Source organism: Cetorhinus maximus, chromosome 7 (genome assembly GCF_964194155.1).
Source record: "Cetorhinus maximus chromosome 7, sCetMax3.hap1.1, whole genome shotgun sequence".
Taxonomy (NCBI): domain Eukaryota; kingdom Metazoa; phylum Chordata; class Chondrichthyes; order Lamniformes; family Cetorhinidae; genus Cetorhinus; species Cetorhinus maximus.
Genome location: NC_135885.1, coordinates 74,945,243 through 75,233,600, shown reverse-complemented (window position 1 = coordinate 75,233,600; position 288,358 = coordinate 74,945,243). Strand labels below are relative to the sequence as shown.

Below are 288,358 nucleotides of genomic sequence, written 5' to 3'. Positions count from 1 at the left end.
CCTCTGACCTGCTCTTGTAGCCACAGTATCTATATGGCTAGTCCAGTCCAGTTTCTGGTCATTGGTAACCCCCAGGATGTTGATAGTGAGGGGTTCAGCGATGGTAATGCCATTGAATGTCATGGGGTGATGGTTAAATTCTTTCTTGTGGGAGATGGTCATTGCCTGGCATTTGTGTGGCACAAATGTTACTTGCCACTTGTCAGCCCAAGCCCGGATATTGTCCAGGTCCTGCTGCATTTGGACATCCTCTGTATCTGAGGAGTCGCGAATGGTGCTGAACATTGTGTAATCTTCAGCAAACAACCCTACTTCTGACTTTATTATGGAAGGAAGACATTGATGAAGCAGTTGAAGATGGTTGGAAACTACTCTGAAGAATTCCTGCAATGATGTCCTGGAACTGAGATGACTGACCTCCAACAACCACAACCATCTTCCTTTGTGCTGGATATGACTCCAACCAGTGGAGCATTTTCCCTCTGATTCCCATTGACTCAAGTTTTGCTAGGGTTCCTTGTTGCCACACTCAGTCAAATGCTGCCTCATCTCGGGAGTTCAACTATTTTGTCCATGTTTGAACCGAGGCTGTAATGAAGTCAGGAGCTGCGTGACCCTGGTAGAACCCAAACTGAGTGTCAGTGAGGCAGGTTATTGCTAAGCAAGTGCCGCTTGATAGCACTGTTGATGAACCCTTCCATCACTTTACTGATGATGGAGAGTAGACTGATGGGGCGGTAATTGGCCAGGTTGGATTTGTCCTGCTTTTTGTGTGTAGGACTTACCTGGGCAATTTTCCACATTGCTGGGTAAATGCCATTGTTGTAGCTGGAACAGCTTGGCTAGGGGTGAGGCAAGTTCTGAAGCACATGGCTTCAGTACTATTGCCGGAATATTGTCAGGGCCCATAGCCTTTGCAGTATCCAGTGCCTTCAGCCATTTCATCATGTGGAGAGAATCGAATTGGCTGAAGACTGGCTTCTGTAATGCTGGGCACCTCCAGAGAAGTCCCATTTTACAGGTGTTTTCCATTGAGAGATGTTTCCACACCTCTTATAGCAGTAGGAAAGGATTGGCATAACTTCTGTCAATTTCACCAAATCCCAATAAAATACACCATGCTACTCTTGTCCCCATCCAAAAACAGGATTTTCCCACGTAAGTTGGAGATCTTCTTCAATTCTCATAATGACAGTTGGTAAGACCAGCATGTGATTGAACAAACATACCAGAAGGCTACAGGTTCAATCCCTTGTCTGGGCTGATTTCAATCAAGGTTGTAATAGGAACTTTACAATTGACTGACTGCAGATGAACCCTTTACCATCCTGGAAGGAGCTGATATTATAGTTCGTTGAGGGCAGTGATAACTTTCAAGCATTAAATGATGCAGTTGAGAAAAAACCCTTAATTTATGAAGAATTGTTCTCATAAAAAAACATAGGAACATAGGAAATAGGAGCAGGAGTAGGCCATTCAACCCCTCGAGCCTGCTTTCTCATTCAATTAGAGCTTGGCTGATCTTCTACCCTACCCTGTTTTCCCGCACCATCCCCATGTCCCTTGATGTCTTTAATATCTAGAAATCTATTGCTCTCTGTCTTGAATATGCTCAATGACTGAGCTGCCACAGCCCTGTAGGCTAGAGAATTCTAAAGATTCACCTCACTCTGAGTGAAGAAACTCGCCCCTCATTTCAACTACCCCGTCTCTTTAAACGCTCCATTTCCCATTCAGCTAACTTTAAACAACCCATTGTGAAAGGGTTGAATTAGCACTCAGAGGACTTTTACCTGAAATCTGGATAACCCTAATTTTCATAGCAAGTGCCTTACTCATATGGATGACATATGCATAATTAACCCTTTTCACATTGTATTATACACATTGTATTATACACCAACATTGAAGGCAGGCTGGAAATCTGCACAGGGATAGTTAGTTAGAAATAAACAAAGATAGGAAAGTAAGTTGTGAAGAAGACATAAGGAGACTACAAAGGGATATCGATAGGTTAAGTGGGTGGGCAAAGATCTAGAAAATGGGGTATAATATAGGAAAATGTGAAATTGTCCATTTTGGCAGGAAGCACAAAAATGAAGCATATTATCTAAATGGTGAGAGATTGCAGAGCTCTGATATACAGAGGGATCTGGGTGTCCTAGTGCATGACTCGCAAAAGGTTAGTCTGCAAGTAATTAGAAAAGCTAATAGACTGTTGTCATTGATTATGAGGGGAATTGCATACAAAAGTAAGGAGGTTACGTTTCAGTAATACAGGGCATTGGTGAGACCAGGTCTGTACAGTATTAAAACAAAAAACTACCGCGGATGCTGGAAATCCAAAACAAAAACAGAATTACCTGGAAAAACTCAGCAGGTCTGGCAACTCTTTTCTTCTCCGCCGATGCTGCCAGACCTGCTGAGTCTGTACAGTATTGGTCACCTTATTTAAGGAAGGATGTAAATGCATTGGAAGCAGTTCGAAGAAGGTTAACTAGACTAATACCTAGAATGGGCGGGTTGTCTTATGAGGAAAGGTTGGACAGGCTAGGCTTGTATCCGCTGGAGTTTAGAAGAGTAAGAGGTGACTTGATTGAAATATATGAGATCCTGAGGGGTCTTGACAGGGTGGATGTGGAAAGGATGTTTCCTCTTGTGGGAGAATCTAGGACTAGGGGTCACTGATTAAAAATAAGGTGTCATTCACTTAAAACAGAGATGAATAGAAACTTTTTCTCTCAGAGGATCATGAGTCTTTGGAACTCTCTTCCTCAAAATGTGGTGGAAGTAGAGTCTTTGAATATTTTTCAGGCGGAGGTAGATAGATTCTTGATAAGCTAGGGGGTGAAAGGTTATCAGGGGTAGGTGGGAATGTGGAGTTGAGGTTACAATCAGATCAGCCACGATCTTACTGAATGACGGAGCAGGCTTGAGGGGCGAAATGCCTACTCGTGCTCCTAATTTGTATATTTGTATTCGTATGTTCGGAAGTAAGATTTTGCCCTCAGTTCACCATTTCTTCCCACTCAGGGATGCTCCTAGTGCCAGTTGGAAATTCTGTACATAAAGTTTACAGGCAGTGAACAAAGCTGTGCTCACAGGAATCTAGTTCAGCTGAGGAAATTCAGATTCTCAGCTACAAGCAGCCCATAGTATAACTGCAGTACTGCCAGCTGCAAGCTTGCCTCGTGCTTCTGGGCTTGCACCAATACCGCAGGGTAACTGCAGCCTTTACTTTTAGCTCATCAAAGGTGAACACTAACCCCTAACAAAATGATGAATGATATTTTCCTAGCCTGGTTTATATATAATAATAGGAATTGATTCATGCTGACATGTCTTTTCCCTGACTTCAATTCAGAATCCTTCAGCTCCACCAAGTGGAGAATAAGGAAGTGTGGTAACATTTACAGACCCTAGAGAACAATACAGGTTTGAAAACATAAGAAAGCAGGGTTTTTTTAGTCACCTACAATTTGATTATTGATTGAATGTTTTTAATCATCCTAAAAGCTTCCAAGGTAGAAGTTGTGATTGCCCAAATTCATGCATGAAGATTTAAAAACTTGTAATTGCTTACGTACGGAGTTTGGAGACAGAACTAGGTGAATTGCAATCAGAATGATATTTGGCGATGGTAGAAATTTGGAGAAACAAATTTCAAAGAAAGAGTGGAGTCACAGAACCCAAGAATCAAGGTTAAGTATTTAAATTTTCAATATTTAGATTCCTAGTGTTCAGTAATCTCAGTGATTCTTATTAGGCCTGAGTAAATAATTCATCTTTGGTTAGCTCATGTTGAGGAGTGAATAGAAAAATAATACTGTAATTTAATATGTGAAAATAGTTTGGACCTAGTTATCAGTGATAATGTAAATAATCACCGAGAGGAGTTTGTTTTAAGCTTCTAATTAAAATGGAGAACAGGTGAGCCACATGGGAACTTCCAAGTTGTCTCGGTTGTCCCGGAGGTCCACGTGTGCAGCAAGTGCCTCGAAATTCTCAAGCTCAAGCTGAGATTTTCTGAGCTAATGGGATAGCTGGTTCACTGCAGGACACACAGGTGGCTGAATGTTTCCTGGATCACAGGTTCCAAGAGGTGGTCACCTGACAAACAAATAGAGTTCAGAATAATAAATGGGAGACTCCCGCCACCCCAGAACACCCCCCCCACACCCCCCCCCCCCCCAACCCCCACCCACCTTGCCCACCACCCACCCCAGTAAAATAGTAGCAAGAATTAGATGGAAGGCAGGAATCCTTCAGGAATGTGGCACTTTTAAATCAGTACTCAGCATTGAAGGACTGCAATCCTAAGCCTGGCACTATGAGGTGAGTACAGAAGAGCATAAGATGCAGTGGTAATTGGGGGCTTAATAGTCAGGGGGAAAGACAAATAGTTCTGCAGCCACTGAGGTGCATCCTAGATGGTATGTTTTCACCCTGGTGTCATGGTAAAGGACGTCATAGAGAGGCTGCAGAACATTCTGTGGAGGGGGTGGATGGAGGAAGATGTTTTTGGGTGGTATGGAGAAGAACCAGAAATCATGGTCCATGTTGGAAATAACAATATAGGGAGCAAGAGAGATCAGGTCCAGCAGACTGACTTTAAGGAGCTAAGGAAGAAGTTACAAGGAAGGACCTCAGAGGTAGTAATCTATAGATTACTCACAGTGCCACAGTATTGTGAGACTAGACCTAGGAGGATATGACAAGTTAATGTATGGTTAGATGCATGGTGCAGGATGGAGGACTTCAGACACCTGGGAGATTTGAGAAAAGTTGTGTGGCAGCTGACACCTGTTCAAGATAGAGGGATTGCAGCTAAACAGAGCTTGGAACAATAACCTCATGGACAGGTTAACCAATGCTGTGGGGGAAGGTTTAAACCAATTCAACAGGTGGTTTGGCACCAAGGTGCAGTATTTATAAGTAGAAACAAAAGGAGAAAGTAAAAAGGTCCACAGTGGACTGGAAGAGACAGTAAGAACCTAAGCTCCTTTGACAGCACCTTCCCAACCAGTCATCTCTACTGCCTCGAAGGACAAGGGCAGCAAGTGCATGGGAACACCACCACCTGCAAGTTCTCCTCCAAGCCACACACCATCCTGACTTGGAAAATATCACCATTCTTTCACTGCCACTGGGTCAAAATCCTGGAACTTCCTTCGTAACAGCACATGAACTGCAGCGGTTTAAGAAGATGGCTCACCAACACTTTCTCAAGGGCAATTAGGGATGGGAAAAAAATACTGGCCTAGCTGGCAATGCCCACACTCTGTGAAAGAATAATTTTTTTAAAAAAAATACAGAATTAGGTAGTATCACAGAAAATACAAACAGGTCTATGTTAAGTTTAGAGACAGGGACACAAGTAAAGTTAGGAAGTTCCCTGACTAGTCGGCCCCCCAACATGTTCCCAACTCTGTGTACTTTTGTCAGAGGAGAAGCAGTGGTTACCCGCCTGGCAGCAGCAAAGAGCTAATTAAGGTCAATTAACAACCCACTTAGGGTCAAGTTGCAGATGCTGCTGGGATTCTCCCAGGATTTGGACCAAGCACCCACTGAGTCAGGAGGCCAGCAGCAGCTTGGAGGTGGCATCTGGTGGCAGGCAGAAGGGCCATCGTACCTCTTCTTACTGGTCCCATTATTGCGCTGCATAAATGCAAAGACCACAAAATGATCTTGAGCTTCCTGTTGCTTGCCTTATCAATTCTCTGCCTTGCTCCCATTCTGACCTTTCTTTCCTTGGCCTGCTACAATGCTCCAATATGGTTTTAATAATTTTAAACCATAAAATCCATTCCGAGTCTTTTTTTTCACTTTTTTTTTATTTGCCTCTTAATCCCTTTAGCTTGCATTTCGACACCAGCTATTTTGTCATTCACACCTCATCTGGACACGTCTTCTGTTTCTTTATTTGTCAAATTATCACTCATTATCATTCCCTTTGGTTTTGTACCATGAAATCTTTTGTCACTTAATCTGTCCTGCCCTCCATCCAATCAAAGACCTTCCCTTCTTCCCACCCTGCCTCCTTTCACTTCCTTAAAGCCTTCCTTTCGAGCTTTTCTCAGTTCAGATGAAAGGTCACAGACCTGAAAAGTTAACCCTGTTTCTCTCTCCATAGGTGCTGCCAGACCTGCTGAGTATTTCCAACATTTTCTGTTTTTATTTCAGGTTTCCAGCATCTGCAGTATTTTACTTTTGTGTATTGTGTACTGTGAATCTCCTTTGGGGTTCTCCCTATCAGCCAATTTTGGGCAGAAGATTGGCAGAAGCTCTATATGTGTTGTATGATGTGCCTGCATGCCATTGTAATGTAAAGGTGCTCACCAGAGCAAGCATTAATGTAGGATTGGAGAATAGCACCGCCCATGGTATGATGTAGGAAACTACGATGGTATGAGCCACGAATTGGCTATAATGGATTGGGAACCATTACTTAAAGGAATGACGGTGGATAGGCAATGGCAAATGTTCAAAGAGCGCATGGGTGAACTGCAACAATTGTTTATTCCTGTCTGGTGTAAAAGTAAAATAGGAAAGGTGGCCAAACCATGGCTTACAAGGGCAATTAGAGATAGTATTAGATCCAAGGAAGAGTCATACAAATTGACCAGAAAAAACAACAGACCTGAGGATTGGGATCAGTTTAGAATTTAGCAAAGGGGGACCAAGAGATTGATTAAGGAGGGGAAAATGGAGTACAAGAGTAAGCTTGCAGGGAACATAAAAACTGACTGTAAAAGTTTCTATAGGTATGTGAAGAGTAAAAGATTGGTGAAGACAAATGTAGGTCTCTTACAGTCAAAAACAGGGGAATTTATAATGGGGAACAAAGAAATGGCTGACCAACTAAATACATACTTTGGTTCTGTCTTCACAAAGGAGGACACAAATAACATACCAGAAATGTTGGGGAACACAGGGTTTAGTGAGAGGGAGGAACTGAAAGAAATCAGTATTAGTAGGGAAATGGTGTTGGAGAAATTGCTGGGATTGAAGGCTGATAAATCCCCAGGGCCTGATAATCTACATCCCAGAACACTTAAGGAAGTGGCCCTAGAAATAATGGATGCATTGATGGTCATCTTCCGAGATTCTATAGACTCTGGAACAGTTCCTACAGATTGGAGGGTAGCTAATGTAACCCCACTATTTAAAAAGGGAGGTAGAGAGAAAACAGGGAATTATAGACCAGTCAGCCTGACATCGGTAGTGGGGAAAATTCTAGAGTCCACTATAAAAGATTTAATAGCTAAGCACTTGGAAAACAGCGGCAGAATTGGACAGAGTCAGCATGGATTTACGAAAGGGAAATCATGCTTGACAAATCTACTGGAGCTTTTCGAGAATGTAACTAGTAGAGTTGATGAGGGGGAGCCAGTGGATGTGGTTTATTTGGACTTTCAGAAGGCTTTCGACAAAGTCCCACATAGAGATGAGCTTGTAGAATTAAAGCACATGGGATTGGGTGTAGTGTATTGAGATGGATAGAAAACTGGTTGGCAGACAGGAAACAGAGAGTAGGAATAAACGGGTCTTTTTCCAAATGGCAGGCAGTGGCTAGTGGGGTACTGCAGGGATTGGTGCTGGGACTCCAGTTATTCACAATATATATTAATGATTTAGATGAGGGAGCTAAATGTAATATCTCCAAATTTGCAGATGACACAAAGCTGGGTGGGAGGGTGAGCTGTGAGGAGGATGCAGGGATGCTGCAGGATGATTTGGACAAGCCGAGTGAGTGGGCAAATGCATGGCAGATGCAATATAATATGGATAAATGTGAGGTTATCCACTTTGGTAGCAAAAACAGGAAGGCAGATTATTATCTGAATGGCTATAAATTGAGAGAAGGGAATGTGCAACGAGACCTGGGTGTCCTCGTACACCAGTCCCTAAAGGTAAGCATGCAGTGCAGCAGACGGTAAAGAAGGCAAATGGTATGTTGGCCTTCATAGCCAGAGGATTCGAGTACAGGAGCAGGGATGTCTTGCTGCAATTATACAGGGCCTTGGTGAGACCACACTTGGAATATTGTGTGCAGTTTTGGTCTCCTTATCTGAGGAAGGATGTTCTTGCTATAGAGGGAGTGCAGCGAAGGTTTACCAGACTGATCCCTGGGATGGCAGGACTGACATATGAGGAGAGATTGAGTCGGTTAGGATTATATTCGCTGGAGTTCAGAAGAATGAGGGGGATCTCATAGAAACCTATAAAATTCTAACAGGATTAGACAGGGTAGATGCAGGAAGGATGTTCCTGATGGTGGGGGAGTCCAGAACCAGGGGTCACAGCCTGAGGATACAGGGTAGACCATTTAGGACTGAGATGAGGAGAAATTTCTTCACCTAAAGAGTGGTGAGCCTGTGGAATTCACTACCACAGAAAGTAGTTGAGACCAAAACATTGTATGTTTTCAAGAGGGAGTTAGATATAGCTCTTGGGGCGAAAGGGATCAAAGGATATGGGGAGAAAGCAGGAGCAGGCTATTGAGTTGGATGATCAGCCATGATCGTAATGAATGACGGAGTAGGCTCGAAGGGCCGAATGGCCTGCTCCTGCTCCTATTTTCTATGTTTCTATGTATAGAGTCACATGGTAACAGACTGAGAGAACAGTCTAGAAAGAACACTCTGCAGCAGCCTGCATGAAGGTAACAGCACCATGCATGACAGTAACCTAGGACCTATAAATAGTTAAAAGATTAACAATAAACAGTTCATGTTTAAATTTATAAGTCTCAAGATCTCATCATTGAGACATCTAAAGAACCCATTTTATAACATGGTTGGCAGCGATAGTTGCTTCTAAAAGATATCACATCAGAGATATTACCATAATCCCACATGTTGATCCGCGGTGATATGAGAGTGGCAGCTAAATGCATGAACCCAGAACAGATATGAAAAACTACAAGCAACTGAAGCCTAACTAGAGAGATGCACACCTAAGAAGAAAATTTGACAAAAAAGTTGAAGAAGCTTCACTACAAACTTGGAAGTGAGGAATCCACCAGAGTGAGTGGAAGTTCATTACAGAAAATTGCAAGAACCTAAGTGACGTAGTTCATGAGACGGTGAGCAAAAATACAAAAAAAGTAGTTGTACTTACATTATAGAATAGGCAGTCCCAGGGCTCAGCAGATTGTAGCAGTGCTGACCATGCTGCACACAAATTAAAAACAAAATAAGTTAAATAAATATTGGCTGGCAGAGTAAAGAAGAAGAACCTGCAGAGTAAAAAAAACAGAAAGTTCCTGCAGTTGCATTTTTTTAAAAAAAAGGCAAAGTTCCAAAAGTTCAAAGGCCTTAAAAAAGAAGTGGTCAATTGCTGGAGAGCCTGCCAAAATCACAAAGCACAGGACATTCACAGAGAAAAAAAACCCTGCAAAATAAAAAAAAGAATGAGCTAGCCCAGAGAAGAAATTGCTGCAGCAAGTTTTTCAAAAGTTTATACAAAAGGCCCACAATTTCAGGGATCCTGAAAATGACTGGGAAATCACAACCCAGCGGCAGACAGCTTGAAGTAAAAAACGGTTACTGCACTCACAGTCTTAAAAGAGAAGTGACATTTAAAGCAGTTAACTACAAGAAAAACAAATGGATTTGGACAGTAAATCAGAAGAAACCCCAGAAAGAGAGCTATTTCCAATAAAGCACCGAGGGCAACAAGAGAACCCAGAGAGTGGGCAACTCCCAATAAAACACTGAGAGCAACAAAAGACCCCAGAGTGAAGGTAACAAAAGACACAGAGTGAGGGTGACAGATGGCAGTGCAGAGAGAGCAGATGTCTGTGAATAAAGAAAAGCTATCTGAGATAGCTCAAAAGAAGCAAGATATGCAAAAAGTAAATGAAGCTTTCTATAGGAAAATGTTTGCATCAGAGGTGAACTGGAAGATTTAAAGTGCAAGATTCAAGCTGAGTATATATTTTGAAAATGCATGATAAACTGAAGTCTTCACTGAACCAAGCTGTTCGCGATTGGAACAATCAAATTTCGGAGATGACACAAAGGTATCAGGAGGAAATAATGACCTTCAATTCTGCAGTAGGCAAATTAAAGTAGGAGTTAGAAAACTCAACCAGATGTACAGCCAGGCAAAACAGCAGGCTGAAAAGGCACACAAAGTAGTCGCAACCCTGAAAGACCCCTTGAAGAATCAATATGTAGCCATGGAAAAACATGAGGAGCTAAAACGGATGTCAAATATTACTTCAGAAAAAGCTGAGTTGGAATGATCAGTAGCAACGAAACAATGCACTGAAGCCCAGAGTGAGTTGGCAACAAGTCAACAAGAAAATGAACAGTTGAAAGAACAGCTTTGCAATCAAATGCAAAAGGAATGTGTAAACATTCAGCAATGTGAAGAAATGAAGCCTGTCTTAAACAGCAGAATGGAAGCACAACAGAAGAAACTCAGAGACTCTTGAATTACAGGAAAATTCAAGTTGAAGAAAGCGATCTTCACAATGAATAGCAAAACCTATTGAAGAATCTTTTCACACTACAGTCCTTGTGTCCTACCTTAGGTCAAAGTTTATTCCACTGGACAATTATGAAGAAAAGCAAAATTAATTTATCGTCACTCTGAACAAACTGAAGAACCAGTTGTCAGAGAAGACTCAGCAATATTCAATATTCCAGGAGGAAGCCGAAAGCTACAAGATACAGACTGACGAGCTGAAGAAGCAGTTGAATGGAAAAGAGGAGGCATTGAAAGGAAAAGTCACCAAACTTTCCAAACTGCGAGCAGATATTGAAGCCATGAGTAACACAATTACAGAACTGAAACAAGTTAAGACTTTGCCAGAGACAGACCTGGCCAACAGTGAATCCAAAATGAAGGATAAGGACAAAGTTCTCTTGCGGACAGAGAAAGAAAAGACAGAAATTAGATCAGAAAATGTAACTCCAACGCTGAAGTGCAAGGAACTAGGAGAAGAAAGAGCACTGGATGTCTCAGATGTACTGAGAACCATTGAGCAGAATTAAAAGATTCATAAGCTTGCAAATCAGTTTGAAAATAAAACAGCAAACAAATGTTTGGCTGAAATTGAGAAACAAGTGGAAATGAAGATACCATTTGCAAAGCATATATGTCTAGCAAGAACATGGTGGACAACATGGAAAAAGAAAATTTGAGTCCTTTCTAAGAATGACCGGAGTGCACATTCCCCTCAGAAGGAATGGGACAAACCCACAGCGTCCAAAAAAACCAGACAAGTTGTTAATAGAGAGAAACACAACTCGAAGGAGCACAAAAAGTGAATCAAAAGGAGATAGCCTAGTACAAGAAACACAGAGTACTACTACCATTCCTCAAACGTGACAGGCCGAGATGTGGAAGAACTGCCAAGCCTCAAGACCATTTGAATTTATGAAGTCAGTCTTGAGCTGGGGGAGAAGGGATAGCAAGTAAAGATCATATTACAAATAGTTATACTCCATTGGAAGGGAAAGTTTTCTTTGAAGAAGAAAGGGGAATGTTATGTGATGTGCCTGTATGCCATTGTAATGTAAAGGTGCTTGGCAGAGCAAGGGTTAATGTGGGACTGGAGAATAGCACTGTCCATGGTATAATGTATATAGTCACATGGTAATTGACTGATAGAACAGTCTAGAGAGAACACTATGGAACCAGCCTGCATGGAGACAACAGCTCTATGAATGACAGTAACCTGGGATCTGTAAATAATTAGCGATTAACAATAAAAGGTTCATGTTTAGATGTACAAGTCTCAAGATCTCATCATCGCGACACCTAAAGAACCCATATTACAACAGTATGGATGTATAAACGAGATTCCTCGAATCTTCCAGCAAGGTTACTGCTGCCAATCAGGTGAATCCTGAGGAAATTTCCAATGTGGGTCTTAGGGATGTGGGCAGAAGGAAGGCTTTGGAGGGGATATTTTAGATGGCTGGAGTCAAGGCTTCCAAGAATGTAACAAAACAAGGAGATGGGACTTGTGCTGCAATTGAGGAAATGGAGAGTTCTGGGGTGGGGGGAGGTCTGAAGTTTGAAGTTGAAGGAGATTATAGAGGGGCGAGGTATTGACAGGATTTAAGAACAAGGACGAGAATTTAAAATTTGCTTAATTAGGAACTGGGGAGTGAATGTGGATCAGTAAGGACAGAGGATGATGGGTGAATAAGATTGGTGATGGGATAAGATCCAGGCGGCAGGCTTAAATGCGTTGAACTTTTTGCAGGCTTGTGGAGTGGGGGAGGGGAGTTTCAATGGCATGGATGAGAGTTTCAGTGGGAGGTGAACTGAGGTATGGTGGAGATGGGCCATTTCAGCCAGGAAAGGAAGTTAGTTGGACAGCCACTTGGTAGGGCTGGGGTAGGACTGGCAGGAATGTTTTTCATGGATAAGATGAACTTGGTGAGGGCATAAAGAGGCTGTCTGGGTTTGAAATGCAATCAGCTCTACATGTCCTATCTGACTTTCCATAGTCATGTGACCTCTACCATGAGGCAGCTCTCTGGAGGTTGCTATCTTGAGATCAGTTCAATAAAGACCCACAATGAGAAAGCACTGAGAAGCATTGCTGTTTTTAAACTTGAAACATGATGTCAGGAAGTGGAGCTAAAATAGAGATTTGAAATCCTGCAAATGCTGCAGGGAAGACACTGAGACCACAGGCACACAGAAATGTTAAAACCTGCTAAAAGCTGCTGAAAAAAGATAAGGAAAAGCAACTAAACAGAAGGCTGCACGTAAAATATTGGGTAAGTGAACATGGCATGAAACTTTACAATCCAGCTCCTGTCAACTTGAAAGGCAATATGTGGCAGAACTGGTAGATTTTCCACATACAATGGCAAAACTATGGGATTACAACAGGCTTAATTAACAAGCCAGAACCGATAAAAATAGCCACATTTCTAACACTGCTGGGGCAGAACTGCTACAAAGTGTGTACCACTCTAAGTCTAACCAACAACCAAAAAAAAGAATGCAGTTTTGGAAAGCATGAACGAACAATCTGAATGTTATGTATGAACGCTATGTATTCAACACTAAATCTGAAAAGGAAACCATTGAATGGTATGTAACTGCAGTAACACAGCTTGCAGAATCCTGTGAATTCAGACAGCTAAAAGGTGATATGATTAAAGATAAATTAGTCTTAGGCATACGAGACCGCTCAGTGAGAGAAAGTCTACTGAAAGATGAGAAATTGATGCTCAAGAAAGCGATAGATGTGTGTAGAAATGCAGAAATTGTAAAACGTCAGTTAGAGTACACGCCTGGCAGAGCAGAACAGGAGATACATTATGCTGAGAGACATTCTAGGTCAAAAAAGCAGACAAAGGGCAGGATGCAAATACTACGGAGGACATCATACAAAGGAAAAGAAGGTTTGCCATGTGTTTTTCCCAGGGGAAAGGAGTGTTTAACTGCAAGAAGCTAAATAATTTCATACACAAGTGTTTGGCTGGAAAGAAGCAAAACAAGCCTATATAGATGGCCACTGAAGAGATATCAATAGAAGAGTCGAATTAAGGACTACACGTGATACAACAGGCTGGTTCTATCAAGTCTGTTGGTGATAAATAGTTTGTGACTGTTACAATGATGACCGTAGGAGAGTATCAAGCGAACAAGAAGTGTCAGATGGCATTAGTGTGTCATGCAACATCATGACCTTCACAGACCTGTGCCAACTAGTTCAATATGGCTGTCCAAAAATGAAGCTCTTGAAAGTGAGGTGGAGGCTATATGATGGCACGATACTCATACCAAGGGAAGAAATTAGTCTGAGAGCCCAATGCAATGGCAAGAAAGAAGATCTAGAGTTCCAGATCATAGATGGAACACAACGGCCATTCATCTCAGCTGAAGCAAGTTGAAAGCTTGGACTGGTATCCCTGAACGTGCCAACAGAAGTTTATAATGTGTCACAGCACACAAAACCATTGACTGACAAACAGATCCAAGAAAGGACAAAGATGTGTTTAAAGAGTTTGAATGTCTGCAAGGAGAATATCATCTAGAAGACCAACTCAGCATATGCCAAGAAGAGTTCCAGTTGCCCTCAAGTCAATTCTATAAGACAAGATAGAAGAGCTGGAAAAGAGATGAGTAATCAAGAAAGTATCAACTCCTACAAACTGGATTAGCAGCATGGTAGCAGTGAAACAACCTGGAAAGCTACGAGTATGCATAGACCCAAAGGATCTAAGTAAAGCGCTGAAGTGATCTCACTACCCCATGCCAATCACCGAAGGAAGTTTGCCGCAACTTGCCAAGGCAAAGATCATTACTATCCTAGATACAAAGGATGGTTACTGGCAAGTGAAGCTGGATGAAAGCAGCAGCTTTCTAATGACATTCTGGACATTGTTTGGGAGATACAGATGGTTGCGCATGCCATTTGGCATTTCCACAGCCCCAGAGGAGTATCAACATAGACAACATGAGATAGTCAGTGATCTTCCCGGAGTGGAAGCCATAGTGGATGATATACTAGTCTATGGATGTGGAGACACAATGGAAGAAGCCATAGTTGACCATGATCACAATTTATACGACTGCTGGAGAGAGCTCGCTAGATGAACCTGAAGCTGAACAAGAAAAATTGCAACTGAAGATGCCTGAAGCCAAGTTCATAGGTCATGTACTGACAGCAAACGGTCTTTGCTCAGCTGTAGCAGCAATGCAGCGACCAACAGATATGAAACCAGTGCCACAATTTGTTGGATTTGTGAACTACATAGCAAAATTTTTGCCTAATTTGTCATCAGAATGTGGAGCATTATGCAAGCTCACTACCAATGAGGTGGAGTGGCATTGGGAACAGAACAAGAAGCAGCATTCACTAAAATAAAACAACTAGTGATGACAATGCCAGTGCTGAAGTACTATGACATCAATGAGGAAGTCACCTTGCAGTGTGACATCAGTGAGACAGGTCTGGGAGCAACCCTAATGCAGCAAGGACAACCAGTTGCATTTACATCCAGAGCACTAATGCAAATGGAACAACGCTATGCTCAGATTGAGAAAGAGTGCCTGCCTATTGTTGTTGCATGTGAGCATTTTCATCAATACCTGCTTGGGAGAGACAAAGTAACAGTGGAGTCTGACCATAAGCATTTCTTCATAGACTTCAAAGCATTTTTCTCAAACCTCTATTATCTGATCCAAAGCGTCTGCAAAAAATGTTACTACTTTTACAAAGATATCATCTGGATGTGACATACAAGCAAGGGAAACAGGTGTACATTACTAACATGCTGTCAAGAGCAGCGCTTCCCATGAAGAAAGTTGAGGATGCTACAACAGAATGTGAAATCTTCCAGATTCAACATGAAGCAGCAGCTAACATGAACTGGAAGTCATCAACCCAGCAGAGACAGTGAATCTGACAGACAAGTGCCTTGTTCAAATCAAGCGAACTACATAATACGATGCAACTCTCCAAGCACTACAAGAAGTAATAATGAAAGGGTGGCCTGAGAGCATCCTGGACACACCTGTGGTCACAAGAGCATATTGGACATACCGAGATGAATTGATAGCCCAAGGTGGTATCCTGTACTAAGGAAATAGTCATCATTCCCAAGGAGATGAGAAGCGCACCCATGAAAGCCATCAAGGAATTGAATGGAGCCTGAGAAAGGCAAGAGAACTGCCCTACTGGCCAAACATGAGCAAGGAAATTAAAGACTACATTGGCCAGTGTGATGCGTATAACAAGTACCAAACTAAACAAGCTCGAGAGTCCTTGATGACACATGACATCCCAGACAGACCACAGATGAAGCTGGGAGTAAACCTCTTCACTTTTGCAGGAACTGATTATCTTGTCACTGTAGACTAATATCCTGATTATTGGGAGTTAGGCCAATTGACTTCAACGGCGAGAGGAGAAATAGTAGAATGCCTGGAAGCACACTTCAATCGTTATGGCATTCCAGACATTGTGATAAATGACAATGGCCCACAGTTCACGAGTGAAGAATTCAGCCATTTCACAAAGGGGGAAATTCAACACTACACATCATCTCCACACTATCCCCAGTCAAATGGAAAGACTGAGGAGGCACTGAAAATCAGCAAAGGTATCATCAATAAATCAAGCAAATCTAGCACAAATCTAGCAAGGCAATCCTCGAGTAGAGAAACACACTGAATGAAGACATGGAAAGTAGTCCTGTCCAAAAGCTAATGTCACTCTGCACCCAATCTACCTTTCCAATAGCAAAAAAGCTACTGAAACCAGAAGTAGTAACAAGTGTGAGTGAAAAAAATCAAGGTGAAACAGCAGAGAGCCAAATTTCAGTTTGACAAGACTGCCAAACTATTACTAGAGCTGAGCATTGGAGAGCCAGTCAGAGTACAAACCTTCAATGCTCTCAATAGGAGTCAGCTCACGTGGAAACTTGGGACATGTGTAGAGAAATTGTTATCTCAATCAGACACAGTGGAAGTGAATGACCAAATATACCGCAACCACAGGCACATACGCACAACTAGCGAAGCTGTTCTTTCACAGCAATTGGCCTATCAGGAAGAAGAGATCTCACAAGTTGTACTGAGTACAGAACTACCATCAATCCCAGTGGTCCACATGTCCACAACAACCGCAAAGGAACAACAACAGTTAACACAGCAATAAGTGCCCTGGGAACAAGACTCTCTGGACAAGGAACACCACCCAGACGAACAGCCAATGTCAACGTAAATGACAACAATTTAGAGACCTGCATGACCTAAAGACTACGTATGCAATGCAGGTGCAGGGACTGACTAATAGAACAAACAGTTGGTAATGCATGAGAACAGTGGGTGTATAGTGGGAAGCTTGGGTAACTCACACTTACACAAGAATGTGCATGCAAATGTGTCTTCTGTTAATTAGGAAAAAGGGGGATGTTTGTATCTTTGTTCGATGTGAAAAGGGGGATGTTTGTGTTTGAAATGCAATAAGTTCTACATGTCCTATCTGGCTTTTGGTAGTCATGTGATCTCTACCATGAGGCAGTTCTCTGGAGGTTGCCATCTTGAGATCAGTTCAAAAAAGACCCACAATGAGAAAGCACTGAGAAGAACTATTGTCCTTAAACTTGAAACAGAGACATAGGTGAGAAACTTTAGAAAGGTACAAGTACAGGTAAAGGGCTAGGGCAGGGAAGAGATTTTGTTTGTTAGTCAAAAGGAATTACAAGATTATTGTATGCAACCTGTCTTTAACCCTTTTAGCTCTGGTATCATTCTGGTGAAGCTGTGCTGCACCCCCTCCAAGATCAACATATCCATCCTAAGATGCAATGCCCAGAATTGAATGCATTACTCCAGATGGAGTTTAACCAGAGCGCTGTACAGTCGTAATATAATTCCCACCTGTTTGTATTCCAGTCCATTTGAAATAAGGGCCAACATTCCATGAGGCTTTTTAATTTATTTTCCCATTCCATTAACTTCTAGTGATTTCTGTACTTGGATCACTAAATCTCTTGCTTAGCCACAATTCCCAGCTTCTTACCATTTAGAAAATACTCTGACCTATCTTTCTCACGCCCAAGGTGAATGATCTCACATTTTGCCCAGATTGGACTCCATCTGGCACAGTTTTGCCCACTGTCTTAATCTACCAGTGCCCCTTTGCAACTTTCTGCTGCCATCTACACTACTTGGTGTGCCCTCTAACTTGGTGTTGTCAGCAAACCTATATACAACTCTCTGTTCCTTCATCCAACTCATTTATAAATGTAGTGGAAAACTGCAACCCTAATAACAATCCCTGAGAAAAACCGCCACACATATCCTGTTAAATTTCTCTAAATATACTCTACATATGAACATACAAAATAGGAGCAGAAGTTGGCTGTTCGGCCCTTCAAGCCTTCTCCACCATTCAATAAAATTGTGGCTGAGCTGATTGTGGCCTCCATTCTACTTTCCTGCTTGACCCTATAACCTTTGATGCCCTTGCACATCAAAAACCTGTCTAACTATTTAATGTATTCAATGGCTTAGCCACCACTTCTCTAGAAAATTCCAAAAATCATCAACCCTCTGAGAGAAGAAATTCCTCCTCATCTCTGTCTTAAATGGAGGACCCCTTATTTTTGAACTGTGCCCCCAGTCCTAGATTCCCTCGGGAAAAAATCCTCTCAATGTTTACCCTGTGAACATTCCCTCCCCCCCCCTCCCCCCACCATCACCGCCACCAACCACCCCAGTATCTTATATGTTTCAATAAGATCACTTCTCATTCTTTTAAACTCCAATGTATATAGGCCCAACCTGCTCAATCTTTCCTCATAAAATAACTCCTTCATCCCAGGAATCATCCTCGTGAATCTTCTTTTAACTGCCTCCAATGCAAGTATATCCTTTCTTAAAGAAGGAGAACAAACTGTACACAGTACTCTGGGTGTAGTCTCACCAATGCCCTTTACAGTTGTAGTAAGACTTCCCTACTTTGATACTCCATCCCCCTTGCAATAAAGGGCAACACTCCACTTGTCTTCCTAATTACTTGCAGTGCTTGCAGGCTAACCTTTTGTGATTCATGTACAAGGACACCAGGATCCCTCTGTACTGCTGCATTCTGTAATCTCTCGCCATTGAAATAATATTCTGCTTTTCTTTTCTTTCTGCCAAGGTAGACAATCTCACATTTTCCCACAATATACTCTATGTGCCAATGTTTTACCTAGTCACTTAACCTCTCTATATTCCTTTGCAGACTTTGTCCTCCTCACTACTTGCTTTCCTACCTACCTTTGGATTGTCAGCAAATTTGGCTATAATACACTCTCCCTGCATCCAAGTCATTAATATAGATTGTAAATAATTGAGGCACCAGCAATGATCACTGTGGCACAGTTTGCCAACCTGAAAATGTCCCATTTATCCAAACTCTCTGTTATCTATTAGTTAGCCAATCCTATATCCATGCTAATATACTGCCCTGTCACAATGAACTCTTATCTTGTGTAGTATACTTTTATGTGGAACCTTATTGAATCCCTATTGGAAACCCAAATATACTACATTTACTGACCCCCTTTATCCACCCTGCTCATTACATCCTAAAGGAACTCTAATAAATTTGTCAAACGCAATTTCCCTTTCGTAAAACCATATTGACTTTGCTTGATTGTACAGCATTATGGTTTTCTAAATGTCATTCTTCTACTTCCTTAATTATGCATTGCAGCATTTTCCCAATGCCAAACGTTAGGCTTAACTGGCTTATAGTTTCCTGATTTCTCTGTCCCCCCTCTCTTGAATAAAGGTGTTACATGTATGGTTTTCCAATCCAGCGGTACCTTTCCAGAATCCATGGAATTTGGAAGATTACATATCTCTGTAATCTCTGCAGTCACTTCTTTTAAAACCCTAGGAATCTTGCCATCAGGTCCTGTGGTATGTCAGCCTTTGGTCCTTTTAGCTTTCCCAGTACTTTTTCTTTAGTGATTGTTTTAAGATCTTACCTCCTTTTCCCCCTTGATTTGCTACTGTTCTTGGGATGCATTTTGCATCTTCTACCTTGAAAACAGATACAAAATACTTGTGCAAAGTCTCTGCCATTTCCTTGTTTTCCATTATTAATTCCCCAGTTCTATCCTCTAAAGGACCATGTTTACTTTATCTACCCTCTTTCTTTCAGTATACTTGTAGCACTCACTGTTTTTATATTTCTTGTTAGTTTACCCTCGTATTCTAATTTTTCCCTCTTAATTATTTTTAGTCATCTTTTGCTGGTTTCTGTATATTTCCCAATCTCCTGGCCTACTGCTAATCTTTGAAGCATTGTATGCCTTTTCTTTCAATTTGATAGTAACTTTAATTAACTTGGTTAGTTAGCCACAGATGGTGGATCCTCCTCAGTAGAATATATCTTTGTTGAGAGTTATGAAGTATCCCCTTAAATCCCACTGCTAATCTACCATTTTACCTTTTAACCTATTTTCCCAATTCACCATGACCAATTCTATCTTTGTAACCTTATTTAAGTTCAAGACACCAGTTTCAGACCCTCATTTCTCAATCACAATTTGAATGTGAAATTCTTCTATCTTATGATCACTCTTGCCCTGAGATCTTTTACAATGAGATCATTAATTAATCCTGTCTAATTATCCGCCTCAGAGAGCTGCCAGCCAATCTCTGTTGACCTAGCAGCGCCACTGGAATTTGTGGCCCCTGCTGGGACTACAAGCAGTCCCACCAGTCAAAGTGCCAGAGCCCCAGGCCATAGGCAAGTCTGGGGCCTCACATCAGGGAGGGGAAGCCTGGGAAGGGTGGGGGAGAGTCCTGTGGGGTCAGTGTCCTGTTGGGTAAGACCAGTTAGGGAGGAAGCACCTGGGGAGGGGGGCAACCATGTGGGGCAGTCAATTTGGAAAGAGGGGAGGTATCTGAAATGGAAGTGCCCCCTTTCCCAACCAAGGCATGAGCAGGTGATCTACCAGGTTTTCCCCAACATCCCTGACCTCTCCCTGCTAGCCTCAAAATTGGTTAATTGACCGCTTAAGGACTTCAACTGGGGGAAAAGTGGGAGAGCTGCCCCAGGCCTCATCCAGCACCCCATAAAATTACAGACAGCTCAGGCGAAAACTCTTCCTCCCCCCCCCTGCCCCACCCCTGCCCGACGCGGGCTCATGAAATTTGCCAATATCATTTCTCACTACTGTACTGATCTCATCCTTTATCAGAAGAGCTACCCAGATCCTTTTCTTTTCTTCTTGGCCTTCTGAAATGTCAAATACCCCTGAATATTCAGTAACTGGCCTTGGTCACTTTGCAACTATAGCACTGTAATGGCTATCATATCATTACCATTTATTTCTAATTGTGCTATGAATTTATCAATGTTGTTATGAATGCTGTGTGTATTCTGTCTTTTTACCATTTTCCCTACTCTGACCTTTTTTGGCTGTGACACTTTAATTATCATTATCCATATAACTACACTGCACTATTTCATTGTCCTTTCTCGTTAACTTTCTAAATTTCCCCCCATGTGAATGTGCCCCCCACCACCTCATCACTGTTTAGTTTAAACTCTCTTTAAAGCCACAGTATACAATTTTCCAGAACACTGGAGTCTTAGCACAGTTCTGGTGAAGGCTGTCCTGGCGGTACAGCTCCCTCTTTCCCCAGTGCTGGTGCACTATTGCCAGTAATCCTGTGAATTGAAACCCATTTCTCCCAGACCAATCTTTGAGCCAGGCTTTCAACAATTATTTACCCTATACGAAATTGCTCGTGGCTCAGTTTGTAATCCAGAGATTATTACCATTGTGGTTCTGCTTTTCAATTTATCCCCTAGCTGCTGTTACTCCCTTAGCAGAACATATTTCTTCATGCTACCTATGTTGCTGGCATCTACATAGACCACGACAATTGGATCCTTTTCCTCCCACTCCAGCTACTTCTCTAGCCCTGAGAGGATGTCCTTAACCCTGACAGCAGGCAGCCAACACACCCTTCAGGACTCATGCTCTCAGTTAAAGAGAACAGTAGCTATTCCCCTAACTGTGCTGTCCCTTACTATTACTATACTCTTTTTTATTCCCCCAATTTGGTGGGTCCCCTGTTCCACAGAGCTTTGGTCAGTTTGCTCATCCTCCCTGTTCTTGTCCAGACAGGTTGCATGAACCTGTTGGTCAAGTGCAGGAGCTGTGGCTCCTCCAGTGCTATCTTCTGGAACTCCATACCTACCTCACTTGCAGTCATACACTTTTGTCCCCAACCACAAACTAAATCTGAAGTACCTAACCTAAGGGGTTTGACCATCTCCTGGAAAAAAGTGTCTAGGTAACTTCCTCCCTCCCTGATGCATCACAGTGTCCAAAGCTCAGAAGCTCAGACTCCAGCTCATCAACTCTGAGCTAAAGTTGCTCGAGCTGCAGATATTTACTGCTCATGTGGTTGCTGTGGATCACGTTGGTATCAATCAACTTCTACATGTACAGCTGCAACACATCACCTGCCCTGCCATTTTATTGTATTTTGTTTAATTAAGGTCTCAAGTTTAGAAATATCACTCAACAATAATTTGCAGTTATATTAAGTAGTTTAACTAGTTAAACTATAAATTTAATATCTCCCTAGTACTACTGCAAATTACCGCTCCAGTTTAGAAAAAAAAACCTTAGAAGTCACCAACCAATCGCCTACCTGCATACCTAATTAGTGCCTGTGGACCTCAGCTCTCACTGTTCCCCTCCCTATCTCATATCACTGCTTGTTCTGTAAAAGACTGTATAAACCAGAACAGCACCTCTCCCCTCACTGCGCTGAATTCCCTCACTCACCAAATTCCCAAGTTCAGTACTCTGTTGAAGCTGTACTCCGTCAAACTGAAAACTGAAGCAATGTACCAGCCTGCTCCAAGAAAGTTCTATCTCGAGCCCAAGGTTTCAGTTCCTGACCAGAACCTGCCAGCTGCTGATAAATTCACTTATTCCAGCTGCATACTCTCACTCACTGTCTATATTGATGACAACACACATGCAAGAATTGCCAAAGCAAGTCTAGCCTTCAGCAGGCTTCAAACATCAGCATGGGAATGAAGAGGTGTAAGTCTGCCTACCAAACTGAAAGTTTATAGAGCAATAAACCTTCCCACTGTGAGATTTGGACCATGTACCAGCATCATGCCAAGAACCTCAACCACGTTCAATTGTGCTGTCTTCAGAAGATTCTGAAGATCAGATGGCAAGACAAAATACCAGACACTGAAGCACTCACTCAAGCTGGCATGCCAAGTTGTCACAGTTACTTCCAAGTAGAGCTGATCATGTAGTCAGAAGGCCTAACACTCGCTTACCAAAGTGAATCCTTTATGGAGAATTTGAGTCTTGGGTGCGCCCTCAGGTGGTCAAAGGAAGTGCTCAGGAATTTTCATATCAAGCCAAGTTCTGGGAGAAGTTCGCCCAATATCATTGCACTGGCGCAACCAAATAAAAAGGGTGCGGCCTTCTTCAAAGGCAAAGCACATATAAGAGGCAGAGAGAAAACGTGAGGAGTGGAAATCCTGAGTCAGCAGCTCATACAGAACTCAATCATTTACTGTATCTTGCCCTATTTGCAACAGAACATTCCGGGTGCAGATCAGCCTTAGCAGTCACGCTCATACCCACCGGAACCCTATCAAACACTCCGGTTGATGGGTGTGGTCACATTCGCCTTGAGGGACAAACAAGACTCCGTCAAAGTGGCCTTTGTACCACATACTAATAAACATTTGAAATAGTAAGCTGCTTTTTTGAACAACTAATTGCAAATTTTCAAACCAGTTTATTCCAGATTACAAATTTCAAGGTTTAAAAAGAAATGTTCTCCGATATAAGAAGTTTCAAACAGTCTCATGATGTCCTCTTGGAGACCTAGTGTGCCAGAGAACACCAAACCTGTTAAAAGCAGTGAGTGTAATAGCAGATAGTTCTGCTTGTTATTTTCAGCATTCTTTGAAGTCCTGGGGAAGAATTTAACAGCTTTCCCATGTGAGAATGGAAGCTTTTTTTTAATATTGGTAAATATTGTGCTATTCTATAAAGAAGGCTGGGTGCCTGTGTGTGTGATTTAATTAAGTTGGGCAGGAGTTGGATAGGAGTCAGGTTGTCTGGGGATTTAGAAATGAGAAAAGGCTAAAGGTGTTAAGTCTGAGGTACAAGTAAATGAAAACAAAAAACTACTGCGGATGCTGGAAATCCAAAACAAAAACAGAATTACCTGGAAAAACTCAGCAGGTCTGGCAGCATCGGCGGAGAAGAAAAGAGTCGATGTTTCGAGTCCTCATGACCCTTCAACAGAACTGAGTATAGTTAGGAGAGGGGTGAAATATAAGCTGGTCTAAGGTGGGGGGCGGAGAGAAGTTGAGGGTGGGGTGGTTGTAGGGACAAGCAAGCAGTGATAGGAACAGATAATCAAAAGATGTCACAGACAAAAGGATCAAAGAGGTGTTGAAGGTGGTGATATTATCTAAGAAAATGTGCTAATTAAGAATGGATGGCAGGACACTCAAGGTACAGCTCTAGTGGGGGTGGGGTGGAAAGACTGACAAGGTATTAGTTGTAGATTTAAAAATAATGGAAATAGGTGGGAAAAGAAAAATCTATATAAATTATTGAAAAAAACAAAAGGGAGGGGGAAGAAACGGGGTGGGGATGGGGGGAGGGAGTTTAAGATCTAAAGTTGTTGAATTCAATATTCAGCCCGGGAGGCTGTAAAGTGCCTAGTCAGAAGATGAGGTGCTGTTCCTCCAGTTTGCGTTGGGCTTCACTGGAACAATTCAGCAAGCCAAGGACAGACATGTGGGCAAGAGAGCAGGGTGGAGTGTTGAAATGGCAAGCGACAGGGAGGTTTGGATCTTTCTTGCGGACAGACCGCAGATGTTCTGCAAAGCGGTCGCCCAGTTTGCGTTTGGTCTCTCCAGTGTAGAGGAGACCGCATTGGGAGCAACGAATGCAGTAGACTAAGTTTGGGGAAATGCAAGTGAAATGCTGCTTCACTTGAAAGGAGTGTTTGGGCCCTTGAACGGTGAGGAGAGAGGAAGTGAAGGGGCAGGTGTTGCATCTTCTACGTGGGCATGGGGAGGTGCCATTGGTGGGGGTTGAGGAGTAGGGGGTGATGAAGGAGTGGACCAGGGTGTCCCGGAGGGAACGATCCCTACGGAATGCCGCCGGGGGGGTGAAGGGAAGATGTGTTTGGTGGTGGCATCATGCTGGAGTGGAGGAAATGGCGGAGGATGATCCTTTGAATGCGGAGGCTGGTGGGGTGATAAGTGAGGACAAGGGGGACCCTATCATGTTTCTGGGAGGGAGGAGAAGGCGTGAGGGCGGATGTGCGGGAGATGGGCCGGACACGATGATGCCAGACCTGCGGAGTTTTTCCAGGTAATTCTGTTTTTGTACAAGTAAATAAGTTAGATCAAGATTTGCATGTTTAGATAAGTTGAGAGTTTGTTTGAATATCAAAGGGGAGTCAGAGGTAAACAGGAAAATGTTCGCATCTTGCAGTTCATAGGTTAATAGCAGTGGGGATATTATATTTTTATTGATCCAAAAGTAAAGACAAGATGAAACATAAAAGATCTTATATTTGGAAGGGTTTGAGTTTCAAAGTGGTGTGTGAGAACAATAGCCAGAATTTTCCCGTTGGTGTGTGGGGGCGGGCCCCGCATGCCCGTGCGTAAAATAACGCGCGGTGACATCAGGTGAGCGTCCCGACGTCACCGTGTGCCATCGTGATATTTTTTTGGGTGGGCGCGCGACAATATCCAATACGCGACTGCTATTAATTAACGGGCCTCTTAAGGCCCTTGAGGCGCCAATCGACGCTGATTTTGCAGCGCCCGTGCAATCTTTGGGTCGGCGCACGGGCGCAACGGGCAGGCGGGTAGGACACATTTGTATAAACCTCATCCACGGGTGGGATAAAAGGGTTCAGTGGGGTCGTGAGTGTGCTCTGTCGAATATTGTTTTTTCAAAGTTACCGATACTTACCTGTGTGATCTGCAATACTTCAAAACACATACCAGCTGCTTGGTCTGGACTCTCAAACATCAGGTCAGCACTCTGCAGTGAGGAATCTTTTTTGGACCTGCAGGTTTCAGGAGGTCTTCCCTTAGCTTGGGAATGGGAGCTGAACTCTCCACTGGAGGCACCTCCTCTGAGGAGGAAGGGAGGCTAGAAGGGGGAGGGGGCCAGGATGCACATTCAGCTTCCAGTGGAGCCACCTTTGGGAGGTCGGGCGCAGGCACAGGGGATGCAGGGCCAAGAGGTAGTCCAAGGCGGTAGGGGCCGCAGAAGACGCCATCCTGCTGCCAGGGAGTACAGGCGGCAAAGCAGCTACCTCTATATAACTGAGGTGCAGTGCCAAAGGAGGCTCCATCTCTCAAGGGAGACAGTCAACTATATCTGTTGGATCAAAAACAAAAATACTTGGAAAAGCTCAGCAGGTCTGACAGCATCTGCGGAGAGGGATACAGTTGACGTTTCGAGTCCGTATGACCCTTCATCAGAACTAAGACATATAGAAATGAGATGAAATATATGCTGGTAGAAGGGGGTGGGACAGGAGAGCTCTACCAGCATATATTTCATTTCAAATCTAGGGCCTCCTGCTCGAAGTGGCTGAAACCAGCCAACTGGGCCGGCCCTCCGCCAGTCCTCACCCGCTCAGTGGCATTATGTGCATTCTTCTCTAGAAAAGGAGAGAAGAGCGTTGATTAGTGCCACTTGTACCTGGACTCTCTTTACGCCCACCTCAACGAGAGTGGGACATTGCATGGCTCCAGTGCCTCCTCACCCCGCTGCTGCCGAACACTCACACAAAGATGCTAGGCCTGAAGGACACATGCCGTCAATGCTTCAATACAGTCATTACACCCAGACTTGGGGTGGGGGGGAGGTGGGAAAGCCTACCTGCTGGGTTAAGTGACCAATACCAACATGGTAGTCACCCTTCCCGAGCACATAAGGTCATTGACGCACTTGCGACACTGGATCCAGATGCGCCGCACCATGTCATGCGAGCTCACCACCTCCGCCACCTCCTCCCAGGCACGTTGGGTCATGTGGGAGGGCCTCCTTCTCCTGTCCTGGGGTACCAGGACCTCCCGCCTTGCTGCCACCTCCTCGAGGAGGGCAGCAAGGTATTCATCAGAAAAATGAGGGGCACTGTGCCCCCTGCCCTACCTTCCTGCCTGGCCTGCTCACCAGCAGCATCCTGGGTAGCCCTTCCACTGGCCATGATTCGCAGCTTTTGAAAGGCTGCAGCAGCTTTTTAAAACAGGCCACCGGGTCACCATTGGACCCAGCGGTCATTGCAGTCCCGCTGCCGCCAGCCCACTCCCACTGCCCTCGGGAGCCGTGATTCACGCTGGACGGGCCTTAATTCACTCGCCCATGTAAAATGGTGGCGCGGACCTGATCGCAGGCGTCGAACGGGTCCGCGCCCGCTCCCACACCACCCGCCCGACAGGCAGAAAATTTTGCCCAATGGAACGAAGGTGAAAGGAAAAAAAGGCATATTAGAGTTACATAGTTGGTTTTAGCTGTTGAGCTGTTAAGCTGGAGATGGCTGGAGCTGCTTGAGCTGTTGAGAAGTCTTATGCTGCAGCAAGGAATTTTATTCTGAAGTAGATTCCATAGCAGAGTGGAAGAGGGTAAAGGTCATGTGGTACGCCTTTATTGAAGCTATAGTAGTTTGCCTTGTGTAATACTAATGGATTTTTAAATATTTAAATATCTATGAAGGAGTGTTGCCTGGAAAGTGTATACTTGTGGGTTTGACCAAGTAGAGAGTTTTGGAGGAATGTTTGTAAGACTAACCTTAATTGTGTAAATGTAATCTTGTGTACTTAAGTTTTCTTTTCTTTCTTGTTAATAATTTTTTAAAAAACAAAATTTTACTGGCCCTCTTACTGCTGAAATCAGTATGTCTTCTTTTCGTTATCAGAATACAAAAAAAAAGGTTGTGGCCCGTAAGCCAAGTTTCCCCCTGGGATTTGGTTTGCGCAGCAATTAACACCGGCTGTGATCATAACATCTGCCCTGTCACCAGAAGAGTCAGAGGGTATGCATCCTGATGCCAGCTGCACCTTAGCCATTTAATACCTGAGCAGGTTAATTGACTGGAGGTGAGACTTCTGCCCTTCAATCAGGCAGAAGTCCTGCCTCAGAGATTTTCTGGCCAGTTTTATTGGCCGGCAGCTCTGCAGTCCCACTGGTGCCACTGGGCGCAGTAGTCACTGCTGGGACAAGCAGTACCATGAGTCAAAGTTTTGGATACTTGATTTTTTTGATTTTGAGAATGGGCAAAGAAGTGGCAGATGGAATACAAGGTGGGGAAGTGTGAGGTCATGCACTTTGGTAGGAAGAATAGAGGCATAGACTATTTTCTAAATGGGGAGAGAATTCAGAAATCTGGAGTGCAAAGGGACTTGGGAGTCCTAGTCCAGGATTCTCTTAAGGTTAACTTGCAGGTTGAGTCGGTAGTTAGGAAGGCAAATGCAATGTTGGCATTTATTTTGAGAGGACTAGAATATAAAAGCAGGGATGTGCTGCTGAGGCTTTATAAGGCTCTGGTCAGACCACATTTAGAATATTGTGAGCAATTTTGGGCCCCGTATCTCAGGAAGGATGTTCTGGCCCTGGAGAGGGTCCAGTGGAGGTTCACGAGAATGATCCCAGGAATGAAAGGCTTAACATATGACGAACATTTGAGGACTCTGGGTCTATACTCGACGGAGTTTAGAAGGATGAGGGGGGATCTGATTGAAACTTACAGAATACTGAAAGGCCTGGATAGAGTGGACGTGGGGAAGATGTTTCCATTAGTAGGAGAGACTAGGACCCGAGGGCACAGCCTCAGAGTAAAGGGAAGAGCTTTTAGAACAGAGATGAGGGGAAACTTCTTTAGCCAGGGAGTGGTGAATCTATGGAATTCATTGCCACAGAAGGCTGTGGAGACCAGGTCATTGAGTGTATTTAAGACCGAGATAGATAGGTTCTTGATTGGTAAGGGGATCAAAGGTTATGGGGAGAAGGCGGGAGAATGGGGTTGCGAAACTTATCAGCCATGATTGAATGGCGGAGCAGATTTGATGGGCCGAATGGCCTAATTTCTGCTCCTATGTCTTATGATACAGGGTGGAGATTGGTGCCATGGGGAGGCAGGAATGGGGCGAAGGGGGATTAGAAGAGGGGGTTTGGGGTCTTAATGGAGGGGCCAAGGAGGAGGGAGCATCCTTGGGGAGGAGGGGGTGCCCTCGGTCAGGAAAGGGGCCCTTGAGGAAGGCAAAACCCCTTTCTCCACTGGCACCATCAAATATTCCACCTCTTACATTTAGCTTTTGAAATATCACCTGATGGATGGGGTTCATGAAAATGTACCCCATGGGATCCAATACCAGGGCAGGGGAATTTGAAACCACTCCAAAATCTTTGTTGGTTCTGAGGCATGTGTGCAAAGATAAATTTGTCTGTAATTTTCATACAAATTTATAACCAAAATCTACAGGAATTACATTTTCATTTAAAAATTTTGTTTTATTGATTTTTCACAAACAAAACCAAAAATCAGACACAGAGAAGTATTAAAAAATACACACAAAATGTTGACAAAGAATTAATTTTTGCCATACTGAAAAATACAATTATTATAATGTAGATGTAAATAATGTAACATGTTTTTCCAGAATATTGTACTTGAAACTGTACAGTTTATTATTTGGAAAGTTGAATTGAAATAGCATTTTTCAGTGCGAAATCATAAAATACACAGTTCTAGAAAACTCCTTAGTTTCTAATCTATATTATTTATGTTGAGAAGCTATTTATGTTTTACAATTTGTGTTGCATTGCTTTCTACTGTTTAAGATGACTTCTTACCCATCACTTCATGGAAATAAAACAAGCTGTAAAGAGCATAATTCACTAAAATAATCTTTGCAGCATGAATTTGGGAAGGATAGGACAGGATTAGTAACCTGAAAGTAACCCCTGGCTAGTATCTTCAACTGTTTTGAGTATAGAAAATCCTAAAGTACTTCTTTATTATCTTCTTCCAAAGCAATGGGACAACTGCTCCAAAGCAACATATTGTATTCCATTTATAATTGCAGGAGAGTGGTGAACAAAATTATTCTCTCCATAACCTGCACAAAGTCACAGCTGTAATTCTGAAAATTTCTATATCCTCAGTAATGTGTAGTGTTCTAGCCTCACTGACTGACATTTCTGGTAAGCTATTGAGCTGAACATGCAATTTTATGGAAGGATACAAATGGCAAATCAGGAAAGTGGTTTATATACGCTTTCATTATTCCTCCTGGCCCCAAAAAAATCAATCCTGACTCTACCTTATCCTCCCTCAGGATCTTGTCCTCCTCCTTTGACTTTCCAGCAGCGGCTTTGCCAGATTTTCCACCTTCTCCAATCAGCTTTTGGAATGCTAATAAGCCCTGACCATAAAATTGGTTCAGGACTCATCCCCATCTTCTCTGGCAGATGCCATCAAAAAGTGATATACTGGAGAAAATTTAAATCTCTAACTACAACAAACAACTAACAACAACTAGCATTTCTCCAACATCTTTAATGTAGTAAAGCGTCCGAAAGACAAATCACAGGGAATGTTACTAAACAAAACTTACACCAAGCCACATAAGGAGATATTAGGACAGGCAGGGAAGCCAATCTAAAGGACAAGCAGTGACTAAATCAGTGCAGCATACAAACAGAACTGCACATTGGATGTTCCAATGCTACTATTAGTACTGTATGGTACTAACCAATCAGAATTATAAAAGATAACCTATGATGTTTCGTAACTACTTCTGCTTTACAAGTATACCAGGTTTTTTAGTTATATTCAGCGCTTTGCCTTCCCTCAAGTCTATCTGAAATACACAAAGGAAAGCAATGCCAAATATTGGTTAAAAATTTTTAGGTCCACTGTTAACTCCAATGTTTTATAAAATTCATATTCACTCGGTGATGGAATAATGTCACTCTGCTTTGTTTGGCGAGATAGGAAACCCCCACCCACCCCATTTTGTCCCTGCACTGAGTACAGTTCAAAGGTGAAGATGTCCTATTTTCTGACTTGTGCTGGGCCAGAATCTTCCGTTTGGCGTGCGGGACCTGTCGCGTAAACTGACACACGGTGACGTTGGGCATGCGTCCCGACGTCACCACGTGTCATTCTGATCTCAGTTTGGCTGAACTGTCAAAGGCTTGTTAAGGCCATTAATGGTCTAATTGATGTACTTGTCAGGACTGTCCGTCCAACCTTAAGTTTGGGAGGCAGACAGAGAGCCCAGGCAGCCATCGCATTTTTCATGGAACCTCTTCCATGGGCAGGATGAGGTTTCATGAAATGTTTATTGATTAAATAAAATGTGTTATGAAAATTCATAAACATGTCCCAGCTCATGTGACAATGTCACATGAGGGGACATGTCTGAGTAATTTTATTTTTTCTTTTTTTCAATTTTTGATAATGAAATTAATCTCCCTGAGGCAGCTCCATTTCTCAGGGAGATTTCAGTGCTCTTTCAGCGCATGCGTGAAAGAGTGCAGACCCCTACTCTCCCTCCTCCCACCGCCCACATAGGTAGCGCTGAGTGCTTCCAGGTGCATGTCATGCTGGGCGGGCCTTAATTGGCCCGCCCACGTAAAATGGTGGTGCGGCCTGCTTCGCTGGCGGGATTCGGCACCCCACCCGCCGAAGATTGGGTCGGGCCCACCCGCCCGACAGGCAGAAAATTCTGCCCCATGTTTTCAAAGGGGTTTTAGACTTACAGGCAGAAGAAAAAAAATGGACAGCTCTTTTCCCAACATTTCCTGGCCTCCCATAGCTGGTTCATATCCCTGCAGAGTAGCTACTACATTGCTTACCTTGGCCTTATGTAAAAATATGGCTCACCAAAAAGATAACAAAAACAAATGTTCTGTAAAATTCTGTTTAACTTTGCACATATAGGGCAGAATTTAATTGTGGTGGCACAGGTCTCAATGGAGGACCCAGAACTGTTGCCAATCGGGAGTGAAGTAACAAACCAATTAGCAAGATGGAGATGTGGAACCCATCCAATCATGGGATGGGCAAGAAGGCGCTGATCTCAGTGTCAGCTGATGAAAACACAGGCAGTGGCACCATGCACATGGCACCATGCACGTTTGCATACCATCGCCATGGCCATGAGCTCAACACAGCAGACCCCTCCAGGTCCTCTTCCATCTCTGGTAAGCAGGGAGGTGCAACCGCGCATTGAAAGGGAGGAGGATTGGCTGCCATCCACATAGGGGGCTCCTCTCATGGTGCTCCAAGAGTGGACAGGCACTGCCGCCCCTCCACCAATGACCTGAGCACCTTGAGTAGCAACAGTGACCGGGAGGAGTCCTGCACCTGTACAGAATCTCCTCAGTATGTCAGGGCCCTCAAGATGGCCAACCGCCAAAGTTGTCCCATGCTCCAGGGCAGCTAGGCCAGCAGCCTGCCTCTACCTCAACTGTAAGTGCAGGGATCGCACCCCATAGCTCATTTAAGCATATTAAAAAGTGCACCTCAACTCATCAGGGAAAGCATGGGAATCAAAAGTCTGTACATGTTAACGAATGATGGTGTTGTGTGCAGCTGCATCAAGCTGTGCATGGACCCTTGGTATACAAACACCAAATGTCACTACATGCTGAGGTTCTACCTGTCGCCAGTGTTACAAAGGATGGGTCTGGTCACATTGCTGTGGAACACTCCAAGCAGTTGGACTGTGCCATATCATTTATCCCTCGTGGAAAAGTTTATGCAGAAAAACACCTTTGAGTACAAGTCCATCAGACAGTCGTCTGCATGTAACATCCTTGAAAACCTGCGGGAAAAGGAGATGATTGATCCTATTAGATGGTTCCTTAAGAAGACTGTGAAAGTCATTCGGCAGAATGCCTCATCGCCAGAATTTTCAAACAAGCACCAAGATGCAGCTTGGCTTGTGATGAGAAAGGCACTCCTTGTCAGATCCTTCCTACATGCCCGGAGTCTCACCCTCTGTACACATTGCCCTTGAGGTGGCTGTGGTGGGGAAGAAACTGTTGTCCACCTCCTTCTGGAATGTGCCTTTGCAAAGAAGGTCTGGAAAGAGATGCATTGGTTTTTGCCGAGGTTCATCCTGAGCAACTCTGTGACACAGGACTCTGGGCTCTACGGGATGTTTCCAGGGGTGCACATCAAGATAAGCATCAACTGTGATTAGAGGACCATCAACTCAGTGAAAGGTGCTCTTTGGTCTGCCTGAAACTTGCTGGTCTTCCAGTGCAAAGAGTTGTCCTTGACTGAGTGTTGCAGACTGGCACACTCCAAGGTCCAGGACTACGTGCTGAGGGATGCAGTAAAGCTTGCAGCAGCTGCCACAGAGGTGTAATGGGGAAAAGTCGCTATCTAAGGCCTTCCAGCTATAGTACACCAAGTGGCTGGAAACTGTGTGGAACCCCTCGGGCTGTATGCCTGACAAGGAACATACATTGTAAATATCAAGAGTAGTGAAATTTTATTGAGGCACCTCATTTTGTATAGAGAAAAGTTGAATTCTATTGCACTTTCTGTAATTTCCAAGTTGAAACGTTTTGTAATGCACTTTTATAAATCTTATGAAGAAATATATTTTTGGGAAAAAAAAGTATTTATGTTTTGAGATAGGGGTCATTGACACAGTTTGGTTTCTTGTCAGTTGGAATGTATAACTTTCACCCTCATCTGCCTGCCTGTATGGGGGAAGATGGGGACTGCTTACCTCCTCACATGTGGCAGTGCATGTTGGAAAGGCTAGGAGGTAGGTGATGGTGAATAATAAGCATAAGGCAATGTAATCCCAACATGGAGTATTGGGCAGGCATTTCAAGGGTATCATAGTGTCTGGAAGCAAGTGTGAATCATGAGCTTCCTTGCATGTCTCTCAATTGTTCTGCTCTCTGGTACAGGGGGCTCATCATCCTGTGAACCTGTGTGCCTGCTCTGTTCCCTCCTCCGCACCCTCCTTATTAGATGAAGAGTAACAGTCATCCAAATCATGTCATTGAAAGGCCACCCCCTCTTCACTGCAATGTTCTGCAGATCACAGCACACAAAGATAATGTGGGAAACCCTCTCTAGGGCATACTACAGAGATCCACCAGATCAGCCCAGGGAGCAGAATCTCAATTTAGTAGGGCAAAGGCCTGCTTGGTCATTGTTTGGGTCAACTCGTGGCTAGCATTATAATGCTCCCTGTCTACGGTACAAGTACCTTGAGTGGGTACTTTTCTCCCGAGGATCCATTCCTGAGACTTGAAAGTGTCATAGTATGTAAGCATCATGACTGCTCCTGGGGAAATGGGCGCACACCTAAAGGGTGCACTTTCAGTGGTCACAGACCAGTTTAATATTAACGAAGGCCGCTGGCTGGTCCAAGGGAACATTTATGGCCACATGGGTGTTGTCGATTATACCTTGCACTTGGGAAAATCCTGCAATGGCCCCTGCCTGTCTATCAGAATTGGCATGGGAGTGTAAAATCACCAGCCCTCTTGAACAATTTATTGATTACCTTTTTAATGCAGTGATGAGCTACTGCACATGGCCCAAGTTGATCCCTGATGGGAGGTGGATGCGTAGATGTTTAACATAGCAGTGCCTTTCAAGGCCACAGGCTTTGCATGTCCACTGAGTCCAATGGGTCAGAGGTTGTCCTGCAGCATCACACACAGGTCGGTGATGGTCTCCTCTGACAGCCATAGTCTTCTTTGGCACTGGCGCTCCAACATCTTGAGGTAGATCAGGTGAGTCCAGAAAACCCTGGGCCATGGTTGGTCCTGTCTTGGGAAGTGATCCTGCTGCAAGTCCATTCAGCATCCTTCTGCGGCTTGCCCAGCTAAAGGCTGGTCCTGCTGCAGTGGTGCCTCTGCTGCCTGGTGCAATCTCCCTCTGCACTGCTTCTCCTCTACACAGGGATCCAGGAGGATTGGTTTGAGAGTCCCATGAAACTGTTGCTATCCCCTTTTAATGGGCGCTATCTTTGCAGGAAATGTCCAGTGGGTCCCAAGCCTTTTCAATCCACCTGCACTCTGTGCCTATGCTAGCCCTGCTGAGAGGCAGCGGCCACAATTGGTGCCCCTCAGCTCCTCAGAGTTGCTCCAAAGGCTGCTGCTTCTCAGATCACCACCACCTTCTCAAGGGCAATTAGGGATGGGCAACAAATGCTGGCTGAGCCAGCGATGCCCACATCCCATAAATGAATAAAAAAGCCCACAGCTTGCTGCCTCTCAGCTCCTCAAAGGCTACCCGCCTAACTGAAATAATGGCCATCTCTCCCCTTTCCTCAAATGTTTGCACTGCAATTGAAGACAGCTCTGAAATGACTGACTTCCACTCGGGAACCTGAGGCCTCGCCTGGGTGCTGCCAGCTTTAAATGGAGGATCTGATGGCCCATGAACACCGTTTGTTGCTTGTTTAATTCTGAAAGTAACATAAAATTGCTGTCAGATGTGTGTAAATACCTGGTAAACGAGCACAATTGGCTCCCTGCTGCTTCTTAGCAGCATCACCATCTCGTTGCTATTCTGCCACCGCCATAATGTGGCTCTGATATCCCAGCATCAAGCTTCCGTAACAGCACATCCCAATACTATTCTACCAGCACCCTGCCTCGTGTCCCACTTGTGCAGCCCTTTTGAATTCTACCCATACGTATTGCATATCTATAGCGTCTATAAATTGCATGGCTTTGTCTTGCTACCTTTATTTATGTCATCTATAGTTCTTAAAAATAGTTAACCTATATTTCTTTATTTTTTTTAACCTTTTATTAAGTTATGTATTTCAGCTGATCAACATAAAGTTTTTTGGGCAAGTACATCAAAAAAGGCTCAGATGGAAGTTAGTAAAAGAATTCCAAGCACTGGTCATGTTAAGTATGGAATGAATGCACCCTCCCATTTACTAACTGAGCCAAACTGGTCCAAGGTTTACTACCCAAAGTCCAAGTTTGACTTTAGCCCACCTTAATTTCCAAGTGAAACTGCTACATTTGGAGAGTGTATTATTACATAGATATAGAGATTGGATTTATCAGAACTAACATGAAAATTCATTTGAATACTAGTTAGCCCAAATAACCTCCATTCAGATTTCAGTGGCGTCTCCAAGTCTTTTCAGCATAGGTTGGATGCTATAGAAGACTGGAGCTACCCTATAAAAAGTTGAAGAAATCCAAATCCTTACTTCACACCTGAAGATCCCAAAGCAAATTTTTTTTAGGTCTAGTTTGCCTCAATGTGCTCAAGGGTACAAATGATTGCAGAAGTGCCTACGTTGCAATATGGATTTATTCTAAAATGGTGGAAAAGCTACTTGATTAGACAAAACGTGATTAACAGTGCAACATATACTCCCTTGCAAACAGCACCTCCACTGTAATCTAAGGGAAATGTGCTGAGCCAGTTTACATCATTAATTCAATTGCTGAGAAATGTGAAAATTTTCATGATTTTGATGGGATTTGACTGTCCATTGTTATTAGGAGTAAGTTAATTCATTAATGTGTTCCAGTTGTAATGAAAGAATTGCTCCAAATGTTTGTCTCCCCACAGTTTGATAAACGTCGTTTACACTGAAAGCAACGGCGGTATTTATTACATTGATCAAGTAGAAAAAGTCCTCCAGCCCTGTAAAGCAAATTAAAAATAGTTAGCAATGGCTTTGACTTAATAAACAATTACTAGGTTCCTAAAATACAGGATCTGAAGTCAACCATCCCTCTAAATGAACCACTTTTTATAAAATTCCATTTTAAAATTTTAAACAATTTTGTCCTGCTAATTTTACTGACCCATGATATACAAGAAGTTGACAGCTAATTTTTAATCCCACCAAATTGACTATTAGGAAAATACATATTTTAATTAGAAATTTAAGGGAAGATTTTGAGCCCTCAAATGCGGGTGAAACAGAATGGCATCCAGAAATGGTGGGGAATGACTTGATGCACTGTTTCCTATTTTTTTTCCTCAGAGCCTACCACAGGGCTCACCATGGTAGGTTCTTCTAATATGTAAAATGAGGTGCTATGAAGTGCATAGGAATCTGACTGTAATTTTAGGACAACACAAGGCAGAGCTTGACCATCTGCTCAAATACTGCTCATTGGGATGGGGTAGTGTAGGGGGGTAGATTGTGAGGGTTGGGGAGTCTATAGTCTGTACAATCATTTGGAACATACTAGGAATAACACTTGTAGGATAACCATCAATGTCAGATTGCCACTCCCCTCAGACTTCTCCACTCCCCGATGCTGCTCGCGTTTCTTGCCAGGTCTTCCAAGACCAGCTTGTCCAGAAATCCGGAATGCAGCATCCCTTGAAGAAATCCATCACATTGCTGTAGCATCAGGGGAAAGACAGGACATGCCCTCTTTTTACGGCACTAGCTGGCATATGGTAAGTTTAAATGTTCAGTGTGAACATTAGTGAATGGATGAATGGGTGAGTGTATGAATGAGTGAATGGGTTGGGTAGTAGGGTGTGTAGGTGGATGAGGTAAGGGGTAAAGTGGGTAGGGGAATTAGGTAATTGGATAAGTGGGTAGATGGGTGAGGGTGGCAGGTGGGTGAGTGGTAGGCAGGTAGGTGGCAAGTAGATGAAGCGGTTTGCGAATAGGGTGGCAGGTGGGTAGGGTGGGTGAGGTGGGTAGGTGGAATGGGGGTAGTGGGATCGGATCAGAAGGGGTAGGCAGGTCGGAGGCTAGTTAGGTCGGGTCATGGGGGTGAGTTGGGTTGTTGGGGATTAGCGTGGTTGGAAGGTATAGTTGGGTCGGGACCGGGGGGGTAGTCAGGGGGTTAGGAGGGATAGTCAGGGGTTGTCGAAGGAGGAGAGTGGGGGTCAGTGTGAGTGTTTGGGGAGGTCAGTTCTGTAGTTACCCAGGAGTTAGACTAGAATTTTTCTATCTAACATTTCTTGGGTAACTATTCAGGCAAGTACCACAGAACTGTCTGAAGTCTCCAACTCTAGCTCAGAGTCAAAGACTTTTGCAGAGGCTCCTGGGGTGCAGAGGAATTGCCTACCAGAAGTTCAAACTTCCCAAGCAATTCCCACGGAGGTCGGCACATTGGGACTTGCGCGGGATCTTGGGTCGTACGTCTGGTCTGACAATCAGGATACTGGAAGATCTGGGCCTATATTTTTCAGAAAATTGAGAGATGTTTTTGAACTTCTATAGAAATATTTTTAATTTCTGCACATTTTTCATTCTCCACTTGCAGACTCAGATCAGTTTTATTAACCATGAATTTAACAGGCTGACAACTGATTCAACTTCACAAATCTCAGTTTGGAATCAGGATTGCTGTTAAACTTACTTTCATTAAATGGTCAGAATCTCTGTCTCTCAACGTTCCTTCCTTTAATGGTTGCAAGCTTTTTGTTTGATTAGCAAACAGAAGTGTCTCACCTTCCCGTAGTATTGAATTAGTCCAATCTGGCAGATATTTAAATCAGTACCTCCAATCATTTTCCGTCTAAAGCCTGTGGTGTGTGGAGTGATCATACTCAACAGGTTTTTAAATTCTGCCCTTACCTATCTGCTTACCACTCCACTACCCCCACACCCCCCAAACATTGTTGCTTCTCTAAGAATACGTTTATGTGGATACCAGTAACACTCTCCTATGCACCTCTCTCCACACTTTATCCTGCAATGTCACTCCAATTCTAAATGTTCCACTTTTCCCTTTCATTCTGGTATTTCCTTTTCTCTTGCAAAAATAATAGTGAGGCTATCATCACTCACCATTATTAAAGTCTAAATCAAATGGTAACTTCTGACAACCACACACATTCAGCCAAATGCAGAAATCAGGAATCATTGCTGTGAGAGTTACCCTGCTCTTCCGATGCTTTACTATACCGGTATCTCTCCAAAAGACTCAGCACTCTTATTACATAGAATGGCACGAAGTTGCTGTACTTGCATGACAGATACTCGCTAAACTTACCGGAAAATTTTAGGGCTTGTTCATTGAAGTGTAAGTATGTTTTTAATGACCTGGTAAGTATAATTATTACCAAACAACCTCTTTGGCACTGTAAATTAACTTTTATAAGTGTAGGGTCTCATTCATTCAGAGCTTAATTACTATTGGAGATTTAAAAACAAAAACATTGCCTTTTCTTTTGTCTCTTTTATCTCTTACTCTTAATCCCATCTCTATTTCTCTCTCTTTATTTTGCTTTCTGTACATGATCTGGCACTGAATTAAATATTGCAACTTACACTTTGTAGATCAGATTCTGTGTCTCATTTGATTTTTTAAAAACTTGGTAACGAGATAGACAATTGCTTCCCCTATTCACACAGGATCCCAATCCCTTTCAGAGGGCACAATGCCGAAATGTTTTTCTAATCACAACAACAATGACTTGCATTGATACAGTGCCCTGAATGTAAAATGTCCCAAGGAGCATTATAAAGCAATATTTGACACTAAACCAGATAAGGCTATGGGCAGAATCGTCCATGCCCGCTGGTGCCCCGCATGTTCAGTGGCCGAGTGGATAATATGGCGGGATGCCAAAAATCGGTTTCACGACGTCATGAAACCAGTTTGTGATCGTCCGCTCAGCCCATCGATGGCGTGCACTTGGCGGGCTGCACTTTGAGAGGAACTTGGAGATGAGTGCACAATAACGTTGCGGAGCGATCGTGAGGGATGCCTGTTGGACTTTGATCCAGCTGTTTTGGGGTGGGGGGAAAAAGGCTACTTTGCAGTTGAGGCGACTTGGGGGGGGGGGATAAAGGCTGCCCTTTGGTTGAGGTAGCTTTGGTGGGGGGGGCAAAGGCTGCCCTGCATTTGAAGGTATTGCACATGCGGGGTGGGGGTGGTGGGGGGATAGGCGAGGGAAGTGGCCAGGCATTAGGGACACCTTGTATTCCTCTGCAGCTGAGACAGTTCAGGCGCAGCCACATTGATATGATTGGAGTTGGGCCTCTTGCTTATCTGCCCAATCAAGCAACGCAGAGGCATCAAAGTGCCACCAAGCGCCCCAGAGCTTTTTCCCCTACTGGGGCACAGACTGCAAACTAATGAGCATTTTAGTGGACCGCAGAATAGTTGGACGACTGGGCACATTGTACAATCTCCTTGCAAAAGCTGGCCTTTGAGCAGTGACTGGTGGAGGCGCTCACACCCCTTTGCAATGTCATCATCCCGGTTTGTAGCAGCCTTCCCCATGGTTCAAGCAAACAGTGCAGCTTTGCAGCGCGGGTTAGAAGAATGCCTGTGCCTGAGCTGAGAGCACAGCATACAGTCCAGTGGGCAAAGCTGATGCCAATCAGTCAGGTGGAGTGGTGTAGAGGAAGGTGGGGTTTTGGGCAGCCATGCAGCACACTAATCTCTGGCCATCCAAGTGGTGGCCAGCACTCTCTGGGATGCGTTAAGGGGCCTTCAGACTTAACCAAGAGAGGTTCTTAGTACACCCATGCTAACCTAGGTGTCTCTCTCATCCTGCAGGAGGAGTACATCAGGATTGTGGAGCCTGGTGAACTAGCTGTATGCCTTGTGGCGTACAGAGCGCAAAGATGACGGAAAAGAGAATGACTGAGACACCTGGCTGTGGAGAGGGAGCAGCAGCACCCTCTGGAAGAAGGGAGGGCTGGGGCTCCTGCACAGGCCGCCGAAGAGTCACAGAGAGACATCACTGGTCAGCACCTAGCTAGACCCAGGGTATATAGACGCCACCTTTCATTCCTGCAGATGACTGAGACCCAGTGTCGCCCAAAATTGCACATATCCAGGGAAATGGTTGGTCACATTTGCCAGCTACTGCAGGATTTGTCATCACGTGGACATGGAGGGCATGTACTGCCAGTGGCCGTGAAAGTGACAGCGCGCTCAATTTCTACATCAGTGGCTCCTTTCAAAGCTCTATAGGTGACCTCTGTGGGATAGCACGAGTCTCCACCCACAGTTGCATCCATGAGGTCATGGATGCCATCTTCTTGAGGACACACAACTTTGTGCATTTTGCCTGGGACCAGGAGAGCCAGGATGCAAAAGCGGTTGGATTTGCCTAGATCTCAGTTTCCCACAGGTGCAGGGTGCCATTGACTGCACTCACATGATGCTCAGATCTCCATCGCAACATGTGGTCCACTATGTCAATTGCAAGGGATTCCATTCGTTGAATGTGCAGCTGGTGTGCTACCACCACAAACGCATCCTACAGGTCTGCACACAGTTTCAAGGGAGTGTGCACAACTCCTACATTCTCAGTCAGTCACAGATCCCTGACGTCTTCCAGGGTCCACAGAGGCTGCTGGGATGGTTCCTCGGGGCCAAGGGCTGCCCACAGACGACGTGGCTGATGACATCCATGCAGCAGCTTCAGACTACAGCAGAGTGAAGGTATAATGAGGCTCATGCTGCAACTCGCAACTTGTTGGAGCAAACCATTAGGATGCCGAAAATGAGATTCCGGCGCCTGGACAGTCTGGTGGAGCCCTGCAGTATAGTCCACAGAGGGTGTCATGCATCGTTGTCGCCTTCTGCGTTCTTTACAACCTGGCGCTCCAACAGGGAGAGGAGCTGGCTGAGGAGGTGATGGAGATGCTGGAGGTCTCCTCCGATGAGGAGGATGTCGACAGTGATGAGCGCGAGGAGGTCCTTAAAGGCGGCGATGACGGTGATTGAAGCCCTCGTACTGGCCAGGCAAGGCAGGCTCACGTGGGCGGCCCTCATAGCTGCTTGATTTGTGGAGGATGATGACGACATGCAGTGAGGAGACACCATAAGATCTTCACATTGCATCTATGAACGTTTAACTCCAGTCCGGCTTATGGCAGTGCACATTCTACTTGTGATGATATTTCTGTCATGGAGATGCAGTGGAGGCCCTAATAGTCACTCGATTGAAGGAGGATGATGACAATATGCAGTGAGGACACTCCATAGATCTTCACACAGCCTCTGAGAATGTCTGACTCTTGTCTGGCCGAGGGCAGCTCACTTGCACCCTGTGATCAGGGTCATATCATAGAGATGCAGCCATGAAACTTCTGATCCTTTTTCCTCCTTCAGCACCTGACCCCTTCAGAGGCACAGTGTCACTGGTCACAGATGCTGAAGGGATGGGGACAAGCTCCACCTTAAAGGTGCTGAGGGCACACAGAGAAAATGATGGAACTCTGGGATGCCTGCCCACGACATTCTGGTGCAATGACAAGCACCGTCGACATGCAGGCATCAGTAATGTATCCAGGGAGTGTGAGGCAGGACCATCACTTTGATGGCTGCACAAAGCACAGGGAAGAGTCTGTGCACCTTCTTAACCTTCCTAACCCTACTGCTACTTGTTGGTGCTCCCCAGACATCCACAGCAGAGGTGGAGGCAGCCTGCTGACTGCTACGCCCTGTCTGTGATGACCTTTTCGGGTGTGCTCTGGAGGGCCGAGACCTGGAGTGCCCAGGCCTGTTTTTGGGGACCTGCTGTGTGGCAGTGGCACCCTCCACAAGCTGTGGAGCTGGAGCTGCTGGGGTCTCAGGGAGAGGGGATTCGGAGGGGCTGGACACTCCCAGAGTCACCTGGGTGGATGGTGGATGGGGTGTGCACTTGCTGATCCTCCTCCCTTTGAATGCCAAAGAGCCCTGGCTGACTCCTTAAGGAGAAGGGAGATCAAGCTGCCCCACATCACTCTTGCATACACACTGTTGGAGGCCAATTATGGCATCAGCGATGGAGTTCAGCCCGTGCAGCAGTGACCAAGGTCTCCATGATGGCTGCCATCCTACCAGTGTTGACCGTGGGAGCATTAGCATGCTGGCGCTATCACCTCAGCCTGAAGGCAGATTCCTCCATCATGCCTTGCAATCTGAGAAGTGTAGTGGACATCCCTTCCTGATGTTCCCGAGCTTGCCTTTGCAGCTTCAGCAACTGACATGACCGAGTCCAGAGGCTCGCCATCTGACTTGGATTTAGCAAATTCTTGCCCTCCAGCAGTCTTCTGAGTGCTGGACACCTGGGCAGTCTCTGCCTGTTGTGGATTAGAAAGTGTGATGTGCTCACCAGATTGTGATCCCGAAGTTACCCTAAAGCTAGGTCCCACTGAGGTGTGTGTCTTTGCACTGGTGGAGGGTGTGGGTGAGCGCTGTGACAGAACTTCAAGGAGGGTGCCTTCAGGTTCCTCTTCAGAGGTTCCTTTGGGGCTTGATTGGAGGCCCTGGATTGTGGACTTTGTCGGCTGTTTGGTAGATGTACCTGCGATAGCAAGGAGAGATAATTAGTGCATGGCAATGGCCTGTGAAATAGGACACATCACTCACAGCATGGTTGTCTGATGGATGTTGCACTGCTGGATCCTCACTTGGTAGAGCACCGCTGACCTCACTATCAGTGCAAGAACGGTCCAGATTCTCCCCAGCCAGCTGGATGGCTCTGTTTTTAAAGTCCTTGAGGACCTTGATTCCAGGCATTCCTCTACCAGTAAGCAACATCGCCCTCTTGTTGTGTGCCAGCTTGTTCTGCATAAATATAGATGGAGAGAGTGTAAGCTGTCAGGCCAAATGATAAGTGCCTGGCATGTGTGGGTGGTGAGTGGTCCCATGAATGAGATGAGGACAATAAAGGTGTGTGTGAGAGAGAGTGAATGGTGATGTCTGTTCAACTGGCAGTGAGTGAGGGCCCTGTGGATGTGTGATGGGTTTGTGACTGTGAGAATTGGGAGTGATGAGAAGAGTGAATTACCGTGGTAGAATGGAGATGATTCATCCTCTTGCAGCACCGGATGGCTATCCTCTTTTGCAGGGCATTGGCACTGACCACCACTGCCACCGCTTCCCAAGCCGGATTGGTGATTTTGCTGCCAGAGCAGAGGGTAGAGGACATCACAGCGAGCCTCCACTGCGTCCAAAAGGTACTTGAGGGACACATCATTGATCCTGGGGGCTGCAGTCTTCTTGCCTTTCAGGGCCATGTCTTCTTTGCAGCAGTTGTGGGCTAGAAGCACTGAGAGGTGTGCGCACGGCTGCACTTTAAATATGGCACCAGGCCTGATGAAGCAGCGAGATGATGGCATGGCGGGTGAATGAGAGCCCGCCCGCCATGGAAACAGCATGTTTCCCGGGAATGCATAATTAATGTGTCAGTTTTGAGACGTGAAATGCCACCATTGCGGCCAACGGATAAAACATTGTTTATCTGGGACAATTCCGCCCTATATTAGGGCAGATGACCAATAACTTGGTTAAAGAGGTAGGTTTTAAGGAGCATCCTAAAGAAGGCAAAGAGGTTTAGGGAGAAAATTCTAGAGCTTAGACAGAGATGGCTGAAGGCTCGGCCACAAATGGGGGAGCAATTAAAATCTGGAATGCTCAAGAGGCCAGAATTAGAGGAGTGCAGAGATCTCAAGAGTTACGGAGTTGGAGGACATTTCAGATATAGGGATGGTGGGCCACGGAGGGAATTGAAAACAAGGATGAGAATTTGAAAATCAAGGCATTGCTTAACTGGAAGCTCATGTAGGCCAGGGAACACAGAAGTGATGGGTGAACAGGACCTCATGTGAATATCAGTATGTGGCAGCATAGTTTTAGATGACCCCAAGTTTACAGAGGGTAGAATGTGGAAGGCCAACCAAGAATGTATTGGAATAGTCAATTCTAGAGGTAACAAAGATATTGATGAGGATTTCAGGAGATGAGCTGAGGCAGGGGTGGTGTCAGGCGACGTTACGGAAGTGGAAATGGGCAGTCTTAGTAATGGTATGGGTATGTGCTCAGAAGCTCTTCTTGGGGTCAAATAGGACACCAATGTAGCAAACAGTCTAGTCCAGCCTCAGGTAAAGGAATGGAGTCAATAGCTAGGTAATGGATTATGTAGTAAGAACTGAAGACAATGACTTCCCTCTTTCCAATATTCAGTTCGAAGAAGTTTCTGTTCATCCTGTACTGGATTTCAGACAAGCAGTCTGATAATTTAGCAACAGTGGAGGAATCGAGAGAGATGGTGGTGAGATAGAGCTTGGTGTCGTCAGCATACATATGAAACCTGATGTTGTTTTCAGATGTTGCCAAAGGTTAGCATGTGGCTGGTAATTATATAGATAAGAAAGAAACCAGAAACGTACTGTCCAACTTAGCTGTTGGACACTACGCTCCAACAGCAAGTTGCAGTGCAATACTCCAGAGAAAGTCTGTGGGCAACTGCAAGTAAAGACTGGCACTCCACAATCATGGGATGTGGGATTATAAATATGACAATCACATAAAAGTTTTAGGCAGTCAACATAGTGGGGTTCTATTGGACATTATGGGGATGAAACCCTAAATGTTATTGCTAGGATGTACTCTCCAGGTATCTGCACCTCTAACTGTGCCAGAGTACTTTGGTCAGAGGAGGGGTCCCTGATCTCAATAAGGTTGATGAGTACCTGCATCATTAGGACGCATGTCAGGTACCGGTCAGTTGGGAAGGCTGCATATTCTGGGTGTGGGGCTGGTCGGGGCCCTCCTCTCAGAAAACTCCCAAAATGTGGACTATCAGCTTCCTTTATTAGGAAGTCAAGAAAATTCAGCTGCACAATAACGTTTTTGGGGGTCCAAGCCACACTCCAAGCCTAAACTGACCATTTGATCATCAGCCACTAAAGAGATGAGGAAACTCCTGCCACACCCTCACAAAAAAGGACTAGCAGAAAGTGGCAAAGATGACCAGGCCCTTTGACAACTCTCCTGTTGGTCTTATGTGAAAGTGCGATGGAAGAGCCAGGGATTTTTGGTCCCTGTATATGTTATGTCTTCTAGTTCCCAACATGGTAGCAGCAGCTGTCTGGAAGACCCAAACATTTTAAACAGATTAAATGTTGAATTAAATTGAGAAAAATCAACCCAAAATAGTACCAGAGAAAGAAAGAAAAACTGAATGAATCTTGTAAAGACAAAACGGCACGGCCACAGCAATGAATGCACAGCTACAGCCCATAACGAACTGGAATGCTAATGATGTCAAAGAGGTATTTGAGAAGTTTAAACAAAAATTCCAGCTTGACATTCAGTGGCTTTCTAAATGGCACTAGTGAAGAGGAAAGGGTCAGCTACATCCTTTTGTGGGCACGGGAGAAAGGGAGGTGAGAGATTTGCTGGGAGATGAGTGAGGATGACAGAAAAAACCCAGACAAAATTTTTGAAAAATTTAGCACTTCAGCCAAAATCAAATCATTGGATCCACTGATATGACTTTCAAAGCCTAAGGCAGGAACCAGGTGAGCCTGTTGACAATTTCTTAACAAGATTGAAAAATGCAGCCAGAAAATATAAATTCGAAGAAATATATGAAAGACTTTAAGCTCAGCTCATTTGTGGCACACCCTGAAGTATAAAAAGATTTGATTGGAAAGGACAAAGTTCACAATATCACAGGCTGTAGACATTGCCAGAGAACATGAAGCCACAAGTAGACAGATGAAGACAATGGCCACCCAAACAGGTAGACTTCAGTTAAGTCATGTGAAAGGCAGCAGAGTTGATGCAGTGAAACAGCAACAAAAGAATGCACACCAGTCAAAGAGAAGATGTACAGGAATTGTGGACAACCACATAAGTTCACAGATAGAAGAAAATGTCTTGCATATGGATCAAACTACAGAGATTATGAAAAGCCCAATCACTGGAAAAAGATGTGCAGAACAAAGGAAGAAGATGGTAAATTAGTTATCTGAGACAGAATAACAGAGTGAATGAGAAGGAAAAGAAACAAAAACATCCATACCCTGGAAGATGACGATGAGCATGAGAACACAATAGATATAGGAACCATACTACATGGAATAGCTGGATGCAACAGTTTCCAGAGAAAAGAAATTCATACAACCATTTAGGTCAGGAAGAGGGTGAGAAATAAGCCCACAACCAGAAATTTAAAGCTGAAGGTTAATACTGGAGCAAAAAGTAACATCATTCCACTCAGACTATACCAGACGATCTTTCCTGAAAATGTGGAAGAAAATGGATACCCAATGAAAGATACCTGAACAAGCAATGTCATGCTAATGGAATATGGTAAACTGAGATTCAAGAGCTGGGAACAACCCAATTCAGAGGGACACACAAAGGAAAAGATGTTAACTATATGTTCTACGTCACTGAAACACATGGTCCTGCTTGAGCAGTTGCGAAGAACTGCAGCTTATCTCAGTAAACCATGGCCTGGATTTTAGGGTTGTCGGGCAAGCATGATTGGTGGGACCGGAAGCGGATGTGAAATCCTCTCTTGCCCGCGATAAGTTCCCGATAGCGATTACGCACTGGCTGGCCAATTAACTGCCAGCCAGCATGAAACTTGTGCTGAGAGGCACAGTGCTGCTATCGGCGGGGGGGGTGGGTGGGTGGAAGAGGCCAGGCACTGGAATGATTGCAGCTGCAGGTGGGGGGTATAAAAGGAGATCCTGGAGGCTGCTATGCATGGAGGAACTGTGTGTCAGAGAGCTGTTGTAATCTTTAAAGGAGCAGACAACTATGGTGAGATACTGTGCAGGAAAGTATGACTGGGGCATTAGCAGTATCTTCTGGACCCAGAACACATGCCAGATGCGTTGGAAATGGCTGAAGCCAATCTAACACCCCCTCCCCCCCAAGCTTTCTGGATGATTGCCTGCGGGTTCCATTGGAGGCTCTGAGTGATCGTCGGGAGATACTGCTGCCACGGAACGGAAAGAGGAGGCCTCCACACTTAACGAAGAAGGCATGGACGTAGGTGGTATCTCTCTTCAGCAGCCGTGATGTAGTCCGAAGGAGCTGGATGCAGTGTAGGAAGAGTGTCAATGACCTTCTGTGCTCTGCCAGAGTGAGTATTGAGTCCCCATGTAACCGTGGAGAGATGTGTTTGTGTATGCCTTCACTTATTGAGGCTCCCTGTTATAAAGCCCCCAGCCTAATTTGGCTCATTTCCTGTGCCCTTAAAGACTGCATGTGAGTAGACAAGATGGCTGGCATGTATGGAAGAGTGAAGTTGCGCAATGTGATGGGCATCTAAACCTGTGACTTTATGGGAGAAGATGGAATGTTCTGGCATGTAGAGGAGGGATGAATGAAAGCACTATTGTCCTCACAGGTTAAAAGAAGTCACAATACCCAGGAGTGAGGACGAACTGGTAGTGGTGTCTCTAATCTGGCAGTACTAACTCCAGTGGAGCAGCAGGTCCTGGAGATGGCATGTGAGCATGGAGCGAGAACCACTGGTCACGGAGAGGCAGGGATTTTGGAGGAGGGTAAGAGTCCTGTGGACAAGGAAGAGACTGGGGGAGGATATGAGAGATGTAGGGCAGTGGTTGTAATACTGAAGGTGAAATCCATTAGTCCCTCATGCTCGTCCATTCAGAATTCTTTGGTTAGCCGGATCTCCAGTCTGAGAAGCTACCAGAGTGAATGTACTCTGATTCATAAATGCTCTGGAGACTTACATATGTTTTCCCTCCCTCAGATGGAACATCCTGCAGACTGCAGAATAACCCAGAAGATCCTCACTTGACATCGGATGATGATGTCCAGCCAGATGCACCCGCATCACATCCTCTCTCTGCACCGTGTATCAATGCAGATACAGGCACGTCGGTGGGAATGTGTTCCGGAGCAGATGGCAGTGCACACTGGGGAAGGCAGGTCAAACTCACTTGAGGAGCTGGCGGAGGCACAGAGTCTCCAGGGTGCCGACAATCGGAGGATCGCTGGAGATTAGGATAATGCTGAGTCCGACGCAGATGATGAGCCTCTGGAGTAGTCCACAAAGCAGCAAATGTTGGATATCCAGCGGGATGCATGTGAAGATCTGGCAGAGATCCCTGAGGGTCTGCATGCCATGGTCTATGTATTGGAGGAGTCCATGCGGAGTGTCAGCACTGCGTTAACTCACAGCTCTGAATACACAGCGTCATCCACAGTAGCGACTCTCGTGCAGCGGCAGCTCCAGGAGCTCAATTAGGGGTTTCTCGGGTTGCATTCAAACCTGCGAGCCCACACACTGGCAGTGACCTCAGCAGATCACTGCCAATGTGAGAGATGGATGAGGTACGTAGGTGACTCTACTGGTGGTCTGTCTAGCTCTGATGAGCAGGGAGGTTCAAATGAACCTCATGTTGGCGGACGACCTGCAGCTCCATGCATCTGGGGGGTCCTCTGAGTGTGCTCCTAATGATGGCAGCAGCTCCTCTGCCCCTTTGCAGTGACCGTCACATCTGAGGAGACTGCGACGACGAAGGAGTGCCCAGCCATGGCACTGGACTCTCCCGCCCAGTCAGGGCCCACACAGGCCCCGGTGACCAGAGAACGGCCACCAAAGTCATCAAGGCCATTAAGTCAGCAGCCTGTCTTCAATGCAGCTGCCGGCAAGGGGGAAGCACCAAGGCGTAGCACTCGTAAGCAGAAATTTAAGTCACTATGATCACAGAAGGGGTTTCACGGGTGAATCATTTCTCATTGTCACTTGTGTAATGATGTATGCATATGTCACAAATCATTAGTAAAATGTGACATCACATCAAATGGCCTTACTGTGTTTATATCATAGTTAGGGAGGAGGCCTGCAATTCTTGTGCAGGACATTGATTGGACTGCAAAGTTTATTTCAGATGGAGGGGCAGGAGAACACGCTGCCAGGAGAACCTCATCAGCCTCGAGCAGTATGATGGTGATCTATCTGCGAATATTTGGAGTCCTGACTTTGGGGTACTCCTAGAAACTGCTCTGAATCAGGGCTTCTCTGGTCTCCCTGGCTCCCATAAGCATCTTCATTGCTGGATCTTGTTCATCACCCTGGGGTTGATCAGGCTCCTCCTCAAATTCAGTGTTGGATTCTTCCTCAGTGGCTTCTGGAAGAACATTGCTGTCTTCACCCTCCATCTGCTCCCCACGAGAGAGCCAGACTGTGAAGGGCACAGCATTCCGGAGGATATTGCAGAGATCCTCCTGAGTGGTCCAGACAGTGAAACCTCATTTTCAGTACGTACCGTCCTCTCAATGATTGCCCTTGTGGAGGCATGATTCCAGTTGTAACTCTCCTCCGTTGGCATCCTTGGGTGTCTGAGCAGTGTCATCAGCCACCTTTTGAGCAGGTATACTTTAGTCCCCCAGGAGCCAGCTATCCAACCATGCTGGGGCTATGAAGAGCCTTGGCACCTGGGAGTGACAAGAAGTACACATCATGGCAGCTTCCAGGGTACCTGGCACAAACCTGCAGGATCTCATGCTCACACACTATCTGAACATTCAGAGAGTGGAACCCCTTTCTATTCACAAAGGCCCCCAGCTCCCCCGCAGGTGCTTTGATGGGCACGTGTGCAGTCAATGGCTCCCTGAATTCTTGGAAATTCTGCTATTTCTGCGAAACCTCTGACTCGGTCTGCCTGGTGGCCTTGTCTTGTACTGAATGAAGGTGTTTACCCTTCGGAACTGTGCATCTGCCACCAGTTTGATGCAGCTGTGCGCTACGGTTTGCAACACTCCAGTCAGTGGCATTGGGTGGTCACCAACACAGTTTGAGGCTATCTCGGGTCCAATCATATAACAATTAGAGGCGACTGTCTCTCTGGAGAGGCACAGCCTTCTTCGGTACTTTACCTCTGTCATGTCAAGGCAGCTGGATCACAGCCTGTATGCTCTTCCAGCTGGGTATTGGCGCCCAAAGCCTGTCCATCACCTACAAGGCACAAGCCAGGAGTGTAATGGAATACTCTCCACCTGCCTGGATGTGTGCAACTCCAACAACACTCAAGAAGCTTGACACCATCCAGGACAAAGCAATCCGCTTGATTGGCACCTTCCACAAACATTCACTCACTCTAGCCAACAACGTACAGTGGCAGCAGTGTGTACCATCTAAAAGATGCACTGCAGGAGCTCACCAAGGCTCCTTAGACAGCACCTTCCAAACCCACAACTGCTACCATCTAGAAGGACTAGGGCAGCAGACACATGGGAACACCACCACCTGGAAATTCCTTCACTGCTGCTGGGTCAAAATCCTGGAACTCCCTCCCTAACAGCTTGTGGATGTACCCACACCAGATGGACTGCAGCGGTTCAAGAAGGCAGCTCACCACCACCTTCTCAAGGCCACTTAGGGATAGGAAATAAGTGCTGGCCTAGCCAGCGATGCCCACATTCCATGAATGAATAAAAATTAACTCAGCAAAGATCTCCCACAGACCCCTGGAATGAACCCAAGGCATAAAAGTTTAGGGCTACTGGGACCTTTGGAGCCATGGCATTGGTTGGCCACATACACAGCTTGAGGCTTTCCTGGGTCCGATCATGTCACAACTAGAGGTGACTGCTTCTCTAGAGAGGCAGAGCCTCCTTCGGCACTGTACCTCTGTCATGTCAAGGTAGCTGGATCACAGCCTGTGATCACAGCTGAGTATTGGTGCCTTCCCTTTCTCCTTCTTCCTTGCAACGCCCGCCGGTCTTCGACCCCTTTTGGTTGTGCCTCTCGGTCCTGAGGACAGACTCTATTGAGGTGCCTCAGGTAACTGGCCTCCTCTCCCTTCTTGCCCTCTCCTCCTCATCTGAGGAGGTCCCTCCATACACAATACCCATGTCAAACCTTATGCTTGCAGGGGTTTGACCTAAAGTATGAGGGGGCCTGTCTGCAGAAAGCCTCTGCAAAGATTTAAAGCTCCTAAAGTTATGTAAATGAGCAAAATGAATCAAAAAATAAATTATAATGCGCACACTCACAACTCAATTTAATACTCCTACTGCCTCACCTCTCCATTCCTTCTGGGCCTTTTATCCCGCCCTGGATCTAGAATGATTAAAAGTGTGAAGCCTGCTTGTTTGATTGGCCTGTGCACCAAGCGTAAAAATGCACGGGCCTCTCAAAATTGGGATAGTTTGCACTTTTAATTGCCTTTATTGGCCCTTTAATTGCCGGCAGGTATGCTTTCAGTATTCGTGCATGCTCGCCAACCGAAATATTGCGAGGAAGCGCAATGATGCCAGGAAGCCCTCTTGACATCATCACATGCTATTTCACACTGTGTCATGACTGCTGCGTATCCACACTGCAAACGTAAAATTCTGGCCCATGAGGCGAAGGAGGCGGTACTGAGGGTTGAAGGCGGTACACTCGTAAAGCACCCTCCAGTTAGAAGCAAGAAAGTGATTGCTGGAGTCACAGAGCCTAGAGATTGGGTAAATTCCATTGTTATAAGAGGTAACATGCAAAGTCAAAAGAATGAGTTACAGTCAGATAATGAATCTCTCAAGGCCGATATTTTCAGACATGAAGAGCTCTTGACAGAAAAGGAAAAATAACTAATTCGGAAAGTTCAGGCAGCTAAGGAAGGCTACGACACTCCAAGATGAAAAGTTAGGACTAGAGGATAAAGTCGTTGACCTGGTAAGACTGAAGGCTGAGCAGCACATAATGTGGCAAGCTTATTAGGAATATATGAAAGAGAAGCTGGAAGAGAAACTATATGCTGTACAGTTAGCAGAGGATGCATCCGAGAGGGAGATTCTGAACCTTGTGCCAAAACTTCAACAGCAGCACATCCTTCAAATAAAAGAACTTGTAAAAGATGAGAATGATAGTGCTGAGTTCAGAGAGCAAATTAGTGAACTGCAACTTAATGCCATATCACAATCAGAGAATAATTTACTGGAAACCAATAACAAACTGCAAGAAATACTTGAGAGTTTAAAAGAGGAAATACAAAATGCAAGAAGCCAAGCAGAGCGAGTACAACAGGAAGCTGAAAAACTGGTGGAAGATAGGCACTTAGGGCGGAATCTTGTGCTGCTCCTGGGAGTGGGAAGCAAAGTGGGCGGAGGAGCTTAATTGAGCAGGATGCCAAAAATCAACTTCCTGACAGCAGGGTGAACTTTTGCATTTAAGTTCAGGGAAATTTGAAGGCATGACGGAAAACATTGGGAAGTGCATTTGTATGTATCTGCATGTCATACATGCTCACTAAACAGCCAGCTCACCAGAATTAAGTTCCCTTCCCAATTAAGTTATCACCAGCAAGCAATGCGTGCCTCCAGATTTACAACTGCATATAAGTGGCATGCAGCAAGTGAGGTAGTCAACTTACTGGAGCTGGAGTGAGTAACCACTGTTTTTTCCCTCTTTTGCGATCATTGTTCAATGAGGCAATGATCGGGTATTGGATGTCTAAAGGGCAGGGAGCAGGCCGAGTGAGGGAGTCTGGGGCAGGGGCGGATCCAGGGAGGGAACACGAGGGTGCAGGGAGGGAGAGAACAGCCTTGCATGTTGGATGTGGGGGACCTTGTAAATGGGTGGAGGGGCAGTTTCCGGGCAGGGATGGTGGGAGAGAGAAGGTCATAAAGGGCAGGGTCAGTGCTGTCTGTGGTGAGCACCTGAGGGTTGAACTGAGACAAAATAGTGGGATGTGATGGAGGGCAGGTCCAGGTTATGATTGAGTAGTGGATGGTCTCATGGTCACAGAAACAAACAAAACAGGTGGCGTGGATAATGGGAGGGGTCAGGGGCATGGGGTGGTAATGGTTGTAGGTTCAGAGGGGAGAGAAGTCATGTGGAGGTTGATGGCTCAAGGGGAACAGGGGAGGTCCAAGGGTAACACAGAAGAGAGGAATGGTTATACTGGACAGTCAAGGGTGAAGGAGGTGAGGTTGATGGGTGACTGGGGGTGAGTAGAAGGTGATAGAATGTGTCTGAAAGTTAAAGGCATCATTTTCTCAATACTCTTCTTCCCAACACAGTTGACCTATACATGTGAATCCTCGAAGTGGGACCAGGGTCTTTTTGGGTGAATGGAGTTAAAGGTGAGCACAATTAGCCAACTAAAGGGACACCCTAATAATCATGAGTTAACTGCATGAGAATCATGCTCAGGTATGTTCTACACTCTATGGTGAAGCCCACAAGGCATCAGGTTACTCCTTCACTCTTGCGCCTTATAAAGTCGAGATCCTAGCAAAGTTGAGAGCTTCAGTAGGGTCTGCACTGAAGGGCATCTTAAGTTGACCAAGGCAGTGGGGTGGGGGTGGGGAATGGAGGGAAGGATGGAATGAGCGAGACAGGGGTTAGCTCTCCGGGGCCTGGGGTAGTGTGGGGCACAACAAAGTGCCGGTTTAGAACCTCGAGGGTCTCGGATAGATGGTCATAGTTGATAATGGGGTGGGTGATACATCTATGATGGCACGACAAGGGTCCCTCGAATGTGTCTTGAAGGCGATGGAGGGAAGCCCAATAATTTTTGAGGGAGGGTGCACAGACATGGATTTCATTGCCCTGGTCAATGCTGCAGTCTCCATACAAATGAATGTATGAATGAGAGAACTCATCTGTGGTCCTCCAGGATGGGCTTCACCATGGTGGTGTGGGGAGAGTGCCAGGGTAGACCAATGCTAGGTACAGGATTTCCCACTGGCAGAAATGCTCAGGGCGGGAGAGACAGCTTCAAAGAATATGCTGACTAAATGGATCACTGCAGTTTGTTCACAGATCATCTCTGGCTGCAGGCAACCCTGCACTTCTACTGGCTATGGTCCAGTTTAGGAGGAAGCGGCAGGGGCGTCGACTTCCTGCCCACCCCACTGCAAGATATGCCGTGTTCCTGGCGTGTGCACACCTAATGAGCTGAGCAGCCCCTGAGGAGAAATTACTGTCACTTCCACTCCTGCCTCCCAAGATTCTGGAAGATTCTGCCTACAGAGTGATTAGAAGAGAAACATACACTGCAGAATTGCAACACAGAGTTTGAGGAGAAGTACTGTCAGACCAAAGACTAACTGCAGTGTGCTGCTTCAGCTTTTGAGAAAAGAAAACAAGCTACAACAGATTCTAAAGGTGTTCAATTTAATTATAAAAGTCAATTGTTAATCTTCTTTAGTTAAGAATATATATATCTAAAGTTAATGATTGGAACAGCTATATTGATATGGAAGCATTTTTTTAAAAAGAAAGAGGGATATATTGTTATATTATTCGTAAGAAGCTGGGAACTAATTGTTTTGTGAATGTTTGTACAGGGTGCTACATTTACTGCTGCACTACAGTCAGGTTCAGGTGCTGAACAACAATGCATCAAACTACCAGCCACATGGAGTGCTGTAAGAAATACACTTGATGAATTGAGTCCAAATGTGTGATTATTTTGAAATTCTGAGAGCCAGATGACATAACAGTATATAACATCATGCCATTTTTTACTGGAATTTAAAGCTTAGACTAACGTAGAATTATCTTTTCTTGGTGTGAAGATCATGATATTTTAATGACTAACCTAAGCCACATGCAAATACTTGAATCTGAATGTGGAGAACAGATCTGATTTTCTCAGTAGAATGTGCAAGTTGTACAACTCACAGGTGTTGCTGATGCAGCTGAAATGTACTGCTTTTCATTTTTTGTTTATTTGTTCATACGATGTGTGCTAGCAAGGCCAATATTTATTGCGCATCCCTAGTTGCCCTTGGGGAGGTGATGGTGGGTGAATAAGAGAACTTTTAACATTGGTGGGATATTCTGCATACTCTTTGGATGCACAGGTCTCGGTTGAAATTATCTCTTTAAATGAAACACCACCATATTGTTTCTATAGACAGTTGAATTACTAACTATGGGCACAAGATCAGATTGCTTTAAAATATTGTTATAGTGTGGCCTTGCTGCCAATTTGTAATAGCGTTGATCTGCAGAAAATTTCCTAAGTGGAAACATTAGGTTTATTTACAATACAGTCAGCAGCAGCTACACATGTGTATTCAACTCCATCTCTATCTCTACACTGACTATGGAGGTAGCCTGCACTGCTAACACACTGGTTTACACAGATCATATGATCTTACATCTCAGGTCTATTCTTAAAGGTACAGTCCAACATTTAACAAAACCATAATTACTACATTCCTCCCCCTTTAGCTTTTCTGTACATATTGTATTTAGAAGTATTTTTATAGAAGTGTTTTTATATTATAATATTTACACAGGTCATGAAATTTACAAGTTCAGTCTTTCAGGTGGTTTCCTGGTTCACGTGGAATGTCACAGCTCCATGACTTCAGATTCTTTTTCAGGAACCACATTCTCTGGAACTGCATGAACATCAGGTACCTCGGTGGGCACTTGCAGTTCAGTGTCTTCTACTCTGTTAGAGACATCAGGCATGTCAGTCCTTAGTTAAGCACCTTCAACAGGAAACACTGGTTCAGTAATGGTTACAGGTGGAACCATATCTTGTTGTGGTATCTCTCTTTTTCTTAAATGGTCCACATGCTTATGGGTGATCTGGCCTTCCACTTCCATGTGGTATGATAATGGGGTCCGGTCACTGAACTTACTTTACCAGGTAACCATTTTGGTCCTCCACCAAAATCTTTTACATATACCGCATCTCCAACAGCAAATTGTCTCTCACAACTATGGAAGTCATGCATAACTTTCTGGTTTCCTTGACTCTTCTCTACCTTCCCCTCCAAATTTGGAAATATTAGGCTCAGCCTTGTCCTAAGATGGCGTCTCATCAACAATTCTGCAGGTGTTCTCCTGTCGTTGTGTGGGGAGTCATTCTGTAGTGAAAAAAAAAGCATGCAAGCTTGGTCTCCATGCCTGCCTTAAAAGTTTAAACTGCCCTTTTCGCCAGTCCATTTGATGACGAATGGCACGGTGCAGTCTTCACATGGATTATACCGTTGAGGCTGATAAATCATTGAAACACAGTACTTGTGAATGCAGTGCTGTTATCGGGTACGACTACCTCTGGCAGTCCGTGGATGGCAAAGCTCTGGCGTAGTTTCTCTATTGTCGCGCCCGATGTTGGCAACTTCACCTCATAAACATCTAATCACTTGGAATGGGCATTTATAATCAGTAGAAACATGGTTCCAAGGAAGGATCCAATGTAGTCGATGTGTAACCGTACCGAGGGACTACCAGGCCACTCCCATGGGTGCAATGGGGCTGCAACTGCCAACTTTTGCAGCTGCTGATATTGCACATAGTGCTTTACCACATTTTCAATTTTGCCATCCATCCCTGGCCACTAGGTAACTACGCACGTCATTCAGGAGATCCCTGGATGGATGTGTAGTTCGACTAAAAGTGGCTCCCTTCCTTTTGGAGGAACTATTACCAGTGCACCTCACAATAGAATGCCACCTTGACTGTTCATCTTGTGTCTTCGGTTGAAGAACGGTTTCATTTCATCGGAGACTGGCTCCTGAGACCAACCATGTAACACTTGGCCTCACACTCGAGATAGGACTGGGTCCTGACTCGTCCAGTCTCAAATCTGTCTGGCACATACTGGTGAGGAATTTAGAAAATTTAACAGTAAAACAAGTTCCTGTGGAACTGAGACGTATTCGTCATTCTCTTGTAAGTGCAGGCGACTCAGGGCATTGGCATTTGCGATGTGAATGCCAGGCCTACATACAAAGGTGTATTCATAAGCTGTCAAAATTAGGACCCATCATTGCATTCTTGCTGAGGCTATGGGTGGTATAGCCTTTTCCTTGCTAAACAAACCCAAATGTGGTTTGTGGCCTGATACAATCATGAAATGTCACCTATGCATGTATTGGTGAATTTTTTTTACACTAAAAATAATCGACAGATTTCCTTTCCAATCTGGGAATATCCTTTCTCAGCTGTGGTAAGCGCTCTGTGCCGTCATCCATTCTTTGAGATGGTACCGCTCCCACTCCATAGGGAGACGCATCGCATGTTAGCACCAAGTCTTTCATCTGGTCATAATGCACCAACAGATTGAATGAGTGTAACAACTGTTTCACTTTCAAGAAAGCCTCTTTTTGGGGTGCCTCCCAAGACCAACATTGGTTTTTTTCTTAGCAGTGAATGCAGAGGGACAGAGCTGTAGATAAATTAGTTAAAAATCGCCCATGATACTTTATCATTCCTAAAAATGAGTTAAGTTCAGAGGCGTTCTTGGGTGCAGGGCCTCTCTTATTGCTTTAAGATTCTCTTCAACAGGGTGTAACCCCTGAGAATCTACCTGGTGGCCCAAATAGATTACTTCCTTTGCTTGAAAAGTGCATTTTTCCTTTTTCAGTCGCACTCCTGTAAAAAGCGTTTTAGGACTTCTATGTTAGCCAAATGTTCCTTTTCAGTGAATTGTTATCAGCACATTGTCTAAGTAGACTACAACCTGGGGTAGTCCCTGAGTAAGCTTTCCATTGTTCTCTGAAGGATGGCACAGGCTGAGGAAACACCGAAAGGCGAGCGTGTATATTGGTACAACCCTTTTGTGGGTATTAATTGTAACGAATTCCCGGGAGGCATCATCCAACTCTAATTGCTGATATGCATGACTCATGTCAAGCTTTGTATACATTGTCCCTCCTGCTAGCTTGGCATATAGGTCTTCAATTTTTGGAATGGGGTACCTATCCAGTTTGGCTGCTCTTATAGTCCCCACAAATTTGAACGTTTTGGTCTGGTTTAAGGACAGGGACTATGGGTGCTGCCCATTCTGAGAACTGAACCACTTTTATGACATCCAACCTCTCTAGCCAGTTCAGCTCAGTGTCAGCCTTCTCTCTCAGAGCATATGGCTTGGTCTTGCTTTCATGAAGCGATGGGTTGCTTCTGGATCCACATAAATCTTGGCCTGCAGGCCTTGGATTTTTCCCAGTTTGTCCTTGAAGACAGTGGCATACTTTTTAAATAACTCTGGTAACCCACTTGCTTTCAACTGGAAGATTTCAGACCAGTCTAATTTAATCTCCTTTAACCAATCTCGCCCAAGAAGGCTTGGCCCTTCACCTACTACCACCATCACGGGTAGCTGTGTCGATTGGTTTCTATAATGGGCAGTTACTCTGCTGATACCTTTTACTTGGATTTCTTCACCTGTGTACACTTTTGACTTGGCAGATGTTTGTTCCAAATTTAATTGATGTTCACCATTATTTAAATATCTGAAAGTGTGTCCTCCAATTACAGTAGTGGAAGCTCCAGTGTTTACTTCCATTTTTAATGGTTTGCCATTCACTTGTAATGTAAAAATTATTGGCTCTGTCTTCCCAACTTTCATGTTAAACAATGAAAAAATGTCAGAATTTGTTTTTTTTTGGACTCTTCTACACTGTAGATTTCATTAGACTTCTTCTGTTGTTTGCAAGCCTGTTTAAATGTCTCTTTGCACTGTCTCATTATATGTCCGCTTCTGTGACAAAAGTAACATTCTATTTTTTTTAAACTGCCAATCGCTAAAAGACTTCACATGGAGTCTCGCTTTTTCACACCACTTTCAGCTGACTGTTCCTGCCCGATTTGTAGTACGACACCATTTTGCGTCCCTTGTATTGCTTGTGAATCTCTTACAGTGCTTTCCATGGCCAGCGCTATTTCTAACACCTTCGTAATGTGTTCTTTCACACCACACACTAAAAGATCTCTGAGCATGTCATTCAGATTCTCACCGAACTCGCAATGTTCCGTTAATTGCTTCAAATTCGCTATGTAGCTAACAATTGTTAAACCCAGGGCTCTATTCCGAATGGAACCGGAATCTGCATTGTGACTGAGGGCTTGGGTTGAAAATGTCCCTTCGCAAGGTCCACCAATTCTCCAAAATTCTTTGAATCTGGGGCACTGGGTGCCATCAAACTGTAGGTTTTGCTCCCACAAGTACTCAAATGGATCGTTCCCCTCTTCTTTTCCGCCGTGATTTTGTTCATTTGAAGAAGAACAATATACTATATACTGAGACCAATTGTCTGTGGCTGGCTCAAAGGGATCAATTCCACCAAACTGTGGCATTTTGGGTGAGTATGTCTTCTGTTATTTTAAACAGACGTTCATACTCACAATCGCTGGGCAAAGTACAGTACCGATTCCGATTTATCTTGATTGATCCTGATTTATCCTCATCGCCAGTTTGTTATAGTATGACTTTGTTGCCTATTTGTAATAGAATTGATCTGCAGACAACTTTCTAAGTGGAAACGTTAGGTTTATTTACAATACAGCCAGCAGCAACTATATGTGTGTATTCAACTCCATCTCTATCTCTACACTGACTATGGAGGTAGCTTGCGCTGCTAACACATTGGTTTACACAGATCATGTGATCTTACATCGCAGGACTATTCTTAAAGGTACAGTCCAAAGTCCAACATTTAACAAAACCATAATTACTACAAATATTGTCTGTTAATTGTGATTCATTATCTTACTTTGAATGTTGGTTTTCTTCATAATCTTTCAGTCGTTTCATTGCTACATTGTCGTCCCATGCTTCCTCTAAGGTTTTATGCATTCTCTGTAAATTTTCATAGCGTTTTTTATGTTCATTTATTAAACTGTGAAAAATATTTAAATACCATTAATAACATAGCTGCAGATAAATGCTGAACATCCTGTATAGATTTCATATTTACTAAACTTTTCAGTCCAAGTAAATCCCAAGACAAAATAAGTAACATATTTTACATATGTTCAGATAGTGACCTGTTTTTTCAGATATTGACCTGTTATTTTTTCTACATTACAGCAGCGATTACAGTTCTAAGTACTTCAATGGTTGTAAAGTGCTTTGGAATGGCTTGGTGTCATAAATAGTGATTGATAAATACAGATATTACTTACTCTTTCTCATATTCAAATGTAAGAGGCATTTATGCTTGAGTCATATTCCTGAATCTTGCTAGTACATGCAAGGAATACATAGAATTGAACTGTTGGCAGTTTTCAAATTTATTGTCTGTTGTATTGCCTCTCACAGGACTTGCCAGAGCTCTGTACATTTTTCCCACTAAAGCCTCATTCTCCAGCTGTCACTCAACTACAAAACTCACAAGTTGAAATATTTTAACAACTTAACCTTATGGTAATCTGAATAATCAGAGAAAAATGTTATTATCTAAAATTAAATATTTGACATAAAATTTCATAAAACTACTCTGGAATCATTAATCCTACAATTAGCTGTTGATTCCACTCTCAGCTCTGATTCAAGTTGTGGATTCAAGATTGAGCACAAAATTTTTTGCTGAAGGACTGCTGCATTACCAGCACTGCCAGCCTTCAGAGGAGACATTAACCCACTCCTGTCTGTTTCACTGTTTCAAAATGGAATGTTAAACAATCAAGCCTAAGTCTATCATAGATACATGCTCTGCTGTTGATGTCAGTGACATCCATAAGCAGTCTAAGCATCTTACTTTTGAGGGAGTTAACTTCCATTATGCTACATCTACTCGTATGATTGGATAACCCAGAAAGACAACAATAACATTCCTCTGTGAGCTGGACTGGATATACCTGTCAAAAAGTAGAATACTGTAGATTCTGGAAATCTGAAATGAAAACAGAAAATGCTGGAAATACTCAGCAGGTTATGGCAGCATCTGTGGAGTGAAAGGGACTGTTGCCTCAGTGATACCCTGGTTCACTCCTCAGTCACCCCCAACCCATTCCTCCAAGTCCCCTTCCCCCAGCACTTTTCCATGCAAATGCAAGAGATGTAACACCTGTCCTTTTAACTCCTCTTTCCTCACTGTCTAAGGCCCCGAACACTCCTTTCAGGTGAACCAGTGATTTACTTGTATTTCTTCCGATCTAGAATATTGTAGTCACTGATCTAAATGTGGTTTCCTCTAAACTAGGGAGACCACATGTAGATTGGTTGATTGCTCTGCAGAACACCTCAGTTCAGTTTGCAAGCATGACCCCAAGCTTCCAGTGGCCTGGAATTTTAATTCTCCACCTTGCTCTCACACTGACATTTCTGTCCTCAGCCTATTGCACTGTTCCAGTGAATCTCAATGTAAACTTGAGGAACAGCACCTCAGCTTTCAACTAGGCACTTTACAGCCTTCCAGACTGAACATTGAGTTCTACAATTTCAGACCATAATCTCTGCTCCATTTGCTTGTTACATTTGTTTTATTTTAGCCAGCAGAACACCTGCTCTATAGGTACATCTTTTGTTTCTTTTCTTGCCCCATCACCATTCCTTTTGACCCTGGAAGACTAACTCTTCTGTCATTCAATCTCGTCTGATTTTCACCCTATCATAGACTTTTCTGATGTTCTTGTCCCACTCACCCCTTGCTCAAAACCTAATACATCTCTAACTTTTCCAAGTTCTGATGAAAAGTCACAGACCTGAAATGTTAACTCTGTTTCTCTCCACAGATGCTTGCCTTAGCCTGCTGAGTATTTTCAGCATTTTCTGCTTTTACTGGATATACCTGTATTTTACACAAGTACTATTTCAATCTATCAGAAGGCAGACTGGGCAAATGTGGTGGGATGAGGTTGGATAGGAATTGTTAAACTGCTTTATTTTACATCAAATGAATATACACATCAACAGTTATATTCAGATTCTTTTACTTGAACTAGTACAATGTGTGCTCACATATTAAAATAACAACGTATATTATATGTTACTCATATCAGTCCATCATCTTCTACTTGACATAAAATTATTTTTCAAGCCCTCTCTTCTGTATACCTTCCTCCTTGTAGAATATTGCTGCCTGACTACCCCACATTTTTCTGTTTCCAACAAATACTGACTGCTCGAGGATAATTTGAACTTTGGGTGAGAGTGTAAACCATGCAACATCAACTCAACCACCCATTAAACAACTCTCCTGATTTTCATTTCCAATTATATCAAATGAACCTGAAGGAATTTCAAATCCTTTGCCCTCTTTCCTTTCCTGTAGATGCTGCAGGACACGAGTATCTCATAATCACAGACAATAATTTGCTGGACTTATTCCTGAAAGGAAATAACTGAGTATCATCCTAACCTTGTAGTTACTAGCTAAGACACTGGTAGGTAGTCTCATTGACGTTTCCCCTTCCTAAACTGCAGGCAGTGGAACCAGTTGTACTGTTCAGAACCACAGGAGGTTGGATTTATGTTATTTTTAACAACAAAAATGTTTATATTAAGATTTGACTTCCCCTTGTTGGTCTCTCTGATTTTACATTGATTAAGCATGTTGACATATCCTTGTACACCTATTAATATGCAATTCCTGGTGATATTAAGGGAAAGCTTTCTGCTCTCCAATGCAATCATCACTCATCTTAGTGGGCGCCAAAAAAAAGAGTCTGATAATGTTTCTGTTAAGGTGGTCATCTCATACCCATTACTTGCCAATCAAAGTTCCCAGAGACATATATCTAATGAACTTCATGTCAGTGCTCATTCAAGAGAATAACCAGGACATTATTGCATAGGGGAGAGAAGAGGATTGAATTCCTCCACATCCACAAATAACAAGGGCATATACCTTCAGTCAGCCAATCTGCACAGAAAAGCATTGCAGAAAAGATGGGGGATAAAATCAAACCTGCTTATCTGCACTCCCAGCTTAAGGAATATTTTTGAATCCAGTGCTCATTTGATGCAGTAAAAATACAAACCACTAGAATCTTAATAGGCTCAACTGTGTTAATTTGTTAGCGTTCATGCAGAAGTAAACACATATATTTATCTATCAAAGAGAAACCAAACAACAGATTAGAACTAGAATATTAACTTACCTTTTTCGGTTTCTTTCCAACATATCAAACTCAGTTTTCTGTTCATACAGTTGATTCAGAATGGCATTCCTCTTACGATCAGCTGCAGCCTGAATTTGCTCTTTGTAAAGGTTATAAGCATCTTGCTTTTGTTCTTCTGCCCTTCCAACAGAATCAGAGTTGCCAAAGATTGGTTCGATGGAATCAGGGACAGATGCTGGTAACTGCCGTGGTTTCTCTTTTCTCTAGATATAAAAGAGTTAATGATTACATACATGTATAATTGTCTTTTGTCATATTAACTGCAGCCAAATACCCAATGGTCATCAAGTTAGCGGGTTTTAGGTCAAAGTAATTAATAACCACAGCAGGAAGAATTTTAAGTGCCAAGGGGGGAGGGGGGGCAGTGGGTTCAGGTACAGGTGAGGGGTTAAATGGCTGAAAAATACTGTCCTGCCAATACATGAGCCCACCCACTCCTGGGTTTTGTTGAGTGCCTTTGGAAGGCAGTGAGAAACCCCATGGAGCTGTTGGGTTAGTTATTTAAATATGCGAACAAGTGATTAGTTGTGACCTTAACTCAGGATTCTGCTTTGACAGCCAGAGCTTGGGTTTCCCAAGCTGTGTGGAACTCACCAGGGTCAACAGGCAAGAGCACCACAGGAAATCATTGATCAGTGAAACTGACAGGCTTGAAAATCTTTAAACAATAAAACTGCATAGCTGCTGGACTGCCTATGTGAAAGGCTTGTGCTCACGGGACTTGTTCTGAGAGTCTCATTTCACTGCTTCACAGGTGATTTCTAACATTTTGGAAGTCAATTCACTTACATTGCATTTTACTCAACATCCAAAGCCCTTGCTTTGAACTTCCCTGCCATCAGCCTTCACTGCAACATAGGAGCAACAGAATCACAGAATTGTTAGAAGGAAGCCATTTGGCCCATCATGTCTGCGCCGACTCTCTGAGCATTTTAACTTAGTGCCAATCTCCTGCCTTTTCCCTGTAACCCTGCACATTGTTTCTATTTAAATAGTCATCCAATGCCCTCTTGAATGCCTCAATTGAACCTGCCTCCACCACACTTCCAGGCAGTGCATTCCAAATCCTAACTACTCACTGTGTGAAAAGCTTTTATTCACCACACATTTGCTTCTTTTGCAAAACATTTTAAAACTGTACCCTCTGTTTCTCAGTCCGTTTACGAGCAGGAACAGTTTCTCCCTATCTACTCTGTCCAGACCCCTCATGATTTTGAAAACTTCTGTCAAGTTTCCTCTTAGCCTTCTCCTCTCCAAGGAAAGCAGTCCCAACTTCTCCAATCTTTCCTCATAACTGAAGTGTCTCATCCCTGGAACCATTCTTGTAAACCTCTTCTGCACTTCTCCAGCGTGTTCACATCCTTCGTATAGTGTGGCGCCCAGAACTGTACACGATACTCCAGCTGAGGTCCAACCAGTGTCTTATATAAGTTTATCAAAACCTCCCTGCTCTTGTACTCTATGCCCCTATTAATGAAGCCTAAAATACTGTATGCTTTAGAAATAGCTCTCTCCACCTGTCCTGCCAGCTTTAATGACTTCTGTACATATGTACCCAAGTCTCTCTGCTCCTGCACACCCTTTAGTAGAGCATCCTTTATTTTATACTGTCTCTCCATGTTCTTTGTACCAAAGTGTCTCACCTCACACTTCTCTGCATTGAACTTCATCTGCCACCTATCTGCCCACTCCACCAATGTGTCAATGTCCTTTTGAAGTTCTACACTGTCCTCCTCACAGTTTACAGTTCTCCCAAGTTTTGCATTGTTCGCAAACTTTGAAATTGTCCCCTGCACACCAAGATCTAGATCATTTAAATATATCAGGAAAAGCAAGGGTCCCAATACCGGCCCCTGGGGAACTCCACAACAAATCTTCTTCCAGTCTGAAAAATACCCATTACCCATCCTATCCCTCAGCCAACTTTGTATCCACGTTGCTACTATACAACTATAGCATGGACCTCTGATAGGAACAACAGGAGCAGCCACACCAACAGCAATTGCATCAGGAGCCACAGCAACAGCACTGAGAGCCACACCAACAGCAAGAACACCAGCTGCACCAAGAGGAGCAACAACACCACCCGCTGTCTCTGCAAAGCCATATGTCTCTTCACAGGACAGGGAGCTCCAACTCAGTGGAGGCAATATCTCTAGCACTTGGTCTACAGATAGAAGATCTGTTTCCTCAACATGACAGAGCAACAGTGCTTCAAGAGGTTCAGGCTTTCAAGGCAGATCATTGCTGACATCTGCCTTCCAAGGCCTCCTTCCAAGAGGGCCATGTGGGCACATGTTGCCAGTGACCATCAAGGTCACAAGATCCCTGAATTTCATTGCATCTGGCTCCTTTCAGGCATCCGTTGGATTTTACAATCAACTGCTCTGAAGTACACTCCTCAGATGACTACTGCTATGTTTGGCAAGTTCGCCAAGTTGTCCACTTTGACACTGATGAGGTCAGTCACACCGAGAAGGCTCTTGGATTTACTGCAGTGGCTGGATTCCCACAGGTCCAGGGAGTCATTGATTGCATACATGTGGCAATCAAGGAGCCTTCAGATCAGCCTGAGAATTTATCTATCAGAAGGGATTCCACTTCCAATGCTCAACTCATATGTGACCACCAGAAGGTTATTATGCATGCTTGTGCAAGATATCCCGAAAGCAACAATGATTACTCTGTTCTGTAATATTCACATCTCTCATAGGTTTTGCAGCTCCACACAAGGTGAGCGGGTGGCATCTTGGAGCCAAAGACTATCCACTGAGGACCTGACTGATGACTCCTATGAGGAGCCCTACCACTGGTGCAGAGGAGAGATACAATAAAAGTCACATGACCACAAGGGTGATCATTGAGCAAGCTATTGGGTTGCTGAATATGCGATTCAGGTGGTTGATCAGCTGTGGGGATGCCCTCTGTATCCACCATCAAGGGTCTCCAGAATGTCTGTGGTCTGCTGTGACTCACACAACATTGTGTTGTAAAGAGGAATGGAGCAGCAGGAGGAGGAAGGTGCTGACTACCTGACATCCTCCGAGGAGATGGAGAAGGAAGAAAAGGAGAACAAGGTGGAAAAAGATGTAGTCATGGTACAAGCAGCCATTCACTTGGCTGCCAGAGAAGCCCATAAAGGTCTCATAAGCACACTTCAGCCATCTGACAGTATCATCAGAAACCCTGTGGCACCTCCCCCATCCCAACACAAGTTATTTTCACAGTCAAAAATTCAACCTTACATTCACATCTTTTCCTCATCTTCCAACCTGGTCATTCAATTCAACTGAAGGCTACAATCCATTTGGAATTTGGGATGCAATGAAGTAGATGGCAGGAGAATTAAGAGTTCAGGTAAAGTAACTTTTAACTTGACGTTAAAGGAGTCATTGAATTGAACCATCTAGTTTAGATAAACCAGGCAAAATACTTTTTCAGGTTCAGATAATCACACTCTTTCCACTTTTGAATATTGTTACTTATTAAGTAGAGCAAATAAGACCATGTTGATGATAGAGTTTTAAAGCAATTGAAGAAATTCTGTAGCAATAGGGTGTCCAGAGATAGATATATTTTTCAGACTTAGATGTTGTATTTTTGTAGTATATTCTTTCTTTGTCACTTCAAAGCATCTTATATTAATGTCTGGACATATCATATACTAGTTTTTACTTTGCCCCAGACATGAATGTACATATATATTTTTTTAAGTTTAAATTATTTACCTGCAAATCCAGTGCTTTCTTATAGGCCTCTATTTGTTCATGTTTCTCCTTCTGATACTGTTGTCTCTGGACAGCAAGACTGTAAAACAAAAGATGCTCCTTAGAAAAAACAATTTTGGACCAGTTTTTAATTCATCATAAAACAAAATGCAGATCAAAACGGTTCAAAGCTCTCTGAGAATTCCATACAAAATGAAAGTATATTGATAAAAAAATACCTATTACCTAATGTCTTTAAAGCAGCAGAACATCTTGGGATACTTCTCGGGGAAGGAAAGACCCCAAACAAGAATTAGGGAAGCTTGCTAAAGACATGGCGAGAAAGTTAGTTTTGATGAAACTTTTAAAGGTGAAGGTAGAGAGAGATACAGCAAGATGGAAGGCTTTTGGAAGGAACTTCAAGAGTCCATGAATGTAATGACTGAAGGCTCTGCTGTGATGGTAGAACAAACAGGGTACACAGTATAAAGTTGGAAATGCAATCCTTGCAGACTAGAACATAGGCCTGAAGAAAGTTACAGAAGTAAAATGGAGAGAGACTATTTAGAGGTTTATAGAGGAGAATGAGAATTTTTAAATCAATTCAATGGGAGTGGGATCCAGTGGTGGTTAGCAAAGACAGAGATGATACCAGGGACTTCAGATAGAATAGGAAAGGTCTCAGTTATTTTTTGTATGGAAATGAACCTAAACAGCAAGTAATTTGTATGAAGCATCTTAAAACTATCATTATGTTACAATCATGTATGTGGTTTATAAGATTATTATAAACAGTAAAAACAGAATAAACTTGACAGTATTGGTAGGAGTGACCACTGCACAGTCCTTGAGGAGACAAAGTCCTGTCTTCACATTAAGGATGCCTCCATCATGTTGGCACTACCACTGAGCTAAATGGGATAGATTTCAAACAGATCTAGCGACTCAAAGCTGGGCATCCATGAAGCACTGGGCCATTAACAGCAGCAGAACTGTTTTCAACCACAATATGCAACTTTAAGGCCGGAATATCCCCCACTGTACCATTACCATCAAGCCAGATGATCAACCCTGGTTCAATGGAAAATGCAGGAGGTCATGCCAGAAGCAGCACTAGGCATACCTAAAAATAAGGTGTCAGCCTGGTGAAGATACAACACAAGTCTACTTGCATGCCAAACAGCAGCAGCAACATTTGATAGACATGGCTAAGAGATCCCACAACCAACAGATTAGATCTAAGCTTTGCAGTCCTGCCACATCGTATGTGAATAGTGGTGGACAATTAAACAACCAACAGGAAGAGGACGCTCCACAAATATTCCCATCCTGAGGGGGAGCCCTGCACATCAGTGCAAAAGACAAGGCTAAAGCATTCACAACCATATTCAGGTCTCCTCCTGAGGGTCCCAGCATCACAGATGCCAGTTTTCAGCCAATTTGATTCACTCCATGTGATATCAAGAAAAGGCTGAAGGCACTGGATACTGCAAAGGCTATGGGCCCTGACAACATTCTGGCAATAGACTTGTGCTCTAGAACTAACCACGCCCCTAGCCAAGCTGTTCCAGTACAGCTACAACACTAGTATCTACCTGGAAATGTGGAAAATTTCCTAGGTATCTCCTGTCCACAAAAAGCAGGACAAATCCAACCTGGCCAAATACCGCCCCATCAGTCTACTTTCAATCATCAACAAAGTGATGAAAGGGGTCATCAATAGTGCTATCAAGCAGCACTTGCTCAGCAATAGCCTGCTCACTGATACACAGTTTAGTACTCTCAGTTTGCCACTCAACACCTGATCTCATTACAGCCTTAGTCCAAACATGGACAAAAGTGCTGAACTGAAGCGTTGAGCTGAGAGTGACCGCCCTTGACATCAAGGCAGCATTTGGCTGAGTGTGGCATAAAGAAGCCCGGGCAAAACTGAGGTCAATGGGAACTAGAGGGAAAACTTCCCACTGGTTGGAGTCATACCTAGCACAAAGGAAGATGGTTGTGGTTGTGGTAGTCAATTATCTCAGTCCCAGGACATTGCTGCAGGAGTTCCTCAGGGTGGTGTCCAGGGACCAACCACCTTCAGCTGCTTCATCAATGACCTTCCCTCCATCATAAGTTCAGAATTGGAGATGTTCTATGACAATTGCACAATATTCAGCACCATTTGTGACTCCTCAGATACCGAAGAAGTCCATGTCCCGATGCAGCAAGACCTGGACAACATTCAGGCTTGGACTGATAAATGGCAAGTAACATTTGTGCCACACAAGTGCCAGGCAATAACAATCTCCAACAAGAGAGATTTTAACCATCTCCCCTTGACTTTCAACGGCATTACCATTACTGAATCTCTCATTTTCAACATCCTGGGATTACGATTGACCAGCAACTGAACTGGACCAGCTAGATAAATACTGTGGCTATAAGAGCAGGTCAGAGGCTGGGACTTCTGCAGCGTGTAACTCACCACCTGATTCCCTAAAGCTTGTCAACCATCTACAAGGCACAAGTCAAGAGCGTGATGGAATACACTTCACTTGCCTGGATGAGTGCAGCTGCAACAACACTCAAGAAGCTCGACACCATCCAGATCAAAGTAGTCCATTTGATTGGCACCCCGTCCACCACCTTAAACATTCACTCCATCCACCGGTGATGCACAGTGGCAGCAACGTGTACCATCTACAAGATGCAGTGCAACAACTCACCAAGGCTCCTTCGAAAGCACCTTCCAAACCCACAACCTCTATCACTTAGAAGGACAAAGGCAGCAGATGCATGGGAACACAACCACATGCAAGGTCCCCCCTAAGCCACACACCACCCTGACTTGGAACTATATTGCCATTCCTTCACTGTTGCTGGATCAAAATCCTGGAACTCCCTCCCCAACAGCAGTGTGGGTAAACCTACACCACATGGACTGCAGTGGTTCAAGAAGGCGGCTCACCACCGCTAGGGGCAATTAGGGATGGACAACAAATGCTTGCTTAGCCAGCAATGCCCGCATCCCATGAACAAATAAATTAAAAATATATATATTTTGGGACTGTAGTTTTAAAGTTAGGGTAAATGAAGGGAGCCTGCCTGATAATAAGCCTGGCTGATTTGAATGTTGGAGATTAAAAGAAGGCTTAGATTGTTTCACTGAGAAGTTGGGGAGGAGGGGGGCGGAGGCAGTGGGGAGCGCTGGGAAAGGTTCAAGATATTTATGCTTGGTGACAATGGCAGCAGTCCCTGAGTTTACAATCAGTAGACTCTGAGCCTCTCAAAGTCCCGGGAAGGTGTTGGAGGTATTGGGTTATAAACAGCTGTGCTGTAAACTGTATATTTACTTCTAAGATGAAAGGGTGTTGGGTGAAGAATAGCAGTTCTACCTAGATGCAATATTAATGTGTTTCACATTGCCATGGGGAAGAGGGTAGAGGAAGCCATTTTTAAGATCAGGTTACAGGTTTCCCTTCAAATCAATGAATATCTCAGACAGACATGAGCTTCTGTGTGATCAGCAGAGAGAAGAGGCTGCTTGGCTTTGCAAGCCATCATAGCCAGATACGGGAGGGAGACAGTCTCTTGTCAAAAAGATGCATCCTGCAGCTATCTAAGGCCTCCGGGAGATTCGCTCTGGCATGGTCAGGGGACAAAGAATCATCAAATCTGCTGTTGGCAGATTTAAGGAACTCTTTGAAAACTGAGGAAAGCACCTGCAGACTCGATGTTATTACTCAGTGAAATGGAAATACAGGAATGCATTGGGAGCTGGGAGCAACTGTGTTTGCTAAAAGGACTGTAATTCTATGCAGAGTGCAATGGGTGGTAAGTATAAAAAATGACATTCTGCAGTTTAAAGTATAAATTGCTCACAAAAAGAAAATAGTGTTTTGTCAATATGCTTTTAGTAATTTGTTATAGTAGAAGTTCTAAAATGTGAAATCTTGTGTCATTCTTTCAGCTATCAAATGCAAGTTCAAATCTCTTTTTAAAAGTTACAGATCTCTACAGAGATCATAACAATTGCCACAACTATGAAAGTAAATCCTTTTGAAAATTACGACATATTTTTGAATCATTTATTCCAGCTTCCTCCCCGCCCTCATCCCCACCCCCATCCTTATTATTATCTCCATTTTAGTCTCTTGTTGCTGTTTATTCACTGGAAGGTGTGCAAGATCAATGCTGGGTTACATCATCCATTTACTGTGTATAGTAGTATAGTGATTATGTTACTGGACTAGTAATCCAGAGGCCTGGACTAATAAACCAAGTGCGTGAGTTCAAAACTTACCACAGCAGTTGGGGAATTTAAATACAGTTAATAAATATAAAGCAAGTTTCAGTAATGGTGACCATGAAAGTAAAGGATTGTTGTCAAAAACCCAACTGGTTCATTAATGTCCTCTAGGGAATGAAGTCTGCTTACCTGGCCTGGCCTATATGTGATTCCAAACTCTCAACTGCCCTCTAAAATGTACCAAACTTAATCAAAATCACTATGACAAACTGCAGTGGTTTAAAAAGCTGACTCACAGGTAATAAATGGCACCCACATCTTGTGAAGGAATGAAAAAAAGGCCACCTTTTTTTTCCTACCACTTGGCTATTTTCCTTGATGGTACAGTTGACAATTTGATGCATGAGGATCTGCCAGCAGCAATGCATAACTGCAGCAGTTTAATTGAGTCAATAAATACTGCCATGTCAGTGTAGCCCACATCCCAACAACAAATTGAAAAAACATACTCTTCAGCCAATTGCACTTGTTCCAAGCGATCCAAAAACTCATCATCCTGTTTCTTTCTTTCTTCTCTTTGCTTTATCGCTTGAATCTGTTCAGTCAGACACCGTGCATACTGCTGTTGCTTCAGAAAGACTGGTGGTGTTAAGAGTCTCTTTTGGAAAATGTATCCATTCTAAGAACAAACCATCAACATTATTTCAGGGATATATTATGCATAAAATAACAAATTTTCAACATAGTATTGAATTACTAGTTTTCATAATTTTAATTTTTGAGTAAAAATGTGCAATTTATGCTTTTAAATAATTACTTTTCAAAAATAAATGCCAATTACATTGCCAAAGCTGAAAACAGATACATATAATTCTTCTATATGTAATGAAAATAAAGATTTAAATTCCAGGAGATGTGCTGTTCACAAGAGATCCAACATTCTCAACATAAAATCACTGATACATACTTAAATGATAAAAATGAATTAAAATCTCAGTTTACAAAGCAAAATGCATTTATAGTAAACTAATGTGGACCTACAGTTTTTGCATTAATTTACCAATTTTACAATGTTATGTCCCATGCCCAAATGATGCCTGAAGTATATTCAATGCTGTACTAGCTTGGGCAATTCCCTTGGTCCATCTGGAACAGTCATTAGGCTCCTTGCATACACTAATGAGGGGCTTCATAACTGTTCCACAAACTTGAAACAAAATCCAGCAGCACTGAGCAGAGCATGCCTCACTTCCTTCAGTTTTTCAGGATCTTCTGTAGCCTAACCAGTGGTCCTGTAAGAGACCAATGGAGGCTGGGAATAAAGAGATACGGTTTTTAATTTCAACTTTCCATAATGTTCAACTGCAGGCCACTGCCAGCATGCATCCTTCCCCTCTGCCCATTCCCACCCTCCCATTCGACTTGAGCATTGCTACCAACATTACAAGTGGCCCAAATTGGTGTCCTTAAAACCTGCAAATTACATCTAGATGCCCTATTAGTAACTGTGACTCAAGAAAATAAAGTTGATAAATTTTGGGGCCTGATTTTGCATGAGACTCAAAATGCAAGGAAGAGCTTCTAAGAATTTTAGTTATCAATGCTTCAATAAACATTTTGAACAGAACACTTTCACAAGATTTTCAAGACCTCACTGAAACAAGTCAAAATGGAATAATATTGATCAGTAGCCCTTCTGGGGGCTACATTCTTGATGGTCCATTTTGGGTGCATAACAGGCAATGCACTTGCAATAAGTACCCAAACCAAAACCCAAGGACTGTCCTAAGTTGGTCCTTGAGCCTCATTCTAATAATCAGAATTGTAATTTGTTGCACCTCCAGAGGCAGCTTGCTCATGTGGTTGCATAGAATTTGGGTCATTTGCCTTGCCTACTGTGGCCCTCGAGAAGTGCTGGATGAACAAGAGGCAGAGAAATGGGGAGGAGAACAGGAAAAATCGAGCTGACAGCAACTCATGGTAGTGCTGTGGAGCCAGGAGGACCATTCCTGCTCTTCACAGCTCCACATCAGGGTAAGTATGATGAAAATAGTTGCTTGCCAATGCAGAACTTGAGTATTGCTAAAAAAAAAAGAGGCATATGGTTAAAGCTTTTCATCTTACACTCATCAGGACAGATGCAAGAATGCCAAATTTCAAAGGGAGCAACAATTTATATTGCATGAGAAAAGGGTCCTGATTGGTTGGCAAGTCGGCTCTGATTGGTTGAGATGTTTCCATGGAGAATGCACCAGGGAACTATCTAAGTGAGTCACATTGCGAGGCTGACTGATAATCATAAATTGGTTGTTAGTGTAATTCTTAGCACACTCGGGATTGTTCAGCATATGCTGTCCAATCATGGAATCACATCTAATGTTAGACATGGCGTTCTGAGTTTTGCAAGTACAGGCTGGTTAAGTACCGTCAGTTATCTACTTGTTGCAAACAGCCAAGAGGACATGCTGTTTGATATGATCCACCTATCTTTGGAACTTATGGCACTTATGAAGAAAATTCTTTTGTATTTTGGTGGTGACCTCTAGCAGTCCTTTTAAGGACTAGTTAGGTCTCCTGTAGGCCAGGTAATGCTGGGTGAAGCAGCTCCGGGGACTGCTTCACTTCTGGCAGGTGAATGTCATAGATGGATCCTGAAAAGTTACAAGACACTCATTATCTCCGCCACTGAAGGTGGGAAAAGGTAATGTTTTTATTCTTATTTGTTAGTGCGTTTGTCTGTAAACAATATATCACAAATATTATTGCATGAAATTTAATGAAACTTTATACACAGATAAGGTAAGGCCTAAGGAAGAACTGATTAGGTTTTGGCAAAGATGCAGATCCGGATCCTGGAATTTTCTAAAGGATGTGTTAACATTGGGAGATAGGGCAAAATTACTTTTCTTTTATACAGTTGTGGGTTGTTTATTTAGAATGTTGTTGATTATTTTAGATTGTCTCAGCTGCTGTGGTGGAATTTGTCACAGCTGTCAAAATGTGAACAGAGTTTTCAGAACAGTTTGTTTGGATGTGGATTGGCCTGAAGTCTCCTCAGTGAGATGGAGGCTCTTAAAGAAAATCTTTATCAGCTTTGTAGTTACAGAGCATCAATGAGGCAAGGAAAAGCCTCAAGGAAGAGTTGCATAATTGTAATAACATTGAGTTAACACAGTGTGGCAGAGGTATACATGCTACTGAGTGCTCTCTTCACTCGTTTCCATATTGAATTGATGGCTGAGCTTAATTCAGTTGGCTGTCAGGCATGCATAAAAAGATGCCCCAACAAATTTAACAGTGTTCTGGGCGTACGTGCAGGCTTTCCCACTGCTAAAAATTGGACAAAGTTCAAGCTTACGATAAGAGAGACATGTAGGTTTTGGGTATTCCTGGGCTCTATGGGAATTCTGCCAGATATGCCATTGTAGCAATAGCTGCAGAAATGGGACATAGTTACTCTTCTCAGCCACAGGTGAACCTCAACCAGAAAAATAATAAAATAGCAATCCATCTTGGAGGAATTAATTGCCATTTGATTCAGGGCTTCCCAGCCTGGGAGTTTCTTATAAAAGTCTGACACCACTTTATTTCTTTGGCTCAAAGTCTATGACTTTCCGTCTTGGAATCTTCTCTAAGATTCTGTTTATTCTACTGGATGGGTGACCTGGATCAATACTGATGAAGGTATTTACATCTATTATGTTAATGCCCCAGCCCCTGAATTTGAGACAAATCATGTATTTCTATAATGTCATACTCACTACACTGCCCTTGTGCCACCAGAATTTCTACCTTCATGAATCACAATAATCTTAAACACAAACAATAGACTGCATCTTTTTAGCCATTGAAGCAGGTAGTTAGATTTTGACTTTTAAATATTTAAGTCTTGAGTACTTAAGGTCAGAAGTCAGACATATTTTAAAAAAACAATTCCAAAAACAGATTCTTGGTAAGTTGTTCATGTCTTACATAAGAGTCTTTGCATTTTGAATTCTTGCGTCTCTTTTTGGCTTCAGCAACTCCTATATTGAATGCTGAAATCTTTTGGTTGAATTCTCTTTTAGCCAACATTTCACACTAAAAAACAACAGAAACACATTAACTACAATTAAGAACAAGAAGGAGAAAAATGTCAAGACAGAACATTTGTAGCACACACTGCCATTTAAGTAAACAAAATGAAAGAAACTACTTCTTATACCACTGTATATTTAAACCATAATAAACTGCATGACAAGCAATTATGCTGTTTTTAATCATGCAAATAATCATTTTGCTAAAAGATATGAAGATCTCTCCCTTTGAGCTCATTAAATGTCACTACATTTTATCTGAATATTAGATATATGGACTGACAAAATTTCCCCTTAATACTGGATTTCCAGCTTTCAATCTGTATTGAAAGTTCACCAGTAAAATAAAACTATCATGGAATTGTGGCATTGGATGGAATTTAATGCTTGGAGGCAGGTTCAAAAGTGGGGAAGCCATGTGATTGGGTTAGGAAGGTGCAAGGTGGAGATTCCGCTGTATTCTCAGATAAAAGCAAAATACTGCGGATGCTGGAAATCTAGAACAAAAACAAAAATACCTGGAAAAACTCAGCAGGCCTGACAGCATCTGCGGAGAGAGATACAGTTGACGTTTCGAGTCCATATGACCCTTCATCAGAACTAAAAAATATAGAAATGAGATGAAATATAAGCTGGTAGAGGGGGGTGGGACAGGAGGAGCTCGATAGGGAGCCAGTGATAGGTGGAGGCCAGGAAGAGACTGCCAAAGATGTCATAGACAAAAGGACAAAGGGGTGTTGATGGTGGTGATATTATCTAAAGGATGTGCTAATGGGGACCTTAAGGGTGGCAAGCAGGACAAGTTAGTGGCAGTTGGCCCTAATGGGGGTGTGGTGGGGGGAAGGGATCAAAATGGGCTAAAAGGTGGAGATGAAACAATGGATCGAAATAAATTTAAAAATAGGTGGGAAAAGAAAAATATATTTGTAAAAAAATTATAAATTATTGGAAAAAGGGGGATCGGAAAGGGGGTGGGGATGGAGGAGAGAGTTCATGATCTGAAATTGAAGGAAGTGCAAGTGAAGCGTTGCTTCACTTGAAAGGAGTGTTTGGGCCCTTGGACAATGAGGAGAGGGGAAGTAAAGGGGCAGGTGTTGCACCTTCTGAGGTTGCATGGGAAGGTGCCGTAGGAGGGGGTTGAGGTGTAGGGGATGATGGAGGAGTGGACCAGGGTGTCCCTGAGGGAACAGTCCCTGTGGAAAGCCGCCGGGGGGGGGTGAAGGGAAGATTTGTTTGGTGGTGGCATCATGTTGGCGGAAATGGGGAAGGATGATCCTTTGAACACGGAGGCTGGAGGGGTGATAAGTGAGGACAAAGGGGATCCTATCATGGTTCTCTCTCCCTGTTTCCTGGGGCTTCAGTGACGATCCATGGTCTAGGCCCCACCGCAGTACTAGCAGTGGTCATCGCTCCTATTGACGCTGCCGGTAATGTAGTGCTGCTGGTAGTTCTCAGAGGCAGGACAACCACCCTCCAACAGGATATCTCGGAAAAAATTCATCTTACAGGAGCTGGGAAGCCAAATGATGGGCAGGCATTGCCTGATTGTGATTAAACCCCATTTGGCCTCCTGGAAATGGCTGCGGTTGGGTTGCCACCAGTTTTCCAGCTGGTGGATAGGCCCCCTGTTACAAAGATTGAATTCTGCCCATTCTGTTCAAAGGAGACTTTAGTAACTGTCTACAATTTTTTTCCATTTACACCAATAATTCAGCTCTTTCCATAATCTAATTAGTCTTTGCTCAATGGATTACCAAAAGGCAAAATAGCTCAGAACTCTGCTGAGTAAAATATTCACTTTTTATGCAAATGAAAAGAAATATCAAAGCTCTTCTTATCTCTCAAATGACAAATATGAAACTTTCCTAATTGCCTGTCATTGAAATCAGCTAGAGCGTTATATATTTGATCATGACTCCATGATGAGTTGGGTGATCTAAGCCACTATGACATTATGTGCACTATAGCTGGCCTCAGCACCTGAAGTAAAGAGGAGAAACAAAGGTCAGCCAAAGACAGCAAATTTCGATAGAGCCTGAAAATAGGTGCAGGGCTAATGAGGCATGATTAACCTGTGCTCTGATGCAGTGAGCATGTAAATTTCATACTGCCCACTTATTTATATGATTTCTGGGTCCAGCTCTAAAACGTGAGCAGGGGGCACAAAAATGTGACAGGCTAACACCACTTAAATGTAAATAGCTGGAAAAACTCAGCAGGTCTGACAGCATCTGCGGAGAGGAACACAGTTGACGTTTCGAGTCCGTATGACTCTTCATCAGAACTAAGTAAATATTCCTTAATTCTGATGAAGAGTCATATGGACTCGAAACGTCAACTGTGTTCCTCTTCGCAGATGCTGTCAGACCTGCTGAGTTTTTCTAGCTATTTTTGTTTTTGTTTCAGATTTCCAGCATCTGCAGTATTTTGCTTACCACTTAAATGTAGTCTGCACATGCTTAAAGCCAGCCTGCAACTTGTAAAGGGAGGTGCATTATGGCTGCAGGAGGTGCTGGAACTTGTTGCAGAAGAGAAAGTGAGCTAGAAGGACATGGAAGAGAGCTGGATCCAAGATTTTCATCGCTGTACTGGAGGCCTTAGTTGAGGAGATGCAGAGGAGGGGTGTTTCATCCCATCAGCAGGAGACCCTCCAGACAAACTTTCAGAAGACATTGGGAGCAGATAGCTGTGGTGGTATGTGGAGTACAGTTCCAAGGACCTGAACAAGTGTAAGATGTTCAATAACCTCACACAATTGGCCAGGGGCAGTATATGCATTTTCAAATCCATATCTCAGCAACTTCCCGACCACAGCCTCCTTGTACCACATCCCTATCAATCACCTACCAACAATTTCCATCAATCACAACTGTTGTAGGGTGGCTGAGTTATACTATTAATGATAGAGTTCATTTGCAGATACTTCTTGGGTGGAAACATTAAGTTTATTTACAATATACTCAGCAGCAACTACACGTGTGCTTTCAACTCCAACTCTATTTCTACACTGACAGCTGAGGTAGCCCGCACTACTTTCCTATTGGTTACTCAGATCATGTAATCTTCCTTAACAAGTATTATTCTTAAAGGTACGTTACACACTAAATTAAACCATAATCACTACATTCCTCCCTCTTTAACTCAGCTATATATATAATATTTACAAGTATATATTTTTCAAGACAACATAATATTTACACCGGGTAAGGAATTTACAAGTTGAGTCTTTCAGGTGGTTTCCTGGTACATGTGGAACGTTGCAGCTCCACAACTTCAGATTCTTTGACAGGAACCTCATTTTCCAGAGCTGCCTGAACATCAGGTGCTTCGGTGGGCACTTGCAGTTCTGTATCCTCAACTCTTACAGGAACATCAGACATGTCAGTCCTGGGTTGAGTATCCTCGACAGAAAATGCAGACATAGTCATGATCACTGGTAGAACCAAATCTTGGTGATTTGTCTCTCTCTTCCTTAAATGGTCCACATGTTTACAGATGATCCAGCCTTCCACCTCCACGTGGTAAGATAGAGGTCCAGTCACTGCACTTATTTCACCTGGTAACCACTTTGGTCCTTCCCCAAAATTTTTCACGTATACCGGCTCTCCCACAGTAAATATCCTCTCACAACTATGCCAGTCGTGTCTGGTTTTCTGGCTTTCCTGACTCCTTTCCACCTTCTACTCTAAATTCAGCATTATTAAGCTCAATCTTGTCCTGAGGCGGTGTTTCAACAATAACTCCATAGATGTGACATTTGTTGTTGTGTGAGGGGTAGTTCTGCAATGAAAAAGAAAGCATGCTAACTTGGTTGACAAGGAATCGCCAGTTAGCTTTTTCATGCCTGCCTTGAACGTTTGAACTACCCTTTTGGCCAGTCCATTTGAGGAAGAGTGGTATAGTGCAGTTTTCACATGAGTGATACCATTGAGACTGATTAGCCATTGAAACTCAGCACTCGTAAATGCAGTGCTGTTATCGGAAACAACTATTTCTGGTAGTCCGTGAATGACAAAACTCTGGCATAGTTTCTCAATTGTAGCGGCCAACATTGGTGACTTCACCTCATATGCGTCCAACCATTTTTAATGGGCATCGACAATGAGCGGAAACATTGTTCCCAGGAAAGGTCCAACATAGTCAATGTGTAACTGCACCCAGGGTCTACCTGGCCACTTTCATGGGTGTAACGGAGCTGTCACTGGCAACTTTGGCAGTTGCTGACATTGCACACAGTGCTTTACTAAACTCTCTATTTCACCATCCATCCCAGGCCACCATAGATAGCTGTGTGCTATGGTCTTCATTTGGGAAATCTCTGGATGGGCACTGTGTAGTTCAATTAAAAGTGGCTCCTTTCCCTTTGGAGGAACTATCACTCATGCTCCCACAATAAAATGCCTTCCTGACGAGTTATTTTATGTCTTCTGTTGAAGTACGGTTTCCTTCTGTCAGATGCAAGCTCCTGTGACCAACCATGTAGCACTTGTTCTCGTACCTGAGATAGGATTGGGTCCCGACTTGTCCAGTTTCTGATCTGTCGAGCACATACCGGCGAGAAATCTAAGAAATTTAACAGTAAAACAAGTTCCTGTGGAACTGGGACATACTCATCATTTTCTTGTAAAGGCAAATGACTGAGGCCGATTGCGATTTGATTGCCAGGCTTATGTACGAAAGTGTATTCATATGCTGCCAGAATTAAAGCCCCATTTGTATTTCTGTATCTTCTTTCTACGAGCCTTCTTCTTTCTAGCGCAGACTTTAATCTTGGCCTTCTTTTTGATTTCACTGTTAGCCAGACTTCTCTCAGAAGCAAACTCAACTTGTCTGAGTTCAGTAGCTGAGTCTCCCAAAATTTCATTCTCTGTCTGCTTCTTGGAAAATTCTGCGAATTTTGCTTCCAAAGTCTCTTTGGCTTCATTTAGCTGGTTCTTCAGCTCTTCCATCTCTTTTTTGTATTTGTTTGCTGCCTCTTGGAAAATTGAACATTGTTGTGTCTTCTCTGCCAACATATTCTTCAGTTTGTTCAGAGAGGTGCTGAATTCTTTCTGTTTCTCTTCATACTTTTCCAGAGGTACACACTTTGACCTGAGGGAATCTTGTAGCATGCCAAGGTCTTTCAACAGGTTTTCTTCTTCCCTTCAAAGGTTGCTCACCTCATCTCGAACTCTGTCATCAAGCAGGGTCTCTTTGAGTTTCTTCTGCCGTTCATCCAGGGTTTGGCTGAAGACAGCCTGCATTTCTTCAGGTTGTTGAGACCTTGTACATACCTTTTTCAAAACAGGAACGCTTCCAGCTTCCTTTGGAATTTCAGTGGCCAATCAAGGTTGATTTCCCTTTGCCAATTTCGTCCTAAAAGGCTTGGTCCTCTGCCTTTCAATATTAACGCTGGTAGCTTTGCTGATTGGCTTCCATAATGGACAATTACTCTGCCTTTTACCTGAATGTCTTCACCCATATATGTTTCTAGCTTCACAGCTGTTTCTTCTAAACTTAATTGGTGTTCACCATTATTCAAATATCTGAAGGTATGTTCCCCAATTACTGTAGTGGAAGCTCCCGGGTTCACTTCCATTCTAACAGGTTTGTCATTTACTTTCACTGTGACAAATATTGGTTCTGTTTCAAATAAAATGACGAGTAAATGCCTGAATTTGTTGTTTCAGGCTCTTCTCCATTGTGGATTTCATTGGGCTTCTTCTTATGTTAAAAGCCTGCTTGAATCTTTCCTCGCATTGCCTCGTCATATGTCCATTTCTATAACAGTAGCATTTGATTTTTCTAAACTGCCTGTCGCTAAAAGACTGATTGTTTCCACCTCTACTAAAATTATTCTTCAATTTCGCTGCTAAGTTATTTTCCTTTATTCTTTGGCTGGTGGGGGCTGTTTCCTGCTCCTCAGTACCGTCTTGTTTTTTCGCACCTCTTTTGGCTGAGGTTTCCGGCCCAATGTGGAGGATGGTGCTATTTGCGCACCCTGTATTGCTTTTGAATCTCTTACTGCACTTTCCATGGCCAGCGCTAACTCTAGCGCCTTCTTGAAATCCAGATTCACTTCGGACAATAATCTTTTCTGAATAGAGTCTTCTTTCACACCACACGCTAAACGATCTCTCAGCAAGTCGTTCAGAGTTGTTCCAAATTCACAATGCTCCATTAGCTGCTTCAAATTTGCCACGTAACATGCAATTGTCTCACCTGGGGCTTTGTCTCGCGAATTAAACCTGAACCTCTGCATTGTGACTGAGGGCTTGGATTGAAAGTGACCCTTCACACGGTCCACCAATTCATCGAAATTTTTTGACTCTGGGGCACTGGGTGCCATCAAACTTTGAATCAGACTGTAGGTTTTGCTCCCACAAGTACTCAAGAGGATTGCTCATCTCTTCTCTTTCCCCTAATCCCGTTCACTTGAAAAAAGAACGTGAGGTGTTCTATGTATTGAGACCAATCATTTGTGGCTGGTTCAAAAGGATCAATTCTCCCAAATTGTGGCATTTTGAGAGAGGATAACTTCTTCAATTCTAACGGAGCTTGCTACTTACAATCACTGGGCAATTTCTTTTCAACTTGATTTCTTCTGTTGAATCCTGTTTTATTCTCGTCGTCAGTTTGTTGTAGGGTGGCCAAGTTGGACGATTAATGGTAGAGTTGATCTACAGACACTTCTTGGGTGAAAACATTAAGTTTATTTACAATATACCCAGCAGCAACTACACGTGTGCTTTCAACTCCAACTCTATCTCTACACTGACTGCGGAGGTAGTCTGCACTACTCTCCTATTGGTTACTATAGATTATGTAATCTTCCTTAACAAGTATTATTCTTAAAGGTACATTACACACTAAATAAAGCCATAATTACTACAACAACTCATACCTAACATTCATATGCCTCATGTCACCCTCACAAACATCACAGTGCTACAGACCTGATACACACATTGCCAGCTATTAAACCATGACAGCCATATTACCCAAACACATTGCACCACACTTACTGACAGAATTCCCTCTGTTGCGGGATAAGGTGTTGCACAGCTGGAAGCCACAAGAACTAATTGATGGAGTACAGGCATGGCTACATGGAAGATACAGTGCTCGCCATCATTAGAGTGACTATGACTGAGGCTGTGGCCAGCAGCAGGGCTGAAAGCACTGAAGATGATGGTCTGTTCATACCTAATCTTCCATCTCATATCCCATTTCCCCCTCATCCCACAATCTCTTCTAATTTACAAATTGCAGATGATTTAAGGATACACCTGCTGCTTCCCCACAATGCCTTAACCATAACCCAACCCTTGTATCTTTCTTCTTTCAGATATCCAGGAGCAAGAAGTGGAAGAGGAAGAGAGAATGATGCAACACTGTCAATCAAATTTACACTCTCAGCCACCAGCTCAGATACTAACACTGCATATGCTTGAGAGAGCAGCTTAGGTGTGGGGCTGCAGCCAGGGCAGGACACGAGGGTAATGCAGGAACCAGCTTCCCAGAGGGCATGGTTGCACATGGGTTCTGCTGTAGAGGACGTAGTTGAGAATTTTAATATGGCAGCATGCAGTAAAAGGCTGATAGGTATGCACAATGAGAAACTTGGTGCATTGACAAGCCTGCCAAAAAGGCTGTGGTCACTGATAAGGAGCATGGAGGAATCAAGCATATCCTTTGCAGTGTGAAAATGGTGGCCAACTCCAGTGCTGTACTCAGACATTGCATGGCTTGTCCTGCAATTGAAGCTGAGACATTGGCCATCAGACACTACATTATGGATGGTCTGCAAGTGGAGTTGACCACCATTTCCACACTGGAAAGGCTGAGCTCCAAGGTTTGTGCAAAGCCCTGTACCAAGTTGGAACCAGACTCAGCCGTGCTTTTTGACAGTGATTGCAGGCTTTCTAGCAGATCTGCCAATGCACCAACCACAAAAGCAAAATGCTGCAGGTGCTGGAAATCTGAAATAAGAACAAAAAATGCTGGAAAAACTCAGCAGGTCAGGCAGCATCTGTGGAGAGAAATGGTAACTCTGTATCTCCCCACAGATGCTGACTGACTTACTGAGTATTCCCAGCAGTTTTTGTTTTTATGAGGCATTTCAGTGTGTATACTGATCAGCCTTCTTCTGTAGGCTGTCCCGTCAAAGTCTTCGCCTGAGTTTTCTGCAACAGAACTCATGTGCAACTTTGTCCTCTGAGTAGCTGGTACCAGTGTAATCTTTCCCCCCCATTCCAGCTGCAGCCCACTTGTGCCCAGTGACTCATTAAATGCAGATCTTGCCTCTGTGCAACCCTCTCAAGTATGAGCAGTGCCAGTATCCAAGAGGCTACCCTCATAAATAGGGACCATCTGGTAAAGTGGAGTGCTATGCACCTTTAAGAGAATGTTGTTAATTGACCATGTGACTGTATTGACCAATCGCTACACAGCGCAGGTTACTTAGGTAACTGTAAGTCTAGAGCTGGAGGTGATTGAAGAAGCTCACATGGTGTTAGTGCTCTGTTCTTAGTTCCAATACACCACCAATGTTTGTTCAGTTATTCAGTCTCTGCCTATATTGTTTCAAGCACCAACTAATGTGTTAATATCAAGGGCGCAGCTAGCGTTCACCGGACAAAGATAGAGTTGGAAGAAGGCTCTAGGGAATTTGTGACTATTAATACACATCGAGGATTGTATCAATATACTCGACTACCTTTTAGGGTCTCTTTGGCGTGTGCTATTTTCCAGCCTGCCATGGAAAATCTGCTTCAGGGACTGCCCCATGTCATTGTTTATCTGGATGATGTCTTAGTCACTGGACGAACTGACGAAGAACACTTAGCAAATTTTGAGGAGGTGCTGAAATGTTTCTCACAAGCAGCGATACATTTGAAACAAGAAAAATTATTTTTCCAAGCCAAAGAGTTAGTTTACTTAAGCCACAGGGTCGACGCGCAGGGCCTGCATCCCGTGGAAGAAAAGGTCAAGGCCATTTGCGAGGCACCTACACCAAGAAAAACTAGAGGCTTCTTAGGCATGATAAACTACTATGGATGATTTCTCCCAAATCTAGCAACTGTATTAGCTCCGTTATACACATTGCTTAACAAAAACCATGAATAGATTTGGAAAGCTCCGCACAAGGATGTGTTTCTGAAGGTAAAGCAATTGTTAAGATCATCGGCCCTACTGGTCCATTTTGACCCAAAAAAATAATTGATTTTAACTTGCGACGCATCCTCTTATGGGGTAGCAGCTGTACTTTCACATCTGATGGCGGGTAGCTCTGAACGATCCATTGGTTATACATCTCGCATGCTCAGTGCTGCAGAGCGACGATATTCTCAAATTGAGAAGGAGGGCTTGTCCGTTGTGTTTGGTGTTTGGAAATTCCATCAATACCTCCACGATCACCATTTTCACATTATATCCAACCTCAAGCCTCTGCTGGGATTATTTGGAGAGGATAAGGCGATACCCACCCATCGCATCTGCTCGCATCCAGAGGTGGGCACTGATATTGACTGCTTACAAATACACTTTTATTCATCGATCAGGAAGCCAGACCATAATTGGTGACGCGCTGAGCCGCCTCCCTGCCAGATAACAACGTGAAGGTTCCAATTCCCCAGGAACTTGTCTTAGTACTAAATTTTTTGGATTTCTCCCTTATCCAGGCCAAACAAATCCGTGAGTGAACAAGCCAAGGTCCACTTTTATCTCATGTCCGGGAGCAGGTCTTGAATTGATGGTCAGGCAAGCCAAAGTCTGATGACATGAAGCCCTATTTCAATTGCAGGTATGAGTTCACCTGCCAGGACGGCATATTGCCCTTGGGGGCAAGGGTTATCATGCCCCTGAGAGGGCTAAGGCCATCACTGGCCAAATTACATAGGCTCACCCTGGCATTAGTAGGATGAAGATGCTCGCGCACAGTTCTTGTAGTGGCCAGGGATGGACGCAGACATCAAAACCCTAGTCAAAAGTTGTCTTCAATGCCAGCAGGTACAAAAGCTATGCCCCTTAGCTCCATTGCACCCCTGGGAATGGCCAGGGCAGCCATAGACGTGCCTCCACGTCAACTACGTGGGGCCCTTCTTGGGCACGATGTTCCTTTTACTAATAGTCGCCCACTCCAAGTGGATGGATGTCTATGAAGTCCAGTTACCCACGTCTGCTGCCACCATAGACTGTTTGCGACAGAGTTTTGCAGTGCATGAGTTGCCAGAGGTGCTCGTGTCAGAGAACGGGACTGAATTTACCAGTGGAGAGTTCCACTGGTTTACAACCCTCAACGGAATAACTCATATCAAAAACTCATCTTAGCACCCCGCCTCTAATGGTTTGGCTGAGCAGGCTGTCCAAACTTTTAAGTCCAGGATGAAAAAGCTGGATGGGGATTCCATCAGATTGTCACAGTTCCTGTTCGCATACCAGATGATACCACACACGATCGCTGGTACTTCCCCCATTGAATTACTAATGAAGAGACTTCTCCACACCCATCGAATTCTTATCAGGCTGAATTTAGGGGGGAGGGTGGAGAGAAGCCAAGAGGCCCAGAAGGCTAGACATGATGACCAGAATCATGAACAAAATTTTAAAGTGGGAGAGACAGTTTTTGTGAAGAACTTTGGAGATGGGCCCAATGGCTATTAGGCGAAGTGAGTGCCATGTCAGGACTTCTCTCCTATAATGTATTGGTAAACGGCCGAATAATTAGATGACACGTGGATCATCTCTGAAGAAGAGAGACATCCCACAAGAAGGAATGCCGTCATCATTTGCATTTGACTCTGCACCACATGTAGAAGAAATGTCACAGAATTTGGAAGTACTGGTGGGGCCTGTTGGGTCAAAGACACAAACTTGCCCGCTTCTACTGAAGAGCCTGGTGGACAGTTGACCCCTGAGAAGGGGGTCTCAGAAAAACCAGCCGTGGCCATTGAGCAACACACTCCACACATCCGAGGAAGCCTCCTGAGCGGCTTAACCTGTAAATAGTTATTCATGTAAGTAATTGGGATGTTGTGAAGCTTGTTAACTGTACCTTCAAGTAAAGGGGGAGGGATGTGGTAAACTGGAGTGTTATGCACCTTTAAGAGAATGTAATTAATTAACCATGTGACTGTATTGACCAATCACTACACAGCGTGGGTTACTTAGGTAACTGTAAGTCTAGAGCTGGAGGTGATTGAAGAAGCTCACATGGTGTTAGGGCTCTGTTCTTAGTTCCAATAAGCCACCAATGTTTGTTCAGTTAATTGGCCTTTCTGCCTATATTGTTTCAAGCACCAACTAATGTGTTAATATCAAGGGCACAGCTAGCGTTCGCCGGACAAAGCAAAATGGATAACCAAAAACATTAAACAGGCAATGAGGATAAACTGGATCAATTGCTGGCAATCAAGAAAGCCACGGAAAGCCAGCTACGTTACTTTGCCACTACCTTGAAAGCTGTTTCAAAGCGCAGTCTCCTTAGTCATCGTGTATGCTGTGGTTTGGGCATCTTGAACCATTTGACCCCATTTCTGCTGACTGGTCTCATTATGTTGAACGCCTAGTATTCTTCTTTACTGCTATTGACATGTATAAATGCTAAACTAGGGTCTGAGCAGGTCCACAGCTGGTGGAAAGGATGAAGAAGTCCTCCAGTTAAATTAAAATTTTCCTTTATTAGGCCAGAAGGAACAGGAGTTCTCCTCTAGACTAACAGGAAAGTTGCACTTCTCATGCCTAGACTACTCTATTTTACTTCCTTTAAGACCTTTTGGAGCTCCTTCCCTGCCACATACATCCAAGCTAAAGTGGTGGAAGTGAGGCTAGCCAACAGAGCATTGGAATATTCAAGTTTGGAAATGATAAAGGAATGATGGTTTTTTTATCAGAAGATGGACTGAAGTTGGAGCAGAAGTGGCTGATATTAATGAGGTGGAAGTGGATGGTCTTTGAGATAGATAGGAGAAGGCGTCAAAGACAGAGGGCCCACAAGATAAGTCCCCTTTTTTGTATACATCAGACCATATATCAGATCATATATCTCAGGCCCGCAACAGCTGCAGACTTTATCCTGTGCCTTCATGTCAATGGGCCCTGTTGGGTACAAGCTGTGCTAGAGCTACATCAGGATCAAGCACATAACTAGAATCCGCAAATCCATGCAGAGGCAGGACCAGTGGCATGCACTTTAGGTACAATGTGCCCAACTAGCACCCAAGTGGAGAGAAGAAAAATCAGTCTGAATGAGGGGGCAGAACATGAAACTGCTAGTATTGGATGAGTTGTCCATTATACACCCTGCCCAAACATAGTATGGTCTTAGTTTGCTTATAGAAAGCCCTTGCGAAATAGCCAAGTTATCACTAAAATAATCATTATGGGTGTGTTGGTTGCATACGTCAATAGAATTGTGCATTTAACAAGTTGTTCATAATTTGTTATATACCTGCTGCTGGAAGAGGGCCTCCTGATCTTTTATTTGCTGGTATTGCTGCAATATTTGTTCATCCTCCTCTTCCTTTCTTCTCCTGTTCTCCGAAAGATCAATAGGAAAATTCTTTAGAGCTCGTTGCATGCAAAGGTAGCACAGCTCCTGCAACACAATACAGCAGCAAATATATTCAGTTCACTCTCCTCTTTAAGACACATTCCAATATCTTGCAAATACACATTTGATCATTTTAGTGCACACTAAAATGTTGTATATTTAACAATAAACATTTCTGCATCGACCCCCTTCTCCGGAACATTTTTGTTCAGTTTGTGCCTTCACTCTGTCTACTCATACCTCCAAGGCCAAGGAGGCATCTGAAAAGTGAGACCAGCCTTTTGATTCATCCGTCTTGTCAGAAAGTTGCACAAGCAAAAACATGAGCAGCAGATGCAACCTCATTATGAGATGCTTTAAGTAGGCCTTGAGAATTTCATTGGAAGCTGCACATGTCCTGTGGGAGGGCTGTCCAAATCGTCATCAGATTGGGAGAGCAGCCCGTCAATCATATTAAAATAAGGCCTAGGACTTAAAATGGTTCAGGCTTTATGATGAGAACATCCTGGGAGTTTGTTGTCTGCCCAATTCATGCCCTAAGTTAAAATTTGTGCTAAAGAGTTGGGGACAATTAAAGGAATATATCAAAATGGAGGGTCATTTAGCTTAAATTGCTAGCCTGTGGTTCAGAATAATGACAACAGTGCAAGTTTAATTCTCATTGTGGCTGGGGTAAACTTGGGACCTGTCTTCTTGCCCTGCCCCTGAGTGTGGAAGGCAATGGCAAACCACCACTGACAAAAACTGTCAAGAGAATGACTCAGGATGAAGCAACAGCAGACAATGAGCCAAGGACCTGCCTTTGGGCAGAGCGCATTACATAATGGGACAGTAAAACCTCTGAAAGATATCTGAGCTGATTAGAAATCATTGTCAAAGCTGAAGGGGCAGGAAAACTATTGGATGAATCTTATATGCCCTTTAAACTTATTTCCATATACAGCCCAGTGCCAAGTAACTCTAGACACATGTTTATATGGTGTGACTGGATACAGTATTTGAATATTTTAATAAAGCTCCCATCTACTTTCAGGTGGCAGTTTCCTCTGCTCACCGTCAGCCCATTAGAAATGCTCATTATACCCAAACGGGCTAGAGAGTCACTGTTATAGGTCTCTGCCCCTTTTTTGGTACCATAGTTCCCTATGAAAATGAACATATAGCATAGACAATCATAAGAAAAGGATAGTTCCAATGCCTTCAAGCACTATTTTTAACAGAAATTGTATGTGCCAGAACTCCCTCAAGATCAAATGTTGGTTCACTGACATTCATATATTGTAACGGATGTGCTCTACCATGTCTACAATACTCTAATGGCTTTATGGCAAGTAATAAAATATGTCCATTTAGATGCCTCAGTATTTAAAGAAGTACATACCTGTCCTGCCCTGCAATGGTCAGAGCAGGCAGTGGCTGGTGGTGTTTTAAGTTTCAGTGCCTGCAAATTTGTGTGTTGAATGCCAGGCTGACAGGATGAAGAACGATATGGAGAAGACAACCTAAGGATGTATCAAAAAAAAAATCCAATCCAAAATTCCACTTTAAATGAAATTATTCTAAATCACTTTTCTTACATAAAACATATTGCAGAAAACTGCAAGATGCGACACTGTTAGAATTATATCTCTCTAGACCAAATTTTTCTTTTACAAAATGGAAGGACCTGGGATTTTTTTTAAGGTTGGAACTGTCAACAAGCAGGCCTCTTCCAAGAAATCACCTGACCTGTATGGTACTTGAGTAGGAATTGTTTTGTTTGTGTTGAGCTGCAAAGCACTTTAATTAATAAAGCTGGGAGACAAAAAGGAGACATGGGAGAGAGAAAAAAGGTTAAGTTGCGAATCTGCTTTTTTGGAAGGCAGCTTTGTTTGAGAAAAAGCTGAGAAAGGAAGGCTCTACTTGGACTTCCAGAAGGCCTTTGACAAGGTGCCGCACAGAAGGCTGCTCAGTAAGATAAGAGCCCATGGTGTTAGAGGCAAGGTACTAGCATGGATAGAAGATTGGCTGTCTGGCAGAAGGCAGAGAGTGGGGATAAGGGGGTCCTTCTCAGGATGGCGGCCGGTGACTAGTGGAGTTCCGCAGGGGTCAGTGTTGGGACCACAACTTTTCACTTTATACATTAATGATCTAGATGAAGGAACTGAGGGCATCCTGGCTAAGTTTGCAGATGATACAAAGATAGGTGGAGGGACAGGTAGTATTGAGGAGGCGGGGAGGCTGCAGAAGGATTTGGCCAGGTTAGGAGAATGGGCAAAGAAGTGGCAGATGGAATATAACATGGGGAAGTGTGAGGTCATGCACTTTGGTAGGAAGAATAGAGGCATAGACTATTTTCTAAATGGGGAGAGAATTCAGAAATCTGGAGTGCAAAGGGACTTGGGAGTCCTAGTCCAGGATTCTCTTAAGGTTAACTTGCAGGTTGAGTCGGTAGTTAGGAAGGCAAATGGAATGTTGGCATTTATTTCGAGAGGACTAGAACATAAAAGCAGGGATGTGCTGCTGAAGCTTTATAAGGCTCTGGTCAGACCACATTTAGAATATTGTGAGCAATTTTGGGTCCCGTATCTCAGGAAGAATGTGCTGGCCCTGGAGAGGGTCCAGAGGAGGTTCACGAGAATGATCCCAGGAATGAAAGGCTTAACATATGAGGAACGTTTGAGGATTCTGGGTCTATACTCGATGGAGTTTAGAAGGATGAGGGGGGATCTGATTGAAACTTACAGAATACTGAAAGGCCTGGATAGAGTGGACGTGGGGAAGATGTCTCCATTAGTAGGAGAGCCTAGGACCCGAGGGCACAGCCTCAGAGTAAAGGGAAGACCTTTTAGAACAGAGATGAGGAGAAACTTCTTTAGTGGTGAATCTATGGAATTCATTGACACAGAAGGCTGTGGAGGCCAGGTCATTGAGTGTATTTAAGACCGAGATAGATAGGTTCTTGATTGGTAAGGGGATCAAAGGTTACGGGGAGAAGGCGGGAGAATGGGGTTGAGAAACTTATCAGCCATGATTGAATGGCGGAGCAGACTCGATGGGCCGACTGGCCTAATTTCTGCTCCTATGTCTTATGGTCTTACGGTCTCACTCTCTCTACCTTGCCTGAAATTGTATGTGGCTATCAACCTGTGGCCAGAGAACCCTTGTCTGAGTGTAACTGGTCTACATTTGGAGCTGCAAAGCTGGACAGTTGGTGGGAACTTACAGGCATCTACAGGGACCAGCAGCCCATCTGCACAAGAGAGTACTTCAGGTCGACAGCATCAAGACACTGAAGACCTGATCCTTTGTTTTATAACTACCATCCTCTAAAGCCCATCTGCAGAGAGACTCTATCTGTTTGTCCTTTGTTTTTGAAAGAAGCCTGGTCAGTCTTCTTTCTTCTGGGTCCAGATGTATAGGTACACAATAAGCCATTTCAGTACGAAAATTAAACATTTAAATTAATGGTATGGCCTGCGGAGTAGTGGGGCTTGATAATTCACGCACTCCTCCCATCCTGGTCATAACAACACCTTTTAATCAACTACCAAATAGTGCTGCTTCTATAGGGAGCTGAAAACATCTAATTTAATTATGAAAAAATGAAACTGTAAGTTAAGTTCATCACAACATTCCCTAGCACTTAAAATAGCTGTACATTATATTAAAAAGAATGTCAGTTGCAGCCAGTATAAAAAAGTAGTTTCAGGATATCTCAGTTAGTGTTTCCCCACAGCATCCTGTGGCAAACAGACACACTACTTCTCAAATTAGCTAAGTTAACTAATATGAAATAATGATTTCTAGTTTTCAGATCAAAATATTTTACTTTGATGATAAAGGTGTCAGAGAGATTAATATCATTCCCTAAATGACTTTCACCCTGAGCTGAAAGACAATTTTGAAATGGGGTGTCTATGGGCGGAATTGTCCGGTCCCGTTGGCGGCGGGCATCATGGCGGGTGGAGGTGGAGGGGACAACAATTCGGCGTGAGGAGCAGAAATTGGTTTCACACTGGCATGAAATCACAGCAGATCATCTGATGGTGGCCGCCATGGCAGAACACGAGTCCTGTTGGGGGCCGGCATGAATCCGATTTGCATCCCAGTAATGAGATGCAAAGTAAGGCCTGACTGGAACTATTCCCCCATGCGCGATTTACCGTTACGCTGGTGGGAAAACACGCCAGTCCAGAACACGTCTGGACAAGCGAGACATGCAGAAGTCGGGTCTCACCTTGAGGGCCTTGCTCAGATCGTGGGCATCTGCAGAAAAGAAGGTGCTGGAGTCCTACAGTTACTGGACCATGGAGGAATGCATGCATTGCATGGTGGGTGGATTCTCACGGACATGACTCCGCCACGAAGCAGCTCATGGAAGTGGTCTTCGTTGATGATTGACGTCTGCTTCAGAACATCATGGTCTTGGCCATGGGCTGCTATGGATGATCGACGAAGTGGGGGACAAGAGGAAGGTCTAGATGTGAGTGGGAGAGGAAGGTGTACGGGGATGGGGGTGAGTGGGAGAGGAAGGTCTAGGTGTGCCAGGGAGTGGAAGGTGTGCAGGGCGAGCGGGGAGGGGGTGTGTTTTGAGGTCAGGGGAGGGGGACGGAGGTATCAGCCTGGGGGGGGGGGGGAGAGGGGGATGAGGTTGGGAGGGGGGACACAAAGGTGTCAAGGGGGTGAGGTTTGGAGGGAGTAGGAGGAAGTGTGGGAGGGAGGGGGTGTAATGGGGGAGAATGCAACAGGTAGGGAGTTAGGTGTAAGGGAGGGAGCTCGGAGGGGAGAAGGTATCCATGGGGAGGAGGGAGTTCGGACGGGGGAAGGTGTCCGGGTGGAGGAGGGAGTAAGCGTGGAGTAGGGAGTAAAGGTGAATATGCAAGGGAGGGGTCTGTGGAGCCAATGGCTGTCTCCTGTGGAGCGAACTGAGGGTGGGCATGGTAGGAGGGAATGGTAAGTGTGAGAGGGGGCAGAGGGAGCTGGTAGGGTGGGAGGGTGAGGATGTATTGGTGGAGGTAGAAGGGACGGTGAAAGTGGTTGGTGGGGACACGGAGGCAGACACTGATCCTCGGGGTGGGAAGGAGAATGTCGGGGAGATCAATGTGGATGGGAGTGGGATTCTCAGGAAGGTAGGGAACGTGCAGGTTCACCTGGACATCCCAGAAAGAAAAGGGTTTGCATTGATAGGTGACAGAGGGGAGGCAGAAGGTAATGCCAGGAAGGTCGACAGTGATGGGGAAAAGGATGTGGGTGACTGGGGGAGGAGAAAGGATGGGGGGAGCTGACAAGATACGTGACCACGACCACGGTTGTTGAAATCGAAATTGAGTGGAGCCTCGTGTTGGATGGGCACAGGTGCTACATGGGAGTGCAATCAGATGCAGGTCAGCTCAGATAGACAACTGAAAGAGAACCCTAGGAGGCAGCACTGAAAATGCTCAGGACAGTAAGATGAGCGTGGTAGAGAAGGCTCCGTGTGTATGAGACAGTGTTTGCATGAGGCTCTGAAATGCCCTGCCATACACACACTTCTCCCTCCAGAATCACTTGTGGTCCAGCTGCGTGCAGCTGAACTGCTAGTGGGGTGATGCAGTGGGAGGACTCGTGAAGCCTGTCAATGAAGCTGAAAGGCAACATTACACGTTATTCAGTGAAAGTGAATATATTTTCAGTTCACAGGTGCAAACACTTGTGATCAGAATTTCTTAACTTTTCTAGGCCTTCCACTTCTTCCAGGTGCTGCCCCGACATCCATATCAGAGGTGGAGAAAGGCTGTGCAATTGTTGGTCCTGTTGCCTCTGATGACTTTGGCATGCATCCTCTGGAGAACCGAGGCCTTGAGGGTTCCTCCTGCTTTGGCTGTCCTCCTGTGGGCCAGCTGCTCCATCTGTGATGACAGAGCATGGGGTTAATGGGGTCACAGGCAAAAGGGACTTAAAGGGAGCGGACAGCCTCTAAGGCTCCTGATTGGATGACCCAGGGGTGTCCAGCTGCCGCTCCTCCTCCCTTTGGGTGCCTGAGGGCCCTTCCCTGACTCCTTGAAGGGAAGGAGCACCTGGAGGGATGTCGAGGTGCCCCGTTTTCTTCTTGCATTGCCACTGCAGGAACTCGCCCATGGCTACGCCGATGGAGTGCAGGTCTGAATGCATCTCAGCATTCCGCTGGACCAGGGCCTTCATGGCCTCTGCCATCCATCCCATGGAGACTTCCATACATGCACATGTGGGCATCAATTCATCAGAGAGCAGGCGGATGCACTCCTCTGACACATATGCCACTCTGTTGAGGGCTTCCAACTGCTCTGTGTGATATTCCCCCATCTTCTGCTGACTCACCATGATGAGTTGGAAGACCGAATCCAGGACTGTCAGCTGACTCAGCCTCACAGATGCTTCTTCCCCAGCAGTCCTCCTAGTGCTGGGGAGCTTGGCTGAACCTGCCTCCTCCTGCTGCGGACACGAGTCTGGGGGATGGCTACCAGACTGTGAACCCGAGCTGGCTCTAGATCTCGGTCCCACTGAGGTGTGTGTCTCTGCTCTGGTGGAGGGTGTGCGTAAGTGCTGTGATGGGTCTTCCAGGCTGTTTATTTACTACTCTTCAATGGAGGAAGTGTCCTCTTGGCTGGAGTTGAGGACCTGGATGGAGCTGAGGGATTGGCTGACTGAGGGCGTCAGTCACTTGGCATAGTTCCCTGTGAACCAAAGTATAGATAATTAGTGCATGGCAGTAGAGTCAAAAGCAGGAGAGAGGGCTCTCTCAGTGCGTTGAGAGAGGGATGATGTGGTGCAGGATCCTCATGTGGGTGTTTGCCACTGACCTCAGCGTCACTGCAGGAACGGTCCACGTCCTCACTAGTCAATGTGATGGCACACTCCTCAAAGTGAGGAGCCTAATGTGGGGTACTCCACCCCAGGTCTGGGACCTCTCCCTGCTGTTGTAAGCCAGCTTCTCCTGCATGAAAACAGATGGACAGAGTGTGAGCAGGACGCATGGCACTGTGTGGAATGGTTGTATGGTGAGCAGAGCCATGGACGGGATGAGAATGTGAGCTCCAGGGCATATGAGCCTGATGGAGATGTGAGAGTTAGTGGTGTTGTCCCTTGAAGTGAGAGGTCCCAGTGGATGTGTGATGGGTTTGGGAGTGTGTGAGTTGAGAGTGATGAGGTGGTTGGCTTACTGTGGCGGAATGAATGCGAGCATTCATCCTCTTCCTGCACTGAATGGCTGACCGCCTCGGTGCTCCGTTAGCAGTGACCACCACTGTCACCGTCTCCCAGGCCGGACTGATGACACTGGTTGACCTCCTGCGACCAGAGCAGGGGTGGAGGACATCATGGCGGCCTTCCACTGCATCCAGAGAGGCGTCACTAAATCTGGAGGCTGCTGTCTTCTTTGCTTTCAGGGCTATCTGTTGCCTGGAGCAGTTCTGGCCTATAGACATGAAGTAGGTTGTGCTCTGGTGCGTTTTAAATATGGCGTCCAGAGCAAGGAAGCACTGAGGTCACAGTGTGGCAAGCAAATCCGAGCCTGCCTGCCAGTGGTCTGGCATGTTTCCTGTTAATGCATTATTAATGTGGTGCCACACACCAGGGGACAATATGGCGCGAAAATCCACAATTGCGGCCGGCAGGTAAAACATCGTTTTTCACACCTATTACCACACTTTGTGCAAATCTGGATGATTCCGCCCTATGTGTAGATAAATGAGAAAGTTCTAAGCTTCCTTTCCTGATCATTATAGCATTTTTTTAAATTATGAAAATTTCAGTTCAGTACTTTAAGTATCAACTGCTCCTCAGATTTTCACTAAAGTTTAATGATAAGACATAACAATTCTTACAATAATTAACAACTTCAAACTAAATTCCATGCATGATATGTTCATACTAACATAACACTGCATTTTTTTATGAACAAATAGAACTGCTGAATGTCCACTGTTGTGTTTGTTACTTAAAATTAGCTGATTTCTTTCATCCATTACTATGTTCCTTCATGGCTTTTACAGAATCTTTAGGATTTGAAGCTCTTTAGTTATTTACATGTCTGTTGTATTGAGAGTTTCAAAATTTATGATTGTAGCAAAAGATCATACTGGCAGACACCATCAAATGCTCATCATCGGTAATGCAAATACGTGCATAACTGTATTACACAGAATTTACAGCACAGAAACAAGACCATTCATCCCAACTGGTATGTGTTGGCATTTATGCTTTACATGAACCAACTCCCATCCCTCTTCATCAAACCCTATCAGCATAGCCTATTCCTTTCTCCCTCATGTGCTTACCTAGCTTCTCCTTAAATCCATCTATTTACTTGCTCAGATACTCCTTATTACCATAAGTAAGTGAGTTCCACATTCTTACCAGTCTTTTGGTAAAGGACATACATATAAACACATGAATTAGGAGCAGGAGTGGGCCATTTGGCTCCTCAAGCCTGCTTCGCAATTTGATAAGATCATGGCTGACTTAATTGCGGCCTCAACTCTCACTTTTCTGTGTGTCCCCATACCCTTTGACTCCCTTGTCAATCAAGAATCAATCTAACTCAACCTTAAAAATATTCAATTACCCTGCCTCCACTGCTCTCTGGGGAAGAGAATTCCACAGGCCAACAAGCCCCTGGGAAAAAAAAATTCTCCTTATCTCCATCTTAAATGGGAAACCCTTATTTTTGAGGTGTGTCCCCTAGTTCTAGTCTCTCCAACAAGGGAAAACATCCTCTCAGAATCCACCCTGTCAATTCCGCTCAGGATCTTATATGTTTCAATAAAATCACCTCTCATTTTTCTAAACTCTAGGCCCAATCTGTCCAACCTTTCCTCATCAGATAACTTCCTCAAACCAGGAATCAGTGGAGTGAACTTTCTCTGAGCTGCTTCTAATGCTATGATATCCTTTTTCAAGTAAGGAGACCAAAACTGTACACAGTACTTTGGTTGTGGTTTTACCAATGCCCAAAACAATTCTGGCAAAGCTTCCCTACTTTTATATTCCATTTCCCTTGCAATAAATCAAAACATTCCATTTGCCTTCCTAATCACTTGCTGCATCTGCATACTAATTTTTTGCGATTCAAGCCCCAGGACACCCAGATCCCTCTATACTGCAGAGTTTTGCAATCTTTCTCCATTTAAATAATGTACTGCTTTATTATTCTTCCTGCCAAAGTGGACAAGTTTGCATTTTGCCACATTATATTCCATCTTCCAATTTTTGCCCACTCACTTAACCTTTCTAACCGACTTTGTGGACTCTTTATGTTCTCTGCTGAATTTACTATCCTACCTTTCTTTGTGTCATCAGCAAATTTAGCAACCATATATTTGGTCCCTTCATCCAAGTCACTTATATAGATTGTAAATAGTTGAGGCCCAAGTATACAAGTATTCCTGCGATGTTATTTATATCTACCACAGTGAAGATGGACACAAAATATCTGTTCACCGCTTCAGCCTTACTTTATGTTATTAATTCCCCAGGCTCACTCTCTAGAGAATCCAGATTACTTCAGCTACTCTTTTCCTTTTTAAATACTTGTTGAAACTCTTGCTATGTGTTTTCATAATTCTAGCTCGCTTTCTCTCGTACTCTAATTTTTCCCTTCTTATGACTTTTTTAATCATTCATTGCTGATTTTTAAATTCTATCCAATATTCTGACATACCACTAATCCTTGCAGAATTGTACACTTTTTCTTTTAATTTGATACTATCTTTAACTTCCTTACTTAGCCACATGTGGCACATTTGTCTCCCAAAGTCTTTCTTTCTCACTGGAATGTACCTTTGCTGAATGTTATGAAATATCTCCTTAAATTTCTCCCACTACCTTTCTCGTGAACTATCCTTTAATCTATTTTCCCAGTTCATTTTAGCCAGCTCAGTCTTCATACCCTTTAATTGCCTTTATTCAAGTTTAAAAACTAGTCTTAGATCCACTTTTCTCTCCCTCAAACTGAATGAAAAATTCAATCATGTTATGGTCACTGCTACCTATACTGTAAAATTCCTTTACTATGAGGTTGTTAATTAATCCTGCCTCATTGCACACTACCAGATCAAGAATAGCCTGTCCTCTGATTGGCTCTAGAATGTGCTGCTCTAAGGAATTGTCCTGAAAACACTCCATGAATTCATCTTCCAGGCTACCTTTGCTGATCTGGTTTGTCCAATCTATATGTAGATTAAAATCACCCATCATAATTGCAGTGCCTTTCTTAGAAGCCTCCATTATTTCTTCCCATATACACCATCCTACAGCATTGTTACTGTTAGGAGGCCTATAAACTACTTCCACCTCCATTTGCTATTTCTTATTTCTACTAAAACTGATTCTACACCTTGACCTTCTAGCACTAAGGTCATCTCTCCCTACTGTATGAATGTTGTCCTTAATTAACAGAGCAACCCCACTACCCTTTCCTAGCTTCCTGTCCTTCCAAAATGCCAAGACCCTTGAATATTCAGGTCCCAGCATCAGTCACCTTGCAGCCATTTCTCTGCAATGGCTATCAGATCATACATATTTATTTATATTTGAGCTGACAATTCATCTGTTTTGTTATGAATGTTATGGGCATTCAGGCACAGAGCCTTCAGTTCTGTCTTTCTACAATTTTTGAAAACTCTGGCCTATTGTCGCACGCTTAAATTTGTACACTCTATCGCTTCCTGTCACACCCTGAATGTCATTACCGTTACTGATACCCTTGCTCTCTTGCCTTGTCTTTTTCCTTTAATTTACCACATCTTCCCTCACATGATCCTTGCCCCAACTATTTAGTTTAAAGCCTTCTATAATGCCCTAGTTATATGACTTGCAAGAATATGGGTCCCAGCACACTTCAAGTGAAGACCGTCCCAATGGTACAGCTCCCACTTTCCCCAGTACTAGTGCCAATGTCCCGTGAATTGAAACCCATTTCTCCCACACCAATCTTTGAGCCATGCCTTCAACTGCCTAATCTTATTTACCCTTTGCCAATTTGCATGTGGTTCAGGTAATAATCCAGAGATTATTACCTTTGAGGTACTGCCTTTTAATTTAACCCCCAGTTGCTCTTTTCTCTTTTCTAGTTTCACCTGTGTTATTGAACTCCCTATTGGAATAATTGGTGACTATCTTATATTTGTGGCCCCTGGTTTTGGTCTCCCCACGAGTGGAAACACCTGCTCTATATCTATCCTATTAGACGTCTTCATAATTTTAAAGAACTCTTACTTGGTCACCCCTCAGAATTGTCTTTTTTAAAAAAGAGACTAAGCGAGTCAGCCTTGCTTGATAAGTATAGCTTCTCAGTTCTGGTATCATCCTTTTAAATTATTTTTAGCATCTTCTCCGATGCTTCTATAACCTCTTCAATATGGCCACTACAACTGTGCACTGTACTCCAAATGTGGCCTAAACAAGGTCAATATTATTGTTATTAATGAAAAGACAAACATTTTGTACAGTGTCTGGCAGTATGATCTTGTACTACAAGCATAAATTGTGAACACAACTTGTTTAACATAACTTCTCTGCTTTTCAATTCAATTCTTCTAGAAATGATCCCTTTTCATGGTATTATTAATCTGCATTGCTACTTTAAGTGATCTGTACTCCGAGATCCCTTTGTTCCTCTAAGCCATTATTTTAAAAGCAATATGTGGCCTTCTTATTCCTCTTGCCCAAATATATCTCACAATTATCTGTATTGAAATTCATTTTCCAATTACACACCAATTAAGCAAGTTTATTCTTAATGCCTACAGTTGTTGAAATTGTTGAACTTCCAATTCCGAATTCAAAAGCACTCTAACAACTCCTCAAGGAAAACTCTGTGGAAATAGTTGGAAATATCAACTGTTCATAACTGATTTCTGCTGAACATAACAGGTCACAACTAATTGTAACTGAATGCAACTGGAATAACTGGAGATTATAACTTGATGCCAGTTGATAGCCCCACTTGGCCAGTTGGATTTAACTTGGGCCATTTGAATCTTACTGGAAGCAGTTGACTTGTTTACTGGTTCAACAGCATACAACTGGAACAACTGGCGATTACAGCTGGAAATCAGTTGTGATTCACTTGCCCAGTTGACTTCAACTGTAACTATTTGAATCTTACTGGAACCAGTTGACTTCTGTTGGAACAGCTTGGCAGGCAAACTGGAACCATTGGAATTAAGTGGTGCCAGTTGACATGTAGCTGCTTCAATAAATCTTTGAAATGGAAACTGTACCAGTTGAAGCCAACTGGAGTGACCTCAGTTAAAAGACTGCCTGAGTAAATGTGCAAGGTAAAAAGGCATTGTGTGTCAGTACACATTTTCACATAAAGTTTGCAATTTGTTATAAAGAGTACAATGATATTTATCTTCCCACCTCACATATATGAACGTGTTACACAGGTACAAGTAAATTAATTCATTAATGCTGTGCATTTAACTATTTCAAGATTTTTGACTTTTTGAGAGCAATCACACACAAAGGGTCACATAATGGCAAAACATAAACTGTATTCTATCGAAAATTTCTCAGGATAGGAAAAAATATCAAAATATCAAAAGAATTTTTCTCATCGAGAAGCATGACAAGAGCCATAACAGGATTAACCGTTGCCATTATAAGTACCTTGGTTGCCATGATATTAGTGCCAATCATAATTCAGTGGTAGCATTCTAAGAACACAAATAGCACTCTCTTGAAAGTGATTAGGAAATACCTCACATTTTCTGATAACCCCCAATAGGAATGGATAATTTAAGAAAAAGTGGCAGATAGAAGTGGAACAAAACTCAAAGAAATGAACAAACAGATACAAGAAATGAACCTAAGAAATGAACATACAAATACAAGAAATGAACATAAGAAATAAACATATAAATACAAGATGGGAAGATACCCCCTTGCTGCCCAAATACCCTTCCCTCTGTGGGCCATCCTCGCTGTTCCCACTCACCAGTAATAGCTGCGTCCGCTCCTGCACCCCAGTGATAGCCCCGCCCCTCCTGCTCCGTGGCAGTGGCCGCTCCCACCCTCCCCAGTACTCAATGCTTCCCTCCTGCTCCCCGTTAACAGCTGCTTCTATCTGTCCCGGTACTCTCCTCGCCTACCCCAATACTTGATGCTTCCATCCCGCTGCTTCCCAACTTCCTCCCAATCATCGCACACTTTGTTGGGTCACTCGTCATCCTTCCAATCGAACCTCCTGATGCAGTCGGAATGGTGACGAGCAACCCAACCAGAGATTTGGTGATCAGGACCAGGTCGGGAAGTGTTGAGTATCAGAGAGGGCAAGACATGTGCTGGGATGGATGGGAGCGGCCATAAGGGGAGTGGGAGGGAGGCATCAGGTACTGGGGAGGACAGGAGCTGCCTTTACGGGGCAGCGGGAGACTCGCAGTCATTACCAGGGAACGGGAGGGAGGTGAGTACAGGAAGGAGACAGTGAGGGCAGCCCTGAAGCAGCCAGGAGGCAGTGAAGGCAGCAATGTTAAAAAAATAATAATTTATGGGATGTGGGCATCACTGGAGAAGCTAGCATTTATTGCCCATCCCTAATTGTCCTTGAGAAGGTGGTGAGTTGCCTTCTTGAACAACTACAATCCACATGGTGTAGGTACACCCACAGCACTGTTAGGGAGGGAGTTCCAGGATTTTGACCCAGCGACAGTGAAGGAATGGCGATATATTTCCAAGTCAGGATGGTGAGTGGCTTGGAGGGAAACTTCCAGGTGGTGGTGTTCTCACGTGTGTGCTGCTCTTGCCCTTCTATGTTGTAGCGGTCGTGGGTTTGGAAAGTGCAACCTAAGGAGCCTTGGTAAGTTTCTGCAATGCATCTTGTAGATGGTACACACTGCTGCCACAGTTCGTCAGTAGTGGAGGGTGTGAATGTTTGTGGAAGGGGTGCCAATCAAGTGGGCTGCTTTGTCCTAGATGGTGTCAAGCTGCTTGAGTGTTTTTGGAGCAGCACTCATCCAGTCAAGTGAAAGTATTCCATCACTCTCCTGACTTGTGCCTTATAGATGGTGGACAGGCCTTGGGGAGTCAGGAGGTGAGTTACTCATTGCAGGATTCCTAGCCTCGGACCTGCTCTTATAGCCACAGTATTTATATGGCGAGTACAGTTCAGTTTCTGGTAACCCCAGGGGTTGATAGTGGGGATTCAGTGATGGTGATGCCATTGAACATCAAGGGGCGATGGTTGGATTTTCTCTTGTTGGAGATGGTCATTACCTGACACTCGTGTGGCGCGAATGTTACTTGCCACTTGTCAGCCCAAGCCTGGGTATTGTCCAGGTCTTGTTGCATTTGGACATGGACTGCTTCAGTATCTGAGGAGTTACAAATGGTGCTGAACATCGTGCAATCATCAGCGAACATCCCCACTTCTGACCTTATGATGGAAGGAAGGTCATTGATAAAGCAGTTGAAGATGGTTGGGCCAAGGACACTACCTGAGGAACTCCTGTGGTGATGTCCTGGAGCTGAGATGACTGACCTCCAACAAACACAACCATCTTCCTTTGTGCTAGGTATGACGCAAACAGCGGAGAGTTTTCCCCCTGATTCCCATTGACTCCAGTTTTTCTAGGGCTCCTTGATGCCACACTCTGTCAAATGCAGCCTTGATGTCAAGGGCAGTCACTCTCACATCACCACGGGGGTTCAGCTCTTTCATCCATGTTTGAACCAAGGCTGTAATGAGGTTAGGAGCTGAGTGGCTGTCGGAACCCAAACTGGGCGTCAGTGAGCAGGTTATTGCTAAGCAAGAGCCGCTTGATAGCACTGTTGATGACCCCATCCATTACTTTACTGATGATCGAGAGTAGACTGATGGGGTGGTAATTGGCTGGTTTGGATTTGTCCTGCTTTTTGTGTGCAGGACATACCTGGTCAACTTTCCACATAGCCAGTGTTGTAGCTGTACTGGAACAGCTTGACTAGGGGCGCGGCAAGTTCTGGAACACGAGTCTTCAGTAGTATTGCTGGAATATTGTCAGGCCCGTAGCCTTTGCAGTATCTAGTGCTTCAGCCTTTTCTTGATATCACGTGGAGTGAATCAAATTAGCTGAAGACTGGCATCTGTGATACTGGGGACCTCCAGAGGAGGCCAAGATGGATCATCCACTTCTGGCTGAAAATTGTAGCAAATGCTTCAGCCTTATCTTTTGCACTGATATGCTGTGCTCCTCCATCATTGAGGATGAGGATATTTGTGGAGCCTCCTCCTCCAGTGGGTTGTTTAATTGTCCACCATCATTCACAGCTGGATGTGGCAGGACTGCAGAGCTTAGATCTGATCCGTTACTTGTGGGGTCGCTTAGTTCTGTCTATCACTTGCCGCTTATGCTGTTTGGCATGCAAGTAGTCCTGTGTTATAGCTTCACTAGGTTGACACCTCATTTTTAGGTATGTCTGGTGCTGCTCCTGGCATGCCCTCCTGCACACTTCCTTGAACCAGGGTTAATCCCCTGGCTTGATGGTAATGGTGGAGTGGGGGATATGCTGGGCCATGAGGTTACAGATTGTGTTTGAGTACAATTCTGCTGCTGCTGATAGGCCTACAGCGCATCATGGATGCCCTGTCTTGAGTTGCTAGATCTGTTCGAAATCTATCCCATTTAGCATGGTGGTAATGCCACACAACACGATGGAAGGTATCCTCAGTGTGAAGGAATGACTTTGTCTCCACAACCACTGTGCGGTGGTCATTCCTACCGATACTGTCATGGACAAATGCACCTGTGGCAGGCAGGTTGATGAGGTCAAGTATGTTTTTCCCTCTTGTTGGTTCCCTCACCACCTGCCACAGACCCAGTCTAGCAGCTATGCCATTTAGGACTTGGCCAGCTTGGTCAGTAGTGGCGCTACCAAGCCACTCTTGGTGATGGACATTGAAGTTCCCCCGCCCAGAATACATTCTGTGCCCCTGTCTTCCTCAGTGCTTTCTCCAAGTGGTGTTCAACATGGAGGAGCACTGACTCATCAGCTGAGGGAGGGTGGTTTGTGGTAATCAGCAGGAGGTTTCCTTGCCCATGTTTGACCTGATGCCATGAGACTTCATGGGGTCCAGAGTCGATGTTGAGGACTCCCAGTGCAACTCCCTCCCGCATACCATTGGGCCACCACCTCTGCTGGGCCTGTCCTGCCAGTGAGACAGGATATACCCAGGGCTGATGATGGTGGTGTCTGGGACATTATCTGTAAGGTATGATTCCATGAGGATGGCTATGTCAGGCTGTTGCTTGACTAGTCTGAGACAGCTCTCCCACTTTTGGCACTAGATGTTAGTAAGGAGGACTTTGCATGGTCGACAGGGCTGAGATTGCCATCGTCGTTTCCAGTGCGTACCAGGTGATCTGTCCAGTTTCATTCCTTTTTGGGACTTTGTAGTGGTCTGTCACAGCTAAGTGGCTTACTAGGCCATTTCAACATTGCTGTGGGTCTGGAATCACGTGTAGGCCAAAACCAGGTAAGGATGACAGATTTCCTTCCCTAAAGGGCATTACTGAACCAGATGGGTTTTTACAACAATCAGCAATGGTTTCTTGGTCATTATCAGACTTTTAATTGCAGATTTTGGAATTGAATTCAAACTCCACCATCTGGTGTGGCAGGATTCGAATCTGGGTCTCCAGAGCATTACCCTGGGTCTCTAGATTACTAGTCAGAAACAATACCACTGTGCCATTGCCAGATATCAGTTCAGGCATCAAAGCTAGTTCCAGAAAAAGGATAAACATCCCTTTTGCAATCATTGTGGAGAAAGAAGGTCACATGATTTGAGAGAACATTTTGAAATCTCTATATTCCTTTGAGAACTGAGAAATCCTCAGTCTGCTGTTTAACATCCACCCGGTGAACACTTCTTTCCTCTCCCCAGCTGTCCAGAAGCAGAGTTTTTTTTAAAGTGGGCTGTGCCATGTTTTCCCAAAACCTCAGTCTGCTGTTTGACATCTAACCGGTGAACGCCAAGAAGCAGAACTCTAGGCTGAACAACATCCTGCTCCTTGAAGCCTGCCTCTACTGGAAGATTTCCTGCCATTGCCTGCAGAACTGAACCAGTCTCTGTGCACCAACTTCATCTTGCGATATCAGCACCAGCTGTAAGGAGAACTCTCCCACTCCGGTCTTCAGCCAGCTGAACTCGAGATCCTATGTGAAAGAACTCCTCATTGGACTCTGACTCTGATAATCATGTGAACTAATATTAATTTCTGTGGTTCTTTTACTGTTACTATCCATAGTTGTGAAACTTTATTTTTTTCTATCCCCTCCCTTACTCTGTGTGTGTGTGTGTGTGCGCGCAGTGGGGTGTTGTGAACATTGCTCCATTGCTCCCCCAGGTTTGAGTGTGAATAAGCCAACCTTCTGTGTTAATCATAAAGCAAGTTTGGTGTGAGTTATTAGCAAATTGGATCGCACAAACTGAGGGTTCAGGAGCACACGTCACAGCTTACTTTAAAAATAATTCAAAACACTCTCTGTTTACGGACAGTTGGTGAGTGGAAAGAACTTCAGTTTGCCCTTTTACTTCTGTCCTTAACACAAGGAAAGAGTTTGGAGATGCCTGCACCTCCAGCACCATCCAGGCAGAGTCAGCAAGCCTCCTATATGGAGCACAAAGAGGCCAATGAGCAGTTGTACATTGCAATTAATAGCAAGGTAACGAATCTTAGAATTCATTTTCAAAGCATTTGATAATCACTACTGGTTTCAGCAAAAAGTGACGAATCATTATGATGGTAGGTACAATGTTATACTGACCTCCATCGCTAATGACTTGTCATTCATTGAGACTGAATTGTTGAATAACCTCATATAGAGTCTGTAAATTAACTTGAATCTGCTTTATCGTACAATTTTACATATAGGAGATACTGAGTATGTCCCTGATTTTGCAGGTAAAACTGCCAGGTAGTATTGAGATACCAGAGGGAATGTGAAATAAGGCCCACAGCCAAAGGACAAATTCAGTTCTGTTGAAGGGTCATGAGGACTCGAAACGTCGACTCTTTTCTTCTCCACCGATGCTGCCAGCCCTGCTGAGTTTTTCCAGGTAATTCTGTTTTTGTTGTGACAAATTCATTATTTGTTAAGTCTTTGGCTGTTAGCATCTGCAGGTCTAAAGAACTGGCAGGCTCTTTTATTGCAGGCAACGCAGAGGATGCAATTTTTTACAACAGGGGTTTGGCTTAGAGGCCTCTTGTCACCTGTTTTAGAAGTCCCTGACTAATTTCAACCTTAAACTTTTTCTCTTACTTTACAGTATGTTTCACCCAACTAGACCCAGGGGAGGAGGTTTTCAAGAAAGAGCTTGAAAAAATGAATAATATCAGACAAGATTCTGGACCTCATTAAGCAACAAAAATCCAGTGAACCATTCAGCATTTAATTGTAAACCATGCTTAGGTTCAGTATTTTGATTAACTGCTGCAATTTAACATTTCTGCACTTTAACTATGGGCAGGATTTTCCTTGAATTGCATGAAGTGTGGCACTGGGTGTAAAAATCGGTGCTTTTCCCACCAACGGCAATGGCGGATTTTCACACCATATCGTCCGTCTCATACCTCATTAATAATGCAGGAACGGGAAACAGGCTGTATCACTGGCGGGCAGCCTCTGATTTACCCACCATGCTGTGTGCTCACCTCTTCCTCACTCTGGGTACACAGCCGCGTGCACAGTGCTCAATGTCTGCAGTCCAGGACTGCTTCACTCAAAACATGGCCCCGAAAGCCAAGAAGGTGGCAGCACCAAAGTTCAGTAACACCTCACCGGAATGTCTTTTGGCTGCAGGAGGTCCACCATCCTCACCACAAAGGCTTGGAAGGTGGTGGCAGCAGTGGTCAGTGCCAAAGCTGCACAGAAGAGGTCAGCCACCCAGTGTAGAATAAGGATGATTGATCACATCCATGTCAACCATTTCATCACTCTCAACCAACACACTCACAAGCCCATCACACATTCACAGGGGTCTCACTCACTACCAGCTCAATGGACATTTGTGGGAAGAATGGGTTTCAGTTCATAGGGCACTGGACTAATACTGGGATAGAAGGGAGCTGTTCTGTTGGGATGGGCTTCACTTGAACTGTGCTGGGACCAGTGTCCAGGTGAATCAAATAACTAGGGCTGCAGAGAGGGCTTTAAACTAAATATGGGGAGAGGGGGGTACTGGAGAGGGGATACGTTGGCTAACAAAGCAAAAGGATATGGCGGCATTGCAGGGCAGCTATTTAGTATTGATACTCAGAGTGTGACAGGAAGGGGCAGACTGTACAAGCATAAAGAAAACAGCAGCAAGTAGGGTCAAAGGGGGAAAAATGGTAAAAAGGCAAAATTAATGGCACTTTACTTAAATGCACGTAGTATTCGTAACAGACTAAATGAATTAATTTAACAAGTAGAGGTTAATGGGTAAGATCTTATAGCCATTATGGAGACGTGGTTACAAGGAGACCAAAGCTGGGAACCAAATATTCAGGGGTATGTGACTTTTCAAAAGGACAGGCAGGAAGGAAAGGGTGGTGGGGTAGCTTTGTTAGTACGAGATGGAATAAGTACGATAGCAAGAAATGGTCTTGGATCGGAAGATATAGAATCCATATGGATAGAGGTAAGAAATAACAAGGGAAAGAAGCCACTGGTGGGAGTAGTCTATAAGCCCCCTAACAGTAGCTATACTGTAGGACAGAGAATAGATCAGGAGATAGAACAAGAACAAAGAACAAAGAAAAGTACAGCACAGGAACAGGCCCTTCGGCCCTCCAAGCCTGCGCCGATCATATTGCCCGTCAACTAAAACATTTTGCACTTCCGGGGTCCGTATCCCTCTATTCCCATCCTATTCATGTATTTGTCAAGCTGCCTCTTAAACACCACTATCGTACCTGCTTCCACCACCTCCTCTGGCAGCGAATTTCAGACACTCACTACCCTCTGCGTAAAAAACTTGCCCCGCACATCTCCCCTATAGTTTTCTCCTCTTACCTTAAATTTATGTCCCCTAGTAATTGACTCTTCCACCCTGGGAAAAAGCTTCTGATTATCTACTCTGTCCATGCTACTTATAACTTTGTAAACTTCTATCAATTCGCCCCTCAATCTTCGTCACTCTAGTGAGAACAATCCGAGTATCTCCAACCTCTCCTCATAGCTAATAACCTCCAGACCAGGCAGCATCCTGGTAAACCTCCTCTGCACCCTCTCCAACGCCTCCATATCCTTCTGGTAATGTGGCAACCAGAATTGCACACAATATTCCAAGTGTGGCCTAACACTAAGTGTGGTTCGATACAGCTGCAGCATGACTTCCCAGCTTTTATACTCAATACCCCTGCCAATGAAGGCAAGCATGCCATATGCCTTCCTGACTACCTTATCCACCTGCATTGCCACTTTCAGTGACCTGTGGACCTGTACACCCAGATCCCTCTGCCCATCGACGCACTTAAGGGTTCTGCCATTTACTGTATAATTCCTGCCTGTATTAGACCTTCCAAAATGCATTACCTCGCATTTGTCCGGATTAAATCTGCCATTTCTCCGCCCAAGTCTCCAACCGATCTATATCCCGTTGTATCCTTTGACAATCCTCTTCACTATCTGCAACTCCTCCAATCTTAGTGTCGTCTGCAAACTTACTAATTAGCCCAGTTACATTTTCCTCCAAATCATTTATGTATACTGCAAACAGCAAAGGTCCCAGTACTGATCCCTGTGGAACTCCACTAGTCACAGCTTTCCATTCAGAAAGGCACCCTTTCACTGCTACCCTCTGTCTTCTATGACCAAGCCAATTCTGTATCTATCTTGGCAGCTCACCTCTGATCCTGTGCGACTTTACCTTCTGTACCAGTCTGCCATGAGGGACCTTGTCAAAGGCCTTACTGAAATCCATGTATATAACATCCACTGCCCTTCCATCGTCTATCATCTTTGTCACTTCCTCGAAAAACTCGATCAAGTTAGTGAGACACGACCTCCCCTTCACAAAACCATGCTGCCTCTCACTAATATGCCCATTTGCTTCCAAATGGTAGTAAATCCTGTCACGAAGAATCTTCTCCAATAATTTCCCTACCACTGACGTAAGGCTCACCGGCCTGTAATTTCCTGGATTATCCCTGCTACCCTTCTTAATGAGGGCATGTAAAAAAGACAGTACATTAATCATGGGCGTCTTTAATCATCATGTAGATTGGGAAAATCAAATTGGCAGAGGTAGCCACAAGCAAGAATTCAAAGTGTGTATTTGGGACAGTTTCCTAGAACAATATGTTGTGGATCCAACCAGGGATCAGGCTATTTTGGATCTGGTAATATGTAATGAGGTGGATTTAATAAATGATCTCAGAGTAAAAGATCCCCTAGGAAACAGTGACCATAACATGGTAGAATTTAGCATTCATTTTGAGAGTGAGAAACTTGGGTCGGAAACAACTGTGCTAATCTTAAATAAGGGTAAATACAAGGGAATGAGGGCAGAGTTGGCTGAAGTGGACTGGGAAAGGAGTTTAGCAGAAAAGACGGTTGATGAACAATGACAGACGTTTAAGAAAATAGTTCATGACTCACAACAAAGATACATCCCAGTGGGAAAGAAGGATTCCAGGAAGGGGATAAACCAACCATGGTTAACCAAGGAAGTTAAGGATAGTATCAAATTGAAAGAAAAAACATACAATGTGGCAAAGATTAGTGGTAAGCCAGAAAATTGGGAAAGTTTTAAAAGCCAACAAAAGATGACGAAAAAATAATGAAGAGGGAGAAAATAAACTTTGAGGGTAAACTAGCAAATAATATAAAAACGGACAGTAAGAGCTTCTTTAAATATATGAAAAGGAAGAGAGAGGCCAAAGTGAACATTGGCCCCTGAGAGAATGAGGCTGGGGAACTAATAATGGGGAACCAGGAAATGGCAGAGGAGTTGAATAAATACTTTGCATCAGTCTTTACGGTAGAAGACACTAATAGCATTCCAAAAATACTAAATAATCAAGGGGCAAAAGTTGGGGGTGGTGGGGGGGGGGAAATAAATACAATAATTATCACTAGAGAAAAAGTACTAGGGAAACTAATGGGGCTAAAGACCGATAAGTCCCCTGGACCTGATGGGTTGCTTCCTAGGATATTAAAGGAAGTAGCTACATAAATAGTGGATGTATTGGTAGTAATCTTCCAAGAATCCTTAGATTCTGGAAAAGTCCCAGAATATTGGAAAACTGCCAATGTCAGGCCCTTATTCAAAAAGAGAGGGAGACAAAAAACAGATAACTATAGGCTAGTTAACTTAACGTCCGTCATTGGGAAAATGTTAGTCTATTATAAACGATGTAATAGCAGAGCATTTAGACATGCACAATATAATGGCAGGAAGGGACAGAGAGAAAAAAACCTAAGAATACATCAATAGCTAAGATTACATGTTACAAAGGTAACAAAAAGACAAAACTGAAGGCTCTCTATCTGAATGCACATAGCATTCATAACAAAGTAAATGAATTTATGGCCCACATTGAAGTAAATAAATATGATCTGATAGCAATTACGGAGACGTGGCTGCAGGACGACAATGATTAGGTACTTAATATTGAAGGCTACATGACATTCAAGAAGAATAGGAAGCTGGGTTAAGGTGGAGGGGTATCACTGTTAGTCAAAGAGGGCATTGGTGCAATAGTTAGAGATGACCTTGGTTCAGGAGATCAAGATGTAGAATCAGTTTGGGTGAAATAGTAGGGGAAAAAAGTTATTAGTGGGAGTGGTCTACAGGCCCCCTAACAGTAGCCACAGTGTAAGACAAGTATTTAAGAGAAAATATTGTGTGCTTGTGATAAAGGAACAGCAATAATCATGGGTGACTTTAATCTACGCATAAACTGGAAAAATCAGGTTGGCAGTAGTAGCCTGGATAAGGAGTTTGCAGAATGCTTTCGAGATTGGTTCTAGAACATGCTGCTGTAAAAAACTATCAGAGAGCAGGTTATATTAGATTGTGTAACGTGACAGGATAAATTAATGACCTCAGAGTAAAGGCACCCCTAGGTAGCAGCGACCACAATATGATTGAATTTTACATCCAGTTTGAAAGGGAGAAGAGTGGGTCTAAGACTGGGGCCAGGATATTGAGGTTGGCGAGCAGGGGCGGGGCCCACTCGCCAATGCGTAAAATGACACAGGATGACGTCGGGCGGAACTCCTGACATCACCCCGCGTCATTTCAATTTTCTGGTCGGCAGGGGCGCAGCTGAATCAGCTGTGCACCCGCCAACCTTTCAACGGCCTATTGAGGCCATTTAAAAACTAATTGAAGTAATTAATGGACCTGCCCGTCCAACCTTAAGGGGTTTCAGAAAAAGGATGAAACCTCATCCACGGGCGGGATGAGGTTTCATGAGGGTTTTTTAAAATTTAATAAAAGTTTGAATAAAAGTGCTGGACATGTCCCAACTCATGTGACAGTGTCACATGAAGGGACATGTCAGGGAAATTTTATTTTTGTCCATTGACCATTTTTAAATTTAGCGCAAATCTCCCTGAGGCAGCATTTAGCCTCAAGGAGATGAACGCAGACGAAAGAGCGCACTCTCGGCTGAGGGAATCCCCTCTGCCCGCACAGAGAGTGCATAGTGCTTCCTGGCGGACGTCACTCTGGGCTGGCCTTAATTGGACCGCCCACGTAAAATGGCGGTGCGCCCCTAATTGGGGGCACTGATCAGAGGCGCGTACTCCTGCACTTACCCCAACGGGGGGAAAATTCTTCCCTAAGATCTTAAACTTAAATAAGGGCAACTACCTGGGGATGAAAGCTGAGCTAGCTGAACTGAACTGGGAAACTAGGTTAGAGGATAGATCAATAGAGAAGCGGTGGCAGACCTTTAACGGGATATTTCAGAGTATTCAGAAAAAGTATATTCCTACTATAAAGAAAAATTCTAAGGGGAGGACCCACCATCTGTGGTTAACTAGAGATGTTAAGGAAAGCATCAAACTTAAGGAAAAAGCATACAACTCCGCAAAGATGAGTGGCAGGACAGATGATTGGACAGAATATAAAGAATGACAGAGAATGACTAAAAGGTTAATCAGGAGAAAGATATTAGAGTATGAGAGGAAGCTAGCAAGAAATGTAAAAACAGATATCAAGCGTTTCTACAGGTACTTAAAAAGGAAAAGTAAAGTGGGTTTTTGTCTTCTAGAGAGTGACAGTGGGGAGTTAATAGTAGATAATAAGGAAATGGTGGAAGAAATGAACAAATGTTTTGCTTCTGTGTTCACTATAGAGGATACAAAAAACATTCCAGTAATAGCTGCAAATCAGGAGGTGAATGGGGGAAAGGAACTTGGTGAAATTGAAATCACTAGGGAAACAGTGCTGAGCAAATTGAGCTGCAGGCTGGCAAGTCTCCAGGTCCCGATGGACTACATCCTAGGGTCTTAAAAGAGGTGACTGATGAAGTAGTCAATGTGTTGGTATTAATTTTCCAAAATTCACTAGATTCTGGAAAGGTTCCATCAGTTTGGAAAATAGCAAATATAAACCCTCTATTCAAGAAGGGAGGCAGAAAACAGGAAAGTATGTTATTATGCTAGTTAGCTTGACTTCTGTCAGAGGGAAATTATTCAAATCAATCATTAAGGAGGTTATAGCTGGGCACATAGAAGAGCTCAAGGTGATTGGGAAGAGTCAGCACAGTTTTGGGAAAGGAAAATCATGTTTAACCAATTTATTGGAGTCTTTTGAAGGAGTAACATAAGTGGATGAAGGGAGCCTGCAGACATACTGTACTTGGATTTCCAGAAGGCATTTGATAAAGTGCCACATCAAAGATATTACGGAAAATAAAAGTGCATGGTGTAGTGGGTAACATATTAGCATGGATAGAAGATTGGCTGGCTGGCAGAAAGTAGACAGTATGCATAAATGGGTCTTTTTCTGATTGGCAGGATGTGACGAGTGGCGTCCCACAGGGGTCTGTACTGGAGCCTCAACTTTTTACGATTTACATCAATGACTTAGATGAGAGGAGTGAAGATACAGTAGCTAAATTTGAAGATGACACAAAGACATGTAGGAAAGTATGTTGTGAAGAGGACATGAGGAGATTGCAGATGGATATAGATAGGTTGAGTGAGTGGGCAAAGATCTAGCAAATTGAGTTTAATGTGGGAAAATGTGAAGTTGTTCACTTTGGCAGGAAGGACAAAAAAGCAAAGTGCTACTTAAATGGAGTACGGCTGCATAATTTTGAGGTGCAGAGGGATCCAGGTGTTCTAGTACATGAGTCACAAAAAGTTAGTATGCAGGTACAGCAAGTAATTAAGAAGACTAATGGAATGCTATCCTTTATTACAAGAGGGATTGAACATAAAAGTCATAATGTTATGCTTCAGTTACACAGGGCATTGGTGAGACCACACCTCAAACACTGTGTGCAGTTTTGGTCTCCTTATTTAAGGAAGGATGTAAGTGCATTGGAAGCGGTTCAAAGGAGGTTTACTAGATTGATACCTGGAATGAGCAGGTTGTCTTATGAGGAAAGGTTGGACAGACAGGGCTTGTTTCCACTGGAGTTTAGAAGAGTGAGGGGTGATTTGATTGAAGTATACAAGATCCTGAACAGCCTTGACAAGATTGATGTCGAAAGGATGTTTCTTCTTGTGGGTGAGTCCAGAACTAGGGCACTGTTTTAAAATTAGGGGGCGCCCTTTTAGGATAGAAATGAGGAGAATTTTTTTCCCTCAGAGGGTTGTGTGACTTTGGAATTCTCTGCATTAGAAGGTGGTGGAAGCTGGGTCACTGAATATTTTTAAGGCAGAGGTGGATAGATCCTTGTTAGACAAGGGAATCAAAGGTTATCAGGTTTGGTTGGGAATGTGGAAATTGAAGCACAAGATTATCTACCATGATCTTATTGGACGGCTGAGCAGGCTTGAGGGGCTGAATGGTCTATTCCTGTTCCTATTTCTTATGTTCTTATAATCAAGCGGAGTCAGCATGGCTTCATGAAGGGGAAATCATGAAATAAATATTAGAATTCTTTGAGGAGGTAACAAGCAGGATAGATAAAGAGAAACCAGTAGATGTCATATATTTGGATTTCCAAAAGGCGTTCAATGAGGTACCATACATAAGGCTACTTAATAAGAGCCTATGGTGTTGGGGGTAGTATATTAGGAAGGGTAGAGGGCTGGCTAATTAATAGAAGACAGAGATTTGAGATACAGGGGGCATTTTCAGGATGGCAACCTGTAACTAGTGGCGTATTACAGGGATCAGTGCTGGGGCCACAATTATTTACAATATACATTAATGACTTGGATGAGGGAAATTAATGTATTATTGTCAAGTTTGCGGATGACACAAAAATAGGTGGGAGGGCAAGTAGTGAGGATGACACAAAGAGTCTACAGAGGGATATTAATAGGTTAAGTGAGTAGGCAAAAACATGGCAGATGGAATATAATGTGGGAAAGTATGCACTTTGGCAGGAAGAATAGAGGAGCTGAATATTATTTAAATGGAGAAAGACTGAAGAAAGCTGCAGCACCGAGGGATTTGGGGGTCCTCGTGCATGAATCCCAAAAAGCTAGCATACAAGTTCAGCAGATAATAGGTAAGGTAAATGGAATATTGGCCTTTATTTCAAAGGGAATGGAGTATAAAAGTAGGGAAGTCTATACTATACTATAGGCACTAGCTAGACCACACCTAGAATACTGTGAACAGTTTTGGTCCCCTTATCTAAGGAAAGATATACTGGCATTGGAGGCAGTCCAGAGAAGATTCACTAGGTTGATCCCAGGTATGGAGGGATTTTCTTATGAGGAGAGGTTGAGTAGATTGGGCCTGTACTCATTGGAGTTTAGAAGAATGAGAGCCAACCTTATTGAAACATATAAGATTCTTAGGGAGTTTGACAGGGTAGATGCTGAGAGGCTGTTTCCCCTTGTGGGAGAGTCTAGGACTAGAGAGCATAATCTCAGAGTAGGGGTTACCCATTTAAGACAGAGATGAGGTGGAATTTATTCTCTCACACATACTTCATCTCCTTTGCAGATCATGTCCTCATCCCGTCCATGGCATCACTCACACATGACAGGCATCTTTCTCAGCTGCGCTAGCATGCGTCTTGCTCACACTCTCTTTATGTCTTTATACAGGAGAAGATCGTGTACAATTGCAAGGAGAGGTCCCAGACGGAGGCGGGGGGGTGCTCACCCACACCTTCCACCAGCGCAGAGACTCACACCTCAGTGGGACCTAGATCTATAACAGGCAGAAGGTCACAATCTGGTGAGCACAGCGCACAATCTGGTCCACAGCAGGCAGAGGCAGGGACATCCGAGGTCGCCGGCACTTGGAGGACAGCTGGGGGCCATGATTCAGCTGAGTCCAAGTCAGATGACAAACCTCTGGACTCGGTCCTAAATGAATTGCTGGAGCTGCAAAGACAAGCATGGGAATATCAGGAAAGGATGTCAGCTGCATTCCTTAAATTGCAACGGACAATGGAGGAGTCTGTCCGCCTTCAGTGTGAGGTGATCGTGCCATCATGCCAACACACCGAGGTCGACACTGGTAGGATCGAGGCCGCTATGGAGACCTTGGTCCACGACACCAGTCCTGCACTGCTGCAGAAGCTACTCTTTACTGTTATAGGCATTGATAGCACCCATCAGTATCAACCTGAGAGAGGGTGCGGGCCACCTTGATCTCACTCCAGCTGCCCCTCCTCCTCAAGGAGTAAGCCAGTGGCCCTCGGGCACCCATAGGCAGGAGGACCAGCAGCTGGACACCCCAGGGCCATCCACTCAGGTAACTGCAGGAGTATCCAGCTGATCCCAATCCCCTTTTCCTGTGACACCATCACCTCTAGCTCCACAGGCCAAGGAGGGTGCATGTGCGCTACAGTAGGAGACCCAAAGCAGGCCGGGGCGCTCCAGGCTTTGGCCGTCCAGAGGACACCCGCCGAAGTCATCGCAGATAACAGGATGTAGCAGTCAACAGGCTGCCTCCACCTCCACTGTGGATGTCACCCAGACATAGCAGTAGGGTCAGGGAATCAAGAAAATAACAGGGACACAACAATAGCATGGGTGTTCACAACATGTATGCAATCTTCACAGCTGTAAGTAGAATCACACCCATTCCACACCTCTTGTGTATGCCTCCTTTTCATGATGAGCTGTGTTGCGGTCATTCAGACGACACACCATGGACCCTCGCCCCACTTGTTGCATAGGTCACTATCATGGACTTCTCGTCAAAGCAATGTGTTTCCATATCACCACAGTGTGTGCCCCTTTTGCACATCATTCTTGACATCAGTGATGTCTCAACCTGTGCTTGTGGAACGAACCTTGTTCACATGCTTTGCAGGGTCATGTCATGTTTATTCTTGGCTGTGTAAGATTGAGGCAGAGGTGTTCACCTATCTTGTCTGCATTCTTGAAAGGTGAAGATTCAGTGTACAAGGAGAGAAGGCTTCACGCATGGAGGAGGGTCATACATCCATGTACTCTCTGTCTCTCAGCAGGGTTTTCATGCTATGAGCCCATACTCAGAGTTCATGTGTGCTGCAGTCAGCCAATCATATTTTCGACTTTCAGAGTGTACATCTGCTAAGATCACCAATAAATGGGGTACCTTGCCACCTCAAGGTGATGAAGTTCAGCCTCTCGCAGCAACATTATTGCCCTGGCACTCGAACATTCAACCTTGAGCGTCTCTCAACCTGTAGTTGTGTGTCTTGCGGGGACAAGGCTCTCGTCACAGACTAGGGATACAGCGCTGTGCATCCCCTCACCTGAGCACCCGCTGAGGTCACCAATACTAATTCCAAATGGCCATTTCTGGCAGGCAATAGAGGCTTTGAGCAGGCTCTTGAAATTCACATGGTTGTTTTAGACAATGTGCAAGGGAGTAATGGGATAGGGGCGAGGATGTACTGAAGCTGAAGTGTGCTCTTTATTCCCATTGACCTGCACCCTTGAGGGTTTCATGTGTGTGTGCATTTTGGTTTTGGCAAGGGCACAATGTCTGTGTTAAAGAGGAGGCATTTTAATGTCTGGCAGGCAAGTGTTTGATGTCGTCTTGCTCAGGTGGTCAGCATCTATATCAAGCCAAGGATAAATGCAGCCCAGTACCTAACTGAGAGTGCCAGATGTCAATGTGATTTGGAAGAATGCACCACAGAAGACTATAAATGGATTCACAGCAGCAGAACATCATCAGCTGCCTTGTCCAAGTGTGAATTATTTGATTCACAATCGATGTTATACAGAATGCGTAGTTCTGTTGCTTCAGTTGGATCTCCTTGAGGAGCCTTGTCACATTGAAGGTATACAGTTACGAGACCACTGAAGATCGACTGGCAGTTCCTGGCTCTTGTAGGGTGCCGTTGCAACTATGAGACTGGAGAGATGCTTGAAAAGGAAGCACCTTCGGACATCTGATGCCAGGATGCCCTCCTCCAGTTAGCACCTCATCTCAGCAAGGACACATGCTGCCGAGGGTTCATCATCCTTCAAAGGATTAGGACAATGTGAGCCTGCTGTGTAACTATTCACTCTCATATTGAAGTGCATGAGTGAAACAAAAGGAATTGCAACGCTGGTGCTCATGCTGGCCCATGAAGGAGGGCTTATTCACTACAACTCATCATCCTCCTGTTGGAATCTGGTGGTTATCAGGTCCTCACGTACGTGCCTGCCTCATCCAGCTTCACAGGCCATGGAGGGTGCATGTGTGCCACAGCAGGAGACCCAAAGCAAACCGAGGCCCTCCAGGTCTTGGCCGTCCAGAGGACACCTGCCGAAATCATCACAGATAACAGGACGTAGCAGTCAGCAGGTTGCCTCCACCTCCATTGTGGATATGAGAAGAGGCCTCTTCCCCTGCAGCCTCAAACTCATCATCCTCATCCCTATTGAGGTGCTCCTCATCGGAGGAGACGTGCAGCTCCTCCATCTTGTCATCTGGCAAGTCCTTCCTGCTTTGCAGCGCCAGGTTGTGCAGCACGCAGCAAGCCATAAAGATCCATGAGACCCTCCGGGGACTGTTCTGCAGTGCTCCACCAGGTCTGTCCGGGCATTGGAATCACATCTTTAGGAGCTCGATGGTGTGCTCCACCAATACTTGGCTAGCATCATGAGGCTCAGTGTAACTTCTCTCTGCAGGAGTCTGAGGCTGTCTCACGGGTGCCATGAGCCATGTCCTTTGCGGGTACCCTTTGTCAGCAAGGAGCCAGACCTGGCTTCTGTTTGGTCCCTTGAAGATGTCCAAGATCTGCGACCTACTCAAAATGTATGAGTCTTAGATACCTCCTGGGTATCTGGCGCAAACCTGCACGATCAGCTTCTTGTGGTTGCAGACCAACTATACATTGGTAATCTATCAGGTTTATGTATTGCAGTGCCTGTTGCCAGGGAGCTTTTATAGCCACATGAGTACAGTCGATGGCACCCTGCACTTGTGGGGATCCAGCAACCTCAGCAACACCCAGTGCTTTGGCATCCTGGCTTGCTTGATCTCTGTCAAAGTTGACATAATTATGGGCCTTAGCAAAAAGGGCATCTATGACCCCATTAATGCATTTGTGCATGAACGCTTGAGAGATCCCACAGACGTCCCCAGTGGAGCCCTGAAAGGAGCCACTGGTGTAGAAGTTCAGAGCGGCCGTTACTTTTACAGCCACCGGCAATGGATGCCCTCCCTATCCCCGTGGCGCCAATTCCTGGAGAATGTGGCAAATGTGAACCACCGGATCCCTGGACATGTGGAGTTGTTGGCGGCACTGGTTCTCACTCATCTGCAGATAAAACAAGTGAGTTCTGTACGCCCTGAGTCTTGCAAGCCGCCTACACATGTTGTCTCTGTGAGCCTCAGCCCCTGTGTCCGGAGGAAACCCTGCTGGCCCTTGGTCTTGAGAGTCTTGCTCCTCCCTTTAGTGATCCAGGCACCTCCGTTGCAATCTTTTTTCTCTCCTGCCCATAAACGATAACGCAGGCAGCGATAAATCCAGCTTCCATCTTCCTGATGTTTCCTCTCTGCAGTATCAATGACAAACAGACACACGTCAGCCTTAGTCTCCAAGGGTCCTCTTTCTGTCAATGACTCGTTGGTGAATGTGGGTTCAAGGGCTTTGTGCCCATGTTGAGATTACTCACCATGAAATGATGGCCAGTGTGGTGTGTGTATCATGGTTCCCTCCCTGCCCCCAACAACATGACCAACTACTATGACATTGCTTTGGCCTGGCGCTTGGATGTGCTGCTTTCAGTCTAAACGCTGTGAGCCTCATTCACTGTACTCTAATACTACACTCTTGGGAATAAACATTCATTCAGGAAATGAGATCATTTGAGGGGAGTCCTGAGGCTTCTTTTCAGTGAACCATCCAGCACCAACTTTCTAACAGGCTTCTGGAGCTTGTCCATTCACCCAATTGCTATGGAGTTCGTTATTACTCTGGGGAATTTCCGCACTGCGAGGGGGTAAAACAAGGAGATCGATTGGTGCCACTTTGCAGGATTAGTCTTCCATGAACAGGCATCATTGCTTCACTTTCCTGATTCCCTGCACTGTCATTGAAAGGTTCCTAAAAGATCTCAGCTGTGCCTCTCTCCTCATTTGGAAACGTACAGTTCCATTGCCTGCCAATGTAATCAGTCCCCCCCGCAGTGCATGCACTTGCCCTCCAATCTGCCCTCAGAGCCCTCACCAGCAGAGCATCTCCTCATTTTAATTTTGCACTGCATGATCGCTGCAGGTTGGAAGATGGTGGTGCAGAACCCTCACTGCCAGGTCAGCTTGGACCCTCCCTGTGTATGTTTGGAAACTCCTCCCATCGACCCCGAGGGACTTCATGTTCAGGTTTCCCTCTCTCACAGACCTTCCCATCCAGCCCCTGTATTAATTGATCCCATCGTGCTTCTGCTGCATGTCTGTTAGCCCCTGAACATTTTGAAGTGGATGTGCCTATGGCCCGTGTGGACCTCACCCATCCCCATCTTGAGGCCACTTACACTATTCAGCATATACCTCCCACTCAACCTCCCACCAGTCATGTGTTTGAGTGCAGCCTTCCCCACTCGTAACCCCCAGCACAGGCCCAGCCCTGCAGCCCCTTCTCCTGTCTGAGGCCACTTGCCCCCCGATTTCCCAGTACAGGCCTAGCCTTGCAACCTCTTCCCATGCCTCAGGCCAGTTCCCCCCCTTCCCCAGTGCAGCCCTAACCCTGCAGCTTATTAAAAGCCACTCCTGCCTTATCGCTGGTCTAGTAGGTAGATAGAGACTTGACTGTGAGATCCCCCTGAAAGCAATGTGGCACTGCCTACAAAGTCTGGCCCTGATTCCTGCGAGTGCTGCGCAATGCAAGGCAGGTGAACTAACCTCGAAGTGACGAGCAAAGTGCAGGTCACCAGGTACACGTCACTTATATCCTGTTGTGAAACATGTCGTTCTAATTGCATGCCAACGTGGCCTGATAATCCAGCGAGGGGGAATGGTTCCGGTGATCAGGGCTTATAATGAGATGCAAATGAATTAAAATGACGTTCCTGATGTGCTGCTGCAGCAATCACGGCCTGCCATTGATGGATGGAGCGACAATTGCAAACTAGTTTCACGACGATGTTAAACCGATTTTTGGCTCTCTCGCCATATTTTCTACTTCCATCTCCCATGATGCCTGCCGCGAACTGGGGCAGAAAATCCCAGCCTATGTTTATTTTTTTCATTCCTACACTGTTTATTTGTTTTTTGTTTCATATCCTTTGTGTTTTTATGCATCAAAATAAAATTTGAAACACACAGTGCAGTCCAGTCAAGTTATATATCATTGACCCACAGCACACACAGACACATTGGCATTTTTTTCATTTATTAGTGGTATTTATGCGAACGGAATATGGGTAAAATAATTTTCTAGATTTTCCCTTTCACAAGCTTTGAATACTTAGCTGCAGGCTGTAACCTCCATATTTTAAGGGATTGTCTTTCGACTGTTTGTAGGAAAGCCTGTGGGTGACTGACCCTGGGAATGTCCATGGTGAATTTGCGTGATTGAAGTGGGACTGCAAGTGAGTGAGTCAGGTGACTCAACCACATAAGTTTTGCTTCCTCAAGTCCCCTCTTCCCCAACCCTCTCAACAGCACCATGGCCCCCCCCACACCCACTCACCCAACCCACACCCCCTCCTTTTATGGTCAGAAACACACACCCTTCCCCACTGGCCCCACAGTCGAAGTGTCCCTTTTTTATTTCATGAGAGTCGCGGTCACCCTGAGTAGGCTAGTAGTCACACCTGGAACCAACTCAATAGTTCGACTGGAGACTGGCCAAGTGGGAGCAGCTCAACTGGCCAACTGGGTCCAGTTCAAACTGGCCACCTGTGGTCAGTTCTGATTTCCATTAAAAACTGGACCTGTTGCAACTGATTTTTATTCCTTGCCATCCACCACTTCCCCCATTTCCCAATCCAAGTAGCTTCCTTCACTCCCAAGGCAGAATTTTGGTGGCCAATTGGGGATGGGAACTGAGGAGGGTGACCTGATGCCAATGTTTCAGATTTTTGTGACGAAGAGGTAAGGTGGGACCCAGCAACCTGCCTGATTCTAAGCAATGGCCAATTAAGCCTGTTAACAAACTCGATGTCAGCTTGTTAAGGAAAAGTCTGCAATTTTTCTGGAAAGGCACAGAACCTGAACTGGATCTAAAACAGATCAAGTAAAAGGAGCGAGCAATGGAGTAGGGTCCAGTCATGACTGCAGCATTCAATGAGGTGGGCTTATAAAAAGGGTGTAGAGTTGAGTACAAGAGTAAGGAGGTCATGTTGAACTTGTATGAGACACCAGTTAGGCATCATCTGGAGAACTGTGTCCAGTTCTGGGCACCATATTTGAGGAAGAATGTGAAAGCTTTATAGACAGTACAAAGGAGATTCACAAGAATGATTCCAGCAATAAAGAACTGTTGCTGTGAGGATAGATTGGAGAGGTTGGGACTTTTATCCTTGGAGAAAAGAAGGCTGAGAGGAGACTTGATAAAGGTATTCAAGATCCTGAGGGGATTGGACAGGGTAAATAGTGAGAAACTGTTCCCACTCAAGTGAACATCAAGAACTAGAGGACACAGATTTAAAATAATTGGAAAAAGGAGTAAATGTGATGTGAGAAAAAAATTTTTTACCCAAAGGGTGGTTGGAGTCTGGAACAAGCTTCCTGAAAGGGTAGTGGAGGCAGGTTCAACTGAGGTATTCAAAAGGGAATGGATTACTACCTGAATAGAGAGAATGTGTGAGGTTACAGGGATAAGGCAGGGGAGTGGGACTAGCTGGAATGCTCTTTCAGAGAGCCATTGCAGACTCAATGGGCCGAATGGCCTCCTTCTGCACTGTACAGATACTGTGATACTGTGAGTTAGCGATGCAAGTGGACCTGTGAGCACTCAGTCAGTCTCATGACCCTCCATGGATTATGGGGCCATAAGAGGGAGGTACACTAAACATTGTGAATGCAGCTGACTGGAAGTAAGGCCATAGTTGGACATGGGATTGAGGTACTTGGTGATGGGGATTAATAACGCTGAGGTTCAACATGCTCAGGAATAGATGCGGAGCCCTGGGCTAAGTACAGGAATTAGGAGCAGGAAGGCAAAGAATGCCATACATTCAGCATCGAGTGTACTGCCAAAGAAGAAGCTACCTGGACATGTCAGAGAATCATTGCCTCAGAGCATTGCACCTATCAGATGGTATCTGAAATTTGGGCCTTAGTTGAGGAAGACCTCACACTTGCAGTACTGGTTGACAGGCCATGCTAGTAGTTGATAAAGTCACTATGGCCTTGAGCTTCCTCACCTCTGGTTCTTTCCAAGGATAGGCTGGTGATCTTGGTGGCATCTCTCAAGCAGCAGTACTACACCATTGCGTCGCAAAGGCCATTTGTGAGATCAGGGCAGTACATACAATTTCAAACAGATGGAGCTTTCCAGGCACAAAGGGCTGTGGGGTTTGGTTCCGTAGCTGAATTCCCACAAGATTGCATCCATGTGGCCATCAAGGTGTCGAGGGAGCCAGTGAGATGCATCAACAGGAAGGGCTTTCACTCCCTAAATGATTAGCTGGAAGTGACCACAAGTGCTCTATACAAGTGCATGTTTGCTATTCTGGCAGCTGCCATGATGCCTTCATCCTTTGACGGTCCAGGGTGCTACTGCCCTTCATGTCATCTCCAAAACTCTGTGAATGGATTCTAGGATACAAGGGATAGCCCTTAAAGAGATGGGTACCCATATCTTTACATGATCCCAAGATGGAGGCACAGAGATTCTACAGCCAAAGCCTTCTGCTCACAAGGACTGTCATCGAGCATACTATTAGGCTTCTGAAGATGCGGTACTGGTGCCTGTACTGGTTAGGCGGCACCCTGTAGTACACACCTGAAAGGATCTTGTGCAATGTGGTGGTCTGCTGTCTGCCGCAATCTCTATAACATGGCACTCCAGATGGATGTGGGCCTTAAAGAAGGTGAAACGCTTTCATCAGACGAGAAGAACAGTGCCTGTGCTGTGCAGAGAAGTGACAGGAGTCAAAACACTCATCAGGATGGCCTGAACGCTAGTGCACATCTGATCCAGGCACGTTTCACCTTAGCACTACTCATCCAGCAGGAGACTGCATGGTCTGGCACTCAGCTTGCTCTGCGTGAGAGAACACATCCATTAAACACACAAATTTAAATAGTTCCATTCTTACAGACAACACATCATACACAGCCGGCTCAGTGTCCCTGTTCAAAGACCATTGTTTCCTTTCACCATGCTTTCCCACTTTCCCAGTTCTGCCATTAATGAATGGAAACTTACACATCAAAGATCATTGCTCAATGGGCTGGATTTTACCAGAGTCGGGGAGACTCCTCAGACCTTTAGGAAATGTGGCCAGGACCCGATTCTGGGATTCCCAACCACATTTCCAGAGTTTCCGAGTTTCATCAGGGTCTTTTAAGGGTGTAGGATGGTTCAGGTCACAAGCCTGCACCATGCATTCCTGACCTGGCATGCTCCACTATGGGGATAGGCATGTCCTAGTCCTCCACAATTTTCATGGAGTTGGGCCAGCTTTTCAAAGACTTTCAGTTCAAAAGGTACTGAATGGCTTTGGGTATTAGTAACATCAGCACTTCACCAGCACCATAGTCTGCATGAGGGAACCTTTTAAAAGGTAAGTTCAATAGGTCCTACTTATGTCTCCCATGCCAAGGGATGCACCCCCACCAACATCTGATGGCCTGTCATGCCCCCAAGCCAAAGGATGCCCCCCAACCACTCCCATGACCCCTCATGTTCCCCTTCCCAAGCTATGGTACTTCCATGTCCATTCACCCAATATACACCGTATAGAACCAATCACTCCTGTATTGACAGTAAAAAAGTGAGAAAGGTTTTAGTGTCATTCATTGATAACTTTCCACTTGCTTAAAAAAAAAGCCTCCTTTTTTACTCCAGGCCAATACAACTGTCAATTGTAGAGCAATGGATTAATGGTTATGTTAAGAGACCATGATGTTATTAATAATGTAAGCATGGCATCAAGAGTCAGATGACTAAAAGGCTCCATGAGAGCAAGACACAGAATAGTCTGTGTCCTGGAAACCATGTGCTTACGATGAGGTCTTTGTAAATAGTTCTGAATAAATAGTTTCAAGAAAAACTATACACCGACTATCTCAATCATAGAATAAGCAAAGCCTCATCAAGGTATGGTACGACACTAAAACATGAAGGCACCCCAAGACATGGAAACAGATTGAAACATGGTGGCAGTGCTGGAGGCCACTGGTGAAGAAACTGAGATCAGAGATTCGTAAGCCACGGGTGAAGACCTTGGAATAGATCAACTTCGCAACAATGAAGAACAACAAAAAGTATCTCAGTAAGGGACAGTGAGACACGCACGATGTTGACAACCACTGAACAGCCACTACCTTTTCCACAGCCTTTCCAACACATCAAGGGTCCGCAACAAGGACAACAATGGAAGCTCTAGAGAAGACAGTTCGAAAGGTACCATATGGCTTTGGGTATCAGAAACACCAGCTCTGTACCCTTTTATATGTAGTTGGTGCCATACCTGATGATGTCCTGGCATGACAAGGCATTGTGGAAACCTCGGCATCCTATGACAAGGTTATAGAGGCCTTCGATAAGTAGTTCAACCCTAAGAAGAATCTAGTCATAAAAAGGGCAAGATTCAACTAGAGGAGCCGAAGGCCAGGTGAATCACAGGTTCCTTTGTAACTATTTATAACGGTTGGCTAGTACTTGCGGTTATGGAGCCTTAAAGCACAAATTGATTCATGACTACATCATAATTGGTGTGCTCGGCAATGTGCTGTCCCATTCATTGCAATCTAAAGAGGATTTGACCTTAGAGAAGGCTGAACAGCTTGCGAGGCAGGCAGAGTTGTGACAGCAGAAATAGGTGTAATTAGGGGAGACATTGAGGCTCAGGAGGGGTCAACCCAATATATTGGCCCAAGGTCAGGAGACCTGCCCACCAAAAAGCCCGCAAAAAAGCCTTCTAAAACTGCTGAAGGGGCGAGAACCCTTCCACCTATGTCCAAATGCTCCAGGTGCAGTGCCAACAGACAATACCATCATGAAGATTGTCCAACAGGGGGAGCCAAATGCTTTTGCTGTGGCAAGCCCAGGCATTTTAAACAGTTCTGCAAGTCTAAACCATAATTCAAGGGAAGAAAACTAGAATGTGTTCCCAACAATTTTGTGGTCCAAGAAATAGGTGATACAACTTTCCAGCCTGATAATTTCCTAAGAGAAATCAAAGAGGCTGATAAACAGTTCTGGTCTGTAGAATTAGAAGTTCCAGGATACAGAACAGAATTTAAACTGGACACCGGGGCTGGAGTCTCAATCTTATTGGACAAATTGGACTGGCTTCAGAACTGACTTAAGAAGTGAAAATCCAACCATCTGACTTAAAGCTACAAGGGCCAGGTGGCACAGATCTCAAAGTGAAGGGTCAGGTGACTACAAGCATTAGGCACGAAGATAAAGAAATTAATGAATTAATGAACCAACAAATTCCTCTGCTCAGCATATAAATGTGTTTAAGAGTTGGTTTTATATAGAAGGTCGATGAGGTATCAGCAAAGGACAGCAAAGCAATACTCAAGGATGAATTTACAAAGTTGGTTAGAGGATTGATAGATTTTGAAACAGCAGCAGCACTTGAAGTTCGCTCATTATGCAGTGAATCACTCTTTAGTGTAGAAACACAATCCACTGGACCACAGGAGGAGATTGCAGACTTCTCACTTATTTTTGCAGACAGGCTAGAAGGGGCAGAAATAGAAGGCACTGAAAAAGATGGTGAACCATCCACTAGAGGAGCTTCTAGATCTTGGTTAGCTCTTTCCAGATGGAGTTCAAGAGAATTAAGCTGTTGCAGAAGCAGGTGATCTATTGGAACAAGAGGTCCTGAATTTTGCTACATTCTTTGACTCCACTGCCAATGCTGCTGAAATCACTGTTGTCTTTTTTGAGCAGCTTCAGCCTATTGTTGAAGAAGGTACTAAAGGGGTGAATTTGTCTACTTATTCCACTGAACCCACTGAAGACATGCAGCAACAGTTGCTGGCTGACAGCAGTAAGCTATCCAGGGAGAAAAAGGTCCTTAACTCCAAGTTGGATCAGACCAATAGGAAGCTCAGAGCTCATTCATTTGTATAAATATAAGTAAGCTATAGCTCATGCTTGAATGTCACCAACAAGTCATGGATACACTTAAATCGTCTTTCAGTTAAGAAACTGAGGCCCAAAATACAGATTTTCTACAGCTGAAAAGTCCTACACAGGAATTTCATCTAGATCCAGATCTGGAGGTTTATTCCATTGTTGAAGGTGGTGCAGCCCTACCTTCTCATGCTGACACCACGATCCCATTGATTACAGCGGAGCAGCCTTACGCTGAACCAAGCATGGAATTGATACCACTACCTACAGAAATTGCTAATCCTGCCCTAAGAGTAGTAGGGAAGTTGTCTTTTCTTCATATCCTGGAATGTCTGCAGGATGTTCTTCGTTCTTCTTCTCATCTACCAGATTTATTCAAGTCTCAAGTACTGAATACTTCTTTTGTCATCACAGCTGCAGTGAATGATACAGCTGTGAAGTTCTTCATATAAGTTGAAGATGCTTCATATTCTCAGACCTTTCCCCAGTGTGCAACGCAGAGGAAGAAGATTACAGGGAGAATGTCAGTTTGTTCCCTTCCTTTTCAAGGGGGTGTGATCATCCAAGGCTTGAAGATTTCTCTCTTGAATCAGTTTTTCATTGATTGGGTTTCACAACCTTTACAGTCAAGTTGTTGTAAGGGTACAGCCCAGGAATCAGCAGTCGTCAGAGCCTACTATCCCATTCCATCAATGTGTTTGCCTTTCAAAGTCGAGATAAAGGAACACATGAATCCAGGATGTCCTCCAAGAGAGCCGAGAACAGTGTTGGAGATTGAAGCCTTTGGTGACAGTGACTTGGAGGGGTGGGGGGTGGTGGGGAAGGTAGGAGTTGGATAGAAACTGTAAACAATACAGGAGGTTTACAGACATTGGGGATGTAATGTAAATAGTTTAACAAAAGAATGTAATAGCTTTGAGATTATACTTGGGGGAGATGTAGATTAATGGGTTAATGGTTATGTTAATAAGACCATGATGTTATTGATGATGTAAGCATGACATCAAGAGTCACATGACTAAGCTGCTCCAAGAGAGCAAGGTGCAGAATGGTCTGTGTCCTGGAAACCCTGAGGTCTTTATAAATAGTTTTTAATAAAGAGTTTCAAGAAAAACTATATACCGACTATCTCAAGTCAATCATAGAATATGTAAAGCCTCATCAAGATATGGTAAGATGCTCAAAGATGAAGGCACCCCAAAACATGGAAACAGATCAAAACATCAATCATCCAGACTCTTTAAAGAATCAATAGCAGACACTGCAAGTATGTGAAAATTCTGTATCTTCTGTAAATAAACATTGTGCAATTGACAGCATAGATTACAGAACCAGGGCTGTCAATCAAGCAGTGTTTTCCCTGGGGCTCAGGTGCTTCAACAGACTAGGATTTCTGGGCTCTCAGCCAAGCCTCATTATGTATTCTTGGCTGAGAGCCCAGGCATCCATTAGAGTGCTAGAGTGGGCCACCTCTAGAGACTGCTGCATTGGCGTTGATGCAGAGCCAGCCTCCATCACAGGGCCTTGCTGCAGAGGTGGTCCCTCAGTCAGAGGGGCCAACAAGGCCAATGATGATAATGAAAATCTGTGAGGGGTGGCATCCTCATTCTTACTGATGACTGCCTCAGCCCTTTGATGGCACTCTGGATTGCTAGAGGGGACCACCAGCTGGGATGCAACTGGCATCCATTCCATACATCTTTGTGCCATCAGCGCCACTAATCAGTCAATGCTACAGAACGTTACATGCACTCTGTGCATGTCAGTGCACTTTTCCTGCATCCATTCAGTATGCTCGCCATAAAATTGGCCTCTCTCAATGAGGAAGTGGGCAATAGAAAGATGGGAATACCTATAGGAGGGTGAAAAGATGTTGAATTCTGTAGATAAAGGAGTTGGAGTGCACTCTTCCCCATTCAACTGCTTGCCAAAAACTCAGCTCCCATTGGAATGCCTCAACTCTTCAGAGACATCAACTGTCAGAGGCGAGTTCAAAACCTTGAGCCATGGTGCTGCACGTGAGCTGAATGGATTCTTCCATTCTCAGCTTATGACTCCACACTGCCTCAGGGAACTCTGACATGTGGACACTCATCTCACACTGCAGGTCAAAGTAGAGCCACCTTGCAAAGGCTCTACTTTGCAGTTTCTGCACCTCCAAAGGCTGTGCATCTGCACCCAGCTGAGCATGGCTGCATTTGGCCTTCTTCCTCCAAGGGGTCTGTTCACAATTGGCCCTGCCTCTATCCTTCTCCTGCTCTCTCTCATGAAATGATTTTCACCCTGTGCCACACTTTCTAATTGCACTCAAGAAATTATTGATGTGAGTGTATCCACGCTGGTGGGGGTTGCACTTGAATGATGTGATGGGGCTGAGCCGATGGCCTCCATCGTGTCTGAGGCCCACGGTGTTGCTGTAGTGGCACTGTCACAGTCACACAGTCACAGAGTCACAGCGCAGGAGAGGCACTTCGGCCCATCAAGTCTCCACCGACACGTGAGAAACACCTGACCTACCTACCTAACCCCATTTACCAACACTTGGCCCATAACCTTGAATGTTATGACGTGCCAAGTGCTCATCCACGTATATTTTAAAGGATGTGAGGCAACCTGCCTCCACCACCCTCCCAGGCAGCGCATTCCAGGCCATCACCACCATCTGGGTAAAAACATTTTTCCTCACATCCCCCCTAAACCTCCTGCCCCTCACCTTGAACTTATGTCCCCTTGTGACTGACCCTTCAACTAAGGGGAACAGCTGCTCCCTATCCACCCTGTCAATGCCCCTCATAATCTTGTACATCTCAATCAGGTCGCCCCTCAGTCTTCTCTGCTCCAACGAAAACAACCCAAGTCTATCCAACCTCTCTTCATAACTTAAATGTTTCATCTCAGGCAACATCCTGGTGAATCTCCTCTGCACCCCCTCCAGTGCAATCACATTCTTCCTATAATGTGGTGACCAGAACTGCACACAGTACTCCAGCTGTGGCCTCACCAAGGTTCTATACAACTCCAACATGACCTCCCTACTTTTGTAATTTATGGCGTGCTCCCGCTCCACAAGGATGCCGCAATTGCATACTGGAGCAAGGTTCCACCCCTACCTGCTTCAGATCCACAGAAAAATCATCACAGGGAGGTTTGATTGAAGAGAGGACTAGATTCTGGGGCTCGGAGTATCGTGCACACAGTTTAATGGCAACATTTATGACAACAGTCAAGATTATCCACAGAGCCTGGGGCACAAAATCTGAAAATTACTCCTTCTATACACTGCAAAAATGCAACCAATTGCAGACAAGTCAGGTCCCCTCTCAGTGTAACTTAACCCTGGTATCAGGAACAAGTAGACTTATACTTCTGAAAATTGGAAAAGGGAACTTATGTAAGTGCATTTGCTTTCCATGGTCTTAATATAAAAGTGAAGTTCTTCATACCTACAGGGACTGGCTCCTCCATCTGAATGTAAAAGTGGGAAAGAGTTTACAAACAGATGTTCCTTTCCTGAAAGTAGATGCAATGTGAAGTACAAGTATAAAACCAACTTATGTATCTTTGTTAGGCACATTATTTTGAGCAGCATTTACTGATCCTATTGACATACCAACCATTAGTGAGGGATCTGTTACCCTTCAAGAGTTTTGTTTCAGGTTGCATTTGTTTCCTTTACAACACATTCCTGTGACAATAGATACGATTAAATAAGATCAGGGAGATAACTGAAACCTTTAAAGTCATTAGTTAACATGATTGTCAATCTTTATTAAGAATTTATGAGCCACATAAACCATTTACCTCCATGAGACTAAATAAATAATGCAAATCCTCTGCAATGTTCATGAGCAAGCCAGATAGTCAAGCCAAGGCCAATATCTGTTCAACTAACTGCAGTGGCAGCTTTCCATCACGTCTTGTCCCATGGTGGTCAACTCTGTGTTAAGCATCTCCTGGTGTGGCTTGGTAGCCCTACTCTGGCATGACAGTCTCTGCTGCATTTGCTGCAGAGGAAGACACTGGACTGAAAAGGGGAATGATTCACTGGCCTCTGTTTTCTCTGAGCCCTCTTTGCCAGCTGAGCTTTTTGTTTCTGCTTAGCTCTTCCAATGCCCTTCCAAACAGTCAGCTTCTAGAGGTCATGGCCATCAACAACTGCCTGCCAGTATTAATGTTCACTAACTTAATTTCTTGTTTGCAGGTGCCCTTGTAGCGGAGATATGGATGTCCAGGAAGATATGGCCAGCTCGCCATAGAGAAGGTCTTTGGGTATACAGCCATCATCCATCCGATGACGTGGCTGAGCCAGCACAGACATTGTTGGCTTAGTAATGAGTGCATCCTGATGGAATTAGCACAGTCCAGGACCTGTGAATTGGTCATTGTGTCCTGCCAAGAGATGCTGAGGGTACGTCTGAGACACAGCGAAGGTGGAAACTGTTCAACCTTTTCTCCTGCCTACTATATGTTGTTCACATCTTGCCACCATAGAGGAGTACACTGAGGACGCAGGCTTGGTAGACTCAAAATTTGGTGTTCTCAGTCATGTTGCTGTTGTTCCACATTCTCTTACTCAACTTTGAATTAACAGTTCCAGTTTTTGTGATGTATATGTTGATTTCAGTATCAAGTGAAAGCTTGCTGCTGATTGTGGAGCCTGGATATGTAGAGCTATCAACGATCTCCAATTTCCAGAAGGCATTTTAAAAGCTCATGGTGCAGGGGATAACATATTAGTATGGACAGAAGATTGGATAGCTAACAGGAAACAGAGAATCAACATAAATGGGTCATTTTCTGGTTGGCAAGATGTGATGAGTGGTGTGCCACAGGGATCAGTGCTGGGGCCTCAACTTTTTACAATTTATATAAATGGTATGGTTGCTAAATTTGCTGATGATACAAAGATAGGAAGGATGTAAATACGTTGGAAGCAGTTCAAAGGAAGTTTAATAGACTAATATCAGGAATGGGAGGATTGTCTTATGAGAAAAGGTTGGACAGGCTAAGCTTGTATCCGCTGGAGTTTAGAACAGTATGAGGCAACTTGATTGAAACATATAAGATCCTGAGGAGTCTTAAAGGCTGAATGTAGAATGTAGAAAGAATGTTCCATCTTGTGGGAGAATCTAGAACTAGGGGTCACAATTTAAAAATAAGGGATCATTAAGCCATTTAAGAGAGAGGGAGATGAGGAGAAATGAGCTTTTGGAACGCTTCTTCAAAAGGCAATGGAAGCAGAGTCTTTTTTTAAGGCAGAGTTAGATAGATTCTTGATCAGCAAGGGGGTGAAAGGTTATCGGGGGGAGTTGGGAATGTGGAGCTGAGGTTACAATCAGATCAGCCATGTTCTTATTGAATGGCGGAACAGGCTTGAAGGGCTGAGTGGCCTACTCCTGCTCCTAACTCCTTTGTTTGTATGTTCATATGTATGTACGTATCTCCAGCATCACATTGGCAATGCTGATAGATGGCAGACAGGCAACATTCTGGACCATGCCATTTATCTTCCTGATGGTGACGGTCAGGCCAAACTCTTTACAGGCATGACAGAGTTTGTCCATTTGTTGCTGAAGGTGTTCCTCAGTATGGAATACTGTAGTGTAGCATCATCAATATAGAGCAAATCTTTGATGAAAACTTGGCACACCTTCAAAACTTGGCTCTGTTTTAGTTAAGAAGCGGATAGTGAGAACACATTCTGAACCATTTTGTGGGGGTTCTATCATTGAGAGTAGTGAGTTCCTTACTTGCTCACGGGTTTCCTCTGAACTCTTCCTCTGCCAGTTGAACATGTAATCTTTTTATCTCAGTGATTCTGCCTTCAGCGAGCCTGGTCTATTGTAGAAAAGCTATGTCAACGTTCAGCCTGTCAAATTTCATGTCAATCATGGCTGTCTTGTGTGCATTATCAACCAGCTGCAAGTCATCTGTCAATCCCATGCACATGGTTCTGATATTCCAGCTTGCCAATCAAAGAGTTGGCATCTTCTTCCATTTGTTTGTTTTGTTTGCTTGGTGCAATAGATTCCGCCCACTTGTTAAGCAGAGACTCTATGTTTCAAGTACCCATTGAAGCAGATAGACCATGGCAAGTCAGCACATTACAAGTCTGGATCTGCCCAACTTGAGGTGGGCAGTGGCTAACCAGTGGTACACAATGGTCCCTTCCATCATCGGAGACAGCCCTAGCACACATTCTCTATGCCAATCAAGTTGGCTTATCACACATAATTGCTGTCTCCTGTGTTGTGTTAGCACTGCAGTGAAACTGGAGTGTCCTCTCTCGGGCGCAAGCCTGGGCATAATTTATGGAGGCCCTGGGCTGCCCAAACATCAGGGTCTCCCGCTCGACCTCCCTGATGGAGTCCAAAAGAATGCAAAGCACTACTTTTGAGACCTGCTTTGTTGCCAGAAAGATGATATATTTAGACATCAGTCCACCTTTGGGCTCCATTTCAGACTTTTCATCAGGGTTTACTCCCTTAGCCTTCAGTTCTCTCGAGGTATCCACAAGGGAGCTATTTTCCCATAGCTGGAAGTTTGGTTCATGAGTGCCTGGGTGTGTCCACATATCAGTGGACCTACACACTGCATTTCTGGACGTCAAACCTTGTCCAAGTTCCACTGAAACTTTAGCCTGGGGCTACAAGGGACTCGGTTTCCGTGTGTCACCATGAGGAAGCACAGCTGAGGACTTGCTGACTAAGAGGCTGTGTATTGACAAGGAAAGATTTACACATTTGGCTCTCTTTTTTTGCATTGCTGCTAGCCAGTGGTGTAGGCTGAAAATGAGAAGCAAACTAGCACACAAAAGCAGAAAGCATGCTAACTCTCTTCACCCACACACACTTTATCGCCTTGACCTGTTGGACACAAACTGTAGAGTTGCTGTTTATTTCGTAAAGTTCAAAAGGCCATAAGATAGATAAACATGAGAAAGGATATTCAGAACTACAGAACTCACAACTAGAAAGATGCTACAATTCTCGATTATTGTATCCAGCAGTTTCTTAATTTTTTTCTTCTACTACCGCACCTGAAAGTCCATTCAAGATTTTGAGCAGAATTTAAGGGCAATTTTCTGACGTGGTGCTTCTATAGTGCAGTCTCGTCCATAAGCGGTACATTTCAGAAATGCTAGCACCTAGGCATGCTTAAAGCAATCATAACAAATAACTCCAAGTGGTAGATAGTATTTATCCCTGAGCTGATAGAGACAAGGTAGGAAATTTGTGAGGCAGTGACAATCGTGGATTATTATACAGTTCTACAACATTCTTTCAGGGACTGTATCTATATTCTAATATGCACATTCCTTGACAAATCCAAACTCTGGATAGAGATTAACAATTGTACTATCACTCCCAGATTTTCAATCAAGTGTAAATAAGATAAGAATAATTAATTGAAAATATTTTTTCAATGTTTGTTCACCATACTCAGGCATGAAATTTCGGGCTTGGGCCGAATCTTACCTATGTCAGGCGGGCTGGGCGGGAGCGGGCAGGGGCAGGCGTGGAGCCAATCGCCACCTGCGATCGGCTGCATGCCGCCATTTTACACAGGCGGGTCAATTAAGGCCCGCCCAGCATAATACACATTCCATAGCACTCAGCGCTACGTGTGCAGGCGGGGGTAGGAGGGAGAGTCAGGGCCTGCGCTCTTTCATGCATGCGCGCGAAACAGTACAGCAATCTACCTAAGGCACGGAGCTGCCTCAGGGAGATTAAGTAGATGATGAAACTTTTTTATAAATAAAGTGAAAAATTATTTAAACATGTCCCCTCATGTGACAGTGTCACATGAGCTGCGACATGTTTGTCAATTTAGCAAAATTTATTTATTTATTTTATAAAGCCTTCAAGAAACCTCATCCCGCCCGTGGATGAGGTTTCCTGAAAAATATGAAAGCCGCTTGAGCTATTCGCCTGCCCGCCAGCCTTAAGGTTAGATGGACAGCATTATCAACAACTTTAATTGCTTTTTTAATGGCCTTAATAGGCCGTTGACATCCACCTCCGGCACACGCCCGCCAAACAAAATATCGAAATGACGCGTGATGACGTTGGGACACAAGTCCCAAGTCATCACGCGTCATTTTACGCATCGGCGTGTCGGGCCCGCCCCTGCACGCCAGCAGCAATATTCTGCCCCATGTCTTGAAGCCTTCTCAAGCTTATTAGCTAAGCTGAGATTCACTTGCAGGATTCAAAGTACGACATGCAATGTTTGAATCTTCAGATAAATTTTACAACTTAGCACTCCTGGCATTGAGACTTGCATGATGGTTTTACATATCAGGAAATCAGTTATGGAAATAGAGTCATAGTCATAGAGGCCTACAGCACAGAAAAAGGCCCTTCGGTCCATCGAGTCTGCGCTGGTCAAACAAGTACCTAACTATTCTAATCCCATTTTCCAGCACTAGGTCCATAGCCTTGTATGCTATGGCATCGCAAGTGCACATCCAAATACTTCTTAAATGTTATGAGGGTTTCTGCCTCTACCACCATTTCAGGAAGAGAGTTCCAGATTCTCACCACCCTCTAGGTGAAAAACTTCTTCCTCACATCTCCTCTAAACCGCCTGCCCCTTACCTTAAGTCTATGCTCCCTGGTTATTGATCCCTTCATCAAAGGGAAAAGTTCCTTCCTGTCTACCCTATCTATGCCCTTCATAATTTTATACACCTCAATCATGTCCTCCCCTCAATCTCCTCTGCTCCAGGGAAAATAACCCCAGTCTATCCAATCTCTCCTCACAACTAAAACTCTCCAGCCCAGGCAACATCCTGGTAAATCTCCTCTGCACTCTCTCTCGTGCAAATACATCCTTCCTATAATGCGGATTCCAGAACTGCACACAATACTCTAGCTGGGGCCTAACCAGCGTTTTATACAGTTCCAGCATAACCTCCCTGCTCTTATATTCTATGCCTCAGCTAATAAAGGCAAGTATCCCATATGCCTTCTTAATCACTTTATCTACCTGTCCCGGTACATTAAGGGACCGGTGGACATGCACACCAAGGTCCCTCTGATCCTCCGTACTTCCCAGGGTCCTACCATTCATCGTGTATTCCCGTGCCTTGTTTGTCCTGCCCAAGTGCATCACCTCACACTTATCCGGATTAAATTCCATTTGCCACTAATCAGCCCATCTGACCAGCCCGTCTATATCCTCCTGTAATCTAAGGCTATCCTCCTCACTATTTACCGCCCCACCAATTTTCTTGTCATCCACAAACTTACTGATCAACCCTCCTACATTCAAGTCTAAATCGTTTAAATATACCACAAACAGAAAGGGACCCAACACCGATCCCTGTGGAACCCCACTGGACACAGGCATCCAGTCACAAAAACACCCCTCGACCATCACCCTCTGCTTCCTGCCACACAGCCAATTCTGGATCCAATTTGCCAAATTGCCTTGGATCCCATGGCTCTTACTTTCGTTATCAGTCTCCCATGCGGGGCCTTATCAAAAGCCTTGCTGAAGTCCAAGTAGTCTGTGTCAAATCAGCACACTGGATTCAAGAACTGTAAAATTTTACATCAATTAAAATTAACAACCAGAAAATTACGTGTACTATAAATCAAGTAAGATAATCACCTCATCTGAGCTGCCAACATGTACTCCTGTTGTGCAAAGCTCTGTACCAATAATATCAGGTTATAAAATACACTCCTTTATTTCAATTCATTCAATTAGCTTTGCTATTGATAGAACAGAAATCTGCTATTTATTGTATATCCAGATATACTAAAAGCTATAAGGGAATCCAAAAAATAGTGTTTGATTTTTAAACTGGGCTTGGTCCAAACATGGACAAAAGAGCCGAACTCAAGAGGTGAGGTGAAAGTGGCTACCCTTGATATCAAGGCAGCATTTGACTAAGTGTGGCATCAAGGCGCCCTAGAAAAACTGGAGTCAATGGGAATCAGAAGGAAAACTCTCCACTGGTTGGAGTCATACCTAGTACAAAGGAAGAAGGTTGTGGTTGTTGGAAGTCAGTCATCTCAGTTCCAGGACATCACTACAGGAGTTCCTCAGCATAGTGTCCTAGGCCCAATCATCCTCAGCTGCTTCATCAATGACCTTCTTTCCATCATAAGGTCAGAATTGGGGATGTTCGCTGATGATTGCACAATGTTCAGCACCATTTGCGACTCCTCAGATACTGAAGCAGTCCATGCCCAAATGCAGCAAGACCTGGACAATATCCAGGTTTGGGCTGACAAGTGTCAAGTAACACTTGCACCACACAAGTGCCAGGCAATGACCATCTCAAGCAAGAGAGAATCTAACCATCGCCCCTTGACATTCAATGGCATTACCATCACTGAATCCCCCACTACCAACATCCTGGGGGGGCGTTATCATTGACCAGAAACTGAATTAGACTAGCCACTGTGGCTACAAGAGCAGGTCAGAGCTAGGAATCCTGTGATGGGTAACTCACCTCCTGACTCCCCAAAGCCTGTTACCATCTACAAGGCACAAGTCAGGAGTGTGATGGAATACTCTCCACTTGCCTGGATGATTGCAGCTCCAACAACGCTCGAGAAGCTTGACACCGTCCAGGGCAGAGCAGCCTGCTTGATTGGCACCCATCCACAAACATTCACTCCAACTGCCACCGATGCACAATGGCAGCAGTGTGTACCATCTATAAGATGCATTGCAGGAACTCACCAAGCCTCCTTAGACAGTACTTTCTAGGTGACCACTACCATCTAGAAGGACAAGGCCAGCAGACACATGGGAATACTACTACCTGGAAGTTCCCCTCCAAACCACTCATCATCCAGACTTGGAACTATATCGCTGTTCCTTCACTGTTGCTGGGTCAAAATCTGGAACTCTCTCCCTAACAGCACTGTGGGTATACCTACACCACAAGAACTGCAGCCGTTCAAGAAGGCAGCACACCACCATCTTCTCAAGAGCAATTAGGAAATGCCTAGCCTAGCCAGTTATGCCCACATCCCAAGAATTAATTAAAAAATTGATACTGTCCTTCTGGACCTGAATCAGTAAAATGTTCAATAATACTTCAGTGACAACAGAAGTCTGAATGATTCAAGTGACCAATAGATATCACGTGGGTTGCAGTATGTTCAAGGAACTTCAGTTTTGAAATTGTGCAGGTTCACATTAGTAATGAATACAATGACGTGCATTTTATGAAACTCCCTTGTCTGTTATTTTGCCAAGGATGTTAAGCCATTTACTTTAAAAGACTAATCCCTTTCTTAAAATAACATAGATTGCCAATGAAAAACTTTTGAAGTTTAGTAACAGCTATAACAATGATAGGTACATCATTGGGATTTTTGTCCACAAGTAATGCCATGGGAGGTCTGTTAGCAATAATCAAAGGTTTTGAGGAAAGCACACTCTCTATAACACGTTTGTAGATAACACTTTCCGTGACATCTCTTAGCTACACCAAACATATTGAATTTATTTTGGTCTAGACAAATATATTCTACAGTATCTCATTCGGTCATTCCTCCCAGTTCTTTTATTTTTTTCATGGGATGGGCTTCACTGGCAAGGCCAACATTTGTTGCTCATCCCTAATTGCCCTTAAGAAATTGATGATGAGCTGCCTGCTTGAACTGCTGCAGTCTGTCTGGTGAAGGTACGCCCACAGTGCTGTTAGGAAGGGAGTTCCAGGATTTTGATTCAGCAATAGTGAAGGAACGGCGATATATTTCCAAGTCAGGATGGTGTGTGGCTTGGAGGGGAACTTGCAGGTGATGGTGTTCCCATGTGTCTGCTGCTTGCCCTTCTAGGTGGTAGAGGTCACAAGTTTGGAAGGTGCTGTCGAAGAAGGCTTGGCAAATTGCTGTACTGCATCTTGTATATGGCACACATTACTGCCACTGTGCTTCGGTGGTAGATGGAGTGAATATTTAAGGTGGTGGATGGGGTGATGATCAAGCAGGCTGCTTTGTCCTGGATGGTGTCGAGCTTCATGGGTATTGTTGGAGCTGCACTCATCCAGGCAAGTGAGGGTATTCCATCACATTCCTGACTTGTACCTTGTAGATGGTGGACAGGCTTTGAGGAGACAGGAGGTGAATTACTCGCCGTATTTTGCCCAGCCTCTGACCTGCTTTTGTAACCGTGGTATTTATATGGCTGGTCTAGTTTAGTTCTGGTCAATGTTGATAGTGGGGGATTCAGCAGTGGTAATGCCATTGACTGTCAGGGAGAGATGCTTAGGTGCTCGCTTGTCGAATATGGCCATTACCTGGCATTTGTGTGGCACGATTGTTACTTGCCACTTATCAACCCATGTCTGGATGTGGTCTAGGTCTTGCTGCATATGGACATGCACTGTTTCAGTATCTGATGAATTTCTGCCCTGCCGCTCCTCATTACCACTTTCTCAACTACTGCAGTATCTCCTCCACTTGTAAGAAGTATGTGCAAAAGACACTACAGGTTTAAACAATTTTAACTACTTTGGAAATGAAAGCCTGCAATTCTGTTCCACTACTGCATGTATAGCAAAGCAGAAGATGTGTCTGTATGTGCCTCACCTTGCTGGGGCTCTCAGGATTATGGGATTTGCATAATGCTGGCAGGTGTTTGCACAGTAATGGCACATCTTGAGCACTTGCCAAGGTGAGAGATGAAAAAATGGCATTGGATAGCTGCTTGTCTGCAAAGCGAGAAGGTTCTTTTTTAATTACTAGGCCATCTACTGAAAGGCCACTACTTGTCCTCTTCCAAATGTTTCAAACCACAAACCTACCCTCGAACACTAATGGGCTTCTATTCCTCCATACAAATTAACTGTACTTTGCAGTACGTCACAGGCACAGAAGGCAGGACCAGTCGGAAATTTGGCAGATGATGCCAGATTACGAGTTCTTCCTCCTATTTGTACATCAAGATGTAGTAAGGAGCAGATGCAGCTACCATTCACCTACATCCCTAGATGAAATTCCAGCGAAGGTTTCTTCAGGACAGAGACTGGAGTGATTAGGTCCTATCTATTTTCCATTCCCACCTGTCCTCGCCAGCCCCTCTTGCACAGGTGTTAGCCTCAGGTCCAAGCAAATTCATAATCCATGAGTTTTAGAACATTTTCTACAAGTACATACTAGTTTCACAATGTTTCCAAATGTTTTAAATCACTCATCAAATAAACAAAATCAAGGCGCCATTCAGTAACTTGATTTGTAACTCACACCATCACTTCTTTAAAGGATCTACAGGAATTACATCTCGTCTTAAATTCTATTTTTAACAGTATAATGTCTTGTCCTTATAAATCATCATATCCTCTGAGCAGCACCTTTGGAGAATCATTAATAATAATATACAAGTACTGGACATGTTGAGGAAGGCAAGATATAATTTGTAATTTTAGCAAAATTAAATTGTATTATACAGCACTGAGTAAAGCAGAATTTTATACTTTGTCGATCATTTAGCAATCTACATTATTGACATAATTGGACTAAATTACTTCTCCCATTTCTTACATTCTTGGGAAATAAAGACAAAAGCAGGACTAAAATGTAATGTTGAATCCAATTACTGTACACTATACCAAAATTGAAAATTCCATTCAACTTGAACTTTTGCAATTTACATATAAGATTCATGAACATGGGCAATGGTTTATGACACAAATGACAGAAAATACATGTGACCAATCATACATTACCTTTCTGATAAATCTTTGGGTTCAGCAGTCTTTTGAAATTCTTCTGTCAGACATATAGCAGAAGTTTTAGCAGGAGTAAAAGGTTGTTTAACAAAAAGTTGCTTGACATGGGGCATTTCTGTTAAAACAAAAAATGTGTGAAGGTCAAAAATTTGTCAGCACTGCTGGTTTCAGGCAGTGATGTAGCTTCACTCTGCATTCAAACTGGGAGACCAGCCCAAAATTGGGCCTTGGACCTTACTAATATATTAATTGAGTGTGCTGCCTGCACCTGTGGCATTTCCAGAGTCAGCTTGCTCATGTGAACAAAAATTAACATTTATTCAGTTGCAACGGCCCAAAATTAAGTTGCGTGGCTTGGTGATGCCCAACTGAAATACTGTGGAGCGGGGAGGAGCCCTCCTATGGCTTGACTTTGCTGCCAGCCATGTTGTTACTTTTTAAAGCATTACTTGACTGATGTATTACAACCACTATAAGCACTGCAAACCCTAAAATGCCAGTTTCCCACTTGCAAAGAGCAGCCTAACAGCCCTGAAAAAGCAGAAAAGAAAGGAAAGAGAGGGAGAAGTTAAAAAGGTAAGAGAGGTGAGGGCCAACAGCGAAGAAGAAAAAGAGGGGATGGTTGAGGAGCAAGAGTAAAATGAAACAGATAGGTGAGGGAGGCAAAAAGGGAGCGTGACGCAGGATGAGAAGAGAGCCAGAAGTGAAATGGTGGTAAGAATGCAATAGGGCATGAAGAGCGCCAACAGTGAGATGCACTTGAGGGAATGCAATGCATGTGCAACAAAAAGTGACAGAAGGATGAACAGTTTAATATCTAACAATGATGAAGCGCTTGTGGACGTTGGAGGCAGGAGCACCCAGGAAAAGAAAATAATGAGAAAAAGAAGGGAGGTAAACATCCAGCAGCACAAGGTGACAAGGAATAGTAAGAAAGACATCTTAACCAACAACCTACCCTCTTCAAGACCAGGAGAGAATCATGAGTGTAGATGATCACTTTAAACAGATTTTTAGTGGCCATGCCATAATCCCAGCAATCTCCAAGTGCTATTCTGGCACTTACTGGCAACTTTGGGGGGAACCCTTGTGGCTCCACCATATAGCCAAGCCAGATATTTTCTCTGTTGGGGGAAAAAGGGAATAGTGGGAGTGCAGGAAGAGGAAGCATGAACAGTCGAGCATTGGAACTGACGATTTTTGTCAGGAAGAATGGAGCATGATGCTTCCCTAGGACTCACCAAGATCTCTAAACAGTTTTTGGAGGGGCCAGGAGCCTGTTTATCTCAGACTGCATGTTACACTGCACAACACTTGGTGCCAATGGGCTGATTGTGTACAGTGTATGCTACGTCCATTGATACCTCAAAATTAGATGGGGGAACAACAACCAGTGCAGAATCCTGATGCGCAGCATATTGAAAGTATGCTACTGCATTAAACAGGTGCTCAGGTCGTCCTGCTAAAATCCTAAAGAAAATACAATGACTGCAAATGGAACAGGAACAAGGTGTTAAGTGTGTACTGCAATTTAGGACCCACCATTGTCCCATTCTAACACTCTGGAGCAGTTAGAATTGGCCGCACAGTGCTTAAAAATACTATCCAATGCATTTTTTATATATAAAGTGAAAGAGAAATTCTTACAAGGAGGTTGCAGACAGGGGGAGGGCAAGTTCGCAGAGAGGGACAAATTTAGACATGGAAATGAAAAGAAAATGATAAGTTTAGACGTGGAAGAGAAAGTGAGAGAGTTCACATATCTTAGAAAAAGAAACACAAGTTCAAAGGGAGAGAAGTTTTGCTCTGACAATAACAACTTGCTAGGAAAACTTCTCAAAGTGTTTCACAAAGGTCTAATCAGGTGAAAATGGACACTGAGCAACAGAACAGATATTGTATGGGGTGACCAAATGTTTTTTCAAAGTTGTTGGCTTTAAGGAGGGTGGTAAAAGATGATAGAGAAATAGAGAGGTGGACGGGATTAGGGAGGGAATTCCAGAATGTGATGCTTAGCCAGCTGAAGGCATGGCTGCCAATGGTTTGGACAGATTGCATAAGGTATCATGGCCAGAGGAAGGGAAAGTACAGGGCAAGGGTAATTGTAGGGCTGGAGGAGCTTACAAAGTTAGAAAGGGTAAGACCAAGAAAAGATTTGAACACAAAGATTGGAATTTTAAATTGAAGGCATGATGAAGTTGGGGGGAGTTAATGTGCAACAGCAAGGACAATATTGATGGGTGAACAAAACTTGGTACAGGATAGGATGTGAGCAGCAGCGTTTTCGATGAATTGATGTTTACAGTGCATAGAGATGAGAGGTTAGCTAGGAGAGCATTAGAATTGTTGTGTCCGGAGGTGACAAAAGCATGAATGAATGTTTCAGAAGCGGATGTGCTGAAGCCGAGGAGAAGGAAGTAGCATGCTGGAAGCTTAGCTTAGTCTTACTGAACACAAACTAAGCCTTTGACATATCCTCTCCTCTCCAAAAAACATAAAAGTTTACAGCACAGAAAAAAAATGCTTTCTGACCCAGTATGCCAGTTCTTCGCTGGAGCAATCTAAACCTCATCATTGCCTTTCACTCTATACATAGCCCTGTATTTCCAATGCTTCAAAGATATATCCATTTTCCCCTAAAAGATGCAGTGGACGAAATTGGTCTATGCCAGCAATGTGAAACGAGCTCTTGGTGAATCAGTAGTCTATTTTTCACTGCGCTTAATCTTCTTTCCACTGAATCTGTTTAGAGATTTGTTTCCTGGTCTCACTGTTGCTTTTAGCGAGCTTGAAATTAAAAATCTTGACAATATTTTCCAAGTCACTGGAAAATAAAAACTGGCACACAAAAAATCTATTTATTTGCAATGAGCCCATTTTGCATTGTTGGCCATCTCAACTATTCCTTAGGACAAAGCATTCCATCACAAGTTCACATGATGATTACAGACCTCTAAGTTCATCCATTCAGAAGCATCCTTAGTCAGTCCCCACCCCACTGGGGCGTTTTTGCATCCACCACTCTACGGCCTGAATTTTTCGCTCGCTGGGCACGCATGATCACGACTGTGATTTCACACTGGCTGGCCAATTAACACAAATTATGTATTATTTTTAAGTATTTATCCAATTCTCTTTTGAACACTAATTTGAATCTGTATCTACTACAATGACTGGGAGGGAGTGCATTCCAAATCCTAATCACTCTTTCTGTAAAAGTTTTTCTCTGTATCACCTGTGGTTCTTTTGCAAACCAACTTAAATAAAGTTAAATCTGGGCCATCTGATTATCAACCCTTTAGCCATTGGAAACAGTTTCTATTTATTCTATCCAATCCTTCATAATTTTATACAGCTCCATCAAATGCCCTCAGGCTTCATGGCTCTAAGAAGAACCCAGCTTCTCTGGAATCCCTTGTCCCTGGAACTGTTCTAGTAAATCTCTTCTGAACCCTCTACAAAGCCTTCAAATCCTTCCGGTGCCCAGAATTGGAAACCATAGTCACATTGTGGTTGAACTGTTTTATGTAGGTTCAACAAAACCTCTTCGCTTTTGTATTCTATGGCTCTATTTATAACTCCCATTGAAAGCGCAGTTTTCAACATGATACACTTAACAACCACAGCTTTGTCAGACAATTACACACAACTTGACCATTCATATCATGCAACCAGCTCCCCTTCTTTGAACCTGGCCCTATGCAATATCCAAATAGCAACATCGAACAGACTTGAACCTCACAAGCACCGCAAATAATAATCTCATGTACAGATTAGAATATCTTGAACTTAGGGTGACATATTTGATTGGCGCATGACTCCTGGTTTCACTTCCAAGTTTAAAAATGGCAAAACCTTCCAGTAAATTAGCACCAACCAATTCATTTGCAATTATGTACTATTTCTACCACACAAGTGGGCTTTAAAAGAAAAATTATACTTTGCATTGAGTGATAAATATTTTCTCATTTCCTCACCTACAAATGCCCAGCATCAAACATATAATAGAAGAGAAAAGTACAGCCAATACTGGAAATCTGAAATATAAACAGAAAATGCAGGCCAAGGAGCATCTGTGGAGAGAGGGATAGAGTCAATGCTTCAGGTTGCACTAGTTCTGATGAAGGGTCACTGACCTCTGCTTCTCTCTGCAGAGATGCCACCAGAAATGCTGAGCATTGCCACCACATCTCCCTTCTATTCGAGAAAAAAATAACACTTTTTGCAAGCCCTCAAAAAAGCATCAGACTCTTATGAACCTCTCATTCCCTTCCAGCAAGAAACCTAGCAGCAGCTGCTTGAGACCTGGTTTGGCAGCTGGCACAACATTAAACATGAATTTCAAAAAAAAGTTAAGGATGAAGAAAACATAAATAACTTGCTGAGTAGAAAAAAAACAAAGCAATAAATTCATAATTTTAAAAAATGAGCAATTAATAAAATTGACCATTAAAATGTGCCAAGCAGCAAAGCTAACTAATAAAACCTTTTTTGCCTTTTCACTTAAGAGGCAGATCTGGGGAGAGACAGACTAGGCCCCAAGTCCTGGTCACCAGGGAAGGGGAAGGGGACTCCGTCGAGCTAAGGAGTTGGGTTTAACAAATACTGATCTTGCGTTCGCCTTTGGTGGCACACACTCCAAGCTGACCTCAGTGGAATTCACACGAAAGTGGGGGCCAGAAGCGGGTTGTCTTTCAGTCTAGGTTTTCCTCTTCTTGCAGACTTAGAAAATAATTGCAAGCCTGGGCTGTTTCTGGGTTGTGACTCCACTTAAGACACTGGGGGCTTGGAAACTATTCTACCTGAACTGCAACATTGAACTTTGAGCTTTAAGAATGTGGCTGATTTTTCTATCCTTTCCTGTGGTTTGCACAGGAGCCCACCTAAGTTATTCATTGTTTCCCAGCCTCAAGATATCTTCTTTACTACTTTCTCCAGTACTTTCTAATACCACTTACACACATGTCAACCCTCAGCATCTTACAGCCTTATAATATATTTTAATAATACAATATAATAAAAAATGTGCACTTTAATAACTCAGCTGAATCTTTATAAATAACTTTTAAATGATAAAGCAATTCTTTCTTTCCAAATTCTTCCCATCATTAATCTATACTATTTTGGAAATTCAAGCTGATTTTTCTCCCTTTCAACAGTTTCAAACTGATCAATTGTTTTCAATTTTGTTCCTCCAACAAATGTCGCTATTTGTGACCTACCGGCATACATGCGGATCAAATTGAAGGAGGCCATGCAATTTTTATCTACCCACTTCTTCTGCATCATTGTAGTGTTGGCCGAAGGCAGTTGCAGCACTGGTTCTTTTTTCTTTTCATTCACAGGATGTGGGCTTCACTGGCTGGGCCAGCATTTATTGCCCATCCCTAGTTGCCGTTGGGAAGGTGGTGGTCAGTTGCCTTCTTGAACCGCTGCAGTCCATGTGGTGTAGATACGCCCACAGTGACATTAGCAGTGAACTGTGCCTTGCAGATGGTGGACAGGCTTTGTGGGGGCCAGGAGGTGAGTTACTTGTCGCATGATTTCTAGCCTCTGACCTGCTCTTGTAGCCACAGTATTTATGTGATGAGTACAGTTCAGTTTCGGGTCAATGGTAACCCTCAGGATGTTGATAGTGGGGGGGATTCAATGATGTTAATGCCATTGAACATCAATTGTCTCTTGTTGGAGATGGTCATTTTCTGACCATCTGCGCGAATGTTACTTGCCACTTGTCAGCCCAAGCCTGGATATTGTGCAAGTGTTACTGCATTTGGACATGGACTGCTTCCGTATCTGAGGAGTCGCAAATGGTGCTGAACATTGTGCAATCATCAGCGAACATCCCCACTTCTGGCCTTATGTTGGAAGGTCATTAATGAAACAGCTGAAGATGGTTGGGCAGTGGACACTACCCTGAGGAACTCCTGCAGTGATGTCCTGGAGTTGAGATGACTGACCTCCAACAACCACAACCATCTTCCTTTGTGCTAGGTATGACTCCAACTAGCACGGTATGACTCCAACTAGCAGAGAGTTTTCCCCCTGATTCTCATTGACTCCAGTTTTGCTAGGGCTCCTTGATGCCACACTCAGTCAAGTGCGGCCTTGATGTCAAGGGCAGTCGCTCTCACCACACTTCAGGGGTTCAGCTCTTTTGTCCATGTTTGAACCAAGGCTGTAAAGAGGTCAGGAGCTGAATGGCCCAGGCAGAGCCCAAACTGGGTGTCAGTGAACAGGTTATTACTAAGCAGGTGCCGCTTGATAGCACTGTTGATGACTCCTTCCATTACTTTACTGATGATCGAGAGTAGACTGATGGGGCGGTAATTGGCTGGGTTGAATTTGTCCTTTTTTTGTGTACAGGGCATACCTGGGCAATTTTCCACATAGCTGGGTAGATGCCAGTGTTATAGCTGTCCTGGGACAGCTTGGCTAGGGTGTGGCAAATTCTGGAGCACAAGTCTTCAGTACCAATGCCGGAATATTGTCAGGGCCCGTAGCCTTTGCACTATCCAATGCCTTCAGCCATTTCTTGACATTACATGGAGTGAATTGAATTGGCTGAATACTGGCATCTATGATGCTGGGGACCTCCGGAGGAGGCCGAGGTGGATCATCCACTTGGCACTTCTGGCTAAAGATTGTTGCGAATGCTTCAGCCTTATCTTTTGCACTGATGTGCTGGGCTCCTCCATCATTGAAGGTGGGGATATTTGTGGAGCCTCCTCCTCCAGTGAGTTGTTTAATTGTCCACCACCATTCACGACTGGATATGGCAGGACTGCAGAGCTTAGATCTGGTCCATTGCTTGTGGGATCGCTTAGTTCTGTCTATCACTTGCTGCTTAAGCTGTTTGGCATGCAAGTAGTCCTGTGTTATAGCTTCACAAGGTTGACACCTCATTTTTAACCATACCTGGTGCTGCTCCTGGCATGCCCTGCTATACTCTTCATTGAACCAGGGTTGATCCCCTGGCTTGATGGTAATGGTAGAGTGGGGGATATGCTGGGCCATGAGGTTACAGATTGTGTTCGAGTGCAATTCTGCTGCTGCTGATGACCCTCTTTGATGCCCAGTCTTGAGTTGCTAGATCTGTTTGAAATCTATCCCATTTAGCACGGTGGTAGTGCCAAACAACACGATGGAGGGTATCCTCAATGTGAAGGCGGGACTTCGTCTCCACAACAACTGTTTGGTGGTCACTCCTACCAATACTGTCATGGACAGATGCATCTGCAGCAGGCAGGTTGGTGAGGACGAGGTCCAGTGTGTTTGTCCCTCTTGTTGGCTCTCTCACCTGCCGCAGACCCAGTCCAGCAGCTACGTAATTTAGGACTTGGCCAGTTCATTCAGTAGTGATGCTTCCATGGCACTCTTGGTGATGGACATTGAAGTCCCCCACCCAGAGTACATTCTGCACCCTTGCCACCCTCAGTGCTTCCCCCAAGTGATGTTCCACATAGAGGAGCACTGATTCATCAACTGAGGGAGGGCAGTACATGGTAATCAGCAGGAAGTTTCCTTGCCCGTGTTTGACCTGATGCCATAAGACTTCATGGAGTCCGGAGCCGATGTTGAGGACTCCCAGGGCAACTCCCTCCCGCCTGTATACCACTGTGTCGCCACTTCTGTTGTGTCTGTCCTGTTGGTGGAACAGGACAAAGCCAGGGATGGTGATGGTGGTATCTGGGACATTATCTGTAAGATATGATTCCATGAGGATGACTATGTCAGGCAGTTGCTTGGCTAGTCTGTGAGACAGCTCTCCCAATTTTGGCATTAGTCCCCAGATGTTAATAAGGAGGACTTTGCAGGGTCGGCAGGGCTGAGATTGCCGTTGTCATTTCCGATGCCTAGGTCAATGCCGGGTGGTCCGTCTGGTTTCATTCCTTTTTTATGACTTTGTAGCATTTTGATACATCTGAGCTGCTTCTGAGCTCTGTACACAGCAGGTGGACTAACCAAGGCCTGGGAGAGGTACCATTATTATTGTGGGTTTTCTCTGTTAAACGATTGCTTTTTGCTGGTCTGTTAATCGTGGCTGTTTCCTGCCTTTACACAGAGCCCAGCGCTTCTTTACAAATTCTAACCGGTGCTTCCCTCCCGACATGAGGCCATTTTGTACTCCCTTGATTGCTTCTGAATCTCTGATTGCCCTCTCCATTGCGAGTGCCAACTCCAGTGCCTTGCTGAAATCTAAATTCATTTCTGCCAACAATCTTTTTTGAAAGACATCTTCATTAACCCCACAAAATAATTGGTCTCTTAACATGTCACTAATCGTCGTCCCGAACTCACAGTGCTCTGTCAGTTGTTTTAAGGCTGCTACATATTAAGTGACTGTCTCTCCAGCCTTGTTACCGTTGGTTTCGGCTGAAAGTGGTTTTTCACAAGATTTGCCAACTCATCAAAGCTCTTGGAATCTGGGGCATTGGGTGCCGTTAAACTACAAATTAGGCCATATGTTTCACTGCCATATGTTGAGAAGAGGATCACTCGCCTCTCCTCCTCCCCTGATATGTTGTTAGCCAAAAAGAAGAATGCGAGGCATTCAATATAATGTGGCCAGTCATCAGTGGTCTGATCAAACGGTTCAATATGGCCAAACTGTGGCACACTGGAGGGAGATAACTTCAACAACTATGATGAAGACTGTACTCACAATTGCCTTGCAAGATACGGCTGATTTACTTCTGTTTAATTTCCACAGCTTTCTTTGGTGCCGTCGATTGGTCGTGTTTTGCCACGTCACCAGTTATTATGTTCCTTCTGTCAGGTCGCTATGCTCAGCAAACACAGTTGCACGCCTATCAACTGGTGAGTGAGTTGGTAAACAAGATACTGTAGATGCAGGGACCCACGTAAGATGAAGCACATGCTGTTTATTGACATAAGTCACAAAGCACTAACACATGTGTGCTTTTCAAAGCAGACCCTATTCTAAACTACTGATTAACATTGTAGCCCGAACTACACAGCAGTTGGGTAATACAGTTACGTGGTCAATCTGCTCACATTCTCTTAAAGGTGTGTTGCACCTCAGGTTACCACAGGAGGCCTTATAACACTTCCACATCTGGAGGAGGTGTCACTACTATCGGAGGAGTGTTAGGCTCTTTCGCTGCAGGAAAACTTTGTTGAATTGGAGCTTGTTCAGGCATCTGGGTACCTTCTCATCCTCTTTATCTGTTCTTTGGCGTTGAATTGCTCTTTGACAATTCTGCAATTGTAGTGATAGATGGTGGGTTGGTTTATCCTGTTCCATACGGGGTGGACGAACACTGGGCCCGTCCCTATAGTGTTTTTATTCTTTTCTTCCTTCGTGTGGCTCACCGCGATGCACTCTGGAATGGAAGATGTCTCTTCCTGTTGTGAGGGTGTGACTTGATAGTACACTCACTTTTGCGTTTGGCTCTGTGGTTTGCTGTCATCAATGTATGTTTGCTGTTCAGTTCCAGCATTGTTTGTGGCACTGTCATGCTGACTGGGAATTGCAGTGTCTAATCTATGGTCTCAGGGTTTATCTCTCCAACTGGTGCCGGGGCCAGAGGTTGAGGCACTTCTCATTGCTGGTTCCTCTCTTGACTGTCATTGACTTGAGGTGTCGTGGTAACCATCTGAGTAGTTGTCTGGTCTGACCAATGAGGGGCTTCTGGCACCTGTAACAAAAGTAGACAAACCTGCTCTGCAAAGGGAGAAGGCTATTCAGAGCTGAAGACCCTGTTGTGAGAATCTTTCATATTGGAGCTCACTCTATATAATTTACGACATTGGTTGTCTTGATATCTGCCATTTTGAGGAGATTCAGGTCTATACAGGCATCTCTGCTCAAGAGAGAAAAAGACTGGTTACTGATGGCATACATAAGCTCGATGATTTGTTTGCCGCCATATCTGAATGGTTCCAGAATCATGCCTATGACCGGGACTCAGCTTCTTCCTGCTCGCTGGAATCATTTCCCCACATCAAATTTACCACCCACGTCGGTGTGACTTCAGAACAGCATGCTTCATGACTGCCTTTAAAGGTATGCACCTGGACAGTGACCTGAACTTCGAGGAGAGCTCAGAGGTGAGCGTACACAAACTTGTGCAGTGCTCGCGAGCATCTCCCAAAGGACATCAAGGAAGAGGTGCCGCGCATTCGCTGGGGCGCCAGGCAGGTTGCTTTTCCCCAGCTGGATTTCAGTGCAGTGCCGGGGCAAAGGCTCCAGTGCAGGTCAGGCCTGGGTTGGGAGCCATCCAAGTGATGGCCAGCACCCTCCTGTATGTGTGAAGGGGCCTTCATACTTAACCAAGAGAGGTTCTTAAGGCACCTATGCTAACCCACACTTCTCTCGCTTTGAACCTGCAGGAGGAGAACATCAGGATCATAGAGCCTAGTGGTTTGGTGGTAAGTCTTATGGCTTACAGGGAGCAGAGAAGGAGAGTGGCGGAAGCACCTGGCTCAGCAAAGGGAGGAGCACCACCCTCAAGATGAAGGGGCGACACGGCCTGTTGCAAATGCAGCAGAAGATCCACAGTGGGCCGTCGCTCATGGGCGCCTTGCTAGACCCAGGTTCTATAGATGGTGCCTGTCATTCCTGCAGATGACTGTCAGCCAATGTCGCTGAAGACTGCGCATGTCTAGGGAACTGGTCAGTCACATATGCCACCTGCTGCAGGATTTGGTGCCACGGGGACATGGAGATCATCCACTGCCAGTGGCCATGAAAGTGACCGTGGCGCTCAATTTTTACGCTAGTGGTTCCTTCCAAGGTTCCACAGGTGACCTGTGTGGGATCTCGCAAGCCTCCGTGTACAAGTGTATCCAGGAGGTCACAGAAGCCATCTTCACAAAGGCACAGAACTTTGTGCATTTTGCCTGGGATTAGGAAAGCCAAGTTGCAAGAGCACTGGAATTTGTCCAGATTTCCGGTTTTCCACAGGTGCAGGGTGCCATCGATGGCACTCACGTGGCGTTTAAATCTCCGTGGCAACAAGCAGTCAACTATGTCAATTGCAAGGTCTTCCACTCGCTGAATGTTCAGCTTGTGTGCGACCACCACAAATGCATCCTACAGGTCTGCACACGATTTCCAGGGGGTGTCGACGACTCCTACATCCTTAGCAGGTCTCAGGTCTTCCAGGATCCAGAGAGGCTACAGGGTTGGCTCCTCGGGGACAAGGGTTACCCACAGAGGACGTGGCTGATGACGCCCATGCAGCGGCCTCAGACTGCAGCAGAGCAACGTTATAACGAGGCTTATGCCACGATCCGGACTTTGGTGGAGCAAACGATAGGCATTTTGAAAATGAGGTTCCGGTGCCTTGACAGGTCTGTTGAAGCACTGCTATAGAGTCCCCAGAAGATGTCGAGAACCATCGTTGCTTGCTGCGCACTCCACAACCTGGCACTGCAACAGGGGGAGGGCCTGCCTGAAGAGGAGATGGAAGAGCTGGACATCTCCTCCGATGAGGAGGACATCAAAGAGGATGAGGTCCTCGAAGGCGAGGATACCAGTAGTGAGGCCATCGCACTGGCCAGACGAGGCAGGCGCACTTGGGAGGCCTGCATAGCCGCAAGATTTGTGGAGGATGATCACGACATGTTGTGAGCACAGTCCTGACGTCCTCACCTTGCATCTGTGAACGTTTGACTCCTATGTGGCTGATGGCAGCGCAAAGACTCTCAGTGATCAGGCTCATGTCATGAAGACGCAGTGGAGGCCCTAACATCGCTAGATTCCAGGAGGATGATGACGACATGCAGTGAGGACACTCCATTGATCTTAAGTTGCCTCTGTAAATGTCTGACTCCTGCCAGGCTGAGGGCAGCTCACTTGTGCTCTTTGATCAGGCTCATACCATGGAAACACAGCTGTTAAACTTTAAATGCATCTGATCCTTTGTCAACTTTCAACACCTGACCCCTTTAAGACCACAGCGTCACCGGTCACAGGTGCTGAAGAGATGGGGGGCCAGCCCCACCTCAAAGGTGCTGAGAGCACACAGAGAGAATGACGGAGCTCTGAGATGCCTGCCCATGACATTCTGACATTCGAGGTGCAGACATCAGTAATATGTCCAGTGAGTGTGAAGCTGGACATCACTTTGGTCTGAAGGTTACAGACTGCACAGGGAAGAGGCGTTGGAATGAGACACCTACCTTTGTCTTGTGCATGAACCAAGGTTTCACATCTGAGTGACAGGAACATTACTTATCATAACAAGGAGCCATAGGCAAGGAGGCATTCTTGGGAATTTATTTACAAAAGCGAGCATTATGTACAAGTGATTAACATCCATGCCCAGGCTGTGCAACTACATGTTCATTACCTTCTGAACCCTGCTTGATGCTTCCCTAACACCCACAGCGAAGGTGGAGGCTGCCAGCTGACTGCTGTGCTCTGTCGGTGAAGACCTTGGCAAGTGTCCTCTGGAGGGCCGAGACCTGGAAGGTCCTGGCCTGCTTTCAGGGTCCTGCTGTGTGGCAGTGGCACCCTCCTCAGCCTATGGAGCTGGAGCTGCTGGGGTCACAGGAAGAGGGGATTCAGATGGGCCAGACACTCACGGAGTCACCTGTGTAGATGGCCATTGGGGGTGCACCTGTTGATCCTCCTTATGGGTGCCCAACAGCCCCTGGCTGATTCCTTGAGGAGAAGGGGCAGCTGGAGTGAGATTGAGCTGTCCTGCTCCCCTCTCGCGTTGGAACTTCTGGATGCCAACTATGGCATCAGCGATGGAGTTCAGTCCGCACAGTAGTGCAGGACCAATGTCCTGAACCAAGGCCTCCATGACAGCCGCCATCCTACTAGTGTTGACCTTGGTGTGTTGGCATGCCAGTGCTATCACCTCAGACTGAAATCATCAGATTCTTCTTTCGAGGAGTCTTTGGAGCTTGAGTGGAGAACCTGGCTTGTGGACTCCCTCAACTACTTCACTGGTGTGCTTGCGAAAGCAAGAAGACATATTTAGTGCACGGCAGGGGACTGTGGAACAGGGGAACTAACTCACAGCATGGTTGTCTGATGGATGATGTACTGTTGGATCCTCACTTGGTTGAGTACCGCCAACCTTACCATCAGCACAGGAATGGTCCAGATCGTTGTGGGCCAGCTGGATGACTCTATTCTCAAAGTCTGTGAGGACCCTGATGTTGGGCATTCCTCCACCAATCTGCGGCCTCTCCTTTTTGTTGTGTGCCAGCTTGTCCTGCATGAATACAGATGGAGAGAGTGTAAGCAGGACACTTGCCATGCCAGATGAGAAGAATGTCTGGCACGTGTGGGTGCTGAGTGGTGCCATGGACGAGATGAGGACACGATCCACAGGGCAGATGAAGGTGTGTTGAGAGAGTGATGCCCCTTGAACTGGCAGTGAGTGAGATCCCTGCAGATGTATAATGGGTTTGTGAGTGTGTGAGTTGAGAGTGATGAGAAGAGTGACTTACCCTGGTGGAATGGAGGAGATCATTCAAGGTCATTCACCCTCTTTCGGCAATGGGTGGCTGTCCTCTTTTGCAAGGTGTTGGTGCTGACTACAGCTGCCACCGCCTCTCCTGCTGGATTGGTGAACTTGCTTGCTGGTCTTCGTCCAGGGCAGGGGCAGAGGAATACACTGCGTCCAGTAGGCACCCAAGGGAGGCGTCATTTAATTTGGGTGCAGCATGTTTCCTCCCTTTGGTAGCCATGACTCTGCAGCAGCTTCCGATCCCTTAAAGTACTAGCTCTGTGCAGGTGCGCCCTTTAAATGTGGCATCCAGGTTACTGAAGGCCTGAGGTGACAGTGGGGTGGGCGAATTAGAGTCTGCCCCGCCAGAGATCCAGTGTGTTTCCTGGGAATGCAAAACCCACCGTTGCAGCCGGTGTGTAAAACAACGTTTTTCAACCTCGCTACCGCACTTAGTGCAAATCTGGAAAGATTCCACCCGAAGTGAGCTGGCCGTTAACCAAGATGTCCACATTCCAGGACGAAAATCCAGGATCTTTGACGTCACCCAAGATGCATGGTTGTTGTCCTCTTGATGTGCTGTTCACAACCTTGTGAATCCTCTTGGGATCTTCCATGCGTTTCAATGTTTTGGCTTTGCAGTTTCCCGAAGTGTCCTATTCGGTTACACTGAAAGCATGGGGCCGAAATTGCCAGACATTGATCACGCCTGTGGCCCGTTTTGCTCCACAGCATTGGCATGGTCGCTGTACCAGTCGGTTAAGGTATTGCTTCCCTTGGCCTGGAGCGCCCCTGCTTCTGTGCTGTTACACCAACTGGACAGTGGAATTTACTTTGTACTATGGTTTGCTTTCTCCCCTTCATATGGATCTGTGCTGCAAATGGATTTCAGATTATATGACAATCTGGATGGCCTCATCAAAGGTTAAATCTTCATTTGCTTGAAGCATGTATGAGAGTGCACTGTCCGCCACTCCCATGACTATTCTATCGCTGATTAGCTTAGGTTTCAGGTCACTGTAATCACAGCCTTCAACCATTCTATTCAGCTTATTAATGAAGGAGTCGACAGGTTCTCCTGGCTCCTGGACACGTTTATTAAATTTAGCCCTTTCAAGGATTTTGTTACTTCTGAGGTTAAAGTAAGCATCGAATGATTTTAAAACTTCATCAAATTTTGCAGATGATTTGTTGATTCCTTGTCTAGCTATTACATCATTGGCTATCAGGCCTACCAAATAAAGCAGTGTGTTAACTTGTTCAGCTTCTGTCTTTTTACCCAGACCTGAAGTAATCATGTATCCAAAGAATCTCTTTCTCCAGTTTCCAATTTTGTGATTGTTCTGAGCCTTGGGTAAGTCCTAATTGATCTGGAAGAGTGGATTTCTGATTCATGGTTAAAATTTTTAAATTGCAGGTTCAGCTTTAAGAGTTTTCCAAAAATCCAAGATAGCACCAACATACGCTTCTTCACAGAGTTTTCCCTTGCTTGCCAGTTTTGGAAGGCTCCTGCAGTAACGGCGTTCGTGATCTCAGCGTTTATTTTTTATCAACAATGGCTGCCTGGACACTTTAGCACAATGTTCTCAGGGCTTAGAAGCATCGAATCCTGTCTTTTGCCAATTTTTAAAGTTGCCTACTCAGTTATGATTGATTTTTAATTAATCTTCTTTTTCCCTTTTTTTGGAGCATGTTCGGTGTTCAGGCACCGACTCGGGAATCGGGTTTCTCAGGCTGTGATTTAAACGGCAATTTCTGACCACTGCAGTATTTAACTTTTTTCAGGACTTGTGTTGTCCAGGAATTTAAATTTTTAGCTCACTCTTGCTAGGTCTGCACACTCTGGGTATTGAAACTGGACTTCCACGAGATTCATTGGAGTCTTCTGCTGCAGTGAGGAATTTAATTTCTGCTGTCAGATTCCAATCCTTTTTTTGGAGCTTTTCTCTGGCAATTTCCTCCTGTGCCTTCTCTTCTTGAGCTTTGCTTCAGGTGAGAATGCTAGGTGCTGGTCATGTGTTCTCTTACATCACTGTGCAGGTGGTACTGTACTTAGTCCCTTTATGTGCCAGACCCTTATACTACATGAGGGACATCTGATAGAGGTGTATAAGATTATGTACTTTGTACCTTAGTAAGGTAAGCAAAGAAAAGCCATCCCCATTAGCTAAAGGTACAAGGATTAACCATCACAAATTTAAGGTTTGGAGCAAGTTCAGCCGCCACGTGTTCAGGCACGTGATAAAGGGTGAGGAAGAACATTTTTACGCAGCACATGGTAATGACCAGGAACTCATTGCATACAAGAGTGGTAAAAGTGGAGATGACTAATGATTTCAAAAGGAAATTGGATGGGCACTTGAGAGAAATAAACTTCCATGACTATGGGGATTTGGGACTGACTGGATTGCTCTACAGAGAGCTGACAAGGACTCAATGGACCAAATGGCTTCCTTCTGTGCCATAATTCCTCGATGACTCAATGGGCAGAATTTTTCTCTTGTTGGGCAGAGTAAAATAGTGTATGATAACATTGGGTAAGCGTCTTGACGTCATCGCGTACTCTTGTGATATTTCGCACGGCGGGCGCGCATGAGAGGCGGCAGCATGCCTGCTGACAATTAAGCGGCTTATTAAGGGCCTTAATAAATTAAATGATTTGAATTTTTCGCTGCCTGTCCAGCTATTCGGTTGGCGGGCGAGCGAAAAGGCCAAGCGGCCTTTGCATTTTTGGTGAAGCCTCATCCAAGAGCGGGATGAGGTGATTAAAAAAAACTTTTAAAGCTCATATTTAACATGTTCCTGCTCATGTGGCAGAGTCAAAAATAAATATATTAAAATAATGAAAACATGTCTCCTCGTGTGACAGAGTCACATGAGGGGACAGGTTTTCATAATTTTAATATTTTTATATTTACAGTTCAAAATCTTCAGCTCCCTGAGGCAGCTCTGTGCCTCAGAGAGCTTTCATTGCGCGCGCCCTCACATATGCGCAAACCTCAGCGCTCACGCTGTTCCCACCCCCACCCTGGCAGTGCTCAGCGCTGCAGTGCTTGTTTCATGCTGGCTGGCCATTAAGTGGCCAACCAACGTGAAATCGATGTCAGGGCCCGATCACGTGTAGTGGTCAGCTTCACAATTACTCCCGGGCCTGCCCGTCACGTCCGCCCAACAAGGGCAAAATTATGCCCTATGAAACAGAATCACAGATATGTAGAGAAAAGGAATTTTCAGGTTAGGGAAAAGAGAACCGCAAATACACATAGTAATATGGAAAAATTGGAGTCACACATAAGCATGGGGATTGGTTTCAGTTATTTCAAATGAAATTGTGGAGCTGGCAAAGGAGATGTGCTTATAAAAAAATTAAAATAAAATTAATTGGTTCCAGTGCTTTAAGATTTTACTCCAATAAAAGGTGTGCCCATCCCTGCACCTACTCTAATGTCTCTGCATTCTTATCCTTACTCAGTCTCACTCTTTCAGATATATGTCCCATCCACAACCTGAGACCACACATCAGTACTGTGAGAATTTATGTTGCCAACCCATTGCTTCCAGATCCCAGAGCTACTCTAATGCTGAATATAATAGTCCCTGATAATGCTACTTGTCATAATACCTTTATAAAATTGAGCAATAACATGAGATATCAGCTGTACATTAATTGTCCAGGGGTGAGTTAAGTGAATCAAAGTATTTTTAGCAAATTTTAAAACAGTACAAGGTAATCTCCAGCAGAACGAATAGCAGTTCTTTGGAGGCACTTGTCTTTGAATTTCTCTTCTCAATACATACACACAGACACACTAGCTAATATATGGCAAACAAAAACCTAACACAAAATTAATGTGAATCACACTGCCTTATATTTTCATATTACTCCAGTAACTAGAATAGTCAAAGGGAATTTCATTCATCATACCTGTTATTTCTCTACCTTTCTCTCTTTCCTTCATTTTCTCAGTTTGTTCACTTTCTCTACTGAACTCATTTTGTTGAGGTTTAAAGAGGCTCTCATCATTTTCTCTGAGATTTTCTTCTTTAATCGACTGCAGCGCTAATTTTCTTTCATTGATATCACTTGGCGAAATCCTATAGTAAGGTAACAGTTATGACCAGGGATAGATACACATACATGTCTGAGGACAACATACAACATCTAAGCTTGGCTAATTATATTTTGTTGTTAATATTCCAGTTTAACAAAATGAATACAATGATCTTGAATTTCCTCAGTGGTTCCATCAGATCCCACTGCAGCTCTGGTGGAGACCCAGTGGAATCAGAAAACGGAAGGGTCCTAATTGTATTGGGTCCCTACTAATTTCAGAATCTTTTAGTCAGTCTTATGAAGTAAGGATCCTCAGTCTGCCCCTCACAAGACACATGACTTTAAATACAGGACCAAGGGCAAGACTCCCAGACTTCCTATATTGTCAGTTTCCATTTTACCTGCTCAGCTGAACCTGCTATTGGATTGGAGGCAAGTATTGTGAAATGAGGGAAATGCCCTTGTTCTATTCCTACCTTTCTGAACACAGCCAGAGCATTTCCTTCCATCAATGCAATGGGGAGCAGTCTCAAAGGTTTAGAGCAAATGCATGACAGAGCAACAGAGAGAGATGCATGGTTGGGGAGAAAAAGAATTGCAAAGTGGCATCACGGTATATGGTGGGGGTACATTTACAGGTAAACATTTAATTTAAACTGCCTATTACTTAAACTAGATCAAGTAATTTGTTTAAAAAAGTAAATAAGCAACATTGATTAAATGCATAAACTTTAATTCACTGAATCACAAATCACGGAATTGTTACAGCACAGGAGGCCATTCAGCCCATCGTGTCTGCACCAGCTCTCCTTAGAAGCAATTTACCTGGTGCTATTCCCACGCCTTCTCCAAATATCCTTGCACATTCTTCCTTTTGAGATAGCAATCCAATTCCCTCTTGAATGCCTCCATTGAACCTGCCTCCACCACACTCTCAAGCAGTGCATTTCAGATCTGAACCACCCATTGCGTGAAAATGCTTTTCCTCATCATGCCATTGCTTCTTTTGCCTATTACCTTAAATCCATGCTCTCTTGTTCTTGTTTCACCAATGGGAAAACTTCTTCCCTATCTACTCTGTCCAGATCCCTCATGATTTTAAATATCTCTAACAAATCGCCTCTCAATCTTCTCTTCTCCAAGGAAAACAGTCCCAACTTCTCCAATCTATCTACATAACTGAAGTTCCTCATCCATGGGACCATTCTCGTGAGTCTTTTCTGCACTCTCTCAAATGCCTTCACATCTTTCCTAAAGTGTGGTTCCCAGAGCTGGACACAATACTCCAGTTGAGGTCAAACCAGTGCTTCATACAAGTTTAGCATAACTTCCTTGCTTTTATACACTATGCCACTATTAATAAAGCCTACGATGTTGTATGCTTTATTAACTGCATTCTCAATCTGTCCTGCCACCTTCCATGATTTAGGCTCTGCTCCGGCACCCCTTTAGAATTGTACCCTTTATTTTATATTGTCTCTCCATGTTCTTCCGACCAAAATGAATCACTTCACACTTCTGGGTTGATTTTTTTTTTTTGTCTCCAGATAAGGGACAAGTCTTAAGTTTATTTCTGATAATTTTACACAGTAGTCAAATAAATAAATGCATTGCAGGGCACTTCAGCCCCAATGAATGCACATCCTGCTCCATGTGGGAACTCCAGGACATTGCTCATGTCCTGGACAACCGCATAGGCTGGAAGTGTTATCAGCTGGAGGACTTCAACCTCCTGGTTTCAGAGCTTGAGAGGTAACTAGAGTCACTGCAGTGCATCTGCGAGGTTGAGAATAACATTAAAAGCATGTTTTAGGAGGTAGTCATCCCGCAGTTTAATAGTGTGCAGGCAGAGATGGAATGGTTGACCACCAAACAGACAAGAGGGACCAGCAGGTAGTGCAGAAGTCCCCTGAGCACATTTTCCCTCTGAATATTGATGAAGATAATGGTTCCTCTGGGGAATAAAGCCAGAGCCAAGTCCACAACATGTTGGTTGGCTTAGCTGGACGGTAGGATGACGGTCAGAAAAGGAATAGTGATAGGGGATTCAATAGCTATGGGAACAAGTAGGTACTTCTGTTGTAGCAGTTGTGACACCAGGATGATATGTTGCCTCCCAGGTGCTGCCATCAAGGGTATCATTTAACAGCTGCAGAGCATTCTGGGAGGGAAGATGAACAGCCAGGGGTTGTGGTCCATACTGGTACCAATCTTATGGGTAGAAAGAAGGATAAGGCTGTGCAGGCATATTTTAGGGGGCTAGGAAAGAAATTAAAAAGGTGGTAATCTGTGGATTACTCCAGGAGCCATATGCTAGCGAGTACAGAAACAGGGGGCTAATGCAGATGAATGTGTGGCTGGAGAGATGGTGCAGGATGGAGGATTTTAGATTTCTGTGACAATGGGACCAGCTGTGGGGGAGATCGAACCCGTAAAAGCCAGAATCGTTTCAGAAGGGAGAGGGGCAAAGCTAGAAATGAAAGGCGGAAAATTAGTGAGTAAGGAAGTCAGAGAAAACAAGGACTAGAAAATAGATACCAAATGAGTTGTTCAGTGATTAATGGTAGTGTTAAAAACTATATTTTCTTTTAAAATGTGGAAAGACATTGGATTATTCGGACACTTAGATTTTTTAAAAGAAGGTCATAAGTTCACCTTGGACTGTCAACAAGCATGCATTTTCTAGGAAGTCACATGATTTCAGCTACTGGGTCATCATGGCCTTGAAACTCTTTCGAGTTATTAACAGTCACAGATTGCAACTCTTTCGAGTACAATCACAGTTCTTGGTTTCCGGGAGTGGGACCTGAACCCACAACCCTCTGATTCAAAGGCGAGGGTGCTATGCACTGAGCCACAGCTGACACCTCTATCATGGCCTTGAAGGGGGACAGCTGTTTGTTCGAACTGCAATTATTTTAATTGCTGTGAAAAAAACTAGTTAAAGGCAAAGGCCTGGTGGTTTAGAGAAGGTTTAAGTTTTGAACCTGTTGTTTTTGAACTCAGTTTTGGGGAATAAGCCAAGAAAGAAGGCTGCCCTAACTTGCCCTTTCCCTGCCTTGCCTGAAGTCCATATGTGGTTACCAAATTGCAGCCAGAAATTCCTCATTTGAGTATAATTTGTCTGCATTTGGAAACTTGCAAAGCTGAGACAAGAAGAATTGATCCAGCTCTATATTCTCCTCCACGCTGAAACTCTTTTTTAAAATTTGTTTGTGGGATGTGGGGGGCGTCGCTGGCTAGTATTTATTGCCCATCCCTAATTGCCCTTGTTCAGAGGGCATTTTTAAGAGTCAACCACATTGCTGGTGGGTCTGGAGTCACATGTAGGCCAGACCAGGTGAGGATGGCAGATTCCCTTCCTTAAAGGACAGTAGTGAACCAGATGGGTTTTTACGACAATCGACAATGACTTCATGGTCATCATTAGACTTTTAATTCCAGGTATTTATTGAATTCAAATTCCACCATCTGACATGGTGAGATTAACCTGGGTCTCTGGAATACCAGTCCAGTGACAATACCACTATGCCACCACCTCCCCTGAGAATCTCTAGGCATCTACTGCAATCAGCAAGCTGTTGTCACCCGAGGGGGCTCTAGATCAACAGCGCCAAAACCCTGCGAACTTTATCCTTTCCTTTTGCTAAAGTCCATTCTCCAAGGGCCATCTCTGCAGAGACCCAATCTGTTGTCCTTTGCTTGCTTGTGTGTGTATGTGTGCATGCGTGTACACGTGTATGTGTGTGCTGGGGTGTTTTAAAAGGGTAGATAATTATATTTCCAGATTAAAATTGTGTGTTAACTTGTTCTTGCAACTTGATTTTTTGAAAAAGAAGTTTCTTAATAATAAATCAATCATTCTGAGTTTATTGACAGAAGCCTGGCAAATAATTGGCCATTTTATTGAGTGAATTAAACTTTTAAACAAATGGTGCAACCTGTGGAGTAGTGGGACTAGATAAACTGTGCCCTCCTCCCATCCCGCTCGTAACCTAGACTGGAGGCTCATGCACGATTTGAAATACAGACAACAAGTGATTGGACACGAAATAATAATAATTGGTAAAAAAGGATATAAGGACAGAGACCTGGTTTCTTATACATTAGTAAATCAAAATGGCTTTGGAAGTTGTAAAATTTTTCTAGAGATGGAATATTTAACCTTAACTGGTTTACAAAAGTAATCAAGACTAATCTAATGGGATTGGCGGATAAATTGGAGTTAGAATTAACCGTAGAGGTGAGGAAAGCGGACATAGTTAAGGTAATTGCACAGCACTTGAAATTGGAAGGGATACAAGAGAGACCATGTTCTCCAGGGGGTGAATCAATTGAGTTAGCTAGGCTTCGGTTGCAAATGAAGCAGCTTGAACAGGAAAGAGACTTGGAATTGAAAAGGCGTGAGAGAGAGGTAAAAGAAAAAGAAAGAAAAGAAAAAGAATGTTGAAGAAGCTGGAACTGGAATTTCAGGCAAGGGGGAAGGATAAAGAAAGAGAAGCAAAGGAGACAGAGCAGGAATGAGAAAGAGAAGACCAGCTTAAAAGGCTGGCATTGAATAAAGAGGCCTCAGGTGCTGGGGGAAGTTCTGGTGATGAAAAAACCACCCCCAACCCAAAGCCCAGTGGGGAGATGTTTAAATTTGTACAAGCCCTTCCAAAGTTTGAGGAAATGGATGTAGAGACATTATTTATTTTGTTTGAGAAGGTAGCTAAGCAAATGAAGTGCCCAAAAGAAAACTGAGTGTTGCTCCTACAGAGTAGGTTGGTGGGTAGAGCTCAAGAGGTTTATGCATCGCTTTCAGAATTATTTTCTGTGTATTATGATGCAGTAAAAAAGGCTATTCTTAGTGAGTGTGGATTGGTCCCTGAGGCATACAGGCAGAAATTTTGAAACATAAGAAAACTGCCTGGGTAGATCTATATTGAATTTGAGAAAGTAAAGCAAAGTAATTTTGACCATTGGATCCAGGCATTAAAGGTAGAGACAACGTATGAAGCTCTGAGGGAAATAATTCTCCTGGAAGAATTTAAAAATTCACTTCCTCCAATAGTTAGAACCCATGTTGAAGACCAGAGGGTTGCAACAGCTAGACAGGCAACAGAGATGGCTGATGATTATGAGCTGGTCCATAAATCCAAACCATTTTTCCGTCACCTCCACAAACCCCAGAAGGAAAGAAGGTGGGAAAGTGAAAGGGAGGCAAGTAACCAGGGAAGAGAAGGGACAGCTGGGGATTCCCCAGGAACTCCTCCTCAGACCAGAAAGGAAGTGCTGAAGATCGAAGTGATATTCAAAGAAGTAAGTGTTTCCATTGTTACAAGGTGGGACACCTTTGTGCCGGCTGCTGGAAGCTGCACGGGAAATCCATTGGACTTGTAGGGGTACATAAGGGCAATTCAGGAAAAGGAGCCCTGACTGAAAATGCAACAGATCAAGTTGTAGTGTTAACTACAGCTGTGAAACCGAGTGTGAACATTGCTGTGAGTTCAGGAGTGGTGAATAAGATACATGATAATTATAAAGAATTCTTATCGAGAGGAAAAGTAGCTCCTTATCCCTCATATGTGACAGCTAAACCTATATTATATTGAGAGATACGGGAGCCACTCAAACACTTTTGCTGGGGACAGGCATAACTTTTCCCTCAGAAAGCACATTAAAAGCCAAAGTTTTAATAAATGGTATTGGCGGGGAGCATATACCTGTACCTTTGTACCGGATGCACTTGGAGTGTGACCTAATGTCTGGGACAGTGATGTTAGGGGTTGTTCAGAAGTTACCCATAGATGGAGTTGACTTACTCCTGGGAAATGATTTAGTTGAAGTAAAGATAGTAGCTTCTCCCATAATTAAGAAAAGCCCAAGTGAGTTTAAAGAGATGGAGCAGTTGTAGGAAAAGGTTCCAGGGATTTTTCCTTCGTGTGTGATGACCCAAGCAATGGATAAGCAAAGTCCATCATCGGAAGTTAAAGTGATACCACAGACAGATATTTGGTGAGCTGAAACTTTCTTTAAAGACTTAGATAATCCAAAAGAGATGTTTAATAAAGCCTCTCTAGTTGAGGCACAACAAGCTGATCCAGAGTTAAGTAAGATAGCAGAAATAGCCCAAACTGAAGCTGAGGAAGTTCCAGAATGTTATTGTATTAAAATTGGGATACTAATGAGGAAGTGCAGACCTCCTCATAGACGTGCAGATGAAGAATGGATGACTGTTCATCAGGTAGTGGTACCACACAAATATTGTAAAGAGATATTACGGATAGCACATGAAACTCCTACGGCACGACATGTAGGGATACGGAAAACTCAAGCATGGAAAAACCAGCAGTTTTACTGGCCGGGTTTTCACAAGGATGTGGTGCAATTTTGTAAAACATGCCATACGTACCAAATGGTAGGAAAACCACAACATGCAATCAAACTGGCACCCTTAATTCCCATACCAGTTTTTGAGGAACCGTTTAGTAGGGTGTAGTTACACTGTATGGGACCGTTACCAAAAATGAAAGCAAGACACCAGTATAGCCTTATTATTATGGATATGACAACTCCATTTCCGGAGGCCAACCCTTTAAGAGCAATTACAGCTAAGGTAGTGGTAGAGAAGTTAACCCAATTTTTTACTCAATATGGATTATTGGTAGAGATCCAGTCGGATCAAAGTTCCAATTTTATGCCTAAAATTTTTCAAAACGTAATGCGTAGTTTGGGTATAAAACAGTTGAAGTCCACAAGCATATCATCCACAGACACAGGGGGCTTTAGAGAGGTACCATCAAACTCTCAAAACAACGATTAAAGCATATTGTCATGAATATCCCCATGATTGGAACAAAGAAGTGGATTTTCTTTTATTTGCTACTTGATATTCTCTAAATGAATCTATTGGTTTCAGTCCTTTTGAATTAATTTATGGGTGTGAGATAGAGGTCCTCTGAAAGTAATCGAAAAAAAGTTTTTAGGCTAGAAGGACGAATCTTCCGTGTTAGATTATGCATCCATGTTCCAGGAATGGCTCACAGGCACCTGCAAAGTGGCTCAAGAACATCTTAAAGTTTCACAAAGATAAAGAAATGGGCAGGTAAGCAAGCTGAGACCTAAACATTTCAACCAAGGGACGTAGTGTTAGTGTTATTGCCTTTACAGAGGGAACCTCTGAAAGCACAGTTCGGTGCTCCATACAAGGTAATTAACCTTGTAAAGTAAATTATTTGATAGACACGTCCCCCCAGATCACCAGAAAAAGAATCAGCTGTGTCATATCAATATGTTAAAACAATACTATCATGGGGAGGAGGATAAGAAGGAGAGGGTATGGTAGGTAGTAAGGACAGTGGAAGACGAAAGAGACAGTGAGAATGAGGCAGAAGGAGACTTAGAAAGTTCACAAAATGAACCTCCTATTATCCAGTTAGCTAACACTGAAATATTAGGACAGTTAGACATCATATTTTCATACTTTGAGGTAGGACAACGAGAAGATCTAGTGGGGTTACTTACAGAATTTAAAGGAATCTGTAGGGATAAACCAGGGTCTACAACTTTAGCCATGCATGATGTGGATGTAGGGAAATCTTCTCCTATAAAACAACATTCTTATCGTTTAAGTTTGAAGAAAACTGGCTCAAGTGAAAGCAGAAATTCAATATATGTTGGAAAACCACCTAATTGAACCTAGTCAAAGCAGTTGGAGTTCTCCAGTAGTGTTAGTGACTAAACCTGATGGATCAACCCAATTCTGCATAGATTATAGAATGGTTAATGCAGTAACAAAAACAGATTCCTACCCAGTCTCTTTTAGAAGATTGTATTGACAGGGTTGACAGTGCCACGTTCCTTACTAAGATAGATTTATTGAAAGGATACTGGCATGCATCTTTAACATAACAAGCTAAGGAGATATCGGCTTTTCTCACGCCAAATGGGCTATACCAATGTCGCATAATACTATTCAGGCTAAAAAATGCACCAGCCACTTCCCAAAGACTAATGAATCAAGTTGTAACCAGTGTTCCTAACTGTATGGTTTACTTGGATGATGTATTGATTTACAGCAACACTTGTAAAGATCATTTAAAACAATTGGAAGCCCTATTTTACCAATAGAGTCAGCAGATTTAGTAATAAACATTGCAAGAGTGAATTCACAAAAACTCGGGTAACTTATCCAGGGCATATTGTAGGGCAGGGGCAAGCGTTGCCAAGAACAGCGAAAGTACAGTCTTTGATGGAATTCCCTGTCCCTAAAACCAAATGGGAAATCATGAGATTTTTAGGGATATGTGGCTTCAATCATAAGTTTGGGCCAAATTTCAGCACAATAGCTGCTCCACTAACGGATTTATTCCAAAAGAAGGCAAAGGTGGTATGGTCAAGAGAATGCCAGACAGCTTTTGAGAAGCTGGAGGCTATTATTGAAACATACTTAAATAATAGTAGGAATGGCAGCTCAACATTCCTGGTTACAGGGTTTTCAGAAAAGATAGAGAATGGGATGAAAAAGGAGGAATTATTAAGGGGTGTAGTATCTTTGAAAGTGGATAAATTGCCAGGCCTGGGTGAAATGTATCCCAGGTTTCTAAGAAGAGCCAGGGAGGAAATAGCAAAGATAAAAACAGAAAATGCTGGAAAAACTCAGCAGGTCTGGCAACATCTGTGGATAGAGAAACAGAGTTAAAGTTTTGAGTCCAGATGAGTCTTCCTAAGAGCTGAAGAGAAGTAAGAATGTGATGGATTTTATACTGCCCAACACTAACTGGAGGAACAGAACCTCATCTTCCGATTCAGCACTTTACAGCCTTTCGGACTTAACATTGAGTTAACAACTTCAGAACTCTGTCCTCCATCTTGACCCCTTTTTCATCCAATTTTTTGCCAACTGCACCCCCACCCCCCACCACCAACCCCCACCCCCCTCACCCCACAAGGCCATCAGTCACTTGTTCTTATGCTTTGCTTTCACAAAGCGCTGACCCTTGTTTTGCTATTAACACATTTTGCTATGTTACCTTTATGCCACTATCAGCACTTCTTTAATCTTTAACCCTACCATTAACACTCCCTTTGTCCTGTGTCCATGACATTTTTGTCAAATTTCTCCTTAACTCCCACCTTTCCCTGATTCTATTTTGCTTGATCTGCTCCACCCCCTCTTAAACGGTATAAAATCCATCACATTTCTACCTCTCTTCATCTCTGAAGAAGACTCATCTGGACTTGAAACGTTAGCTCTGTTTCTCGCTCCACAGATGCTGTCAGACCTGCTGAGCTTTTCCAGCATTTTCTGTTTTTATATCAGATTTCCAGCATCCACAGTATTTTGCTTTTATTTTAGTATTTAATTCACTGCCACTTCTCTTCCAGGAATGCCCACCTTGAAGAGGTACTGCTCTTCTGCCCGACAGGGTTTCCGGAAGATTGTCTCTTTCACCATGTTCATCTTCATTGATTCCAGCTTCCCTACTGGTGTTTGATAAGGTGTTTGCCAAAACAGCCATATTTCCTTCCTCGGTGACTGTCTCCGTCTCTGACTTATCCCACGTGGATTCAAACTAAAGTTCCATCCCTCATGTTTCAAATCCACCCAGGATTACAGATATCTCCAGGACATACATTGTTCCTCGGACTGCTGTTCTCGCCGCATCCTGAGATCTACAATCAGTGCCGTGCGCCACCATATGTACACATTCGACCTCTCCAGCACCAACTCACCCTATCTCAAAGCTGTCCTTGTCCCAGTTCCACTTCATTCTTCATCTCATCTGACGCCTTAACAAGAAACGTTTTCTCTTCCTTTCAGCTCTTCAGGGACACAAGCTCCAACAACTTATTGATAGCAACTCTGACCCCATCCGTCCCTCTGACCCCATCCTTCTTCTAATCCCAGTGTTTACCGTGTATTCACCATACCCTCTGACCTTCCCCTCTCTGATGATGAACATTCTGTGCTCAGCAAAGGACTCAGTTTCCTGCCCTTACGCCCTCACTTGAATTAATTTCTAGCTCGGCGCATTGCTGAACTCTTCTTCCGTCGCCTTCGTCCCCGTGCTCACTTCTTTGGGCAGGAGTCCTCCCCACATTCAACCAATCCTTTTACCAGCCTCCAGTATTCTCCCTCTACCTGGACCCCTGCCTCCAACCTCTTACCTGCTCTTGATCTTTTCATTGAGAACTGTTAGCCTGACATCGGCTGTCTTAATTTTTCTGCTCCCCTCACCCACTCCAACCTGTCTCCTTCTGAACTTGCTGCATTCCATTCTCTCTGGTCTAACAATGACTTTGCTATCAAATCTGCCAACAATGGGGTGCTGTTATTGTCTGATATACTGACCTCTAACTTGCAGAGGCTGAGAGTCAATTCTCAGACACTTCTTCCTACCTCCCCCTGGACCATGACCCCACCATCGAACATCAAGCCATTGTTTCACCTCACTAACCTCCGCAGTCAAAGGATCATCCTCCACCATTTCCGCTAACTCCAGCATGATGCCACTACCAAACACTCCCTCGCCTCACCATCAGCATTCCATAGGGACTGTTTCCTCTGTGACACCCTGGTTCACTCCTCCATCAGCCTCAACTCCTCATCCCCTTCCCACGGCACGTTCCCATGCAATTGCAGAAGGTGCAACACATGCCCCTTAATCTCCTCCCTCCTTACCGCCCAAGGCCCCAAACAGGTCTCCTCTACATTGGGGAGACCAAATGCAGGCTGGGTGACTGCTTTGTGGAACACCTTCGCTCAGTTTGCAAGCATGACTCAGACCTTCCTGTCACTTGCCATTTCAACTCACCATCTCATGCCCACATGTCCATCTTGGCCTGCTGCAATGTTCCAGTGAAGCCCAACTCAAACTGGAGGAACAGTACCTCATCTTCCAATTAGGCACTTTACAGCTTTCTGGACTTAACATTGTGTTCAACAATTTCAGACCATGAACTCTCTCCTCCATCTTGACCCCTTTTTCATCCAATTTTTTTCCCTAACCTCGTCCCTGAAACCCCTCCCCCCCTCCACATAGGGTCATCAGTCACTTGTTCTTATGTTTTGCTTTCACAGAGCTCTATCACTTGCTCTGCTATTAACACATTCTGCTATCTTACCTTTATGCCACTATCAGCATCTTCTTTAGTCTTTGACACTACCATTAACACTCCCTTGGTCTTGTATCCATGGCATCTTTGTCAAATCTCTCCTGAGCTCCTAACTATCCCTGACCTTCTATTTTGCTCCACCTGCTCCATCCCCTCTTACACAGAATAAAATCCATCACATTTCTACCTCCCTTCAGCTCTGAAGAAGAGTCATCTGGACTTGAAACGTTAACTCTGTTTCTCTACCCACAGATGCTGCCAGACCTGCTGAGCTTTTCCAGCATTTCTGTTTTTATTTTAGATTACCAACATCCGCAGTATTTTGCTTTTATTTTAGGAACAAGCAAAGTTTCTGACCATAATTTTCCAATACTGTCTGGCTACTGGCATGGTGCCAGAGGACCAGAGGACTGCTAACATTATGCCATTGTTGAAAAAGGAGGAAAGGATAGACTGAGTAATTACCAGCCATTCAGACTAGCCTTGGTGGTGGGCAAATTAATGGAAAAAATTCTGAGGGACATTATAAATTGTTATTTAGAAAGGCACAAAGTAATCAATGACAGTCATCGTAGATATGGGAAGGGAAGGTCATGTCTGACTAACTAGACTGAATTTTTGAGGAGGTAACAAGGAAGGGCAAGGAGGTAGCATGGTTGATGTCGGTAGGCTACTTGGATTTTCGCAAGGCTTATGACAATGTCCCACATGACAGATTCAGTTGTCAGAAAAGAATGTGCCTATGGATTCAAAAACAGATGGCAAATTGGTGCCAAGATTCACACTACTTATCAAACTCACTTAGAAAGCCCCCCCCACCCCCACTACAGGGTTTGAGTACATATCTCAGAAGATAACTCACTGTTGTACTGAGGGAGTGCTTTGTTGTCCAAGATGACACCCTTTAGATAAGATTCTCAACTGCCTTCTTAGGACCTTAAATGAACCCTCAACATTATTTGAAGATCAGGCGGTTTCAGCTGGTAATCTTGGTCACCAAGATATCACAGAAAGATATTAAAATCAGGGTCAAAGGCTTAAGGGACTCTCTCAAATACGTGACTGTTGGGAGCTAACGGAGGCAATTGTGACTGGGTGATTGTGTTGTACCAGCAATGTTGTCAGCAGGAAAATTGGGAAAGATGGGTGGCTAAATCAATGTCACTAACTAACAACCAAAGCCAAAATTACCCTCTATCTGTTTAGAACTGCGCAGTTTTTCATTGTTTATCCAGCTCAGAACATCCTATAATGAGGGCACTGTCTTACAGGTTTGTCTGGAGCTAAGAGAAAACAATCTCAGCTGTCAGTGGTAAGAAACCTGTTGATAAACCAGACAGCGTGATAAGCCATCAATAGCACCCTAGAACATTACCAACCTGCATGACACAAGTGTCAGATTATCAAGACTTCCCAGCAAGATTTACTCAATTCTGATCTTTCATTGGTTGTATCAATTTGGAGTCAATTTGACCAAAAAGAGAATGTTTCCTTATCCACCACCCCCCAGAAGAAAGGTCAGCTAGTAAGCATGGATTTGAATCTTTGATAGGTGAACAGTCAGTTCCTGGAATCCCCTTTGATTGGCATGGTGGACAGAACAGCCCAAAATACAACAAACAAAGGAATCAATGATCGGATAATTACTTTTGGTGATATCAGTTGAAGAAGGAACAATGGTAATTTTCTTCTCTATCTTTTAAAGGAATACAGGGCCTCAGTTTATTATTTCATCTAAAATGCAGTAATCCTTCAGTTTTGCATGGAAACATCTGGCTAGAATATGTACTCGAGACTGTAATGAGGTATTAAACTAAATATAATTTGCTAAGCCATAATTCTAATATGACCTTTTTAATGTATTTACCTTAACATCAAATTCATGATGGCTTATTTTTAAATTATTTTAAATAAGACTATCATTACATTTTCTGCTTACATTGAGTCATCTGTTTTCTGGCCATTCTTTAGTAAAAATAATAAAGCACTCAAGTGGGAACATTAGCTTTATACTTGCTTTCTCTTCATCTCAGAAATCATTTTTGGATAGGTGCAAGGATTCTTACCTGGGAAACAGAACAGAGTTGGTTGTAGCAGGTCGAACAGCATACACATCTTTGACTGACTTTATTGAGTCTGCAGTTCCGGGTCTCTGTTAGGAGAGGAAAATGTGTATTAATTCTGGAACAAGTTATAGATATGAAATGAATCTACCCATTATCACAAATAATGACCAACAAATGTTCATTTGTCATTTCTTTCTGAGGAGGTTCCAAAGAATGTGATACTTTCATGTTTTTTCTATATATGTTTACTTATCTGTGGCAAGTGGGAAGTAATGCCTTTTCAGTATACTTCTGTTAATTAAAAGTCTTCTTTTTGTATTAGATTTTAAATTATCCAGCCCTTTAAATTAAGCAAATTCAATTAACAGGAGTAGACTCTATTTTCTTTTGTTTCTTTAGCTCATGAAAAAATGGCCAATAATAGGGCATATGGAATATGCTCCATTGTCCTGACTGACATGCTCTAAAATCCTCTGTTCCAATTAAGCTCATACATATGCAATGCATCAGACATATGAACATTTTTTCAGCATCAGCTTGAATGCATTTTGATCCCAATGAAAAAAAAGGATACAAAAGTAACCAAACCTCCAAACGAATCATTGCAAAGTTATACGCTGCTCCAAAACATTGTAAAGGTAATTTCATACTATACAAGGAGCCTTATTCACCAGTAACTCCTACTGGAAATTCATACACAAACTGTCCAGAATTTTGTCTCAGTGTGAGGTAAAAATTTGAGTGGGTCCATTTTGACAAGGGAATTAGTGCGGTGCTGGCAGCATAAACCCAATCACATGGGAAGACATGGCTGTGATATTGGTCGGTAGCTTTCACTGTAATGAAATAGTCACGCTGTTAGTTAGCAAATCATGTAATCTAAGCTTTGAATTTTCAACATTCCTATTTAAAGGCAACCTTCACTTCTTAAAGGAGAGCTGCACTTTGGCTGTGTGCAACCTGAAGGCAGTTAAAGACATGACAGGAGAAGTAGATATTGCAAGAATCCCTTGCTTTACCAATACTACAATGAAAGTCCAGGTGGAGGAGATTGGCCGGAGGAGAGACATCTTCTTTCCACCAACATCAACATCCCCCCACCCGCCAAACAGCTTAGCAGCAGTGAGCAAAAGTGATGAAGGGTGCCAATAGCAACAGCATTGTCCCACGGACTGGCTGCAATGTAGGAAGAAGTCTAATGATCCGATCAAGGTTGCTGAGATAAACCTCCCAGCTTTGATCCTGCACCATTTCCAGCATAGCCCTGCACTTCCTGAACTTCTAGCATTCACCATCCTTCTCTCCCGAGTACCAGCGTTCTCCTCCATTTAGTGTAGAATACTTTGCTTCGTCTCCTGCCACACTCTGCACCTCCTACACTCCTTGCTAGTGCAACCTTCTTCTCCTCACACTTCTGCCACTTTCAACACCTGCACCCCTATATTATCTTGATGCACACATCCTCAAATCAGCTCTGGGCTGTACTGCAGTACTACATCAGAGCAGTCCTGGAACTTATATCTGAGGACACCCATGGTTTGCTTAATGAGAGCTTTTGTTTTTGTGTGGCTGTCATTGTATACACATTCCATGTCTGTGGCTGGGTTTCTAACAGTTGTCTTCAAGAAGCTAGCAAGGAGTGGGGACTAACACAGCATGATGTCATTATAGGCATTGGCAGGATACCAGGCACAGATCTGCATTATTCATCACATAGAATTTTACACCTCAAGTCTAGATTCATCTTTATGCTCCAGATGAGCCACCTTCCATCTTACTTCATCTCTCCTTATCAACAATGCTTCTGGAAGCACTGTGGTGAGTTGCTGGTGCAATTTGGAGGTATTTGCTGACCACAGGAAGGCAGAAAATAAGATTGCCTTGCATAAGTATGGGGTCACTAGTTGCAGTGCCACTTACTCTGCAACAAGGAGCAATATCGCAAATGCAAGTGCTTCCACCCTCTCAACGTGCAATTGGTTTGTGACTACACCAAGAAGTTCATTTTGGTGATTGCCTGCTATCCTGGAAGCATCTGTATTGCTTTTGCCCTTTGTCATTCCACAATACTGACTGTCTTCAGGCCTCAAAGACACATTAAAGGATGGCTGCTCAGCTACAAGGGCTAGTCCTTCCATGTATGACTCATGGCCCCCATCCACCATAACACCACGCAAACTAAGAGGGCCTTAAAGGAAAACCACAAAGCCACCCATAACACTGTGGAGCAAGTCATCGGTCTTCTAAAAAACAGATTTCACTGTTTAGATAGCTTGAGGGTTTTCTACTGTATACGCCCAAATGGGGTCCATTTTTGCAGTGGTGTGCTGCATCCTCCACAAACCTGCAATTATGAGGGCCGAGTCTGGATCTGGATCTGGATCTGGAGGCCACTTCAGGAGGAGGAGAAGGAAGGGAGGAGACCATATTAATTGCATGCAACTGGACAGAATGAGAAAGACTGCATTGTGAGGCTTCGCTTCAGTTGAACTGAACTGCACAATCCCCAACTTGGGCCCACCATTCTCAAAGAGTACATCCATAGTAGAGTCCCGATTACAAAGTCCCTTTGGTCGACATCATTCATTAAGGCCAACAACAAAAACCTTCACTCAACAATTTCATTCAGCAGCAGATTAATGATGCAAAAAAAAGAACTAATCATCCTTGTGCATTTCCTTAGTGCCTATCTTGCAGATATCTTTGCCTGTCTATTTCTCCTATGCAGTGCTGCAGCATATGGAGAGATAGTGGTGTAGTGGTAATGTCATGGGACTAGTAATCCAGAGACCCAGGATAATGCTTTGGGGTCATGAGTTCCAATCCTACCACAACGGTGGTGGAGGTTAAAATCAATTAATAAATCTGGAATTATAAAACTAAACTCAGTAATGGTGACCTTGGCGATTATCATCAATTATCACAAAAACCCATCTGGTTCCCTTTAGGGAAAGAAATCTGGCCTAAATGTGACTCCAGACCCACAGCAATGTGGTTGACACCTAACTGGCCTCTGGAATGACCTAGCAAGCCACTCAGTTCAAGGGCAATTAAGGATGGGCAACAAATGCTGACCTTGCCAGTGACGCCCACATCCTATGAAAGAATAAAGAAAAAAATGTCTGGTTCAAGGCTGCTGAATTCAGTCAAGTAGACTGCATAAGACATTGAAGGACTGCCTCAAGCAGCTCTGAGCCTTGATGGGCCTGACTTTACCACCTTGGCATGGTTGGCAGCAGAATGAGCAACAGCAAGGGCACTGATGGGTGGCAGTGGTAGGGGCATGACTCCTGCTATTCTGAGAGAGGACTGCAGACTTGTGCTAAACAGTGTCACTGGCATTCCCCTATAGCATAGATTATTGAATGGCTGTGAGAACTTGCATTCTCGTTAAGCACTAAGTTCTGCATCCACAATGACAGCAGTCAGGGATCCCATGACCTTCACCTGAGCTTCTACTGCAGCACTGATACGTTGGGAAGCCTCCAACTGTGCTGCAATGAAAGATCAGACATCGGCTAGCATACATCTCATTATGGGTTATTCTGGAATTGCTGCCATAGAGGTGCCATGGTAGAAAGGTTCTGTCCCAAGCTGTGCATAATCCCCTTTGTCATAGTGGAGCCAGACTCCTCCATGCCCCTAGCCAGTGACCAGAAGCTATCTGATAGGCCTGCCAATGCACCAAGAGTCATGATGTGCATCTTCATCAGTGTTTTCCTGTAGTCCTCATTCAGGTCCCCTGCAGCAGCCTCGACTGCACGCTCGCCCTCCCGGAATTCGGACACGAGCTAGCCTATCCCTCTATCTTGGTTGTAGGCCACTCATGCCCACCACATGCAGATCCAGACTCTATACCAGCCTTTAAATAGATATACAATGTTTGATTCTGAAGTAGTGGCTGCAAGCATGTCAAGTACCTCCTTAGAGATCTGATGTAACTCTCGTCCTGTCACATGAGGCTGCAGCAGCTGATCAGGTGGCAATTCTTGACTAACTACAACAACTAAAGTATAAGGAGAGGGTAGAAGTGAAGGAAAGGCAGGTTGGGAAGAAAGCAGTAGGTCTGCGATCACAAGATTTGCATTTTGCATTTCATAACACCTCTCAGGGTGAAGGTGAGAAGTGTGTAGAAAGTGCATAAGGCAGCAACTTAACATCATTCTGTATGGCCTTGGCAGTGACTGGTGCCACTAGTTCTGTGGCATTGGTGCCATTAATTCCATGCACCACCTCTTCCTGGGTACTAAGGGGAAGCATGCCCACTGGTCCCCCACCAGTCCGGTGGATCCCCCTCTTGTTGAGTGCCAGATTCTCCTACAAGAGAGAGGGCAGAATGTTTGTGTGCGTCAATATGATTGGGTGGTGCACATGCCATAGCTGAATAGCTGTAGGTTTGTGGAGGCACGTAGAGGTGTGCGCACGGTTGGCATAATTGGAAGGTACGTGTAAAGGAGATGTAGTATAATGATGTTACGTTGAGCACTGTGTGTCAGGGAGTGCTGCTTGATGAGTGATGAGGGGTGTGGTGCATTGATCAGTGTGAGAAGTGGGTGGGAAATGGGATGTGCAGATGCATTCACACACCTTGACCACTTGAATTAGATCATTAAACTTTTTTAGCACTGCTGCCATGTCCTGGGTACCACAATCTGGACATCAGCCACCTTTACCATGTGCACCCATCCATTGCGGTAGCTCATTCTTGATGGCTTCTTGCCTCCTGGTGGAAACATGGCTTCTTTCCTGACCTCCATCTCTCTGATCGGTGTGTTCACTAAAACAGGGAGTATTTTCCTTTGTGTGGTATACCATTCTCCTTGTTCCACAATGCTCAATGTGAATATTCAGCAGTCTGCCTTTTATAGGAATGGTGATTTAAAAGAAGAAGGCTGCATGGAGCACATAGCTGTTTCACAACACTCCTCTGCCCCTCACAGGGTTTAGAGAATACCAGCAATGCATTAGAGACTAGTTCAGTGCAGAGCCACTCGTAGTCATGCTAAATCAGGGAAATGGGGTGGGTACACAAATTTTATGTGCAGCGTGCCTCACTTGCAACCTGTGCTGGCATGCTATGAATTGCAGTACCCCACTCCCAAAAATTGGGGCAAATGAAATTCTAACCCTATATATTTCAATCTAGTTTTCTACACATCCCACCCAAATTACATTATATTGGTATCAATGGAATGGAAATCAAGCAGGTTCTGTAAAACATGTACGATATGCCCAGTTGATACCCAGTTGGTGAGGATGACAATCTTCCTGATAAGGCTCTGATTCCCTAAATACTGAAAAGCCACCCTAATCACATCCAAGGTCCAAAAGGTTGACATGACGCATCTAGTGTGTGGATGAAGTGAATTAGCATTTTTTCCGTTTTTATGTACTAGTTTGCTTCTCATTTTCAGCCTACACCACTAGCTAACAACAATGGAAAAAAGAGAGTCAAATGTGTAAGTCTCTCCCTGTCAGTACACAGCCTCTCCATCAGCATGTCCTCAGCAGTGCTTCCTCATGGCGACACACAGAGACTGGATCCCTAGCAGCTCCACGCTAAGCTTCAGAAGAACACAGAGGGGGTTTGGCCCCAGACATGCAGTGTGCAGGCCCACTGGCATGTGGACACACCCGGCATTTATGAACCAAACTTCCAACTCCCTAGCTCCACTGCCTCTGACTGATGTCTAAATACGTCATCTTTCCGGCAACTCCTGCAACCAAACCGGTGCTAAACGTAGTGTTTTGCATTCCTTTGGACTCAACCAGGGAGGTCAAGAGGGAAAGCCTGAAGTTTGGGCAGTCCAGGGTCTCCATAAATTTTGCCCAGGCTTATGCCCCAGAGAGAATGTCCTACTTTCACTGCAGAGTGTTAACACAACATGGAGTGAGCAGTTATGAGTGATACGTGCAACTCAATTGCCTTGGAGAATGGATGCTGTAGGCTTCTCCGACAGTGGGGAGGGCCATGGTGTCCCACTGTTCAGCCTGCACCCACCTTAAATCAGGTAGTCCTCAACATGCTGACCCACCATGTCTATCTGTTTCAGTGGGTGCTTGGAGCTTAGAGTCTCTGCTCATCAAGTGGACAGAATCCATCACACCAAGCAAAGAAACGAAGCAAAAAGAAAGAAGATGCCAACTCTTTGATTGACAAGCTGGAATGCCTGGACCATGTGCATGGGATTAGCAGCTGGTCGATAACCTGCGCAAGACAGCTGGGATCAACTTGGGAACTTGGTAGGCTGAACATTGACATAATGTTCACAAGAGACCAGGCTCGCTGAGAGTGGATCACTGAAAGAAAAACATTACACGTTCATCTAGCAGGGGAAGAGGTCAGAGGAAACGCATGAATAAAGTGCAGGCTTCGCTATAAGGAACTTGCTACTCTCACTGATAGAATGCCCTGCCCTCCATCTCCACAAAATGGTTCAGAATGTGTTCTCTCCATCTGCCTCTCAAGTCAAACAGGGTCAGTTAAGCGCACGAGTATCAATGTTTCAGTGCTGTGCTCCACTACAGAGGTGAATGACCAGCTCTATGAGGAGCTTGACATGGCTATTAGCAGAATCCCTAAGTCAGAACATCTTTACCTACTGAGGGCTTTCATTGTAAGGGTCGGCACAGGCCATGAGGCATGGTTCTCTTGCCTTGGACATTATGGCTTGGGAAAGATAAATGAGAATGGACAGGGACTACTTGAGCTTTGCTGCTACCACCAGCTTTATGTAGCTAACACCTTCTTTCAGAACAAGCCATTTGACAGGGTGTCCTGAGATCATCCAAGATCAGGCCATTTTCACCAGCTGGATCTGATCATCACCAGATGTGGCTCTCTGAACAGCAGTCTCAACACTCACAGCTACCACAGTGCTGACTGTGATATAAGTCACTCCCTGGTGTTCACTAGGGTGAGGATGCAACCATTGAAGTTTTTTCATTCAATGCAAAAATATCATTCTTGTATCAATGTCAATCATCCTGCCTACCCATAAATAAACTAACAGTTCCTCGACTCGATTGAACAGGCGCTCTCCAGCATTCATATATAGAGTGTAGAATATACTTTGGGATACCATCCACAAGACCGCATTCTCAACATGGTGAGGTGGTCCTCACCAACTGCAATAAACATTTGGAGGGATGGGTGGAACACCACCTTGAGTTGTACTCTAGAGGAACGCAGCTGACAAGGAAACTCAAGACACCATAGAAAGCCTGCTTGTCATGACAGAACTGGTTTTTTTGAACACAGTGGAAGAGCTTAGCAACTGTTCAAGGCTAACCTCACTGTTATGAACCTGTCAGTGAAGGCAAGCAGTCCATTCTTATTAATTACAAGAGAGATCCGAGCGTGAAACCTCTGAATGCAGTAAGAGCTGCTTGAAGTAAAGTCCAACAGCAATGCACCAGTGACCACTATTTACAACTCTGCCAGAATACCTAGATGCCCTTCAACACAGGGAATGTCAAGGGCATGTGTGAAGGGATCAAAAAGACAACAAGTCCATCAACAAAGAAAACAGCTCCATGAAAACAAAGGTGAGGTGGTCTTCACCAACTGCAATAAACATTTGGAGGGATGGGTGGAACACCGCCTTGAGTTGTACTCTGGAGAGAACACAGTTGCCAAGGAAGAGCAAGATACCATAGAAAGCCTGCCTGTCACGGCAGAGCTGGTGATTGAACCCACAGTGGAAGAGCTTAGCAAAGCTATTGACTGACTTGCCATGGGCAAAGCTCCAAGCACTGATGCTATACCAGCTGAACCCATCAAGCACAGGGAAGTGAAACACCTGAAGCATCTGCACAAACTTTCCTGTCTCTGCTGGAGGGAGGGGGCAGTGTCCCAGGACATGTACGATACAAAGACTATAAGACTGTACAAGAACAAGGGCGACCACAGTGATTGCAAAAACTATCAATGGAGGCATCTCCCTGCTGAGCATCATGGGAAAAGTATTTGCTCATGTTGCACTTATCAGACTGCAAATCTTGGCTGAACGCATCTATCCTGAATCCCAGTGTGGTTTCAGATCTGTAAAATCTACAACTGACATAATCTTCTCAGTCCAGCAGCTGCAAGAGAAATGCCATGTTCAGAGGAGACCACTAAATATTGCCTTCATCAATCTCACCAAGGCATTCAACCATGTAAGCAGAGGCAGTCTATTTAAGCTGTTGGAGAAAATTGGCTGCCCGCCAAAGCAGCTCAATGTGATCTCTTTTCATGACAACACGATATGCAAGGTCAGCAATGCCAGGGCAACATTGGAACCCTTTGAGATCTGCAGTGGAGCCAAACAGGGTTTTGTTCTGGCACTGACATTCTTTGGCATATTCTTCTCTTTGCTGCTGTCATATGCCTTAAGGCCATCTACAGAGGGTATCTACTTACATACCAGAATTGACAGAAAGCTGTTTAGCCTTGCCCGCCTGAAATCAAAGACAAAGTTATGTCAAATCATCATCAGAGAGTTGAGCTACACTGACAATGCCGCATTAACATTCCATACAGAGGAATACCTGCAGCAGCAAATGGACAAACTCCCTCAAGTCTCTAAAGAATTTGGTTTGACCATTAGCATCAGGAAGACAAATGTCATGGTCCAGGGCCGTGATAGGTGACAGTAGGGCAATGTGACTCTGGAGGTTGATAGCTTCACATATCTAGGCTCCACAATCACCAGCAATCTTTCATTTGATGCTGAAATTAGCACACTCATTGCAAACTCTGTAGCTATTATTTCCAAGCTGAGTAGGAGAGTGTGGAACAACAGCAACCTGATTGAGAACACCAAACTTCGAGTCTACCAAGACTGTGTCCTCAGCACATGCCTCTACAGTGGTGATACATGAACAACATATGTTACGCAGAAGAAAATGCTGAACAGTTTCCACCTTCACTGTTTCAGACATGTGTTTGGCATCTGTTAGCATGAAAAGGTCATCAACTCAAAAATCTTGAAACGTGGTAACTCCATCAGCATTTACTCATTGCTAAGCCTACAATGTCTGCACTGCCTCGGCCACGTTCATCTGATGGATGATGGTTATATACCCAAAGACCTTCTGTACAGTGAATTGACAACTGAGTATGGGCATCCATACCTCTGTAACAAGGACAGCTGCAAGCGAGATATGAAGATGGTGGATATTGACAATAGCAGCTAGGAGACAGTCTCTGTCAGCCATGACCCCTAGAAGCTGATTCTTTGGAAGGGCAATGGAAGCAGAAATGAAAAGATCAGCTGGCTGAGAAGAGGGCCCAGAGAAAACAGAGGCTAGCAAATATGCACTTTCTCAGTCCATTGTCTTCCTCTGCAGCAAATGTGCAGAGACTGTCATGCCAGGGTGGGGCTCCTGAGCCACACCAGATGATGCTTAGCACAGAGTTGACCACCATGGTGCAAACCATAATCTTACAAGACAGAAGGCTGCCACCACAATCACATCCCCTTCAAATTCCCCTCTCAACCATTCTGCTCCCTGAAGCCTCTTCGTAAAAGCGCCTTCTAGTCACCTCTTTCTTCCCTGTTCCAGATGGATTATCCTCATTCCTTGTTCCACTCCATGACTTCATTGGTCTTGTAAGAAGCAGTGAAGTTTCTGCCCCTTACAAGGCTGATCAGAAAATCCAGAAATAGCCAGAACTTAATGCAGCCAGATTCTTGCCATTGCCATTGAAGTCTAGAAGAGCCCCCAATTAGAGGTCCATTTCTTCCTAAGTTGCTGAAGGTAACTATTATATTTTATGTTAAACATTTTTAAATTTTTATTTTTAAAACTTTATTATCTTTGTATGATGTAAGTAGAAATGATTATAAATTGCTGTTTTGACAACCCATTCCCTTGTAGGACTTTCTATTTCTTCACCTGCAAGCGTGTCTTGTGGACTTCTGATCTGCTTGCTGTGCTGTCAGTCTCCTGTCCAGTATCTCTTCAACTACTCTGCAGCCTTACGGTGTTCTGCCTACTTCTGTAATTTAGATGGCCAATTTCCTTATTTTGCTCAGCCTTTTGGGGTTGCCTTTGCAACTAGAATCCCACTAGCCAAACTGTTTAAAATTTTTTCAGGCCTTGAAAAAGAGATGAGCAAGGGCTCTGTTGTGGATAGAGATAGATGCAAAGGAATACATGGATCTTCTTCTTCTTAGGCAGTCCCTCGGGATTGAGGATGATTTTCTTACATTCCGAGGTGTGTGTCCTGGGGTGACTAAAAAGTCCAAGCTAGATCTGCACACTCTGCTACAGGTGGGGCAGGTAGTGTTTGATGAGGCGAGTGGGTAGGATGCTCGGATTTTGATACACTCCTTCCGTTGTTTGCGCTTGACCTGCACCTAGGCCTGTCGGAGATGGGTGAAATGGTTGTCACCTTCGCGGATGCTTCTTCTTCAGTTTGGGCAGTCTTGAGCAAGAGATTCCCACAAATCAGTGGGGATGTTGCATTTTTTTCAGGGAGGCTTTGAGGATGTCCCTGAAATGTTTCCTCTGCCCTCCTCTTAACCGCTTCCCATGTTGAAGCTTGGATTAGAGAGCTTGTTTTGGGAGTTTTGTGCCAGGCATGCAGATGATGGGGACTGCCCAACGTTGCTGATTATCCATAAACAGTGTCTCAATACTGGGGATGTTAGATGAGAGGGGATATTGATATTGGAGCACCTATCCTGTCATTGAATTTGCAGGATTTTGCGGAGGCATCGCTGGTGATATTTCTCCAGGAATTTAAGGTATCTGCTGTACGTTGTCCACGTCTCTGATGCATACAGGAGGGCAGGTAGCACTGCAGCCCTGTAGACCATGGGTTTGATGCCAGGTTTGAGGTCTTTCTCATTAAACACACTTTCCTCAGACGGCCAAAGGCTGCCCCGGCACACTGGAGGCGATGTTGAGTTTCACCATCGATGAATGCCCTTGCTGAGAGGAGGCTCCCAAGGTATGAGGAATGATCCACGCTGTCCAATGGTTCACTGGGGATCTTGTCATTGCACCAACGCTCTTTTTCATCTTCCTCGCCACAATACTACACCCCATCTCCATGAAGCTCCTTGCCGGAGTGCAGCTACTCTATAAGATGAGCAGGAAACTATTCAACCTATGACGCCTCATTTCCAGAACCAAGAACACCCCAACTTCTGTCATCGATCTGTAGTACGCTGATGATGCTTGCATATGCGCACACTCAGAGGCCGAGCTCCAAATTATCGTCAACACATTCATGGAGGCGGATGAAAGAATGGGCTTTAGGCTAAACATCCGAAAGACAAAGGTCCTCTACCAGCCTGCTCCCGCTGCGCAACACTACCCCCTGACTATCAAGAATACACAGATACAGAGATGGGGGAAACACAACTGAAGCAGGTCAAAGAAAATGTGCAATACATTACTGCACAGGAAAAGGGGGAGAGCAAAATGTAGAAGTGACAGTTATACAGAGATGGGGCAAAGACAAGAGAAATGTAGGTGGTTTATAATGGTAATATCCTTCACACATACGTGGGGGAGCAAGACAGAAATACACATGCCGAGATTTTCCTTGCTTGCCGACGTCGGCCGTGTTTGGTGGCATGAGCGGGTAATATGATGCGATTGGTTTCACGACGGCATGAAACCAATTTGCGATCGTCTGTTCAGCCCGCTAATGGCGAGCCGCGTTTCCCACCATCAATCATCGGGAACCTCATTGTTATACATGTGCATGCCCGCTGGAATCATCACTCCCCGCCCCGCTAGATTGTCCGCCCACATTGGTGGGAAAGCATGCCGTGTTTCACAATAGCATATAAAAGGCATGCACTTGGCGGGCTGCATTTTGAGGGTAGCTCGGAGGTGAGTACACAGTAACGTTGCATAGCACTCATCAGGGTCACTTGTCAGAATTCAAGCTTGAGGCGCGTTGAGGGGCGGGGTGTGGCAAGGGCAGCCCTGCAGTTGAAGTGAATTGGGGAAGAGGGCAAGGGCAGCCCTGATGTTGAGGTGGCTTGGGGGTGGGGGGCAAGGGCAGCCCTGCGGTTGAGGTGACTTGGGGGGCGTGGGAGGGGTGCAATGGCAGCCCTGCGGTTGAGGTGACGTGGGGTGAGGGGAGGGGCCTAGGGCTGCCCTGCAGTTGAGTGTAGTGCACAAGTACAAGCATTCGGGTGGAGGGGGTAGGGTGGGCAAGGGAAGCAGTCACGCATTAGGGTCACCTGATATAAAGTGCCCATTCCTCTGCGACTGAGACAGCTCAGGCGCAGCCACTGAAATGATTGGAATCGGACTTCTAGCTTATCTGTCCACTCAAGCAACACAGAGGCATCAAAGTGTTCCAGATATTTTTACCCCTCGAGCACAGACTGCAAAGTAATGAACATTTTAGTGGACTGCAAAACAGTTGGATGACTGCGCATGTTATACAATCTCCTTGCTAAAGCTGGCCATGGAGCAATCACTAGTGGAGGTGCTCACTGCCCCTTGCAATGTCAGCATCCTGGTTTGGACCACTCTTCCCGGTGGTTCAAGCTAACAGTACTGCCTTGCAGCACAGGTTAGGAGAATGCCTGAGCCTGAGCTGAGAGTACAGCATGCAGTGCAGTGGGCAAAGCTGCTTCCAATCAGTCGGGTAGTGGGTGGGGTTTCAAGCAGCCACGCAGCACACTAATCTCTGGCTTTCTAAGTGGTGGCCAGCACTCCATGATGCAATAAGAGACCTTCACACTTAACCAGGACAGGTTCTTAGTACACTCATGCTAACCCACATGTCTCTCTCATTCATCCTGCAGGAGAAGTACATCAGGATCATGGAGCCTGGTGAACTAGCTGTATGCCTCGTGGCATACAGAGAGCGAAGACAACAGAGGAGAGAGAAACTGAGGCACCTGGCAGTGCAGAGGGAGAAGCAGCACCTCCAGGAAGAAGGGGCGGCTGGGGCTCCCACACACACCGCCGAAGAGCCACAGCAAGCCACTAGTCAGTGCTTAGCGACACCCAGGGTCTATATACACTGCCTTTCATTTCTGCAGGTGACCAAGAACCAGTGTTGCCAAAGACTACGCATGTCCAGGGAACTGGTCGGTCACATCTGCCAGCTACTGCAGGATTTGGCGCCACGTGGACATGGAGGGCATCCACTGCCAGTGGCCATTAAAGTGACAGCAGCACTCAATTTCTACGCCAGTGGCTCCTTTCAGGGCTCCACAGGTGACCTCTGTGGGATATCACAAGCCTCCACCCACAAATGCATCCAGAGGTCACGGTTGCCATCTGCGCGAGGGCACACAAATTTGCACATTGCGCCCGGGACCAAGACAACAGCGATTGGATTTGCTCAGATCTTTGGTTTCCCACAGGTACAGGGTGCCATCGACTGAAGTCATGTGCCACTCAGATCTCCATCGCAACACACGGTCAACTACATCAACCGCAAAAGCTTCCATTCGCTGAATGTGCAGCTGGTGTGCGATCACCAGAAACGCATCCTGCAGGTCTGTGTGCGATTTCCAGGGAGCGTGCACAACTCCTACGTTCTCAGTCAGTCACAGATCCCTGACATATTCCAGGGTCCACAGAATCAGCAGGGATGCATCCTCAGGGACAAGGGCTAGCCTCAGAGGACGTGGCTGACAACGCCCTTGTGGTGGCCTCAGACTGCAGCAGAGCGATTGTATAATGAGGCTTATGCTGCAGCTTGCAACTTGGTGGAGCAGATAATTGGGATGCCGGAAATGAGGTTCCAGTGCCCAGACCGGTCTGGTGGAGCCCTGCAATATAGTCCACAGAGGGTGTCACACATTGTCATCACCTGCTGCGCCCTTTACAATCTGGCACTGCAATGGGGAGAGGAGCTGGCTGAGGAGGAGATAGGGGAGGTCTCCTTGGATGAGGAGGACGCCAATGGGGATGAGGGTGAGGAGGTCCTCAAAGGCGGCGATGAGGCCCTCGCACTGGCCAGATAAGGCAGGCGTGCTCGGGAGGCCCTCACAGCTGTGGGACTTGTGGAGGATGATGACGACATGCAGTGAGGAGACCTCATAGATCCTCACATTGTATCTGTGACCGTTTCACTCCAGTCTGGCTTATGGCAGCGCGCATACCCTCTGTGAGAATGCTCCTGTCATGATGATGCAGTGGAGGTCCTAATAGTCGCTCGATTGCAGGAGGATGATGACGACATGCAGTGAGGACATGCTGAGAGAACTCAGGGGGAATGACGGAACTCTGTGACACCTACCCCCTACATTCTGGCATCAATGACAAGCACCGTCGCGGTGCAGGCATCAGCAAGGTGTCCAGGGAGTGTGAGGCCAGATTATCACTTCGGTCTGAAGGCTGCACAAAGCACAGGAAAGAGGCCCTGCTCTGAGACACCTGCCTTTATCTTGTTCAAAAAGTGACACAAACACTGCTCATCAGAACAAGGAGCCATAGGCAGGGAGACATTAGTGAACAGTATATACAAGTAATTAGGATGGCGGCTGCCATCCTATCAGTGTTGACCTCAGTGCGTTGGCATGCCGTCGCTATGAGGTGGGCGGATTCCTCCATCATGCCTTGCAATCTGAGGAGTGCAGTAGACATCCCTTCCTGATGTTCCCGAGCTTCCCTTTGCAGCTCCAGCAACTGTGACATGACCGAATCCAGAGGCAATTGACTTGGACTCAGGAAATCTCTGGCCTCCAACTGTCCTCTGAGTGCCCAGGCAATACAACTACATATTCTCAACTTTCCTAACCCTGGCACTGCATCTTGATGCTCCCCGGACATCCACAGCAGAGGTGGAGGCAGCCTGCTGACTGTTACACCCTGTCTGTGATGACCTTAGTGGGTGTCCTATGGAGGGCCGAGACCTGGATGGACATGGCCTGCTTTCAGGGTCCTGCTGTCTGGCAGTGGCACCCTCCTCGGCCTGTGGAGCTGGAGCTGCTGAGGTCACAGGAAGAGGGGATTCAGATGGATCGGACACTCCCGGAGTCACCTGGATGGATGGCCACGGAGGGGACACCTGCTGATCCTCCTCCCTATGGGTGCCCAAGCTGACTCCTTGAGGGGAAAGGGCAGCTGGAGTGAGATCGAGCTACCCCGCACTCCCTTCATGTACACACTTTTGGAGGCCAACTATGGCATCAGTGCTGGAGTTGAGCCCACGCATCCGTGCAGGAGCAAAGTCCTGGACCAAGGTCTCCATGGCGGCTGCCATCCTATCAGTGTTGACCTCAGTGCGTTGGCATGCCGTTGCTATGAAGGTGGGCGGATTCCTCCATCATGCCTTGCAATCTGAGGAGTGCAGCAGACATCCCTTCCTGATGTTCCCGAGCTTCCCTTTGCAGCTCCGGCAACTGTGACATGACCAAGTCCAGAGGCATCTGACTTGGACTCAGGAAATTTCTGGCCTCCAACTGTCCTCTGAGTGCCAGACACCTGGGAAGTCCCTGCAGCCGCCTGCTGTGGATCAGACAGTGTGATATGCTCACCAAGTTTTAATCCCGTGGCTATGCTAAAGTTAGGTCCCATCGAAGTGTCTGTCACTGCACTGGTGAAGGTGTGGATGAGTGCTGTGACGGGATTTCAAGGAAGGTGTCTTCAGATTCCTCTTCAGAGGTTTCTTCGAGGCTTGATTGGAGGCCCTGGGTCATGGACAATGTTGGCTGTTTCCCATATGTGCTTGTGGAAGCAAGGGGAGATAATTAGTGCATGGCAATGGCTTGTGAAACAGGATGCGTCACTCACAGAATGGTTGTCTGATGGATGTTGCACTGCTGGACCCTCACTTGGTAGAGCACCACCGATCTCACTGTCAACACAGGACCAGTCCAGATCCTCACTGGCCAGCTGGATGGCTTTTTTCAAAGTCTGTGAGGGCCTTGATTTTAGGCATTCCTCCACCAATTTGCGACCTCTCCCTATTGTTGTGTGCCAGCTTGTCTTGATGAATAGAGATGGACAGAGTGTAAGCAGGACGCCTGCCAGGCCAGATGATAAGTATGCCTGGCATGTGTGGGTGGTGAGTGGTCCCATGGACAGGATGAGGACAATGAAGGTGTGTATGAGAGAGTGAATGGTGATGTCCCTTGAACTGACAGTGAGTGATATCCCTGTGCATGTGTGATGGGTTTGTGAGTGTGTGAGTTGAGAGTGTGAGAAGAGCGACTTATCCTGCCAGAACAGAAGAAATCATTTATCCTCTTGCGGCACTAGATGGCTGTCCTCTTTTGAAGGGTGTTGGCACTGACCACAGCTGCCACCACCTCCCAAGCCTGGTTGGTCATGCCGCTGCCCATCCTACGGCCAGAGAAGGGGTAGAGACATCGCAGCGAGCCTCCACGGCATCCAAAAGGCATTCCAGTCACGGACCGCTAAACTTGGGGGCTGCAGTCTTTTTGCCTTTCATGGACATCTTCCCTGAAGCAGTTGTGGGTTGGAAGCACTGAGATGTATGCATGCGGCTGGACTTTAAATATCATGCCCAGCATGCTGAAGCGGCGAGGTGATGGCGTGGCGGGCGAATGAAAGCCTGCCTGCCATGGAAACGACGTGTTTCCCGGGAATGCATAAGTAATGCGGCGGGTTTGGGATGATACAGCGTGAAAATAAAAACATCGTTTTACCTGCCCACTACCACACTTAGTGCAAATCCGGGATGATTCTGCCCACGCACTGGGAAAAGCACAGGACCAATATCTAAAAGAAAATGTAGAACAGCGAGATGGAGCAGGATGTTATTGCAGACTGATTCTGGGGGGGAAGAAAAAAGGGAGAAACATTAGAAGAGCTTAGAAAGAGGAAAAGTATTGGGGTTCCAAGGTTTATAAACTCATTTTGGGAACAGACAAAAAGTAAGAAAATTTGTGGAAACAAATTACACAAGATGGAATTCAGGAGGCCATCACTAGGTGTGGAGACATTGCTAAAAGACATATACAAGCAGAAAAATGGGAACAAAATAAAAGAATACAGGTTTATATCATGGCTTTCATGTTCTCAAAATCCTTCACATCCAATGAATTGCATTTGTAGTTCCAGGGTATTGTTCACCTTGGGCGTCAAAAGCATCATCAGGAGAAGCAGGACTGCTCCTCCACACCCACATGGAAACCATAGGCTTTCTCTTTCTTGAACCCTGCCCCCTTCCTGAACTCAAGACCCACACAGATGCCCTGGGGCCTGATTCTGCTGCTTACCTTGTGTCAGCAAAGATCCTCCATATCACATGATTTTCCACAGCATTCCTAGTGAGAACTTGGAACATTCCAAGTTCCGAAGAGTCATATTGGACTAGAAACATTTACTCTGTTTCTCTCTTCACAGATGCTGTCAGACCTTAGAGTTTTTCCAGCGCTTTCTGTTTTTATTCAGATCTCCAGCATCTAGAGTATTTCAATTATATTTCAAGTGGGAAGTTGGTTGGCAGGATTTAAATGAGGCACAGGAGATTAAAAGCTAGGCCTCGCTCTGAAGGAGCAGGTGAGTTTCCGACTCAGCTCGCAATCAACCCACCCACCCAAAATTTGCCTTGTTAAAATTCAGAGCCAGTATGTATATCAGCAAACATCTTCTTAAGTTCTCTTCCCAAAGGCAAGTTGGACCCACGGTGCCACAGTCTCCACCACAGGTAGGGCAAGGACGCAAATTCCAAATCCACTCCAGCCATAACAAGCATCAAACCCCATGCTGTTGGTACTAATCTGATCCACACCAACCATCCAGCCAACTGAGCCAACCAACCCCAGCAAGGGGTCGGAGTTGTTGTGGCAACATGCACTTTTACATGCACGTTGCAGTCCCGGAGCTATGAATAGTGATGGCAGAGGCTTCAATTTTCACTCCATCACGTGGCTAACCAAGAATCTCCCATTCTTACCACCTTCCATTGACATATGTTGAAAGGATTTATAAGTTGACACTCATTCTGTTTGGCCACGTTATGAAGCACCTTCCATGGCCATCAAGTCCTGGAGTAGGACTTGAACTCAAAGCTTCTGGCTCAGAGGCAGAGACACTACCACTGCACCATAAGACCTCTAGTAATCATAAAATATACAATACCTCAAACAGATCTACCATTATACTTGGGCTTGCTGCATGCTATTTGGCCTCCGATCCCTCACCACCCACAAGCTATCGGATACATTTATTGGTAAACTGGCACTTAAATAGCAATAACCTGCTCATCAATGCTCATCTGGGGTTCTGCCAGGGCCACTGGGCTCAAGACCTCATTGCAGCCTTGGTCCAAACATGGACAAAAGAGCTGAATTCCAGGAGTCAGTTGAGAGTGACTGCCCTTGACGTCAAGGCAGCATTTGAGTATAGTATCAAGGAGTCCTAACATCATTGAAGTCAATGGAATCAGGGGGAAAACTCTCCACCGGTTGGAGTCAGACAGCTGTGGTTGTTGGAGGCCAATCATCTCAGCCCCAGGACATTGCTGCAGGAGTTCCTAAGGGTAGTGTCCTAGGCCCCACTACCTTCCATAACTTCATCAATGAACTTCCCTCTATCATAAGTTCAGAAGTGGGGATCTTCATTGATGATTGCACAGTGTTCAGTAGCATTCACAACTTTACATATACTGAAGCATTCCGGTCCCATATGCAACAAGGCCTGGACATGTTCCATGCTTGGGTTGATAAGTGGCAAGTAATATTAAAGCCACATAAGTGCCAGGCAATGACCATCTCCAAAAAGAGAAAATCTAGCCATCTCCCATTGACATTCAATGGCATTACCATTGCTGGATCCCCCACTATCAACACACTAGGGAGTACCATTGACTAGAAACTTAATTGGACCAGCCATATACGTACCGTGACTACAAGAGCAGATCAGAGGCTGGGAATTCTGTGACTAGTAACTCATTTCCTGACTTCCCGAAGTCTGTTCACCGTCTACAAGGCACAAGTCAGGAGTGAGATGAAATACTCTCCACTTGCCTGGACGAGCGCAGCTCCAACAACACCCAAGAACTTGACACTATCCAGGACAAAGCAGCTCACTTGATTGGCACACTAACCACCACTTTAAACACTTGCTCCACCCAGCACACAGTAGCAACAGTGTGTACCACTTAAAAAATGCACTGCAGCAACTTGCCAAGGTTCCTACCACAGCACTTTCCAAACCCACAACCTTTACTACCTAGAAGAACAAGGGCAGCAAAATCATGAGAAACAACCAGCTGCAAGTTCCGCTCCAAGTCACGCTATCACAAGTTCACTATCGCTGGGTCAAAATCCTGGAACTCCCTCCTTAACAGCACTGTAGTCATACCTATATTGCACAGCTTACAGTGGTTCAAGGGGCAGGATTTTCAAGTCGTCGGGTGGGTGCGGTGGGCGGGCCCAGGAGCTGCCAGGAAATGGGCCGCCACCCCTGATCAGCACCCAGCTGCGATTTCTTCTGTCTGGCCAATTAATGGCCAGCCAGGATGAAAGGCACGCTGAAAAGCTCAGCGCTGCTGGGGTGGGGATGGGAAGAGGGTGAGCGCTGAAGTCAGCACTGACGTGGGGGAGCGTGGAAGGAAAGCTCCCTGAAGGCAGAGAGCTGCCTCAGGGAGCAAATGAATTTTAAATCCAAAAATAAACATTATGAAATTCCAAAAAAAAATTCCACCCATAAGAATCACTAACCTAAACATACTGATGATAAAAATTCTGCCCAAACATTTTTATTTTTTTAAAATTAATATCGGAAACCTCTTCTCGCCCTTGGATGAGGTTTCCTCAAAAATCCAAAGGCCGCCTGACTAATTCGTCCACATGCCAACTGTAACATTGGACGGGCATCGAAAAATCCCAGTTAATTACTACATTATTGGCCTTAATAGGCTTCTTGTCAGCGGGTGCGCTGCCGACTCTCGCACAGGCCTGCCAACCGAAATATCACGCGAGTGCATGATGACTTTGAGACGCTCACCCGACATCATCACGTGCTATTTCACGCTTGGGCATGTTGGGCATGCGCTCACACGCCAAGCGAAAAATCCTGCCCAAGAAGGCGGCTCACAATCACCTTCTTAAAAGGTAATTGGGGATGGGCAATAAATGCTGGTTGTGCTATTGAAGCCTACATTCCATGAACATATAAAAACAAGTGAATAAATCTGAGGGAATGTACATTGGCACATTTGATTAATCAGGGCAATGGGAATGGGATGCCCAGTTAACTCCAAGCATTGGGGGAAGTCATAAAAATTCAGGACAGGGTAGACGACAACTGTAGACATTGTAGAAGGTCTACCAACAGGATGACAGGGCATACCATGAAGGGCAACCACCAAGAACTGGCACTTTTTAAAATTCGAAACACATCTAGATGCATTATAGGTTCCAAATTATAACTCCTACAAATCATTAAAAACATTAAAAGGAATTGTACAACTTTTCTAATTTCTTCTACTGCAACAACATGAAATACAAGGCTAAGAAACAATAAGATCATCTATCATAGCTCATCCACCTAGGAAAAACTAGGGGCTGAATTTTACATCCCGCTGTCTGCCTTCAGGGAGCTTTCTCTCAGCGCTCATCCGTGTCCACGGAAATGTCACCGCCCACCCTCTTCCCGCTCCCACCCTGGCAGCGGGAGCCCGTTTCCAGACCATTCCCAGGCCCGCCGATCATGCTTGCCTGCCAGAGGTAAAATTCAAGCTTTTTCTCTTCTATTTTCCTATGGCCCTTCCACAATATTCATCTGTCTCTTATATAACTTCATCAGATGATGACGATATTTTAATCAAAAGAGAACTTCCTGGCAGCCCTAAATTTGGCTTTCACCAGTTTATCTGTATAAAAATAATTACATTTCAGAAGTGGTTCATTGGTTGGAAAGTACTATAGAATATCCTGAAGAGATAATGACTATATCTTCCTATCCTGCCAAGGTTTTCTTGAAGTAACCATCATTATTTACCTTTTGCATATGCTTCATTATCTTGCATATCTCTATTACAATTTTTTCTCATTTGCTTCCTTTCTTAGCTAAAGAACCCAAAGTTCTCCAGCATTTCCTCATAACTCAATCCTCTAACACTTAGGATAAGTTATATAATTTCCTCTCAAGTATCTCCAAGCCATTAATGTTTGCAGTCATCAAAAGAGTCCATGGTACGACAAATGAATCTGCAGTATAAAAACACCATATTTGTACTCTACTGATTTAGTTCAGCCTTCTGTTTTTTTTGACTGCTGCTCTGCAGTTACTTAACATGTTAATTGCTGAGTCTAAAAAACACCCGGTCATGTAAAGAACGGTCTTGTTGTTCTTTTATCATTAAATCCAGAAACAAAAATTTGCAGCAATGAACATACGAAATAGGAGCAAGAGTAGGCCATTTAACCCCTCGAGAAAGAATTCTAGTCTGGCAATGCCATTTACAGTGTTACTGTCTCTGGTTGTTCCAGTCACAATTCAATGACTGACCATAGCTTGATAGTGGGGGGTTTCCTGCTGCCGAAATATCTTAATTATCAAAAACTTATCTTTTTGGCAAACGGATTCTATCTTGTCTTTTGCACTAAAAGCAACCTTTGTATACCACTGGTGAAAAGGAAATGCAAAGGCACCTTGTGTTGAATTATCTGTTGCCATAATGATTTTGACATAGATGGTGATAGGTCAACATGCAGGTTGCTAGGGAGACATAAGTACAGGAACTGTCTAATGTTTGTAACCGTAGCAGCCATCACACGCAAGTTGACAGTTCAGATGAGCCTTCCTACAATCACTGGCTTTCGAGTGCACTTTATTTTGTGAATGCAGAACATAGCTCAACTGGTGAGTGTTAATACATTCCCAGACGTCCATAGCACAACTTGAATGTCCTTTTGAACCATATGTTCTGACCACCTCTTTTATATTTGCCTCCTTCACTCAGCTATAAAAAATTTACCTTAGGGGTAAAGTCTCATCTATTTGCACCACATAGTGCAGATAATCCTTTCTCAGCAACATTTCAATTCTCATGCCAGAACCTCAGTATGGGGATTGTTCTCCTTCTATTAAATGATAGAGATGCTGCATAGTAAGTTGATCTTTTGCATTCTGTATGACACCCAAAATGAAAATTACTGTAGCTTGATTCAACATTTATGCTGGGCCTGCATCTCTATGCATCATTTCTGAGTGAATGTTTAATAATCTCCGAGGCACAGAGCTGCCTCAGGGAGATGAAGTATTTTCAAAAAGATTAATAAAGAAGTGAATAATGTAATAAAACATGTCCCCTCATGTGACTCTGTCACATGAGCAGGGACATGTTACTTTTTAAATATTTTATTTTTATTTGCTTTAGGAAGAGTGACATCACACAGAGATCAGAACCAGTGCGAGTGCAGGGAAGCTTCAAAAAGTGACGTCAGCACAAAGGTGAGAGCTGATTGGTGAGTGGTGGGTAAGTGTTTTTCTCCAGTTTTTTTCTCCAACTTCTCTACAGTTTAAAATAGATTAAGCTAAGGAAAGGTAAGAGTTCTAGTTTTTATTTAAAGTACATAAATAATTTAACTTTTTTTACTGTATTTAACTTAAAGTAAGGGTCTTTTATTTCAACTAGAGGCATGGCAGGGCAGCTGAGTCCTGTGTTATGTACCATCTGCAACATGTGGGAAGTTCTCGATGTTCCTTGCGCTCTGACCGACCACGTGTGCAGGAAGTGCCACCAGCTGCAGCTACTTGAGCTCAGAGTTTCGGAGCTTGAGCGGCAGCTGGAGGCACTGAGGTGCATCCGCTAGGCTGAGAGTTTCATGGATAGCACGTTTTTAGACGTGGTCACCACACAGCTTACGGAAGTGCAGACAGAGAGGGGATGGGTGACCATCAGTCAGAAGAAAGTGGTCAGGCAGGAAGTCAGGAAATCCCCAGGGTGCATTTTGCTCAAGAACCGTTTTTCTGTGTTGGAAAACGGTGAGAGTGATGGTTCCTCTAGGGAGTGCAGCCACGCTCATGGCACTGTGAGTGGCTCAGTTGCATGGGGGGGAGATAAAAGAGGGGAAGAGTAATAGTGGGAGCAGACTCGATAGTAAGGGGAACAGACAGGGGGCCATAGACGTGAGTCCATGATGGTATGTTGCCTCCCTGGTGCCAGGGTCGAGAATGTCACTGAACAGCTGCAGGGCATTCTAAAGTGGGAGGGCAAACAGACAGAGATCGTGGTATATACTGGTACCAACAACATAGGTAGAAAGAAGGATGAGGTCCTGCAAGCAGAATTTTGGGAGCTAGGAAGCAGATTAAAAAACAGGACCCCAAAGGTAGTAATCTCTGGATTACTTCTGGTGCCATACGCAAGTGAGTATAGAAATAGGAGGTTAGTCCAGATGAATGTGTGGCTGGAGAGATGGTGCAGGAGGGAGGGCTTTAGATTTCTGGGACATTGGGACCGTTTCTGGGGGTGGTGGGACCTGTACAAGGCAGACAGGTTGTACCTGAACCGGAATGGGACCAACATCCTTGCGGGGAGGTTTGCTAGTGCTGTTGGGGAGGATTTAAACTAACTTGGCAGGGGGATGGGATCTGAGAGGAGGTTCAGCAAGGGGAGCTGCACAGCCAAAATTAGAAGAGAGAGCAAGTGAGTCTGGAAGGCATAGAAATTATAGGCCAGCTAAGGCACAAGGGAGTTTGGCAAGGTTGGATGGTATTTATTTTAATGCAAGGAGTCTGACGAATAAGGCAGATGAGTTGAGAGCACAAATTAACACATGGAAGTATGATGTCATTGCTGTCACAGAGACATGGTTGAGAGAGAGGCAGGATTGGGGGCTCAATATTCCAGGATATAGGGTCTTCAGGCAGGGAAGGAGGAAAAAGAGGAGGGGGTATCGCAATATTGATCAAGGAATCAATTTCAGCAGTAAGGAGGATGACATCTTAGAAGGCTCCTCAAATGAAGCCATATGGGTAGAACTAAGAAACAAAAAAGGAGCACTCGCATTGCTGGGAGTGTACTATAGGCCCCCAAACAGTCAGAGAGAAATAGAAGAGCAGATATGTAGGCAAATTTCAGAGAAGTGCAAAAATAATAGGTTAGTAATAGTGGGGGATTTCAACTTCCCCAACATTAACTGGCTTAGTCATAGTGTGATAGGTTTAGAGGGAGCGGAATTCTTAAAATGCATCCAGGAGAGCTTTTTAAGCCAGTACATAGAAGGTCCTACAAGAGAGGGGGCAGTCCTGGACTTAATTTTAGTGAATGAAGCTGGGCAAGTGGTAGAGGTATCAGTGGAGGAGCATTTTAGGTTCAAGGTTGTTATGGGAAAGGACAAGGATGGGCCAGAAATCAGAGTTCTAAATTGGGGGGAAGGCCGATTTTAATAAGATCAGATATGATTTGGCCAGAGTGGACTGGGAGCAGCTACTTTTAGTAAATCTGCATCAGAGCAGCGGGACTCATTCAAGAAGGAAATAGGGAGAGTACAGGGCCAACATATTCCAGTAAAGATAAAGGGTGGAACCAACAAATCCAGGGAGTCCTGGATGTCGAGGGATATACAGGATTGAATAAAGAGAAAAAGGGAGGCTTATGGCAGATACTGAGGGCTCAAAACAGCGGAAGCCCTAGAGGAGTATAAAATGTGTAGGAGGGAACTTAAAAAGGAAATTAGGAGAGCAGAAAGGAAGCATGAAAAAACACTGGCAGGTAAAATAAAGGAAAATCCAAAGTTATTTCACAAGTACATTAAGAGTAAGAGGATAACTAGGGAAAGAGTAGGGTCCATTAAGGACCATAGTGGTAATTTGTGTGTGGAGCTGGAAGATGTAGATAGGGTTCTAAATGAATACTTTGTGTCAGTGTTCACAAGTGAAAGGGACGGTGTGGGAATGGAAATCAGGCAGATGGACTGTGATATAATTATAGAAATTAGCATAGGGGGAGGTTCTAAGTGGTCTGGCAGGCTTAAAAGTAGATAAATCTCCAGGCCCAGATGAAATGTATCCCAGGCTGTTGAGTGAGGCGAGGGAGGAGATAGCAGGGGCGCTGGCAACAATTTTCAATACCTCTCTGGCCACAGGAGAGGTGCCTGAGGACTGGAGGACAGCCAATGTGATACCATTATTCAAGAAGGGAGGAAGGGATAAACCAGGGAACTACAGGCCAGTCAGTCTAACCTCAGTGGTGGGGAAGCTATTGGAAGCAAATCTGAGGGACAGAATTCATCTACACTTGGAGAGGCAGGGATTAATCTAGGACAATCAGCATGGTTTTGTTAAGGGGAGGTCATGTCTGACCAATTTGATTGAATTTTTTGAAGAGGTGACCAGGTGTGTAGATGAGGGCAAAGCATTTGACGTAGTCTGCTTGGATTTCAGTACGGCTTTTGATAAGGTCCCGCATGGGAGACTGATAACGAAGGTAAGAGCCCATGGGATCCAAGGCAATTTGGCAAATTGGATCCAGAATTGGCTGAGTGGCAGGAAGCAGAAGGTGATGGTCGAGGGGTGTTTTTGTGACCAGATGCCTGTGTCCAGTGGGGTTCCACAGGGATCGATGTTGGATCCCTTGCTTTTTGTGGTACATATAAACGATTTAGACTTGAATGTAGGAGAGTTGATCAGGAAAATTGGTGGGGTGGTAAATAGTGAGGAGGATAGCCTTAGATTACAGGAGGATATAGACGGGCTGGTCAGATCGGCTGATCAGTGGCAAATGGAATTTAATCCGGATAAGCGTGATGTGATGCACTTTGGCAGGACAAACGAGGCACGGAAATACACGATGAATGGTAGGACCCTGGGAAGTACCGAGGATCAGAGGGACCTTGGTGTACGTGTCCACTGGTCCCTTAAGGTAACAGGACAGGTAGATAAGGTGGTTAAGAAGGCATATGGGATACTTGCCTTTATTAGCCGAGGCATAGAATATAAGAGCAGGGAGGTTATGCTGGAACTGTATAAAACGCTGTTTACGCCACAGCTAGAATATTGTGTGCAGCTCTGGAATCCGCATTATAGGAAGGATGTGATTGCACTAGAGAGAGTGCAGAGGAGATTTACCAGGATGTTGCCTGGGCTGGACAGTTTTAGTTATGTGGAAAGATTGGAAAGACTGGGGTTATTTCTTTGGAGCAGAGGAGTTTGAGGGGGGACATGATTGAGGTGTATAAAATTATGAAGGGCATAGATAGGGTAGACAGGAAGGAACTTTTTCCCTTGGTGGAGGGATCAATAACCAGGGGGCATAGATTTAAGATAAGGGACAGGAGGTTTAGAGGGGATGTGAGGAAGAAATTTTTCACCTAGAAGTTGGTGGAAATCTGGAACTCACTGCCTGAAAGGGTGGTAGAGGCAGAAACACTTATAACATTTAAAAAGTATTTGGATGTGCACTTGCGATGCCATGGCATACAAGGCTATGGGCCTCGTGCCGGAAAATGGGATTAGAATAGTTAAGTATTTGTTTGACCGGCGCAGACTCAATGGGCCGAAGGGCCATTTTCTGTGCAGTCGACCTCTGTGACTCTATAACATCATCCCACCCGTGGATGAGGTTTCCTAAAAAGTGCAAAGGCCTTTTCGCCTGCCCACCAAATGTAAGGTTGGACAGACAGCAAAAAATTTAAGTTAATAATCTTGTTAATGGCCTCAAAAGACTTTTTAATTGTCAGTGGGCATGCAGTCAACTCTGGGGCTTGCCCGCCAACCGAAATATCGCCCCACCGCGCGTTGACATTGGGAGGCTCGCCCGACATCAACTCATGTCATTTTACGGCTCAAACGGGTCGGGCGTGTGCCCCCCTTGCCCATCTAAAAAGTTTGCCCCAAGAGTGTTTTCTGATTTGGAGTCACTAATCAAGAAAGCAGTGAGGCCCACGGCCAAGCTGGGAGTTCACACTCATGAGGTGTTGAAGGAGAGTTGGAGGGTTGCCTAGCCAGAAGGACCCCAAGATATCTCATACCTTGGAGAATAACAGAATCACATAGGAGAATCAATGTGACTACCACCTTGTTTGGTCCCAGGAAAAGTGAAGGACCCTTAAGACCCTATAAAGTATAAGGCAACACTTGGATGGAAATAAAAGTAGAATAAGGAGTGTGCTGTAGAAATTTTCGGGTTTAAAATACAAGTGTTTATGAAATATAGTATTATTAGTAGCACTTGCTTTGTTTAACTCTTGTACAGTAAATATTTTTGTTTAAAACGGGAAATCTTGTGGCATAATTCCTTCAGTTAATGACTGGGAGTTGTTTTCTTAAAAATTACTGGGTCTACGGGGATCAAAACAAATTGGGGCTCTTTGCAGGATTTCAAATGCACAGGTTGAGATGCGTATGCTGGGATTTGTTAAAATTTAAGTGAACAAGATTTCATAATGACCTTTACTGTATTTATTGAAAAGTTAAAATCAATTGAAGCTCTTCTTAGCGGGAATGAGTTTTACTTTTACTGCACAGGGGTTAAACAATGCATATACTACTAATTTAACACTATATTTTGTGAACACTTATACTTTAAACCTGCAAATCTCAACAGCACACTCTTTTTATTTCTACCCAAGAATTCCCTGAGTGCCTTACAACAATTAACAAAGGTTAATTTGAAAGCAATGGCAGAAAAGCTGAAGTTAGAGTTAAAAGTAGATGCTACAAAAGCAGAAATAGTTGAGGTATTGGCTCAACATCTGAACCTTAAGGAAGAAAAAAATATTATAGATAGCACTCAGTTAGGAAATGGAAATGCAGAAGCTTGGACTTGAACTCCAAAGAGTAAAATTAGAAAAGAAGGGAAGTGATAAGGCAAGTGACGGAGAGCTTCAACGGGTAAAAGAAACAAGGAACTTTGAATTGGACAAGAGAAAGCTTTGTTTACATGGACAATGGATAACTGGCAGATGGGACGATGATTTCAATACAACTTTGAGTTTTGATTTGGCTAAAAATATTGACCTGGTATCTAAATTCAGTGAGGAAGATGTTGAAAGGTATTTTGTCTCCTTTCAGAAAATTGCTATGAAGTTAGCTTGGCTCATTCTTTTACAAAGTGATTTAGCAGGAAAGGCATTGGATGTCTATTCTAGGCTTTCAGACAAATGGTCTGCAAATTATGAGACGGTTAAGACTGCGGTACTTAATGCATGTAAGCTGATCCCAGAAGCCTATCAATTAAAAATTTGAAATCTGAGAAAAAGACAGAATCAAACATTTGCAGAATTTACAAGGGAAAAGAATATGATTTTTGACCACTGGTATCGTTCAATGAAAATTTAACAGAATTTTGAAAATGTGAGGGAGGTGATGTTAATGGAGAAATTTAAAAATAGTATTCCAGCAGGAATTAAAACACTCCTAGAGGACTCTTAAAGTCTCTAATGTAAGGGTTGGTTTGATTTATCCCATAAACAGCTAGGTGGCAGCAAACCATTGTTTGCAAACCCATAAAGTGGCTGGAGAGCTACAGCACAGATAATGAGCAAGACTCTAACTTTAGTGGTGGGGTAGCAGAAATGAAAGGGCAGATGGTCCCTACCATGGTCAAAAAGATAGTGCAGAGGATAGGGTTGAGTTGAAAAAACTAACATGCTTTTGTTGTCATAATGTTGGACATTTTAAAGCAAATTTCTGGAGATTGAAATCAAAAGATGACGCTTTAGTAAGGGTGGCTAGTGTTTCTCCAGAGAATACCGCATCAGGGAGTGAAGCTTGCGAGAAACCAATACCTTCTAAGACATTTACCGTGTGGGTAAATACGGACATGAGGGATTATATTTGAAGGAAAAGTCACTCCATTTTTGTCCAAGAAAGGGCCTAAGAAGGTTGTTATCCTGAGAGGTACTAGTTCAGCTCAGAGCTTTGCTGAAAAAAGAGACATACAGTTGAAGCTGTTCATCTTGCACTCATCAGGACATACGCAAGAATGCCAAATTTCAAAGGGAGCAACAATTTATACTACATGAGAAAAGGGTGCAGATTGGTTGGCAAGTCCACTCTCATTGATCGTGGTGTTGTCATGGAGAATGCACCAGGGAACTATTGTCCCCCAGGCCTCTGTTTAATTTAAAAGAAGGCATAATGCCTGGACATGTTCCTTCTGCTTGCAGAGGTGAGGTCCACGTGTATGAATATATGTAACTTCTAGCAAGCATGAGTGAGCCACATTGCAAGCCTAACTGATAAACTTAAATTGGCTGTTTCTTAGCATACTCAGGATTGTTCAGCAAGTGTTATCCAATCACAGGATCACATCTAATGTTAGACATTATGTTCTGAGTTTTCCAAGCACTTGTTTTTAGCAAAAGATTTCGACATTTATTCAAAAGCATCACTGAATAAAAATATATTGATACAGGGTATTGATACAGAGATGGGAAGCGTGTGCCTATTCTATTGTGTAGAGCGAATTTAAACTGTGCTTTAGTAAAGGGGTCTGTTATTGTTGGTGTTGTGTCTAAATTGCTGATCTGGGAAATGAGATTGCAGGGGATATGGTTTTGGCACCTCCTGAGACAGTGTAGACAAAAGTGACTGAAGTTTTCTGCAGGAAGGACTGAAACCTCAAGTTAACCCTTATGGGTTACTGACACCAAATTAAAAGTGCCTGCCAGTGTTGAAACACAGGATACAGCAGCAGGAATCTAAGTAAATGGACAGATTAAAATGGACATTACAAAACCCAAATGATTGGGAAGATGTTATTCGTGGGTTGCGTGGAAGACTCAAGGTGTTGGAATGTAAAATAAAGTTCCAAGAAGCTACCGACATCACTCGAAAAGAATTAAACAAGACTCATTCTGAATGCGATCAAGAAAAACTGAGAGATTACAAACTGTTCAAAGACTGGACCAAACAGGGTTGTCAAACACTTCTATACCAACATAAAAATCATTTAAATGATATTCGCAAAATGGCTAAGGAAGATTTTAACCAATGAAAGGAACAAGCTGTTTGCACAAAAATAAGCCACTTGGATTTGCTATCTCAAAAAGAAAATCCAAAATGTTTGAGTCTGGAACAAAGATATGCCTGCAGATAAGCAAGAGGAAGATGGTTTAACTGTGAAATTAACTAGGACATTCTCTTCAGGCTTAAACAATGAAGAACCTACAAACATGGAGGAAAATAACATTCACAACGTGAAATCACAGAATCAGAATCACAGAATCACAGTGCAGAAGAGGCCCTTTGGCCCATCGAGTCTGCACCAACACGTGAGAAACACAAATCGAGACAGACTGACTTAAAAACTGAGCTAGGAAGTTCATTCATAGATAACAATGAGGAGTTGCCTCTTACAGGAAAAGCTTTGACATATAGTTGCTGCGGAAAGAAACTTTAGGAAACACCACAATAAGAAACATTGTATGTCTTAATTCGATTATGACTCGGTTACAGATTCAACAATATAATGTTGTTAAGATGGACTGACTTGTGGACAATGAGGGGGATTATTATGAGTCTTGCAGATGATAAGGTAGTTGTTAAAATGTGCAGCATGTTGGAAATTATTATATTTTTAGATGGTAGGAATGAAAATACATCACGGTGGTGATGTTTTTTCATTTTCCCCTAGGGGGATATGTTATGAATATGTAATTTCATGATTCATATGTTTTTGGAAGATACCTTTAAAAATTTCAATCCCCAAACTAAAAGGTAAGATAAACAAAAACTCCCAGGCTGAAAAGCTGGTAAACAAACTGAGAGGATTTGCAATTCAAAGGGTAGCCTATGTTTATTTAAGAAGGTCAGAGGTTAGAAGCGGAGAAACACAAAACAATGGATGACGCCTTTCTGCAACGTCTACAGTTTGTCTCAGCAAAGGTTTTAAATTATTCATATGCTTTCTCAGAACAAGGGAGAGTTTTGGGAATTGGAGATAATTAGATTAAATCTCTATCTGGGATATTGCTGAAAAAGAGAATTTTTTGTCAAAGCTATTTGTCTTGCACTAATCAGGACAATTCACAAGATTACCAAATGTAAAGGGAACAACAACTTATACTGTATGAGAAGAGAGTGCATATTGGTTGGCAAGTGGACTCTGATTTGTAGAGGCATGGCCTTGGAGAATGTACCATGGAGAATGGTGACTGACAGTTAACTGCCAAGCACTGTTTGCAATTTAAACCAGGCAGCTTGACTCTGATTGGTCAAGGCATTGCCCTGAGGCATAAACCAGCAAATGGCTGTCACTTAATTTGTTTAGCTGAAATAGGCGCAATGTGTGTACATGTTCTTTCTGTCTGTAAAGAACAGGGCACTGTGCATTAATATATGTAGCTTCCACTACACGCAAATGTGCCACACTGTGAGCCGACTGACAATCTTAAATTGGTTGTCAGCGTAATTCTCAGCACACTGAGATTATTTAGCAAATGTTGTCCAATCATGGAATCACATCTAATGTTGGACACTGTGTTTTGAATTTTGCAAGCACGAGCTGGTTGGGTACGATCTGTACCTTGCCTGTTGTAAACAACGGTAGAGACATGCTGTTTGATGCAATCCGCCAGGCTTTGGGACATAGGGCCTACATACTAGCATCACAGTGGCACTGAAATTTATATACCACATCATTCATTTCCGTGATAGGCAGAATGTCTTTTTGGCTTGACAGCAGCATCCTGTTAGTGATGAATATCACTTGTGTTGCTACTGCATAGAACCATGAAATAGATAGCTTCACTTTTTGCTCAAACTTTTAAGATACCTTTCCCTTCCAGGATAATCTGAAGTAGATTGGGCACTTTTCAGGACCGAATGTGACAGCCTTAGGCCTGTTCATGAGTTTGCGCGATATACAGTGCAAAATGATCTGATCAGGGTTTCCATTATCCTGCTGGATGCCTTTGATGCACCCTAATTCAGCATCAAGTTTGCATGGTGAGCAAATGGCTCGCGCCCTATTTATGAGGTTGCCAATAAGGCTAATCTTGTAGCGCGTGAAACTGTAAGAATCCCAACATGTGTATTGACCAGTGAACGGAAGCTTGTGGTAGACCATGGTAGAGAACCCCCTGGCAGGTTTCTCAACTAGTACGTCAAGGAAAGGGATGGAGCCCATTCAGACATCCCATTGCCATAGGATCCCCTCTAGGCCCAGCTCTCGCAAACATCTTTGCTGGGTTCCATGAGAAACGCCTCTTCGAAGGAATAACACCTAACCTCTTACCGCTTGCATATTTCTGATATGTGGATGATACATTTGCTGTATTTAAATCTGCAGCTGCATGTAATAATTTCCTTACATGTCTTAATGGATTCCATCCTGTGCTCAAATTCACATTTGAAATGTGTCAAATTAACTTGTTGTTGTGTTTACTGGAAGCAACATATATTAATACACAGGGCCCTGTTCTTTGCAGACAGAAAGAACATGTACGCACAGTCCACCTGTTTCAGCTAAACAAAATAAGTGACAGTAATTCGCTGGTTCACACCTCATGGAAGGCCTTGATCAATCAGAGTCAAGCTGCCTGGTTTAAATTTCATAACAATGCTTGGCAGTTAACTTTCAGTCACGATCAACTGATGCATTCTCCGTGGCCATGCCTCTACAAATCAGCATCCACTTGCCAACCAATCAGCACTCTCTTCTCATGCAGTATAAATTGTTGTTCCCTTTACATTTGGTATTTTTGCAAATTGTCCTGATGAGTGCAAGACAAAAAGCTTCAACAAAAAAAGTCTCTTTTTTCAGCAATACTCAAATTCTGTACTGCCAAACGACTATCTGGGATATTCCTGGTGTGACACTTTACCACGGGGATGGATTGCAGGGGTTTTTTTTTGGTTTTGGGTTATATTTGTGTTATTTCTCATAGTAAACAGGCAGTTGAAGTCGCCTGGAAGCAGCTGTAAGGCAAGCAAAGAGAGAATCTGCCAGGTGCTGTAGACCAGTCCCAGAGGGCTATCAGAAACCAAGGTCTGGATTTTCATCTCGGCATGCGGGCGCATGCCTGACATGCATGAGTGTGAAATAGCATGCGAGGACATCGGGCGAGTGTTTGAATGCTAGGAATCATCAGCTCCCTGAGGCAGCTCTGTGCCTTCAGGGAGCTTTCACTGCGCGCTCCTCCATGCCTGCGCTGAGTTCCGCACTCGCCCTCCTCCATAACCCACCAGGCAGCACTGACCATTTCACTGGCCAGCCAGCATGAACTCACAGTCGGGGCCTGATCATGGGCGGTGTCAGTTTTGCAGCCACTGCCGCGCCCGCCTGATGAGGTAAAAATTATGCCCCAAGAGTATTTTCTGATTTGGAGTCACTAAGCAAGAAAGCAGTAATGCTCATGGTCGAGTTGGGGAGTCCACAATCGTGAAATTTTGAAATAAAATTGCCTAGCCGGACACTAGTGGAAGGACTCCAAGAAATCTCATACCTTGTAGAATAGTGGGTTCACAGAGGAGAATCAAAATAAATTCCTGAGAGTTGTGGCACACCTTGCTTTGGTCCCAGGAGCAGCAAAGGAACCCTCAAGATCCTGTAAAGTATAGGGGAACTCTTGGGTGGAAATAAAAGTAGAACAAGGTGTGTGCTATTGAGATTTTCGGGTTTAAAGTATAAGTGTTTACGAAATATAGTGTTACATTGGTAGAATTTGCTTTAACGCTTGAATCGTAAAATGTTTTGTTTAAAATATGAAATTCTGTGGTGTAAATCTTTCAGTTATTAACTGGGAGTTCAAATTTCTTTTTTTAAAAGTTACTGGTCTCTACCAAGATTGTAACACTACATTCCGTTCTCCAGGTGTTGCCTCATCTGCTGAATGTTTCCAGCATTTTCTGATATCTTCACAGGTCTGACCAAACATCTCCTCACTGCTTCTAGCCATCCTCCAATAACCCACTGCTGGCAAGCTATCAGATATCTTTGCAATTCACAGTCCCATTATCTTCTATTTAATTCCGCCTGTCTCCCTTATGCCTGCTGTAAATCATTCAATTTTCTTTTGGTCTGGGGTGGGTGGACAACCTGTGCTTACCTATCCTGGTCATCCCTCTGATCTTCTACAACCCAGCTTTTATTCCAGGCATTTGAATTCTGAGAGCAGCTAGAACAATAGGGATCAGGTCAGGGAGTGGAGCTAACACCAGAGCTCCAGGATAATGAGTACAAAATGATTGGGAGCAGGACAGAGGGTAGCTTTAGGAATCTTGAGGATTCTGTGGTACAGCCAGAAGACTACCCAAAACCAGAAATATTTACTTCTCAAGGTCATAATTAATATATAAGCTATTAAAGTTTTTGTCTAAAAAATTTAAAAGCTAACGTTTCACATAAAGCTCAATAGTTTCTTGAGCAGCTTTAGGAATAAAACAGGTCCAGAAACATCCTCAACAGGCATCCAATGATCGTGCAATCAGAAGGACAATTTTGCACAGGCATTTTTCATTACTAACGTGGAAAAAGCTAAGCAAAATGTGTGACAAAATTTGACAACAGGTGTTGCACATAGGAACTAAAGACCAAGTGCTTTAGTCAGTTCAAGCATAGTTGGGAGATGGCTGGACCAAGGTGGGAAAAGGACTAAGAGGAAAGGAGGAAGGAAGAGGAAGGGAAGAGGAGGAAAGGAGGGGAGGAAAAGAGAAGGGGAGAAAGGGGAGAAGGTGATAGAGAGAGAAGCGAGTAAGGAGAGAATGTGCAGGTGTCAAGGATAGGAAGATAGGATATAGAATAAGACAGGAAACAGGTTCAGTGAGGGGAGAAAGCATTGCAAAGGTTGCAGAACATCCAGATAAGAGTCGGTCCTCCCTCAGCAATGACTCTGTCAGTGTTGTTCACTTTAACATTGTTCATAAAATAGGGCTATATTTCTGTTTAATGTTGCGACATTCACTATAACGTTGTTTGTAACAGACTCCCTGTTCTATGGTCGGCACATCCCAATGGGCACATGATGTTTCCCCCAACACTGCTGGTCAGTGTACCTCTTCCCTCCACTCCCACCCTCACTCCTGCTCTTAATCTTGAAGCTTAAAGCTCCTCTACACCTAGCTCCCATTTCCGCCCTCTGTTCTTACTTTTAAAGTCTCCAGTGTCCATTGCCACCACTGGGTACTTCTTCAGTTGGCTCCTCTTTTCGCTCCCATTCCCACTCTCAGCTCACAATGAAGTCCTGGGACTTCTTCAGCTGCTCCTTGCAGCGGCCAACTTCTGCCACTATTTGGAGCCTGGTCAACTTGAAACCAGGCACCTGGTGAGTGTTTTTTTTTACATTTATTTATATTTACCCTATATTGCATTTCTTCTATTTTTTAAAATATATTTTATTATGAAGGTTATTTTATTTATGAATATAGGCTTTTAGGCATCTACAGTGTTTCAATTTATAGGGTTGAATTTTGCCCTTGACAGGTGAGCGGGCCCGACCGACTCAGCGGCCGGCGGGCAGCCGATCGCCACCGCCGAAACGGGCCGCACTGCCATTTTGCACGGGCAGGCCAGTTAAGGCCCACCCAGGTGGTTTGCAACTCCCGTGTACAACGGGAAAATCGAATCGGTGGCGGGCGTGTTCAGACCGTCAGTGGGGAACCAGCAGTCTGTATAAAGAGTGGCCAGGCAGCCTCCTTGAGTCAGTGCACCATGGCCACTCACAGAGAAGGACATGCTGTTTTCAGGGCATAGGAGGAGGAGGAGGGGGGCAGGCTGCAGGATAGGCCAGCGGGGGGCCACTGTGCCCCTCGGTTCTCAGACGCCTGCCTTGCTGTCCTCCTTGAAGAGGTGTCCAACCGTCAGGATATTTTGTATCCAGGGGATGGGAGGAGGAGGGCTCCCCACGTCACCAGGCAGGCATGGCAGGAGGTGGCGGTGGCTGTAAGCGCCATGACGATATGCAGCGCATCGGAACGCAGTGCCGCAAGCGCTTCAATGATTTGTTGCCCTCTGGAAGGGTGAGTACGATGTCAGTCTTGGCCATTTGACCCAGCAGGTAGCCTTAGCCTTTGAGCACCCCCCCACCCTCACATCTTGCTGTCGTTACTGCATTGGGCACTTGGCGCACGCTGGGTGGGTAAACAGATAGTGACCATGTTTACATCAACCTTAGTGGTTGAGGATAAGATGGGTTCTCCCCGCAGAATATGTTGGTGTTTGTCGCATTTGAGTAGTCTGGGTGCAACCTGCAGGGGAGACAGCTAGACACATACTCAGAACTCCAACACATGTCTTATTGATGGTGATGAGATGAGATGATGAGATGGTGACTGATCACCAGTAGTGTGGACAGGAGCCACTGGGGGCCTCAGATGGGCCACTGTGGTTGGGGTGTGGCGTGCGCGTGCAGAGTACATGAGCGATCAGCCCCAATAAATCCTCTTCTCTGTTCTGCAGGCAAAAACCGAGCACAATCTGAGGGAGCGCCAGCGGACTGGTGGTGGGCACGCCATGCTGCGGCGCCTCACCACCTACGAGGAGCAGGCCATGGAGCTGGGGAGGAGGCAGGCGGTCAGGGCAGCAGGTGTCGGCGAGGCTGGGGTGCAGCAGCCAGGTACTTGAGGTCCACAGTCCCATCCACTCTGTCTCCCCACCGTCCAAACTACTGATGGTTGCTGCAATCGTTAATGCTGCAACACTGCTCATTCACAGACTGATACACTTGGACGTGTGGGTCATAGACAACGGACCCTCGGCCCCTTGAGGATGCGCATCTCCAGCACCTTCCAAAGTCGCCTTATCCCATTTGTGACCACTATCCCCATGGCCAAACATGCCATGGCATCGCTGCTGCACATCCAAAGACGTTTTTCATCTTAGGAGGGTTTGTACCTTCACCACCCTTTCAGCCAGTGCATCCCACATTACTCTGTCCAAAAGGTCCTCAGCACCTCACCTGTCAACCTCATGGCACTCAACTTAAATAAATGCCACCACGTTAGTCATCCCTGAGCCAAAGGGAAATGCTGCCTTCTGTCCACCCGTTCTATGCCCCTCATAACGGTATGAAGGTCAATAATGTGACCTGTCAATCTCCTGTGCTCAAAGGCAAATGTCGCAAGTGGATGCAATGTTTCCTCATCATTGCAACTCTCCAGGCCAGCATGCATCCAGGTCAGGTACCTCTGCACTCTCCCCACTCCATAACATTCCATGTGGCATTCCTTAGGCCATCTGATCAGCCTGTCTGTATGCGCGTCTAATGTTTGGGCCTCCTTTTGACTATTTACCATCCCACCAATGTTTGTCTCCTTAGGTTCTTGAAGGGTGAGAGACTTATGAGGCTGGGGGGGAAAGGGATGAAAACTGTTACTGACTGAACGCTAACTGATGCATTGTCCTTGTTGTTAATTTCAGCATCACCACTGCATGGCCACGCCCAACAAGTCCGGAGCCCCCCCTCCACACCTGAGGACCAAGGCATGCAACTTGCGGCACATCATTTCAGCCAGCCAGGCACCAGCGCAGCGACAAAAACTTTGGTGGGGAATGTAACGTTGGCTATTATCCCGGGGCACAGTGGAGGGGGCACTTCACAATCACTGGAGGAGATGGCAAGGAAAGAGAGTGCCGATGGCGCCAGCAGCCGGAGGACTGCAGGGGACCAGGCACATGCTGAGTCCAGCACTGATGATGTGCCTCTGGAGATGTCACCAATGCAGCAGCTGCAGGGCAAGCGGCAGGATGCACGGGAGCATCTGGCAAGGTTGCATGAGGGCGTGCTTCAGTTGGTCTCTGTAGTGGAGGAGTCCAGGCAGAGTGTAAGTGAAGGCATGAACCTCAGGAGAGAGCTTCAGGCTTCCTCCACTGAGAGATTGGTGACTCTCATGGAGAGGGCCTTCGATTGGATTGAGAGTCTTCTAATTGACCTGCAAGCCCTCACAGCGGTAAGGCCACAGGTGGTCATTCCCAATGTGGGAGATGCTCTGGGCACCAAGTGTCGCCCCTCGGTGCCCATGCATCTGTGGTGAGCAGGGAGGTCCAACGTGACCTCACGTCGGCGCAGCAGCTGCCTGTCATCGCTGCAAGCTCCTCTCAGGGCGCTCCAGATGACGGCAGCAGCTCCTCCGCCCCTCTGCCAGTGACCGTTGCATCCGTTGAGGCTGCGACAACTGGGGAGGTGCCAGTTCTAGAACTGGCCGCTCCCTCCGAGGTGGGGCCATCACAGGCTCCATGGGCCAGAAGATGCCTGCCAAGGTCATCAATGCCAACAGGACAGCAGAGTCAGCAGGCTGTCTCACAAGCCACTCCGACCAATGGGGCGGCACCTAGACGTAGCACCCGCAAACGAAAGCATAAGGCACGTTAGGCACTCCACGGGTATGTCACTGGTGATTTTGTGCTGGCCCTAGATTAGGGAAAAAATAGTTATGTATGTCAGAGCGACGTTTGTGCTTGATGTTGGACTGAATAAAGTCCACTTTTCTGACCATGGCTGAGGGTGTTTCCTTTGTGCTGCATCTGCATGTTTCACAGGCATCTCATGAGTGTTTGATTAATGTTTCTGTACAAAGCCCTTAGTTGCAGCTGATGAGGTGGAAGATGTAGCACCTAAGTGCCACGTGTGGAAGCGCCAGGCATTGCTGGTCCTGCTGATCGATGTGTGTGGAGCTAGCCGGAGGTTCATTGGATTAAATTGTCCCGGGTGTCCCTGCCTCCTTGGTGTAGTAGCGGGTCGGCGTGCTGCCCCTCATCATCGCCCTGCTTCCTCATCCTCTGAGCCACTGCTGGATTCATCATGTACAGCCTCATCCAGTGCGTCAAGGTCTTCATTGTCAACTGCATCCCCCCTTTCCAGCACAAGATTGTGCAGAGTGCAGCGTGCTACCACTATCAGAGAGACGGGATCTGGAGGGTACCGGAGTGCCAGACCTGAGCAGTCCAGGCAACGGAAGCGCATCTTGAGAAGACCGATGGCTCTCTGCACCACAGCCCTTGTGGTGCCATGGCTCCTATTGTAGTGCTCCTCAGCTTCTGTTCTTGGACGGCGGAATGGCGTCATGAGCCACCTTCTGAGGGGATAGCCCTTGTCACCCACCAGCCAACCAGCAAGCCGAGCCGGAGCACTGAAGAGCCTCAACACCTGGGAGCGTCTGAGGACGTAGGCGTCGTGGGAGCTGCCTGGGTACCTTGCATAAACTTGCAGAATCAGCATCCTGTGATCACAAACTATCTGCAGGTTCATGGAGTGGAAGCCCTTCCTGTTGACGAAGGCACCGGGCTCACCTGCTGGTGCCTTGATGGCCACATGTGTACACTCTATTGCACCTGGACACGGGGGAAGCTAGCAATGGCTGAGAAGCCTCTGGCTCGCCGTGCCTGACTTGCCTGGTCGCAGCGGAAGTGGATGAAAGTCAATGCTTGCCTGAACAGAGCGTCTGTAGCCTGCTTGACACAAGTATGGACAGCTGATTCGGAGACACCGCAAAGATCACCCACCGAGCCCTGGAAGGAGCCAGAGGCATAGAAGTGGAGGGCAACTGTGACCTTGAGAGCCGCTGGCATGGGATATCCACCCGCACAGTTAAGGGAGATCTCAGGGCCAATCATCTGACAGATATAGCTGACTGTTTCCCATGAGAGACAGAGCCTCCTTCAGCACTGCACCTCAGTCATATTGAAGTAGCTGCTTCACCGCCTGTACACCCTAGCAGCAGGATAGTGGCGTCTTCTGCGGCCTCTTCCACCTTGGACAACCTGTTGGCCCTGCGCCTCTTGTGCCTGCGCCTGGCCTCCCAAAGGTGGCTCCCCTGGAGGCTGATTGTCCACTCCTGGCCTCCTCCTTATTCTATCCCTCCCTCCCTCCTCAGAGGAGCTGTCTCCAGTGGAGATGTCAGAACCCATACCCAGGCTAAATGGAGGCCTCTGGAAAGCTGCAGGCCCGATAAAGATTACTGTCTGCAGACTACCATAAAAGCAAAACATTGCAGATGCTGGAAATCCAAAACAAAAACAAAAATACCTGGAAAAACTCAGCAGGTCTGGCAGCATCTGCAGAGAGGAACACAGTTAACGTTTCAAGTCCGAATGACCCTTCAACAGAACTAAGTAAAAATAGAAGAGAGGTGAAATATAAGCTGGTTTAAGGGGGGGTGGGACAAGTAGAGCTGGATAAAGGGCCAGTGATAGGTGGAGATAACCAAAAGATGTCACAGACAAAAGGGCAAAGAGGTGTTGAAGGTGGTGATATTATCAAAGGAATGTGCTAATTAAGTGTAGAAAGCAGGACAAGCAAGGTACAGATAGCCCTAGTGGGGGTGGGGTGGGGTGAAGAAATCAAAAAAGGCTAAAAGGTAGAGATAAAACAATGGATGGAAATACATTTAAAAATAATGGAAATAGGTGGGAAAAGAAAAATCTATATAAATTATTGGAAAAAAAGGGAGGAGAATCGGAAAAGGGGTGGGGATGGAGGAGAGAGTTCATGATCTAAAATTATTGAACTCAATATTCAGTCCGGAAGGCTGTAAAGTGCCTAGTTGGAAGATGAGGTGCTGTTCCTCCAGTTTGCGTTGAGCTTCACTGGAACAATGTAGCAAGCCAAGGACGGACATGTGGGCATGAGAGCAGGGTGGAGTGTTGAAATGGCAAGCAATAGGAAGGTCTGGGTAATGCTTGCGGACAGACCGAAGGTGTTCTGCAAAGCGGTCACCCAGTCTGCGTTTGGTCTCTCCAATGTAGAGGAAACCGCATTGGGAGCAACGAATGCATTAGACTAAATTGAGGGAAGTGCAAGTGAAATGCTGCTTCACTTGAAAGGAGTGTTTGGGCCCTTGGACGGTGAGGAGAGGGGAAGTGAAGGGGCAGGTGTTGCACCTTCTGCGGTTGCATGGGAAGGTGCTGTGGGAGGGGGTTGAGGTGTAGGGGTGATGGAGGAGTGGACCAGGGTGTCCCGGAGGGCACGATCCCTGCGGAATGCCGCCGGGGTGGGGGGGTGGTGAAGGGAAGATGTGTTTGATGGTGGCATCATGCTGGAGTTGGTGGAAATGGCGGAGGATGATCCTTTGAATGCAGAGGCTGGTGGGGTGATAAGTGAGGACAAGGGGGACCCTATCATGTTTCTGGGAGGGAGAGGAAGGTGTGAGGGCGGATGCACGGGAGATGGGCTGGACACAGTTGAGGGCCCTGTCAACCACCGTGGGTGGAAAACCTCGGTTAAGGAAGAAGCAAGACATGTCAGAGGAACTGTTTTTGAAAGTGGCATCATCAGAACAGATGCGACGGAGGCGAAGGAACTGAGAGAATGGGATGGAGTCCTTACAGGAAGCGGGGTGTGAGGAGCTGTAGTCGAGGTAGCTGTGGGAATCGGTAGGCTTGTAATGGATATTGGTGGACAGTGTATCACCAGAAATTGAGGCAGAGAGGTCAAGGAAGGGAAGGGAAGTGTCAGAGATGGACCATGTGAAAATGATGGAGGGGTGGAAATTGGAAGCAAAATTAATAAATTTTTCCAGGTCCAGACGAGAGCATGAAGCAGCACCAAAGCAGCTGTCTTCAGACTGCTGAGCTGAAGCTTCAAAATCTAGAAAGCTATTGGAAATCAATCTGAACTGGTAACAATCACACAGGCAAGTTTAAAACACTTTCTGCATGAAATACTTCAGAAAAAACATGAACAACCCCTCTGAGCCCACATATCCCACCAGTGCATGAGTTTTGTTAAAAAATCACTTACCCGCCTGCCCGTTGGGCCCGTGTGCCGAGCCAAAGTTCACACAGGCTCCTCAAAATCGGCGTCAATTGCCGAGTTAAGGGCCTTAGCAAGGCCTTTAATTAATGGCGGGCGTGCGTCGTGCTGCTTAGCGCGCCCACCGACCTAAATGTCGCGATGCCGCGCGCTGACGTCGGGACGCTCGCGCGACATTTTAAGCAGACGTGCGGGCTCCGCAACCCACACGTCAGCCAGAAAATTCTGCCCATAATGTTTTCTTTTCTGCTGAGACAGGTCCCAAAGTACCTAACGCCAGTATTTATTTTATATTTAGTGATATATTTTATTTCATTTCAGCTAGGAATGCACAGTGCTGCTCATGTATGGTACAGATTTCAACTTGTACATTGTATTTTTCAGCTAGAAAATGTCTAAAGGAACCTAACTCTAGTTTTTAACATTGATTCCTATGGGATCCTATAATTCACTTGAAGTTATTTCACTTAAAGTCACGATTTTCAGGAACACAACCACAACTTTAAGTGAGAATTTACTGTAACCTACAAAATTCCTCTCAGTGCAATGAGAATGTGTGGTAAAAAAATGAAAAGGTAAAAGCGAAATGAAATCAAATAGTACTAGATATTTAAAAGAAAAATCATTTAACATCAAACAATGTTTACTTTTGGGCTGAATTTTGCCCTTGATGGGCGGACAGGCCCGACCGACTTGGCGGCAGGCGGGCAGCTGATCGCCACCACCGAAACGGGCCTCGCTGCCATTTTACGTGGGCGGGCCAATTAAGGCCCGCCCAACGTGACGCCCCACGGGAAGCACTATGCGCTTCCTGTGCGGGTGGGGGGGGGGATTCCCCAACTGCGAGAGTGCGCTCTTTCATGCATGCGCGCGAAAGAGCGCACATCTCCCTGAGGCTAAATGGTGCCTCAGGGAGATTGCTGAAAGGTGGTGAAAGTTGAAAAATAGAAAAATAAAAAAATTATTAACATGTCCCCCTCATGTGAAAATGTCACACGAGATGGGACATGTTAATAAAGTACACAAAAACTTTATTAAACTTTTTAAAATCCGAAATCAAACCTCATCCTGCCAGTGGATGAGGTTTGTTAAAAAATCACTTACCCGCCTGCTTGTTGGGCCTGTGCGCCGAGCCGAAGTTCGGACGGGCTCTTCAAAATCGTCGACAATTGCTGACTTAATGGCCTTAACAAGGCCTTTAATTAATGGTGGGCACGCATTGCGCTGCATAGCATGCCCGCTGACCTAAACATCGCAGTGCCACGCGCTGACGTCAGGACGCTCGTGCGACATTTTAAGTGCTGACATGCGGGCTCTACCACCCGCATGCCAGCCAGAAAATTCAGCCCTTTGTGTTTCAATTATTCTGTGCCTGACAGCAGGGCACTTAATGTTAACACAGGGGCCAAAAGTGAAAGGGTATTCCATTCCCCAGGACTGACATCCTTTCCTTTGATAAGCACAAAATAAGGAAAATGAAAAAGATCCCCATGCATGCCAAGTGCTATTTCAGAAAATTATTAATTTTGTCTCACATTTTGCCCTTATGCTCTTACAATAAGCTATCTCATTGGCATCAAGCTAATCAACATGGCAATTTTAAAAATATATTGCTGTAAGCTACATTTGTTTTGCATTCTTCAATTCAGAGCAACTACAATGGGTCAAACAATCACTTAGTTTTCCTCTAATATATTTTGCTTTTCCAAAATATTTAGTGTACTCACATTTGAAAGAGCTTTCACTAAACTTCCACTACCATCCATTGCGTTAAGAAAGTCTCTGTAAAACTTCATTTTGATCTTGTTATTTCGTATAGTTAGCACACCAATATCTTTGAATGTGAAATGCACATTACGGTTACTGGCAATATAACGATACATGATCTGCAGAGTCTCTTTGACGCATCCTTCAACTGTGTCCCGATCATAGGGGCTCTCCAGAGCCAGGAATGTAAAATTTAATTCAACAATAGGTATATCACCTACAGAAAAATAAATGATAAAATTTGATTAAATTTGTATGAAGATTAGTAACAAAGGAATTCATCAATGGATTTCTTTGATATTCTGTGACCTCGAATCACAAATTTTGCCACAATATATGCAATCAATATACTAAGTTATAGCCTAATACTATAACAGGCAATTACTGAAACATCTTCCTTTAACAAGTTGTATCTATGAACATGCTGGATGACTTGGCTAAACTGGACCTCATCATCCCTGGCAATCATATAGTCTCCTGATATTCACCGTCAAAGTATACATGTGAAGAATGCCCACTAGGGTGAAGTACAGCAGGCTGGAGCAAGAAGGAAGGAGAAAATTGACAGAATGGAGAAAAAATAACTTAGTAAACATTACATTAAAAAAAATCATTCTGAAGTTTTTTTTTAACCCTTTTACAACTTGATTAAAGTTGTAGAAGTAACTGTGAATTTGTTTTAAAATTACTGACCCTGAACTTGAGCTGGAAGTCTGTGAGATCCAAAAACATGATTTACTGTGGAACTCTTACAAAGATGTAAAAGAACTCTAGACTATTTCATATTAAAATGGAAATTCTTTGTTTTCAAATTCTGAACACAAAATAACTGTTGGGCATTGCAGCATGAAAGCATAGTGAATTATTGTGAAGAGGCTGCTAGCATGAATCTGAAAGGTGAAGGCAAACAAACTTCTATGATACAGTAGTTACTTGTCTTTTATTATATTTAATTTACATTGCCACTCTTAAGAAACATGCAACTGATATTGTTACATAAATAAAATATCTCCATATTGTCATGAAAAAGAGTTTACATTGAATTATATACAATATAATAGCTACTGCACAGAACAGGCCTTTCAGCCCTACTGGTCCAGACAAGTGTCTATGGTCCACACAAGCCTCTTCTCACACATCTTCACCTAATCCTAATAGCATAATCCTTCCATCCTTTCTATCTCATGTGTTTACTTACCTAGGCTCCTCTTAAATGCATCTGTACATACTAAACCACTCTGGCCAAAGAGATTTCTCCTGAATCCTTAATTGGATTTATCAATGACTCTCTTATATTTATGGCCCCTAATATTGGACTCCCCCATCAGTGTGCATTTATACAGCACCTTTTAGAACCTCGGGGCATCCCAAAGTGCTTTAAAGCTGATTTTAAAAAAAATTTAGTTATTGCTGTAAGTGTAGGAAGCGTTACTTCAAGGAGGTACTGAGTGAACAAAATTAATTTCTTCAAATTAAAGTAAAGGTTATTTTAAACAATAGCTATTTTGAATAACTCAGTATGTCCAATGACGAAAAGGGGGTCTTGAATTAGGCGTGGTATTCTTGAAACAGGCTACTTCTTAAGTTCATTGCAAATAAGTAATGCTGACTACCACTGGAACTTCATGCTACTGCATGATCACATCAGTATAGCGTGGGATTTTTGAGTGTCATCTTTTTAAAATGCAAGCTAATATAAAAGTAGTAAAAGTACAGCGATGTGTTGACAAAATCATATTTTCCTCTGGATTGTTTTCCCAGATAAAATGTGTCACCATCTCACATTTTTAAACCTTCTGCATAAATTATGCCGTGTCACAAACTACACCTAATTCATGATTTTACAATTCTATCGCACGTATTATTTGGCAGATATTTGACCTTGACGCACTAAGATAAGTTATTACCAGATACGTGCTGTTTTGTGTATGATAATCCATGTATCTGCACGAATTTTTCAGACATCACAAATACTGGCCTCTGTATTAAAATTAATCTGCGTCCGACATCCAGTCTTTGCTGTGAAAATGTAAAAGTCCCCAATCCTGAGATATGTACTCCCTGGAATACATGAAACAAAACAAATGTGTAATCTTAAAGATGTTTTTGTTACTGATCGCTCATTAATTTTTCATATATTGTTAAAGTTCCGTAGCTTGCTGATGTTTTATTGATTATGAACATGTTATAGAGTATTACACCATAACTCTTAGCTGTCATACATATTTGCAAATTTTACTTTAACCAACAAAAATAAGTGTCGAATTTGGGAGGAAATATAAACCGAAATACTATCAGTTTTCCGTATTAATTCTTCTGACTAGTAACGAAAACAGAATACTTCTCCATTTCAAAGGTGCAATTTTACTACCCCTTAATTAATAAGTTTAATCCGCGAACGCTATATCTGATTTCCAAGGCGCAGGAAGCTCTTTACCTTCTGGAGAGACATGTGGCGATCCACGAATGCAGAAACATTTGCCCATATGTTCACAATGTCTAATAGAGAAAACAAGTCGGGGTAAAGTAACCAGTAAAACAAGCTCACAAGACAGCTGAAGTTTTTATTAGAGTTCATCCGATCCATAATATTACGAGTATTAAACAAGCAATTCGATTGTGTGGAACTCACTCCAGAAAGGGCAATTAATTCGTTTCAAAGGCAATAATTAAAGGGTTCCTCAAATTAGTGTCAGTAAAATAGGAGCAAAGTACTGAACGACTTATCAGCAGTTCAATGAAATGTTACTGAGCAGATCTTTACCGTCATCCGAAAGGTTGGAGAGAGTTAGGAAACAGTTTCTACCGATTTCCACGATCGCGTACTGTATGGTATCCAACATTGCTGCTTTATTTATCTGATTTTGCCCCGAGGAGGCCCCTGCTTTCAACCGCTCCCACAGCAGCAACTAAGCAGCAGCGCTGTTGCTAAGACGCGACCGGTGACCTTTCACCCCCACTCGGTTACCTAGTGTGACGTCACCGCGGCCACGTGAGGCGCGAGGAGGCGGAACTCTCGTGCGGGCGCGTGGAATAGTTTCCCGCGCTCCGGGCCATCAGGAACTTTACCCCGGTTCAAACCACATTTCATCACGTGAGCTTCGGCCACCACCATTGGTGGCTCCACACGTCCGTCATCGCAACACCGACCAATGGAAAGTGAACAGACTCTTAATCAAGCATCGATCAGGTCATGGTCAGTCAAACAGGCAGGTGCCCCAACAGTAATATATTTACAACGGAGGAACGACAGAAGAACAATTAACTTTAATTCCCTAATGATTTTTCTCCCAAGTCGTTTTCTACATTGTCTGAGGCTGAGCCAATCCCTTTATCACCATTGAGGATATATTTGACCCAGAGATGAGCTCCGCCCTCATATTCGTGCCATTATTAAGACCACCTATTTCTACCACCATGGCATTTTCCAATAGTGCCCCTGCATCAGCTTATGTGCTACTGAAATCCTCATCCATGCCTTTGTTACCTCTAAGATTTGACTATTCCAATGCATTGCTGGCTTGCTTCCTATGTTCTATCCTCCATAAACTTGATGTCTCCAGAACTCTGCTGTCCATGTCCTTATTCACACCAAGGCCCATGCACCCATCACTGCTGTACTCACTGGCATACATTGACTCCCGGTTAAAAAATGCCTCAATTTCATCCTTGTTTTCAAATCTCTCCATGGCCTTGACACACCCTAGCTCTGTAATCTCCTCCATCCCCACAGTCCTATGCGATATCTGTACTCTAATTCTGGCATCTTGAGCATCCCTTTCCATTGGTGGCCATGCCTTCCAGCTGCCAAGGCCCTACATTCTGGAATTCCCTTCCAAAGTCTCTCCGCTTCTCTACCTCTCCTTCCTCCTTAAAACCTACTTCTTTGACTAAGCTTTTGGCCATCTGCTATATTTTCTTCTTAGACAGCTAGGTGCCAAATTTTGCTTTAAACACTCCTGTGAAGTGTCTTTTGGGATGTTATTACTATATTAATACCATTATATAAATACAAGTAGTTATTGTTCACATCAGTGTCCAGGTTAGTCCGTAATTTTTGATTAGGGTGGCAACCTTTTACTGTGCAATGTGGTTGGCTCTTAAATGCCCTCTGAACAAGGCAATTAGGAATGGGCAATAAATGCTGGCCTAGCCAGCGCCGCCCACATCCCATGAAAGAATTTTTTAAAAGTTGGTGAGATTTCAAATAAGAATTTAGGCACTTTCTCTGCTCTATACTATTTCGACTAATTGATTGAACATAGGTCCACTATATTCTTCCACTAAAATGACGCCACTTGAAAGTATTCCAAGAGATTTGGTCATTTTACATCTAACCATGTGATCACATTACCAAAGATATCTGCAATTACTTTATGAAGATTGCGGGTCAGTCGTAAAGCACCTTTGCTCATAGTTTCCAGCAGCAGCCAGTCCATGAAAAATTCTAAGAAGCAGTAGGTCATCACAAGCAGGCAAAGAAGGAAAATCAAGGGTGAGGAAGAGGGGAATCAAAGGGGTGGAGGGAATGAAAGAAGGGAAACAAAAGGTATAGGAGAGATGCACAGACGGAAACCAGAAATGGGAGATATTTTGGCCCAGATTTTTGCTCCCAGATCAGGTTCTTAAAGACAGGAGAATTCCCAGCTTCATGAACCCAATCTTTAAAAACATTTGCCTAAACTTCTGATTTTCGGCCCGGGGGCAGGCTAGTATAGAAATCAGGGCGGGCAATCCTGGAAGTAGTGAGTGGGTTGGGCGACTCAGGCGCAAACAAAAAGTGGGCCTTCTGAAAAGCCCATTTGAAAGGTAGGTCATCAATGGTGCTTCGGAGGAGACATCATTGCTTTATCAGATAATTGCCTAAACGGTAAATGTTATCCAACTGTTAGCTGACCTTGGAATGGATGGCCCATTATAAGCTTTCTCTATGAGAGAATTGGCACTGTTGCTGCCTAATCAAAGTGTACTCCTCTGAACCACTGAAAACATGAAGCAGATTCTCAAGTCTGGCCACCACTACTTGGTACAGATATTATGCAGTCATGCAGTTCGCTGCCAAGACTCACGGGTGGATGATTGATGAACAGTGCCATGCTAATTATCCCATCCATTTTCCCTTGCCACCCATCTATCAACATGTGCCCACACTGTTGACCCTTGACCAGTCCCTCACAGCTGCACACTGTCACGGCATAACAGTGTGGCTAAGAGGAAGGAAAGCAGTAGGGCTATCAGTGGTTGTGGAGCACAATATGCTACCTTGGAGTCACAGCCACAACATACATGACACCATGTATTTCCACAGAGCCAGTTTCTGCACCACACCATAACAGTATTTGTTGATGATATGGTGAAAACGGTTAGTGCATATAAGCACACGGAGCTGAACGAGAGCATTGCAATCTGAATGGCTCACGACCCTTTTCACCTTACATTTTCATTTATAGAATGTCATGCAGAGAACGCATGGGAAGGAATGGGTCCAGCTGCCCCACGCTTTTCTGATCAGGACCTTCAGGTTTTGGTGGTAGGGTTCCAGAAAAGGGGACCAGTTCTGTACCCTGTTGGCCAACATAACCCAACTGCAGCAACCAAGGAGGTCTGGATTCAAATAGTAGCTGCAGTGAGCATAGCAGGAGACCATCAATGCTCATGGATTCAGTACAGGAAAAGGTTCAATGACCTGCTGCGTTCCGGCAAGGTGAGTAGCTTGGCTCATCCACGCAGAGCTCCAAGGGAAGGGTTATGTCTGCATGCTGCAGCTAAGATGTGAGACATGGCACATACCTCTGCTTCAGCATTAAGGCTTACATGTGTACACAGCTCATGTAGGTACACACAGAATACATGTAAATGAGCACTGTGATGCACAGATGCCACAAAGAGCAATATTCCTCCATGTGCTATATAATCAAGCCAACAAAAATTCACGTTGTTGTTGCAGTCGAAAAGGAACGCCATGGAGGTGGCCTGGACTGGGAGTGGATCAGCCTGGCTAACATGCATTCAACCTGTTGAACAGATGGTCATAGAGGTTGCCAGGGTGCCTGAACAGCCATCTGTTGTTGACAGAGCATTGCCATTAGCAGGTGAGAAAATCAGTTTTGAAATCACCTTGGCACATGATGGTAATGGTACAGGTCATGAGAGGAAGTGCAAGGAAGAGGCTGTGCATGCAAGTCATTGTAGTCCCAGAGGACCATAAGCTGCTGTCATCAGAGAGAGACAGCTACTGGTGAGTTTAGCCTGAGGGTCACCACACATCAGGCAAAGGGCAAGGTTGAGAAGGAGCGACCTTCATGGATGACCTCAGCCAGTACAGGAATTGAGCCCGCACTGTTGGCATCACTCTACTGAACAAACCAGCCATCCAGCCAACTGAGCTAACCTCATAAGGGCTGTGCAAGCATGGTAACAGGCAATGGTGTGGATCAGAGCATGCTTTCACAATGACTAACAACATGGATTAGCCAAAGAATGACTAAAAGGTTAATAAGGAGGGAGAAATTAGAATATAGGAGAAAGCAAGCTAGAAGTATAAAAACAGAGGGCGGAATTTTATACCAGCAGGATTTTACAGTCCCGCAGTACAAGTTTCTACAGGTGTTTAAAAAGGAAGAGAGTAAGTAAAGTGACTTTTGGCGCTCTAGAGAGTGAGTCTGGGGAATTAAAAAATGGAAAATAGGGAGATGGCAGATGAATCGAATAGATATTTTGCATCGGTCTTCACTATAGGGGATACAAATAACATCCCAAAAAAATTGTGAATCAGGAGGTGAAAGGGTGGGAGGTACTTAAAACAATTACGATCACCAGGGAAAGGATACTGAAAAAAATTATTAGAACTAAAAGCTGACAAGTGGCTGGATCCTGATGGGCTTCATCCTTGGGTCTTAAGGGAAGTGACTGCTGAAATAGTAGATGCATTGGTTTTAATCTTACAAAATTTCCTAGATTCTGGAAAAGTCCCATCCAATTGGAAAATATTGAATGTGAGTACTCTATTCAAGAAAGGAGGGAGACGGAAAGCAGGACTCTACAGGCCAGTTAGCTTAACATCTGTCATGGGGAAAATCTAATATGGGGAGGCTATGGTGTTGTGGTATAGCCACTGGACTGTTAATCCAGAGATCCATGGTAATGCTCTAGGGACTGGGTTCAAATCCCACCATGGCAGAAAACTGGAATTAAAAGTCTAATGATAAACATGGAACCATTGTCAATTGTCATAAAAACCTATCAGGTTCTGCTGTCCTTATTTGGTCTGGCCTACATGTGACTCCAGACCCACAGCAATGTGGTTGACTCAAATACCCTCTGAGTAAGGATGGGCAACAAATACTAGCCTAGCCAGCAATGCCCACATCCCATGAATGAAAAAGGGCACTTAGAAAATCTCAATGTAATGAGGCAGAGTCAACATGGTTTTATGAAAGAGAAATCATTATTGGAGTTCTTTGAGGAAGTAACAAACAACATGGTTAAAGTATAACACCTGTGGACGTGCTATGCTTAGATTTCCAGAAGACATTTGACAAGGTGACACATCAAAGATTACTATGCAAAATAGGATCTCATGGCGTGGGTAGCATGGTTAGAGGATTAGTTAGCTAACAGGAAACAGAGTAGGCATAATTTCAGGTTGGCAAGGTGTGACAAGTGAAATGCCACAGGGATCAGTGCTAGGACCTCAACTATTTACAATTTATATCAATGACTTGGATGAATGGTCCAAATGTATGGTTGCTAAATTTGTTAATGATACAAAGATAGGCAAAAAAGTAAATTGTGAAGAGGACATCAGGAGTCTGCAAAGGGATGTGGATAGGTCAAGTGAGTGGGCAGAAATTTGGCAAATGGAGTATAATGTGGGAAAATGTGAACTTATCCACTTTGGCAGGAAGAATAGAAAAGCAGCATATTATTTAAATGGAGAGAAATTGCAGAACTCTTGAGGTACAGAAGGATCTGAGTGCCTGGTACATGAATCACAAAAGGTTTGGTATGCAGATACAGCAAGTGATTAGGAAGGCAAATGAAATGTTATCGTTTATTGCAAGGAGAATGGAATATAAAAGTAGGGATGTTTTGCTACAGTTGTATAGGGTATTGGTGAGACCACATCTGGAGTTCTGTGTAGTTTTGATCTCCTTATTTAAGAAAAAAAATAAATGCACTAGAAGCAGCTCAGAAAAGGTTCAGTCGATTGATACCTGGGATTGGAGGTGAGAGAGGTGGGGGGTGTTATCTTATGAGGAAAGATTGGACAGGCTGGGCTTGTATCCCTTGAAGTTTAGAAGATTGAGAGGTGATCTTATTGAAACATATAAGACCCTGAGGGGGCTTGACAGGATGGATGCTGAAAGGATATTTCTCCTTATGGGAGAGACTAGAACTAGGGGACAAAGTTTAAAAATAAGGGGTCACTCATTTAAGACAGAAATGAGGAGAAATTTTTTCTCTCAGAAGGTCGTGAGTCTTTGGCACTCTTGTTCCCGGAGAGCAGTGGAGGCAGGGTCATTGAAAATTTTAAAGGCAGAGGTAGATAAATTCTTGACTAACAAGGGAGTCAAAAGGCATCAGGAGCAGGTGGGAATTTGGAGTCGAGGCCATAATGAGATCAGCCATGATCTTATTAAATGGCAGAGCAGGCTCGAAGGGCCTGAATGGCCTACTCCTGCTCCTAATTCATATGTTCATTTGAGAAGGGCTATATCTAAATAACTCCTTTTGTGTCTCACACAGGTCCCAGCTCTGCTCCCTCAGACCATCGCCACCCACCATCCACCACCCCCTCTCCCCACCAGGCCACATTACCCCTTGGGCATCAAGAGGAAGAAGAGATGTCCAAGGATGCGGTATCACATCATGCTACCCCCATATTCCACCAACTCAAATACAAGCACTTCAGAGGGATGTAGTGTGCAAGTACAGTTGGTGGCACAGGGTGAACATCACTACACCTGAGTGCAGGAGGAGGTATCAGAGTCAGGGACATCGGTGCATAGTCCCAGTCAGAGGTGAGGGGGAAAGTCACGATGATGCTCCAGTGGGTAGGAACTTGGAGCTTTGAGAATCATCTTTTGGGGCACAATTCTTGGATAATCAGCATCTGATGTGTGGACATCTGGCAGAGTTCCCTGACGCAGTGGGAGCTCTTAGACTGCGAATGGAAGAGTCCAATACAGTCACAAGCTTCGTTTTGTCCCAGGGGCTCTGACCATGAGACGTTGATCAATCTCATGGAGAGAAACATGCAGCAGTACTCAAAGTGGATGCAAGAGCAGTGTCCCAGCCATGAGAGTTCAAGCCTCCCTCAGTAGCCTGGATCACTCCACTCAGAGTATAAGCGCAGACATCAATGGAGCTGCTTACACTTAACAGGATGGTGACACTGTTGGCACAGCGGTTGCTGGAATGGACAACTGCTGTGCACCAGCAGCCAGCCCCATCAATCCTACCTGAAGGCCAGCCAATGGCTGTGCAGGTTACTGAGGAGGATAAAGGTACCAACCAAAAACTCCTCAGCACCCTCATCTCCTTCCACCTCCCCAGCCCCTCCACCTGAGCCCTCGTCTGCTGCACATGTGCCAGTGACCACGACTGCACATGCAGAGATGCAGAGGCTGCAGTCTGAAGGAAGGCCCCAATGGGTGCCTGCACAACAAGGCAGGCCATCTCACAGAGAAGTGAGCAGCCTGCATCCACCTGCTCTAAGGCAACACAGGGGGAGCTTTGTAAGAGTGTGTGAGAGTGTAGGGTGCAGTCTCGCTTAGAGTATTAATGGGTTCACCGTGGTTACACGTGTATAGAGCGCATTTAAGCACTTCTTTAATATATTTACTTACACTTGTGCATGACTTGGTATGTGTTTTCTTATGAACAGGAGAGATAGGCAAACTGAACTTCTTTCCTCTCACCGACTTCCCGCAAGCAGAAGGTGTTTTGAATTATTTTTTTAAAATATGCTCTGGAATGTTGTCCAAAACCCTCAGTTTGTGTGATCCAATTTACTGATAACTTCTAGAAAACTCATGTTATGTTAATTCAATAGGTTAGTTTATTCACATTCAAAACCCGGAGGAGGAGTGTTCTCAACATCCCACTCCACCACAAACACACACAAACACACACACACACACAAAGGGGGATATAAACAAGTAAAGTTTTACAATTATGGATACTAACAGTAAAAAAATCACAGAAATAAACATTAGTTCACATGATTATCAGAGTCCAGAGTCAGAGTCCAATGAGGAGCTCCTTCACATAGGAGCTCATGTTCAGCTGGCTGAAGACTAGAGTTGTAAAGTTTTCTTTACAGTTGGTGCTGATACCGCAAGATGAAGTTGGTACACAGAGACTGGTTCAGTTCTGCAGCAATGGTAGGAAATCTTCCAGCAGAGACAGGCTTTGAGGAGCAGGCTGTTGTTCAGCCTGGAGTTCTGATTCTTGGTGTTCACCGGTTGGATGTTAAACAGCAGACTGGCGATTTCTCAGCTCTCAAATGAATATAGAGATTTCAAAATGGTCACGAGTCATGTGACCTTCTTTGTCTACAATGATTGCAAAAGGGATGTTTTTCCTGTTTCTGGAACTGATTTTGATCTCAGGACTGATAATGTCCCAGCCATTAGCTTTTGAAGGAGTTACCATCCATATTGAGATTCTTGTGCCAGGAAGCTATAGTCTAGGCAGACCCTCTGACCCCGCTAGAGGGGCAAGCTTATCAAGATGCAAATAACGTCAATTGTCCCTCCAACAGTCCCCTTTTGAAATGGGCCTGGACAATCCCGGGTGTGATATGAGTCTGTTAACAGTTCAGCAGGCATAATGAGTTTCGATCTGCGAGTCTTCTGGTTTTATGATTACAACATCCTTATGACTAGGTGTGAGATTCCAAAATGATGAGAGTAGGATTATTTTGTTCTTGTAACTCCTGTCGGTAGCTTCCAAAAAAGGGCCAATCCTGTGGTCATGTGATGTGTAGCAGCCATCTTTTGTGGTTCAACAGAAGTTCACTTTAAAATAGCAGAAAGAATAAAGTTTTGATACATGCAATTTTGGATTTCTTTTCATGTCATAATGACACAACAGTTTGTACACTAAAAGCTCACAAAGAATGGTAAATTATGAAGACAGTTCTTAGGTTTTCTGAGGGCAGCATACTGAGGTCTATCTTGATGTACCATCAACAGGTTGAAGGTTGTCAGCTGATTTGTGATGCTTCGGATAACTTCTTCCTTTTCTGCTGTATCACAAGATTCCAGTGTTCAAAGGCTCAAGCATTGAGATGTTCCTTGCATCTTTCATTATCCATCCAAGCTTGACTTTAAGGTTGGCTCAATGATCAGACTCCATGAACAGATGCTGGACCGCAAGTGCATCTCAAGCATGTGTGCTGAGTGCAAGTGATCCATTTGCACTGCAGTGTTACACATTGCCCTAGGCATAGGCATTGCAGCTTGGGAGGCCATGTATCATGCAAGTAATATTGGTCATCTGCTGTGCCCACTATTTTGGCTAAATTTGCAGTGCAGATGTCACAGGATGTACTTTGTGCAGTAAGCAGAGGTATACAGAAGACTGAAATGTGGCATGTGACACCCAGTTCAGAAGTTGGACCTTTGCCCAGAATAGATGGTACACAAGTTCTTTCGAAAAGCTGTTGTTGCAGAGTTATCTGCTCTTCATGCGCGTGATGCCTTATCTGCATGTATGCTACAACATACAATCCTACCAGATGTATAGGGTTTGAATTCTAATGCTATCCCACTCTCAGCATTGTAGGCATGGTTCAATTATTGACAATTTGGGCCCCTCACTTACAGTCATTGGTGTTCATGTGAGAAGCCGGGCTGTAAATAACTTATTCCCATTAATGTTTAAAATATAATGAGGTCCATGGGTTATGATGGTGATGGTTTCAGCTATATGAATGTGACTGAGTCCAACTCATTGATGTTTATTGTCTCCCTTGTGGGGGATGGGTAGTCCTTTGAGTAATCATGGAGTCAATGTACAAAGTTCTTTAGGTGGAAGTATGTCAACAGGGACTGGCTGATGGCAACTGTGATTTCAGAGGACCTTATGAGAATCTATTTTGCACAAGGATCTGTCTGCCAATGATCCCCTCCTGCAAAAAGTTGGTCCTGGCTACGTGGCTATGCCTCTCAACTGCTCTGCCATTGCTGGCCTCCTCAGCCTTATCTGTTTTGGAATTTTCAGAATGGACAAGGGCTTCCTTCTCCTTCTCACCCTCCGAGGTTGGAGTTCTGTTCATGGCGTCATCGTCATCAATTTGTATGCCCCTCCACTGCGTAATGTTGAGCAGCATGCAGCACATCACTACTATTCTTGATACCCTTTCTAGGCATATTGCAGAGCTTCACCTGCACAATCGAGGCACCGGAAACACATCTTTAAAATGCCAATTGCATGCTCGGTGGTACTCCTGGTGATGACATAGCTGCTGTTGTAGTTGAGCTCTGTCTCCTTTAGTGGGCTGCTAAAGGGGGTCATTATCCAAATTCTTAAGGGGTAGCCCTCGTCTCCTAGAAGCCAACTATGCATCTCCATTGGTGGCTGAAATAGTTGAGGGAGTTAACAACTCTTTAGTATGAAAGAGTTGTAGTAGCTGCCACGGAACCTTGCACACACATGAAGGAAAGGAGCTGTGTATTGAGTGGAAGGACTGTAAGACCCCCTGCCTGGTCTAAAAGTTCTCGCTTTCACTCTGGATATCAATGGCACACAACAACTTGAATATTGTTCCACCAAATATGGTACACCTTTATTAAACTACTAAGCAATCGAACATTCTTACAACACAGGTTGCTTAGTTTTCCTAGGAGCCAGGGTCCGTCTTGGTGGCCAATTTGCTATCGAGCCCTCCATGCGTGACTTCGGAGTGACTGACCAAATCGCTCTAATCCACTACAGCAAAGATGTTTTGTGGGCTCTTTCTTAATACCTTTTTTGCTATAGCCCTGTGCCATATAAGTAAAGCCTGCTTTTAATCCATTTAATTGGTTTTCAATTACATCACTGTCCATTTCAATGCTTGCTATAGATGTCTCCTGGTTAGGCCCCCTTTGAAGGTCACACTTGAGGTACCATAGCTAGCTTTGCTCTGCTTTGTTGTCTCTAACACTATTATTAATCTCCAAAGCTGGAAGGAAGGAAGGAGGAGGCACATTTATTGTCCCTTAACAAAACAATCTGTTTTATCTTCCCTTGTACGAACACTCTCACAGTTTAATTCATTTTGCAGAACTTGCTAATTCTAGCAAGGCTTTGTCTTGGCTACATTAATTATCCTGCTTTATGTCTTCAAGCCCACAGTGCAGTTCAGTACAGTTCTTTAGATATCTTCGGTCTGGGTTCTCCTTTCGCCTCGATGTTCCATGTTATCACCTTGAGATTGACTACACACACAGTGTTACACCACAACCAGTCTACATTTATCAATATAAAAGAAGTAAAGAAACTATTACATGGTTAGAAAGTGATTGTACATTAAAAAGATAAATAATACATTGTGAACCAGAAGTCCTGTAAACCAAAGGTGTCCACAATTTGAGTTGGGACCATTATGGCAAAATGGGTGCAGTCAAAAACACCCTGATCCTGAGGGAAGCCTGCTAATTGGGCAAAGGCCACTGCTGTCTGCGTCTGAGATGTCAAATCTATAGGGAAATTAATGTGATCTCCCACACGAGCAAATAGAGCATTAGTTACAGCCTTGATACGGCTGTGCTGCTGCTGACTGGGAAATACCAGACAGATCTCCTGATGATCCCTGGAAAGATCCTGAGGCAGAGAAGTTGACAGCAACAGTTATCATCACAGCCACTAGCAAACCACGCGTTTCGAGGGATTATGGCTCAAATTACTGGACATGTGACATATGTCTGTCACCGCCTCATGGCTTAGCCTCAGTTGCTTTCATCACTGGTTCTCTGTCTTGTTGAGGTATGTTGTGCTAGGTCCGTTTACACTTCCCATAGGGTAATACCTGGTTGCCCTCTGCCTCTCCAACTACTCCTGATTTGCATGCAGTCGTCTGCCCCTCCTGATCTTCTGCTCTCCCTCTGGCCTCCAGTTGCTCACAGTGACTGGCTCCTATGGCCTCTGTGTCCTAGGGTGCCATATCCATCTTCTATGTTGCTCTGCATTTAACACTATCTGCCCTTCTCCAGCACAAATTCCTCCTGGCATCTGGGTGCACGAGTCATGAGGGGCAAAAATAAGTGTCCTGCAAGACCAGGAGCCCCACCCTCCTACTCCCTCGTGTTAAGGGAAGACAGTTGGAATTTGTTTTGTGCCATTTCTTGAGGCTGTGAATAGAATTTTAAGGCAAATTCCACAGGGGTACACTACCTCTCCAAAGGGGTCCCCTTGCTATCCAAAGAAATACACCAAGTTCAGACTTGCTCCTAACAGGTCTTCTTTGCACACTCTGGGATCCACACTCCTCGGCTATCAAAATCAAATTAGAGTGGAAGCAGCTGCTGATTTACATGGCCAGCTGTTTCCATAAAATGAACATGCATGAATTGCGTCCCATCCCTATTTCCACTCCCGTGAAACGGGAAGTGCCATGTTCAGGATTGGAGCTTACGATTTTTGGACAATTCCACTATTTTTCCACAACGGAGAGGCTCTCCATTATGGTGAAAATCTAGGCCTTTTATTCCAACAGAAACTCACTGAAATAGCACCGATCGTAGCAATATTGGTATAGAGTGCCCTCCTAACCGACAGAAACACAGTGTAAGGTACCCTATTATATACAGAGGATTAGGATTTGGCTTAATCTCATATGATTAATACTTATCCTTTCTATTTCATTTAAGTGGCTTGTGGATTTGTGCTGTAGCCAGAAATAATAAAATGGTCTGTTTGCTCATTCCAAGAATGCTTCAGGGTATGGGTGAACTTTGGCAAGAAAAACTTCTGTCCTCAAGCAGAGGTCTTTTGTTAGTAAGGAATGCTTAAACAAGGGGTCAAAGGTCTTCCAGAAGTATATCACTGATATCACAATGAATCAACAGATTATTTAGAAAAAGCGAAAAATAGCTAAACTGTAAAATAACCCATATCACACATAATAAATCATCAAGTTTACAAGGATGGCTGTTATGGCACAGCAGATGGTAAATGCTGAGCTGTTCAAATCCCAGAGGGAAACTTAAAACAACTGCCACAACTATTTTACAATTTGTATTTATTTCGAGAGGCATGCCTGGAATTCAGTAGTAATAAGACCACAGATGCTTATAGGTTTCTTACAAAACTAAATTAAACCTTTATTAATAAAAAAAAAAGTTTTTAAGCACATACATAGGTTTACAAAGTTACAAGGTTACAAATGATAGCTCCTAGCTCCCCTAGTTAATCTAACTCCCAGTTATACCTCAGTTAAAGCAGCAGTAAAACACAGATTTTAAAAGACCCAAGCAAAGTAACACAATACCCTGAACAGTCGAATTCAAAGTGTGTTTTCTTCACTTCAGTTTGTGTAGGCAGCAACTTGGGGCTTTGAGGCCGGAGGCTTTTCACACTTGTTAGATCTTAGAATTCCTTCTTTCCTTATACATAACCTCATTTCCTTTATACATGTTTCTCCCTTTTTAATGTAAATCCCATTGTCTCAGTATGTCTTTTCAACTCTACTTTTCTAATAATAAAAATCTTTCATGGTACCAATTTTATCAGTAAGCTTTGGGAAAAATAAATACACTGGGCAGAATTTTACATTCGGCGTGCGGGCGGGCGCCCGACATGCCAGAATGTAAAATGACGCGCAATGATGTCAGGCGTGCGTCCTGACGTCATCCTAAACTCGCATGATATTTCGTTCAGCGGGCGCATGCCAGAATCTGCTGCGTGGCCGCTGATAATTGAAAAGCCTATTAAGGCCATTAACAAGGTAATTAACTTGAATTTTACGCCAAGTGGCCTTTACGAGCGGGATGAGGTTTCCTAAAGCTATTACAAATTAAATAAAAACTTTCCTTTGAAATTAAAAATATGTCCCATCTCATGTGACACAGCTCCGTGTCTCAGGGAGACTGAAGCGCTCTTTCGCTTGCATGCACAAACTGCATGTGAGGCCCGGCTCTCCCTCCTCCCACCGCCCACACAGGTAGCGCTCAGTGCTACCGCTCACAATCCACACTGGGCAGAACTTAATTGACCCGCCCGCAAGAAATTGCGCTGCGGAGCCGATCGCAGGTGGCAGTCATCTCCGTGACAGCCCCCGCCCACTCCCGTCGAGCCAGCCTGATGACTGGAAAATCCTAGCCACTGTTTGGCTTCTTTTGGCTAATTGTAACATTTCACCCTCTCTTTGAAATTCACGACCACCCTGGTTTATCTTGAAATGCAAATTTTCCTTTTACACCTCACATCCTGCAACTTCAACCATGTTTACTTATTTAGCACTTCAAACCTAGCTTCCCTTCTAACAAAGTCTTCAGATCAGCTGTCTTTAATTCAGTTAAGTCCAATACACACACACACGACACACACTATTCCTACCTTACAATAAATTCCAATAACATTATGAAAATTATTAGATTTTCCTGACAATGGCTCTAAGTGACTAGAAGCCCTATAAAATTCACAAGCTTTATAAAGACAAGAGCAAAAGAATCATTAATGGTAACACCACTACCCACAGCAAAAGCAGATAATCGTGTTTATTTTTCTGCATGACTATTGCTTAAGGCCTCAAGTGTCTTAAGACTCAGTCAAAAAGATGGTGTCAAGGCCAAGAACCTTAAAACAGTAAATCACCGATAACCTATATGTAACTGGTAGTAATAGGTGTAATTCAAGCAGATTCAATAGCAACTTTCAAAATGAAATTGGTTAAATATTTGAAGGAAAAACAAATTTGCAGGGGAAGTGAGACTTGTTGGATAGTTCTACCAAAGAACCGGCACAACTGGTAGTAATAGGTGTAATTCATTAATATCCTACTTATAACTAGTAGTGATCCTAGAATCATAGAATGATACGTCACAGAAGGAGTCCATTTGGCCAATGGTGCTTGTGCCGGTTCTGTGGTAGAACTATCCAACAAGTCTCACTTCCCCTGCAAATTTGTTTTTCCTTCAAGTATTTAACCAATTTCATTTTGAAAGTTGCTATTGAATCTGCTTCCACTACACTTTCAGGCGAAGTATTCATAATCACAACTCCCTGTGTAAAAACTGTTTCCTCAAGTGGAGCAGGGTGTGATTGGGGAACAGATGGTTTGCAAACTGAGTGCTAAAGTTCAGAATTTGTCTGGGGGAAGGAGATGCTGCTTTTTATGCTTTTTGTTTTACCACCAGTAACTGCTGAGTGTTCTTTTGTTTCTAAGCTTGGAGACTATAACTTGCTGTTATTTTACTTTACTACATTAGTAACTTATTAACTAATCAAATAAATAATTAAGGACAGACAGACATGGCAGGCATGTGATGTGCTGTGACTGCAACAAGTGGGAGTTTGTGGAAAGTTTTGCAATCCCAGACAACCATATCTGCAGTCAGTGTCTGCGATTAGAAGAACTTTAGCTCAGACTTGCTGAGCCGGAATCCAAACTAAAGATATCACAGGGCACCAGAGAGGGAGAGAGTAAGTTAGACACTATATTCCAGGTGGCAGTCACATCATTAGGTTATGTAGAACTTTACAGTTGGTCAAGTCAGGGGTGGGAGAGAGTGATTGTGAGTCAGGTAGGTATAGGGATCCAGGATGCAGTGAAGGAGGAGCCTCAACCTTTGACTTTGAATGACAGGTGCAAGGTGCTCCCCTACCTACATAGATGAGAACAATTACTGCAGGGTGGATATACAAACTGAACATAGCACATGGTGCAGGAGGCCATTTGGGGCTGGGGATGGGTGGTGAGGGAGGACGTAAGGAGTGAATAGGAATGTGGTTGTGATAGGGGACAGTATAGTCAGGGAGATAGGTACTGTTCTCTGCAGCCATAATTTAAGAGTTCCAAAGGTTGCAATGCCTGCCCGGATTCGGGGTAAGAAACATCTCCTCGTGGCTGTGGATGAACTTGGAGTGGGAGAGGGAGGATCTAGTTGTTGTGGTCCATGTCGTAACCAATGACAAAGGTAGAAGGAATGATATTCTGCTGGGAGTGTTTGAGGAGTTAACATCCAAATTAAAACATGGATCCTCAAAGATGATAATTTCTGGATTGTTACCTGAGCCACGTGGTAATTGGCATGGGGTAAAGAAGATTAGGGAATTCAATGTGTGGCTCAAAGAATGATGTGAGAAGAAGGGTTTTGATTCATGGTGCATCAGTATTAGAAAAAGAGGGAGCTGTTCCATTGGGATGTGCTCCACTTAAAAGGGGCTAGGACCAATAGCCTGATGAATCATGCAACTACGGCAGTGGATAAGGCTTTAAATAAAAAGGTGGGGAGGGATCAGGTGCAGGGTGATTCAGAAATATCAGCAGAAAAATCTGGGAATAGAGAGGTCTGACAATTTGAGTAATGACAAGCAGAGTGTGACAAGAAGGAACAGAGAGTTTAAATGCATCAGCAAATAAGGTCAATGCAAAGAATATTCTAAAAAGATAAAATTAAAGGTTGTTTATCTGAATGCATGAAGCATTCAAAATAATGCAGATGTACTAGCAAAGAATAGTAGTAAAAAGATAGAATTAAAGGCTCTTTATCTGAATGTAGATTGGTAAACTAGGGACACAAATAGAGATAAATTGTTTAGATCTAATTGCCATTAGAGACAAGGTTACAAGGTGACAGAGGTTGGAAAATAAATATTTCAGAGTACACATTTCAAAAAGACGGACAGAGTATAGAAAAGGAGAAGGAATAGCCCTGATAGTAAAATATGACATAAAGGACATTAGTGAGAAAGGGTCTTTGCTCAGAAGATCAGGAAGGGTGGAGATTAGAAATAACGAGGGTCAGAAAATGCTGGTGTGAGTAACTTATAGACCGCCTAATGGTAATTTTACCGCTGGACAGAGCATTAAGCAAGAAACAGTTGGAACTTGTAACAAAGGCAATGTAATAATCATGAAGGAATTTAATCTTCATATAGACTGGACTAATCAAATTGGCAAAGGTTGTCTGTAAAATGAATTTGTAGAATACTTTTACAATAGTTTCCTGCAACAATATGTACTGAAACCAACTAGGGATAAAGCTAAAACAAAAACAAAAATACCTGGAAAAACTCAGCAGGTCTGACAGCATCTGCAGAGGGGAACATAGTTAATGTTTCGAGTCCGTATGACTCTTCAACAGAACTAAGGAAAAATAGAAAAGAGGTGAAATATAAGCTGGTTTCGGGGGGGAGGGGGGGCGTTGGGACAGGTAGAGCTGGATAGAGGGCCAGTGATAGGTGGAGATAACCAAAAGATGTCATAGACAAAAGGACAAAGAGGTGTTGAAGCTGGTGATGTTATCTAGGGAATGTGATAATAAAGGTACAGATAGCCCTAGTGGGGGTGGGGTTGGGGGAAGGGATCGAAATAGGCTAAAAGGCAGAGATAAAACAATGGATGGAAATACATTTAAAAATAATGGAAATAGGTGGGAAAAGAAAAATCTATATAAATTATTGGGAAAAAGGGGTATCGGAAAGGGGGTGGGGATGGAGGAGAGAATTCATGATCTAAAATTGTTGAACTCAATATTCAGTCCGGAAGGCTGTAAAGTGCCTAGTCGGAAGATGAGGTGCTGTTCCTCCTTGCATTGAGCTTCACTGGAACAATGCAGCCGGCCAAGGACGGACATGTGGGCAGGGTGGTGTGTTGAAATGGCGAGTGACAGGGAGGTCTGGGTCATGCTTGCGGACAGACCGAAGGTGTTCCGCAAAGCGGTCATCCAGTCTGCGTTTGGTCTCTCCAATGTAGAGGAAACCGCATTGGGAGCAGCGAATGCAGTAGACTAAATTGAGGGAAGTGCAAGTGAAATGCTGCTTCACTTGAAAGGAGTGTTTGGGCCCTTTGATGGTGAGGAGAGGGGAAGTAAAGGGGCAGGTGTTGCACCTTCTGCGGTTGCATGGGAAGGTGCCGTGGGAGGGGGTTGAGGTGTAGGGGGTGATGGAGGAGTGGACCAGGGAGTCCCGGAGGGAACAATCCCTGCGGAATGCCGCCGGGGGGGGTGAAGGGAAGATGTGTTTGATGGTGGCATCATGCTGGAGTTGGTGGAAATGGCGGAGGCTGGTGGGGTGAGGACAAGGGGGACCGTTTCATGTTTCTCTGAAGGAGGAGAAGGCGTGAGGGCGGATGCGCGGGAGATGGGCCGGAAAAGGTTAAGGGCCCTGTCAACCACCGTGGGTGGAAAACCTCAGTTATGGAAGAAGGAAGACATGTCAGAGGAACTGTTTTTGAAAGTGGCATCGTCAGAACAGATGCTACAGAGGCAAAGGAACTGAGAATGGGATGGAGTCCTTACAGGAAGCGGGGTGTGAGGAGCTGTATATAGACTGTCCATCAATATTCATTACAAGCCTACCAACTCCCACAGCTACCTTGACTACAGCTCCTCACACCCCACTTCCTGTAAGGATTCCATCCCATTCTCTCAGTTCCTTCGTCTCCGTCGCATCTGTTCTGATGATGCCGCTTTCAAAAACAGTTCCTCTGACATGTCTTCCTTCTTCCATAACCGAGGTTTTCCACCCACAGTAGTTGACAGGGCCCTCAACCGTGTCCGGCCCATCTCCCTCGCATCCGCCCTCACACCTTCCTCTCCCTCCCAGAACCACGATAGGGTCCCCCTTGTCCTCACTTATCACCACACCAGCATCCGCATTCAAAGGATCATCCTCCGCCATTTCCGCCAACTCCAGCATGATGCCACCACCAAACACGTCTTCTCTTCACCCACCCTGGCGGCATTCCGCAGGGATCGTTCCCTCTGGGACACCCTGGTCCACTCCTCCATCACCCCCTACACCTCAACCCCCTCCCATGGCACCTTCCCATGTAACCGCAGAAGGTGCAACACCTGCCCTTTTACTTCCACCCTCCTCACCGTCCAAGAGCCCAAACACTCCTTTCAAGTGAAGCAGCATTTCACTTGTACTTCCCTCAATTTAGTCTAATGCATTCGTTGCTCCCAATGCGGTTTCCTCTACATTGGAGAGACCAAACGCAGACTGGATGACTGCTTTGCGGAACACCTTCGGTCTGTCCGCAAGCATGACCCAGACCTCCCTGTCACTCGCCATTTCAACACACCACCCTGCCCTCATGCCCACATGTCCGTCCTTGGCCTGTTGCAATGTTCCAGTGAAGCTCAATGCAAACTGGAGGAACAGCACCTCATCTTCCGACTAGGCACTTTACAGCCTTCCGGACTGAATATTGAGTTCAATAATTTTAGATCATGAACTCGCTCCTCTCTCCCCACTCCCTTTCCGATTCCCCTTTTTTCCAATAATTTATATAGATTTTTCTTTTCCCACCTATTTCCATTATTTTTAAATGTATTTCCATCAGGTTATTGCTCAGCAAGTGCCTCTTGGTAGCACTGTCGATGACCCCTTCCCATTACTTTACGGATGTTTGAGCGTAGACTGATGGGGCAGTAATTGGCTGGGTTGGATTTGTCCTGCTTTTTGTCTACAGGACGTACGTGGGCAATTTGCCACATAGCCGGGTAGATGCCAGTGTTGTAGCTGTACTGGAACAGCTTGGCTAGGGGCATGGCAAATTCTGGGGCACAAATCTTCTGTACTATTGCCGGAATATTGTCAGAGCCCATAATCTTTGCACTCTCCAGTGCCTTCAGCCTTTTCTTGATATCACGTGGAGTGAATCAAATTGGCTGAAGACTGGCATCTGTGATGCTGGGGTCCTCCGGAGGAGGCCGAAACAAATCACCCACTTGGCACTTCTGGCTGAAGAGTGTTGCGAATGCTGCAGCCTTATCTTTTGCACTGATGTGCTCGGCTCCTCCATCATTGAGGATGGGGATATTTGTGGAGCCTCCTCCTCCAGTGAGTTGTTGAATTGTCCACCACCATTCACAACTAGATGCGGCAGGACTGCAGAGCTTATATCTGATCTGTTGGTTGTGGGATCGCTTAGCCCTGTCTATCACTTGCTGCTTATGCTGTTTGGCACACAAGTAGTCCTGTGTTATAGCTTCACCAGGTTGACACCTCATTTTTGGATATGCCTAGTGCTGCTCCTGGCATGCCCTCCTGCACTCTTCGTTGAACCAGCCTGGCTTGATGGTAAATGTAGAGTGGGGGGTATGCGGGGCCATGAGATTACAGGTTGTGCTCGAGTACAATTCTGCTGCTGCTGATGGCCCACAGCGCCTCATGGATGCTCAGCCTCGAGTTGCTAGATATGTTCAAAATCTATCCCATTTAGCACGATGGTAGTGCCACACAACATAATGGAAGGTATCCTCAATGTGAAGCCAGGACTTCGTCTTCAGAATGACTGTGTGGTGGTCACTCCTACTGACACTGTCATGGACAGATGCATCTGCATCAGGTAGGTTGGTGAGAGTGAGGTCAAGTATGTTTTTCCCTCTTGTTGGTTCCCTCACCACCTGCCGCAGACCCAGTCTAGCAGCTATGTCATTTAGGACTCGGCCAGCTCGGTCAGTCGTGGTGCTACCAAGCCACTCTTGGTGGTGGACATCGAAGGCCCCCACCCAGAATACATTCTGTGCCCATGCCACCCTCAGTGCTTCCTCCAAGTGGTGTGCAACATGGAGGAGCACTGATTCAGCAGCTGAGGGAGGGCGGTACATGGTAATCAGCAGGAGGTTTCCTTGCCCATGTTTGACCTGATGCCATGAGACTTCATGAGGTCCCGAGTTGAGGTTGAGGACTCCCTCCCAACTGTATACCACTGCTCCGTCACCTCTGCTGGGTGTGTCCTGCCTGTGGGACAGGACATACCGAGGGATGATGGTGGTGGTGTCTGGAACATTATCTGTAAGGTATGATTCCGTGAGGATGACTATGTCAGGCTGCTGCTTGACTCATCTGTGAGACAGCTCTCCCAATTTTGGCACTAGCCCCCCCACCAGATGCAAGGAGGGCTTTGCAGGGATTGCTGAGATTGCTGTTGTCCTTCCGTCGCCTAGGTCAATGCCAGGTGGTCCATCAGGTTTCATTTGTTTTTTGTGACTTTGTAGCAGATTGTTACAATTGAGTGGCTTGCTAAGGCAGCTCAGAGGGCATTTAAGAGTCATTGTTGTTGGTCTGGAGTCACGTGTAGGCCAGACCAGGTAAGGACAACAAATTTCCTTCTCTAAAGGATAGTAGTGAACCAGATGGGTTTTTAACAACAATCGAAAATGGTTTCATGGTCCTCATTAGACTTTCAATTCCAGATTTTTTATTGAATTAAAATTCCACCATCTGCCATGGCGGGATTCGAACCCGGGTCCCCAGAACATTACCCTGGGTCTCTGGATCACTAGTCCTGTGGCAATACCAAACGCCATCTCCTTGCCTTATGTGCAGTTTTGGTCTCCTTACCAAAGGAAAAATATATTTGCCATTGGGATGTGCAACAAAGGTTCACCAAATTAAATCCTGGGATGGAGGGACTATACTATACTATGAGGAAAGATTAAATAGACTGGGCCTTTATTCTCTGGAGTTGAGAAGAATAAGAAGTGATCTCATTCAAAGATTCAAAATTCTTAATGGGCTTGACAAGGTAGATACAGGAAGGATGCTTCCCTTAGCTTGGGTGGGGGGTGGGGGGGTGGGGGGCGTCTAGAACCAGGGGTCACAGTCTCAGAATAGAAGGCAGGCCATTTAGGGCTGAGATAAGGAGGAATTTCTTCAAAGGGTGGTGAATCTTTGGGATTCTCTGCCCCAGGGGCTGTCGAGGCTCAGTCGTTGAATATGTTCAAATTAATAGATTTCTACAAATTAAAAACATCGAGGGATACAGGGATAATGCAAGAAAACGGTGTTGAGGTAGATCAGCCATGATCTCATTGAATGGTGGAGCAGGCTCAAAGAGCTGAATGGCCTACTTCTGTTCCCTTTCTTATGTAACTAGTGAAGCTAGCCATTCTACGCTGCTACAATGCAGTAGCCACAAGTGGTATTCTCCACTAATTCTGCAGGATTCTGCCATCAAGCCAAAAAAGCGTTCTGCCTACCACACAAATGAGTAATGTGGTATATGAATTTCAGTGCCGGTGTGATGCCAGGTATGTAGGCCATATGTCCCATCGACTGGTAACTTGTATCAAACAGCACACTCCTTCGGCTGTTTGCAACAGGCAAAGTACTGACCATACTCAACCAACCTGTGCTTCCAAAACTCAAAACAGTGTCCAACGTGAGATGCGATTCCACGATTGGACAATACTTGCTAAACAATCCTGGTGGTGTAATTCTTAGCACAAACAATCAATTTATCAGTCAGGTTCGCAGTGTGGCTCACTTACATGTGCTGGAAGCTACACATATCCACACACAAGGCCCTGTCCTTTGCAAACAGGAAGAACATGTCCACACATTGCACCTTTTTCAGCTTGGGGGACAGCAATTCCTTGGTTCATTCTCCATGGCAGTGCCTTGACCAGTCAACCTGCCTGGTTTGAATTTAAACAAAAGTTCAGCAGTTAACTGTTCCCAGGTATGCCCTCCATGGCAACACTTCTACCAAAGCCCACTTGTCAACCAATCAGCACACTCTTCGCATGCAGTATAAGTTGTTGTTCCCTTTCAGATTTGGTAATCTAGGCTAAGATTGGGAGAGCAGGTTGCAGGTCTGGAAGTAAATGGGAATTTATGGAAAGCAAGACTGTCCCAAGTGAACAGAACGGAAGTAGATGAGTTCATCTTGAATCTCTCCAGCTGAGTCATTGAGCTTAAGTGAAAATTGGAGACTCTGACAGATTGGGTGGGTAGGAGGGGGGGCAGAAATGAGGCAAGTATCTAGACAGTTTGTTCCATACCTTGGTCAAATTTCATCAAGAGGGCAGAATCAGAATAGGGTTGGTGAGATAGACATGGATGCACAGAAACTGCTCCTGTAACAGGTAAATTTTCTTGCTACCTGTGTGGATAAGGATAAAGACTACCAGAGCACAGTCAGAATGTTGACTATGGCACCTTGGAGTAGAAGGTTGTCCAAAGGGAGATAGGAGGAGGAGGACAGGATTCAAAACATCATAGTTTTATGCGGTTCAATAACTAGGGAGATGAATAACATTCTTTATAAGCAGGATTGAGAACCCCACATGGTATGTTACTTGACTTCTACCAGAGTGAGGGACATCTCAATGTGGCTTGAAAGAATATTGGAGGAGGGTGGGCAAGGATCCAGTTGTTGTCATCCATTTTGAAATCAACAGCATAGCGAAGCGTAAGCAACAGGTCCTGTTTAGAGAGTACCAAGAACTAGAAATTAAATTAAAGAACAGGACCTCATGGGTTATAATCTCAATTACTTGCCCATGCGATGTGCGAATTTGCATAGAAATAAGCAGATTACGGAGGTGAACACATGGTTGAAGGAATGATGTGGAAAAGTAGGATTCCATTTCATAAGACACTGGCACCTGTACTGATACAGGAAGGAACTATACCATAGGGATGGGTTCCACCTGACCCAGGCTGGGACCAAGGACAAAGTGGAAAGCACAAAAACGGTGATCATGAGGATTATAAACTAGCAAGTGCGAGGTGGAGGCGGGTGCAAACAGTGGCATAAATAATAATTTGAAAATAAACCAAAGATAAGATAGTAGAGTAACAGTCAGAAATTGTGCTTTACTTTTCCCTTTACCTGTAGCACTTAAAGTTGTAAGGTACTTAAGCCAGTTGAGAGAAATAAGAAATGAGTAAATGAATATCTAAGTAAAGCATTACAGCACAAGGACAGGTTAGAGTGTACAGCCCAAATAAACATTCTTTATACAAACGCATAGGGTCTAAGAAACATGTTGAACGAATTGCAGGCACAAACTCAACTCGGAAGCTATGGCCTGCAGCCATGTCTCCATAGTGGTTATTAAGATAGTCAGGACTAGGAATTAAATATATCAGGTTATAAGGTTGACAGGAAAAATGATAAGAGTACCGCCTTCGGAGATTAAGAATGAAATCACTTCAAGGCACGAATAAGACAGATATAACAAGAGGTAAGCAGGCAGCGGAAATTTTATAGGTAGAATTAAGAAACAGAAAAGGGTTTAAGACTGTAGTCAGTTGTATATAGGCTCCCTGCTAGCAGCTGTGAAGTTGCACTTGTATAAATGCAGAGATTAGACAAGCATGTAGAAAAGACAGGGTGGTTTTAATGGGATTTCTAACTTTCATATAGTTTGGGGATAAATACATTACCACGTCTTATATGTAGAGAGTTTCTGGAGTGTGTTCAAGTTATTGTTGCGCAGTAATATGTCCTAGAGCCAACAAGGAAACAAGGCCATGTTAAATTTACTAATGATTAATGAACCGGATTTAGTTAACAGCCTACCAGTGTGTGAAAATGTAGCTAATAGCGATCATATATGATTGAATTCAACTTAAGTGTTTGAAAGGGGAAAGTGTGGAACAGCTAAGATTGGAGATTTAAGTAAGGCTGACTTCAATGAGATGAAACAGAGACTTTCCAAATTGCACAAATTTGCTAATGGGTGAAAAAGGCATCAGTAGGAGGTGTTGAAGGAAGAATTTGTGATACAAAACCAGTTTATACCTCTGAGGGGCAAAAGCTCTACTTACCAAAAATCATAAAAGGCATGGGCAACTAAAGATTTAAGAGAAAACTTAAAACTGAAATAAAAAGCATACAAAAATGTGTAAAATAAAGCAGGTCCTGGTGAATGGAAGGGATACAAAGAACAGCAAAGGGTTACAGATAGACGGTAAGAGCTACAAAAAGGGAGTAAGAAAATAAATTTGCAAGGAACATCAAAATCAGTACAAAAGGTCTCAAACATATGAGGGAAAAAAGGATGGTCAAGAGCAATGTGTACTGCTGGTCAGGAAGAGATATTAATGTATATAATGTTATTGAAAGTTATTTTTTCTTAAATAGAAGTTTAGTCTGTGTTAATTGGATTAAAGCCAGCTAGTCTGGGTGCTTTGATGTATAGTAGTTTTGAGATGTAAACAGTAGGTAGAGGGGACATTTGCATTTTGTTGAATAAAGTATTCAAGAATGGGTGTGAAATCTTGCACCTAGCTAGGAGACACCAAGCAATATGTTTATATTACTAATAAAATTGGTACTATGAAAGGGGTTTTATTGTTAGAAAAGGTGGAGTTCAAAGGGCCTGGTGATACAATGAGAATTTGCATTCAAAGGGAAGGATAGATATAACCTGAGAGGAGTTTGTGTGTGCAGGTCAGAGGCATGTAAGATCTAAACCTGTGAGCCTGTCTGCAAAGGAACCAAATTGAAAGGAACCTCATTTTGAACTGGTACGGTGAAAATGCTTGCCTGGTGTCTGGTTAAGTTTATTGGTTATTGTTGCCTTGGTGGAGGTTAATTTGGGAATTTGTTAAGCGTTATAGTATGATAGTAGTAATTTGTAGCCATGGGTATGTGTTTAATTTGTTGTAACTTAATAAATGTTTCATTTAGTTTTATATAAAAAACCTCTAGAGAACTGGTGACCTTATTCCTGAATTTAGAAGCTGCAACTCAAAACATACCAATTGAAAAAAATATAGGTTATGACAGTTGTTTAAAGTTTCCCTCTGGGATTTTAAATAACTCAGCCTTTACAAACTGCTGTGTCATAACACACTTGTAAACTGATAATGACTGTAATGCCAATAAAAATAAGAAAACTTGGACACAACCCCTAGACTTCTATCCAAATCATTGATGTACACAGTGGACAATTTAAAAGTTTGCTTTTTCAACGTACCTGTATGGAACTGTTGTCTCTGTGAATTCAATACCATCATTCCAATAGTAATGAATATCCTGGTTTTGATTGTCACTGGATCAAAATTCTGGAACTCCCTCAGTTAATAGCACTGTGGGTATACCTATACCACATGGACTGCAGCAGTTCAAGAAGGCAGCTCACCACCACTTTCTCATAAGAGCATAGGACTTAGGAGGAGGAGGCTATTCAGTCCTTCATGCCTGCTCCACCATTCAATAAGATCATGACTGATTTGGGTGTGTTCTCCACTCCACTTTGCCATCTACCCCCCATAACCCTTGACTCCCTTGTCTATCAAAAATCTGTCCAACTCTGCCTTGAATAAATTCAATGACCCAGCCTCCACTGCTTTCTGGGAAGAGAATTTCCACATACCAATGACCCTTTGAGAGAAAAAATTCTCACCTCCATCTTAAAACCGTAGACCTCTTATTCTTAAACGGTGTCCCCTGGTTCTAGTCTCTCCTGCAAGAGGAAATATCCTTCTGGTATCTACCCTATCAAATCCCCTCAGGGTCTGATGTTTCAATAAGATCACCTCTCATTCTTCTAAACTCCAATGGGTATAGGCCCAACCTGTTCAACCTTTCCTCATAAAGATAAGGTCCTCATCTTATGAATGAGTCAAGTGAACCTTCTCTGATCTGCTTCTGATGCAATTATATCTTTTCTCAAATAAGGAGACCAAAATTGTACACAGTACTTCGAATATGGCCCTCTACACCTACAGTAAAACTTCTCTACGTTTATATTCCATTACCCTTGCAATAAATTCCAACATTCCCATTTGCCTTCTAAGCACTTGCTATACTTGCACTAACCTTTTGTGATTCATGCACCAGAACACCCAGATCCCTCTGTACTACTGAGGTCTGCAATCTCTTTCCATTTAAATAATATACTGCTTTTCTATTCTTCCCGCCAAAGTGGACAAGTTAGGAACATAGAAACAGAAGTAAGCCATTCGGCCTGTTGAGCCTGCTCCGCCATTCAATTAGATCATGGCTGATCATCTACCTCAATGCCACTTTCCCGCGCTACCTCCAAATCCCTTGATGTCATTAGTCTCTAGAAATCTGTCGATTGAGCTTCCACAGCCCTCTGGGGTAGAGAATTCCAAAGATTCACCATCCTTTAAGTGGAGAAATTCCTCCTATCTCAGTCCTAATTGGCCTATCCCTTATCATGAGATTATGTCCCCTCATTTTAGACTCACCAGCCAGGGGAAGCGTCTTACCTACATCCAACCTGTCATGCCCTGTAAAAATTTTGTAAGTTTCAATGAGGTCACCCCTCATTCATCGAAACTCCAAAGAATACAGACCTAGTCTCCTCATTCTCTCCTCACAAGACAATCCCGCCATCCCAGGGATTAATCTGGTGAACCTCCGTTGCACTCCCTCTATGGCAAGTATGTCCTTCCTTAGATAAGGAGACCAAAACTGTGCACAATACTCCAGGTCTCACCAAGGCTCCATATAATTGCAACAAGACATCCTTTTTCCTGGATATAAATCCCCTCACTATGAAAGCCAACATACCATTTGCCTTCCTAATTGCTTGCTGCACTTACATGCTAACTTTTAGTGACTCATGAACAAGGATAACCAGGTCCCTTTGGACACCTGCACTTCCCAACCTCTCACCTTTTTAGAAATACTTTGCCTTTGTTTTTTCTACCAAAGTGAATAACTTGACATTCATTTACACTATATTCTACCTGCCATGCTCTCGCCCATTCACTTAGCCTGTCCAAGTCCGCTTCAAGACTCCATGCATCTTCCTCACAACTTTCATTCCCACTCAGTTTGATGTCATCAGCAAATTAGGATAAATTGCAATTGGTCCCCACATCCAAATAATTTATAAAGATTGTGAACAGCTGTGGACCTAGCACTGATCCTTGCAGTACCCTGAGAATGATCCATTTATTCCTACTCTCTGCTTTCTGTCTGTTAACCAAAGTTCACATTTTCCTACATCATACTCCATTTGCCAAGGTTTGACCCACTACCTTAACCTGTCTATATCCCTATGCAGATTCTCTACCTCCTCTTGACAACTTAGTTTCCTACCTATCTTGGTATCGACAAATTTAGCTATCATACATACAGTCCGTCCATACAAATCATTGACGTAGATTGTAAATAGTTGAGGCCCCAGCACTGATCCCTGTGGCACTCCACTAGTTGCAGCTTACCAACCTGAAAAAGACCTATGTAGTGCTTCCTGTTAGCTAACCAATTGTTTATCCATGCTAATGTTACCCCCCCGCATCATGTAATCTTATCTTGTGTAGAAATCTTTTATATGGCACCTTATCAAATGCTTTCTGGAAATCCAGTACACCACATCTACAGGTCCCCCTTTATCCACCTTGCTGTTACTTCCTCTAAAATACTAATAAATTAGTTAAACACGAATTTCCTTTCACAAACCCATGTTGACTGCCTGAACAAATTATGATTGTCTAAGTATCCTGCTATAACCTCCATGATAACGGATTCTAGCAGTTTCCCTATGGCGGATGTTAGACTAATTGGCTGTAGTTTCCTGCTTGCCATCTCCCTCCTTCCTTCAATAAAGGTGTTACATTAGCTATTTTCCAATCTAATGGGACCCTTCCAGAATCGAAGGTATTTTGGGAGATTATAACCAATGCATCTATTATCTTTGCAACCACTTCTTTTAAGACATCTGGGAGCGGGGGTTGTCAGCCTTTAAGTATAATAGTTTTCCCAGCATCGTTTCCCCAGTGATGGCAATTGTTTTAAGTTCCTCCCTCCCATTCACCTCTTGATTTTCAAATATCTTTGGGAAGTTAAATCTTCTATTGTGAAGACAGACAAAATACTTGTTCAATACCTCTGCTGTTTATTTTGCACTATTTCCCAGCTCTCTAGAGAACAAACTCTAGCTTTAGTTACTCTTCTCCTATTCAAACTATATGTTTTTATATTAGTATCTTTCTCTTATACTCTGCTTTTTGCCTGTTTATTATCTTTTTAGTCATTCTTTGCTGGTTCTTAAAGTCAGTCTAGTACTCTGACCCACCACGAATCTTTACAGATTTGTATAGTGTTTCTTTCAATTTAACACTATCCTTAACTTCCTTATTTAGACATGGATGATGCATCCTTCTCAAAGAACCTTTCTTTCTCACTGGGATAAATCTTTGCTGAGAGTTATTAAATATCTTCTTAAAAGCCTGCCACTGCGACTCTACTGTCCTACCTTATAACCTAGTTTCCCATAGCCACCTTAGCCAGTTCTTCCTTCATACCCTCTTAGTTACCTTTATTTAGGTTTAAAGCACTAGTCGTAGACCCGCTTTCAAACTGAACATGACATTCTATGCTGTGATCACTGTCACTTAGAGGTTCCTTTATCATGAGATTATTGATTAATCCTGTCTCATTGTACACTACCAGGTATAGGATAGGCTGCTCCCTGGTCGACCCAAGAAAGTACTGCTCATAAAAGTTATTCCAAAATTACTCAGGAACTAATTTTCCAGGCTACCTTTGACAATCTGATTTGCCCAATTTACATGTAGATTAAAGTCACTCATGATTGTTGCAGTACCTTTCTTACATGCCTCATTTATTACTTCGTGTATGCTCTGTCCTACAGTGTAACGACTGTTAGGGGGCCTATAAACAACTCCCACAAGTGACCTCTTACCTTTACTATTTCTTATCATCATGGAGGGGTAAGTTACTTGAATACCTTGTTCCTTAATTAACAGAGCTACCCCACCACTTCTGCACTCCTGCCTTCTGGGTCCACTTACCCATCTCGCTTGCAATCACACCCTCTGTACCTGACCACTGACCAATTCAGAAGACCCCATCCTAAGGGGCGTGACCACCTCCTGGTACAAAGTATTCAGGTAACTTGTCCCCTTCCTGATGTATCGCAGTGTCTGTAGCTCAGCCTCCAGCTGCAGAAACTTACTGCAGACATGTTTGTCAGATCACACAGGCATCCAGAAGCTCCCCCATTCTGCACTTGGAACACATTATCTGCCCTGCCATCCTTACTGTGTTTCAATTAACTAATCATTTAATTTTATTTAGTTATTTATTTTCCTTTTATTTCATTTAGTGCCTCTCCTTACCACCACTTAGTGTACTAATTTAAACTTTAGTAATAGAAGACCTTTACCACTTAAGATATCTTAAAAACGTAAGCTTTTTCTAATCTATATCTATTTACACACTACAGTATACAGTAACTACAGTTACTCACCAGCCAAAAAACTCCTGGTTCTCCCCTCACGGTGTCCAGCACGGAAACTTCCAGCTCTCCCCTCGCTACGTCCAGCGCCGCATCTCTCAGCTCTCTCCTCGCTGCGTCCAGCGCTGAAGTGTCCTTCTCAAGGGCAATTATTGATTGACATCAAATTCTGGCTTTGCCAGTGACAACCAAGAGTGAATAAGGCAAATCCATCCAGCATCTGGATATCTTATGATGCAGTCTGCCATATTTTATGCCACCCACAGCAGCAATTTTTTTAAAGTTACAATTCCGCCCCTGCTTTCCCCCTTTTGTTTTGGATTTAATAAAGGTGTAAAAAAAAATGTATTCGTTCATGGGATGTGGGCATCACTGGCTAGGCCATCATTTATTGCCCATCCCCAATTGCCCTTGTTCAACCACATTGCTGTGGGTCTGCAGTCACATGTGGCCAGGCCAAGTGTTATGATCTATGCAGTTGGAAAAGTGGAGTTATTTAAAATTCCCAGAGGGAAACTTTAAACAACTGTCATAACCTATACTTTTAAGTGTTGTGTTTGAGATGTGACTTTAAATTCAGGACTCAGACCCCCAGTTCTCGAGGCTCTACATTAAACTAAATGAAACATTTTATTAATTTACACAGGTTAAAAATATATATACACATGGCTACAAATTACTACTATAACTTTTAACAAATTCCCAAACTAATCTCCATTAAGGCAATAGAAACCCATAGACTTAACCAAACACCAGGCAAAGCATTTTCACCTTACGAATTCAAAATGAGGTTCTTTTCACTGTGGAGCCAGTGGCTTGCAGCTGCCTTTTAATCTTACATTGCCTCTGCTCTGCACACCAGAAAACGACTGAAGTTATATCTACTATCACTGATTGGATTCAAATTCTCATTGTCCCACCAGTCTCTTTGAACTTCATCTTTTAACAATGAAACCCCATTAATTGTACCAAATTTCAATAGTAAGATAAACATATTGCTTAGCAGCTGCTTGAAAGGCATCAGGTTTTCACTCCACTTCCTGAATGCTTTATTTAAAAAAGGCAAACTCTACCTCTCTGTTTACATCTCAAACTAGTACATATCAAAGCACCCAGACTGGCTGACTTTACACTAATTAAGACACACCCGCAGACTAAACCTCTATTTTAAAAGAAAGATGTTTTCCAAAATATTATATACATTAACGGCTTCATGACACAGGTAAGGATGGCAGATTTCCTTCCCTAAAAGGACATTAGTGAATCAGCAAAGGTTTCATGGTCATCATCAGACTTTTAATTCCAGATTTTTATTAAATTCAAATTTCACCATCTGCCCTGGTCCCCATAGCATTACCATGGGTCTCTGGAATACTCATCCAGTGCTAATGCCGCTATGGCACCATCTCCCCTAATTCTAGCTCAAACTGTTAAAATTTAATTGAAAGAAATAACCAGAAATCCTTTTCCCCACAAGAATGGAGACATGGAACAAAATCCCAGTTAATCCTGTAAATAAATGGTTGAATCAATATTAATTGAAAATTGCAGTCTAAGCCTAATTATTATGATCTGTGCTAAAAAATTGAATTATTCATTTGAATTAACATAATTAATACAGCAAAGTGGGAAATTAATGCTTAAAATAAAGGTTGGATAATTTTAATTAACTGACTGAATAGAGTTTGACTGTATATGGGTAAGCATAACCAGAGACAATCAAATACAATGAAATTACAATGTCAAGGCAAGGAATTCACCAAGGCTCCTTCGACAGCACCTTCCAAACCCACAACCACTACCATCCAGAAGGACAAGGGCAGCAGATAGATGGGAACACCACCACTTGGAAATTCCCCCTCCAAGTCACTCACCATCCTGATTTGGAAATATATCACTGTTCCTTCACTGTCGCTGAGTCAAAATCCTGGAACTCCCTTCCTAACAGCACTGTGGGTGCACCTACAGCACATGGACTGCAGCGGTTCAAGAAGGCAGCTCACCACCACCTTCTCAAGGGCAACTAGGGATGGGCAATAAATGCTGGCCCAGCCAGCAAAGCCTACTTCCCGTGAATGAATTTTTAAAAACTACTCAATAGTTGAATGGGCATGGCTAGATTGATACTGAGGTTGCACTTGATTACTTTTCATGTCAGTGAGAAACTTTGAACACCTTTCCTTAAGAAATGCAGCGGGTAGGGATCTTTACAAGAGAAAGTGTTATGGAAGAACAGGTTTCATACACTGAGCAACTGTTCCGTATTTCATGTTCTTGCATAAACCAGAACCCCATCAATTTGTAATTGGATTGCATCTAGATTTAAACAAATAAAACTTTGGAATTTGTGTTACATTTCATATTCAGCTATTTACTGCTCATTAACATTCATTCATGTTATAACTTTACTGTTAGGAGGGCTTACCAATAATCATCTGTAATTGTGTTCTGCAGGCCAACAGTTCAGAAATTAAGGCTGGAATCAATTTATTATTAGATGATAACTAGCTAAGCAGTTCAGAGACAATTATCCATTTTTGTAATGACAGTATTACCAAATGCAATAACTAATATATCAGGTGGTGATGCATTATACATTATAGTGAATAACCAACTACATATAACAGGAAGTCTGACCTGTTCCTTTAATATCTAAAAATATATCTAAAGTGCACTAAATGAGATATCACCTGCTGGCTCTTACATCGAAAGAATTCAGTTTATGTTTTGATGGAACAATTAATACATCAATACATTAGTAGATCATTTTCCTAATTATGTAGGCATATAGCTATGTTTTAGTACCACAGGCTGGTGGCACTAATTTGGCAGTTGTGATACAATATGGACCAGTGTTCCTGTAGTCCATACATTTGGACCATATTGCTCAGTATTGAGAGATCAATCCTCACTTGAGTAAATTGCTAAGATATACGAGAACACATCAATCTTGGTTGCTTTTGCCCACTTCTCGGTAGGCTACAATCATTCTTAAATTGACAAGATTTCCCACATATTCTGGCAAGAAATGTGTATGGTAGAAAGTGATGGCATAAATATTTGTTTCAGTTTTCCAGAACAGAATTTCTCATTCCAATGAATTAATCGGTAGTCAATAAGATCTACCTTTATATTGCCTGGTTGTTTAGTGTCACTGTAAATTTAAATTAGCCCATTACTAATCAAAATGAACTCCTCCATTTTGGAATGGTTCTATCAAAGTTAAGAGTGATTGTGGTAAATAAACTGGAAGAATGAACTCAAATTTGGTGCAGCTGTCCTCTTGCTTTGAACTAATCTGCCTTTTACATACCATTTCCTAAACATACCTATATAACCAGGACAATTACAAGACAACTTTGTTATTAAAGCTACATGGGAACCAGATGACATTATGGATTGACATATTGTCTTTTTGACTTTATAACCTGAGTTTTAGCCCAACTCACATTAATGGGTGAATGTCCCTACCAAGCGTGCCAAGGATGCCCAAGAGTTTGGGCATCCTCGATTCAGTTGCTAATGGCTGCACATGTAGCATAAAAATCTACACAATTCAGTATAAATTAGTAATTTTACTCAAAAATAAGGATGAAAAAGTGGCACTCATGAAAGACAATCATAAGTATAGCAGTGTACTATGCATTCACTAGATGCTGAGCCAGAGATATAACCTTGTATGTTCTGCACCAATGTTCTATTACTGGGGCGAATCACAGAATCTCACAGTGCAGAAGTGGCCCATCGAGTCTGCACCGACACGTGAGAAACACCTGGCCTACCTACCTAATCCCATTTACCAGCACTTGGCCCATAGCCTTGAATGTTATGACGTGCCAAGTGCTCATCCAGGTGCTTTTTAAAGGATGTGAGGCAACCCGCCTCCACCACCCTCCCAGGCAGCGCATTCCAGGCTGTCACCACCCTCTGGGTAAAAAAGTTTTTCCTCACATCCCCCCTAAACCTCCTGCCCCTCACCCTGAACTTATGTCCCCTCGTGACTGACCCTTCAACTAAGGGGAACAGCTGCTCCCTATCCACCCTGTCCATGCCCCTCATAATCTTGTACACCTCGATCAGGTTGCCCCTCAGTATTTGCTCAGGTATTTGTTGATTGTATTACTGTATTACTACTGTAGTGTTGGCCACTGATGTTTGATAAGAGTAAAATGGCTGCAATACTTAGTGCCATGGCGATCCAGTTTCTTAATTTGTGGGAATGTAGGCAAAAGAGGACCAAGTAGAAATTGGGGTTTCAAATAGCATTGGCACTCAATGAAAATCCAGCCACATTATTCTAATAATCTAGCATACAATTCAGTAAAGGAGGATGGAAGATGTAGCAGAGGAAACAAAGTATAAAACTTATTTTTAAGCAAGAGGATCTGCTTGACTAATAGTGTAAAACAGTACAGCAATATAAAATAGAGAAGCAAGGAAAGCAGAATAGATAATATGACAATTTGTGATAGGGATGCTGAGCCCACTTAACATTACCTAATAGTAGTAATTTCAATTTGAGATTTAAAAATAAAACTCAATTCGATTATAAATACCAGGTATTTATGATATTGGGTCTTAATTAGATATTTTAAAAATACTGGATATTGTTCTCATGCAAAATCTAAATTTTAGCACATAGGCCACACTTCAAGCAAAACCAACTCTGTAAAGGCAGAGGAAAAAATGGTAAAAAATTATTGAAAAATTATGCTTCTGGAAAAGTCTAAGTGCCTGCCAGTGGGACCAAATTTCAAAGGTAAATCAATGGTACCGTTGCTTGCAGAAACCTTAGTTCTTTACTATTTTAAGGCATCACTCTTACTACTTTTGATGAAACTTATAACGATGATAGATCGTGAAGGATCAGATTTAATCTCCCTCTTTTGCTTCAGAAATGCCCTGTTGAAATAAGGTATGCGACTGCACTTTAAAAGCTTTCTTACCTGTGCATCTCTATTGATTCATGAAGTTGAGATTTAATTTTTGGAATAATTTTACTAATTTTCAATTTATGCAGGTTCAATCCTCAATGCAATTAATCTGTATTTGATATTTGATGAGTTTACAAAAGAGATTCTCTTGTCATCCTGCCAAAAGATGGAACTGTTTTGAAAGCTTTTCAACTTACATGGAAACCGAATTAAATGATGTCTGCAACCCCTTTGGGGAAACATTAAGTTTCTGATTCTAAGATAGCAATTAGTTGACACTATTAGCATTAAGTGCTGCCTATCCTTTCTATGGACTGCACGCATTTTTCTTTTCCAGTGTCTGACTAAGGCTGCATTGCTCCGCGTAAATGATAAAATTAATGGCATGTAAATACTTCATTCTCTCTCTTAACTTCACAAATCAATAGAGATGCACCGGTAAGGAAGCTTTTTATAGTGCAGTGCACACTTTATTTCAACTGGGCATTTCTGAAGCAAAAGAGGGAGATTAAACCTGATCCTTCAAGATACATCATCTTTATAAGGTCCATCAAAAATAGTACAACTTAGCCATCTTCAGTTTCACCAATGCATTCTGAATGCTTAGTTTTCCCTCAATTTTTTGTCTTGCATTTTTCCCTTCCCAATCTTCTCTTCAACATTTACTATAATCACTTTGCCATGGAGGAGGTTCCTGATATATACAATGGTATCAAGAAAGGTAGGTAATTTTCTATTTTAGTGCTCATCTGCCTACTCCCATCTGGTTAAGATTCAGCATTTCATTCAATAAAATATCCTGGGGTTACTTCAAAAACCACTATCAGTTACATTAAATGGCTTGTGATAGACACCATTTACTAACCACTCATTTACATCCATATTCTACTTGAGGCAGTTTATCAATACATAACTTCAGGTCAGGCAGCAACTTTGGAGAGAATATCTTAGTTCTGATGAAAGGTTACTGACCTGAAATGTTAACTCTGTTTTTCTCTCGAGATGCTACATGACTTGATGAATATTTACAGCAATTTTTGTTCTTATTTCAGATTTCCAGCATCTTCAGTATTTGTTTTTGAATTGGGACTACATTGTTATGCTTTAAAATACTTATCTTTGATGCTGAAGTAAGATGAGTACAGATAGTATATATCATTCCTCTACACAGTGTAAGCACTATAACTGCCTGCAGTCCAATTTTTCAGTTCACTATCTTCTGGAACTTCAGTCAGATCTTAAAACAAGATAGCCATCACAGAAAGCACATTGTAGGGTTATGTACATTTCTATATTGACTTCTCAGTTCCAGTTAGTACTTAAAACGTAAGCTAACTTAAAGCAGTATTTGTAAAGACAAAAGGCCCCTCTTCATAAAGTAGATTTCATGACTATACTGATGGTAGAAAGAAAAAAGATGCAAGAGGAGAATAGAGGACATCTTAGGCACGACAGGAGGAAAAGCGTGCATTGCTTCAAAAAGATTCACCTTGAACAGGATTCCCCATGATATTTTCCCCCTAGATGATTGCCAACCCACTCATGGCACATGGGGTATAATGAAGTTTCACAACATAATACAGCTGCTAAACATTCTTAGGTGCTCAATTCCAATTTATCATCCATTTTAAGAGTGAAAATAAAACTGGCAATTCAGACATGATTAAAAAGATTGTTACTATCCATTGTAACAAGTGTGATGGGTGTCAGAAGCAAGATATTCCAAAATAATTTTCAAACCAGCTTGATTACTATGAAAAGCATCATGTATTCAAAACATCTTGCAGAAAAGAAAAGGATTTGCAAAGATCAGTTTATACAGATTGAACACTGTTGCTTGTAACAATTATCTTCTGTAGAATATAGTTTATGATTTCCAAAAATTTGGATTTTGCGACAATCTTCTGTGAAAATTCTCATACCTGTGAGATGGAAAACAAGAGAAAAAGCACACATGGATTAGCAGCATAATTATCTTTGCAAAATAAACATTAAAATAATGAAGACATTCGTTTTCTTGGTGAATCTACAGAAATTAGTATGCATTAACAATTTCTGATCCCCTTTTGATCAATCTCTTTCTTTTTAGATCCATTAAATGCAAAAAAAAAATTCAAAATATATTGTCCTTTTTGAGATAAGATGGATGGGGGAGATGGAGGAGGAAAAAGAGAACCTTATTTTTGGTATCTCTTTCCCAGGAAAGTGAAATCAAGTTTCTGTAGGAAGCACGTGCTCAGAAATATTAAGGAATAGAATCAGCTCAACTCCAAAGAAAAAATGATATTGCACTTTCAAAGCAGGCACCTGGGAAAACTAGGCCACAAGCAGCTGCAGTTCTGCTTCTTGTAAAACAGATCCAAAGGAATATTTACTATATTTCAAACCTTTATTTTATAAGAAGATAAATGTGAAGAGGAGATGGGCCAAATGGTATTTTTCCCCAGAGATGAGTTACTAAAGATCCAAAGGCTAAAAAAATAACTGAAATGGTAGATAGCAATGTATCCAATAAGCCATCAAAATCTCCATTTAGTACTATGGCTACTATCAATGTGACTCAGCAGAAAATAATAGCAAATATACATATTACAGTGACCCAGTCAACATCTAAACTATGGAATGGTTTTAAAATTTTGAGTTGGGTTGTTGCAAACAAATGGATTAAGGTGGGAAAAGGAAAACTTATTGATAAAAAATAAATGCATACCAATTTAAATAAATAGACCCTTGAAAACTTCATAATATAGATGCTTAAAGGGCTTCATCTCTTTATTGAAGCAAGTGACTAAAACGAAATGACATCCCAAGCCAAAACCTTCAGCTGCTGCTTCTCCATGAATTTAAAATTTAAATCACAATATAATTACACAATGTGGCAGAATAAAGAACCCATGTTCTGGTAAAATTGAAATTAATAAGACTGATAGCCCAACTGGTAAGTGAGCAGCTGATCTAAGAAGGTCCTGTTTCCCAGAGAAATCAAGAAATGACATGGTAGCACCACAAGGGCATGCGACCATAATGTGTTTCCTACAAATATTTATGGAACACAAATATATTGAATAACTATACCTTAAAGCTCTGGTCTTGTTTTGTGCTGACCAGCACCTCACCCTTTCCGGGCATGAGGACAGCTAATAATCAGACATATCCAAACTAAAATCAATATGAAATTCAAATGGCAACCATATCCAGATTAACAGGCAAGCAATCTTACGCTTCATCCTCCGGTCTCCAAAAGCTTCCAGCAACCTGATGTCCATTGCCACTCTGGCATTTACTAAAGCTCTAAACACAAGTAAGCAGTTGAGCATACCTGCTCAGCAATCCAACACATCTTAGATTTGTTGATGGTTGATTTACCTAAGCACAAGAGCAGAACCACCAAACAGTCCTCTGACCTATTCTCCCTACACACCAGGTGACTGAAAACAACATGACTGGCAAGAAATGTTGCAATAATTTAAAAGGCAGCAGATAACAAACAGGAACAGCAAACTCTGACATGGAAAATATGCATAGAAGGTGTCAGACTAGCTACAATACACAACCAGAACCTCCAAAAAGCAGCATAAATATTCACTAAACAGTGCCATGCAACTCTCTCTGACTCAGGGATGGGGAGAATCCTGAAATACAGAGCCTTCCAATGTAATAGTTGACTTTGACAACCTGGTTGAATCCTCCACCAAGGTATCCTGGCAGAAGGTGAAGTGAGAAATTTGGATGAAGCTACTGCAAAAATTATTACAGGAGTTCTCCCCTTGTAGAGTGCAACTGCATTCTAGTACTTTCAACAGGGCTCTCAAGACAGGAGACTTTTAGGGCAACTCAGCAGTGAGAGACTCATTGAGAATGGGTAGCTACACCTCTTTCCTTAATTATGGAAATAGCAGAAGCAACATTTCAAGGCATGAAACTGCTTCCATCTGTAGCAGTACAAAGAATGACAAAAGCTAATTAGCCTGGCATTGTCAACTGTTACTGATACAGAACTTCAGTTCCGGGACAATCTTCCAATTCATTAGAAAAGGTTTAAATGAGAAAAAATGCCAGTTCTCTTTCTGTTTAAAAAATTGCCCATCCAAAGAGCAAACATTTTGAAATCATAAAGCATAAATGGGAGTAGAGTTTCTCTTTTAAAGATTTGAATTCTGGCAAAAATTAAATTAATGGGACTGCCTAATGGCTCAGCTTATATAAAAAAAAGTGAACTCAGTCATATAGACAATAAAGGTTCTAGATAAAGAATGAGTGTAAAAGTCCCAGATAAAGAATGCTTGAGGAAAGGATCAATCTGGATGCACAAAATAATTAATGGAAAGCACAATGTTGTGAGAATGGATGTTATGTTTTAAAATATTTTTGAGGAATATTGTGTTATTCTGTGAAGAAGGCGGTATGTCTGTGAGTGGGGGTAAATGATTTGATTAAGCTGTGGAAAAGTCACTAGGGACAGATTTGTGAGATTTAAGACATGAAAGGACAGAGGCATTGGGTGTGCATTTGTGAGGAGATATTATGGTGGTTTTGAGGTACAAGTAAATAGGTTGGATCTAACATTTGCATTTTTAGATAAGTTGAGAGTTTGTCTGAATATCAAAGGGAAGTCAGAGGTAACAAGAAAGATTTTTGCATCTTACAGGAGTATAGGATATATCACATTTTACTGGCCCAAAAGCAGAGACAAAAATAGAAACATGAAGGATTTTATATTTGGAAGGATTTGAGTTTTAGAGGTGTGAGGACGATGGAGATGAAAGGGGGAAAAAGGTATTCGAGGTACTGTGGGCGTATGGCTGTTGGCTGTGAGGAAGATCTCCTGGAAACAGCTCTAGGCTGGGAGAAGATGCAGTTTGAATCAGGCATTCAGGCAAGCCAGAAAAGTCTTGGTCTGCAGTCTTCTTCTGAAGGAGGAGAGTTAGAGGTCATGCGGTATGCCTTTATTAAAGCTACAACAGTTTGCCTTGGGTAATATTACTGGATTTTTATAGTTAAACATCTATGAGAGTGGTGAAAGCAAAAAACTGCAGATGCTGGAAATCCAAAACAAAAACAAAAACAAAAATACCTGGAAAAACTCAGCAGGTCTGGCAGCATCTGCGGAGAGGAACAAAGTTAACGTTTCGAGTCTGTATGTCTCTTCAACAGAACTAAGTAAAAATAGATATTTCACCTCTCTTCTATTTTTACTTCGTTCTGTTGAAGGGTCATACAGACTCGAAACGTTAATTGTGTTCCTCTCCGCAGATGCTGCCAGACCTGCTGAGTTTTTCCAGGTATTTTTATTTATAAGAGAGTGGTGTCTGGAAGATGTTTACCTGTGGGTCTGACCAAGTAGGCAGTCTTTTGGGGGAATGTTTTATAAGACTAATTTTAACTGTGTAACTGTAATCTTGTGTTCTTGTTTTCTTTTCTTCTTGTTAATAAGGCTTTTACTTTTAACTTTTAAAATCCAAAAAGTATTCCTGGACTTTTTGCTGTTAAGATCAGTATGTTTTCTTCTCGTTTCTAGAATACAAAGGAACGGGTATGCCCCGTAAGCCAATTTTCCCTCTGGGATTTAGTTTACTCAGCAATTAACATCTGCTGTGGTCATAATGTACAGTCAATAAATTTAGTTCTTCTATTCTTTTAACACTTTGCTTTAGGGATATAAACTAGGGTGGCTGTAGACGCAGTGAGGCCATTATAAAAGGAGCTTGAAAGAATTTTTCCAAGATGAAGGTTGATCGCCTATGTGGCAGCCTCCAGTTATTCACTGAAAGTGTTCAGTGAAATGAATAGGAGAGTGAAATGTTAAGCTCCATAGCTGTTTGGAAATAAAGACCAAGGCCAAGACTAGATTCTTCAAAGAGTTTTTTTGGTGCATAAAACTACAAAAAGAACTTGCCTCACCTGTTTATCCTTTCACACATCCAAATGGGTACTTAGGTTAACTGATAATTAGCAACTGAATTCCTTGCGAGTTAACTGTTTCCTTCCCCATCAGATTCCCCTCTTCTTAAGAAAAGTAACCTTCAAGTATATATAATCACCAAAAAAAAAATTATCTTCACTTCCATAACACAAACATCAATATATATTTTTTTCCATTCAATAAATCCACCTTATTCCCCCTTCTTAAAAAAAAACATGTATAGAAATGTCCACACAAAAGGAATATTTCTTTTTGTCTTCTCTAAGGAATAGACGAGCCACTTTGAGGATCTCCAGTAACTTTTTGGAGCTCGCTGCTCTTTTCGTGAAGCAGTCAGATAATTGGTAGCTGCTATCAATCCATTTGAATTTAGCAATCTCCCTATTCTCTAGGATCTGTTTTACGCTTGCAATGTCAATTCGCAATCTCTTTTCGTTAATGTACTTCATAGAGTGAACATTTTCCCATAGTAACTTATTGTCCATAAGCCATTCGATAGGTACTGTTCCTGAATAACCTTTTCCATTTAAAATTTCTGCCAGCATCTTTGATATAAAGAATGCCATATCTACCACCTCAAAAAGGGCAAGAGTCTCCGCCGCCAATACACTTTGTACAACTCTTCGTATCTTTTTAGATTCCCATGCCAAAAGGCAACATTTACCTTTATCCGCCCCCCACCCATAAGAAATATCATAAATCCTCCCGCACTCAAAAATCCATCACATAGAACTGCTAAGCCGCATCACTAAACACAATGTTTCATTTTTCTAAGATCACACAAAGATGGGAATTTCAAAACACACAGTTCCATTTTTAATTTTGTCAATGTTTTGTTTGCTCGGATGACTTCTTCAACCTTGGGGTCGTTCATTTTAGTGCTCAATTCCAAAACGTCAAAACTGATGCCCAGCCTTGTTTGTTCCCCTAGCCAACTGAGTTGCCCAATTAGACTTCCAGGTTTCTCTTTTTCCGTTTCAGAAGCAGTTGTATCTTTCTAGGAGGCCCTACCACGACTAATTGCAATGGAGTTGACTCCTCCAAGTAGGATTGCTGGTGTAAAATGATGGGTGATTCCTCTGCCTGATTTCTCCAATCCAATGTATTTAAACGCACCTGGAGCCTGACTCCCAATTTTGAACTCCGTTCTGAGCCAATAATGACAACCGTTCCAAATTCGCTATTACCTCCCAACAAAAAATCATCTACACGCATCATAAAGATGCCTGAAAGATCCCCTCCATGGTGCCAATAAAATATTGCCGATCTGCTTCCAACTGAAGATAGTCCAACTTTAACAAAACTGACCTCACTGAGAAATACCAAACTCTGGAGACATCATTTAAACTGTACACACATTTATTTAGCTTCCAGAGTGTCTCTTCTGTGTTTGGCGCCTCTTTCGATGGATGGAGAAAAACTTCCCTTTGCAGTTGGTGTCCCTGCAAAAAGGCAGCTTTAATATCAATGGGCTTATATTCCCAAGCATTTGTAGCTAACAGAGCCAAAAGAACTTCAGAATAACTTTTCCTGCCGCAGGTGAATCTACTCTTATATCCTGGTCACACAATTTTTCTTCAAACCCTTGTGCCACTAGCCTGGCTTTAGCTTTTAAGTCCCATCAGGGAGCACCTTTTCCATACACATCCATCTATGAGGCAGAACTGGCTGTCCTCTATCTGGCACCTCTGTGCATACCCCAAATTCTTTCCAACTGTGTCGTTCTTGCTGTTTGGCATCCTTTATTAAATTATCGTCTAATTTGTTTGAAGCTATTAAGACTTCTCGATCACATGGGCTTCTGCTCCTTGCAGCCTTACCAGTCTGTGCCATGTTCCTTGACCTTGTTAAGCTACACTCGCTACCCTGCCCTCTATCATGCTCCGGTCCTGTTACTGTTTGATGATTTTCTCCCATTTATAGATGCTCTTTCAACAGTTCACGATCTCTTCCTAGATCTAGATGTTCACTCCCAGACCCACTGTCTGAACTGATACTACATTTCCATAGAACTATAGAACACTACAGCACAGAAAAACAGGCCATTCGGCCCTTCTAGTCTGTGCCGAAATATTATTCCGCTAGTCCCATTGACCTGCACCTAGTCCATAACCCTCCAGACCTCTCCCATCCATGTATCTATCTAATTTATTCTTAAAACTTAAGAGTGAGCCCACATTTACGTCAGATGGTAGCTCGTTCCACACTCTCACCACTCTCTGAGTGAAGAAGTTCCCACTAATGTTCCCCCTAAACCTTTCCCCTTTCCGTGCTTTCTATTTTTGTACTTCATGTTCCCAATCTAGAGGCCTAACCTCCTGTCCTTTATCTCATACATATAACCAATTTTTATATTTTCCAGGGGCCTTCCCTCCTCTATCTACAATCATCGCATCCCTCCATTGGCTAGCCCCTTCTGGCAAGTATATAACTTTAGTGCCAGCTTTTGGCAGTTGTCCTCTGGGACAAATCACCTCATCTTGTTCGTCCAAATTACTGTGTCCGTCTTCAGATATCTTGCCAACTTCAGCTACCTGGTCCTCACAATCATGCAACATATGGGTATGAGAAATACATGGTCCCTCATCACTTCCTATAATTCTTTCTGCACCCGCAAATTTGTAATCTGCACCAATTAACTTCGATGAGTGTACCCGAATAGTCTGGTTCCCATGCTGTAAAATGGCTGTTTTACCATTTTTACCTATAACTTTTCCTGGGCCCTTCCACTCGCTAAGTCCTTCTCTTCTATAGTATACCATGCCTCCCTGATTGAAAATCATTTCCGATGGTCGTACATTGTATCTTAAGGCTCACCGAATTCTTTCTGAAACTTCGGCTTTAAGGAATGCTCTTCTGCCCGCATGCAGTGCATTTAAATGCTCAGAACAAGTAGTTAATCGTAGTTCCCTCCCAAGCTGGGGGGTGATCACTCAGGACTGAAGGAACTTTTGGATTTCTACCAAAAACAAACTGAAATGGACCATAGCCTCTGACCATCTGCAGTCAATTCTAGGCATAGACAGCCCATGCTACAGCAGATGCTAATTTACAGCTTGGTCTATCTGCTAAAATCTTACGAAGCATCTCATCTATCTCCACACGATTCCTTCCGCAAGCTCCATTACTAAAAGGGCTTTCTGCTGCTGTTTTCATAACTATTACATTCATGTTTTCGCACATGTCCTGAAACTCATCATTAGCAAATCCCCCCCCCGTCATCAGTGAGGAATTTTGCTGGTGGTCCCAATCCAGTCTCTATCCACTTTCCCATAATCTGATGCACAATTATTTATTTTTCTTTACTGTACATAATTGTTGACTGGCTAAACCTTGGTGCCAAATATATGAAATGTAAAACAAAAATGTTCTTTTCTTTATCCCACACCTTTAAATCCATCGCCACAACTTCATTGGAATTCCTCACTAAGGGTAGACTCATTATCAGCTGTGACAGTGTCCTTACATATATCGCTTATCTCCTCTGTAAGTTTAGTGTACTCTCCATTCTTTAGCAAAATTTTTAATCTTTGGGAAGGGGGTGGGCAAACTGCCGATGCAATTTTAACACAATTAGCTTTTTGTCCTGTAAATTCTTATCCCCTAATGCTAATAGCACTTCTTTAATTTCCTTACTAGAAAAATTAAGTTTCATTAAAGAAATAAAATAGTGTCCAGATTGTGTAAATCGTAAATCCACAGGTTTTCCAAATACAATGGACTTGTCATTTTCCGTAACAAAAACAGAATTACCTGGAAAAACTCAGCAGGTCTGGCAGCATCGGTGGAGAAGAGTCGACGTTTCGGGTCCACACGACCCTTCAACAGAACTGAGTTAGTTCTGTTGAAGGGTCGTGTGGACCCGAAACGTCGACACTTTTCTTCTCCACCGATGCTGCCAGACCTGCTGAGTTTTTCCAGGTAATTCTGTTTTTGTTTTGGATTTCCAGCATCCGCAGTAGTTTTTTGTTGTTGTCATTTTCCATGTCCAGCTTCATTTGCGCTTTCTTCATCGATGGCCTGCTCAACAGTAACTGTATTTTGCTAGGCACTACATCCATGTTGATGAAATGGTTGACTCCAGCTATCTTACAGGGAATCACTGTCCTTTTTAAAGGTTTTAGAGTATTATCATCTCCAAATCTAAAACTAGTGGAACTCTCAAATTCCTTAACCTAATTTTGATCCTTGTCATTTATTGAGTCCAGGTAGCATTTTAACCAGTCTATCCCACACGCAGTAGACATGCATCCACTATCTAGCACCACACAATTGAAGGACTCTGCAACCAAGACATTTATCACCAGGCTGAAACTTTTCACAACTAATGCAAAGCCCTCTCTTTGGTCAATATCTCCATCATCTTCTATCTCATGTTTAATTTCGAACACATTATATCGTTTAAGACAGTTCATTGCATAATGGTATTTTGAATTGCATCTAAAACGCCGATTATCCACACCCTGGGCATTTCTGGGGTTCATCCTTTTGTTGTATTCTTTTCTCCTGCCATAATTATCAAAGGTGCTTCTGTCCTCACCATTTCTAGTTACAAATCTCCTTTCGTACTGATGCCTGCATCCTGTTCATAGATGATCTCACCATCCCGTTAACATTGTATCCTCCATTTTCTATCTTACCACTGAATAACTCATTTGTGCCATGAATGCTGCAGGAAATGAATGTTTTCCAAGGAATTTTCTTTTAGAGCTTCTGACATCTGATCTAGCAGTGTGTTGACTCCAGCTATCTTTCCACAAATTTAACTCCCGTCAAAGCTAGAAGTCTGTCCATATGCGATACTCTGGCAGTCTAGTAACTTAAATGCCAGCACTGATTGGGGAATTTCTGGACGGAGTTTTTGCAATCTTGCATATAGTCTACCGAATTCCATTATGTAATTTTCTTTGGGACTTTCCTCCAATTTTCTAAATTTGTCAAAATCTGATCACGCTTCATGAGCACTTAAGTTATCCTTCTGGTAGACCTTATCTATAAAATCTAATAATGTTTCCAAACGTTCTTCCGTGTTCAGATGCTCAGGCTTCAACTCTGAAAATACTTTGCGTTTAATTTTGCTTTTGTTTGGTAACAAAAGTGCCAAGGCCATTCCTTGTTTTTTCTTCGGCAAGGATGTAACCAGTGTCCACACAGTTACTTAATTCTTCCATTACTCATAGGATTCACTCTCAGAAAACATTGGTGGGTAATCATACCCCAAAACTCTACATTTTGATTCAGCCATTCTCAAAAGTTACTCCAAATCACACTTCTCAAAGTTAACTCCAAATACAGTCTTTTGTCTAAAGAAAGTTTAGTTTCCAATCTTTTACTTACAAGCAGTAACCATTCGCTCCCTACCACTGTTAAGCTCCAATAGCTGTTTGGCAATAAAGACTGAGATCAAGACTGGCTTCTTCAGAATTTTATTTTTGGTGCATAAAACTCTACAGAGAATTGCCTCACCTGTTTTCCCTTTTATACATCCAAATGGGTACTTAGGTTGTTAACTGATAATTAGCAATTGAATTCCTTGTGAGTTAACTGTTTCCTTCCCCAACACGAAAGAACAATTTTCTAAATATTTCATTTTAAGCAAGTTCCTTACATCTAATGAATGTGCAACACATCATAGAGGCATCAAAATTTCTAACATGCCACTATATTTTCCAGTTCCTTCCAGCACATCAAACATTTCTCCTACCCTAAAGGAGTAGGCCAGACTTTTATTTCTAGAGGGTGAGATGGATTTAAATTCAAACTTTAGGTATTCCCACATTACAGAAAATATAAAGTTCTTAAAAAGTAACCAGTAATGAACATTGAAAATTTTTATACATACATGCATATGGCATCAAGAAATCTGAGAGCTTTTTGAGAACTAAGTTCATAAAAACATAAGAACTAGGAGCAGGAGTAGGCAAATCAGCCCCTCGAGCCTGCCCTGCCATTCAATATGGTCATGGCTGATCTCATTTCGGCCTCAACTCTAATTTCCCGCCCTCTCCCCATAACCTTTCAACCCATTACTAATTAAAAATCTGTCTATCTCCTCCTTAAATTTATTCAGCATCCCAGCATCCACTACATTCTGAGGTAGTGAATTCCACAGATTCACGACTCTTTGAGAAAAGTGATTCTTCCTCATCTCTGATTTAAATCTACCACCCCTTAGCCTAAAACTATGGCCTCTCGTTTTAGAATGCCCCACAAGGGGAAACATCCGCTTCATGTCTACTTTGCCTAACCCCTTTAGCATCTTATTTACCTCAATTAGATCTCCTCTCATCCTTCTAAACTCTAGTGAGTATAGGTCTAAATTGCTCAATCTCTCCTCATAAGACAAGCCCCGCATCTCTGGAATCAATCTAGTGAGCCTCCTTTGAACCGTCTTCAATGTAACTGCATCCTTCCTCAAGCAAGGGGACCAAAACTGTCCACAGTACTCCAGGTGCGGTCTCACCAATGCCTTGTACAGTTGCAACAACACTTCCCTATTTTTATACTCTATTCCTTTAGCAATAAATGCCAAAATTCCATTTGCCTTCCTTATTGCCTGCTGTACCATCATACTAGCTTTCAGCAATTCATGCATGAGGACACCCAGATCCCTCTGCACTGAAGTTTCTCTCCATTTAAATAATAAGTTGCCTTTTTATTCTTCCAAGCAAAATGGATAACTTCACACTAATCCACGCTAACCTCCATCTGCCAAATTTTGGCCCATTCACCTAACCTGTCCATACTCATTTGTAAATTTCTTATTTCTTCATTGCAACTTACTTTCCCACCTATTTTGGTGTCATCTGCAAATTTAGCTATAGTAGCTTCTATCCCTGAATCCAAGTCATTAATATAGATTGTAAATAGTTGGGGCCCAAGGACTGAACCCTGTGGCACCACACTAGTTACAGCTTGCCATCCAGGAAAAGACCCATTTATCCCGACTCTCTGCTTTCTGTTGGTTAGCCAATCCTCTATCCAAGCTAACATATTACCCTTAACTCCGTGTGATCTTATCTTGTGTATTAATCGAGGTGTGTACACCAAGAGAAAAGTAACCATGTTTCTACTTGCTGTTGTATATAGATATACAATAGAGATTTATATTTACCATTTCAATACAATACTTGCTGGGATAAACATCTCAGAGGGATTTGGGATCATCTGAGCCTGGGTCAGTGCAAATGATGTTGAAAAATTATAGAAATTGTCTAACATCTTCTGTGTAAACTGAAAGTATAAGAAATTTATAATTAGTTATAGGGTATACAAGGAAAATACCAGAAACAAGAAAATAATGAAGTGTAGCAGCCCAGAGGTAAGACGAATGTTCAAACTTGGTTGCTGATTAAAATGTCAGTTTCTAGAAAAACTTCCATAGTAGAAAACAGACACTTTAGTAAGCCATGAACTTCTATGATTGCACATGCTAGCAGATTTCCACAGGAACATTTGCATTACAGTACAGAAAATCTGTGTCACAGTTTAGAATTATTTCACAGAAAGATCTTGGACATGAGCTATTTTAAGACATGCTTTATTGTAAAACCATACAGAAAAGGGTTTAGCTTTTCAAAGAAGCTCCATGCTGGGTTTTAGAACAGTAGACAAACTAACGATAACTACAAATGGAGATGGAATGTTAGAAAACCAAACAAACAATAATTCAAAACCTGGCCAATATTTAGCCCTCTTTCAACATCATGAAAGCAGATTATCTGGTCATTATCACATCACTGCTTGTGGGAGTTTGTTCTGAGCAAATCAGATGCTGCAATTCTTACATTACAACAGAGATTACATTTCAAAAGGTAAAACACTTCAGGATGTCCTGATGTTGTGAAAGGCACTTTAAAAAAAAATAAAAGAATGACTTGCATTTATAAATGTCTGGATATTCAGTAAGACCTTTTTTAACTGGTGAAACCCCTGTTTTTTTTGTGGCAGCTACGAGAGAATGTACAGAATGTCCCAGACTATCACCACCCCAGGGTATCACCAACAGGATAGACCCACCAGGGGTGGCAGCACCGTGGCATTCAGTCAGGAGGGAGTTGCCCTGGGAGTCCTCAACATTGACTCCAGACCCCATGAAGTCTCATGACATTAGGTCAAACATAGGCAAGGAAACCTCCTGCTGGTCACCACCTACTGCCACAGACCACATTCCCCCACCCTCAATGCTCCTGCATGTTTAACACCACTTAGAAGAAGCACGGAGGGTAGCAAGATCACAGAATGAAGTTGTCCACCACCAAGAGTAGCTCAGTAGCAACACTACTGACTGAGCCCTAAAGGACATAGCTGCTAGACTGGGCCTGTGGCAGGTGGTGAGGGGCCAACAAGAGGGAAAAACCTACTTGACCTCATCCTCACCAATCTAGCTGTTGCAGATGCATCTGAGCATGACAGTATTAGTTAGAGTGACCACCGCACAGACCTCATGGAGGTGAAGACCCACCTTCACACTGAGGATATTCTCCATCGTGTTTCTGGCTGAAGATGGTTGCAAATACTTCAGCTTTGTCCTTGCGCTGATGATGTGCTGGGCTCCCCCATCATTGCCGGGGTTGGGGGGGATGCGGATATTTGTGGAGCTGCCTCCTCCAGTTAGTTCTTTAATTGTCCACTACCATTCACGATTGGATGTGGCAGGACTGCTGAGCTTGGATCTGATCTGCTGGTTGTGGAATTGCTTAGCTCTGTCTGTTACATGCTGCTTACACTGTTTGGCATGCAGGTAGTCCTGTGCTGTAGCTTCACCAGGTTGGCATCTCATTTTTAAGTACGCCTACTGCTCCTTGCATGCTCTTCCGCACTACCACTGTACTAAATGTGATAGATTTCAAACAGATCTAGTGACTCAAAACTGGGCATCCATGACACGCTGTGGGCCATAAAGAGCACAATCACAACCTGCAACCTCATGGCCCAGCATATCCCCCATTCTACCATTACCATCAAGCCGGGATCAACCCTGGTTCAATGAAGAGTGTGGAAGAGCATGCCAGGAGCAGTAGGCGTACCTAAAAATGATTTGCCAACCCAGTGAAGCTACAGCACAGGACTACCTGCATGCCAAACAGCGTAAGCAGCATGTAACAGACAGAGCTAAGCAATTCCACAACCAACAGATCAGATCCAAGCTCAGCAGTCCTGCCACATCCAGTCGTGAATGGTAATGGACGATTAAAGAACTAACTGGAGGAGACAGCTCCACAAATATCCGCATCCTCCCCCACAATGATGGGGGAGCCCAGCACATCATCAGTGCAAGGACAAAGCTGAAATATTTGTAACCATCTTCAGCCAGAAATGCTGAGTGGATGATTTATTTCGGCCTCCTCCTAAGGACCCCAGCATCACGGATACCAATCTTCAGCCAATATGATTCACTTCACATGATATCAAGGAACGCCTGAAGGCACCAGATACTGCAAAGGCTATGAGCTGTAATAACACTCGCAGCATGGCACTTGGATGGCAAATCTAGCTGTGTCACTGAGTATGTACCCTTCCAAATTCTTTACAAAGTCATACTGTCTCCTATCCACTTCCTACCTTTGTACAATTAGAGATATTTAAATGTCACTTTGCCATAGATGCCCATTTCCCTTGAATGTAAAAAAGGCACCCATTGAGTTAATAGCTGTAGAGGCTTTAACGGATGTATTTAGGCACTTCACAGGCCACCACTTCAATGGACAATGATAATACTCCAAAAGATGCATAACAAAATCTGTTTAGTCCTCTGAATATCTCTATTGTAATTGACATTAGCTCTACTTAAGCAATTTTCTCACATTATAAATATCCTGCCCTGCCAGAAGACAGCAGATTAAGATTATTAAAATGTTAATGCATTAGAGATGACAAATGTGAGGCTTCAAGCTTACAAAGGTGATGTTGTTATGATTTGTAACTTTAGACTATACACTACAGCAAGCTTGTTAAATTATAATGCAGAATCAGCATCCCAGAATACAAGTTACAAATCAACAATACCAGCAACCACAACCCTCTTCTGATATTCCCGGCAGGAGAAATCCTGATCTGATATTTTCAAAATGATGCATTACAGGCTATGGAATTACTGGTAAAATTCAAATTCAAAAAAATGTTTTTTTTTAAAAAAAGGCTATTACGGTGTAGCCTAAATATCTTAGCTACTGTACTTACCAGTGTAAATGAATCAATTGTTGATACAGCTGCACTTGCTACTGGAGTTTGCTGCGTCAGGAGCTCCACAGGTTCTACAGAGATCCCTATTTGGGCAACAGATTGAGTTTGGGCAATATTCATCATTCCAAAAGGATTCTGGCCAACTTCCTCTGCAAGGAGATTTACAATTGTATTAATGTGTAATTTTTATAAAAAAGCCCAGATCAATACAACATAAACTCTGCCAAACAAATGTAATACCAGAGAAACAGAACTGTAACATAACAAAGCAGCTTAAAGCTAAAGTGAAAAAAAAGAATTAACACATTGCTTTATATCACAGTGCAAAATTTGCATGATGATGTCAATTTGTTTAAAAAGTGCAGCACAGACATTTGATCTTTGATATTAAGCTATAGGAAAAAAATGAATAGTCTCAGCAGCAGGATCTTATGGGGGAATTATTTGTAAAAGCATTTTTACACATGGCAGCCGATGCCAAAGTTGAATTCTATACATCCCAGATAAATTTGGCAACATATGGATATAATTAATTTAAACCAGTACTTTAATAATCTTTAAATCAGAGAATCACAACATTACTGATTTCTAACACTGATTTATATCTATTAGTCAATCTTATATATGGCCTTACATTTTACTTGCTTCAGTACACACAGCAAATTTTGGACCTTGAGAGCATCAAGGGGAGGCCCAGTAAGAAATACAACAGTGAGCAATCAAAGTAACCCAAGCTGCTTGGCAAGTATTTTCAGTAGGTAGGTGCGCAGAAACATGTATTACAGTCCATCTGTCCATCCACATGTACTATTTCTGCTTAAGCCAGTGTTGATATGAGTAAGATTACACGTTTGAATTGGTAGATTATTGGAGGACAAATTCTAATGTTAGCAATTCCACCATCAATTAAATTATGCACTTTTTTAAAATGAGTAAAGTCAAAGTTCAATAAAAGTTTTACTTTTATGTAAAAGTGAACTAATGCACAGTACAATTTTTGGTGGTCCAGTTGGTAAAGACAATTTGCCTGTGTAGAAATAAACCATACAGATCCAGAAGGTTCCAGGTCTGTGCCAAGATAGCAGATCTCAGTTGGGAGTGGATCCTTTAATTCATCGCAGGGTCCTTGTTGGTGTGGAAGCAGTGTGGGGAGAATGAAAAAAAAACAGTATTTGAAAATAGAACCCTGACTATCAAGCAACTACCTCCCCTCAACTTGAAATTGGCTGTCCACCATCAAAACAGCCCAATGCCACTCATTATCTAAACTCATTCCAGAAGAATAGACATTTGAGCAAGGTGCTGGAGGAAGGCTGGTGCCCATGGTGCTACAACCCAGCAGTCAGCAACTTTAGGAGAAAAAATGTAAAAGGGAAAATCCTGTAGTGGCAAAAGGAAGTTATGATGTCAGAGGCCAGTCATCACATTTTTTTTATTCGTACATGAGATGTGGACGGCACTGGCTAGGCCAACATTTATTGCCCATCCCTAATTGCCCTTGGGAAGTAGAAAGGGCTTTAAACTAATCAAGAGAGGTGAGGGATAAAGCTTGGGTAGAGGTAGCAATTCAAGGTGTAGAGCCAAGACAGGAGAGCAAAATAGTTATATGAGAAATGAGGCTCAGAGAATGGCAGGAAGGGACAGAGAGAAAAAGCCTAAGAATACATCAACAGTCAAGACTAAATGTTACAAAGGTAGCAAAAAGACAAAACCGAAGGCTCTCTACCTGAATGCACGTAGCATTCATAACACAGTAAATGAATTGATGTCCCACATTGAAGTTAATAAATATGATCTAATAGTAATTACGGAGACGTGGCTGCAGGATGACAAAGATTGGTTCCTTAATTTTGAGATGACATGACATTCAAGAAAAATAGGAAGCTAGGTAAAGGTGGAAGGGTAGCACTGTTAATCAAAGAGGGCATTGGTGCAATAGTTTTAGAGGTGACCTTGCTTCAGGAGATCAGGATATAGAATCGGTTTGGGTGGAGATGAGGAATAGTAGGGGAAAAAAGTCATTAGTAGGAGTGGTCTACAGGCCCCTTAACAGTAGCCACAGTGTAGGCAAAGTGTTCAAGAGAAAATATTGTATGCTTGTGATAAAGGGGCAGTACTAATCATGGGTGGTTTTAATCTGTACAAACTGGAAAAATCAGACTGGCAGTAGTAACCTGGATGAGGAGTTTGCAGAATGCTTTTGAGATAGTTTCTTAGAGCAGCATGTTCCGGAACCAACCAGAGAGCAGTTTATATTAGACTTGGTATTGTGCAACGTGACATGACCTCAGGGTAAAGGCACCCATAAGTAGCAGTGACCACAATATGATTGCATTTTACATCCAGTTTGAAAAGGAGAAGAGTGGGTCTAAGACTGGTATATTATACTTAAATAAAGGCAACTATGTGGGGATGAAAGTTGAGCTAGCTGAAGAGAACTGGGAAACTGGCAAGAGGATAGACCAATAGAAAAGCAGTGGCAGACATTTAAGGGAATATTTCAGAATATTCAGAATAAGTACATTCCTACTATAAAGAAAAATTCTAAGGGGACGACCCAACATCCGTGGTTTACTAAAGTAGTTAAGGAAAGCATCAAACTTAAGGAAAAAGCATACAACTCCACAAAGGTGAGTGGCAGGACAGATGATTGGACAAATATAAAGAACAGCAGAGAATAACCAAAAGGTTAATCAGGAGAAAGAAATTAAAGTAAGAAAGGAAGCTAGCTAGAAATGTGAAAACGAATAGCAAGAGTTTCTACAAGTAATTGAAAAGGAAAAGAGTAAGTAAGGTGAGTGTTGGTCCTCTAGAGAGTGACAGTGGGGAGTTAATAGTAGATAATAAGGAAATAGCGGAAGAGATGAACAAATATTTTGCTTCTGTGTTCACTATAGAGGGTACAAAAAACATTCCAGTAATAGCTGCAAATCAGGCGAACAGGAGAAAGGAACTTGGTGAAATTGAAATCACTAGGGAAACAGTACTGAGCAAATTGATGGAGCTGTGGGCAGGTAACTCTCCTGGTCCCGATGGACTACATCCTAGGAAGAGGTGGCTAATGAGGCAGTCGATGAGCTGGTGTTAATTTTCCAAAATTCGCTAGATTCTGGAAAGGTTCCATCAAATTGGAAAAGAGCAAATATAATCCCTCTATTCAAGAAGGGAGGGAGGCAGAAAACAGGAAACTATAGGCCAGTTAGTTTGTTGTCCGTTTTGGAGAAGTTATTGGAATCGATCATTTAAGGAGGTTACAGGTGGAGCACTTAGAAGAGCTCAAGACAATCGGGAAGAGTCAGCATAATTATGTGAAAGGAAAACCATGTTTAACCAATTTATTGGAGTTTTTAGAAGAAGTAACATGCGCAGTGGATAATGGGGAGCCTGCAGACGTACTGTACTTGGATTTCCAGAAGGCATTTGATAAAATGCCACATCAAAAATTATTACGGAAAATAAAAAGGCATGGTGTAAGGGGTAACATATTAGCCTGAATAGAAGATTAACTGGCAAGCAGAAAGCAGAGAGCATGCATAAATGGTTCTTTTTCTGATTGGCAGGATGTGACAAGTAGAGTCCCACAGGGGTCTGTTCTGCAGCCTCAACTTTTTATGATTTACATCAATGACTAAGATGAGGGGCGTGAAGGCATGGTAGCTAAATTTGCAGATGACACAAAGATAGGTAGGAAAGTATGTTGTGAAGGGGACATGAGTAGGTTCCAGATGGATAAAGTTAGATCTGGCAAATGGAGTTTAGTGTGGGAAAAAGGTGAAGTTGTTCACTTTGGCAAAGATCTGGCAAATGGAGTTTAGTGTGGGAAAATGTGAAGTTGTTCACTTTGGCAGGAAGAACAAAAAAAGCAAAAACAAAATAAAAAATTACTTAAGTGGAGAACAGCTGCATAATTCTGAGGTGCACAGAGATCTAGATGTTCTAGTAAGAGTCACAAAAAGTTAGTATGCAGGTACAGCAAGTAATTAAGGTGGCTAATGGAATGCTATTTTTTATTACGAGAGGGATTGAACATAAAAGTCAGGATGTTATACTTCAGTTATACAGGGCATTGGTGAGACCGCACCTCGAATATTGTGTGCAGTTTTGGTCTCCTTATTTAAGCAAGGATGTAAATGCATTGGAGGCGGTTCAAAGGAGGTTTACTAGATTGATACCTGGAATGAGTGGATTGTCTTATGAGGAAAGGTCGGACAGACTGGGCTTGTTTCCACAGGAGTTTAGAAGAGTAAGGGGCGATTTAATTGAAGTATACAAGATCCTGAACGGCCTTGACAAGGTGGACGTCAAAAGTATGTTTCCTCTTGTGAGTGAGTCCAGAAATAGGGGGCACTGTTTTAAAATTAGGGGGTGCCCTTTTACGACAGAGATGAGGAGAATTTTTTTCTCTGAGGGTTGTGCGAATTTGGAACACTCTGCCTCAGAAGGTGGAGGAGGCTGGGTCATTGAATACTTTTAAGGTAGAGGTAGATAAATTCTTGTTAGGCAAGGGAATCAAAGGTTATCGGGTTAGATGTGAATGTGGAAATCGAAACACAAGATCAGCCATGATCTTACTGAATGGCAGAGCAGGCTCAAGGGGCCGAATGGTCTACTCCTGTTCCTATTTCTTATGTCCTTGTTGTTCTTGTTCAGAAGGCAGTTAAGAGTCAACCACACTGCTGTGGGTCTGGAGTCACATGTTGGCCAGGCCAGGTAAGGACAGCAGATTTCCTTCCCTAAAGGACATTAGTGAACCAGACAGGTTTTTATGACAATCAGCAATGGTTTCATGGTCATCATTAGACTGTTAATTCCAGATTTTTACTGAATTCAAATTTCACCATCTGCCATGGTGGGATTCAAATCCGGGTCCCCAGAGCATTACCCTGGGTCTCTGGAGTACTAGACCAGTGACAATACCACTATGCCATCACCTCCCCTATTGTTCAGTTCCATTCACATTTCCTCCAATTAGGAAGTAGGTCATGCCAGCCCACAGGACTTGCATAATGTGCAGGTTTGGGCTTACAAGTGGGAGGTAATAGTCAAGCCATGCAAATTCCAGATTACGACCATCACCAATAATAGAAAGCCCAGCAATATCTCCCTGCATTTCAATGACACTACCAAAAGTCTTGCGGTCATCAGAAGGTGAACTAGGCCAGCCATATTAACACCATAGTTACCAAAGAATGTACCCTGCAACAAGTGGCTCACCTCCTGATACATCAAAACCCCTCCACCATCTAAGACTCAAGCCAAAAATGTAACAAACTGCTGACCACTCACCTGGATGACTACAGTTTCAGCAAGTCAAGAAGCTAGACAGCATCCAAGGTGGAGCAATTCAATCAACTGGTGCTTCTACCACTGAGCTTAATAAACACCCACCACTGCACTGTGGCTGTTCATGCAATTCACAAGATGCACGTATCAACTGACTAAGGTTACTTTGGCAGTTCCTCCATTGTGATCTCTAGCAGCAAGAAGGACAAGAGCAGCAATGTTCTGGAATCACAATCATCTCCAACGTTGCCTCCAAGTTGTATATGGGCTGGTCAGAATACTGGAATTTCCTACCCAACACCATTATCAAAAGGACTACAATGGTTCAAGAAGGTCCGCCATCACCTTCTAAGCAAAACAAAGATAAGGCAACAAATATGGCCTTGCCAGCGTCATTCACATCCCGAGAACAAATAAATATATTTTTAAACAACTGAAGTGTCCATAGGGAAGGGAGAAAATCCAACAAGAGTTAAATAATTCCAATAACTAAAGCAAAACTAGAAAGGGTTGAGGGATAATAAAAGGAGATGGATAAAATATTTTATTATCCACTTCTACCTAACCTGCCAGATTTAGAAGTAAAGGTTCAATAAATATGAATGGACAACTCTTTCAACTGCTTTCATAATGTATGCTTAAACATCTGGTGGTAACCTTTGATCTAGATAGGGCATTGATAGCTTATCAAGGGGTGCCACCTGGTAGTGCACTCCATTATCATTTTTGAGAAACAGGAAGGAAGGTGGAGCATGACCACATTGGCTGAATATGAAGATAAAATATAAAACTAAAAGGCCCAACAGAAAAATATGCTGGAAGATACAAACAATAGGACTGGGCAAGTTTTATTTTTGCATTTGGCATAGCGATCTAGGAAACAATGATTAACTTTTCTGAACAGTCCAAATGAAATCTGAGGTAGAGATGAATCTCAGTAACTTTGGCAATTCATGATGCTCAAATTATGTCAGTTAAGAAACAGACATCGAGGTATATCATTCTATTAATAAGCATTAAGAAACTATTAAAACTGTTGCACTTTTTGTCACAGCATCACGAGTTCCTGAATACCCTTTACACAGGTTTACTAGCATTTCGAATAATAAGGAAGTGCAGTCAATGTAACATGTATTTGCTCCTCTGAGCAAATAGCCCACACAGTAAGGGTTTGCTGCGCAGACACGATGGGTTGAATGGCCTCTTCGTGCCGTAACTTTTCTATGGTTCTTCAATGACTTAAAAGGGCATTAGATTTTTACGGCAGTTGAACGGAAATCTAAACCAAGATGTACTATCAAACTATTCCTTTGAAGATCTCATTTTTAGATGAAGAATGAAATGGAATCTTCTCCCTCCAACTTCTCTACAACTGTTAACTACAATAAAATATACTTTTCTGAAACAGTGATGAGGCAGTTGGGTGGCTTCTGATCATAGCATCCATCTCTCACTGAAGGAGAAAAGACAATTTTAATTATCACATTTTCAATCACAGTTGGCCAGTCAGCACTAATTTAACAGATTTTTCCAAAATTGGGAGAACATTGGATTTTTGAGTAGTGAATTTAAAATAATGCACTTGTGATAAGCAAAGTGTCAGCTAAGCTCAGTGGCTGCATTCTTACTGGAGTCAAAAGGTTGTGGGTTCAAGCCCACACTGCCTGAGTACAAAATCTCGCCTGACTTTTCAGAGCAGTACTAAGGAAATACTGATACCTTTGAGATGATTTGTTAAATCAAGGCCTTCTCTGTCTTCTCAAGTGGAAATGAAAAGATCCATGACACTACTAGGAAAGGAGCAGGGGAGTCCAGCTGTATCAGGGCATTTACCAGTGTCCATCTGCCTACAGCACCAAAACCGTTTATTGGGCTTGCTGTGTGCAAAATGTGTTGCATTTGCCTACATAACAGAAACTACATTTCAAAAATAATTAATTGGCTGTGAATTACTTTCAGGTGTACTAAGAATATCTATATAGATGTATGTTCTTTTTCTACCTCTGTTATTAAGTCACCCCATTGAAAGGCCACCTTCTACTTACCTGTCTTTAACCGTGATATTTTGAAGATTGCACTAGGTTTTTCATTAGTTATGAATCCCAGCAACTGCCAAACTGGCATTCCACTCTTGTCGGGATATGAGAAATACACAGATCCTCCTGTTCCTACAGGGAATGGTGTTGTCCCCAGCATAAAGACCACCACGTGATTGACATTCTCATAATCAGGAAGGTTAAATACAAATTTCCCCTCTGCAACTTGTTGTGCATCTGTCTGCACCTGGGCAAGGGAGAAAAACCCTATTAGTGGACACAGATTACAAGAAATAGAAGCCCAAGATATATTCCAACATTTTCACAACAACAGCTGGAAAAGAAAATAGCATTAAAAAGGTGGGAAACACACAAAGAATTACAGAAAATCAGATAAAAGTTTTCTTTTCCATTTCGTCCAAAAACAAAGCCATGAGAGATCAACTAATAATTTCCTATTCTCGCAATGTTTACACACTCAATTTGGGCTGTCTCTATTTTCCTGGAAAAAAAAGTGCCTCTAAGAGATGATAGTAAGCAAGCCAACACATTTCTAATATGCTCAGTAATGGTCTGTTACATAGTATTATACATTACAAATACCACAGAAACAGGTTATTTAGCACAACAGGTGTATGCCAGTTTTTATGCTCCACACGAGCCCCCTATTAATATATCCTTCTTTGTTTCTCCCCATCATGTGCTTAACCACCTTTCACTTTAATGCATCTATGCTATCCATCTCAACTAATCTACATGATAGCAAGTTCCACATTATAACTACTCTATAAGAGGTTTCTCCTGAATTTCTTATTGGATTTATTGGTGAATATCTTATATAAATGTTGTTTTGGGCTCCACCACAAATCTTCTCTACATCTACTCTATCAAACCCCTTCATAATTTTAAAGACTAGAGAAAATAATTCTAGCTTGTTCTTTGATGCTTAATTCACACAATTCTGGTATCAACCGAGTAAACCCTTTTTGTACTTTCTCCTGTCTCTCTATATCCTTTTTAAACTGAGCATAGTAGTAAGGGGAGTCAGTGGCATAGTGGTGATGCCACTGAACTAACAATTCAGAGGCCCAGGCTAATGCTCTGGGGACATGGGCTCAAATTCCTGGTGGAATTTAATTAATAAATCTGGAATTAAAAGCTAGTCCCAGTAATGGTGACCATGAAAGCCCATCTGGCTCACTAGTGTCCTTTGGGCAAGGAAATCTGTCATCTTTACCCGATCTGTCCTACATGTGACTCCAGACCCACAGACACTCAGTTGTACCAAATAGTTGCTGAAAAGTCAGAAGGGAATGAAACCAGATGGACCATCCAACATCAACCTAGGCACTAGAAGCAACAATAGCCCTGTCGACCCTGCAAAGTCGTCCTTACTAACATCTGGGGCTTGTACCAAAATCTGTCAAGCAATGGCCTGACACAGTCAACTCATCCAATCATACCATACAGACAATGTCCCAGACACCACCATCACTATCCCAGCAGGACAGACTCATCTGAGTGCTGGCACAGTGGTATACAGTCGGGAGGAAGTCGCTCTGGGAGTCCACAATGTTGACTTCGGGCCCCATGAATTCTCATGTCATCAGGTCAAACTCGGGCAAGGAAAACTCCTGCTGATTACCACTTACCGCCTCCCACACCCTGTGCCCTGCAGCTGATGATTCAGTACTCCACCATGCTGAACACCAACTGGAAGAAACAATGAGGGTGGCAGAGGCAGAAAACGTACTCTGGGTGGCGGACTTCAATGTCCATCAAAAGGAATAGCTCAGTAATACCACTAGTGTCCAAGCTGGCCAAGTCCTGAAGTACATAGCTGCTAGACTGGGCCTGGTGATGAGGGAACCAACAAGAGGGGAAAACCTACTTAACCTCAACCTCACCAGTCTACCTGTCACAGATGTATCTGTCCATGACAGTATTGGTAGGGGTGGCCACCGTACAGTCCTAGTGGAGACAACGTCCCGCCTTCAGATTGAACATGCCTTCATCATGTTGTGTGGCACTACCATCATGCTAGATGAGATAGACTCAGAACAGATTTAGCAGCGCAGAACTGAGCATTCACACGGCACTGTGGGCCATCAGCAGCTGCAAAATTTTATTCAACCTTAAACTGTAACCTCATGGCCGGCATATCCCCCACTTTATCATTACCATTAAGCCAAGGGATCAACCCTGGTGCAATGAAGGGTGCAGGAGGGCATGCCAAGAACAGCACCAGACATGCATAAAATTGAGGTGTCAGCCTGGCGAAGCTGCAGTACGGGATATTTACATGCCGAACAGCAGAAGCAGCATGCAACAGACAGAGCTAAGTGATCCCACAACCAACAGATCAGATCTGCAGTCCTGCCACATCCAGTCATGAATGGTGATAGACAGTTAAACAACTACCCAGAGGAGGAAGCTCCACAATTATCTCCATCCTCAATGATAGGGGAGCCCAGCACATCAGGGAGAGGCGATGGCACAGTGGTATTGTCGCTGGACTAGTAATCCAGAGACCCCAGGGTAGTGTTCTGGGGACCTGTTGGGACAATGTGGAAAAATGCCAGGTATGTGCTGTACACATAAAAGCAGGACAAAGTCCAACCCAGCCAATTACTGTCCCATCAGTCTGCTCCCAATCATCAGCAGAGTGATGGAAGGTGTCATCAATAGTGCTATCAAGCAGCACTTACACAGCATAACCCTCTCACTGACGCTCAGTTTGGGTTCTGTCAAGGCCACTGAGCTCCTGACCTCGTTACAGCCTTGGTCCAAACATGGAAAAAAGTTGAGCTGAAGAGGTGAGGCAAGAGTGGCTGCCCTTGACATCAAGGTAGCATTTGACCGAACGTGGCATCAAGGAGCCCTAGCAAAACTGGACAATGAGAATCAGGGGGGGAGAAATTCTCCACTGGCTGGAGTCATACCTAGCACAAAGGAAGATGGTCGTGGTTGTCAGAGGTCAATCATCTCAGTCCCAGGACATCACTGCAGGAGTTCCTCAGGGTAGTGTCGCAGGTTAGAAGTGGGATATTCGCTGATGATTGCACAATGTTCAGTACCATTTGCAACCCTTCAGATGCTGAAGAAGTCTGTGTCCATATGCAGCAAGAATGGACAACATTCAGGCTTGGGCTGATAAGTGGCAAGTAACATTCGCACTACTCAAGAGCCAGGCAGTGACCATGCCCTACAAGACAGAATCTAATCATTTTCCCTTGACATTTGATGGCATTGCCATCACTGAAAAGCCCACTATCACCATCCTGGGGGTTACTATTCACCAGAAACTGAACTGGAGCTGCCATATAAATACTGCGGCTACAAGAGAAGGTCAGAGGTTGGGAATTCTGCAGCAAGTAACACACCTCCTGACTCCCTAAAGCCTGTCTATCATCTACAAGACAAGTCAGGAGTGTGATGGGTTACTCTCCACTTGCCTGGATGAGTGCAGCTCCAACAACACCCAAGAAGCTTTACACCATGCAGGACAAAGCAGCTTGCTTGTTTGGAACCCCATCCAACATCTCCAATATCCACTCCCTTTCACCACCAACGCATCTTGGCAGCAGTGTGTACCATATTCAAGATGCACTGCAGCAACTTGTCAAGCCTCCTACAACAGCACCTTCCAAACCCATGACCTCTACCACCTAGAAGGAGAAGGGAAGCAGATGCATGAGAACACCAACTGCAAGTTCTCTCCAAGCCAGGCACCTTTCTGACCTGGAAAGATTTCATCGTTCCTTCGCTGTTGCTAGAACTAAATCTTGGAACTCCCTTCCTAACAACATTGGTATATCTACACCATGTTCCGCATCGGTTCTAGAAGGCAACTCACCACCACCTTCTCAAGGTCAATTAGAGATGGACAACAAATGCTGCTCTAGCCAGCGCCACCCACATCCCATGAAAGAATAAATAATAAAAAGCATGGTCTAACAAAGATTTTAAATAAGTTTACCATAGCTTTTCTGTTTTTGAATTTTATTCCCCTAGAATTGAACCCCAATGATTTATTTGCATTTATGTCATGTCTGTGTTGACCTGCATGTTCATTATTAATAATTTATGAATTAGTACCCCGGATCCCTTTACTCCTCTACCACATCTGGGCTCTTATTTTCCAAGGAGGAGATGGCCTCCTTAGTCTTTCCACCAAAATGCACCACCTTGCACTTAGCTATATTGAAACTGATTTGCTATTTACACGCCAAATCCAAGGTTGTTAATGTCTCGTATTTGTCACAGTCTTCCTCAGCACTAACTATACACCGCAGCCCCACCAATTTGGTGTCATCCGCAACATTTTGATGTTGCATTATTTCCGAGTTCCATGTCCAAATCTTTTATGTTACGTGATGCACAATAGCAGCCCCAATTCTTGTGGAACACCATTTCCAACCTTCTGCCAAAAAACTGCGATCAACCCAGGAAACAATATCAGTAATTAGAGCATTCTAATCCAAAGATAATACTTATATAGGAAGGAAAAAAATCCTGCAGATGTTAGCAGTTGATTTTATGCATTTTCTTACCTGCATAATCCTAAGGAACTTCAAAATGATTACAGCAAAACTCAATCACCATATGCCCTCTGAAACCACTGGGATGCATCAATGTTGTCTCTACAGATTTCCAAAAGACAATAAAAACGCATGGCACTCAAGGTGACCTTAAGGGTTAGAAATCAGTTGGAATACAGGAGACAGAAGTAGAGGTAAACTAGAGGGAACAGTCTCAGAATAAAGGGCAGGCCATTTAGGGCAGAGATGAGGAGGAATTTCTTCACTCAGAGGGTGGTGAATCTTTGGAATTCTCTGCCCCAGTGGGCTGTAAAGGCTTAGTCATTAAGTAGGTTCAAGGCTGAGATCAATAGATTTTTACATATCAAAAACATCAAGAGATACAGGGATAGTGCAGAAAAATGGTGTTGAAGTAGAAGATCAGCATTGAACTCACTGAATGACAGAATGGGCTTGAAGGGCTGAATGGCCTAATCATGCTCATATTTCTTAAGTTCTTATAAAGAGAATGAACTTGGATTGGCAGTTTGTGACAAGTGGTGTTCCATGGAGATCTGTAATGGGCCTCAGTTTCACCAAATATTTCAAGGATTTGGATAAGGAATAGAAAGTTGTCTATCCAAATTCCCACATGACAAACTTAGGAGACATAGTCCATAGATGGGAGCAGAAAATTACAAGGGCCATAAATAGATTAAGTGGGAAAGACTGTGCCAGTTGGAGCTCGATATGACTAAGTATAAGATTGTCTACTTTGGATGCAAGAAAGACAAATTGGATTTTTTCCTTTATGGTGAGGAGAAACTTGAGGAAACTTGAGGTGTCTATGTACAAATCACTCAATGTTAGTGCTCAGCTAACAAAGGCAATCAAAGTGTCTAATGGAATGTTATCCCTTATCTCAAGTGGCTTGTAATAGGTAAGTAAGGAAGCTACGTTTCAATTGCTCAATTGATGAGGCTTCATCTGGAGTAGCGCATTGAGTTTTGGACACCGCACTTCAAGAAAGAAATACTGGCCTTGGAGGGTGGGCAACACATTATGAAACAATAAGTCATAGAGGATAGGTTCCATAAACTTGGCTTGTATGCCTTGAGTTTAGAAGGTTGAGGGCTGATCTAGTGTTAAAATGATTCAATATAGAGTAGAGTAGATAAAGAAACATTCTCTCCTTTGATGGAGGAATCCAGACCTTGGAGGCAACCCCTGCCTCCATCCTAGTAACTAAATGCGGGTGTTTTGTAATGTCAAAGGGATCATATAAATGCAAGTTGTAGCTGTCCAACGTTTGAATTATGTAATTGGTGGGGTTCTTTATAGACTTTTTGAAATCTCTACCTTGTGAAAATGATTTTACTATGAAAACATAACTTATGTCCAGTAGTAATAAATGGTATTTTTGTCTAACCATAGAAAATCTTTTTCAAGAAGTATTTGAAAAAAACTAGTATTTGAAAAAAAAAGACAGATTACACTGAAATTTCCATTTGTTTCGCGAATAGTAGTGCACTGAACTAAATGTTATAAACTCAGTAAAGCTATTTTAGAGAATTTTAGGAAATCATTAGGGTTGATACATCTGCTAATACTCAGGCAAGAAAGCTGTAAAACCAAAGTAAAAAGTGAAAATTGGTTTAAAAAAATCTGAAAGCAATGTAGCCTGCACTTCATATTATACAACACCAACTTGTTTTCATAGACTCAACTTGCATTCACATAGCACCTTTAAAATTGAAAAAAAAAATCCAAAGGCACATCACAGAAGCATAACCAAAAAAAAAATTGAAACAAGCCACAGAAGGATAATCGGAGCAAAATCTTGATTAAAGGTAGGTTTTAAGGAGTTTGTTAAAGAAAGAGAGAGGTGGAGAGGCAAAGAGATTTGGGGGAGGGAATTCCAGAACTGATGGCCTAGGTGGCTGAAGACACATTTGCCAAGGGGAGGCGAAAGAAATTGGCGACGCACAAGAGCTCCTCCAATACTGGCCTCCTATGCATCCCAAATTTTAATCACTCCACCGATGGTAGCTGTGCCTTCATTGCCTTCCCAAACTTCTCTGGCTCCATACTTCTGCTTCTTTAAAACACCCCTGAAAACCTACCTCTTTGACCAAGCTTCTTATCACCTGTTCTAATATGTGGCTCAGTGTCAATTATATTTATAACATTATTTAATAATGCTTCTGAGAAGCACATTGGGACATTTTACTTTGTTGCGGACACTTATAAAAATATAAGCTGCTGTTGTTGAGATAAACCTCATGGGCAGGATGAGCTTGGAGAGTGAGGGGGAGATAGGAAAGAAGCTAAGATAAGATCCTTGCACAGGTAAGAGGAAGAGACTGTAGCAGAGGTGATTGAAGAGACCGTTTCACTCTTAGTAACAAAGAAGTCCATGAGCTCCTTAAACTTTTTGCAGAGAATGAAGGAGACACAGAAGAGGACATTCAATGGCACCATTGCTGAATCCCCCACTATCATGATCCTGGGGGTTACCGTTGCCAGAAACTGAACTGGACTAGCCATATAAATACTGTGGCTACAAGAGAAGGTCAGAGGCTAAGAATCCTGCAGCAAGTAACTCACCTCCTGATTCCCCAAAGCCTGTCCACCATTTACAAGGCACAAGTCAGGAGTGTGATGTAATACTCTCCACTTGTCTGGATGATTGCAGCTCCAACAACACTCAAGAAGCTCAGCACCATCCAGGACATAGCAGCCCACTTGACTGGCACCCCATTCACAAACTTTCACTCCCTCCACCACTGACATAGAGTGGCAGCAGCAAGATGCAATGCAGGAGTCCACCAAGACACCTGAAACAACACCTTCCAAACCCATGACCCCAAACATCTAGAAGGACAACAGCAGCAGGCAGATGGGAACACCACCACCACCTGGAAGTTCCTCTCCACGCCACACACCATCCTAACTTGGAAACACATAGCCTTCACTGTTGCTGGGTCAAAATCCTGGAACTACCTCCCTAACAGCACTGTGGATGTACCCACATGGATTGCAGCAGTTCAAGGTAGCTCACCATCACCTTCTTGAGGGCAATTAGGGTTGGGCAATAAATGCTGGCCTGGCCAGCAACACCCATATCCCATGAATGAATAAAAAAGGAGTTTGAGAGAACGTTTGTGGTGGAGAAAAGGTGGGTGCTATTTTTGCATTCCAGTATGATTGAGTGGGTGGTGGGTGGTATTGACAGAGGAGAGTAAGGTGCAATAGTGCTTGATGTAGTATCGGCAGATTTGTCCATGTGGATAGCAAAACCAGACACATTCAAATCTGCACCACTTGGGCTTGGGACCACAAAGATGGGAACCGTAAGAGACTCAATACAACAAATAGGTGGATTTTAAACACTCAAAATCTACGTTTTAAAAATAATACCTCATTGCCTTAAATCTACAGGTAATTTAGAAGATAAAAATAAGCACTCCACAACTACCATAGTCAAACATTTCCGAAAAAGTCAGAGTAGAACAGAATTGAAGTCAATTACAAAAGCTAAATAGTGCGGATGCTGGAAATCTGAAATAAAGCAGAAATTGCTGGAAATACTCAGCAAATAGGTGAATAGTCAGATCCGCAGAGTGTTTCCAACATTTTTGCTTTTTATAAGTCAATTGATCAGTTTTTTTTCCCCAAAACAAAACTTTCACTCACTGCTCCTTCTCATGAGGACTCGAAACGTCAACTGTGCTCTTCTCCACCGATGCTGCCAGACCTGCTGAGTTTTTCCAGGTATTTCTGTTTCTGTTTCAGCACCCATATTTGTTTAAAGGAAACTATTAAATCCCGATTGTGCAGATAAGGTGCACAAGTGTTGAATCAAAATAAACTTACCAATCGACCCGCAACCAGGCATCCGAACATTGTCTCACCAAATACACCTCCCCTCTCTGATCAAAATCCAGCTCTCGCCAATGTTTGACATGTCACTGTCTCTCCGCCGCCGCCCCTCACCGAGCCGGCCAGAAGCTTCTGGAACCCTCAATGCGCCGCCGCCACAGGGCCCGCCCTCCGACCTTTCACCTGGAACGAGTTTGCAGACCTCGGTACCCTAGGAAACCACATATACCGGAGATTTCGGATTCTGACCTGGAGGCGCTCCCACGGCTCATTTACCTTTACACTGATTACATTTTGCACATCCGCTGCATTTACATTACAGCAACTTTAATTCATTCCTTTTTATTTCATTGACGACAGACTGCTGGTGAAATTTGATTTTATTAATGATTCGCCAGCTAAACATGCTGCCGTCTATAAATATCACAAAAAATACTCTCCTTAAATTAAGTATAGTTCAGTGCATGGTGTTTTGGAAAGCTTCCTGTGTCGCGATCGGAAACAAGAAGCTTTTGGTTCTAAAATCATGTAAAACATTTCCAACTGCGCCTGCGTGACCTGAGGTCACCATCCTCCTCCCACTTTGCAGCTTTTGTTCCATTGGCCTGTAGGTTACGGCATATGCTGCTAGAGGCATTTCAAGTGCTTTGTAAGTTAGACGAGAAATTTATAAGAATGGATTAAAGTTACTGCCTGTACCACCTTTCAGAGTCGTAGTTGTGGTCTTTAGAATGAAATGTTAAAATGAGGCAGCACCTGCCGGATCCAGTGGATGTAAAAGAGCCCATGGCACTATTTTGAAGAAGAGCAAGGGTGTTATTCCTGGTATTCTAACTAATATTTATGCCTCATTCAACATCTAAAAAAAACAGATTATCTAGTCATTATCATTCTTATTGTTTATGGAAGTTTGTTGTGTGCAAATTGGCTGCCACAATTCCTACATTATAACATTATTTCTGACACTTCATTAGTGCTTAATTGGCAAAACACTTTGAGATGTCCAGTGGTTGTGAAAGGCAATATATAAATGCAAGTCTTTATTTTCATTCAAGCTGATAGCAGTTCCTGAAGAATGCAGCCAAAGAATAACATGGAAATCCAGAAGTAATTCTACAATTCCACAGGGGTGTGTTGTTGAGGTGCTCCCTTCCACCCTACAATCAATGAGAAATCAATTAAATTAAAGAGAAATCAACTAAATTAATGAGAATGACCACTCTTAAATGATTGGCCTTGCTGCAAAAATCCTTGGAAATTTAGATCACCTCTCATTCTTCTAAACTCCAATGGATGCAGGTCTAACCTGCCCAACCTTCCCTCACAAGAGAACACCTTCACCCAGGATTCAGTTGAGCGAACCTTCACTGAACTGTTTAGAATTCAGTTATATCCTTTCTTAAGTAAGGAGACCAAAACTGCACAGTACTCCAGATGTGGTCTTCACCAACTGTACAACAATAACAAAACTTCCCTCCTGCCCAACACAAACTGGAGGAACAGCACCTCATCTTCTGATTAGGCACTTTACAGCCTTCTGGACTTAACATTGCGTTCAACACTTCAGGCAATGAACTCTATCCTCTATTTTGATCTTTTTAAAGTTTTTTCCTAACCCCCCTCCCCCCACAGGACCATTTGTAATTAGTTCTTATGTTTTGCTTTCACAGAACGCTGACTATTGTTCTGCTATTAACACATTCTGCTATTTTACCTTTATGCCACTATTAGCACCTTCTTTGGTCTTGAACATACCATTAACACTCCCTTTGTCTTGTGTCCATGACATCTTTGTCAAATCTCTCCTGAGCTCCCACTTATCGCTGACCTCCTATTTTGCTCCAACTGCTCCACCCCCACCACCTCCTTCAACAGTATAAAATCCATCACATTTCTACCTCTCTTCAGCTCTGAAGAAGTCATATGGATTCAAAATGTTAACTCTGTTTCCCTCTCCACAGAAGCTACCAGACCTGCTGAGTTTTTCAAGCATTTTCAGTTTTTATTTCAGATTTCCAGCATTCACTGTATTTTGGTTTTATTTTAGTGTTTAATTCACTGCCTCTTCTCTTCCAGGAATGCCTACCTTGAAGATGTTCTGCCCTTCTCTCCAACAGGATTTCCGTTTGTCTCTTTCATCATGTACGCCTTCGTTGCTTTCCATTTCCCCCCTGGTGTTTGATAAGATGTTTACCAAAACTTGCTTTCACAGCCATATTTCCTTCCTCAGCGATTGTCTCTGTCTCCAGCTTACCCAACTTGGATTCCAACTGAAGCTCCATTCTTCATGTTTCGAATCCACCCAGGATTACAGGTATCTCCGGGACATACATTGTTCCTTGGACTGCTGTTCTCACCGCATCCTGAGGTCCACACTCAGTGCCATGCATTGTCATATGTACACACTCGACCTCTCTCTCCAGCAACACTGACTCACCCTATCTCAAAGCTGTCCTTGTCCCAGTTCCATTTCATTCTTTGTCTCATCCAACGCCTGAAGAAACTTTTTCTCTTCCTTTCAGGTGCTAAGGAACACAAGCTCCAACAACTTATTGACACCAATGCCCGTCCGGGACCCTCCACCCCGTCCTGTCCCTCTGACCCCACCCCTTCTTCTAATCCCAGCTCTTGCCGTGTATTCACTATACCCACTGACCTTCCCCTCTCTGATGCTGAATGTTTTGTGCTCTGCAAAGGACTCAGTTTCATTCCCTTATACCCTCACCTCAATGAATTTCGGGCTCAGCATGACACTGAACTCTTCCTCTGTCGCCTTCGCCTCAGTGCTCACTTCTTTGGGCAGAAGTCCACCCCCCATTCAACAGATCCTGTTAGCCGCCTCCAGTATTCTCCCTCTACCTGGACCCCTCCCTGTGGCCTCTTACCTGCTCTTGATCTTTTCATTGAGAACCGTCGACGTGACATTGGCCATCTTAATTTCTCTGCTCCTCTCACCCACTCCAGCCAGTTTCCTTCTGAACATGCTGCACTCTATTCTCTCAGGTCCAACCCTGATTTTGTTATCAAACCTGCTGACAAGGGTGGTGCTGTTGTTGTCTGATGTATTGACCTCCACTCTTAGACACTTCTTCCTCCCTCCTCCTGGACCATGATCCCACCGCCGAACATCAAGTCCCTGTTTTCAGCACTGTCCACTACCTCATCTCCTCTGGAGATCTTTCCTCTACAGCTTCCAACCTCATAGTCTACCAACCCTGCACAACCCGCTTCTACCTCCTTCCCAAAATCCACAAACAGGACTGTCCTGGTAGACCCATTGTGTTAGCCTGTTCCTGCCAAATGGAGTTCATTTCTTCCTATCTTGACTCCATTCTCTTACTCCTTGTCCAGTCTCTTCCTACCTACATTCATGATTCCTCTGATGCCCTATGTCATTTCAACTATTTCCAGTTTCCTGGCCCTAATTGCCTCTTCACAATGGACGTCCAATTCCTCTGTATCTCCATCCCCCACCAGGATGGCCTGAGGGCTCTCCGCTTCTTCCTTGAACAGAGGCCTGAATAATCCCCATCCACCACCACTCTCCTCCACCTGGCTGAACTCGTTCTCTCATTGAACAATTTCTCCTTTAACTTGTCTTACTTCCTCTGTTAGAATCATATCTCTTTAAGTTGGATATTTCTTTTTAAAACACGGAAAGACATTGCATTATTTGGACATCGGAGGCTACCCGAGAGTTTTTTTTAGAAGGGTCATAAGTTCACCTTTGAACTGTCAACAAGCAGGCTTCTTCCAAGAAATCACCTGAGCTATATGGTATTTGTGAAGGAGTTGTTTGTTTTGAACTGCAAAGCTCTTTAATTAATGAAACTAGAAAACAAAAAGGCAATCACATGGTAAAGACAAACCTTAAGTTTGAATCTGTGGTTTTGCTTTCAATCTTGTTGGGGAAAGGCTGAGAACAGAAGGCTACCCTGACTAACTCACTCTCTCTCCCTCTGTGCTTTGTGAAACTGTGTGTGGTTCTTGACCTGTAGCCAAATACTCCTCATCTGAGTGTAGTTGTCTGCATAATTTTGGACTTGCTAACTGAGACAGGAAGAATTGGTCCAGCTATAATCTCCTCCACACTGAAGCATCATTGGTGAACTTCCTGACATCTACTGGGTCTTCACCCGAGGGAATTTCAGACCAACAGCATCAAACCTCCATGAACTTTAATTTTCTTTTTTTTCTTTCCAAGAAAGTATTCTTTCTCATCTGCCCAATTCTGCAGAGATTACCTGTGTGTCTTTGGTTTGTCTGTGCATATGTTTTACTTTGTGCTGGGGAAGTTTAAAGGGTTTAGTTAGGTATACTTCCAGATTACAACTGTGTGTCAACCAGTTCTTGCAACTTGTTTAAAAGGAGTTTTGTTTTATAATAAATCAATCATTCTGGGTTTTTTGAAAGAAGCCTGGTCAGAGTCTCTTCTCTTCTGGGTATTAGAAGTATAGGTAAACAATTGGCCATTTCATTGAGAAAATTAAACAATTAAATTAACGGTACGGCCTGCAGAGTAGTGGGGCTTGATAATCTGCACACTCCTCCAATTCCAATCATATCATCTACAGATAAAAGGTGTAGCTATGGGTACCCGCATGGACCCCAGTTACACCTGTCTTTTTGTGGGGTATTTGGAACATTTCTTGTACCAATCCTACTCAGGTCCCCTCCCACAATTCTTCTTTCGGTACAACGAAGACTGTATCAGTACCACTTAGTGCTCTTGTCTGGATCTGGAAAAATTTATTAACTTTGTCTCCAACTTCCATCCCTCTCTCACATTCACATGGTCCATCTTTGACACTTCCCTTCCCCTTCCTTGACTTCACTGTCTCCATTTCTGGTGATAGGCTGTCTACTATTCCTTACAAGCCAACCGACTCCCACAGTTACCTCGACTACAGCTCTTCAAACCCTGCTGCCTGTAAGGACTGCTTCCCACTCTCCCAGTTCCTCTGCCTCGATCGCATCTATTCCGATGATGCTACCTTCCAAAATGGTGCTTCTGACATGTCTTCCTTTTTCCTGAGGTGACGGATCCCCCCCACTGTGGTTGACAGGGCCCTTAACTGCATCTGATCCATCTCCTGCATCTCTGCCCTCATCCCTTCCCTTCCCTCCCAGAGACTTAACGCAGACTGGCTGACTGCTTTGTGGAACACCTTCACTCAATCCACAGGCATGATCCCAATCTTCCTGTCACTTGTCATGTCAATTCACCATTTCCACCCTTGCCCACATTTCTATCCTTGGCCTGCTACAATGTTCCAGTGAAGCCCAATGCAAACTGGAGGAACAGCACTTCATCTTCCGATTAGGCACTTGACAGCCTTCTGGGCTTAACATTGAGTTCAACAATTTCAGACCATGAACTCTGTGTCCTCCATTTCGATCTTTTTCTAACTTTCTTTTCCCAACCCCACAGGGCCATCTGCAACTAGTTCTTATGTTTTGCTT

General features: G+C 43.7%; 2 protein-coding genes across 3 annotated transcripts; both read right to left on the bottom strand.

The window, feature by feature from the left end:
• Positions 1 to 59,686: 59,686 nt before the first annotated feature.
• On the bottom strand, positions 59,687 to 218,457 carry LOC144682416 (coiled-coil domain-containing protein 81-like). Its single transcript, XM_078544825.1, has 14 exons — positions 218,346 to 218,457; positions 216,429 to 216,490; positions 215,899 to 216,052; positions 213,952 to 214,208; positions 170,697 to 170,782; positions 157,402 to 157,571; positions 140,041 to 140,158; positions 88,973 to 89,093; positions 87,490 to 87,636; positions 74,956 to 75,063; positions 71,343 to 71,662; positions 66,771 to 66,849; positions 63,022 to 63,245; positions 59,687 to 59,816 (listed from the first exon to the last, which is right to left on the bottom strand). The coding sequence occupies exons 1-14, from the start codon at positions 218,455 to 218,457 to the stop codon at positions 59,687 to 59,689; spliced, it is 2,088 nt and encodes a 695-aa protein (XP_078400951.1).
• Positions 218,458 to 252,814: 34,357 nt separating this feature from the next.
• hikeshi (heat shock protein nuclear import factor hikeshi) lies at positions 252,815 to 283,063 on the bottom strand. 2 transcript variants are annotated; one of them, XM_078545737.1, is made up of 6 exons: positions 282,890 to 283,029; positions 279,047 to 279,136; positions 274,503 to 274,740; positions 267,172 to 267,323; positions 264,104 to 264,222; positions 252,815 to 252,988 (listed from the first exon to the last, which is right to left on the bottom strand). In XM_078545737.1, the coding sequence occupies exons 2-6, from the start codon at positions 279,050 to 279,052 to the stop codon at positions 252,934 to 252,936; spliced, it is 570 nt and encodes a 189-aa protein (XP_078401863.1). In that variant the 5' UTR covers positions 279,053 to 279,136; positions 282,890 to 283,029; the 3' UTR covers positions 252,815 to 252,933. The 2 variants fall into 2 exon arrangements, with proteins under 2 accessions (XP_078401863.1, XP_078401862.1); XM_078545736.1 differs by lacking the exon at positions 279,047 to 279,136 and having other exon boundaries at positions 282,890 to 283,063.
• Between the last annotated feature and the right edge of the window lie 5,295 nt (positions 283,064 to 288,358).

What these genes read in the sequence shown, in the direction of transcription:
- LOC144682416 (XM_078544825.1), bottom strand. Translation starts at nt 218,457, where the DNA reads ATGACCTACTGCTTCTTAGAATTTTTCATGGACTGGCTGCTGCTGGAA. An exon ending in CACAAAACAGCACGTATCTG is followed by an intron (nt 214,209 to 215,898) that starts GTAATAACTTAT and finishes ATTTTTCTGTAG; the next exon opens with GTGATATACCTATTGTTGAA. An exon ending in ACCATTGCAGGGCAGGACAG is followed by an intron (nt 87,637 to 88,972) that starts GTATGTACTTCT and finishes ATTGTGTTGCAG; the next exon opens with GAGCTGTGCTACCTTTGCAT.
- hikeshi (XM_078545736.1), bottom strand. Translation starts at nt 282,919, where the DNA reads ATGTTCGGATGCCTGGTTGCGGGTCGATTG. An exon ending in GCCTGGTTGCGGGTCGATTG is followed by an intron (nt 274,741 to 282,889) that starts GTAAGTTTATTT and finishes TCCCTTGCCCAG; the next exon opens with GTGCAGACAGATGCACAACA. An exon ending in AATATCACGGTTAAAGACAG is followed by an intron (nt 267,324 to 274,502) that starts GTAAGTAGAAGG and finishes ATCTCCTTGCAG; the next exon opens with AGGAAGTTGGCCAGAATCCT.